Source organism: Dama dama, chromosome 33 (genome assembly GCF_033118175.1).
Source record: "Dama dama isolate Ldn47 chromosome 33, ASM3311817v1, whole genome shotgun sequence".
Classification (NCBI taxonomy): domain Eukaryota; kingdom Metazoa; phylum Chordata; class Mammalia; order Artiodactyla; family Cervidae; genus Dama; species Dama dama.
In genome coordinates, this window is record NC_083713.1 from 71,939,765 (window position 1) to 72,168,485 (window position 228,721).

At 39.0% G+C, this 228,721-nt stretch overlaps 1 protein-coding gene and 1 pseudogene across 2 annotated transcripts; both read left to right on the plus strand.

The window, feature by feature from the left end:
• The first annotated feature begins 30,912 nt into the window (after positions 1 to 30,912).
• On the plus strand, positions 30,913 to 216,198 carry PTPN4 (protein tyrosine phosphatase non-receptor type 4). 2 transcript variants are annotated; one of them, XM_061135467.1, is made up of 27 exons: positions 30,913 to 31,013; positions 62,036 to 62,190; positions 103,670 to 103,777; positions 112,385 to 112,427; positions 112,505 to 112,604; positions 116,517 to 116,561; positions 116,824 to 116,876; positions 117,230 to 117,350; positions 120,321 to 120,408; positions 129,024 to 129,112; positions 141,782 to 141,845; positions 146,262 to 146,434; positions 156,017 to 156,085; positions 162,463 to 162,588; positions 164,243 to 164,401; positions 173,051 to 173,210; positions 176,466 to 176,549; positions 176,641 to 176,697; positions 182,923 to 183,079; positions 186,966 to 187,132; positions 187,995 to 188,085; positions 188,170 to 188,231; positions 190,390 to 190,536; positions 193,521 to 193,649; positions 199,585 to 199,733; positions 201,273 to 201,408; positions 208,322 to 216,198. In XM_061135467.1, the coding sequence occupies exons 2-27, from the start codon at positions 62,053 to 62,055 to the stop codon at positions 208,406 to 208,408; spliced, it is 2,802 nt and encodes a 933-aa protein (XP_060991450.1). In that variant the 5' UTR covers positions 30,913 to 31,013; positions 62,036 to 62,052; the 3' UTR covers positions 208,409 to 216,198. The 2 variants fall into 2 exon arrangements, with proteins under 2 accessions (XP_060991450.1, XP_060991451.1); XM_061135468.1 differs by having other exon boundaries at positions 112,526 to 112,604.
• LOC133051288 (tumor susceptibility gene 101 protein-like) lies at positions 170,080 to 171,069 on the plus strand (annotated as a pseudogene).
• Positions 216,199 to 228,721: the final 12,523 nt, after the last annotated feature.

The window sequence follows — 228,721 nt, forward strand, 5'->3', positions numbered from 1 at the left end:
AGGTTCAGTAGAGTGGGTCTACCTCGCTCTAAGGTGTAGATCCTTGGCATTTTCTAAGTGGTTGCCTCAGAGACCTCTGCCTAAATGGGAACCCATCCTCCCAAATGGATCAGAGAAATTTCCAGTGCTCGGGTGAGTCCTGAACTAAAGAGTCCCCCCCCCCACCCCACCCGTGCCAGGTGCTTAAGGACATTTCAGTAGGGATTTTCAAGAGAGAAATTGTGCAACTGGATATAGATCATGGCCTGGTCCAAATTTTAGCTCCTTTCATTACCTTGGGCTGTGTTACCTCAAGCAAGTTGTTTAGCATCTCTGTTCCTCAATTTCCTCACCTGTGAAATGGGTTAACGATGGCACGTACCTCCTAGAAGACCTTAAGGATGATGAGTTAACCCATGTTGCGCAGTGTCTGGGACCTAGAAATTGCATAATAAATGTTAGTTCTATCAACATTATTACAGCAACCTGGGATTGGGTAATAAAAACTATTAAAAGTTTCAAATCTGTTGCAGGCGTATTTTCCTAAGCTATTTTCTCAACTTGAAAGCAGATTAATGAGTCAGTGTTGCAGAGGCTCCAGGGAAAGGGCACATACGCGTCCACTGGTTGGGAGAGTTTTACAGTCTCTTTGGAAGATCATTTAGCAATAAGTTTCGAAAGCCCTAAAAATGCCTTTGACCCAACAATTCTGCTTCTAGGAATTTATTCTGAGGAAACAGAGAACTGGCTAAAGATTAATGTACGTTATTATTCACTGCAAATATACTTAACATAGGAAACGCCTGGAAACAATCCAGACATTTTTTCAAATTGGGTTGTAGGTGCTTTAGCACGTTGTGTGAGTCCCTGCTGTACCAGGAAGCGGATCAGCGATGTGGATCCATCCACCCCTCCCTCGCGGACCTCCCTCCCACCTCCCCAGCCGCTCTATCTGGGCGTCGCAGAGCTCGGAGCTCGGCTTCCTGTGCCTCAGAGCAGGTTCCCACTAGTTCCCTGTTTCACACGCGCCTGTGTGTGTGTGTGAATCCCGCCCTCCCCTTTTCCCCCGCCCCGCGTCTGCATGTCCGTTCTCCTCATTGGCATCTCTATTCCTGCTCTGCAAATAGGTTCCTCTGCACCGTTTTTTTAGGTACCACCTGTATGTGTTAATACACAATATTTGTTTTTCTTCTTCTGACTTACTTCACTGTGTATGACAGATTCTAGGTCCATTCATGTCTCTACAAATGACCCAATTTCATCCCTTTCTATGGCTAAGTAATTCCATTGTATATATGTACCACATGTTCTTTATCCATTCATCTGTTGATGGGCTATGAAAAGTGATATCATAGGTCTATATTTATTAACATGGAAGATGTTCAAAATATGTATAGTGTATATATTTATAGAGTATACATTTTAAACTGTATTTTATACAATATAAAATAGTGTATATTCCAAGGTTTTTCAGAGCATAGGTATTATTAAAGTCCACCTGAAATGAGAATGTATACATAATTTTATAACTTGCTTCTTTTTTGGCTTAACATTATATAAGAACTATTTTCCACCATATAACAAAGCTTCTACAAACTTCAATAGTAATAATACTCATCAAATTGATGTTTCATGATTTAGATAATCAGTCATTTATTATTAGAGCAAGTTATTCCAAATATGTTTTTGTTAGGTATATATTGTTAACATTTGGGGCATAATTTTTTGTTCACTTTCAGGAGTAGTATTTTCTTAAGAGTAACACCCCAAAGTCAAAGCAAAGTGTGTTTGAGAGGCATATAAATATTTTTAAGGTTTTCAATATATACTGCTTTCCAACTCCATTATCCCAATTCACACCAAGCCTTGGTCTGAAGTCTATGCTTTCCATTTAATATAGCTTTCCCACTCTTCTCAGTAAAGAAAGGAGATTGCGCTTCACACATAATGCTTTCCAAAGCTTTCCTTTGAGCAGATCATCCTGAGAGTGATGCTTCTGTCATGATGAGCTCTGGTAGTTGACGATGAAACTGTGCGCCAAGTTACCACAGATACAGAAAAAAAAAAGGAAAAGAATATTTCATGGTAACCAAACCCCTTTACATACTCACCAACAGATCGGTCTATATAGAAGAGTAATTGATTAGGCAGTATTACCTCAACATAAATTTCAGCTAGTTTTAAGTGCTTCTTTAAAATTTGTTTTTCAGTTCAAATTATCTTAAGTGCTTTTGAATTGTTCTTGAGTAAGCCTTTATTTCTGATTAATTTTGTATATTTTTTTCAGAATTCTGTAAAAAAATTTTTAAAAATCTATCCTTTTAATTTATTATTGTACTATCCTTTTTATTTTATTTTAAATTTTCTTTATTTTATTATCCTTTTTATTGATTTATTGATTGGCCATACTAAATGACTTGTGGGATCTTAGTTTCTGAACCAAGGACTGAACCCACGCCCTTGGCAGTGAAAGTGCTGTGTTAAAACACGGAACAGCCAGGGAATTCCCTCAGATTTCTTGATTATACAAAATTCAAATGTATTTAGAAAAAAATCTTAGTGGGAGCCCCAGACAAAAACTGACTGGAAGAAGCTTCAAAATGTCAAAAACTCTCTTGTTCTATCACAACAGAAGCTAAAAGAGTCTACTTGATAAAAGCATGAAATTAAGGGAAGGAGTCATAAAAAATCACAACTAAGCATATATAAATCATGAAAATGACAAGACAAGTTTATAAGAATCAGATCAGGTCAGAAGCAGTACTTCATTAAGAGAAAGAGATATGTTTTGAGCATAAAAAATGATTTGAATAAACCCCAATTTAATGAAGAAAAATGAATCATATGAATATATTTTTAAAAGATTTGCATTCTTTGTGATTTGACCACAAAATATTGACATCAACAGACTCATAACAGGCTGCTACTAAAAGTACATTGCTCAGCCGGTCAAGAATCCACCTGCAAAGTGGGAGACCCCAGTTCAATCCCTGGGTTGGGAAGATTCCCTGAAGAAGGAGATGGCAACCCACTCCAATTTTCTTGTCTAGAAAATTCCCATGGACTATGCAAAGAGTTGGACACAACTGAGCAAGTTTCACCTAAAAGGACATTGACCAAACAATGTAGAAAAATAATCTAGCAAAAAAATGAAGATTATATATAGTGTATTATAGCAATTTGTCCTTCAGTTAAACACTACAAATATTGTGTTATTTTCCTGGATTTTGTGATTTTTGGGGGTATCTATTACTTTTTAATAAATAAAGTTTAATAAATTTAATAAATAAAATTTTAATTTTTTAAAAAATTTGTCATCTGTTTTGATTTCCCCAAAATTAATGTTCATGTTTATGCCTAATTTTGACTTCACTATTTGATATTCTCTTCTCAGAAAGGGTTCTAGTTTATATAGGCCTCAGGTTCCCTAAACCATGGTTCTGCCCCAGATGAGAATATATAGGCATGTGTGCACAGTCATTTCAGTTATGTCTAACTGTTTGTGACCCCATGGATTATAGCCTGCCAGACTCCTCTGTCCATGGGATTCTCCAGGCAGGAATACCAGAATGGGTGGCCACGCCCTCCTCCAGGGGATCTTCCCCACCCAGGGATTAAACTCCTGTCTCTTCTGTCACCTGCATCGGCAGGCAGGCTTTTTACCCCTAGCTCCACCTGGGAAGCCCTGGCTGAGAGCATACATGATTGGAAACGTTCTCAGAGATGATTCAGATCCAGAGCTCACCTCCATCATCGCACCTGCTGTGTTTTGTAACAAGAAGGCTTAGCACAGCCAAGGAACCTTTGGGAAGGAGAATACAACCCCAGGAAAACTCTGCATAGCTTCTATGGGTGAAAAAATTGGTCAATTCACTGCATTTTTGACACTCAACACTCGTTTACTGAAGATCTTCCACATACACCAGGCACTGGGATGCAGGTGAATAAGAAGACACAAGTGAGAGAGATGGATGCAGACGAGAAATCCATTTAGAGCCGACACCCCAGCAGGGCACAGCCTCAGGGAAACTCTCGTCTTCCAGTCACTATCATTCAATCTGGCTCCGGGGTCCCCTTCCCTCCCCTTCCCTGCGTGATGTCTCAGGCAGGCAGCATCTCTAGGTCCCTTTAAGACACAGGAACAATGACTGGAAGTCTGATCCAGGTAATAATCCAAATGCTCAATTTCACTCCAAGTGTCTCTGTCCACTAGTTCTGTGGTGGTGGAAGGGAGAGGTTGGGAGTTATCTCCAGGGACTCTCCCTCCCTTCTTCCATCTCCCGCTCATCAGCCAGGGTAATTGATGAGAAATGTGGACGGGGAGGGGTAAGGAACAAGGATGAAGGAGCAACAAGAATCTTATTTGATTGCTTCAGTAGTGATCTGACATTGGGGTCCAATAGCTAACTACCACTTGGGCCACTTCTGTGGATTTCTTGGAAAACCCACAAGGATTTCTGCTGCAAAGCTTCTGACTCAGGGCTGCCAGATAAAATACAAAATGCCTAATTAAATTTGAAGCGCAGATAAACAATAAATACCTTTTTTAAAGTGTATCTCTATTTGAGATATTACATGTGACACTGAAAACACAAGAAGAACCCATTCATTGTTTACCTGAAATTCAAATTTTAACGGCCACCTTGTATTTGTATTTGCTAATTCTGGTAGTTCTCACTCTGAGGTTAGTGTGTGTGTGTTGGGGAAGGGCTTGCCGTAGCCCTCAGCCTCTGGTTTTCCAGCGGTCCGTCTCTCTCCACTGGTTCTCTTTGTCAGCCCTCCCCAGGCAGCTCTCTTGGGTAGGGTCCCTTTCTTTTTTTTTTTTTTCCCATTTATTTTTATTAGTTGGAGGCTAATTACTTTACAATATTGTAGTGGTTTTTGCCATACATTGACATGAATCAGCCATGGATTTACATGTGTTCCCCATCCTGATCCCCCCTCCCACCTCCCTCCCCATCCCATCCCTCTGGGTCTTCCCAGTGCACCAGCCCTGAGCACTTGTCTCATGCATCCAACCTGGGCTGGTGATTGGTTTCACCCTTGATAGTATACTTGTTTCAATGCTGTTCTCTCAGAACATCCCACCCTCGCCTTCTCCCGCAGAGTGTAGAAGTCTGTTCTGTACATCTGTGTCTCTTTTTCTGTTTTGCATATAGGGTTATCGTTACCATCTTTTTAAATTCCATATATATGCATTAGTATACTGTATTGGTCTTTATCTTTCTGGCTTGCTTCACTCTGTATAATGGGCTCCAGTTTCATCCATCTCATTAGAACTGATTCAAATGAATTCTTTTTAATGGCTGAGTAATGTTCCATAGTGAATATGTACCACAGCTTCCTTATCCATTCGTCTGCTGATGGGCATCTAGGTTGCTTCCATGTCCTGGCTATTATAAACAGTGCTGCGATGAACACTGGGGTACACGTGTCTCTTTCAGATCTGGTTTCCTCGGTGTGTATGCTCAACATAATAAAAGCTATATATGACAAACCCACAGCAAACATTATCCTCAATGGTGAAAAATTGAAAGCATTTCCCCTAAAATCAGGAACAAGACAAGGGTGTCCACTCTCACCACTACTATTCAACATAGTGTTGGAAGTTTTGGCCACAGCAATCAGAGCAGAAAAAGAAATAAAAGGAATCCAGATAGGAAAAAAAGAAGTGAAACTCTCACTGTTTGCAGATGACATGATCCTCTACATAGAAAACCCTAAAGACTCTACCAGAAAATTACTAGAGCTAATCAATGAATATAGTAAAGTTGCAGGATATAAAATTAACACACAGAAATCCCTTGCATTCCTATACACTAACAATGAGAAAACAGAAAGAGAAATTAAGGAAACAATATCATTCACCATTGCAACAAAAAGAATAAAATACTTAGGAGTGTATCTACCTAAAGAAACAAAAGACCTATACATAGAAAACTATAAAACACTGATGGGTAGGGTCCCTTTCAAGCAGGCTCCAGGAAGTCTCCCCAGCTCATGAGCCTCATCAGGTCCATGGAAACCACACACCTTCGTCTCACTGCCTTTGGGGACAGGGTTGCATTGGCCCCCACTTCTCCGACCCATCCTTAGATTTTCCCAGACACTTACAGGTACAGGGAAGACTCCCTTTGAAGTCCTTCTGGCTCACCTGGAGGTGAGGAGAGGCTGCTGTTCCCCCTCCCCAATGGAAGGGCAACAGGGATGTGCAGACCCAGCCTCCAGCCAACCCTCTCTCTCCAGAGAAACCCTCTGACTTGTCCTTCAGTGGCTAGAAGTGGGGAAGGGCTGAAGCTGACAGAGGAAGTTTCACCTTCTCCTAGCTTGACCTATGTGGGGTCACCTGACTTGGTGACAGGGCTTCTCTGACTTTGAGGCCTCTGCTGAAACTTCTGTGTCTCAGGGAAAAGTCCCTGTTAACATCCAGTTATATGACCTTCTTATGAGTGACAGGCAAACGGGGTACAGTGGGAGCTGGGGAAGAACTCCTTTAGCTGGGTCTGGGGCAATTAGGAAGGGCTTCCTGGAAGAGAAGCCCCCCAGCAGGCCCTCATCCAGTGCTGCTCAAACTTTAAAGTGCCTGTAATCCCCGGGACTGGAAAAAAAAGCAGATTTGCACAGATATACACCCTATATATAAAATAAATAAACCACAGGATTCACTGATGTTTTACTGTAGCACAGGGAACTACGTTCAATATCTTGTAACAAACTATAATAGAAAATAACCTGAAGCTGTGCAGCTGAAACTAACACAATATTGTAAATAAAAAAAATTTTTAAAGAGCAGATTTGACTTCTATAGGTCTGGGGTGGGGCCTGAGACTCTGCATTTCCTGCAACTCTGCCACATTCTGAGCAGAGAGGGGGTTGCTCAGCTCCTGACGAGGAGGGCTGGCACTGCAGGCAGAAAGGCAAGTGTGAACACAGAGGAGGAGTTCAGGGTGGGTCAACGTGCCTTCGTAGATCCAGCCTGCAGGTCAGAGGCTGAAAGGGACCCAACCACACTAGTGAGAGGGGGATGCTGCCAAAGTCCAGAAGGGTCCCGACTACACCTGGCAAGGCTAGAACAGGACGAGCAGGCTGAGTGGGTTCTAACTGTTAGATCCTGTAAAAAACCACTTTATGAGCAAGCCTACATAACTGCATTTCACAAAGGCGAGTGAGCTTTAATTATGCAGTGAATCTGATGGCTTGACCACAAAGTGCCTGGGACACAAGCATTCAAGTCTTACTTTGGCCAATGCCAGCTGGCCCTGGCTCACTGTAGCTCACACGCCTCTGTACCTCTCAACTTGCACAGGAGATGTGAGTCATCTGCAAAAGGTCTACCATCGCAGGTGACTTCTAGCAGAGGGTCAGCAAATCATATTGCCTCACCTTGACTGTGGGAGGCAGAATGTGGCCCCTCACCAATGCAATGCAAGAGATATGAGTCGTGGTTTCAATCCCTGGGTTGGGAAGATCCCCTGAAGGAGGGCATGGCAACCCACTTCAGTATTCTTGCCTGGAGAATCCCATGGACAGAGGAGACTGGCGGACTACAGCCCATGAGTTCGCTAAGAGTTGGACATGGCTGAAGCGACCTAGCACACACCTACAGATGTCCACGCCCTAATCTCCAGAACCTATGAGTGCTACCTCACATGGCGAAAGGGACTCTGCCAGTGTGATTAAGTTAAAGCTTTGAGGTGAGGAGAGTCACCTGTGTTATCCTGCTGAGCCCAATCTAATCACGTCTGTCCTTAAAGGTGAAGAACCATTCCCAGCTGTGGACAAGGGGAGAGAGGTCAGGGAGATGGCAGGAGGAGAAGGCCTGACACTGGCTCTGAGATGCAGTGGCTCAGGCGTAAGAACCAGAGAGAAGCCTCGAATTGCTAAGGACAGCCCCCAGCTGACAGCCGGCCGGGAAGTGGACATTCAGTCGTACAACCCCAGGGAACTGAGTTCTGCTCACGGCATGGCCAGGAAAACAGAGGCTCCTCTGGAGCCTCCGCAAAGGAACCCGACCCATGTCGGTCTCCTGACCTACAGAACTGTATGTAAACTGTGTTGTTTGAAGCACCAGATTTGCTGCAATGGCCTGGAAAACCAAGGCCCTGCCAGGAGACTTCCCCCAATCCTGGTGAGGGGAGAGCCTCTGGCCTGATGCTAGGAAGAGCTTCCCTGTGCTGTCACACCCAAAAGCTGAAACTCCCCAGATGCAGCTGTTTTCTGAGAACAATGAGTTGCTTGTCAGCCTGAGGGAATGGGATGACAAATCCACTTTGCCAAAGCCCTGAGTGCCAGGGGCAGGCCCTCCTCCCTCCACGGCACAATGGTCCTTGAAAAACCGGCCTGCAGTCCTGCTCCCCATCTGGCTCCTGTGTCCTCTAGCTTTGTCCAGAAAGCCCTCTCAGTTCTGCTTCGGGAGCAAAGCTGTGTGGACACCGCACGTGGAGTACCCACACATCTCCCTCAGTGGTTTTGGAGAGGGACCCCTGCCTGGGTATTTCGATGGCGCCTTCATTAAACCCATGGGCCAGTTAGAGCAGCAAGGATTTGGAGCTGATCCAGCCCAATCGTGTCATTTTACACGGAAGGAAGGAAGGGGGAGAAGGAGGAAGCTGGAGTGAACAGCCAGAAAAATCCCTCTTCCAGTGGCAGGATTCCAAGGGATGGCGTGACATGAAAATTAGACGGCGAGGAATGTTGAGAGCTACCGGACGCGGTGCCATCATCCAAGAGGGCATCCCTGAGGGCTGACAAAACCACAGAGCCCCAGGACCCCCAGGGCTCAGAGAGTCCAGCAGTCCGGATGGGCACTTAGTGGGCGGGGGTGGCCTGGAACAGGGCTTCAGTGGCCTCTGTCACCTCCCCAGCAAGAGACCATGTGATCAAAGTCACCCGCCAGATAAACAGAGCTGCCTGCACCTCGGAGTCCAGCTTCTGAGAACCGTCAATCTGTACAAGTTACTAAATGGACACACTGTTTGTTCCACGCTGCAGATTGTTTTCTAAAGGTTGACTTAATCTAAAGTAATTACTTCACCCAGCAGTGACTGTCGGTCTCCCCTCTGCCAGGCACAGAGCATTCTGACTCTCCCCCTTGAGCCCCGTCCCCCTGGACCCTAGTTCCACAACCTCCCAGCCTGACACAGGAAGCGGCCTCTCTTGGCCTCTGACCTCTTCTTTCTTCCAGGATCTATTTTTGATTGTCCTCCTTGGCTCAGTAGATACGTGGAGAATTCCAGGCCGGCCTCACAGGCAGACACCACCCCTCCCCCACCTTGGCCTGGGATGAGGCCGGATCTTGGCCCCGGAATAAAGCTGCAGGCCAGGCTCTGTAGGGGAGGGTGGCAGACGGGGAGATCCATGAAGACTGAGCACAAGCACTGCTCTCTGGAGCAGTCAGCCCCCAACTAGACTGGGATGACAACCTTGACCTCCCATCATGAGGGTCCCCAGGTTCCCTGAAGTAGCCTCCGGCCCCCGCAGGGCCACTCCCTGCCAGCCCTCGATGATTCATGCCATTAGTGCCGGAGCTCCTCTGAAATGCCTTTTCATGCGGTGTGTTCAGAGCAAGGCCTCTGCCACCTGCAGCGGGTCTGTGCGGAAATGCGGGGAAACCGCAGAGAGTTTATTTCTGTCACCCATTGTTAGCTAAGAATATCCAGGTGTTCTAATAACGGAGGGACCAGCACAGGAAAGCCTATCAGATGGTGGAAAGGATGCTGAGCTCAGGATAAGGAAAACAAGCCCCTGGACCGAGCTCAATGGTCTCAGCAAATCTCTTTCTACGCAGTTCATTGGCCTCACTTTCCTCCTCTAGGGAGAAAAATGAGCCTGTGCGTAGTTGCTCTGCAGACCTCAGAGGGCTGTGAGGACAACCCAAGAGGAGAGAGTGTGCGTGTCCACCTTCTCTCAGGCCCCAGCGGCCAGAGGACAGACGAATTCATGGTACAGGTATGGCAGCTCATGTCTCCAGCAAACCCCCTGCCCCCCACCCCACCATGGAAGTTTCACCAGAGATATTTGGGGAACTCCTGGTGGCTCAGATGGTAAAGAATCTGCCTGCAATGCAGGAGACCCAGGTTCGATCCCTGGATGGAGAAGATTCCCCTGGAGGAGGGAATGGCTACCCACTGCAGTACTCTTGCCCAGAGAATTCCAGGGACAGAGGAGCCTGCTGGGCTACAGTCCATGGGGTCCTGAAAGAGTTAGACACAACTGAGTGACTAACACCCTAGGAGTGTCTCAGGAGAACCGCCCCCCTCCATAAGTGCCTGAGACGCTCTCCATTCACGTTCTCATACCCCCCAGGAAAGGTTAAATTCCAGGGTTCTCAAAGCTGCAAAACCCAAGAGGTATCAAAAAGGATCTGTCCCCTCTGAGATCCCCCTCCATCCCCACCCCCTCTCCCTCCCAGCAGGATGACACCTGAAGGCAGATATGCCAGGAACCCAGGAACCCAAGCTTCAGGCCAGGCCAGGAGAACATAGCCATGCCAAGGGTGGGGGTGCGAGACTAGGCCCTGAGCTGAGGTCTCACACATGCACCCACTGAATCACAGGGCTGCCCCAAGATGAGCTTCATCCCCATCCTTGTTTTACCGAGGTCACTCAGCTAGGGACAGTAGGTGCTAGGGCCAGGTGGTGAATGTCATTTTGACTACTTAGCATCTAGATATACTTTAAATAAATATATATATATATTTATTTGACTTTACCAGGTCTTTGGGGGCTTCCCTGGTGGCTCAGTGGTAAAGAATCTGCCTGTAATGCAGAAGATACAGGTTCAATCCCTGGGTCAGGAAGAGCCCCTGGAGGAGGGCATGGCAACCCACTCTAGTATTCTTGCCTAGAGAATCCCATGGACAGGGGAGCCTGGCTGACAGTCCACAGGGTCACAAAGAGTTGGGCATGGCTGAAGTGACTAAGCAAGCAGGCATGTACCAGGTCATTAGTTGAGGCATGCAGAATTCTTATTTGCTGCATTTGGGATCTAGTTCCCTGACCAGGGATGGAACCCGGGCCCCCTGCATTGGGAGTGCAGAGTCTTAGCCACTGGACCAGGGAAGTCCCTGGATATATTTAATACTTATTCTATGCTTTCTTCTGTAAGTTTTATAGTTCTCTTTTTAAGTTTATACTGTTGAAGTATATTAGTTTACAATGTTGTGTTCATATCTGCTGTACAACAAAGTGGTTCAGTTATATATTATATACATATATACATCATTTTTCATATTCTTTTCCATGATGGTTTATCACAGGATATTGAATATGGTTCCCTGTGCTGTACTGTAGGACCTTGTTGTTTATCTATTATAAATATAATCGTTTGTATCTGCTCACCCCATACTCCCAATCCATTCTTCCCCTACCCTCTCCCCCTTGACAACCACAGATCTGGTCTCTACCTCTGTGAGTCTATTCTGTTTCATAGATAAGTTCATTTTTCTCTTTTTTCTGGCTGCCCTGTGTGGCTTGTGGGATCTTAGTCTCCAACCAGGGATTGAACCCAGGTCCTTAGCAGTGAACGCTCAGTGTCCTAACCACTGAGCTGCCAGGGGGTGTCCTGTGTCATATTTTAGATTCCATATATGATGATATCATGTATTTTTTTCTCTCTCTGTCTGACTTACTTCACTTACTATGATCATCACTAGGTCCATCCATGTGGCTGCAAATGACATTATTTCCTTCTTTTTATGGCTGAGTAGTGTTCCATTGTCTATATGTACTGCATCTTTACCCATTCATCAGTCCGTGGACATTTAGATTGTATTCATGTCTTGGCTATTGTAAATAGCACTGCTATGAACATGTATCTTTTTTTTTTTCGGCTGGACTGGGCCTTTGTTGCTGCAAGAGGGCTTTCTCTAGTTGCCCTGCACAGGCTTCTCATTTTGGTGATCGTCTTGTGGAGCAGAGGCTCTAGGGATGCGGGCTTCAGTGGTTATGGCACAAGGGCTTACTTGCTCTGTGGTTTGTGAAATCTTCCCAGACCAGGGATCAAGTCCAGGTTCTCTGCTTTGGCAGGTGGGCTCCTATCCACTCTACTACCAAGGAAGTCCTATATCTTTTTGAATTAGAGTTTTGTCTGGATATATGCCCAAGAGTGAGATTGCTAGATCACACGATAGTTCTATTTTTAGTTTTTCTGATGCACCTCCATACTGTTCTCTATAGTGGCTGTACTAGTTTACATTCCCACCAAGAGATAAGAGGGTTCTCTTTTCTCCACACGCTCTCCAGTATTTATTATCTGTAGACTTTTTAATGATGACCATTCTGGCTGGTGTGAGGTGGTACCTCATGGTAGTTTTGATTTGCATTTCTCTAATGATTAGCGATGATGAGCATCTTTTCATGTGCCTGCTGGCCATCTGTATGTCTCCTTTGGAGAAATGTCTTTTTAGGTTTTCTGTTCATTTTTCAGCTGGGTTGTTTTTTGCTATTGAATTATATAAGCTGTTTGTATATTTTAGAAATTAGGCCCTTGTCAGTTGTATCATTTTGGTTGTTCAAAACTTTGACCCTTGAGGGAGACAAGCCAGGCCCCATAAGGGGTTCTATGAAGTGGCTTGAAGTGCTGTGACAAGTACGTCCCCCCCACCAGGTAGCTGGCCCCCAGGCCACCTCTTGAGGTGCCTCTCCTCCTCTGGTCCTGGCCCAACCAGCCCCTCCCAAAACCCAGTGATTCTGTGAATTACCCATTGATCCTCATGTAAATTCTCTCCTGCTTAAATTAACCAGAAACAGTTTCTATTTGCATCTAAATCCCAGACTGCTACAATGCTGAATTCAAACCCTGGTATCTCTTCCTGAAAATCCCATCTGCTTTCTAAAATACCATTCGTGATACCCTACTAAAGCTCATACAAATAAGACATCACCGTTATTACAGTGCTTTACACTGGACAATATTCTCATGAAATAAGTGATAGGGTGGTGGTTAACTCTGGGGAAAAGCAAACTCAAACCAATTATAGCAAGTTTTGAAAGGGAAAGAGCTACTCAGGTCAGGAAAGCAACAGTGTAAATAGGAACCACTCAGCTGAGTGATGAGATTCTACCATCTGAATTCAGCTGTAGTTTTTAAAAACTTCCTTTATGGTTTGTGTATGGTCATTGTTATGGAACCTTGAATTTGTAAGCCAGAAAAGACCTTAAAAATCATTTAACTTATTCACATCATTTCATAGTTAAGGAGACTGGTGCCAAATCAGTTTACAAGACTTGTGTCACCTTATACACCTAGGTAGTGGCAGAACCAGGACTGGAGGCAGGGCAGGGGGGTGGGGTGGGATGGGTTCTCTCCTCCCTGACACGTCACCATACTGGAAAGGGTGATGAAAATAACCCTGACATTCAGAAGGTAACCCCCATAAAGAGTGGAAAATAGAGTATTAGTTTAATTATCTAAGAAACCAAATTGGGCATTTGAGCACGTTACATTCATAATAAAAAATGAAATAATTTTTTTTTTAAGGTCTTGTCTCTGAGGTATTATCCCCGGATCTGGGGTTGGTGTGGCTTGGAAAATATTTTTTATGAAGTATCGTTGATTTACAATGTTGTGTTAGTTTCAGATGTAGGGCAAAGTGATTCAGTTATATGTACATAACTGTACACATATATGTAACTGAGCATATTTATATTCTTTTCCAGGTTCTTTTCCCTTATGGGTTATTACCAAATATTGAGTATAGTTCCCTGTGCTATGCAGTAGGTCCTTTTTTTAATCTATCTTATACACACTGGTGTGTGTCTGTTAACCCCAAACTCCTGATTTATCCCTCCCCTCACCTTTCCCCTTTGGTGACTACAAGTTTTTCTGTGTCTGTTGAGTCTCTTGCTGTTTTGTGAATACGTTCATTCCTATTATTTTTTTCAGATTCCCATACAAGTGAAATCTTTTAAGTAAGTTCTCCATATGATTCTCATATGAAACCGGAATTGAGATCCCCCAGGTTAAAGCCTTGAGGGTCCCCAACAATGTATTAACTGGGAGAAATAGTGTGATTTGCTATTATGGTTGGATGAGTCACTTTCTCAGATTAGCTCCTGGGGGACAAGGAGGCTGACAAAATTCAAGAGAAGACCTACTTGATGTGTTTTAGGGGACAGAAGTGAGTATCTCAAGAAGGGTGCCTCAGGGATAGCCAGAGGGCCTGTGTTAGTCAGCTAGGGCTGCCAGAGCAAACCATCACGACTGTTGTGGCCTGAACAACAGAAGCTTATTTTGTCACAGTTCTGGAGGTTGGACGTCCCAGATCAAGATCCAACAGGGTTTGGTTTCTGCTAAGAGCTCTGTTCCTGGCTGGCAGACGGCCACTTCATTGTCACATGGCCTTTCCTCTGAGTGTGTGTGGACAGAGAGAGAACTATCTGCTGTCTCTTCTTATGAGGCCCCGAATCTTATGGGATCAGGGCCTCACTGTTAGCACCTCATTTTGCCCTAATTACTGCCTTAGAAGACCCATCTCCAAATATGTTCCCGTGGGAGATCAGAGGTCCAACATGTGAATTCAGGTATTGGGGGACACAAAATTCAGCCCTTAACAATGCCCAAGAAGTAGAAAAGAGAGAGGAGGAAAACAGGCCAGCCCAGGGGCAGCCTCACTTGGTCTCCAGAGCTGGCCCCATTTGCTCCATGTCTTCTTTTCTCCCCACCACCAAGCAAGGACTTGTAACTTAGGAACCCGCAGGCAGTTAGGGTATTTGTTTTATTTGGAAGCCCCCAAATTATGTTTAAAAATAATTCTGGGTTTCTTAAGAAAGACAGGTTGGGGAAAAACATCTGGAATGAAATGCATCCACAGACCGTTTACATAGACCAAAAGAGAAAAAAAAGAAAAAAAACCACTCCAAATTATGCTATTCTTAACAGTGCCAGGAAAAGCATGAACCCAAGGAGGTGGGCAGGGGATGGGCAGGGGAAGCAAACTAACCAAGCTGTAAGAGAACGTGGAGGAAACTGGTGTGTGGGTGGGTCTGGGAGTCTTTGCTCTCACATTATGGAAAGAAAGAAGCTTCATTTAAGTAATTTTGAGCCTTTCTCAAAAAAGTAATTTTTATGTGTGGTTCTAAATTACAGACTTGAGTCAACTCAGAGGAACTTCACACAAGTTTGGTATCCAAGTTTGCCTCCTCCCCAAAGACGGTCTTTGTCCATGGTCTTTGTCCTGTCCCCATTAATACTGGTCGTCCTCTAAGAGTACATGTGTTTCTGGAAGACTTTTTTCTCAACAGCTGTGTCACTGTGTGATGCTGTGATATCATAAGGAATATATATCTGGTCTTTGTCCCTAGTTCCTGGCACAAGAGCGTCTAAAACCCTTGGAATTTCCTGAATGATTGAGGGTGCCTGGGGTAAACTAATGAGTTTAATCTTGGATGAGGGAATCATAGACAGCTTCAGGATGGACCAGCCATGAATTAGAGGGTTGGAACTTGCAGTCCAGCCTGTCACCTTCAGGAAGGGGAAAGGGGGTGAGGGTTAAGATAATCACCCCTAGTCAATGATTTAATCAATCATACCTATGTAATGATGGAGAAGGAAATGGTAACCCACTCCAGCACTCTTGCCTGGAAAATTCCATGGATGCGGGAGCCTGGTAGACTACAGTCCGTGGGATCACAAAGAGTCGGACATGACTGAGTGACTTCACTTTCTTTCTTTCTATAGTTCCTTTTGGAGAAGGAAATGGAAACCCACTCCAGTGTTCTTGCCTGGAGAATCCCATGGACAGAGGGGCCTGGTGGGCTGCAGTCTATGGGGCTGCAAAGAGTCGGATACGGCTAAACAACTAACACACAAACACACCTATGTAATGAAACCTTCATAAAAACCCCTAAACCACAAAGCTCGGAGAACTTCCAGGTTGCTGACCACATTTAGGTCCTCAGAGGGTGGCATGCCCAGAGAAGGCATGGGAGTCCCATGCCTCACCCTGTATCTTATTCTATGCACCTCTTCTATTTGGCTTTTCCTGAGTTGTATGTAGCCTTTGTACTAAACTGGTAACAGTAAATAAACTGTTTTCCTGAGTTCTGTGAGCCATTCTAGCAAACTATCAAGCTGAAGGACAGAGTCATGGGACCCCTCTCTATGACCAGTTGGTCGTAAACATAGGAGGTGTGTGACTTCAGATTTGCAACTGAGTTTAGTCACTTGCCTGGGGGCTCAGACAGTAAAGCGTCTGCCTACAATGTGGGAGACCCGGGTTCAATCCCTGGGTCGGGAAGACCTCCTGGAGAAGGAAATGGCAACCCACTCCAGTATTCTTGCCTAGAGAATCCCATGGTCGGAGGAGCCTGGTGGGCTGCCGTCTATGGGGTTGCACAGAGTCGGACGCGACTGAAGCGACTTAGCAGCAGCAGCAGAGAGCCAGTGCCCTAAAAGTCAGTGTAGATTCCTTTAGAAGGGAAGACAGCAGGAGGAAACCCACATTGACAGGCATCTATTAGGGGCCTCATAGAAGTTATGTCTCATTCTAGATCAGTTCCATGAGATTGTTATCATTATGCACATTCCACACATAAGGAAGTTGAGTCTCAAGGAGTCTGAACTCCAGAATCAAGCCAATCCAGCTCCTCCACCTACTAGTTGTGATTTTGGGAAGTTACTTAACAATCTATGTCTTAGGCTCTTCATCTGTAAAATGGCAAGAATAACACATTCTCCATTATAGGGTACCCCAGGGGATAGAAAGAATACATTGTGTTTAGCAGAGAAATAAGCAATCAATAAATACTAGTTACCACTATTGTCATTGCTATGATTAAAAAGATGACATGGTTTGTTCAAATTCAAGTTGCTATCAAGAGTTGAAGCTGGGATTTGCATCATTGCCTTGGTCCAAAGTATACATACTCTTCATGACTCAACACCATCTTCCTAAGCTGACGGTGAAAGACAGACAGAGACACCTTCCCCCAAGGAGTGTGGATTTGGTTGAAGTTACCTGCTGGCCACAGGGTTTATTCTGTGGTTTTTGGTCGGATACGGGGGCTGGTTCCCTGGCACCTGCTGTAACATAGGAGGAGGCCTGGGAAAACCTGGCTGACTGTGCAGTGGGCAGGGCCAGAAGATGAGAGCCAGGACTGGGGACACTGGCTTGCCCGGTGCTGGAGGGGGCACAAGGTCTGAGCACTGTGTCTGTGGGCTCGGCGGGCCAGCAGCCCAGGACAGTCGGGGGAAAGTAGTCAAAAGGCCAGCCAACTACCCTTCAGGCTGCTGCAGACTCACTGGGGAGCTGGTGAAGCACGGATTATTCATTTACCAAAAGGTTACCTTGGGTTAGGGTTTATTAACTGTGAGTTTTTAAAAAGAGCATATTCATTGACTCTCATGAAAACTTGAACCTCCTGACATAATGTTGTTGGCACAATGTTCTAATCAAAGTTTCCCCTCACTCCTGTCCCCCGCCCTTTATTCCTGTCACTTCCCTTACTCAGTGAAGCTCCTTGCAACCTGTCTTCTCTCTCTCTCCTTCCCACTCCTTCTTCACTGACGTCTGCCTTCCACTCCCACCTCTTCCTTGAAATTGTCTGGCAAAGGTCATGAATGAATATTGAATTCCCAATCCCGGGCATCCTTTCCTACCCACCGCTTACTCAGTCAGCTCCAGGGTACTTGGCACCGTCAACCTCTATGGCAGTCTGGAGGGGTTCTCTTCCCTTGGAGCCTGGGACCGTCCTCTCTCCCCACCCCAACTGGCCCACCATGGGGGCCCATTCCCAAATGATGGTGCTCACTCCCCAGGATTCTTTCCTTTCCTCCTTCTCTTCCTCCTCCAGACACTGTCCTTATGACCTGCGCTACCATCACAAACTGCTAACTCCAGAGCAGGGTTGGAGACCTGGGCTGCAGATCCATGTCTTTAGTTGAATTCTGGATAGTTCTACCTGGAATCTCACAGGTATCTCCAGTTCAATTTCTTCTAAATTGAATTCATCCTCATCATTTTCAAACCCACCCTCTTTTATCATGTGCTGCTGATCCTGGTGACTGATTGTGCCACCCGTCCAACCACCTGGGCAAGTGAGAAACCTGGGCCTCACCTGGATCACGTAAGAAATGATTGAGTTATGTTCCTTCATACCTCAAGGATCTCTGTTCTCTTTTTTATCCACAATTTCCACCCTGGCTCAAGCACTTATCATATGTTTCTCGGTTATTACAATGGTCTGAAACTGATCCTGCATTCCACCCCGCGTCTGTGCTCCCCTATCATCACAATGGACTTTATAAAACATGACGGCAATCACATTTCCTTCTACGGTTCTCCTCTGCTGCCAACAATATCTACGGCACACAAATGCAAAGGCGATCCACCTCTCCATTCTAATTCCTGTTCTTTCTTCTAGATTACACTCTCCCTATGCTGGTTGCAAACAACACACTCCTGTAGCTTTGATGACGTGGGTGGCTTGCGTTTATGTACAACACTTTCGATCTTTATAGCTCCATGGTGGAAGGCCAAAATTAAATGTGGCTGGGCTTGCTGAAACCTCCAAATTCAAATTTCCATATCTGCAAAATGGAGACATATGACTTATTCAGAAGGGAGACAGGAGGAGTAAATTAATAGACATGGCACATGTTAAGTGTCCAGTCAGTGGTAATAGCTCTAAGTGCTTCATATTTGCTAGTTCTCTTCATCTTCATAATAATCCTTTGCGGCAGGTACATATTATTAGTCCCATTTCCTGGATGCAGCAGAAAGCACAGGGGGTTTGAGTATCATATTGGTAAGCTAGGACCACAGACTCAGTGGCCTAAACAACATAAGTTTATTTTCCCACCACTCTGAAGGCTATATGAGCAAGATCAAAGTGCAGGAAGTTTGTGTTCTCTTAAGGTCTCCCTCCTTGGTTTGCAGATGGCCACCTCCTGCAGTGTGTTCAAGTGGTCCTCTCTGTGTGTATGTGTCTACATTTCTTCATCTTGAAAGAACTTCAAGGGACTTCAAGAAAGAACTTCAAGAAAGAACCAGGAACTTCCCTGGTGGTCCAGTGGTTAAGACTCCACTCTTCCAATGCAGGGGGTGTAGACTGGATCCTTGGTTGAGGAATTAAGGTCCCATGCGCCATGCAGTACAGCCAAAAATAAAAATTAAAGAAAAAGAACACTAGTCACACTGGATGAGAGCCTCTCCTTAATGATCTCATTTTAACTTACTCTTTAGAGATCTCCATCTCCAAACACAGTCACATTCCGAGGTATTATGGATTAGGATTTCAACATACGAATTTGGGGGAGGATGTAATTCGGCTCAGAACAAGTACCCCGTCTAATAACACCCAGATTGTTTCAAGGACAGGACTAGAATCCTGGCAGGGCAGCACAGGACACCCTGCCCTTAACCATGGTGCAAACTTACCTCCTCCTGACTGCAGGTCATTCACATTAATCCCGTTGCCCCAGAGTTTCTAATAAGCATGTTACAAACTACTTTGAGACAGACACAAAAATCTAAGAACTAATTTCTACAATGCTAGTATAAGGTCAATAACATGTCCTCAACCATACCGAAATACCTCCACTTTTTTTTTTTTTAAAGCTCTCTTTCTCCACTGAATTGATCCAGTAACTAATTGGTTTGACATCATTGATACCCAAATAATTCAGCGCAAAGTTAAAGCTCTCACCTTGTACATGAAGGAGTTTAGAAAGAGCTTCAAAGACACTTTGACATTTTTTGCTCTTTTCAAAACTGCCATTTTATGTTGTCTTCACTTCACAGGACCACTTGTGGCTGCCCATTTGGTTAAACTTGGCTTTTATCTGGAGCAACGTGCTCCACACTCACAGGATTTATCTAGTTTTTTTTCCCCCATTCGGTTGGATTTCAGCCAAACTTTCAACAATCCGAGGGCAGCTTTAAAGGTATATCCCAAGAACTGGAGCGCATACCTTACGTCAACAGTCACAGGTCTCCCATTCTTGGTCTCAACTGTGTGAATACCTAGAGATTTACTTCTCATAAAGAGAGAGAGAATGAGTGTACAGACTCTGAGGTCAACCCTTCTCCACGGGTCTGAGAAGTTTTGGGGGATGGGTGCTGTGTTGTCTTCATCTCTGCAAACCTAAATCCTGGCATAATGCCCAGTACACGGGCACCAGAAGGCATTGAACTAAGTCCAGTGCTCAGTCCTGCTGGTGGGGTTAGAGGTCCTTGGATCCCTTCTGCTTCAGCCAGGATTTAGAATAGGGGTGGGGTGGCAGAATAGCCCCAAAGGACCGGTCACAGCATCCTCTCGTAAAGGTGGTAGACATGAACTTAGATGAGGGTTTATGGTATTTGAGAAATAGTCAAGTGGTTGGAAAACATATAGCTTCCTCGAATGACTGAGTTGGAGGGCGGTACCAATTTATGTGTGTAGGTTCTGATACATACTTGTAGAAGAAAGATCACCTTACAGTTATGCTTTATAGTGACATCTGCTCCCTCTTCCCTACACACCAAATGAAGATACAATTGCAATTGTCTCCTGTTGGGTTTAAGTTTCTCCTCTTTTCCCCCAATGACCAGATCAGTGTTCCTGTGAAATCCTTCCCTCCCTTCTGCATCCCCTAAGCATAAACATTCATATATGGAAAGATTCTGATATGTATGATCACTCCAAACATCATATGCCCAAAACAAAAACAAGGCATAGCCTTGGAAAAACTCTCAGTTTACCACTGTAATTAAATTGGGATATCCTAGGGCACTAAAAAAAAAAAAAAAAAAAAAATGAAAAAAGCTTAGGACAAAGACCCAGTTGTAGAAGAAGTGGTAACAATCTAGGGTGTTGAGCCTGCCTGCTGGAGGTGGGGAAGGACAGAGGTACAGCTAGAAGTCTGACAGCTGTCAGTCTGATGGTTATTTATTACTGTCTAAGAGACAGACACCTGCATGGAGTGGGTGTGAGCATTGCATTGCTGGACGGAAAGCTCCATCACAGGGCAGGGCTTCACCCTCTGTTGCTAAATAATCGTCTCGGGCCTGAAGACCTTCATCCTGGAAGGAGGATAGCCTTAAAACAAACATCAGTGTCTGGCCCCTGGAAAGGGGAGTGGTTTGCTTTTAAATTTGTTTCAAAAGGAGAGTGATATTTGCTTTATAAACCAGTTTGCAAAAAACCTTTTAACTCACAGGCAGTACCAAGTGCCTGATCATGTGGATGTTCTGATAAGATCAGAGTTTGGCTCTGGGGAGCTGAGGCCTGGGACCCTGGCCCTGATGGCTCCACAGGGCTGTGACTGAGGGGGCAGAGGGCTCCACAGGCCTCCTGCTCAAATGCACAAGAACAGCCTGTGTGTCCTGTTACTACTGCCACTGGTGTGTTTTTGGACCTCCTGTCTTCTTCATGCCCCCACCTTCATCCAGAGCATGACCAAGTGCTGCCCTGCAGAGGGCTTGTCACCAGCTCACAAATACAGAAATTCAGATTAAGCCGTTAAAACCTTTAAGAGAGATAAAACAGAGAAAATCATTTCTGTTGAACAGTGGGGCTTGGATTTTATTACATGTCTTTGTCTCCTCATTTAATGTTCTCAGAATTTCTTTTTATTTGTATTTTACAAAAACATGGGTCTATGAAGACTGGGCCTTCCACCCCAGGCAGTTTGAGAAGCACTGATGTAGGATTCAGGGAGTCCCATTTTCCAGTGATGTTCTGTTACTTCCAGTGCCTGTCCAAATGGGAGCTGTGGGTCTCAACTCTGTTGCACAGCAGGATCACCGTGGGAGCTAAAAAAATACCTACATCCATATCTAAAGAGAAGCCTGGGATCCACCCCAATCAATTAAGTAAGCATGGAGGTGGGGTCAGGGTAGGGCAAGGCTCCTATATTTATTTAAAAATGCCCTTGATGTTTCTAATGTGTGACCAGGGATGAGAATCCTTAACGTGGGCCATAGCTGATCAAGCAGCGCAGGTTGAATGAATGTTTAAACATGTCAGCCAGCCACCAGCAGGCATTTATCACACCCCTGAACCACACCTGAAAGTGCTGTCCCAAAGGCACAAAGATTAACCCAGATTTTCTAATGTGATGTGAAAGCCTCTATGGACAAAACCAACATATATTAAAAAAAAAAAAAAGATAAACCCAGTAAACCCACAGGATTCATCTACAAATTCATCTACACTTAACACTCCATGTGGGAATGGAGTCCCTTTCTCCCCGCTTAAAGCAGTTTATGCAATAATACTCCACCTAATGGGAGATCACCGAGGCTGGGGCTGCCATTTGGTCCAAGATGCCACTAGATGTCACTCAAGGTCCCTCAGGCTTCCCTCTGCCCAGCCTTCAATTCCTCACTGGATCATTTTCCTCTCCAGGCCTGTGCCTGTAGCCCACAGCTCTGAGTGAGCCATGGACAGGTAAGGACAAAATGTTCTCATCCTCTGACCTGCTTTCTTGCTGTCCCTGGCACCCCAGGCCCACCTTGTTCATTCATTGACTCAAGAAGAATAACCAAGGGCTGATTATATCTCAGACATTAGGTCAGGCTATGATGAAATAATGGTGACACAGCCAGGGTGCCCGCACTCATGGGGTTTAATCTATGAAAGCACGTCTCAGACTAATTAGTATTGTTTGTGTGCTTATTCATTCTCCCTCAACTAGAGGCTCTCACACCTTTTTGACCACCACATCCAAAATAGGAAAGAGATTTCACATCACAATTCACATACACACAAACATAAACCTAAAGTTTCACAGTCCCATGTTTACCTTCACTTTGTGTGATGCATTCTGTTTTCTTGTCTACTCTAGTTCATTTCTCTTTTCAAAATCCACTAAATTGATTTCAAAACCCTCTGATGAGTCACAATATAAGAATGAAAAATTCTTGCCTTGAGGGCAAGGGCCACCTCTTACCAGTGGCTCTCAAATAGTATGTGAGCAATGCATGTGTTTTTAAGTAAATGAAAATTATGAGAACTAATTTGCGTTAATATGTACATTAAAAAGACTTACAGGTTAAGCGACTTATGGATGATCAGTGTTCTATGCATTCATACTTATAAAGATTATATTCACCTACATCTACTATACATCTACAAATAATTTTTTTCAGATAATATATAGATCCTAAACTAGGCACACCGTATATGCTATTAATGCAATTTGATATTTTAGTCAAGATCTGGGGCTTGTATATTTTATTATTTTTCTTTTTATAAAACTTATTTTATTGAAGTATAGTTGGTTTATAATGTGTTGGTTTCTGCCGTGCAGCAGTGATTCAGTTACACACACATATATACATTCTTTTATATTGTGTTCCGCGATGGTTTATCACAGCACACTGAATAAAGTCCCCTGGGCTACATGGCAGGGACTTTGTTGCATATCCATTGTATACATACGAGTTTGCACCCGCTTGTCTCAAACTCCACCTCTTTCCCTTCCCCATACCCTCTCCCCTTCAGCAACCACACTTTTGTTCTTCATGTTTCATAGATAAGTTCATTTGTGTCATCCTTTAGATTTCACATGTAAGTGATGTCATATGATATTTGTCTTTCTCTGTCTGACTTACTTCACTTAGTATGATGATCTCTAGGTCCATCCATGTTGTTGCAAATGGCATCATTTCATTCTTTTTTATGACTAAGTAGTGTTCCATGGTATATATGTACCACATCTTCTTTATCCATTCACCTGTCCATGGACACTCAAGTTTCTTCCATGTCTTAGCCTCTGTGAATAGTCCGGCTATGAACATGGAGGTGCATGACGCCCATAGTGGCATTGCCAGATCACATGGCAACTCTATTTTTATTTTGTTTTTAGAAACCTCCATACTGTACTCCATAGTGGCTGCACCAGTTTACATTTCCACCAACAGTGTAGGAGGTTCCCCTTTCCTCCACATCCTCTCTGGCATTTATTGTTTGTAGACTTTTTAATGATGGCTGTTCTGACGGGTGTGAAGCAGTACCTTCATTGTAATTTTGATTTGCATTTCTCTAATAATTAGTGACACTGAGCATCTTTTCACTTGCCTCTTGGTCACCTGTATGTCTTCTTTGAAGAAATGTCTATTTAGGTCTTCTAGGGGGTTCAAATATTTTAAAATCATACAAGTAAACTATGTTCATTTTGGAAAAAAAGTTAGAAGAAATTCATGCCTTCAGATGTTATAACTTATTAGAAATTCTAATAGCTAAAAAGTTTGATATTAGACATGGTGACTCCTAGAGAAATAGTTTTCAAAGATGATCACAACCGCATGCACAGGGTCACTGCGTGAATACATAGCTGACATGGTGAAAGAGACTTTGCCAATGTGATTAAATGAAGGCTCTTGAGATGGGGACATGGTCCTGTGTTGTGTGGGTGGATCCAGTGTAATCACAAGGGTCTCTATAAGAGAGAGGCAAGAGGGCTTTAGAAGACAGAGAAGGAAATGAGACACAGGGATCTGAAGATGTTAGGCTGCTGCTTGTGAAGATGGACGAAGGGGCCATGTGACTTCTAGAAGCTGGAAAAGACAAGGAAAGAGATTCTCCCCTGGACCCTCCAGAGGCACACAGCATGTTGATCCATTATGGATAATTCTTATGTCCAGAACTACAGTTTAATAAATTTGTGTTTCAAGCTACTAAAGTTGCAGTAATTTGTTATAGCATCAAGAGGAAACTTATACAGAGGAAAGATAGTTAGCTCTGTGCAGTAAACTAAAAAAATCCCCAATTCAAAATTTTGAATTTAGTATTTGAAAAAAGAAATTTACTCTGTGTGTGTGTGTGTGTGTGTGTGTAACGGATTATTCAACAAGGTAACAGTGAGACAACTAGAAAACCATTAAAAAATTAAGCAGGATCCACCCCACCTCACTCCCCCAAATTAAGCAGAATCCCTACTTACACCAGAATTTTTCCTTACACCAGAATTATTTCCAGATGGGTCAAGACTTAAGTATTAAAAAAAAAAAAAAAAAAACTAAAAGTACTAGAAGAAAAAATTTTTTTTCTTTTGTTGTTGTTTATTTTGGACTGAGGCGAATACAAAACCTAGAAATGATAAAGAAGAGATTAATAATAACTCACACATAGTTGATGGGTGCAACTGGTAATCAAGTCTTGGCAATACTTGTCAAAATTAAACATATTCATATACTTCAAGCCAGCAATTGTATTTCCAGAAATTTGAAAGAAACGCTTTTATTTATGTACAAAGCTTTGTCATGAAAATGTTCTTTCCAGCATTGTATGTCTTAGGAAAGAACCAAAAATGGCCTAAATGCTCCCCACCTTCATTTTTGACTATGCTGGATCCTAGTTCCTTGAACCTGTGCCCCCTACATTGGGAGCTCCTAGTCTTAACCACTGGACCACCAGGGAAGTCCCTAAATGCCCAGTAAAGAAGATTAAATACACTATGATGCAGCCCTTAGAAAGAATGACACATATCCATCAATAGGTTCTATTAAGAACATTTTTAAGTAAAATATAGCTAGTATGGAAAAAAGACATTGATTGTAGTTAGGGGGAAAAGATATTGACTAAGCTTACAGATGCAGAGAAAATTCTGGAAGCACACACAAGAAGCTGTGAATACTGCTTACCTTTGGATGCTGGAGCTGGGAGTAGGAGAAAGTCTTTGATTTTTAAAATGTTACATTTTTCTGTATAGTTCTTGATCCCAAGGATTGCTAACATGAATCTTTTTCTGCTATAGAAAGGAAGGAAGGGAGGGGGAAAGAAGAAAGAGAAGGGGAAGAAGGAAGGAAGGAGGGAAAAGACAGATTGAGAAAGAAAGCAGGAAAAAAGAAAGGAAGGAAGGAAAGGAGGGAAGGAAGAAGAAAAGAAAGAATAAGAAAGAATTGCTGGCAAGTGAAGAGGAAGCAGGTTATATCTAGAGTGACCAATCTGGGTCACCTGCCTCAGAGATACATGTTATATAATTTTTAAAAATAAATACCTATTTTTAAAAAGTACATTCAAAGGAGCTCTATGGTTTTTTTTTTTTTTTTCTTTTTCTTTTTACTGGAGTATAATTGCTTGACAATATTGTGTTAGTTTCTGCTGTACAGCAAAGTGAATCAGCGATGTGTATACTTATATCCCCTCCCTCTTGAACTTTCCCCCCACTGCCCCACCCCTACCCCTCATACCACCCATCTAGGTGGTCACAGAACCCTGAACTGCAAAGGGGCTCCACGACTAAAGCAAGCCCAAGCCATCGAATTCTAAACTTCCCAGGAAAACGTATGACACTTCAAATGTTTAAGTCTAAATTTGTTTGTCTTATTTTGCTTTGCTTCAAGTTATGTCTGAAGATTCCAGACAGATGAAAGAATGAAATTGTCCAGCTAAGCCAGACAGATATCCAGTTAAGGTCACATGTCAGAGACCAGGTGTTTGAAACCCTGTTTTCCTTGTATGACCCACCTCACCAGCTTAGGTGACAAAACCGGGTCACTTTAAGTCACGTGTTTTTAATGTTAAAATTCATACCACTCTGAGTTCCACCCAGCAAGCCGAGTCCAGCTTTCCGTGGGGTTGTCTTCCTCAGAAATCCCCAGTGACCCAAGAGTTTATCATTCTTCCAAAGGGGTCCTCCCAAGTTGATGGGGAGGCTGGGGTGGGGGGGAGACAGCGGCTGGTGAGTTGGCCACAGGGCCTGATCAAAGCTCCTTCTCTGCTGCCTGGCAGCTGCCAGAGGTCACTGCCACAGCCCAGGCAGGCTGGCTTGGCTGCACAAGCTAGAACGGATGCCTTTTCCATTCTGGCTATAGCTACCGGGGGTTGGGAGTCAGTCACACAGTGAGAGGCCAGTCCTTTCTGCCAACACTCTCCAAGTGTGGACACAACCCTTGCTCCTCACTCTCAAAGCACAGCCAAGAGCAGGCACAGACAAAGGGGAAAAGTCACAGTCAACAGCATTGTCTGCCAATATCTAGGAATGTTTGCTGCCACTTTGAACTGAAAAAAAAAAGTCTTGCTAACTCTCAATGTAGTATTAAATTATTTAGATTATGTTTCTTTGTTTTGTGTAAACATAAGTTTAGGTATAAAGCCCTCATTCTCATAGCCCTTCTACATCTATAAAATGACAATTTTGAACATTTGATTAATAAAGTTAAAAATTCAATTAATGTTAAGTATGTAATGTAAATGATGTTTTGCTGAAATTAAATTTTTTGTGTGTATGATGAGACTATGAAACTCACTGCTGTGGTAGGGTCTATTTTTTTAAAATTTTTATACTGAAATATAGTTGATTTACAATGTTGTATTAGATTCAGGTATACAGCAAACTGGTTTAGTTATACATATTCGCATACCCTTTTCAGGTTCTTTTCCCATATAGGTTATTACAGAGTATTGAGTAGAGTTCCTTGTGCCTTACAGTAGGACCTTGTTGTTTATCTGTTTTATGTATAGTAGTGTGTATGTGTTAATCCCCACCTCCTAATTTATCCTTCTGCCCCACTGGTATTGGCTTTTTTAGACATACTTCTCTTCTAAGTGACTTAATCATTCCAAAATTCTTCTCTATTTGAATATCTGTGAAACTTCTGCACAGTGTACCATGAGGAGTATCAATAACCTCAGATATGCAGATGACACCACCCTTATGGCAGAAAGCAAAGAGAAACTAAAGAGCCTCTTGATGAAAGTGAAAGAGGACAATGAAAAAGTTGGCTTAAAACTCAACATTCAGAAAACTAAGATCATGGCATCCGGTCCCATCACTTCATGCAAATAGATGGGAAAACAGTGGAAACAGTGAGAGACTATTTTTTGGGCTCCAAAATCACTGCAGATGGTGACTGAAGCCATGAAATTAAAAGATACTTGCTCCTTGGAAGAAAACTTGTGACCAACCTAGACAGCATATTAAAAAGCAGAGACATTACTTTGTCAACAAAGGTCCATCTAGTCAAAGCTATGGTTTGTCCAGTAGTCATGTATGGATGTGAGAGTTGGACTATAAAGAAAGCTGAATGCCAAAGAATTGATGCTTTTGAACTGTGGTGTTGGAGAAGACTTTTGAGAGTCCCTTGGACTGCAAGGAGATCCAACCAGTCCATCCTAAAGGAAATCAGTCCTGAATATTCATTGGAAAGACTGATGCTAAAGCTGAAACTCCAATACTTTGGCCACCTGATGCAAAGAACTGACTCATTGGAAAAGACCTTGTTGTTGGGAAAGATTGAAGGCGGGAGGAGAATGGGACGACAGAGGATGAGATGGTTGGATAGCATCACCGACTTGATGGACATGAGTTTGAGTAAACTCTGGGCACTGATGATGGACAGGGAGGCTTGGTGTGCTGCAGTCCATGGGGTCGCAAAGAGTTGGACACAACTGAGCAACTGAACTGAACTGAACTGAACCATGAGGACACTCGACCATCTCCTAGTTAGGCTGTCGTGTCTACAAAGAGTATTCTATTTTTTTATCATTAGCTCAAGAAAATGCAAGTTATAATTCTTGGTGCCAAATACAAAATCAAATGCCAGCATTTGATGACAAGGTGGTCATCAAAATGATCCAGAATAGGCATCGATTAATTTTTTTAAAGCTTATAATTTAAATAAAAACAAACATTTATCCATTTTGATAGAGAATTTGCAGATGGTATGATTCAATGTATATGAAATGCCCAGAGTAGGTGAATACCTAGAGGCAGAAAGTAGATTAGTGGTTGTCAGGGGCTAGGGGAGGAGGGAATGAGGAGTGACTGCTAATGGGTATGGGATTTCATTTTGGGGTGATGAAAATATTCCAGAATTAGGTAGGGGTGATGGCTGTACAACCTTGCAAACATACCAAAAAGCACTGTAGTATGTGAATTATAACTCAATTTTTAAAAAGTGACTTCACAGTTTTCCTAAAGAATAGTAGATAGATAGTCCATTTACCTAAAGGACTCATCCTGTGGCGTTTTCCAAAACAAAGGGCATCCCCCTCCTGCCTCTCCAATCTTGAGACTCCAGTTATACTTATATTACAATCAAGATTTCTGTTTGTATAGAAGGTCACTGTGCTTTATGAATGAGGGTAGGCAGAATGGGCTGAGGGAGAAGGTCTGGAGATATGAAGGTTAGTTGAAGGACTAGTTACAAAGCTCTACAGGACATCAATAAACACAAATTCAGATCAGATGAGTGTCACTCAGAGACACAGCAGTTTACCAGGTTTGAAGCTGAGCAAGAGACCAGTCTGTCTCAAGTACCTTCTCCAAGTCCCACCAATTAAAGATTTAAGCATTTCATTCTCTTAACAAACTTTTTTGACACCGGGCAATGTCACTGTCACCCGGCATCAGAGGGGATACAAAGATGACCAAGACAAGATCCTTGACTCCAGTAGCTCCCCATGAATAGTGGCGATAAAACCCGCACAGGGATAAGGATCCTATAATAAAAAGAACACTGTAAGATAAGGGAGGTATAAACCTAGAAGTATCACGTCAAAGAGGAAGAAATTCTTACTTCCGGTAGAAGTAAGATCCATTGTTGGAGGGTGACTGAGTGTAGACAGGATGGACGTGAAGGGAAGAGCATTTCAGTGGAGGGAACAGTATGAATAAAGCGCAGACAACAGAGAGACACAGAGGCGGGAGAACCTGTCTGGGAAGGAGGAAGGGACCTGGCTGGAACCAAGCTGTGGGAAGGAAAGTGAGAACAACATGGACTGATGGTATGTCTTTTTAAAACGGAAAAACTGAGCCAGGTGAGAGGGAGAAGAGAGTCCCTAGAAGCTGCAGATTTCACAGATCTATACAGATCTGCAAGGTTTCAGCTTGCAAAAACCATCCCTGATTAGTAAATAGGCCTTTATCGGGTTGGAGGGAAAGTCATTTTTGAAAGAATGTTTCATGAAGGACAGCCCTGATGGGGTGCTGAGGCTAAGAGCGAGGAAGAGCAAGAAGGTGTCTGACGACAGAAGAGGACTCTGACAAAAATGAATGCAAAAATTCCTCCCGCCATCATTTTCACTATTATCCAGCCCACAGGCATTTGTCTCACCTCCAGTAAGTTTGTATCACCAATAAGATTTTAGAATCACCTGGTTAAAAACCCCGGCGTGGTAATAACCGATTCATACACTTGGTTAGCACGAATTAATTTCATATTTAACAGCACACCGTTCCTGGCACACAGAGGCACTCAAACGCTATAAATGAACGTTCTTTGTTTCAGGGTCTATATTTAGGAGAGGAAGTCATTCAAATCTGCACCCTAAAACCTGTATCCTTTTTCAGCACTGAAGTTGGGACAACCTGGGGCCAAAAGGTCCGGGTTTCCACTTTAAACTGAGGTTTTTTTTCCCCCCTCCATCGGCTCCCTCAAGTCTCTAGGTCCAGCGGGGGGAAGGGTCCCAGGTTCAGTAACCAATCGCCGCGGAGCCACGGCGCCCCGCCCACCCTAGCCCCGCCTACCCGCCCAGGTCCCTCCTCCCTCGCACCTGCGCGTCCCCCGCGCTCCGGCTGGTGGGGCCGCTTCCAGCCCGCGCCGGCGGGGAGCGGGGCTCGGCCTCACCTCTCGCGAGATCGCCTCCCGTGGCCGCGGCCGCCGCTCCGAGCGGCTGACTGGCGGCGTCTGCGCAGCCGCCATGTTCGGTTGCTATGCTGTGGCCTGGGAGACGGGGTGTGCTTGAGGGAGGAGGAGGAGACGGAGGAGGCGGCGGCGGCGGGAGGGACTGAGCGCCCATCGCACTCTCACACGCAAACGCTGCTCAGGATTGCCGCCCGTTCGCTGCAGCAGCGCCGTTCCGCTCCTCCTCCTCGCGGCCGCACTTCGTTCTCTCAGGACTCCAGGGTGCCCGAGGCTGGATTCGGGGCCCCGCTTCGGGGCCCCCACCCCCGCGACGTCGCTGCGGGGCTGGATTAGCTCATCCCCGCCGGGAGGCGCGGGAGCGCGCGGCAGCCCCGCAGTATGAGGTGGTGCCGGCGGCTCGGGGCCGTGGCGCGGCCGCTGCGGCGCCGGCTGCTGGGCGGGCGCTGACGGAGCCCCGGGGGCGGCGCGGCCGAGCCTCCAGGCTCTTCTCCAGCCCGGAGGACGCGGCCGGGACACGAAGGTAAGAGGCTCCGGGCCCCTGCCGCTTCTCAGCCCTGCGTGGCACGCGAGGCTGCTACCTGCGGCCCGCCAGGTGGGGCCGGCCGAAGGCGTGAGGCTGATTTCAGGTCAAGGGGGAAGGATGCTTTTTGCCTACTCCCTTTCTTTGCGGGACCCCTGCTCTCAGCCTCCTGGTGTTTTAGTTGGAATCTCTGTTCTGGGGGAGTCAGGGGAGAACGGATGGAATAGGTGCGGAGATGGAATGTTCCATGGCCCCTAAACTCTAGGTGAGGTTTTAGAATCTTCAGAGTTTTCCATTGCTGATAGGAGTCCTTAAAAAGGAAAAAAAAAAAATTGGCTCCTTTGAAAGCTTCCTACTTGCTGCTTGGGCATACTGTCCTACCCTTGAAGTTTTAAGCCGTTGATGATTCTGCCTTTGCATGCTTGTGTTTAGGAACCTGTAGTTGAGCCAAAAGAAAAAGTTGAGGTGGAGCAAAATAGACGTGCGGATGCGCTTCCCAGGGTTTCCTTAACATGGAGTAGTTTACGGTGGCACGTATGTACGCACGGATGGTTCTGGGAAACTTAGAATGGGAGACTTTATGCCTGGGAGGCATTATGCAGTGAACCACAGCGGAGGACAATGTGTATGGGTAAGGTTTTTCAGGCGCTTTTTCTAGGACAGTCTGTGTATCTGCAATATACCAGCTGCTGTTAGAATCGGAGATTGGAGTAATATTCGGTTTATGTAACCAAATCTTGGGGCCAGTTGAAACATTATGGTTTAAACCATGTTTATGGAGAAAAAAATCAAAACGCCAAAGTATCCGACTTGTAAAGAAGACTGTGGAACAGTTAGGCCAGGGCATTTTTTATCCTGATTTTTTTGAACCTTAACCCTGTTGCCAGAGGGGGAAAAATACGTTTTTTAAGGGGGAAGGAGATGACCTTAAAATAAATGATTGTTCAGAGCCCAAAATATGCTTGATGGAATAGAGCTAGATAGTACATCAGTTAAATCTTGAATTTGAGAAATTCAACCTATAGTTTTTTTTTTTTTTTTTTAAAGGCTTTTTGTAAGCAAAAGTTTTTCTCTACAGAGCTTTACTAACTCATAGTAGAAGGACGCAATCATTTTGTGGATCCCACCATTTTTTGTCAGAATAAATTTATGCTCCAATTACCACAGAAGCTATTTTTATGCCTCTCTCTCTCTCTCTCTCTTTTTAATGGCACACATATCTTTGTCATCTCTTTTCTTTGAAACATGTGCGTGGTCCCACAATGTCATGATCTTGAGTGATTTTTAAAAAGAGACTGGTGATCTTACTTTTGTATATGGGAGTGTTTGTGACTTAGCTGGCCTATTTTAAACATTTGGCAAGAGATTTTGAAAACAGGGAGCCATCACTATTTTGCAGTTTTATTAATATTGAGTAGGTTAAAGTTAGAAAATCATAGGTTCCTCAAAAGTAGTTATGGATGAAGATGTGGCTTTCTTATTGCCTGTTTTCCTAGAACCTGCTTAGATTATAGGCTGTGGGTATTGAATTGTTTAAACTTTGTGGTTGTCCCGATTTTCTAATTGAATATCTTTTAAAATATCCCTAGTAACTTTGTTACTTTAAATTTGTGACACCCAATTTCTAATTTAGACTAGGCATAAACCAGCATTGATTGAACACACTTGCTAAAAATACTTTCTGGGTCAGATGTACTTAGAATGCAGCCTCAGGAAAATTCATTTGAACTATTCTACTGTGACCAATGTACACTTCATTATTACAGAAGGGCTTAAAACAATATAGAACTCTCACGATTAGATTTCATCAGTTCAGGCATAGAAGCCTAAACTTTGATGTATTAATATGAAGTACTTCATGTGGGATAGTAATGAAAACTTTTTACAGTGCTTTTTTTTTTTAACTTACGTGGCTCCCATAGACTTATTAAACTCTGATTTGTGTATTTGAGATACTAATATTTTAATTTCGTCTACTAAACATAATTTAAATTGTGTGATAGTATAGTGTGCAATGTTATCTATTTAGTATTTACTTATGATTTATTCTGAGCTCTTTAAGGGTGGATGCGTCAGTGGTCATGTTTTTAAGTAAATTATCTTTGAGGAACAAAGTAAGAATGACAGATAATTTCAAGGAGACATTGTTAACTGTTACTGAGAGGACTCCCTCCTCTCCTCCCCGCATCCCTGGATTAATATGGTCAGTTTTAAACAACAAGGAAGCTTTAAAAATATGTAGGAACCTTGTTTGGTGGATGTTTAAAGACATGTTTTAAAGATGTCCTTTAATTGTTAGTTATTCAAAATGTAAAGTTGGAGACCTCACTAGAAATGGCAAGTCTGTGTGATTTAATGTGGCTAAGTATGATTTGTTGCTTCTAAATAAAATTTAGTATTGGCAGAAATTCACTGATTCCAAGCTGAGTTGAATTTTGTTGTTTTTCTGGGTAATAACATGCATGTTATGAAGTTTTTTATACTCAGTAGTCTAGATTTGTCAAATTAGTTTACTATGTTAAGCTGTGAAGCCTTAAAGATTGGTTTAGTATTCTGGAAATCTTTTTATTGTTTGCCAGAAAAGTATGTAGGAGGAAGGTGTTATTTCTTCATTTAATATTCGATTAGCACAGATGGTGAGAAAGAATATAGTGAAGAAGTGTAGAATCTTCTCTTAATGCGGAAGTATGGTACCTATGAGGAATATAATTTATTTCTTTTTCATTGGGTAATCAGTCAGTACAGTCATACTTAAAATGGAATGGGAAACTAGAGGGGAAATTTATTACATTCTCCTCCATTTCATTAGAGGTGATTTCCCCCACATTCATTCTTCATTACTCCTAAGCAGAAACACTGGAAGAGAGGTGCAAGTATCTGAAGGAATTGAGGGGAACAGAATGAAAATTAGGCACTGTGGACTATCTTGTGGGAAAGATATTAATTTGGGTGTGTTATGAGTTATTGTATCTCTTAACAAGGAGGTTTTTATAGAGGAATGTAAAGGAAAAAGGATCCAGAAGGGACGTGTTTATTGTCTGTTACGTGCCAGGAGGGGCTTTTCATGTTATCCCACATAAGCATCAAATATACTTTGTGAGGTAGGGATTATCATCCCCTACTTCTCCTCCCCTCTTCCAAATGGGAGCATGAATAACTTGTCAAGGATCATACTGCTAGTAAGAAGAATTTGACTAGGTTTGTCTGATTCTGAAGCTTATTCTTTAGATCATGTTGTCCAGTTAAACTTTCTGCAGTGGTGGCAGAATTCTTAATCTGCACTGTCAGATGTGGTGGCCATTAACCGTGTGTGGCATAGAGCGAACACTTAAAATGTGATTGTTGTGCCTGAGGACCTAAATTTTAAATTGTATTTAATTTTAATCAGCTTAAATATAAATAGTTAGATTTCGCTAGTAACTATAGTATTGGGCAGGACAACTTTAGATGTTGCTACCTAGAAAACCGGAAGTTTTGTTTGTTTTTGGTTTGGGTGTTTTTTCTTTTTTTTTTTTGCCAAGCCTCACTATTCATCTTGTGGGATATTAGTTCCCCTACCAGGGATCAGACCCTTACCTCCTGCAGTGAAAGCCCAGAGTCCTAACCACTGGAAAGTGAAAAAGTGAAAGTGAAAGTCACTCAGTTGTGTCTGACTTATTGGGACCCCATGGACTATACATTCCCTGGAATTCTCTAGGCCAGAATACTGGAGTGGGTAACCCGTTCCACCAAGGGATCTTCCTAATCCAGGGATTGAACCCAGCCAGGTCTGCTGCATTGCAGGCAGATTCTTTTACAGCCTGAGTCACCAGGGAACCCCAAGAATACTGGAGTGGGTAACCTATCCCTTCTCCAGGGGATCTTCCTGATCCAGGAATTGAACCTGGGTCTCATGCATTGCAGGCAGATTCTTTACCAACTGAGCTATCAGGGAAGCTCCTAACCACTGGACCGCCAAGGAATTCCCGAAAATCTGAGTTTTGATATTGAATCTGCCACTAGCTTGTATATGACGTTAGTTAAGTTACTTAGTTCATGAGCCTCAATTTAATCCCTTGTGAAAATGAAGAAGATGTTATTACTAAAAGATTATCTCTAGTATCCCTTCTTGCTCTAAAGTTCTTTGATTCTTATTAAAATGTACTGTAGCATTTCATATTTGCAAGCATTATGTCTCAACGAACCCCTTCCCCATATACTCACTCCTTATATAAAAACTTCTGTTTGTTTAGTCAGTTTCTCTTTCTTTCCAAAGAGTGTGTTTAAAGCACATAAAGGATAATGGATTATTTTACCCTCAGTTATTTGGCAAAAACATTGTGTTGAACCAAAAGACAGTCCTTTACTTTGAAACAATGTTTGAATCTTTAAAGATCTTATTTTCAGCATGCCACATGGTGGAGGTTTAGTTGCTAAGTTGTGTCGGACTCATGGACTCTTGGGACCCCATGGACTGTAGCCTGCCAGGTTCCTCTGTCCGTGGGATTCTTTAGACAAGGATACTGGAGTGGGTTGCCATTTCCTTCTCCAGGGGATCTTCCCAACCCAGGGATCAAACCCAGGTTTCCTGCATTACAGGCAGATTCTTTACCAACTGAGCTACGAGGAAAGCCCAGTGCCACTTGCCATTTGAGAATATATTACAGTTCTTGTTGCTTATCAATTAATTGGAATTACTTTGCTTAGCCTTACAGGTTTTCTGCCAACTTCATCTCACTAACCCTGTATCTCATTTTTGCTTAAAAAGAAAGCATTCTTTTTTCCTCCGTCTTCCCTTGTTTCTTCAGTTTAAACATTCCTGTCTTCAGTTCACGGGGCTTCCCAGGTGGCATTAGTGGTAAAGAACCTGCCTCCTAATGCAGGAGATGTAAGAGATGCAGGTTTGATCCCTGAGTTGGGAAGATCCCTTGGAGGTGGGCATGGCAACGCACTCCAGTATTCTTGCTTGGAGAATCCGCATGGTCAGAGGAGCCTGGCGGGCTGCAGTCCACAGGGTCGCACAGGGTTGGACACGACTGAAGTGACTTAGCATGCACGCACATCTCCAGTCCACAAGTCTTCCACAGAATTCACCTTTTTCTGGAAGAATGCTGCTTAATCCAGCATGATCAGTTTTTGAATCCTAGTAATGAGTACCCTGGTGTTAATATATGATTATTTAGGTATAGTTTCTTGATTTCTTCCTTCTCTTTAAAAAAAAAGTTTTATTTATATTTTTGCCGTGCTGGGTCTTTGGGTGCTGCGGGGCCTTTCCTCTAGTTGCGGTGCTCGGGCTTCTTGTGGTTTCTTGTTGCAGAGCATGACTCTGGGGTGCAAGGGCTTCAGTAGTTGTGGCTCCCAGGCTTTAGAGCACAGGCTCAGTAGTTGTGGTAGATGGGCTTAGTTGCTCTGTGGCATGTGGGATCTTCCTGGATCAGGGATCAAACACGTGTTTCCTGCATTGGCAGGCAGATTCTTTACCACTGAGCCACCAAGGAAGCCCCTAGTGTTCATCTTTCTTAAGTTTTTATATGTTACCTACTGTGTGTCCTTAATAAACATGTTAAAAAATAAAAAATAGGGGTTGTTTCTTCTGTATTGCTTTATGAGTTTAGACCATTTCTCAGCAATGCTGCTTTTAAAAAGTTGCTAATAAAAAAATTATAAATACTATAACAACATTCACCCATAATCACTACTCTAAAAGATATTTTTGTTTCTTTCCAGGCCATTGTCTTATTGTATTTTTTAATATAGTTGTATGGTAGAGATAACAATTTTGGAGTTTAATATATTGGAAACATTGCATTGTAGGGAAGAACAATATAGGGAAAAGGTGACAGACTTTGGAGTGAGGGAGATCTGGGTAAGAATCTGGTCTCATAAACCTTGGAAAAACTATGTAACATCTGTGCTTACTTTCTTGTCTATGAATTTAGGATAATAGTACTTGCCCTTGAATTGTTGGGAGGATTAGGATAATATATATAAAGCATCCAGCAGTATTCTTTAAATAGAAGAGATGATCAGTAAATGGTAACATATTATTTCCCCTGTTTTCCCATTCTCATCATCATGAATTTAAACAATTGCTTAGACATTCAGGTGATTTATCAATCAGGTGGTTTAGTCTTTTACCTTTTGTTAAATATTTTGGTTGTTCCTAAAGTTTCCACTGTTATAATCTGCAGTGAATATTTTTGTGCTTATAGTTTGTTTGCAGGTTTGTTTCCTCAGTCTAAAACTTAAAACTCTAGGACTAGGATAATGGTTTGAATCTCTCTCTCTGCCAAATCTCTTATATAACGATGGGTGTTCTTGTTTTGGGAAAAATGCTAATTTTGTTATAAAATTATACTTTGTTGTTTTAGTTAATGTATTTTGAAAATTTTGGCTTATTGGGAAATGATATAGTGAACATTTTTTTGTGTGTAATTAAACAGACATTTGAATGTTTGTTATAGAGATCACTGGTATACCAGTAAATAAGACATGAATCTTGTCCTTGAGCTCAAATTCTAGGGTGGTAACGTATGTCAACAATTACAATTCAGAGTGACAAGTGTAATAAGATCTGTGGAAAGGAGAGTGGCATTTGAGCAGCGTCTTGAAGGATGAGTTGGGATTGATCTCTGGGTAGAGAGAACAGCATGTACAAAAAGGCAAGCATGAAAGGATCCATGCATTTAGAGAAGTGGTCTATCACGTGGGTGTTGGTGTCTGATTTTATGTGTGAATCCGTGTGCTTGTATATGTTTGTTGACTGTGGTAGGAGATAAAACCTTGTGAGGGTCCTTGTTTGGGCTGTGAGTGCAATCATATTAAGATCTTTAGAATGGAGCTTCCCAACTGGGGTGCCTTGAATGGCTTATCATTGTGCCAGAGAATAAGATAGCTATCAGTGTATGTGACCAAAGCACATGGACCCACCAGGGTGGTTTCTTTTGACCTAGAATAATCTCCTTGGCTTGTCCCAGTGAGCTAAAAATTATTTTCTTTGGTGCAAGTTGTGAAAAGCATTGGGAAAAGCACTGTTAGTGTTGGACAGTTTAGGGTACCCACACTTCTGGCATTCTCAGTGTCTGTAACCAAAAATAAAACCAATACCAAACCTTAATATAAAAATGAAGGAAGTCCTGTCAAAGTCCTCATCTCTTCTCCCCTCTCTCCGCCTCCTCCCCCCAGGGATTACTAGGTGATCACTTTCTGTGTGTGTCTGAAGTATCCTTTTGGCTCTCCTGCATGGCTGACGCCCACAGGGGTCTCCTGTCTGCCTCTTGGGAAATCAGCGTTTACATTGGCAGCAATTACAGATGTTTGAATAAGGAAGGATAAACCTTGACTTCTAAATAATGATGCCAAGATATAAGGATGGTGCAAAGATGAGGTTAGAAGGAGCAGAGAAACCGGTTAGGATGCTCTTGCAGTAGTCCAGGTGAGAGGTGATAGGAGCCAGAAATGAGGAAATAAAGATGAGGGTGTCAGCCTGGAACTGAAAACTGATGAGGCAGTTTCCTGAGAACTGAGAGTCCATTTGGTTGTAGTGGAAGAGGAAGAGTTGCTGCTAAGACTTCTCTTTGGGCAACTGGAAAGGGAAGACCAAATAATTTTTATTGAGTACCTATAGTGAACCAGGTGTTTTGCTAGGCACCAAGGTTTGTCATGAGTTCTCACTGAATTTTTAAAATTAATTTATTTTGAAATAATTTCAAACATACAGAAAAATTGTAAAAATCGCACAAAGAGCTTCAGAATCCCCTTCAACCAACTTCCTTTTCCTTGAACTATTCTTGCCTCTTAAAAAAATTACTTTTTCTGAGACTTGACTCTTTATAGCACTTTTAGTTTCACAGCAAGATTGAGGGGAAGGTACAGAGATTACCCATAAGCTCTCTCATCTCTACACATGAACCTCAACCAGTTTTGGACACAGTACTAAATATATATTGTGTGTAAACAGAATATAAACCCGCACATCTTGTACTTGGCTCACTCTAGGGGTTGCAGTGAAGCCTTCCCTTTCAGGTGCCCAGAGAAGGAACCTTGACATTGTCCTTCTCTGTTACTGAATTCTCAAATTTCAATGAAACTACCTAATCATCTTATTTTTAGTCTGTCATTTTCATCTCTACTTATAACCATTTCAGAGGACAGTACCATTTCTCATCTAAATAGACTTTCCTGAGCCATGTCAGAGCAAGTTGCAGACATGATGCCTATCATTCCTAAATAATTTAGTGTGTTTTTACCAGAACATGGGCAGTCTCTTACATAACTCCCAAATCGGGAGATCAGCATTGACACAATAGTACCTTCAAAATCCCAGATGCTTACAACTCAATATTAAAAAAAAAGCCCAATCAAAAATTGGGCAAAAGACCTACATAGACCTTCTTCAAAGAAGACATGCAGATGACTGACAGGCACATGAAGAGATGCTCAGCGTTACCAATTATTAGGGAAATGTGAATCAAAACAACTGAATACAATGAGATATTACCTTTCATCAGTTAGAATGGCCATCATCAGAAGGTCTACAAATAATAAATGCTGGAGAGAATGTGGACAAAAAGGATCCCTGCTACATTGTGAAAATATAAATTGGTGCAGCCACTATGGAGAACAGTATGGAGGTTCCTTAAAGGACTAAAAATAGAGCTACCATATGATCCAGCAATCCAACTCCTGGACATATATGTGGAGAAAACCATAATTCAAAAAGATATATGCACTTCAATGTTCATTGCAGAACTATTTACCACAGCCTGGACATGGAAGCAACCTAAATGTCCACTGACTGATGAATGGAAAGAGAAGATGTGGTACATATATATGATAGGATATTACTCAGCCATAGAAAAGAAAGAAATTAATGCCATTGGTAGCAATATGGATGGGCCTAAGAGATGGCCATACTAAGTAAAGTAAGCCAGACAGAGAAAGACAAATATCATTCAGTATCAGCTATGTGTGGTTAGTGTTATCAGAAGGGAAAAGGAGGCAGGGAGAGGTACAAATTAGAAGTTTGGGATTAATACACACTTGTTACACACTTGTAACACTTGTTGTTCCGTTTTAAGTTGTGTCCTACTTTGCAACCTCATGGACTGTAGCACACCAAGCTCCTCTGTCCTTCACTGTTCCTGGATTTTGCTTAAATTCATGTCTGTTGAGACAGTGATGCTATCTAACCATCTCATCCTCTGCCTCCCTCTTCTCCTTTGCCTTCAGTCTTTCCTAGCATCAGGGTCTTTTCCAGTGAGTTAGCTCATTGCATCAGGTGGCCAAAAGTATTGGAGCTTCAGCTTTAGCATCAGTCCTTTCAGTGAATATTCAGGGTTGCTTTCCTTTAGGATTGACTAGTTTGATCTCCTTGCAGTCCAAGGGATTCTCAGGAGTCTTCTCCAGCACCACAGTTCTAAAGCATCAGCTCTTCTGTGCTCAGTCTTCTTTACGGTCCAGTTCTCACATCCATACATGACTACTGGAAAAACTATAGTTTTGACTATATGGACCTTTGTTGGGAAAATGGTGTCTTTGCTTTTTAACACACTGTCTAGGTTTAATACACTGTCTAGGTTTTGCATCTAGGTCATCTGATGCGAAAAGCTGACTCATTGGAAAAGACCCTGAGCTGGGAAAGACTGAGGGCAGGAGGAGAAAGGGGCGACAGAGGATGAGATGGTTGGATGGCATCACTGACTCAATGGGCATGAGTTTGAGCAAACTCCAGGAGTTAGTGAGGGACAGGGAGGCCTGGCGTGCTGCAGTCCATGGGCTCACAAAGTGTTGGACACGACTTAGAAACTGAACAGCAACAAGGTTTGTAATAGGTTTCTTTCCACGGAGCAAGCGTCTTTGAATTTCATGGCTAGGGTCACTGTCAGCAGTGATTTTGGAGGCCACGAAAATAACATCTATCACTGCTTCCACTTTTTCCCATTCTATATGCCATGAAGCAATGGGACTGGATGACATGATCTTAAGATTTTTTAATGCTTAGTTGCATGCCATCTTTTTCACCTCTCCTTTTTCTCCCTTATCAAGAGGCTATTTAGTGGTATCATCTGCATATCTGAGATTATTAATATTTCTTCTAGTAATCTTGATTCCCACTTGTGATTCATCCTGCCTGGCATTTCGCAAGATAGACTCTGCATAGAAGTTACATAAGCAGAATGACAATATACAGCCTTGTCATATTCCTTTCCCAATTTTGAACCGGGCAATTGTTCTATGTTGCTTCTTTATCCACATACAGATTTCTTAGGAGACAGGTAAGGTGGTCTGGTATTCCCATCTCTTTAAGAATTTTCCACAGTTTGTTGTAATCCACACAGTCAAAGGCTTTAGCATTCAATGAAGCAGAAGTAGATGTTTTTCTCAAATTACCTTTCTTCATAATCCAATGAATGTTGGCAATTTGATCTCTGGTTCCTCTGCCTGTTCGAAATCCAGCTTGTATACCCAGCTTGTATATCTGGAAGTTCTCGGTTCACATATTGCTGATGCCAGCTTGAAGGATTTTGAGCATAACCTTGCTAGCATGTGAAATGAGTGCAATTGTACAGTAGTTTGAACATTCTTTGGCATTGCTCTTCTTTGGGATTGGAATGAAAACTGACCTTTTTCAGTCCTGTAGCCGCTGTTGCATTTTCCTAATTTGTTGACGTATTGACTGCAGCCCTTTAGCAGCATCATCTTTTAGGATTTTAAATGGCTCAGCTGGAATTCCATCACCTCCACTATCTTTGTTCATAGTAATGTTTCCTAAGGCTTACTCGACTTTACACTCAAGGATGTCTGGCCCTAGATGAGTGACCACACCATTGTGGTTATCCCGGTCATTAAGACCTTTTTGTATAGTTCTTCTGTGTATTCTTGTCACCTCTTCTTAATTTCTTTCTACTTCAGTTAGGTCCTTACTGTTTCTGTCATTTATTGTGCTTGTGTTTGCATGAAATGTTCATTTGATATCTCCAGTTTTCTCGAAGAAATCTCTATAGTCTTTCCTATTCTCTTGTTTTCCTCTATAACTTTGCATTGTTCATTTTAAGGTCTTATCTCTCCTTGCTATTTTCTGAAACTGCTGGAGTGGGTTGCCATTCCCTTCTCCAGGGGATCTTCCCCACCCAGGGATTGAACTTGGGTCTCCTGTATTGCAGTCAGTTCTTTACCTACTGAGCCACCAGAAAAACCCCTTTGTATAAACTACTATGTATAAAGTAGGTAACTAACATGGACCTACTGTGTAGCACAGGGAACTGTACTCAATATTATGTAATAACCTGTAAGTGAAAAGAATCTGAAAAAGAATAAAGGGACTTCCCTGGTAGCTCAGAGAGTAAAGAATCTTCCTGCAGTGCAGGAGACTTGGGTTTGATCCCTGGGTCGGGAAGATCCCCTAGAGAAGGAAATGGCAACCCACTTTAGTATTCTTGCCTGGAGAATTCTATGGACAGAGGAGCTTAGCAAGCTACAGTTCATGGGGTCACAAAGATTTGGATACAACTGAGCGACTAACACACACACACACACATATATAAAACTGAATCACTGTATTGTCCACTTGAAACTTACACTACATTGTAAATCAGTTATCAGTTCAGTTCAGTTGCTCAGTTGTGTCTGACTCTTTGTGACCCCATGTACTGCAGCACGCCAGGCCTCCCTGTCCATCATCAGCTCCTGGAGCTCGCTCAGACTTATGTCCCTTGAGTTAGTGATGCCATCCACCCATCTCATCCTCTGTTGACCCCTTCTCCAGACTTCAGTCTGTCTCAGTATCAGGGTCTTTTCTGGTGAGTCAGCTCTTCTCATCAGGTGGCCAAAGTATTGGAGCTTTAGCTTTAGCAGCAGTTCTTCCAATGTATATTCAGGACTGATTTCCTTTAGGATTGACTGGTTTGATCTCCTTGCAGTCCGAGGGACTCTCAAGGGTCTTCTCCAACACCACAAGTCAAAAGCATCAATTCTTCGGTGCTCAGCTTTCTTTATGGTCCAGCTCTCACATCCATGCATACTACTGGAAAAACCATAGCCTTGACTATATGGACCTGAGTTGGCAAAGTAATGTCTTTGCTTTTTAATATGCTGTCTAGGTTTGTCATAGCTTTTCTTGCAAGGAGCAAGCATCTTTTAATTTCATGGCTGCAGTCATCATCTGCAGTGATTTTGGAGCCCAAGAAAATAAAGGCTGTTACTGTTTCCACTGTTTCCCCATCTATTTTCCATGAAGTGATGGAACTAGATGCCATGATCTTCTTTTTTTTAATGTTGAGTTTTAAGCCAGCTTTTTCACTCTACTCTTTGACTTTCATTAAGAGGCTCTTTAGTTTCTCTTTGCTTTCTGCCATAAGGGTGGTGTCATCTGCATACCTAAGGTTATTGATATTTCTCTTGGCAGTCTTGATTCCACCTTATGCTTCATCCAGCCTGGCATTTCACGTGATGTACTCTGCATATAAGTTAAATAAGCAGGGTGACAATACACAGTCTTTCCCAATTTGGAATCACTCCATTCCATGTCCAGTTCTAACTGTTGCTTCCTGACCTGCATACAGATTTCTCAGGAGGCAGGTAAGGTGGTCTGTTATTCCCACCTCTTTAAGAATTTTCTACAGTTTGTTATGATCCACACAAAGGCTTTAGCATAGTAAGTGAAGCAGAAGTAGATGTTTTTCTGGCATTCTCTTGCTTTTTCTATGATCCAACGGATGTTGGCAATTTGATCTCTGGTTCCTCTGCCTTTTCTAAGTCCAGCTTGAACATCAGGAAGTTCTCAGTTCACGTACTGTTGAAGCCTGGCTTGGAGAATTTTGAGCATTACTTTGCTAGTGTGTGAGATGTGTGCAATAGTGTGGTAGTTTGAATATTCTTTGACATTGCCATTCTTTGGGACTGGAATTAAAAACTGACCTTTTCCAGTCCTGTGGCTGGAAAATCAACCCAGAGGCCATTCATTGTTTTCCAACTGCCTGAATAGTGTCTTTCTTTCCCTTCTGGCCCAAGATCCAGTTCAGGATCATATACCGTATTTAATTGTCATGTCTCTTTAGTGCCCTTCAGTTTGGAACAGCGCTGAATATTTGGGGCCTTTGATATTTCCCTGTCTTTTTATGGCCTTGACTTTTTTGCTCTTTGAGATGTTCCTTAACTTCTGTTCATTCAGTAGCTGCTTGTGTGGGGACTGTATACAAGTTGACAGGAATACTATAGAAATGGTGCTGTTCTTAGTGTATCTCTAGGAGGCACAGCGTGTTGTCCCACCACTGACTCTGTTTAACCTTGAACACCTTGTTAAGTTCATTTCTGTTGAGTTTCTTTATTATACAGTCATCATTTTCCCTCTTGTAACTGGTAAGCCTTTTGTGGGAGGATTTCCAAGACTTTGTTGATGTTCTGTTCCTCCTCAGATCTCTGCCCACCAGCCTTTCGGTCCACTGATGACTTGCTTGGATCAACCACTACTATGAAGGCTGCCACCTGCATTTATTAATTTTTTTTTTTTTTTACCAAAAATTTCCTTTCTTTCATGTATTTGTTCATTCACTTATTGATGTAAATAAATAAATTCATTTATTTATTTATATCAGTATACCCATGGATTTATATTCCTATTCAGTAGATTTTATAAGTTATTATAATTTCAGATTTTATTTTGACACTTAAATTGTCTTGTATTTGAGTAGTGGGAGCCCCTTGAAGATGGCCCCCATCTTTCTGACACATCCTAGCCTTTGAGTATTTCCTTACTTTCTGGCACATTAATGAGTTCTAGACTCATTTTATACTTTTCCTGACCCAACTCTGGAATCATTCATTTTCCCTAGGAATCCTGATTTCTTTTAATGAAGGTGGTATCAGAAACCAAGATTTTGGTACTTAATGTGCTCATTTCTGCTGGAGTGTCATCACATTTAAGGCAGACAGAGCTAGGAAATACTTATATATATGCATTTGAATATACATATTTATATACACATTTGAATATCTTTCTTCATCTAACTATGTATGTATATTTAAAAGAAGAACTGACTCATTTGAAAAGACCCTGATGTTGGGAAAGATTGAAGGCAGGAGGAGAAGGGGACAACAGAGGATGAGATGGTTGGATGGCTTCACTGACTCAGTGGACATGAGTTTGAGTAAACTCCGGGAGTTGGTGATGGACAGGGAGGCCTGGCGTGCTGCAGTCCATGGGGTCACAGAGAGTGTTGGACACAGCTAGGTAACTGAACTGGACTGATATTCAAAAGTTCACACTGATAATCCATTTTCAGTCCAGCACTCCAGAGTTCTTTCCAGTTGTCCCTTTTCTGCATTTTGAGTCTTGTCTTCAGCAGTGAGAGGTTGGCTCCGTTACCCTTGGTGCACTTACTTACTTGCTCAGCCCGCTTGTAGTTGCCAGACTCTCTGCCCCAGGCTAGCTGTTTCCTGCCTGCCACCTCAGGCCATGCCATGGGGTCCACAGGGCATGCCGTCAGGTCTGAGCTAGGAAGGGAAAGAAAATTCTCATTTAATTTTTTTATTTCCCTTATTTAATTCAAACAGAAATTGTCAGAAAGGTGTTATCCCTAGTTTTAAAGGTCTTATCCCGGAGGATAACAATGATGAAATTCAGAAAGATGTGTGACTTTGGATGTATTACCATGTAAATAACAGATACTTTGAATTCAGATGTGCATGATATTGAAGCATCTTCTTCCTCCTGTACTGACTGCATAACCTCCAGCTTCCTGAAAATTCTTGGGACGTCAAAGTGTCAGAATTTAGTGTTATACAGATGGTAGTTGAAGCAGTGGTTGTGACTTGTACTGCTTATGAAGTGTGTGTAAAGTTAGGATGAAGGCCACTGTGAGGGCCCCTCCCACATCATGTAAAGGATAAGAGCTCTCAGAAAAGAGAGGAGAGTCCAGTTGTGTAGGGGAAGGTGATGGAAGATGTTAGTGTAAGGTGTCAGATGCTACAGAGAGAGAGACATGAGATCCAAAGTGCTTTGAATTTGGGGAAGGTTGTTATGACCCTGGACCTGCCTGGTGACTAAGTGGTGAAGAACCCAGCTGCCAGTGCGGGAGGTGCGAGTTTGATCCCTCGGCTGGAAAGACCTGGAGAAGGCAATGGCAGTCTGCTCTAGCACTCTCGCCGGGGAAATCCCATGGACACAAGAGCCTGTTGTGCTACAGTCCACGGAGTTGCAAAATAATTGTACATGACTTAGTGACTAAACAACAGCATATTATGACCTTCGGTAATTGGTTTTCAGGTGTTCAGGCAGACCACTTGTATCAGAATCAAGTGAGCTACTGAATAAAAATACCAATTCTGCAGGTTTCTTTTCAGACTGCATAGAGTTTTTAAAGGGCGGGTGAAGAATGTGGAGGTCACCACACAGGAACCCTGCGTAAAGGCTGTGCTGCTGCTGCTGCCGTTACTCTAAGGTGTAGTCAAGTCTGAGGTTCACTGTAGCAGAAGAGTTGCAGTGGAAGGGTGTGATGATGAGCGAGCGAACAGGAAACTAGACATAGCAGTGAATGTAGACCAGGTGACACTACGGGGTGTGGGCATAAGGGGGAGGGACGGTCTCTTGGGTCACAGACGAAGAGGGGGCAGAATCAAGAAAAATATCTTATTTTCTGGCTGTGCCACTTGTCTTGCAGGATCTCAGTTCTCCAGTCACGGATCAAACCCAGGTCCTGGCAGTGAAAGTGCCAAATCCTAACCACCGGACGCTGTGGAATTTCTGAAAAAATATCTTTTCTTTTAAGATTCAGTTAACTTCTGTGGCTCAGTTGTGTCCGACTCTTTGCGACCCCATGAATCGCAGCACGCCAGGCCTCCCTGTCCATCCCCAGCTCCCAGAGTTTACCCAAACTCATGCCCATCGAGTCGGTGATGCCATCCAGCCATCTCATCCTCTGTCGTCCCCTTCTCCTCCTGCCCCCGATCCCTCCCAGCATCAGGGTCTTTTCCAATGAGTCAGCTCTTTGCATCAGGTGGCCAGAGTATTGGAGTTTCAGCTTCAGCATCAGTCCTTCCAGTCAACACCCAGGATTGATCTCCTTTAGGATGGACTGGTTGGATCTCCTTGCAGTCCAAGGGTTAAGATTACATGCACCTTAATATTTTGGGGGGATTAAAAGAAAGAAACTGTAGTAATTATTTGAAAGATAGATAAGAGAAACTACACGGCAACAGCTGCTCTCAAAGAAATGTCCTGAATGAACTTTGGTAGTCATCTGAGCCAACTCCCTATACCCATTTCAAATGATTGCCATCTTATGGTGAGTTCTGGAGTTATTCAGGGGTCGTTGTTAGTTTTGCTATTAATTAAATATGGGTATTGCGCTTTTGTTAGACAATTGTTAAGTATGGCTACTTCATTCAAATTTCAAAATAATATAAAAAAGCATATAATTAGAAGTCTCAATACTACTCTTATCTCTGTCTCTCCCTTCCCTGCGCTTTATAGGTAACCACTTTTGTTTTTGTATATTTTACCAGTGTTTATGCAAAGAGAAAAAAAATACAAATGTAAATTATTGTTTTCCCCTACCTTTGTATGTAGATGATAGCCCACTATATTAATGTTTTATATAGTAATTCTTTCATTTAAAACATACCTTGGAGAGCCTTTGACTCAGCATACAGAGAGCTTCCCACGTTTTTCCTTGCTTATTTAAATACAGTGACATGTTCTGTTGTGTGGGTATACTCTTAGGCTGCTGCTGCTGCTGCTAAGTCACATCAGTCGTGTCCGACTCTGTGCGACCCCACAGATGGCCGCCCACCAGGCTCCTGTGTCCCTGGGTTTCTCCAGGCAATAACACTGGAGTGGGTAGAGTAGGCTAGCTGATCCTAATTATTTAAACTTTTACTCTGCTCTAGTTTTTTAGATTCTTTTACTTGTGTAACTCATTTACTTTCACCTCTATATGGACTGGAGCTCCTATGAGGCATTTTGCATCAGTGACCAGCCTTTCTTTCTTTACCTGAAGTCCTCTAATGCCTCCTTGGGCTTCCTTGGTGGCTCAGCTGGTAATGAATCAGCCTGCAGAAGGAGACTACAGCTCAATTCCTGGATTTGGAAGATCCCCGGGAGAAGGGATTGACTACCCAATCCAGTATTCTTGGGCTTCCTTGGTGGCTCAGACGGTAAAGAATCCATCTGAATTTTGGGAGACCTGGGTTCAGTCACTGAGTTGGGAAGATCCCCTGGAGGAGGACATGGCAACCCACTCCAGTGTTCTTGCCTGGAGAATCCCTAGGGACAGAGGAGCCTGGAGGGCTCCAGTTTGTGGGATTGCCAAGAGTTGGACACTACTGAATGGCTAAGCACAGCACAGTGCCCCTTTGGGTAGGCTTTCAGACCTTGTGGCCAAGCAAAAGACTTCCTTTGTAAAGTAATTAGCCTCCAAGTAATATAAATAAATGAAAAAATAAATAAATAAGACTTCCTTATTTCTATAGGTTAGATGAAAAAACTCAGTAACTTATCTTTTTATAAGAAGAAAAGGATAAAACTAATATTCCTTGAACTGTACCAGATGTTTTAATGTATGAGATCACATTTCGTTCTCCTACCAACCCTGTGCAATAGGTAGTATTATCTGCTTTTTATAGATAGAGAAGCTGAGGCTCAAAAAGCTGAGTTGTCTAGACCTTCACAGCTAGAAAATAAGAGATTTAGGTTTTGAAAGTAGGTTAATTTGAGTACTGAACCTGTGTCTTTTCTGCTGCTGCCCTGTTTTCTGTCTCCTGTTTTTGAATTCGTGAGCTCCAGTATATAACTGGGGCTCTGTGCTGTGCTGTAAGCCTTTTCTCAAGAACCGTGACCTAGGACGTGTTTCCCTAATGTGTGTTTCTGACGGCTGGGGTACCACCTGCTTATCTGCTCTCTACAGCTCGGGCTTTACTTGCCTGGGTCACTGCCTATTGCCTGGTACTGTAAAATGGATATCATTTTCTTACCGCCTGTCTGGATTGCCTCTCATCATCACTGTTCAGTTTCCCTTTCTGCCCTCATAGTGCTGTCTTGTAGCCCTATCACCACTTGGCAGGATGATGCTTGGGCATAACTTATGAAAGGTCATTTTTTTGAAAGGTCATTGTGTCTTATCTAGACTTTTATAATAGTCTACTTAAGGTGCATTCTGCCATTGGTGTTGCCCTTTTAATCCATCCTCTATATTACTACCAGAGTGATCTGACATGCACACCTGACCACTTTATACCTCTGCTCAGAATTTTGTTATTTCCTTTCTATCTGCTTGTAAAGTAAAATCTAAACCCATAGTCAGCCCCTTGTCTACCTATTTAAGCCTTTCTACTGGTATTACCTGGTACTTATAATGCTGTGAATGTGATATGTGCTCATTAATATAGACTACTGGTGGCTCAGACTGTAAAGAATCTGCCTGCAGTATGGAGATTGAGGTTCGATCCCTGGGTCGGGAAGATCACCTGGAGAAGGGAATGTCTATCCGCTCTAGTATTCTTGCCTGGAGAATTCCATGGACAGAGGAGCTCCATAGTCCTGGTGGGCTGCATAGTCCATGGGGTTGCAAAGAGTCAGACACAACTGAGTGGCTAACATTTTCACTTTCAGTTTTCACTCTTCAAGTGAATAGAATTTTCCAAGGAGATTAATATTTGGGAAATTTCAGTCCTTAAGTTGGTATTCTTTTTTTTTTTTTCTGTTTTCTTTTTAAGATACTTCTTATTGAATGGAAATATTATAGATTATTTTACAAACTTCAAGAATTTCCGAATTGTGTAGTATGCCCAATCCATACTTGAGTCAGTCCCAGTGACTTACTATACAATCTACTAGGGAAGTGTGTAATCTTCAGTGGAAAGGGTTTTGTGATTTGGAACAGTTCCCCCAAGTGATCTGATATTGTGACCCACCTTGCATCTGGTTATTTTTATGGTTTTTGAACTACAAAAGTTTTTGTAATTAATTTGGCAGCCATACTTGACCTGTACTGATGTTAGGTTGTTTATACATTAGTTATTCCCCATAGAGTGAACATTCTTTTTTAAAAAAAATATTTATTTCACTGTGACGGTTCTTAGTTGTGGCTTGTGAGTTCTTCATTTTGGTGTGTGAGCCTCTTTAGTTGCAGCATGCAGGCTTCTCTCTAGTTGTGGCGCCTGGGTCCAGATGCCCACTCCGTGGCATGTGGGATATTAGTTCCTTGACCAGGGATTGAACCTGCATTCCCTGCATTGGAAGGGGAGTTCCTAATCACTGGACACCAAGGAAGTCCTTAGAGTGAACATTCTTAAGGTTTTCCAAAGAAATTTTAATAGCAGTGTGGTAATACAGACAGACCCAACCAAGAATGTTACTTAATCTAAGATAGCTGTGCAATATCACCTCTTTATAATTTAACTATTCTGAAATTCAAAACACTTCTGAAAGTGTTCTGAAACCAGAGGTTTCGGATACAGGATTTTAGACCTGAAGCAATTTTTATTACTACCAGTTTCCCGAGCAGACAGTGATGAATGATATTTTGTTTTGTTTTAATAGTTAAACAATATTTAACTAATTTAAGTATTTAAAATAGTTTTCTAACTATTTACACTTTACCTAATTAAGATAACTTTAATTAGAATATCTTTTTAGTGATAGTGTAGCTAGGCTTTTTAAAAAAGTTACTGATTTCATTTCTTATTGAAAACATCTTATTAAGTTTTTTGTTTGTTTTTTTGATAGGGTCTTAATTTTGTTTTCTTGCCAATTTGTAATATTACAGACATTAACTGGTTTTTCTGTTAGTGCAGTAGCATGCTTATGACATAGTCTAAGCTTTTTGTATCGAACACATCAGTAGGAAAAGAAGCAAGGTGAAAATTCATGAACTTGTCGTGTAAGGGAGGTGACTGTGTTCTTTTGCCCAAAGTCCTGTCTTACTTAGAAGTACAAAAGCTGAGGTTTATTACCACGGCCACCAAGGCCCTACATTACCTGTAGCTCCTGTTCTCTCTCTGACTACTCTGCTTGTCTGCTTTTCTCAGCATGATGCACTGGCTTCCTTGCTCTTCTGGGAGCAGGCCTCTGTGCACTGGTCCCTTTGCTCTTCCAGGGACAGGCCTGTGTGCTTCTTCATCAGGTCTTCGTGCTGTTTTTGCTTCTGCCTGGAACACATTTCAAGGCACGTGCTCCAGGCAGAGTATCCATATGACTCCCTCTTGCACTCCCTTTCAAGTCTGCCAAAAATGACCTTCTCAGTCATGCCTCCCCTGAGTACTGCATCTAAAATTGCTCTCTGCTCTAACATTCTCTGCTTTCTACCATGTAACTTTTTTCTTTGCTCATTAGAAAGAAGCTTCATAAGGGCAGGAGCTTTTACCTTCTTTTATTTGTTGATATAGTCATGTTGCTTCCCTGTATCTGGCAAATAATGGGACATTCAGTAGTTAATATGAATAGGGAAGGGTTGGGGAAAGTAAAGAGTAACATTAATTATCTAACATATAGACATTTAATTTGAGGCTTTTATTTTTTTATAAATTTCACAAAGTTTTATTGGTGAAATCAAAATACAGTAATTGAATATAGTATTTTGTTGTATTTGGTCTAATAATGAGAAGAATATAATTCTTTTTTATAGGATAATATTTACCTTTGTTAGGGTTCAAAGTTAGTGTCCCCTATCATTGGATCAATTGAGAATGTTCATCTGTAAAAATCATTCTTACCTCGTGACCCCAAAACAGTGAACAGGTTTGGTCTATGGGCCATAGTTTGCTGACCTCTGGACTATGTGATCTTTGCCCAAATTAATGCAAATTCCTCCACAGTACTGTCTTTAGTATCTTTCCACCTACAATGGTTGCTGTTCCTCTGATGAATTGTGTTCCCTCCAACTGGGTTACTGTTGTTTCTTGGATATTGGTTTTGGAGGCTTTTAATAATACTGTTTTAATTCTGGTGTTAACTAGAATATTTTAATAAAAGCATGTGCGTTTCCAAATTTCTTCTTAAAAGTCAGTTTTTAGTATTTAGAGAGATATTACCTAATAATGATGATGATAATATGGCTAACACTTATTAGATACTTCTGAATGTCAGGTACTGTGCTAAAGGCTTCTTGTTATCTCATTTAATCCTCATGCAGCTCATTTTATAAATGAGGAAACTGAGGCACAGCAGTTTGGCAGCTATCAAGGTCATAAAGGTAATAGGGATTTGAGCCTTGAAACATTCTGATTTCTGAGCCCACAGTCTGTCTTATTCATCAGTGTTACTTCCCATAGTTGGTATTTTTTAGTCCTGACCCCTTTGCAGGAGCCCTTCTCTTTTAATCTAACTTTATTTGTGAAAGACTGATTATCAGTTCTTTACAACAAACAGAAAGGACCCATGAAAACATGAGATAATAAATAGGATTGCATGGTGGTATTAGATGTAAAGTCAGTAGTTTTCTAACTATTTACACTTTACCTAATTAAGAGGTACCTTTTATATCATGTTCTTGATAGCTTCTCTTTTATGCTATTCTATTTTGTTAAAAACATTGGTGTTTGATCCACTAATTTGATTTCATACCCTGTGAGTTTCAAATTATAGTTTGAAACATTTCAGTAAACATTTATATGCTCTAAACTCTATTGTTTGTGGTCAGTTACAAAGAAAACTACTTTCGTGAAGTAGTTGCTTTCTAAAGGAAGGATCAAAACTCTAGAGCCCAGCAGTCTCTCTTTTTTCCATCTAAAAGTGCTCTACATTAAACCCCTAGCTAATATTTATTCATTTTTCTGAATGAATAAGAGGGGAACACCGGAGCCACCCAAATGATACCACATGGACTACATGACTGGCCCTTTTTAGACAAGAAAATATTTTTTTCATTGACTGTTGGTACTTATGAAGGATTGGCTCTATTTTTGGAAATTTACAAAATGAAGAGGGGAAGAAAGGGGAAGAACTAGTGGCTGCTGAAGTTGTTTCTAGTACTTAGGTAATGAGCTACAGACAGAAGAGAAGTAGTTCTTGGAGTCACTGGGACAGTTTGTTTGTATCTTTTTTTAGTATTACTGTTTCACTGAGTTATTTAAAGTCTCTTTCTCAACTAGACTGTGAGCTCATTGAGGGCAGAGATCTAGATGTATATGTGTGTGTGTGTGTTTGTGTGTGTGTGTATTTATATCTCCAGCATCTAATGCTGTGTCTAGTAACTGGGAGCTGCTGACATGTTTACATGAGTAAACAGGTGCATTGAAGGCACAGATTAGGGAACTCTTCAGGGGCCTTAGTGTCTTATGTGTCTGTATCTCACAGACACACAGGCACATGGTACTTTAAATGCTACAATATGTAAATAGGATAATGAGATATAAAATATTAAGTGACAGAAAATGAAAAGCTTCAGAGAAGTAAATTTGATACACAGAATGGTTCCAATTCAATTCCTATGTTCATAGTTCGCAATGAATATCATGTTGTATTTCAGTCTTCTTAGCAGGTCAGCAGCAGTTGAATAAAGGATATACAAAGCATGTGTGCATGCTAAGTCGCTTTAGTCATGTCTGACTCTTCGCAAGCCTGCTAGGCTCCTCAGTCCATGGGATTCTCCAGGCAAGAATACTGGAGTGGGTTTCCATCCTCTCCTCCAGGGGATCTTACTGACCCAGGGATTGAACCCGTGTCTCTTGCATCTCTTGCATTGGCAGGCAGGCTCTTTACCACTAGCGCCACCTGGGAAGCCCGGATACGCAAAGGACATTTGGAAAATGCTGCCTGTACATCAGTGAATCGGTTTGCATGTCCAGTGCTCATGTCTTGGGTCATTGGTTTGTACATGGTTATCTGGGATACTTTTTGCTGTACCATATACCATTTCTTAAATAAGCTTCCTGTGTAAGTTACTATATAATAATTACTGTGCATATATGTTTGGTATATTAAATACATAGAGAAATTTTAGGTCAAAACTATTGTTAACTTTGACTTTTTTCTCCTTCTACAGAATGTCAGTAATATAGCTCATAATTTTGATAGCACTGTCCTAAGATAATTAGTTTTATATTACCAGCTCCAGTTCAGAGGACTGAGGGAGGCTTCACTGAATACAGTGTTATAGCAGTAAGCTAAGTTATTCAGTCCAGTACTTACGGTACCAACATTTTAATTTATAGTTATATCCAGAGCATCATATATAAGAAATTAAGATTATAATAAAGCATATGGTTCATTGGAGAACATTCTATAGAAAATGATAACTGTAAGGGATTGTCAGCTATCCAGAGAACTTTTTGTGAGTGGTTAATTGCTTCATAATTTTGGATAGCAAAGGTGTTAGTTTATCTGCTTCTTTTTTTAAGTGTGAAAACAGAATTTGGAAGGCGTTTCCTTTTACTTTTTCCTCACAACTTTTTTTTTTTTCTACCAGTTTATTGGTACCAACCCATCTCCCTCCACCCTTATGCACACATGCTCAGTCATGTAATCCCATGGACTTCAGCCTGCCAGACTCCTCTGTCCATGGATTTTTCCAGGCAAGAATACTGGAGTGGGTTGCCATTTCCTTCTCCATCCTCACAACTTTTTATTTTGAAATATTTCAAACTTAGGGAAAAGTAGCAAGAATAGTATATTGAACACCCAAGTACCATTCATATAGATTCACCAATTGCTAACAATTTGCTACTTTGCTTCTGTATTTATATATTAAAAATGTATGAATTATTTAAAGGTTGCAGATATTATGATCATAACACTTTACCACTGAAAATTCTATAGCATGCAAACATGAATCTTCTAGAAATCAACACATTCTATATAACCACGTGATCACACTCAAGGAATTTAGCACTGACACAATACTATAGTCTGAAATACATTCCACATTCAGATTTCTTCAATTATGTGCCTATGTAATATATGTGTGTGTGTATGCACACTTATATATGACTTTTTTTTCTAATTCATATTTGGATCAAGGACTGCACATTGCGTTTGTTTGTTACATCTCTTAATCTGCAGTGCTTCCCCACCCTTCTTCTACATCCTCTCTTCTCCCTTTTCCCTCACCCTCCTCACAGTTTTGAAGACTCTAGCGGGTTGTTTTGTAGAGTGTCCTCAATTTGGATTTGTCTGATTGTTTTAATTTTTTTCATGAGTAGATTCAGCTTAAACATTTTTGCAGGAATAGTACATAGGTGCTGTGTTCTCAGTGTGTGACATGGTGCCTGTGACAGTAATTTTGGTGAGAATAAATTTGATCATTAGATGAAGGTGGGATTTGACAGATTTCTGCATGGTAAAGATACATTTCCCCCTTTGTAATTAATAAGTAATCAGTGGGAAAATACTTTGAGATTATATGTGTATCTTGTTCCTCAATACACCCAGTGATTTTATTATTCATTGATGATTCTTGCCTGAATCAGTTACGGTAGTTGTAAATGGCAGTTTTCTTTTTGCATTATTCTACATTTGTCATTTGACATTATTCTACTAAGAAGAGTTTTTTTCTCCCTCACTTAAAAAAATTAGTATCAGTTTAAACCTGTGTGTTCTTGTGTTACTCAGAGTGTTATCTATTCATATTATTTATTTTGAAACACATTGTCTCATTTGACTGGTGTCAGCCCCTTTTAGTTTCCTCTCATGGTTTTTCATTTTTCCCCATCAGGTTTTGAGGACTCTTTACTTACTGGCACCAAATATTGATGTTTTAGCCTGACCTTGTATTTTCTTTGCTCCAGCTCTGGAATCAGCCATTTCTCCCCAGAAAGCCTGGTTTCGTTTAGTGTGGAGTAGTACATAGGCAGTAGGTATGTTCAGTGTTACTGGAATATTTTTACTTCTAGGTTCTAATAGTGGACAAAGATAGCAAATATATATAAATTACTTTTTTTGGAAAAAATTGTAATGGAAGTATAGTTGATTTACAGTATTGTGTTTCAAGTGTAGAGCAGAGTGATTCAGTATATTTGCAGAGTATACTTCATTATAGGTTATTACAATATTATGAGTATAATTATCTATCCTTGCTGCCTATCTATTTATATACGGTAGTTGGTATCTCTTAATCACAGAATCCTCATCGTTGAATTTGTTAGCTATGGGTTTGTCATAAATAGCCTTTATTATGTTGAAGTGTATTCCCTCTATACCAACTTTGATTAGTTTTTATCATAAGTGGATGTTCAAATTTTGTCAGATGCTCTTTCTGTATCTGTAGATGATCATGTGGTCCCCCCCCCCCCCCCCCCCCGCTTCTTTTTGTTAATGTATTACATTGATTGATTTGTGGGAATTGAGCCATCATTGCATCCCTGGAGTGAGTCCCACTTGATCATGGTATATGATCCTTTTTATATATTGTTAAATTCTGTATGCTAATATTTTGTTGAAGATTCTTGTATCTATATTCACCAGAGATATTGGCCTGTAATTTTTTTTTTTTTTTGGTAGTGTCTTTGTCTGGTTTTGGTATCAGGGTAATGGTATCCTTGTGGAATAAATTTGGGAGTATTCCCTTCTCTTCAGTTTTTTGGGATATTTTGTGATGGCTATGGATTAGTACTCTTGCCTGGAAAATCCCATGGACAGAGGAGCCTGGTAGGCTGCAGTCCATGGGGGATGGGACTGAGCGACTTCACTTTCACTTTTCACTTTCATGCATTGGAGAAGGAGATGGCAACCCATTCCAGTGTTTTTGCCTGGAGAATCCCAGGGACGGGGGAGCCTGGTGGGTTGCCGTTTATGGGGTTGCAGAGTCGAACACGACTGAAGCGACTTAGCAGAAGCAGCAGCGGCAGCAGGGATTAGTTGTTCTTATATGTTTGGTAGAGTTCCTGTGAATCCGTTCAATCCTGGGCTTTTGTTTGCTGGGAGTTTTTAAACTAATTGTTTCACTACTAGTGATTGGTATGTTTGGATTGATTCAGTCTTGGAAGATTGTATGTTTTTAGAAATTGTATTGTATTTAGAAATTTATCCATTTCTTCTAGGTGGTCCAATTTGTTGGCATATAAATATCTGTAGTCTTTTCTTATGTTTTTTTGGTATCTCTGAGGTCAGTTGTAATTTTTCCTGTTTCAGTTCTTATTTATTTAGGCTCTCTTTTTCTTGGTGAGCCTGACTAAAGACTTAGCAATTTTATCTTTTCAAAAAATAAAAAATAAAAAAACCCGATGCTCGGTTTCATTGATGTCTTTTATTGATTTTTATTTTGGTCTACATTTATTTATTTCCTGTGATCCTTATTATTTCCTTCCTTCTGCTATCTTTGGATTTTGCTCTTTTTATAAGTAACTTAGGTTGTTTATTTGAGGTTTTTTTTTTGTTTCTTGGGGTATCCCTAAACTTCCTTCTTAGAATTGTTTTTCCTGTGTGCCGTAGATTTTGGAAAGTTGTGTTTTTATTTTTATTCATCTCCAGGTATTTTCTGATTTCCTCTTTGACGTCTTCATTGACCCAGTAGTTTTTTTTTTTTAATAGCATGTTGTTTAGTCTCCACTTGTTTGTGTTTTCCCATTTTTTTCCCCCTCTGATTTGTAGTTTAATACTGTTTTGGTCAGAAAAAATGCTTCCTATAATTTCTGTCCTCTTAAATTTGTTGGGACTTGTTTTGTGGCCTAAAATATGATCTGTCATGGAGAATGTTCCATGTGTACTTGAAAATAATATGTATTCCACTATTTTCAGATGAAATATCCTATAGATATCTACTAAGTCTGGTCTAATGTGTCATTTAAGATGACTGTTTACTTACTGATTTTCTGACTGGTTGATCTGTCCATTGATGCAAATTGGGTGTTAATATTCTCTACTATTATTGTATTAAATTGTCAGTTTCTCCATTTATGTCTGTTAATATTTGCTTTTAGGGGTTCTATACCAGTGCATATATGTTTACAAATGTTCCATCCACTTGATCTGTTTATTGTTATTTAATACCCTTCTTTGTCTTTTGTTATAGATTATTTTAAAGCCTAGTTCCCCCAGCTTTCTTTTCATTTCATTTGGTTGGGATACGTTTTTCCATTCCCTCACTTTCAGTCTTTGTGTGTCATTAGCTCTGAAGTGAGTCTCATAAGCAGCGTGTAGATGGGTCATTTTAACCTAATCAGTCACCTTATCTTTTTTCCTTTTTTTTTTAATTTAAAGTAGTTTGTATTGCATTATAGTTGCTTTGCATTGTCATGTTAGTGTCAACTGCATAGCAGAATGAATCAGCCATACATATACATATATCAACTCTCTTTTGCATTTCCCTCCCATTTAGGACTCTACGGTGCTTTAAGTAGAGTTGCCTGTGCTATGCCGTATGTTCCCATCAGTTATCTATTTTACACATCTCCCGATTCCTCCCATCCCACCCCTTTCCCCCTTGGCATCTATACATTTGTTCTCTATGTCTGTGAGTTTATTTCTAATTTGCAGCCAAGGTCATCTATACCATTTTTCATAGATTCCATGTATGTGCCTTAATATACTATATTTGTTTTTCTCTTTTTGACTTATCAGTGACCTTCACTCTGTAGGTCAGTCTTCCGGCCTTACTTCACTCTCTAGGTCTATCCAATCCCTTATGTCTTTTGATTGGAGTTTTATTCAGTTGACATTTAAAATGATTATTGTTAGATAAATACTTTTCTTGACATTTTTGTTATTTGTTTTCTGCAAGTTGTTATTCTCTGTTCCTCTTAGTATAATTTCTTCCATTGTGATTTGATTTTATTTAGTGGTATGCTTGTGTTTTCCTTTCATTCTAATTTCCTGTATCTATTGTAGGTTTTTGATTTATGGTTACCATGGGATTCATATGTGTTGACATACAACTATATCTACTTGTTTTAAACTGATAGTTATAGAAGTTCAAACACATTCTAGAATATCTACATTTTTAACTCCTTTTCCCTACATTTTGTGTTTTTGAGTTCATATTTTACATCATCATATTTATCCCTAAACAGTTCTTTGCAGTTATGGTTGATTTCATAATTTTTGTCTTTTAACCTTCATAATAACTTATTTAAATAGTTGATCCACAACCTTTACTATATATTTGGCTTTTCTAGTGGGGTTTTTCCTGTCCTATAAATTCTTCTTGTAGCTTTATCTTTTTCACTTAGAGAAGGCCCTTTACCACTTCTTTTAGAATTGATTTAGTATTGATGAATTCTCTTAGTTTTCGCTTTTCTCTTCTTCAATTCTGAATGATAATCTTGCTGGGTAGAGTATGGTGGGTTGTATATATTCCCCTTTCTGCACTTTAAATATATCATGCTACTCCCTCCTGGCAGGCAGAATTTCTGCTGAAAAATCAACTTAAAACCTTATTGGGGGTTCCTTTGTATGTGACTCTGTTTTTCTCCAGCTGTCTTTAGAATCCTCTTTGTCTTTAACTTTTGCCATTTTACTTACAATATGTCTTGGTCTCTCTGGTTTTCTCTTTTTGGGATTCTGTGCTTCCTGTACCTAGATATCTGTTTCCTTCTTCAGGTTCAAGAATTCTTCAACCATAACTTCATCAAATATTTTCAACCTTTTTTTCTCTCTCTTCTTTGGGACCTCTATAATGTGGATAGCATATACTTAATAACGTCTTAGAAGTTCCTTCCTCATTTTTTAAAAAAAATTGTTTTTGTTTTTGCTCCTCTGATTGAGTGATTTCCATTATTCTATCTTTCAGAGTGCTTATGGTTTTTTCTGTATCACCTGGTCTGCTGTTAATTTCCGTCTAGTGTATTTTTCATTTCAGTTATTGTGTTCTTCAGCTCTGACTGATTCTTCTTTATATTTTCTGGTTCCTTGTAAGTTTTCTTACTGTGTTCATTTATTCTTTTCCTAGTTTCAGGCAGCATTCTTACTATGAATGCTTTATCTGGTAAATTATTTCTTTCATTAGTTTTTTTTCTTCTTCTTTTCCAGGGTTTTTTCTCATGGTCTTTCATTTGAGGCAAATTTCTCTCTTCTCATTTTGGTAAACTCTCTGTGTCTGTGGAATTGGGTGAAGCACATTATCTGTCCTGGTCTTGAAGGAGTATATTTACGTGGGAGTGTCCCTATACACCCTGCAGATACCCTGTGACTTTGGTAGGAGAGCTGGATCGGAAGTGAGCACGGTCACATGTTCGCTCAGGGTGGACTCACAGCTGTCGTCTTGGTAGGAGGAGAGACGGGAGATGAAGGTGCTGGAGCTGTTCCCAGGTTTGAGCCAGAGCTGTGCTGAGTGGTTGTCACTGCTCTCTTGGGCAGAGTCACGTCCTAACATGCTGGAGCAAAAGCCCTCAAGTCTGGGTCCAAGGTGGTTCTGTCCCCTTTAAGTGTGTTCTCTCTCCCCTCTCAGCAGTGGGACTGTCGTCCCCAAGGGGAACAATAGAGCAGGAGTGGCTGGTGTGGGCCAAGTCGTTTGCCGCTCGGAGCTCAAGACGGCGCCCCATCAGCTGTCTCCATCAGGGTCAGCAGTGGCTGCACTCTCCCTCTTCAAGTGCCGTGTCTTGTCCAAGCCAACTCTGCCGCCTCCAAGCGTGCACTATCCTTGACAGTGCACACTAGCCTTCACACTGCTGCCGGAGCTATAGCTCACAATATTGTGTGAGTCCTGGTATGACTGCCCCCCACTCCCACCCTCTGAAGTTTTTAACTTTTAAAATTATCCACATTGAGCCTCAAACAATTCCTCAGCTGAATCCAGTCTTTCCTATCTGCGTGCTGGTTTCTGTGGCAGTTTCTGCTTCAAATCTCTGCTCCCATAAGCTGTGACTCTCTGTTTTTACCTGTCTCTCTAATCTGCAGTTTGCCCTGTGTCCTCTCTTACGGATCTAGGAACAGCTGCTGATTTTCCAGTCTGTTTTGCCTTTTTTTTACTTGTTAGGACACAATGAGGACTTCTGAGCTCTTTACATGTGGAACTGGAAATCACTGCCAGTCACTGTCTTTTAATAGTGAATTTTACTTGGCTAGCTCCTCTCTGTCAATGTGCTAAAGCTATTTTCCTCTATACAATTTTTATCCATAGAAAACATTAACATTTACTCCTAGCTTTAATCATTTTGACATGAGCAGTATGATGTCAACAGCAGTTATTGAATACCATCGATTTGAATTGCAATTTCTTTTTACTATTAATTTTTACTTATTAAATTTCTTAGTACTTATTGCATACTCATATTTAAGAATTTTATAGAGTTGTGTTTATTTGTAGTGTAGTTTGTTTCCTTTATCCATTTGACTTTTGAAAGAGGGAAGTTTTATGGATTTTAAACTGCAAATTTTTGAATGTCTGAAAATGGCTTTAGCTTTATTCTTTCACATGAATGCTAATTTTGAGGGAATATAATTCTGTTTCATATGATTTTCTTTCAGAACTTCAAAGCTACATTTCACTGTCTTTTAACATCATAACATGCCAAAAATGATACGATACCAGGTTTTTGGGTTTTTTTGGTAGGCAGTCTTTATTCCCTGTTAAGTTAAAAAATTGAGAAGCAAACATCTGTAGTCTTAAGATTTCTAATTTGCTTTTGTTTTCCTAAGAATAGTTCTATTAGAATTAGTTTGAATTTGAGGATAGTTAAGATGAAGGGTATAGTTATATTTAAAAAATCCCAACTAATAAACTCCCATTTTCCCCCCAAATCGTAAGCTTAAATAAAAGGAAAGCCCCTCCGAGTCAAATAACCTTCCCTCCTGTTGTCATCCTACAGTGTCTTTTTAATGCTTGCGCCAGTGAGTAATGGCCAGTTGCCTGGGGTAGCATATTCTCCTTCCTCCTTTTTGACTACGCCTGAATTTATGTATTTTGAGTTGGAATATAGCTTCCTCAATAATTTGTTTATTGTCTTCTTAGTGGACAGTTCAATTGCCTCCTCCAGGCAATTGTAATTTTAGTTTAGATGATGAGCTAGAGATGGTGTCTTCTTTTATACCTACAATTCCTATCCAGGTGTTTCAAAATTTGTAACTACTTTTTAACTGTTTGTTGAAAACTATGTAATAACTTTGTATATTTTTATATAAATAATTTGTATCTTCAACTATCCCTTTATTTAGTTAATTTTTTTTTCCAACTTAGACCTTGTGTGGACAGTAATGACCTCACGTTTCCGATTGCCTGCTGGCAGAACCTACAATGTACGAGCATCAGAGTTGGCCCGGGATAGACAGCATACAGAGGTGGTTTGCAACATCCTTCTCCTGGATAACACTGTACAAGCTTTCAAAGTTAATGTAAGTATTTTATGTCTTTTTAAATTTTGATATTTTGGTTATAAACCTGAATTTATTGTAAGTTTTAAAGCTAAAATTGTTTAATTATGGTACAGTTTGAAAAGCCTTATTCAGTGAGGAAAGTCTTGTTAGTTTGGGTTTGTAACTATCAAATACACATTCTAAATTCAAATTGGGTCTATTAAGAGGTTGACAAGCCAGCAGTGAATTATTAGTGGAGCACATCATTAGTATGTGGGTGCATGCATGTGTGTGTGTTCAATTGTGTCTGACTGTAGCCTATGAGGCTCCTTTGTCCATGAAATTCTTGCAGCAAGAATACTGGAGTGGGTTGCCATTTCCTCTTCTAGGGTATCTTCCTGACCCATGGATTGAACCTGCGTCTCCTGTGTCTCTTGCGTTGGAGGCAGATTTTTTACCGCTGAGGTTTTTGTAAATGTGTTTGAAAGTATGACAAAGGCATTCCTCTTTTTTTTTTTTTAATTTAAATGATTTCAAACCTATAGAAAGGTGAAAGAAGAGTATTATGAATACCCACCTACCGTTTTCCTGGATTGACCTGTTGTTAACATTTTGCTCATTTCATCTTTCTTTTTCTGTCTGTATTTTCCTAGCCTTCTGAAAGTAGGTGATACACTTTACCTGTGTTTCAGGAGCCTATTGTGTTTATCATTCAGTCGAGTCCTACTCTGTGACCCCTTGGACTACAGCCCATCAGGCTTGCCAGGCTCCTCTGTCCGTGGAATTCTCCAGGCAGAATACTGGAGTGGGTTGTCACTCCCTTCTTCAGGGGATCTTCCCGACCCAGGGTTGGAACCTGGGTCGCCTACGTGGCAGGCACATTGCTTACCATCTGAGCCACCAAGAAAGGCAGCCTAAGAATCTCATAAATTACTGCTATACCATTATCACATCCTAAAATTTAACATTATGAAAACAGTAGTACCTAATACATAGTCCATGTTGAAACTGGAATTCCTCATTTCCACATCTCCAGGATAACACTTTGATCTGCTTCCTGCTGTGTTACCCAGGTATTTCCAGACTTTGAAATCTTTACATAATATAGAATATTAATCTTCAGAATTCCTCCCTTTTGTAACAGCATGCATAGACCTTACGCTAAGTGAGATCAGTCAGACAGAGAAAGGCAAATACGGTGTGATTTTACTTATATGTGGAATCTGAAAAAAACCTGAACTCAGAATAGTTTTGGCAGCGCCAAGAGATGGGGAAGATGGGGAGATGTGGGTTAAGCTTCCAATTATCAGATAAGTAAGTTTTGGGGAGCTAATGTACAACATGGGGTCTAATGGTAACAGTACTGTGTTACATGCTTGAAAGTTGCTAAGAGAATGAATGTTAAATGTTCTCACCACATACTGTGTTTATGTTACATTTCCTATCTGACATAATTTTCTTGTTGTATACTTTAGTTGATAATAGTTTTGTATTTTTCAATATAGTAATCAGCATGCTATCTACTTATTCTTTCAGGAAGACATATGTTTGGTATATTTATTTTATATATGTTTATATTTAGATCTTTTTAATATGTTTTATATACTTAAATATCATTTCTAATAGAGTTGAGTATGTTACTAGGAACTTTCTCTGTCATTAATTTAGGATATCAGAAAACTTAGGAGAAACAGTATGAGAAATTGACTGTTGGATATGTAATATATTTATTCCTCTTGGTGTCAGGACTGGATTCATTCAGAGTGTCAGAGTTGCTTTGCACTTTTATTATTGATGCTGCATATTTTAATCTATGTGAACAGTTCTCTTGTTATGCAACTTACAGTCTATGCAGTGGTTCATGATAGCCTGCACACTAGTAGGAGAGCTTTAACTTTGCTAGTTATTCTTTCATGTCCATTATGTACCTCTAAGTCTTAGAAATCCCCATTGTGGACAGTTCCTAGATTCTCCAGCATCTCTTCACTGGAAAGGAGAACCACTCAGTTTCGTTTGGAGGTTATGAGTGAGTGTAACATCTTAGTTGTTGGAGCCATTACTTTCCCTGAAGATTTTTATATCATAGGTAAAATATTCATTGTTGCCAAGCCTGCTTTTTTTTTTCATCTGATACTCATCTCATCAAAGTTTTTCCTTTATATTTTTCTGAGAGAAAATGTTGTGCTAAAGGAGTTGATAGAACTTTATTAGTTCTCTTTGTGTGGACATAAGCTCATTATTGTTGCTTCAGTTTCAAGTTCTGTTTTCATGGCCATTCATTTTACTGTAGCTGGCCTACAGATCTGTCTCCATCATGCCCTAAATTATCATCAATTTACCAAAAACATATTTCTATTAGAGACTTTAAAATATATAGTATCTGTACTATAAAAGCAGAGACGTTATTTACTGACCAAGGTCTGTCTTGTCAAAGCTATGGTTTTTCCAGTAGTCATGTATAGATGTGAGAGTTGGACCATAAAGAAAGCTGAGCACCTTAGAATTGATGCTTTTGAACTGTGGTGTTGGAGAAGACTCTTGAGAGTCTGCAGGGAGATCCAACCAGTCAATCCTAAGGGAAATTAGTCCTGAATACTCTTTGGAAGGACTGATGCTGAAGTTCCAATACTTTGGCCACCTGATGCGTAGCCCTGACTCACTAGAAAAGACCCTGATGCTGGGAAAGATTGAAGGCAGGAAGAGAAGGGGATGATAGAGGATGACACGGTTGGATTGCATCACTGACTCAAGGGACATGAGTTTGAAAAAGCTTCGGAAGTTGGTGATGGACACGACTGGCATGCTGCAGTTCATGGGGTCTCAGAGTCGAATAAGACTGAGTGACTGAACTGAACTGAATCCGTATTATACATGGATTGATTTCAGTCTGTGATGATTTTCCCCTAATTTTTGTTTTTATTTTTACTTTGGTAGAGATGTTTAGCAGTAACCTGTGTGACAAGGAGGGTTTCTGTAGAACCAGCCTGTTGCAAATATTAGGACTGTGCAAGAAATTACCCCAGAACTTCATGGCGTGTTTATTATCCTCAGGAATTCTGTGAGTCAGGGGTCCAACAAAGATGATTTAAACAACTGCTGCGTATGTTGGACTTCAGCTGGAAGACTCAAAGGCTGGAGGCTAAAATTGTTTGAAGTCTAGCTCACTGGTAAAACAGTTACCTCAGACCTTAGATGGTCACCTGTATGTGACCTCTCTGTGTCCTGAGCTTCTTCATAGCACAGTGACTGACTTCTAAAAGTAAGCATCCTTAGAGAGAGCACCAGGATGTGGCCACATTACCTTTTCTCATCTGGCCTTGAAAGGCACATAATGTCAGCTCCACCATATTCCATTTGTCAAGACTATCACAAAGTCACACTTGGGATCAAGGAAAGGGAAATAGACTGTCAGTTGATGGAAAGTAGCAAGGTTCTAAAAGATCACGTGGGGTCAGACAACTGCTGTAGACTCTTTGGGGAAAGTATAATCTGCCAGTGTGTCCCTCTGGTGGGAGGCTTCCATCTAACACATTCTCTTCACACAACTATACCTGTGTTCGCCTTCATATGTTCTTAAGAATGTTCTCCCACAATTGTCTCCCTTCCTACTTGAAAGATGACTGACATATTAGAGGTCAGAGATAAGAGGGAGATTTAATTTTTACTGTCTACCTTTTATATCATTTAAATTGTTTTCTGGGTTTTATATATTTATTTTATATGTGTATGTATGTAAAATTGATATATATAGTTATATTTGGAAAAACTGAAACGATACTCAAAATGTATGGTCATTTATTTAGCACACATGATTCAATGCACAGTTCTGAGGCACTTCATAGGTAGCAGTATTTAAAGACGAAACATGACTTACACAGGGAGGTTTTATGCTGGTTTTTTTTTCGTTTTTGTCCACATAGCATTGTTCCCTCAGTTTTCTTTTTGTTTTCTTTGTTATGTATCTCTTATGTACTCAATAAAGAATAACTGATAATTTTTTTATTGAAGTATTGATACAATTGATTTATAAAATTATGTTGTTTCTGGTGTACAGCGTAGTGATTCATTTTTGTTGTTGATTATATTCCATTATAGGTTATTATAAGATACTGGGTATAATTCCCTATGCTGTACTGTAAATCCTTGTGGCATATCTATTCTAGGTATAGTAGTTTGTTAATTCCATACCCCTAATTTGTCCCTTCCCTTTGATAACCACATGTCTGTTTTCTGTATCTGTTTGCATATATATTCATTTGTATTATTTTTCAGATTCCACTGAAGAGTGATTTATAGCATTTGTCTTTCTCTTTCTGCTTACTTGGTATGATAATACCTAGGTCCATCCAGATTGCTGCAAATGGCAATAATGCATCCTTTTTTATGGCTGAGTAATATTCCATTATGTATATGTGCCACATCTTATTCATTCATCTGTTGATGGGCACTTGGTTGGATTCTTCGTCTTGGCTAGCTGTTTGTTGTAAATTGTGCTTCTGTGAACATTGTGGTGCATGTATCTTCAAATTACTGTTTTTGCTTTTTCCAGATAGATACCCAGGAGTAGAATTGTTGGATCATATTGTAATTCTATTTTTAGTTTTCTGAGGAACCACTATACTGTTTTCAATAGTGACTGCATCAATTTACATTCCTACCAACAGTGTGTGAGGTTTCCCTTTTCTCCACATCCTCTTCAGTATTTGTTACTTGTAGACTTTGATGATGGCCTTTCTGACAATTCTGAGGTGATCCCTCATTGTGGTTTTGATATGTGTTGCTTTAATAATTAACGATATTGAGCATCTTTTCATGGGCTTACTAGTCATCTGTATGTCTTCTTTGGGAAAATGTTGAAGTCTTTTGCCCATTTTTTGATTGGAATGTTTGTTTTTATGATATTGAGTTATAAGAGCTATTTGTATATTTTAGATATTAATCCCCTTTCAGTCATCATTTGCAAATATTTTTTCCGTTCTATAAGTTGTCTTCATTTTGTCGATAGTTTCCTTTGCTGTGCAAAAGCTTTCAAGTTTAATTAGATACTATTTATTTTTGCTTTTATTTCTTTTGCTTTGGGGGAGACTGAGCTAAAAAATTATTGCAATAATTTACATCAAAGAGTATTTTGCCTGCATTCTCTTTTGGGAATTTTATGGTGTCGTGTCTAACATTTAAGTCTTTAAACTGACTTTGAGTTTATTTTTGTATGTGTGTGAAGAAGTGTTCTAAATTTATTGTTCTGTGTGTAGCTTTCCAGTTTTCCCAGCACTAGTTGTTGAAGCGATTATCTTTTCTCTATTGTATATTCTTCCCAAATCCATTGTACAAACATAATTATAGACGTAGAATTAGCAGGTGGCCGCTGATTGAAATTGGAAGCAAAAGAAGCATAAGAATGATAGACATACCTAAATGGAACTTACTTTGAATCATTTTGCAGTCATATTTGTAAAAGAGGATAGAATTGGGGGAATTTTCCCCTCTGGTTATTCCTCCATTGTCTTTATTTTTCATATGAGAAAATAAGTTTAGATAATTTCAGATAAAATAAGTTTAGGTAATATCAAATGAGAAAATAAGTTTAGATAAGTTTAAATAAGTTAGAATTATTAGGTTATTTGCCAAGTCGGGAACAGAACCGGTAATATGTGTATGTAAGAAGGTCTGTTTGGACCTCTTATTTTCAGCACTTTGGTATTAAATATCATTTATTTGGTATTATTTCTAGCCGTACTTGAATTTGATTTCTTAATTCCTTTCAAAATACTGTCATTTATACATCATTCAGATTCTCTGAGAAATTTTTTGCTTTTTGGTTATTTGGTTTATTCATGTACACAATTTAAAATAATTATTCTGTTAAGTGTTGCAACAAGAACAGACCCCTACTTTGTTGCTCCTTAGAAGTAATTGCATTTGACACATTTAGTTTTTTCTGTTGTGTTTATATCTGTGGTTCTAGGAAACATACTTACAGTATTTCTGGTTTTGCCTGGTTTTGTTTTTTGTTCTCCATGTTATGTATTGACTTTGGAGAATGAGACTAGATCTTATACTTCTCCTCCCCCTCCATACACAAATACTTCCCCTCTGTCATCCTTTCAATAAACAAAGGAGTTAATGTAGCAACATTTGGTTAGTTCAGAATTTCTTTTCCTTAGAGGGAAATCCTTCAGTCTTCTGCCAGAGCTTGTAGTACCCTGAGTGGGTCTTCTGAGAGCTGAGTGAAGGGGACTGAGAAGTCTCAGCTCTTCCATAGGTAGACTTCTGTTTGTTATAGGTAGATTTTTCCTGTTTTCAGCTCAGTAAAAATCAGTCAGCTGTACCTGGTGTTTCCGAGTTTAGATGATTACTAGGCCATTTTCTTCAGAGAATGAATCTCTCATTCTTGTATGGTTGGCAGAGGAAGGAGAAGTGAGAGCTGGCTGTGGAAAGCAGTTACAGACACACTCTGAGTGGAGCCCTCCCGGCACTGTCAGGGGTCGTAAATACACCGTTCTGTGCAGCCTGCCTCATGTGACCTTGAGATCTCTCAGATTGATTTTCAACATCTGCTCTGAAGGAGAATTTACTATTTACCAAGGTTTTTGAGGAAAACTAGATGTTAAAATGGAAGTGGGCATATTTAGTGCAAAAAGTATGATAATTGGCCAATTGTCATCAGTCAGTCAGTTCAGTCGTGTCTGACTCTTTGCGACCCCATGGACTGCAGCATGCCGGTCTTCCCAGTCCATCACCAACTCCCAGAGCTTACTCAAATTCATGTCCATCGAGTTGGTGATGTCATCCAACCATCTCACCCCCTGTCGTCTCCTTCTCCTTCCACCTTCAGTCTTTCCCAGCATCAGGGTCTTTTCCAGTGAGTCAGTTCTTCACATCAGGTGGCCAGAGTATTGGAGTTTCAGCTTCAGCATCAGTCCTTCCAATGAATATTCAGGACTGATGTCCTTTGGGATTGACTGTAGTCTCCTTGCAGTTATAGTGTTTGACAATTCCAACATTGTAGTATGTGATAGATCATTAAATCTTTTCTTTAATTTGAATGTTTTTTCTCTAGACTATATAATATTAAACACTAGAAAAGTATCCATTAGGTTTATAGTTGTGCATAAAGTTACCATATTTCTTGGTTTATTCTTTGATTATTTTTTGTTTTTATCAGGCATATATAGTTCTTAGGTCTTGTATCATGTTTGTCATGTATAAGTCTTTACTGTTAAAGACATTTACTTCTTTTTTAAAAATAAATGATAGATATTATGTTAAAAATGTATTTTTATCTGTGTCAGGTCTTAATTGTGACACATGGGCTTCTCTGTAGTTGTGGCATGCAGACTCAGTGGTTGTGATGCATGGGTTTGCTCCAAGGCATATGGGATCTTAGTTCGCCGACCAGGGATCAAACGTGAGTCCCCTGCATTGAAAGGCAGATTCTTAACCATTTTTCCACCAGGGAAGTCCCAAGACATGGAAGATTTCCTTGGCAGTTATGCAGTGATGAATTTAAAAGTTTTTATTTTGAAGATTTACTAGTTCTGTGACTACACACAAGTTGCTCTCCCTTTGTGTGTTGCAGATTCTTCATTTGTTGAGAAGGAACATGTATCTTGCATAGGACATTTAGAATTAAATGAGAGTGTTTATGAAGTGTTCTGTGTGTGTCTGACTCACAAGATTGATTCTTTATTGCTTGTGATCCAGTTGACCTATTCTCTGGTTCCAGAAGTGTTTTCTTGGAAGAATATTATTATTAAAATTTCTCACAATTGCTTTATACATCTATATGATATTCTTACCTATGTACTTTGTACATGTACAGTTTCCAAAACCCAGCTTGTTTCTGGCATATTGATTAAAAACACATGTACACAGGAATTCCTTGGCAGTCCAGTGGTTAAGACTCCATGCTCTCACTGCTGAGGACCCAGATTTAATCCATGGTCGGGGAACTAGGATCCTGAAGGTCGAGTAGCAGAGCCAAAAACAAACAAGAAGTGTACATGAAAATTGTAAGAATACAAGTTTATTCTTAAAGAGTTGTCAGATGTTACATCTTTGAGAGTTAGATATTTTTTATCTTGGCTGCTACAGTAAATTGTCTTTGTTCATGGACTTCATTTAATGACAATTATTTAGTGCATATTATACATTATGGGAAAAAGTTTCAGAAAGCAGCTGTAGGCCATTAAAATTTTGATGAATATGATGGATTCTAGTTAGATTCTGTAACTTAGTGTCCTCTACTTTAGAAATAATGTATAATTTTCTTGTTTATTTATTATGTATAATACATGTTATACAGTGTGGTGCACGGATCTTTACAGCTCAGTGAGTGCTTATCTCTGTATGTATCTGTGGAACTGCCAGCAGAGATTAAGATACTGAATTCTTCCCTCAGCAAGAAAGATTCTTCTGCTAAGTATTTCTTACTCCATTTTATCTTTGTTAGCTTAATTTTTGGTTAACCTTTTAATGCTATGCTTTCAGTGATTATGTTAGAAATTGCAAAATTTGTCAACTATAAAAGCCTGCCTTTATTTATACAGTTGACTCTTTAACGTAACATGTTTGAAATGTGTGGTTCCACCTGTACATGGATATTTTTAATGAATGCATACTGCAGTACTACACAGTCCACATTGGGTTGATACTGCAAATATGGAATCGTGGATATGGAGACTGTAAAGTTACACACAGATTCTCTACCGTGCAGAGGGTCTGTGCCCCTAATCCCCAGGTTGTTCAAGGGTCAACTCTACTCATACCATGTTTACCCCAAATGCAAAAACTTACAGCGGTCTGAATCTATTTACTTGTGTCCTGTTTTTTTTGCTATTATTCTTATGTTTGCCATCCTCCTCATGTGTTTTGGGGCTTCCTCCTCATGTTTTTGGGCTTCCCCGTTGGCTCAGACAGTAAAGAATCTGCCTGCAGTGCAGAAGACCTGGGTTTGAACCCTGGGTCAGTAAGATCCCCTGAAGAAGGAAATGGCAACCCACTCCAGTATTCTTGCCTTAAGAATTCCGTGGACAGAGGAACCTGGTAGGCTACAGTCCATGAAGTTGCAAAGAGAGAGACAGGACTGAGCATAGGATCAAAGTTGTCTACTACCAATTTAACTGGCTGTTAGAATAAAATTCAATACTATTTAGAGGAAGATAACACTCCAGGGCTTCTACACTAGGGTTGAATAGGGGTCAGCAAACCTTTCTTATAAGAGGCCAGCTCTATAAGACACTGCTTTAAACTGTCAATATTCTGTTTTCCTTTATATTTACACTATTTGCATCTATTCATTTCTTATATATCCATACTTTCATTTAGAATCTTTCTCTTCCTAAAGAACCTCTTTTATTGTTTTTTGAAGTAGAGTCTATTAATAGCAGTCTTTCAACTTTTTGTTTGTCTGAAAATGCATTTAGTTACTCCTTATTTTGGAGGACAGTTTTTCTGGGTATAGAATTCTACATTGATAGGCTTTTTTCTTTGTAGTTTAAATGTATCATTTCATTGGTTTTCATAGTTTCCCTTGAGAAGTGATTTTTTATTGTTGTTGTTTTCAAGCAGGATGAGAGATAAGTCCTTTCTTCCTCTACTTTTGTGTTCTCTCACTTTATTTTTGATTCTAGTCTCTTGTCTATAATATACATAGATACGGTTTTGTGTTTGTGCATTTGTCTTGCTTGGTATTCACTGAGCTTCTTGAATCCATAGGTTGATATCTTATAAAATTTGAAAATTTCTTATCCTTTACAGATTTAAATATTGCTTCTGGCCCATTTTTCCTTCTCTCCTTCTGGACTCCAGTTACATCTGTTAGATTGTTTGACTACATCCCACATCTAACATATGTTCTGTTTTGTTGTTTATAATTTCTTTCTGTATTTTGAATAGCTACTAACTTGTTCTTGAATATGCTGATTTCATTTTTTGCTGTGGTTATTCTGCTGTTAAAACTATCCAACCAATTCCTATGTTTCACATACTGTATTCTGTTGTTCTAGAATGTCTACATGATCATTTTTATAGATTATAACTCTCTTTTTAAGTATTCATATTTTAATCCATTTTTTCTATTCTGCCTCTGTTGTCCATATGTTAATCGTAATTATTGTGAAGCCCTTACTGGACCCAGGACCAGCGTGTAGACCCCGCATAAGTCTGTGTGTTTTTGTTGACTGCTTTGTCTCTTGATTATTAGTCGCTTTCCCTGCTTAATTGATATGATCAATACTGTGAAGGTAATGTAGAGTGTGTGTGTGTGTGTGTGTGTGTGTGTGTGTGTGTGTGTGTGCGCTCAGCTGTGTCCAGCTCTTCGCAGCTGCATACACTGTAGTCCACCAGGCTCCTCTGTCCGTGGGATTTTCCAGGCAAGAGTACTGGAGTGGGTTGCCATTTCCTGTTCCAGGAGATCTTCCCAGCCCAGGGATTGAACTCCATCTCTTGCATCTCCTGCATTGTCAGGCATATTCTTTACCACTGTGCCACCTGGGAAACCATAATATAGAGCAGCAGAAAGCAAACTGACCACTGGGCTAAATCCAGTCTAGGGACGTTTATTATGTGGCCCATGACACTAAGAATGGATTTTTCATTTTTTAAGAGAATGAGCAACAGAGACTTTTTTTTTTTTTTCCAACGGAGACTATTTATGGCCCTCAAAACCTGAACATATTTATCTGCTGGCCTCTTAGGAGAAAGGTTTGCTGACCCCTATTCAACCCTAGTGTAGAAGCTCTGCAGTGTTATCTTCCTTTAAATAGCTGCTGCTGCTGCTAAGTTGCTTCAGTCATGTCTGACTCTGTGCGACCCCGTAGATGGCAGCCCACCAGGCTTCCCCGTCCCTGGGATTCTTCAGGCAAGATCACTGGGGTGGGTTGCCATTTCCTTCTCCAGTGCATGAAAGTGAAAAGTGAAAGTGAAGTCGTTCAGTCGTGTCTGACTCTCAGCGACCCCACGGACTGCAGCCTATCAGACTCCTCTGTCCATGGGATTGTCCAGGCAGGAGTACTGGAGTGGGTTGCCATTGCCTTCTCCCCTCTAAATAGTATTGAGTTTTATTCTGACAGTCAGTTAAATTGGTAGTGGACCACTTTGATCCTATGGAAACTTAGTTTTAGCTGTTGGTAAGTAAGACAGATCTGTTTTAACTGTGTTTTCTTTCACAATTTGGGCATGGGTTATCTAGGGTCTCAGCTCAGTGTTGGATTGTTCTTCAAGGTTTTTCTTCTGATGAAGGCTGAGCTCCATTTCTTTGGAACTGTGCAGCCTCTGAAATCTTCATTTAGCTAACAGCCTTCTAACAGCCATTCTCTCTTAGGCCTCTAGGAGCCTCACCCTGTGTGTGTGCAGTCTAGGAGGGCAGATGAGGACCTGGAGGGATTTTTATGTATTTTGATAGCTTTTTCTTTTTCACTCTTTCCTCTGATAACCTGCCCTCACCCCAATCCAGCTATTTTAGCAGTCCCAGAGTTTTCTCATCCCAGCAAGACAGCCACTCTGCTTGGGCTCTGTTTCTCTATACCATAATTTGGAAAATGCCATTAAGGAGAAAGCTAGGGTGAATGTAGGATTTGATTAATCTGGACCTCTTCTATCAAGGATAATAGTGTTGTGTTGGTTGTCATCTAATGCTTACAAATAGTGTTCTCTCTGTCTCTCTTTCTATATTTGATCCAGCTTCTATAGATGGTTTATAGCAGAAGGGTATTCTAACACTAGCTGCTCCGTCATGATAAGACCAGAATTCTGATTGTTTTGAAATGGGATCTATATTTCATAACATAATAGTGGATTTTGATTTGAGAACACTTAACATACTGCTGACAAGATAATACAGCAATCAAGATTGCTGGGAGAAATATCAGTAACCTCAGATATGCAGATGACACCACCATTATGGCAGAAAGTGAAGAAGAACTAAAGAGCCTCTTGATGTAAGTGAAAGAGAAGAGTGAAAATTCTGGCTTAAAACTCAACATTCAGAAAACTAAGATCATGGTATCTGGTCCCATCACTTCATGGCACATGGATGGGGAAACAGTGGAAACAGTGACCGACTTTATTTTTTGGGGCTCCAAAATCACTGCAGATGATTTTGACTGCAGCCATGAAATTAAAAGACTCTTGCTCCTTGGAAGAAAAGTTATGACCAACCTAGATAGCATATTAAAAAGCAGAGACATTACTTTGCTAACAAAGGTCCATCTTGTCAAAGCTATAGTTTTTCCAGTAGTCATGTGTGGATGTGAGATTTGGACTATAAAGAAAGCTGAGTGCCAAAGAAATGATGCTTTTGAACTGTGGTGTTGGGGAAGACTCTTGAAAGTCCCTTGGACTTCAAGGAGATCCAACCAGTCCATCCTAAAGGAGATCAGTCCTGAATATTTTTTGGAAGGACTGATACTGAAGCTGGAACTCCAATACTTTGGCCACCTGATGCAAAGAACTGACTCATTGGAAAAGACCCTGATGCTGGGAAAGATTGAAGACAGGAGGAAAAGGGGACAAAAGAGGGTGAGATGGTTGAATGGCATCACTGACTCAGTGGGCTTGAGCTTGAGTAAATTCCAGGAGTTGGTGGTGGACAGGGAGGCCTGGTGTGCTGCAGTCCATGGGGTCACAGAGAGTCAGACACAACTGAGCGACTGAACTGAACTGAACTGAACATACTGCTTTCTCTGTTCCTTGATTCATTGTTCACTTGAGCCAAATAGAAGGACTTTGATCTCAGTGTATGATGGTAAATATATGCATCTTACAAAATCAGGTCATTCTAAGATACATAGATTTGGCAAAGGGTATAAAATGACACTGGGACATCCTGTTTGTCCAGTGGTTAAGAATCTGCCTGCCAGTGCAAGGGACATGGATTTGATCACTGGTCCAGGAAGATCCCACGTACAATGGAGCAGCTAAGCCCGTGCATCACAACTACTAAGCCCACGCGTCTGGTGCCTGTGCTCCCAAACAGAAGCCACCACAGTGAGAAACTTATGCACCACAGCAAAGAGTAGCCCCTGCTCGCCGCAGATAGAGAGAGCCTGCACACAGCAACGAAGACACAGTGCAGCCAGAAGTAAATAAATAAAAGTAGTTAGTTTTAAGAAATAAAATGGTACTTGCTTTCCAAAGAATGTGGCCCTGACCAGGTGAGCCAGCGGCTTGTTCCTTTAGACTATTTCAACTCATGAATTATTTGCCACGTTTAAGGTACACCTTAACCCCAGATGAGCTGGGCTCAGCATCAGAGAAACTTTCTTTGGCTGATCAATTCTTAATGATTATTTAACAGTTTTGTGTTTATCATTTACATGTCCAGCATCTTTAGAACAATTTGTTAATATTTTAACCCACACTTTATCTCTTAATTGCCATATTCACAGTGTGCATGGAATACAGGGTTGGTTTGCACTGCTTTATGGCTTGCTTAATATTATTTGAGGGAATAGTCATTTAAGTGTTTTTGCCATCATATGGAGTTTTTATATTGTACTGCATGTAAAGACTGTCTGTCTAGGCACTGGTTGCCAAGATTAATTTGATGAAACTGAGTGGTTAGCTGGGAGTCTGCTTTCTCCCTCTTGTTCTGTGTGTGTCTCTTTTGAAGTTGAATGGCATGCCCTTCTCAGATGTGACCTGTTCTTTGGAAGAAGATACATGACATAGCTTTGTTTCTGTGCTAGAACTAGCAAACAGCCTGTCAGTATTCTTTGGAGTGGCACAGAGAGATGGAGTTTTTTGTCACATAAGTGAGCTACAGGCCTGTCTGATGCCCCACTGCCGGTGACACCTGTGAGAGCCGCTTCCCTGTGTAGTTCTCTGTCCTGAGTCCTTTTTGGACCCAACATCCCCCCAGAGGAAGCCCAGTGTGACCCTTTGCTCAGAGGCTGATGTTGGTGCTTGTGGTTGGATTCTCCCGAGTACTGTACTGTAGAAAGGAAATTCCTTCTCAGCTTTGTACCCATTTAGGAGGTTATGTAGTTAAGTATCTGTATATTAGAAGCTTGGTTTTGTATTAGAGGTAGCTTCTGTTTAGCCTTATAATGGAGTCTTTGCCTTTATTTAACATTATTTTTAATTAAAAAAGACTTAAAATAATTTTGCTTCCAAAAGTTTAAAATAAAACAATACTGGATGTGCATTGCATGTACACATGCAGCAAAATTGATCACTTTAAAAAACTTTTACTTATCCTGAAACTCTTTTCTCCTCCTGTTTGGGAATTCAGTATAGTAATATGTCTTCCTCTTAAATATTTTTTCCTAATAGCTGGTTTTTCTGACTTTTTATGTTTATCTTTTGAATTCTACACATAATTTTTAGGGTAACAGTTTAGTTTCCACAAAGAAAAGCAACAGCTGTAACATGAGGATTAGTAGTGCTGTTATGACAGACATTTTTCTGAATGTGCATATACTTCCTTTTGGTGCTTCCTTTGATTTGCTTAAACTAAACTTGAAAGTGTATCGTTTTTGCTATTTCTTTTGCAGTTATTTAACTTTTTTCCCACGATAAGGAAATCCAGAAGAGATAAGGCCCTTAATTACATTGACTAGGTGGGTACTCAAATTTAGTACTTGATTAATTTATAACTTTGGATTCACTATGTATTGTTTTGCTATCACTTTACTTTGAATTGCTATGAGGTGACTTTTATTTTCCTTCATCAAAAATAACTTGGGTAGGAACTATGATAGTTCTTCAAAGAATATACTACATAGATCCGGTCCTGGGTTCTAGGTATTTGACTATCACAGACAGATCATTTAAGCATATAGTGATGTCAAAATTAAGATCCTAAGCCCTGTATAAACTGTTCCAGGAAGCATTGTGGTATGGTGTATTACAATGAAAAGTGCACAGGCCTGGGAATCCCAAAGGCCGGAGTTGTGTCCTGGACATATTGAGTACTTGCTCTGTGGCATCATTCCACTAAGTTGACTTTCGTATATAATTTCCTTCTATTTGAAGTAGAAAGACTATCTATAATACTGGGGTTGTTAGGTTATATGAATGTGTATCAAGCGCCCAATAAGGATTCCAGTAGATGCTGTAGAAATGTGACGCCATCCTCACCCTTCTCCTTTGTTTTCTCTTCTCTCCGCCTCCCTTAGTTGCTCAGAGTTAGCCAAGGCACAGCTCAGAGGCGCAGTGACCCCCAGACTGCCTGCACTTCTGACGGCAGTTGCGAGTTTGGGAGATTCCTTTTTAAAAAATACCTCTAAGGTTATTCCTCATTTTATTTTTAAAATATTTATTAATTTACTTGGCTGTGTCAGGTCTGAGTTGCACACAGGGGATCTTTCACTGCAGCAGCACACAGACTTTCCAGTTGCAGCCTGCAGGCTTTGTTGCTTCACAGCCTGTGGGATCTTAGTTCCCTGACCAGGGATCAAACCCACGTCCCCTGTATTGCAAGGCAGATTCTTAACCACTAGACCACCAGGGAAGCTCTGAGAGATTCTTAAAGTCACCCTGAGTTCCAATAATTTGTTAGATGGACTCAACAGAACTCATTGCAAGCTTTAACCTTGTATGTTATGGTTTACTACAGGGAATGAATGGATACAAATTAAAACCAATCCAAAGAAACATTGCGTTGGGCAGTCAGAAGGAGTCTGAATGGAGCAGTTCTGGTCCTCCTCTCCCTGTGGAGTCGTCAGTGACATTGCCCCCTCCTGGTCACTGCGTGTGGCAGTTACCCTCAGAGCATTCCAGCTAGCCAAGCTGCCCTGAGCCTTCGGGTCCAGACTTTTTACTGGGACTCAGTCATGTACTTCTTGTGTGACTTACCCGATCTCTGTCCTCTCACAGAGGTCAGGCTAATACCCTTAATCTCCATTCCTCTGAAGTTAGAACTGATGTGATGTGGTCCAAAGCCTCCATCATAAATCATATTGTCCAGTGACCAAAGTCCCCTGGCAGACAAAGACAGCCCTATCAGGTAGGGCATTCCGGAGGCCTAGAGACCACCTCCTTCAGTAGCTGAGGACAGAGGCCAGATTTCTCTTTGGAAAAGGTTGTTTCTTCACTGTATGTCAGTGCTGTATTTTTGTAGTGGTTAATTAAATTGTTCAGTACTTAATATTTTGGTTGTTAATTCTTATCTAAATAACAGTATATATGGCTCAGTTGGTAACAAATCCACTTGCAATGCAGGAGACTGCCTGCAATACAGGAGGCCTGGGTTTGATCCCTGGGTCAGGAAGATCCCCTGGAGAAGGAAATGGCAACCCACTCCAGTATTCTTGCCTTAAAAATCCCATGGACAGAGGGATTTTTATCTAAATAATAGTATATAATAAATACTAAATAGTTTTAAAAAAGCCAAGAAGATAAATCAAATTGTAAAAGCCTAATGAAACGCGCCCTCCCTTTTCTTTTAGTACTAGCTTCCAAATAGGTTTGAAGATTTCCTTTACACATTTGCTACCAGTTTTCTATGCTGGTTTATATTTTCTGTTTGGGGCATTATCTATTGACTACCTATTATATGAGTTGAGAATTTCATATTCTTAGTACATTTTATACCCTCACTCCCCCTCCTAAAATTCTTAGGTCATAATTTTTAGTTATATCTTCTCTGTAAGAATTGCATTTGGCTCTAGTAAAAGAAACTGGAAATTGCAGTAACATAAATGAGTTAAGTTCATTTTCTTCTCACAAAGAATTCTAGAGACTGACAGTCCAAGGAATGGGATAGCAATTTCACGGTTATCAGGGAACCAGGCTCCCTGCTTTTCCTTTACTTTGCTGAGAGCATCGCTGTACATAAGATCGCTTCATGATCCAAGGTAGTTATTAGACCTCTAGCAATGATGTCAGGTTTCAGGCAGGTAGGGGCAGGGAAGGAAGGGAGGGGTGATGGAGGGTGGAGAGGGGAAGGATGGAGAATCAAAAAGGGCACACGTGCCAATTTCTTTCCCAGTCTTAAGAAACTTTGCTTAAAAGTTATACCCTGTAGTTTCTAGTTATACTTTATTGACCTAAATTTAGTCACAGGCCCTCATTTGGTCTGCACACTGGGTATTTTATGTTCCTGTTGCTATCCCAAACAATACTGAAATTTTATTTTAAAGAAATAATAGAAAATGGATATGACAGAAGCAGTTAGCACTTTCTCCCTTAATTGACTACCTTTTTGTGATTATGCAAGTTAATTCACTGCTAAGCCATGTAGTGTAGTATGGCTATATGATATTTTGTTCTTCTAGAATTATTCATTGTATCTTTTAAACAGTATGGTTAGTTTTCTTTCTGTAATTTTCTTTCTTTAGTTTTTTTCCTTTTCCAGTTGTATTTAAAGAGTTAGATAGTCCTACCCCTGTTACAAGTCCTACCTCTGTGTTACAAAGTAGCAGTCATCTGCTAAGTCGCTTCAGTTGTGTCCAACTCGGGGGGACCCTGTGCACTGTAGCCCGCCAGGCTCCTTTGTCCTTGGGATTCTCCAGGTCTGAACAATGGAGTGGGTTGCCATGCTCTCCTCCAGGGGATCTTTCTGACTCAGGGATTGATCCTGAATCTCTTACTTCTCCTGCATTGGCAAACAGATTCTTTACCCCTAGTGCCACCTCTGAAACAACCAGCTTAATTCTTTTCAGTAGATTCTTTTGATATTTGCTTATATCTCTCTCAATACCATGTTTGTGTTGCTAATACTTAATTTTTCAGTTTTAGGCATTATGTATTGATTCCCCATTTAAAAAGACGAGAATTTGATTCTTTACTTCTAACCCTTACTTCTCATTTTATCACTATAATTGACTTTTATAATGTGTTTGTTAGTATTCAATAGGTGGTGTTATGTCTATGAAAATGCTGTTCATAGCTGAGCCACATAGCACATTATCCTTTTCTTTTGTACTAAACATCTTGGTTTTCACAGTTGGTATTTTTCGCTCTCTTCCTCTCTCCCTCCCTCCTTCCTTCTTTCTTACCTTAACTACCTTTTCCTTTTTCTTTCTCTCTCTCTCTTTCTCCTCTTAGATTCCTGTATATATTATTAATTACCCCAGACTCTTTAATAGTTGTCTGAATCTTCTCTTAATATGTTCTTTGTGTCAAATATTCTATCAAATTCACCTTCTTGGAGAAAACTAAGACCCTTCTGTTATGCTCCTTTTTGGCTTGGTTGCTCTATACACTTGGTGTGTAACTAGAGTCACCCAGTCCTATCATCTTGTTTTGAAGGTTCATGTAGATTGTTCACAAAATCCACTTGTTCCCATTATGACACTCCTCCCTATCCTCCACTATGCCCAGTGTCCCTAGGTTTGCAGCCACTTGTGTTTATCTTGGACTGTCTCAGGGGAATTGTATAGTCACTTAGCTTTAGCAAATGGAATTGGAAATTGAGGGATGTTACAGTTCCTGACAAATTTTTTTTTTACCACTTTTCTTCCAGATTTTAGCCTCATGCTTTCTTCTCACCTTTTCTGATACGCATGCCTTCAATTTCCAAGCTTTTGCATGCCTTTGACTTCCTTTTTGTTGGCTCCTTCTTTCTCTGGTATTTGGTGTTTAGCTCCACCATCTCTTCCTTATGCTCTCCATTTTTTAAAATGTGTTCATATTTCTTTAACTGATGTCTTCTCTGCTGTGTCTTTGTGGTTTTTATGTTTTTAATGCCTATTCTCCTTTTTTTTTTTTTACTTTTATTTATTTTATTTTTGGCTGCACTGTGTCTTTGTTGCTGCTTGCAGGCTTTCTCTAGTTGAGAAAAAGTCCATGTCTGTCTTATTTTTTCCCTTCAATATAGTGAGTTTTTCAGGAAGGAGCAAAGGTAAACACGTGTTCAGTTTTCACATTTATAGTAAGCTTAAACATTTTTTGGAACACCTTTTTGGAGCAGTCTTAGATTCACAGCAAAATTGGGCAGAAAGTACAGGGATTTCCCACATGCCCCTGCTTTCACACATGCGTGGCCTCCCCCATTTTCAGTCTCCCCACCAGAGTGGCATACGTGATGAAGTACACGTTATTATCGTTAAGTGCATAGTTTGCATTAGGCTTGACTCTTGATATTGTGCGTTCTGTGGGTTTAAGCATGTGTAAAATGACATGTATTCACCATTTAAAGTATGACACAGAGTAATTTCACTGCCCCCAAAATCTTCTGTGCTCTGCTTTTCCAGCCCATTTCCTCTCCTACAAGCCCTGTAACCACTGAGCTTTTTACCCTCTTGATAGTTTTGCATTTTCCAGAATGTCATACACTTGGAATTATATAGTATGTAGCCTTTTCAGATAGACTTCTTTCACTTAATAATATGCATTTGAAGTTTTTTTCATCTTTTCATGGCTTGATAGCTCATTTCTTTTTAGTGCTGGGTTATTATTGTTGATTGTTCATTCTGTTGTTTGAATTTATCAAATCCTCAGTTTATCTCTTCACCTACTGAAGGGGATCTTGTTGCTTCCAGGTTGTGGCAACTATGAATAAACCTGCTGTAATCGTTGTGTGTGAGTTTTTGTGTAGACATGCATTTCTGTTCTCTTTGGGCAGGTACCAAGGAACATGATTCTGGATCTTATGGTGAGAGTCTTTCTTTTTGTAAGAAACTGCTGAAGTGTCTTCCAAAGTGGCTGTTCCATTTTGCATTCCCATAAGCCCTGAAAGAGAATTTCTGTTGCTCCCCATCCAGCATTTGGTGTTCTCAGTGTTACGGATTTTGTCAGTTTTATTGATGTGTTGTGGTATCTTACTGTTTTAACTTGCATCTGTCTAATGCCATATGATGTGCAACATCTTTTTCTATGTGTATTTGCTGTCTATATATCTTTTACTTATTTATTTTTGGCTGTGCTGTATCTTAATTGTTGTGCAAGGGCTTTCTCTAGTTAAGGTGAGTGTGGGCTACTCTTCAGTTGTGTTGCGTGGGCTTCTCATTGTGGTAGTTTTTCTTATAATGGAGCATGGGCTCAGTAGTTGTGTATGGGCTTAGTTGCCCTGCAGCATGTGGAATCTTCACAGACCAGGGTATAAGCATACATTATTGATTTAAGATATTTTTTGTTTTTTAATGTAAGCATTTATCTCAAAGCACTGATTTAGCTGTATCCTACAAAGTGTCATATATCATTTTTCTTCATATTCAGTTCAAAATAGTTACTAATTTCCCATAAGATTTTCTCTTTGTTCCATGGGTTGTTTACATGTATATTAGTTTTCAGATATTTGAAGATTTTTCAAATATCTTTCTCTTACTAATTTCTATTTTAATTCTTTTATGGCTACTAAACATACTTTACATGACTTTAGTTCTCTTGAATTTGATAATGTTTGCTTTTATAGGGTTTATTTTAAATTTGGTAAGGTTTATGGCATATTTTGGTGAATGGTACATGTACACTTGAAAGTGTATTCTGCTCTTTTTTGTGTGGTGAGTTCCAGGACTGGGGCTAGTGCTGGGGCAGTGGACAGCCTCCCCCCCGCTCCCCCAACCCACTCCAGGTGATAGAGCTCCTTTTCTGGCCTTCTTACCCGGAAGTGGCGTTTCCCTCGTCTCTCTTGCTGCCCGTGCCTGCTGTGACCCACCTTGGAGTCACAGCATAGGCACAGAAAGTTAAAAAAGAAAAGGTAACAGAAGACTCACCACACTTCAATCTGTAATTTTTTTTCTCTATAATATATGGCTTTCTATAATTTGCTGCTTGGATTTCTCATATAACTGCTTTCTGTAATTTTATCTGGAGTCTTAGCTGTAATCAGCGGGTAAAGCAGCCTCTGGTGTGCTTATGTCATATTGGTCTACACCAAGATTTAAAGATAAATCTTTTTTTAGCTACAGTATACTAAAGTAAGTTTATCTTCGGCAGTTGCTCACAACCCTTCCTATAGTATTTTGGGTATGTTTCTGCAGAAACAGGTTTTTTTTTAATGTATCTTAGTTAGTAGTGCATTGGATAATTGTACTGGAATCTGTGTCTCAGTTGTACCTTTGTATTCATATCTGTCCAGTGATACTAACCTCTCGTGTAGGTGCTGCGCTGTTTCCTTGGAGCTTTCATATCTGTATTTGGCTCTTTATATCAGCGTTAATGCGGTACAGCAGTGTTTTCTTTTTTACAAACAGAGAATTCAAACCCAGGGGTTTTGCGCCTTGCTCATAAATACATGCCGTTAAGTGACAGAACTAAGGCTAGAATCCTGGACATTGTTCACATTAGTGTTTTGTTTTTCATACCATCTGCTATCAGTTGAACAGTTTTCTATTGCTTCTTTGTATATTTAAATTTGTCATCAGTGACACAAATTTAAACCGTATTACCAGTGTGGTCATGGGAACTTCCCTGGTGGTTCAGTGGTTAAGAATCTACCTTCATATCCTGGGGATGTGGGTCCGATCCCTGAGCAGGAAACTATGATCCCACCTACCGCTGGGTAACAGCCCACGCACCACGACTGCTGACCTCTGGTGCCCATGCTTCACAGCAAAGAGAAGCTCAGGCACCTCAGGGAAGACCCAGCACAGCCAAAAAACAGTGTGATCATGAGAGATTGGAAATAAGCAGTCTCTTGTGCTGTTTTTCTTACATTTTTATATTTTGTAAGAATTTAATGGTGAGATCTTAAGGAAGACTTTCTGAAAGTTCACATTGCTGTGCCCACACTTCAATTTCATAGATCTGTTGGGGCTCAAGAGTCTGTATTTTAAATGTGAACACAAGATGGTACTGATGCATGTAGTCTCTGGCCTTTCAGAGAAACAGTTGGAAGGGATGGAGACTGCTGTGGCCTCATTAACATTCTATTATTAGCCATTATTTATAGAGCACATTTTCCTGTTTGTTCATTGTATATACTCAATGGGACAGAATCAAAATCCATGTTAAATCCCAGCTGTATTATACTTCTTGTTGCTATCACTCATAGAGTAGGGTTTTCTGTTCAGTGTTTTTCTACACCTGAATGAGAAGGTAATCTGTATTTCACAAGGGTAATCTCTAGCAAGAGGTTTTGTGCCCCTATGAGAACTGTAAATGCACCTCTCCAGCAGGGATATTCAAATAGAACTGAGTTGGCAATGTCATAACATTCCTGGTTGTTAAAGTCCATGCAAGCTACTGGCCTCTAGTGGGTAGAAACCAGGGATGCTGTTTAAGATCCTAAAATACACCGGACAGTCCCCCCATACCCTTACTCCCTGCATGGAGATTTAGCTGACAAAAATTGTTAATAGTGCCAAGATTGGTTGAGAAACTATACTCTATATAAAGTTAGTGTTCAATAATTTTTTGATGAATAAATTAATTTTTAAAAGAATCTTCTCTTAGTTGCAGTTTTCTGCCAGTTAGGAGTTTTTACTTTTGAAAGTTGAAAAAGTTAAAACATTTAGTTTTATCCTCTTTGCACCCCCATACACAAATAGTTTCTTCCTAAGTTGATAGTTTGCGTTGTATATTTGTATATTAATCATGCTCTATAGATAAAAATGGCTAAATTAAGACAGATCAACTGTCTTCTTCCTGTGAAAAAATCGATTTGAGTTCAACTTTAAAAGAAGGCAAAAAAAAAAAAAGGCAAAATGGGAAAGTAGAATATTCCCAGTATTAATTTTGAAGTAGGGAGTTTCTAATATGCAAAGAGTAAAACTGCAAGTTTTGTGTGCATCATCAGTAAATGAGAGTTCCCATTTGGCCATTTACTTGCTAGTGTTCCTTGGTTAAACAGAAAACTTTTACCAACTTAAATGAGTATGAGCTGGTATTTCATTGAGGGTTTTGATAGTGCATTTGGGATGAAAGTAACTTTTTATTTGAGGTATAGCATGCATACAGTAGAAATCAAACCTTAAATACATGTAAGACTGAGACTTTACCGGCAGTCCAGTGGTTAAGACTCTGCTTCCTTTGCAGGGGATGTGAGTTCTACCTGTGATTGGGGAACTAAGATCCCACATGCGGCACAGCATGGCCAAAAATAAATAAACATAAGATTGATAAGAATTGCAAAGCATAATACTTTGTGAAACCACCATTGGCTCAAGATAAAGAACATTACCAGTATCTTAGAAGGATAGGGGCTTCCCTGATAGCTCAGTTGGTAAAGAATACACCTGCAGTGCAGGAGACCCTGGTTCAATTCCTGGGTCAGGAAGATCTGCTGGGGAAGGGATAGGCTCCCCACTCCAATAGAAGGATAGCTGTGCTTTCTTCTTATTAGTATGCATTCCTTCCCTAAAGTAGTTACCATTCTACTTGTCTATCACCATAGATGAGTTTTGCTTGTCTTTTTAACATTAGAATAAACTGTATAATTGTTATTCATATCAGTCATGATATTGACAGTTCCACATATGGCTCAATGCAGACATTTCTTTGTTTCTTCATTGCTGTATAGTATTACATTTGCGGTAGCTAGTCTCTAAAGGTGGCCTCCCTCCATACCTCCTGCTGCTGACACCCCTGCAGAGTCCCTCTCCCCTGAACCTTGCCTGGTCTTTGTGACGCCTAGTAAAGTAAGACGTCTTCCTTCCACCTTCTAGTTGGGTGTCTTAGGACACTCACTCTGGAACAGTTCAGCTGAGACTCTTAGCTGTCATTCTGTAAGAAGTCCCTCCCATATGGAGAGACTGTGTGCGTAGGTTCTTTGGTTAACAGCCACAGCTGATTGTCCAGCCAGCAGTCCCCATCAGTTGTCAGCCACACCAGTGAGCCATCCTGTGTGTTAGGTCCAGTCAAATTTCAGGGACTCTAATCGCTGCCGTCTAACTGCAATCAAAAAGTGAGAACTGAACCTAGGCTTAGGCAAGCCACTGAAGCATGAGATACACTAATACTAGAAAAAAATTTTTTGTGATGTGTTTACCATATTAGCAATGGACAGTGAGACATCCTTGCATGAATATACCAAAATTTATCAAATTTACCCTTGGTTTCTTTAGTTTGGGGCTACTATGAATACTGCAACTCTAAATAAGTCTTATACATGTGTATATTTGTGTATATATCAATATATATTTCCCTAGTGGCTCAGCAGAAAAAAATCTGCCAGCGATGCTGGAGATGTGGGTTCAATCGCTAGGATGGGAAGATCCCCTGGAGGAGGGCATGGCAACCCACTCCAGTATTCTTGCCAGAAAAATCCCATGGACAGAGTTGCCTGGCAGGCTACTTTCCGTAGGGTTACAGAGTTGGACACAACTGAAGCGACTGAGCACACACACAGTTCTGTGAACAGATGTCTAAGGGTGGAGATGCTGAATCGAGTGTCATGAAGCAGTTTGCTGAATTGCTTATATGTATGTACATTTTCACCAGCAGTTTATGAGATTTACATTTGTTCTACATCCTCATCAACACTTGGTATTTAACATTTTTGGGTCATTCTGATGCTAGTGTTGTAGTATCTCTTTGTGATTTTTTCTTCTACTAATGAATTTTTCAAACATTTGAAAATAATATTCTCACAGCTCTTCCAGAGAACTGGGGGATCCATAACTCATTTTATGATACCTGCATAACCTTCATACTAACAGCTAATAATATCATTATACAAAAAAGGATTATTATAGACCAGTTTTTCGTGAATAAGAATTATAAAATTTCCAAGCAGATTATTAGCAAATTGAATCTATAATACACACACACACACACACACACACACACTCTCTCTCTCTCTCTCTCTCTCTCTCTCTCTCTCTCTCTCTCATATAAATGTGTTAATACCAGGTTGGGTTTGTTCAAAGAATGTGAGATGTAAAATAAAGGAGAAAAACCATATAATCTTTTCTTCAGTGTTTTAAAAACAAACAAGAACTTAGTGCAGTGGAAATGGAGATGAATTTCTGTTAACTTATGAAGAGTATTTACAAATACCCTGAAGCAATCATCATACCTAGAAATGAAATAGTGAAAATTTTTGCCTGTAAACAAGAATGTTCACTATCACCACTTCATTTTGATGTTTTTGTTCTTTATATTTGTATGATTTTTCCATATAATTATTGATCATTTAGGTTTCTAGCTCTAAACACACTCTGTAGTTTGTCAGTAATTTGGTTCCCCTTTGCTAAAATCAAGAAGATTTATCAGTTTCTTCTTGTAGAACCTTTCAGCTTTTTATGCTTTGTATTTTTTTAATATTTTTATTGAGATATAATTCACATTTAAAATATACAGTTCATCCTTTTTAAGTGTATAATTCAGTGGTTTTGGGGGTATATTTTTGTGTGTTCACAACATTAATTTTTCACTGTTACAATGTACTTACAAAACATAAAATTTATTACTGATTTCACCATTTTTACATGTAGTTAAGTGGCATTAATTACATTCACACAGTTGTTCAATCATTACAATCACTGTCTATTCCAAAACTTTTTCATTACTCCAAACTGAAATTTTGTAAATATTAAGCAATAACTCCCTATTTTCCCTGCCCCCCAAATCTTATGATTTTACTTGTTCTATATATCTCATAAAAGTAGAACTATATAATATTTGCTCTCTTTGGAAGAATGTCTGTTCAAACCCCTTTCCCATTTTGTAATTATTTGCTTTTTATTGTTGAATTATAAGAATTCTTTTTATATTCTGGATTCAAGTCACTTATTAGATACACCATTTGCAAATATTTTCTCCCAGTACATAAGTTGTCTTTTCACTTGCTTGATGGTATCCTTTGAATACTCTTTGATGTTTTACTCTTTGATGAAGTCTAATTTATCCTTTTTTCTTTTATCACATGTGCTTTTGATATCATATCTAAAATATCATTCCCTGGTCTATGATCACAAAGATATTTTTTCTTTAAGACTTTTATACTTCTAGCTATTAATTTTAGGGCTTGATTCATTTGAAGTTCATTTTTTGTTTTTTATAGGGTTTCAATTTCCTTCTTTTGCATGTGGATATCCAGTTTTCCTATGGATTTCTGCTCTTACCTGTATTAACTCCCTTCCTTCTGTTTATTTTGCCTCTTTTCTGGTTTTTATTAGGAGGGAGCTTAGACTACTGATGTGTGAGATCTTTTTTTTTTTTCCTGAATCTTCTTTATCCTATAGATTATTTGGAACTGTGTCTCCCTCTGTGCACCCCAGGCGATTAGTTTCTAAATTTTTCTTCTTATCTCTCTGTTGCAGTTTTATATTTTCAATTAATTATGATTATAGAACATACTGTGTATGATACCAGTTTTCAATTTGGTAAGGTTTGTTTTATAACCATAGACACTTGAAAAGAATGGGTATTCTGCTATTGAGTAGAGTGTTCTTTAAATGTCAGTCAGAACTTGTTAGTTGATGTATCATTGAGTTCTTCTATATTCTTGCTAATTTTCTAGTTAATAATTCTTGCAATGACTTAATTGTTGACATCTTTAGTTATAGTTTTGCCTTTAGTATTTTCTAATTTTATTTGCAATCTTTTAATTTTTGTTTCATTAATTTTCCAACCATATTCTTTCCCTTTGCTTTCAAAAGGGATAAGAAACAAAACAAATAGTATTTGAAATTTTCTATCCCTTTGCTTACATATGTATTATTGATATTATACTTGAAGTAAATTTCTTTTAGGTAGTATGTAGTTGGATTATGGTTTTTTCCCCTATTTTGTCAATCTCCGCCTTTTGGGATAAACAAGGTCCTGCTGCATAGCATAGAGAGCTATATTCAACATCCTGTGATAGACCATAATGGAAAACAATATTAAATAAATACATAAGAACTTAACATAACATTGTAAATCAACTATACTTCAATATAAAATCTCTGCCTTTTAATTAGTATATTTAGACCATGTACTTTGCTATAATTATTATGTTAGAATTTAAGTTGGCCATTTTTTTTTTTTTTGACTTACTTTCTGTTTTTCATTTCTTTTTCCTGCCTTTCTAATGAATTATGTGAGCATTCAAAAGAATTTCATTTTTTTTATTTCAGTATTTTTTAGTGTCTCTGGGTAGGTTTTTTTGTTTTTGGTGGTGGTTGCTCTTGTTACTACATTTTACATATATAAATTATAGAATATTGGTAATAGCATTTTACCACCTTGAGTTGAGTGTAGAAGACTTACCTACCTTTAGGTGTACTTTTACCTTCCCCTCTTTATAATTGTCTTGATTTTTTTTCTGTACATTTGGGAGCATATCAGATAAAGTTAAATGTTTTGCTTTAACCATCGAACATAATTTAATACTGAAGAGGATAGTCTTTTATGTATTTCTCAGTTTCTCCTAGTCATTGCTTTTCTATTCTGATTTTCCTGCGTTTCTTCATGTTGTTATTTCCTTTCTGGCTAGAGAGCTTCTTTTAGGCATTCTTTTAGTGGTAGTCTATTGGTGATAAATTCCTTTAACTTTTTGTTTTTCCTGAGAACGTCATTATTTATCTTTCATTTATTGTTGTTCAATTGCTAAATCCTGGCTGACTCTGCAACCCCATGGACTGCAACATACCAGGCTCCTCTGTCCTACACTATCTCTTGGAGTTTGCTTAAATTCGTGTCCCCTGAGTCAGTGATGCTATCTAACCATCTCATCCTCTGCTGCCCTCTTCTCCTTTTGCCTTCAGTCTTTCCCAGCATCAGGGTCTTTTCCAGTGAATCTGCTTTTCACATCAGGTAGCCGAAGTATTGGAGCTTCAACTTCAGCATCAGTCCATCTAGTGAATATTCAGGGTTAATTTACTTCAGCATTGACTGCTTTGATCTCCTTATAGTCCACAGGGCTCTCAGGAGTCTTCTCCAGCACCACAATTTGACAGCATCAACCTTCTTTATGGTTCAGCTCTCACATCCGTACATGACTACTGGAAAAACCATAAGTTTGACTTTTCAGACATTTATTGTCAAAGTGGTCTCCCTGCTTTTTAATACGCTGTCTGGGTTAGTCATAGCTTTTCTTCCAAGGAGCAAGCGTCTTTTAATTTCATGGTTGCAGTCACCGTCTGCAATGGCTTTGGCGCCCAAGAAGAGAAAATCTGTCACTGCTTCTACTTTTTCCCCTTCTATTTGCCATGGAGTGATGGGCCTGGATGCCATGATCTTTGCTTTTTAGTGTTAAGTTTGAAGCCAGCATTTTTACTCTCCTTTTTCACCCTCATCAAGAGGCTCTTTAGTTCCTCTTCACTTTCTGCCAGTGGAGTGGTATCCTCTACATATCTGAGGTTGTTGATACTGCTCCTGGGTGTCTTGATTCTAGCTTGTGATTCATCTAGCCTGCCTTTTTGCATGATGTTCTCTGCAAATAAGTTAAACAAGCAGGATGACAGGACACAGCTTTGTCATACTCCTTTCCCAATTTGGAACCAGTCAGTCGTTCCATGTCCAGTTCTAACTATTGCTTCTTGACCTATAATACGAGTTTCACAGGAGGCAGGCAAGGTGGTCTGGTATTCCCATCTCTTTAATAATTTTCCAGAGTTTGTTGTGATCCACTCAGTCAAAGGCTTTAGCATAGTAGTCAGTGAAACAAAAGTAGATGTTTTTCTGAAATTCTCTTGCTTTCTCCATGATCTGGTGAATGTTGGCAATTTGATCTCCTGTTCAAAACCCAGCTTCGATACCCATTTTGTATATCGGCAAGTTCTTGGTTCACATACTGCTGAACCTGAGCTTGAAGGATTTTGAGCATAACTTTACTAGGATATGAAATGAGCACAATTGTACGGTAGTTTGAACATTCTTTGGCATTGCCCTTGCTTCAGATTGGAATGAAAACTGACCTTTTCCAGTCCTGTAACTACTGTTGAGTTTTCCAAAGTTGCTGACATATTGAGTTACAGCACATTAACAGCATCATCTTTAGGATTTAAAATAACTCAGCTGGAATTCTGTCACCTCCACTAGTTTTGTTTGTACTAATGCTTCCTAAGGCCCACTTGACTTCACACTCCAGGATGTCTGACTCTGGGTGAGTGGCCACACCATCACGGTTATCCCATCATTGAGACTTTTTTTTGTATAGTTCTTCTGTGTATTATGCCATCTTTTCTTAATCTCTTCTGCTTCTGTTTGACCCTTACAGTTTCTGTCCTTTATTGTGACCATCCATGCATGAAATGTTCCCTTGATATCCTCAATTTTCTTGAAGAAATCTCTAGTCTTTCCCATTCTGTTGTTTTCCTCTGTATCTTTGCATTGTTCATTTAAGAAGGCCTTCTCTCTCCTTGCTATTCTCTAGAACTCTGCATTCAGTTGGATATATCTTGCCCTTTCTCCCCCGCCTTTCACTTCTCTTCTTTCCTCAGCTATTTGTAAAGCCTCCTCAGACAACCACTCTACCGGCTTGCATTCCTTTCCTTTGGGATGGTTTGGTCACTGCTTCCTGTACAGTGTTACAAACTTCTGTCCATAGTTCTTCAGATACTCTGTCTACCAGATCTAATCCCTTGAGTTAATTCGTCACCTTCATTATATAATCCTAAGGTATTTGATTTAGATTGAGGGCAGGAGGAGAAGGGGACGACAGAGGATGAGATGGTTGGATGGCATCACCGACTCAATGGACATGAGTTTGGGTGTACTCTAGGAGTTGGTGATAGACAGGGAGGCCTGGCATGCTGTGGTTCGTGGGGTTGCAAAGAGTTGGACACGACTGAGTGACTGAACTGAATGGCCTAGGGATTTCCCCTACTTTCTTCAGTTACTCTTCTTTGCTGTGCAATATTTTCTCTTAATAATGAATTCTGGGTTGATAGTTCTTCTCTTTCATTACCTAGAGAATGTTGTGCCGTTTTTTCTGGTCTTATGGTTGCAAATGATAAACCTATTCTAATTGAGCTGTCATTCCCTATAGGTAAATTCTTATTGCCTTAAAGATTTTTCCTCTTCATTTTGTTTTCAGTAGTTTGATCATGATGTGTCTTGGTTAGATTTGTTTGGATTCAATTTGATTGAAGTTCACTTGTATTTGTTTTTTTACATATATAATTTTATTTATTGAGCTGTGCCAGGTCTTCGGAGAAGGCAATGGCAACCCCACTCCAGTACTCTTAGCTGGAAAATCCTATGGACAGAGGAGCCTGGTAGGCTGCAGTCCATGGGGTCGCTAAGAGTCGGACACGACTGAGTGACTCACTTTTCACTTTTCACTTTTCTGCATTGGAGAAGGAAATGTCAACCCACTCCAGTGTTCTTGCCTGGAGAATCCCAGGGACGGGGGAGCCTGGTGGGCTGCCGTCTGTGGGGTCACACAGAGTCGGACATGACTGAAACGACTTAGCAGCAGCCAGGTCTTCATTGCTGCACAAGGCTTTTCTCTAGATGTGGTGAGCAGGGACTACTCTCTAGTTGCAGTGAGCAGGCTTCTCATTGTGGTGGCTTCTCTAGCTGCAGAACACGGGCCCTAGGGCTCACAGGATTCAGTAGTGTGGCTCCTGGGCTCTAGATCACAAGCTCAATATTTGCAGTGCCTGTGCTTAGCTGCTCCACGGCATGTGGGATCTTCCTGTATCGGGATTGAACCTGTGTCTCCTTCTTTGGCAGGCTGATTCTTTACCAGTGAACCACTAGGGAAACCCTCACTTGGATTCTTAGATCCATGTTTTTACTTTTTGCCAAATTTGTGAAAATTTTAGTGAGTTTCTTCTCAAATATTTTATCATCCTGAAGCTCTTTCTCTTCTAAGTACTCTAGTGCCATGACTTTATATCTTTTCTTCTTGTCCCATAGGTCTCTGAGGATGTGGTCTTTTTTTTTTTAAATCTATCTTCTCTGTGTTGTTTAGATTGAGTAATTTTTAATTGATTTGTCTTGAAATTCATTGATTATATTCTTTCTCATCTTCATTCTTCTATTGAGCACATCCAGTCAGTTTTTCATTTCATTACTGTATGCTTTAGTTATATAATTTCCTTATGGTTCTTTTTTTATCTTATGTTTCTTTGTGGAAATGTTCTATTTTTTAAACAACATTGTAACGGCTCATTGTAACATTTTTATGATAGCTGCTTCAAAACACTTGTTAGATAATTCCAACATCTGAGTCATGTCGGTGTTGGCATCTGTAGATTTTTTTCTCATTCTAGTTGCAGTTTTCCTGGTTATGATTACTGAGTTTAGTTAGTATCCTGGACATTTGGGGCACTATATTATGACGTTGTAGATTATGTTTAATCTTCTTTGCAGCAGAGAGTTGACCTGGCAGTCAACAGGTCCTGGCCTGTTTTCTGAGTTGCGGTTCTAATGACAGTCTAGTTTCCAAATCCTTTGCATTACTGTTTTGGTGTTTTGTGTGTGTGTGTTTTATTTAGACACGTTACTCAAAATTATACATGTATTCCATATTTTGGAGTTTTAAACCTTTGCTCTTTTAATTTTGGTCAGTTTTACATATGGTTCATTATTTGAATTTTTATTTCAGGATTTAACTTTCTCTTTTTCTAGCAACCTCCCCTCCCAGATCGTCCTGTTTGTTTTTGTTTGGCAGATGCTACCTACTGCAGCTGGGTGGAGGTGGGAATAGAAGTCTAGGCTTCCCTCTCAGCTCCTGTTGTCACCACCCACATGGGGGAGTCCGAGCACCGCCTGTTACCACTAGTCAGATGTTTAGACTGTGCCCTCAGCTTTAACTGATACCACGCCTGTGGGGAGACTGTATTGCAGCTTGAGGTTGATTGGGAAAGAGTAGAAGACCAGGTTTCCCACTTGATGCAGCAGTACCAATAGGTAGATAGAACTCCAGGCTCCTTACTTGGTTTCCATGGTGCTGTTGGAGACAGGCGCTGTGTTTTCCATTGGGTTTGGCAGGATTTGAGTCGGCATTATTAGTAAGGTTTCTGTCCTGCTTTAGGTATCCTTTTCTTGGTCATTTGCTGGAGAAAACAGGTTTATGTGGCCTCTTTCCATCCAGCCTACTGGTGTTTCTGGGTTGTAAGATTCTCTAGTACCAAGTCTTTGGTATGTGGGAGGTAAAAAGAAAACTTGAGGGTCTAGAAATAAACTCATATATCTGTGGTCAGCAGATTTTCAACAAAGTTATCAGGAGTATTCAGTGAGGAAAGAATAGTTTCAACAAATGATGCTTGGACAGTTGGATATCCACATGCAAAAAATGAAATTTCGTCTTTACTTAGGTATATGCCTACCATATACAAAAATAAACTCAAAAAGGCTAAAGGAACTACATGTAAGATCTAAAACTTTAAGAAGAAAATATATAGATAATTCTTTATGACCTTGGATTTAGCAATAAATACTTAGATATGACATGACAGTGAAAGCACAAGCATAAAAAAAATGAATTGGGTTTCATGAAAGTTTAAAACTTCTGTGTATACAAGTATATGATCAAGAAAGTGGAAAAACACCTATGAGAAGGAATAAAATATTCACAAATTATATATCTGATAAGGGTCTAGCATCTAGAATATAAAAAGAACTCAACAACAGAAAGATTATCAATCCAATTTTTAAAATGGGCAAAAGACTGTTTTAGACCTTTCTCCAAAGATATACAAATGTCCAACAAGCACAAGAAAAAAAAATGCTCAACATTATTAGTTACTATAAAAATGCAAATCATATCAAAACCATGTGAAGTACCACTTCATACCCAGTAGGATGGCTTTAATCAAAAGAATAGAAAAAATGTTGGCAAGGCTGAGGAGCGGTTGGAGCCCTCTGGCATTGCTGGTAGGAATGTAAAATGGTTCGGCTGCTGTGGAAAAGCGTTTGGTGGTTCCTGAAAAAGGCAAACAGAATTTTTATATGACCCATTGATTCCACTTCGGCCTGTGAACCCAGAAGAGTTGGAAGTAGACACTCAGATACTTATTCAGGTCAGTTCAGTTGCTCAGTTGTGTCTTACTCTGCGACCAGCACGCTAGGCCTCCCTGTCCATAACCAACTCCAGGAATTTACTGAAAATCATGTCCATTGAGACGGTGGTGCCATCCAACCATCTCATCCTTTGTTGTCCCCTTCTCCTTCTGCCCTCAGTCTTTCCCAGCGTCGGGGGCTTTTCACATGAGTCAGTTCTTTGCATCAGGTGGCCAAAGTATCGGAGTTTCAGCTTCAATATCAGTCCTTCCAATGAATATTCAGGACTGATCTCCTTTAGGATGGACTGGTTGGATCTCTTTGCAGTCCAAGGGACTCTCAACAGTCTTCTCCAACACCACAGGTCAAAAGCATCAATTCTTCGGTGTTCAGCTTTCTTTATAGTCCAACTCTCACATCCATACATGACCACTGGAAAAACCGTAACCTTGACTAGATGGACCTTTGTTGGCAAAGGAATGTCTCTGCTTTTTAATATGCTGTCTATGTTGGTTATAACTTTCCTTCCAAGGAGCAAGCGTCTTTTAATTTCATGGCTGCAGTCACCATTGCAGTGATTTTGGAGCCCCCCAAAATAAAATCTGCCACTGTAGATACTTGTACATAATGCCAGTATCCAGAAGGTGGAAACAACCCAAATGTCCATTGACTGATAAACAAACCGTTATGTATCCATATAATGGGATATTATTTAACCATAGAAGGATTTATTTATTTATTTTTCCATAGAAGGGCTTAAATGTGATCATGTAGTACAGCATGGAACCTTGAAAACATTAGTGCTGAGTGAAAGGAACTAGATAAAAAAGGTCACATATTGTTCAGTTCCATTTACATGAAATATTCACAATAAGGAAATCCATAGACACAGAAAGCAGATGAGTGGTTGCCAGGGCTAGGACAAGAGATACTGTTTAATGGATATGGTGTTCTTGCAGTGTTGATGAAAATGTTTTGAGACTAGGTAGAAATGATGGTTGTACAATAAATACTGTGAATATAGTAATGCAACAAATTGCGCATTTTCATTTATTTGTAACTTATTTACTTGTTTATTTTTGGCTGCACTGGGTCTTTGTTGCTGCATGCAGGCTTTCTCTAGTTGTGGTGAGGAGAGGCTACTCTTCGTTGAGGTGCATGAATGAACCTTCAGTTCATTATTACAGTCTTCTGTTATTGTGGTCGGTTTTCTAATTGCACAGCACAGGCTGTAGAGCCTGTGGGCTCAGTAGTTATCGTGGGTAGGCTTAGTTGTCCCATGGCATTTGGAAGCTTTGCGGACCAGAAATCGAACCTGTGTCCCCTGCCTTATCAGGCAGATTTTCAATAACAGAACCACTAGAGAATTCCCAAAATTGCATACTTATAAATGGTCACTTTTGCATTGTGTGAATGTTACCTCAGTGAAAAGAAACAGAAAGAAAACACAAGGAGTTCCCTAGCCCTGCTGCTTGCTACTTCTTTTCTTTCAGAGTTAAAAAAATTTTTTTAACTTCCTTTTGTTGTTGTTTGTTGATTTCACTTAGATGGCGGTATAGGGAAAAATGTATCTACTCTATCTTTTTTCTAGACAGTGCATTAGACTCACCTTATTTTTTAATGTTTTTATTGTTTAAAACAGTAACGTTCAATTAGTCGTAAAGACTAACCACAATTACAGAAAACTAACCAAACTGTTTACTTGGATCACAACCTTGTCTAACTCAATGAAATTATGAACCATGGCATGTAGGGTCACCTGAGATGGATGGGTCATGGTGAAGAGTTCTGACAAAACATGGTCCACTGGAGAAGGGAATGGCAAACCACTTTGATATTCTTAAGAACCCCATGAAGAGTATGAAAAGGCAAAAAGATACGACACTGAAAAATGAACTCCCCAGGTTGGTAGGTGTGGAATATGCTACTGGAGAAGAGTGGAGAAATAGCTCCAGAAGGAATGAAGAGGCTGAGCCAAAGCAAAACCAACACCCAGTTGTGGATGTGACTGGTGATGAAAGTAAAGTCTGATACTGTAAAGAACAATATTGTATAGGAACATGGAATGTTAGATCGGTGAATCAAGGTAAATTGAAAGTGGTCAAACAGGAGATTGCAAGAGTGAACATAGACATTTTAGGAATTGGTGAACTAAAATGGACCGGAATGGGTGAATTTAATTCAGATGACCATTGTATCTACTCCTGTGGGGCAGAATCCCTTAGAAGAAATGGAGTAGCCCTCATAGTCAACAGAAGAGTCCAAAATGTAGTACTTGGGTGAAAAAAACGACAGTCTCAAAAACGACAGAATGATCTCTGTTTCCAAGACAAACCATTCAGTATCACAGTAATCCAAGTCTATGCCCCAACCACTAATGCTGAAGAAGAGGAAGTTGAACGGTTCTATAAAGAACTACAAGACCTTCTAGACTAACACCAGAAAAGGTGTCTTCTTCTGTGGTACATATACACCATGGAATATTACTCAGCCATTGAAAAGAATTCATTTGAATCAGTTCTAATGAGATGGATGAAACTGGAGCCCATTATACAGAGTGAAGTAAGCCAGAAAGATAAAGAACATTACAGCATACTAACATATATATATGGAATTTAGAAAGATGGTAATGATATCCCTATATGGAAAACAGGAAAAGAGACACAGATGTACAGAACAGACTTTTGGACTCTGTGGGAGAAGGCGAGGTTGGGATGTTTCGAGAGAACAGCATCGAAACATGTATATTATCTATAGTGAAACAGATCACCAGCCCAGGTTGGATGCATGAGACAAGTGCTCGGGCCTGGTGCACTGGGAAGACTCAGAGGGATTGGGTAAAGAGGGAGGTGGGAGGGGGGATCAGGATGAGGAATACATGTAACTCCATGGCTGATTCATGTCAATGTATGACAAAACCCACTACAATATTTTAAAGTAATTAACCTCCAACTAATAAAAATAAATGAGAAAAAAAAAAGGTGTCTTCTTCATCATAGAGGACTGGAACACAAAAGTAGGAAGTCAAGAGATAACCTGGAGTAACAGGCAAGTTGGGCTTTGGAGTACAAAATGAAGCAGGGGAAAGGCTAATAGAGTTTTGCCAAGAGAACGCACTGGTCATAGCAGGCACCCTCTTCTAACAACACAAGAGATGACTCTACAAATGGACATCACCAGATGGTCAATACCGAAATCAGATTGATTATATTCTTTGCAGCCAAAGATGGAGAAGCTCTATATAGTCAGCAAAAACAGGACAAGGAACTGATCGTGGCTCAGATCATGAACTCCTTCCTTATTGCAAAATTCAGACTTTAATTGAAGAAAATAGGGAAAACCTCTAGGCCATTCAGGTATGACCTAAATCAAATCCCTTGTGATTATAGAATGGAAGTGACCAGTAGATTCAAGGTATTAGATCTGATAGAGAGACTGACGAACTATGGACGGAGGTTCGTGACGTTGTACAGGAGTCGTGATCAAAACCATCCCCAAGAAGAAGAAATGCAAAAAAGCCAAATGGTTGTCTGAGGAGGCCTTACAAATAGCTGAGAAAAGAAGAGAAGTGAAAGGCAAAGGAGAATAGGAAAGATATATCTATCTGAATGCAGAATTTTGAAGAACAGCAAGGAGATTAGAAAGCCTACCTAAGTGATCAATGCAGAGGAGTAAAGGAAAACAGAATGGGAAACACTAGAGATCTCTTCAAGAAAATTAGAGATACCAAGGAAATATTTCATGCAAAGATGGGCTCAATAAAGGTCAGAAATGGTATGGACCTAACAGAAATGGAAGATATTAAGAAGAGATGGCAAGAATACACAGAAGAACTATACAAAAAAGATCTTCATGACCCAGATAATCACGATGGTGTGATCACTCACCTAGAGCCAGACATCCTGGAGTGCGAAGTCAAGTGGCCTTTAGGAAGCATCATTACAAACAAAGCTAGTGGAGGTGATGGTATTCCAGTTGAGCTATTTCAAACCCTAAAGGATGGTTTTGTGAAAGTGCTGCACTCAATTTGCGAGCAAATTTGGAAAACCTAGCAGTGACCACAGGACTGGACAAGGTCAGTTTTCATTCCAGTCTCAAAGAAAGGCAATGCCAAAGAGTGTTCAAACTATTGCACAAGTGCACTCATCTCACATGCTAGCAAAGTAATGCTCAAAATTTTCAAGCCAGGCTTTAATAGTACGTGAACTGAGAACTTCTGCATGTTCAAGCTGGATTAAGAAAAGGCAGAGGAACCAGAGATCAACATCCGTTGGATCATTGAAAAAAGCAGGAGAATGCCAGAAAAACATCTGCTTCATTGACTACACTAAAACCTTTGAGTGTGTGGATCACAACAAGCTGTGGAAAATTCTTCAAGAGTTGGCAATACCTGACCACCTTACCTGCCTTCTGAGAAATCTATATGCAGGTCAAGAAGCAACAGTTAGAACCAGACATGGAACAATGAACTGCTTCCAAACTGGGAAAGAAGTCAAGGCTGTATATTGTCATCCTGCTTATTTAACTTACATGCAGAGTACATCTTGTGAAATGCCGGACTGGATGAAGCACAAACTGGAATCAAGATTGCAGGGAGAAATATCAATAAACTCAGATATGCAGATGATACCACCCTTATGGCATACAATGAAGAGGAACTAAAGAGCCTCTTTTTTAAAATTTATTTATTTTAGTTGGAGGTTAATTACTTTACAATATTGTAGTGGTTTTTGCCTTACATTCACATGAATCAGCCATGGGTGTACATGTGTTCCCCATCCTGAAACCCCCTCCCACCTCCCTCTCCCATCCCATCCCTCTGGGTCATCCCGGTGCGCCAGCCCTGAGCACCCTGTCTCATGCATTGAACCTGGACTGGCGATCTGTTTCATATATGATCATATACATGTTTCAGTGCTGTTCTCTCAGATCATCCCACCCTCGCCTTCTCCCACAGAGTCCAAAAGACTGTTCTATACATCTGTGTATCTTTTGTTGTCTCGCATATAGGGTCATCGTTACCATCTTTCTAAATTCCATATGTATGTGTTAATATACTGTATTGGTGTTTTTCTTTCTGACTGACTTCACTCTGTATAATAGGGTCCAGTTTCATCCACCTCATTAGAACTGATTCAAATGTATTCTTTTAATGGCTGAGTAATATTCCATTGTGTATATGTACCACAGCTTTCTTATCCATTCGTCTGCTGCTGGACATCTGGGTTGCTTCCATGTCCTGGCTATTGTAAACAGTGCTGTGATGAACATTGGGGTACACGTGTCTCTTTCAGATCTGGTTTCCTTGGTGTGTATGTCCAGCAGTGGGATTGCTGGGTCATATGGCAGTTCTATTTCCAGTTTTTTAAGGAGTCTCCACACTGTTCTCTATAGTGGCTGTACCAGTTGCATTCCCACCAACCAAGTGTAAGAGGGTTCTCTTTTCTCCACACCCTCTCCAGCATTTATTGTTATAGATTTTTGGATAGCAGCCATTCTGACCGGCGTGAGATGGTTAAAGAGCCTCTTGATGAAAGTGAAAGAGGAGAGAGAAGATGCTGGCTTAAAGCTCAACATTCAGAAAATGAAGATCACAGCATCTGGTCCCATCGCTTCATGGCAAACAGGTGGGGAAACAGTGGAAACCGTGAGAGACTTATTTTCTTGGACTCTAAAATCACTGCAGATGGTGACTGCAGACATGAAATTAAAATACTCTTGCTCCTTGAAAGAAAAACTATGACCAACTTAGACATCATATTAAAAAGCAGAGACATTACTCTGGTGACAAAGGTCTGTCTAGTCCAAGGTATGACTTTTCTAGGAGTCATGCATGTATGGATGTGAGAGTTGGACCTTAAAGAACGCTGAGCGCCGACGAATTGATGCTTTTGAACTGTGGTGTTGGGGAAGACTCTTGAGAATCCTTGGATTGCAAGGAGATCGAACCAGTCCATCCTAAAGGAAATCAGCCCTGAATATTCATTGAAAGAACTGATGCTGAAGCTGAAACTCCAATACTTTGACCACCTGATGTGAAGAACTGGCTCATTTGAAAAGACCCTGATGCTGGGAAAGATTAAGGGCAGGAGGAGAAGGGGATGACAGAGGATGAGATGGTTGGATGGCATCACCGACTCAGTGGACATGAGTGTGAGCAAGCTCCAGGAGTTGGTGATGGACTGGCATGCTGAAGCCCTTGGTGTCACAAAGAGTCGGACACGACTGAACTGAACTGAATGCTCCCCTCTCCATCCTGGGCCAGTTTTGTGAGAATGGTAGAGGAGTGGAGGAGCTGAGTTGCATCAGTGCAGGAAATATTCACAGGTTATTCAGATGAGGACCTTCATTGTGAAGCACTGTTTGAAGCACATGCTTCCTACATTGATGAAACTATATGAGGCCCTGAAACAGGAAGGGAAGATCTTTACAAGGAAAATTCTCCTTTTGAACATTGATTGCTCCTGTGGGTTTTAATTTTGAAATTGCTCTGGCCATCTTACTAGCAGCCTATAAATGCAGCCAACATCAGGAATGCAGATTAGAGAGGTGCAGAGAAACCTGGCGCTTGTTTATACTTCTCATCTGCTGTTGCTTTTGCTAATGTTGTCAAAGTGCTTTCCGGACACTTTTCTGTCTACAAGGTTAACAGCATCAAGTGACTTTTACCTTGCTCCTTTTATTTTACATTTTGGTTGATTGTGGGAAACCTGGGCTCGATCCCTGGGTTGGGAAAATCCCCTGGAGAAGGGAAAGGGCTACCACTCCAGTATTCTGGCCTGGAGAATTCCATGGACTGTATAGTCCATGGGTTCACAAAGAGTCGGACATGACTGAGTGAGTTTTGCTTTTCCCTTTGCTCATAATATGTCATTATGGTTTTCCACTTTGATTCTTTTATCGCTGAACGTGTTAGTAGTTTCTCCATGTTTTACTGATTAGTTACACTTTTCTTTAGAGAGTTACCATTCTGTTTGTTCCACAGCTTAGTAGCTATGGGACTTTGGAAAGTTGGAATTACCGTTATATTACTACAACAGTAGTGATGCCTACATGATAAAATTGGTGTGAGGTTAAATTGAGATATTTTTCTAAAGTTTCCTGTGTACCTGTATGATTAGGATATTATCAGTTTGCTACAAATCAGTTTCTCTCTTTATTTCCCTTTTTGTGACATTATTTTACACAAACAAATTTTAAATTGTATTTGGTCAAATATGTCACTTTCCTGTCATAATGTAAAGGTAAGAATAGGACAGTAAGACATGGATTATATACAGGAGTTAATGTAGTAACAGATCAAGAAGCAATAGTTAGAACTGGACATGGAACAACAGACTGGTTCCATATCAGGAAAGGAGTATGTCAAGACTGTGTATTGTCACCCTGCTTATTTAACTTCTATGCAGAGTACATCTTGCCAAATGCCAGACTGGATGAAGCACAAACTGGAATCAAGATTGCTGGGAGAAATATCAATAACCTCAGATATGCAGATGACACCACCTTTATGGCAGGAAGTGATGAAGAACTAAAGAGCCTCTTGATGAAAGTGAAAGAGGAAAGTGAAAAAGTTGGCTTAAAATTCAACATTCAGAAAACTAAGATCATCGCATCCAGTCCTATCACTTCATGGCAAATAGATGGGGAAATGATGGAAAACGTGAGAGACTTTATTTTCTTGGGCTCCAGAATCACTGCAGATGGTGACTGCAGCCTTGAAATTAAAAGACACTTGCTCCTTGAAAGATAAGCTCATTGAAATAAAAGACCAACCTAGATAGCATATTCAGAGAAGGCAATGGCAGCCCACTCCAGTACTCTTGCCTGGAAAATCCCATGGACGGAAGAGCCTGGTGGGCTGCAGTCCATGGGGTCGTTAAGAGTCAGACACGACTGAGCGACTTCACTTTCACTTTTCACTTTCATGCATTGGAGAAGGCAGTGGCACCCCACTCCAGTACTCTTGCCTGGAGAATCCCAGGGACGGGGATGCCTGGTGGGCTGCCATCTATGGGGTCGCACAGAGTCGGACACGACTGAAGCGACTTAGCAGCAGCAGCAGCAGATAGCATATTAAAAAGCAGAGACATTACTTTGCCAACAAAGGTCCATCTAGTCAAAGTTATAGTTTTTCCAGTAGTTATGTATGGATGTGAGAGCTGGACTATAAAGAAAGCCGAGCACCGAAGAACTGATACTTTTGAGCTGTGGTGTTGGAGAAGACTCTTGAGAGTCCCTTGGACTGCAAGGAGATCCAACCAGTCCATCCTAAAGGAAATCAGTCCTGAGTGTTCTTTGGAAAGACTGATTCGGAAGCTGAAACTCCAGTACTTTGGCTACCTGATGCGAAGAACTGACTCATTTGAAAAGACCCGGATGCTGGGAAAGATTGAAGGCAGGAGGATAAGGGGATGACATCGGATTAGATCTTTGGATGGCATTACTGATGTGATGGACATGAGTTTGAGTCTGCTACAGGAGTTGGTGATGGGCAGGGAAGCCTGGCATGTTGCAGGCCATGGGGTGGCAAAGAGTCGGACACAACTGAATTAACTGAACTGAATAACCTGAAAGCAGAAGCCATTTACAAAGTTCTCCTTATAGCTTCATTTTTATTATATACTCTTAGAACCAATTTGCCCAGAGTCAGACTTTTTAAACTACTGTGTAATGTGTGGAGTCCTTATGCTCAACCAAGTCACTGGCATGAAAACAGTTGCAAACTTAATATGAGAGAAGAGTCCAAGAGTTTTAACAATCTGTAAGTGTATAGCCTGTGAGTTTGATTTCCTTTTTGTTTTTCTTCCAGAAACATGATCAGGGGCAAGTTCTGTTGGATATAGTCTTCAAGCATCTTGATTTGACTGAGCATGACTATTTTGGTTTGCAGTTGACTGACGATTCCACAGATAACCCAGTAAGTTTAAGTCGTTGTCTTTCATCGTCACTGCAGTTTCTCTGTCCTCATACTAAGTCCTTTCTGATTTACATTGTTCACTGATTTAGTGAGTTTTTAAAAAAGATTTAATTTGAATGATTAGAGGTAATTCTTAGGCCCCAAACCTCAGTTTCTTGATGTTTTATTCTGTTAGGTTATTTCCTTAATGCTTTCATGATCAGAAATCAGTCTACTGGTCAAATGGCTGCTTGTTTCTCTATATGTCTTAGACAACTGAATGGCAAACCTAATTCATACTTCTTTGAGAGAAATATTGGGCATAAAAGTTAGAATGTTAAGATTAAAATTTTGAAGTAAATACTTAAAATATTAATGTATCTTGAGTCTTACATAAATCAGGCTGTATTAAGAGGAAATTAGTTTTTTGTGGCATTCTTGGCAAGCTATTTATGACCAAAATTCTTAATTTGTTAATTTTAAATTTTTCAAGTACAAAGATTCACAGGAGATGCCTCCAAATGACAGAGGTTAAATTTCAAAGGTCTACAGTTCTTGGGCATGAAGTTCCATAGATTGTTAACTAATTCCTTAGTAAGTACAGTAATGATTGTTTTTATTAGAAAAATCACATCATAGAAATAAAAGATATCATGTGATTAATAACAGAAATAGTGAATTCTTTGTAAATTTATATGGTTAAAGAGTGGGGGTTTTTCACAAAAGACTGTGATGTCCTTTTGATTAGTAAAGGAGAAGGACTGTTTTGAAGGAAATGTTTTGTATACTGCAGTGGCTGTGAGCCCACAGACTGTAGCCCACCTCGCTCCTCTCTCCATGGGGTTCTCCAGTCAGATTACTGGAGTGTTTTGCCATTTCCTTTTCCATCGGATCTTCCCCACGCAGGGATTGAACCTGGGTCTCTTACATTTCAGGCAGATTATTTATTGTGTGAGCCACCAGGGAAGCCCTAAAGCCCAAGCTCCATGCTGGTATTAATGAAACTAGACTTGAATCTCCTAACTCCCCCTGCAGGTCTTTTCACAGCACTACAACTTCAGTATTTAAATATTCAGAAGAATCGATGTAATGGGAAAACATATCTGAGGAGGAGCCTTTAAAGCACAAATCTCATTATTGTCCCATTTCTGATTGTCAGTATGAAGTGTATCAAGACTTTGAGGATAATTAACGTACTGAAGGAGAAAAGTGCCATTTTTACAAAGAGAAAGAGTAAGGACGTAACATTTATGAAATATCTATTGTGGACTTGTTAGTAAACCAAATTCTCAACAATAATCTTATGAAACTGTTATTAAAACTTTCCTGAAGTTGAAAAACTGAAGCTTACAAAACTCATTTAATTACATAGATAATTAAGTAGCTGAGAAAGGATTTGAAGTCATATTTATCTGACTCCAAAGCCTTTATTTCTCTACTGAAAAGTATTGCTTCCCAAGAGACAATGATATAGATACACAGGACTTATAAAAATGAACATGCTGAGGAGAGGGGGTGATCATGCCATAAAATTACCAGCAGTGATCAAAGGAATTTGGTAATATTCCTAAAAAGTGAATTGTTGTCAATTCTTATTAGTTAACAGTTTCTTCATCTTAAAGCTTATGTATGTTATTTATACATGTACATGTATAAATGTATGTTGCATATGTTTATATATATACACTTATACACATATACACACACTATATATTCACTTTAGGGGATCAGAATTAATATTGTCTTAGGCACATAGCTACTGATACCAATTTAATTGATAAACTGAAAAAGCGCTTAGTGTTTAATTATAGAGTTATATGTGGAAATACAGAATCATAATTGACTATCCTTTGCTTTAGAATCTTCCCTGGCAACGAGTTCCAGTGTAGCAAACAAAATTACTTAAAGAAAAGCTTTGAATTTTGAAATTTCTTCTGCTTTTGTTTAAAACCTATTTATCACAGCTTTAGCTGTTAGCATAATATCTTATATAATAATTTTATTCAGTAAATATGTATTGAATGAGAGGGCAAAATAATGAATAAATGGCTATAATTCATTATCCATGATTTCCTTAATTTCATACACACTTAATGGTGTTGTACCTTGGTGGCCTTTATCAGCATGATTTCATCAGAGCCTTGAGGTTATATTACTTGTGTACATCAAGGGTAATATATTTACTTTTTTTCCCCCCAGAGTGAATTATAGTGCCTTTCAGTGAGACAAAGAGTGGACTAAATTGATTATTCTTAACTTATTCTTTCTGTAGTTTCATCCTTCCGATGATAGTTTTGTTATGGTTATGATATTTTAGGATATGATATCATATTATGGATATGATATTTACTACTGTTTCCATATCCCCTAACCTTGTGACTTTGAAATTTGACCCTAGATCAGAAACACCTGAAGGCTTTTTATAGTTCAGGATTTCTGGACCCTGTGCTTTAAATTTCTGATTCAAAAAATCTGGGGTGGAGCTCAGTAATTCACACTTCAAACAAATTCCCCTATAATGCTAATGCCGCTAGTTCCAGGGACTACATTTTGAAAACCACTGCTCTAACCCAGTGGACTGTTAATTAAGTAAGAAATGATTCATAGAAAATAATTTAGTCTACTATTTGAGTTAATTTTACCATAAGTCAGTATTCTTGAATTATTTTATCCAGTTTGAGGAAGTACAGCAGTCACATTGAGGAATACTTTTTTCGACATGCCATGTTTTAGCACAACATGCCTGCTGAAATGCTTGCTCTTATTCTTTGTCATGTTCTTACCGTATTTCTCTCACGTTCCATCCGTTTCTACTGTGTGCCTCAGTTCAGCTCTTACTGCCTTTTGTATAAGCCTCTTCAGTAGTCTGCTCAATGGTAGATCTTTGTTTTTGTTCTCTCCTGGTTTCATTTGCGTAGGGAATGGCAGAGGAATCTGGGGTGCAGAGAAGTATTTCAGAGAGAATCATCAGTAGCATATACAAAGTTCCATAGTGAAGAGAGAGGATTGTTGCGTTTGAGGAACTGAAAAAAATCTTAACACCTATGGCTGGACTGTAGAACCAGAAGAGAAGATGGGTCAAAGATGAGATATGAATAGTACAATAGATCATCAAGTGCTTTTAATGTGAGTTTTGTACTGGCCTAAGGGTTTATTTACACAAGCATCATGAAACTTGTATTTTAGACATATCACTTTGGTTGCAGTATAGCCAGTGGCAAGTAAAGCTGAGAACTAGAGACAGTTGGGAGATTGTTGCACTAATGAAGTTAGTGGTGATGGATGGGTAAGTGCTCAAGGTATTTAGGAGATAAAGTCAGAAGGGTTCATGAGGGAAAGAGTAAATTCAGAGAGTTTGATATCTCAAATTCTGTCTTCAGCAAGTAGATAGAAAAACCATCCAAATGGTATTGTTGATTTTTCTTTTTCAGTTACCATTTATTGAAATGGTTTATTTTTTATTGTGCAACCTTCTTAGGAAGGTTGTGAGTTTAGACTCACTTATTAATTCTAGTCACTTTTTGTAAATTCCCTAGAATTTTCTACAGAGGTTGTCATATAAACATATGGTCAGTTACATTTATTTTAAAATTTTTAACCAACTCTGTATTCAAGAAAGAAACTAGGATATACACTTGATTCTGTATCAACCTGGTATCTTAAGACCTTCCTAAATTCACTTATTACTTCTGGTATCTTTTTTTTCCCATTGATTCCTTAGAATTTTCTGTGTAAATCATGTCATATGTGAATAGCGACAGTTTTACTTCTTCCTTCCCAGTCTTTTTTATTTTTTTCCCATTATTTTTTTATTCTTTATTACGTGAAGCCTGAGATTTTGAGGATGCTGATGATAGAGGTGATGGGAACAAACCGCCTCGCCTGCTGTCTGTCGTGGGAGGAAGGCACTCAGTGTCTCCCCATTAAGTATGCTTTTAGCTGGTGGGTTTGTTTTTTTAAAAAACAGTATAATTAAGGCATAATTGGGTGGTTTAGTTGCTAAGTTGTGTCCGACTGTTGCGACTCCATGGATTGTGCAGCCTGCTAGGCTCCTCTGTCCATGGGATTCTCCAGGCAAGAATACTGGAGTGGGTTGCCATTTCCTTCTCCAGGGGATCGTCCCAACCTAGGGATTGAACCCCGGTCTCCTGCTTTGCAGGCAGATTCTTTATCAGCTGAGCTACAAGGGAAGCCCAAAGGCATAATTTACATAAGAAAAAATCCAACATCCATTCGTCATGAAAACTGTTAGCAAACTTGGAAAAGGAACGTGACCACTGTGATAAGGGCGTGTACTAAGCACAGGCACGTCAGGGAACTGTGAAGTGAAAGCACAGTGGTGGGCCGCTGCACGTCCGCTGGGGTGGCAAAAGTTGAGAGTCTCCCAGTACCGGGTTTGGGCTAGGATGTGGAGCCACTGGTAGGACTTCAGAAGGATACAGCCACTTTGGAAAGTATAGTTTAACAGTTTCTTATAAACTTAAACATAGGTTTAATACACATCTCCAAATACCTTTGGGGTATTTACCCAGGAGAAATGAAAACACAGTCTGTGAAACTTTGTACACAAATGATCATAGTAGCTTTATTCATAATAGCTCATTCCTGAATTAACTTCAGCGTCTATCAGCAAGTAATGGATGAAAAATAATTGTTATGTTTTTACATAGTGGAATACTATATGGTATATACTCTATTATTCTATTTATAGTGAATTGTAGAGCAAGCAAAACTTGTCCATAGTGACTGAAAGCAGATCAATGGTTGCCTGGGGGGTTGAGGGGCTGATTGCAAAAGGACATAGGGAGCCTCTCAGGGTGGTAGAAGGAGGTTGGTGGTGAGGCCCTGCATGACTTGGCCCTCCACTTGGGTGGAGAATAAGCGCAGTCTGGCTGGACCCACATCCATATTCTGCTTCCCTTTGGGTGAACAGTTATCTCAATTAACGGAAATGAATACCATTTCCTTATGTTTCCAACTGCTTCTTTTTCCTGGGGTTTTGGGATCTTCCTGTGCATGCAAAAGCTGAACCATCAACCAGAGTTGTGAAGGCTTTTATATCCAGACTTTAGTTAAACCCTTCTACTGCTTCCTGTCTATCAGGATTTCCTCCTCAAGGATTTCCTCCGCCTGAACTCTGTCCATTGACACCTCAAGTTAGTGAGACTGTCCCCTGCCTTGTGCTGATTTGAGGTTGCCCTCAGGGAAAAAACTGCAAATGTATAAATCTCACCCATTGCAGTTTTTCTGTTTTTCAAGATTAAACTTGGGTACTATTTCTTCTGCCTGATTTTGGTTGCTTTCTGATGTCAAATATTGTACATACACACAATAAAATGAGTGCCATGAGCACACAAGAAATTTTAAGGACTTCTTAGATTCTGTGCTTACAAGGATTAGTGGAAAAATCAAATAGAGGGAATCAAAGAGGGTGTAGGAGAGAAATATGGTGGAGGCGGGAGAGTTTTCAGGGTGATGCAGTACAGTTTGTCAAACAGTTCACTGAGAAAGTATTTGAAACAACTAGGCTCTTAACCCCTCAGGCAGCATGTGCTGTTCTCTGTGGAATAAATACGTTTGTATGTTTGGGATGAAGATGCAGAGAACTCATATCTTCTTAGTGATGTAATTAATCTGCCTTGAGAGTCCAAGTGAATCATTTGAAAACTTTTTACAACTAGTAGGACTTAAAACTGAACAAACAAGTGTCAATCACTTTCTATGTACTGATTAGGGAACATAATCCAACAAAATAGCAAATTAAATAGATTTTCTTTTGAAAACCCAAATCCATTAAATATCTATGAATAAACTTTTGCTATTAGAGATAACATAACTTATAGGAAGAAAACCATAAAACTTAACAGGAAGAGATAATAGATGACATGAGTAAATGAAGAAATAGCATGTTGAGGATGTGGAAGTGTCAGTGTTATGAAGATTTAGCTAACAATTGCTAGTTAGAATCTGAACTGAATTTTTGGGGTGGAGTGAGTGAAGTTGACCCCATCACCCTCAAGTTCATCTTGCTCCATCTTCGTGGTTTAAGTCAAGAGTATACCTCCTATCTAATTGCCATCACTGAGGAAATCTGTAACATTTCCCAGTGCTTGTTAGTGTACTCCTCTAAGCTCTGCCAGCCTCACACATCTTATGTATTTAAACGTGTGCATCTGTGATATCAGAATGTTTTGAAGGGGAACTGAGTGAGGAAGGCAGGCTATGGGGAATTAAATTGTCCCAAATTTTGATTTTAGACAGTAAAATAAATATAATTTATGCTTTTTTTTCTAGAAAATATGCAGAAAAAAATCACTATATTAATAAATACATGGGTGAGACGGTGGATAAATGGGTGGATACCTAGGGGGAAGAGATGTGTTAAGTAGGGGTAAAACCATCTGATTATTGGCACAGAAGTAGAAACTGCTGAGTCATTCAACAGGGTTAGTTAGCCCTTCACCAGATAATTGTAGTAGATGTTATATGCTATATTCTGTGCTGGGTACTGACCCTTCAGCTTTGAATAAATCAGATATTATTCCTTAGCTTAAGGAGTTCATAATCTAGGAAAGGAGATAGGCAATAAAAGGTAAAACACATTGCAATTAAAATGTCACAAAGGAATTTAATGTTCCTTACCAGAAGAAAGATAACTAAGTAGATAGGAGCTTTGTGACATACTTTTGATAGGGCGGTCAATGAAGGCCTTTCTAATGAAGTGAAATTTAAGTTGAGACAGATAACGAAAAACGTCAGCCATGGTAAAAGCTGGAAAAGGACATTCTTTGCATCAGGATGCTTGGAATTGAGGCCCCAAGATGGCATCTTGGAGAAACAAAAAGGAGGCCGTTATAACTGAAGCTCAGAAAACTGAGGTGGAAGAAGTTAAGGAGACAAATACATCAATTTAAGTATGTGAAACCAAAAAAAAGGATACAAAGGAACTTATCTACAAAACAGAAATAGAGTCACAGATGTAGAAAACATTTTAAGAGTTACAGGGCAGAGAGGGAAGGGGGATTAATTGGGAGATTGGGACTGACATATACACGCTACAGTATATAAAGTAACCAAAACGGACCTCCTGTATAGCAGGGGAACTCTACTCAATGCTCTGTATTGGCTTATTTGGGAAAATAATCTAAAAGAGAGTAGATATGTGGATATGTCAAAAAAAAATTTAACAGCCACAGATCTGGAATTGTCAAATCTGAACTGGACACCTGTTTTGATTGGTATTGTAAGGCTTCTAAAACTTATCAGGAGTCTAGAATTGCCTCTTTGAAATATACATTTTTAAAATTAACTGAGGCAAATAAAACATTAAAGAAACAAAAAAAAGAAGAGGTAAGGAGAGCTCATGTACGCCATAGTAAGGCTTTTGGATATTACATTAAGAAGTTATCAAGAGATATCAAGCAAAGGAGTGACACTTTTAAAAGACTACTCTAGGGACTTCTCTGGTGATCTGATGGCTAAGCTCCCAAAGCAGGAGGCCTGGGTTCAATCCTTGGTAAATTATATCCCACGTGCCACAACTAAGAGTTTGCATACCACAGCTAAAGATCCTGCATGCCACAACGAAGGTCAAAGACCCCAAGTGCCACAACTAAGACCCAAAAAGAAAAAAAAAAAAAATGGACTAGCTTCTGGAGGATGAAGGATGAGAGTAAGAGAAGAGACAGACTGCGATTATTAAGAGGCTAAAGGATGGTGACAGAGTAGGTGGAGAAGAATTGTTAAATTCTAGGGATGATTTGGAGGTAGAATTAGTTGGATTTGATGTGTTGGATGTTACAGACAGTGGAAAGGAAAGACTCATGGATTACTTTCAGTCACTTGTTTCTAAGATCTATTTGTGTGCACTTTATTGGATCGACTGTGGGTGGTAGTAGGAAAGTTTATAAGTAACAATATATAAGCTTATATTTGTGTAGTGCTTTGAAAATACTGCCATATCTATGACCTCATTTTGGGTTGTTTAATTTTTTTAACTGAAACATTGGCTGTTGAAATGTTTTCTGAATTTATAGTTTTCCTGAAATAGAGCTTAAGCGGCATTCAGAAATGTTTAGACTACTTGAAATTTTCATATACAAAAAAGCAGTCTTTTCCCTAAACATTGTCTCTTAAAAAAATTAGTGTGGGATGTTTTTGGGGGGAGTATTTTCTTTTCTTTTTTGAGGAATAGAGAAGGAGTTAAATTTTTTTTGTAAGAGTAGATTTTCATGATGTGTAAATTTTGTCTGAATGAGAGCATAAAGTCAAGCATATTTTTATAAGAGATAAAGAGAATTTTAAAAAATTTATAGACTTAATACTTAACAGAATCACTTCATATTGTGGTAATGAAGCATTTTTACTTTTGGAATAGAGGTTATTACACACTGAAATTTAAAGCAAAATCTTAAATCACAAATACATTCAGTACTTTCTTGTAGAATTTTGTTACATTTGATATGAGTTTGTAATTTAGTGATTCCCACCCCCCACCCCCCCCACCTACTAGGCCTTTTCAAAATATGCAATTTTTAGCATTAATCTTCAAATGGAATAGATTTGCAAGAATTGATGTATTAGTTCCTCAAGGAAAAAACAAATCAGTCTTATTTATTTATTTTTCAGAGGTGGCTGGATCCAAACAAACCAATAAGGAAGCAGCTAAAGAGTGAGCAAACAAATTTACTTGATGTTATACAAATGTACTTTATAAAGATAAAGGATTAATATAATCTGATTAATTAGAACTGCTTTTATTAATTCTAGGAGGATCTCCTTACAGTTTGAACTTTAGAGTCAAATTTTTTGTAAGTGACCCCAACAAGTTACAAGAAGAGTATACAAGGTGGGTTTATGGAGCATATTTTTACTTGAAAATATTGTCAAAACTCTTAAGAAATTTTGAAATTAGGCAAAAATAGATGGCCATGACATAGTTCTGAGCTTCCCTGCCAGCACACAGAATAGATGGTGGGTGTTTTAAGATAAATTTCTTGCTCCACTTCTGGACGGCTGGGAGAGATTTAGGAGGCTGTTTAACCCGAGGGCCAGCTCACCCAGCTGTAAGCAGCTTCCTAACCATATAAATAGTAACTTTGTGAAGAGTGGCCAGAAGCACTGCTGGCACTAATTGTAGTAATTAGATGATGCTACAGTTGTATTCCAGGGGTTCTGCATAGTGACAGTTAATCTAGTTTGTTTTTTTTTTTTCTTTTTTCGCCTTGTGAAAGCATATTCTGTATTTTACTTCCATGAAGAGAGCATGGAATTTATTAAATGTATGACCACTGTGTGCAGGAGTGATGGTCAGCAGGTATCTTTGTAGAGCATGCTGGCAGAGTGCCCCAGCACATTCAGGCTGAAAATCCCCACATCATCGGCCAGTTTTAGTTTGATCTTCATTTGCAGTTAATTCTGTTGTCCCTTCTACTTGACATAATGTACACAAGAATGACCCAAATAAGCCTTTTGATATCACATAAATGTTAGGTGAACTGTTTAAGGTAGAAATCATGGGGAGTAATCACAGTGTGGTAACTGTCATTATTAAAATAACTTGAATGATAACCTTACGTATTGCTTGAAAGACAGAATTAGTAGTTTTTGTTTTTAAATACAGAATTAAAAATTAGTATATTATACCTTCCACATGATATAAGAATATAGGTCATTGACTGTATTCAGAATTACTCTAAAAGATAGATGACAAATTAAAAATCTGAATCACATGGACAGAGGAGTCTGCTGGGCTACAGTCCATGGTGTTGCAGTTAGTCTGAAAATACTGAAGCGATTTAGCACTCAAACACACCTAAAGCTATCTGTAGGTAGGCTGTTAGATGCTAATGTTTTCATTATCCTTTAGAATACTTCGGTCAAGTGGAGAAGTAAAGCACTGTTGAGAGTCCTTTGCTATGTGTTTGTTGTGGGGCAGGGTGTTACCGTTTTTATAACAGAACTCAGGAATGTGGATCCAGGATTAGGTAGTCCCAACCTTTGACACTAATAATGTCCAACATAATTTATCTTGAAAGGCAAAGTTGTATCATATGAAAACCTTAGCTTAATATTGCAACTCTTAATCAGTCAGATTTTGTTGTTGTTAAATAATTAATAGGATCTTTTGTCTTAATAAATAGTTCTCAGTATAATAAAACTTTCCCAAACTTTGGATGAACTTCAAGGAAATTGCTCTGAATTACTGAAAATTGGGAATCATAAAGCATTTTAAAGTGCATTTTTTACTGGTACATGTAACTTGAAATCAAATTAACAAAGTATTCCATAATATCTATTTATGTAATTAGTTTTTAAATGTATATGAAAAATAAAATACCAGTAGTTTTTAATTGGATTTCTAATGTGCTTAATGTTTATGAAAACTTTGTTGGCATAAGCAATTAAAATGTTGTCAATTGTAGTTATATTCATAATTTACCTCACTCAAAACACTGTCTTTAAATTTCTTAATAAGCTTGATGTGTTGGTTCTTTTATAGCCTGTGTTGAAAACATAACCAGGGAATAAATGTCTCACTGATAATTAAAGTCAGACTATCTTCATGAAGTAGAATAAAGTAAAATCATGTTTGGTAGTAGTAGTGGAATTGTGCTAAAGTCTATCAGTCTAAAATATGTTTTCCCTGGAAATAATGCATTATTTTAAAAATCCTTTATAATGTAATGTCCTAGAATCTTGTAACTGGTGTTTTTTGGTAAAATGGAGTAAATGGCAAATTTTAATTTTATTACCATTTATACATCAAGGATTCTTTACCCTAATTACAAGTTAGAATCACCATAGAGGAGCTTTAAAACATGCTGGTACCATGGCCACACCCCTAGATATTCTGATTTAACAGGTCTCAGGTGAGACCTGGCTTCCAGGTGATTCTATTAATATGCAGCCAGGGTTAAAAAAAAAAAGACTCCTTTAAAACTTTAGTGCTTGGGTAGCTTTCTTGTTATGGTCATGAGTAGGGGTAGGACACCCTTAGCCACAGTTGCTCAATATTAAGGATTGGTTTAAGCCCCACAAAAGGGAAGTCTACTGTTGTACCGCCTTGCCTTGAGATTCTTTTTTGGATTAGTGGTTAAAAAAAAAAGGAGTTACAGACCTTTCATCAGGTTAAATGTCATTTGTATTAACAGGTGCTGGCATAAGTAGAGCTGGCATTTTCTTAGGAGTCATTACAACACAAATGACATTTCTTTCATACCTTTTTAGTGCTTAGTATATTCAGTACATAGTAGGTGTTTAGTGCATGATATGTTATTGTATTATTTTTACAACTTAAATTGTCTCTACATTTAGCTCAGTCATTATTAATCTATCTTAAAGGTCTGAATTGTCTTTAAAAATTGGACTTTTATCACCATATTTAGGGCCCCTGTGATACATATACTAGGCAAGTGATATTACTTCCTTTTTACAAATAGAGAAACTAAGGCTCCACCAAATTTTAAGTAATGTGCCAAAGGTCACAGGCTGGTTTAGCTTAGGACTTTAATTCTGGTTTCCACTCCCATCAGTTCTTACTGCTCAGCATATAAATCAAATTCAGGAAGCATAGATGTTATTTGTATAGGATTTACAGTATTATATCAAGGATATACACATTTCAATGTTAACTATAAGGCTGTTTCCCACCAGAAATCTTTAACTTTTAATTATGAAATCAAGTAAACCAGATAGAAATATGTTGTCTTGGGTTGAGTACATAGGTAATATTGTAATACTATGTATTAAGCCTCACAAGGAGTTTATGTACTTCATTAATATATGAAGCCAGGATATTTGTATCAGCTGTTTTATATCTGATTCTCTGAAAATCTTAATTACATTCTTTGGTAATTAGAATATTGTCATGAAACTCTTTAATAACTGTAATAGCCAAACAACTAAAATTTTAAATAATTTTGACTGTTGTGGTGTACTTTTTTTAGTGGGGTGAAATGAAAGTCTTAATTCTCTGTTTAAACATTAAAAGCCACTCAATTTTATCTTCTGCCCACGTGATACAGCGCAGGTGCCTTTTCCCAGGCACTGATAAACCCAGGGAGGGGATGACTGTACCCACCAGCAGGGACAGAAGGGCAAGGCCATCTTGGGAGCAGCCTTGGTATTCTTGGTATAGGATACTTAAATTTTTGTTGGTTTTAAAGGAAATTGGCCTCTTGGCAATTTTAATAGTAGAGCAACAGTAGGGAAGGGAACTTTTTTCCCCCTGATCAAAGAGAGCTTTCTTAACTCAAATGAAGATGGAAAAGTGCTTTTCTACAGTTAGCAACTTCTTGTTGCCTGATGCTGTAGTGAGCAACATAGGGTGTCCTTGACGCTGGCCTCCTGGCTCAGCAGAAAGAGTGCCTTTCTTCAGTTGATCTCTAGTGTGTTGCTACTGTCTGTTCTTTGTGTCTCTGACTTACGTTTCCTGTGCTTCCCAGTTCTACTTTTGGCAAACACCAATCTTCAGAGTATTTCTCCCTCATCTTCTTCAGTCATGTAATTCTTAAAATCATGAAAGTTTTATAATAGAAGCTAGGGAAACAAAATATTTGAAGTATAAAATTTCATTTATTAAAGAATTCTAAATATTTGGATCCATGAATTTATGAAAGTTTAAAATATCTTTACATGTGCTAATATGTTCATTATAAAAGCAAATATTTCAGTTTTATTTGTTAATGTAAATATACAGGTTTTAAAACTCTTTATTTTGTAATTCCAATAAATACTAATTATCTTTTTTTTCCCCAAGGTACCAGTATTTTTTGCAAATCAAACAAGATATTCTTACTGGAAGGTGGGCTATTTTAACTTTTTAGTAATGGGCTTTAAAAATACTTTTAATTCTGCATTTAGTAATTTGTGATTATTGCAGACAGATTATCTGCTGAAAGATGGCTCTATGTAGCATGAATTCTTTTCATCAGATAAGTTCATTACTTAATAGCTAAAGATGTAAGTCACCTGGAAACTTCAAGTGTGAATAATATAATTTAAATTATAGTGCATTTAAAATTATTGTGTTTAACCTTGGGTTATTTGCTGTTTTATTTTATTAGATTGCCCTGTCCTTATAATACTGCTGCTCTTTTGGCTTCATTTGCTGTTCAGTGTAAGTATCAGCCCAGATTTTGGCCAAATAGCATATGATTGCATGGTTTCTGTTGCTAGACCATTACCTTTAATGTATGAGTTATTGAGATATATGTTACCATACAGAAAAAAGTGCACAAAAAACATAATAAAACATCCAATTAGCAATTACTTTGGTTCCTGGAAAGACTTTTTCTGAAGTTGTTTAAGACCTAGAAAAATGTTAAATGTGTCATTATAACTTGCTTAAATGGTAACAGTAGAAACAGATACTTTACATCCAGAAATATAATAGAATTCATAACATTGTTGATTTGGCTATAAAACTTAAGTGTTTGTTTATAAAGTGTTAAAATTTTTTCCATGTATTAGCTGAACTTGGAGACTACAATCAATCAGAAAACTTGTCAGACTACCTCTCAGATTATTCTTTCATTCCTAATCAACCTCAAGATTTTGAAAAAGAAATTGCAAAATTACATCAGCAACATATGTAAGAATTTATTTACTTTTCTGCTTACTTAGTAAACTTCTTGATGGTATCTCTTCTAGAGAAATGTTTTAAATTATTTCTAATGTGGTGGTTTTATTTACTTTATATAGAACAGTTGCTATTATATAAAATAGTATGATTAGTATAAAGAAATGTAGGTAATTTAATACTAAAAAATATCACTTATTTCATAGAATGCAGGCATGCTCAGTCATATCTGACTTTTTGTAACCCTATGGACTAGAGCCTGCCAGGCTGCTCTGTCTGTGGGATTATCCCAGCAGGAATACTAGGGTAGATTGCCATTTCCTTCTCCAGGGGATCTTTCTGACCCTGGGATTGAACCCACCTCTCCTGTGTCTCCTGCATTGCAGGCAGACTCTTTGCCTGCTGAGCTGTCAGCGAAGCCCATTTCATAGAATATATGAGGCTTATTTTCATGTCTGTTAAGAAACATTAAGCTATATGTAAACAGATATAGCACTTGCTGTTCTACAAAGTAGCCATTTCTTTAAAAAGGAATTTTAGAATATTAATAATGTACTCATAATATGCAGATCAATTTACTTAGCATTCTTTCCTAGTTTTTAGCTGTGTGGAAGGAATCCATTCTGTTTGGTAATGACTCTGTGTGTGTGAGTCAGTCGTGTCCAACTCTTTGCGACCCCATGGACTGTAGCCCACCAGGCTCCTCTGTCCATGGAATTTTAAATTAATAAAAAACATTCTTTTGAAATAGTTAACTTTTTTCGTTCATAACAATATTCAGCTTTGATATTTTCTGAGTCTAATTTTCTGTGACATGAGTTTTCAAGAAGAGAGTGTTTTGCTTTGAATAGAAAGTTGTATTGTTTATTGGTTCAGAGTTCAGTTTTGCTTTACCACACTTTTCAAAATACTCATGGAATATTTTGCAGTGTTACATATTGATTGAAAGACTAGATTCTAAGAGTCTGAACCAGACTCATTCAGTCTGGTTTGAAATTGTAATGAGGCAGCTTCTATCTTATAACCTTGGCCCAATCACTCTATTTCTCTGCTTCCTTATATGTAAATTGGGGATGATAAAGCTATCTACCTCTGGTGTTATTTTAAGGATCAAATGAGTTTATATATACAAAGTACTCAGAATAGTGCTTGGCACATAGTAAGCACTGAAGAAATATTCAGTTCAGTTCAGTTCAGTTGCTCATTCGTGTCCGACTCTTCGCGACCCCATGAATCGCAGCACGCCAGGCCTCCCTGTCCATCACCAGCTCCCGGAGTTTACTCAAACTCATGCCCATCGAGTCTGTGAGCTCTTAGTAAAAGGAAAGTTACTTTCATTGAGTAATGGCCCATGTGTCAAAAACAGGTTGGCACACTATGGCCCCCTGCCGCCTTTTGTATGGCTTACAGGTTAATAAAAGTGGTTTGTACATTTGAAATGGTTGAAGAAAATCAAAGAAGAATAACATTTCGTGGCACATGAAAGCCTGAGAAATTTCACTTTCCATGTCCATAAATGAATATTGGAACACAGATTCCCTCATTGTTCTACACATTGTAACAGCAGAGCTGAGTTATTGCAACAGAGACCTCTATGGTCTGAAAGCCTGAAGTGTTAGCTATCCAGCTCTTTCCAGTAAAGGTTTGCTGACCCCTAATCTAAAATAAGACTAATGAGTGGAAATTTTAATAGACTGGCTTCGTGAGGTGTGGGGATTGTTTTGTTCTAAAAGTAAATGCCATCTATTATAAAAGTTCTACACATAGCATATCAGAACCAAGGGTTTGAAGATAAATCAGATTTTTAAAAAATTTACCAATAATGAAAAGCTGCTTCTGTCAGGAGAATGTTTGTACGTTTTACAGTGTTGGTTATATATTTCTATTTGCCTTTAAGAAATGATTCTGCAGATTTTTAAAGAAAAAAAAAATAGAATCAACCAGTTTAACTATGGGGCTTGGGAGAAAAGTAGAGTGTTTATTTAACTTAATTGAATTTTATAGAAAAGTATATCTGCTTTGTTTTTTTATTTGAGGAATCCTGTTTTATGTTCATACATTGGCAAGCTGGTTACTCCCTTTTCTTGTATCATTAATGAATGGTTATCTTTGTGTTTTTAATTTGCTGCTTTTGCTCTGCTAGAGCATGATGTCAGATAACCCAGGCTGTTAGAACTGTATGTAATAGAACCTTTTTAAAGGTTTTGCATTTACAGTAGTAGTTCTCGCACTTGTGTTCATAAGAATCACTGGAATATGTCTTAAAATATAAACAATTTGAGCCCCTTTTATTGTAATACTGGGTTCTATAGAACAGTGCTTCTGAAACTATCTGTGATGAAAGACTAGTTTTTCCCCCAGTCTCTCATGGAACAATACTTCTGAAAAATATAGTAAAAATGAATTACTCAAAAAACAAAATGGAGAAATAAACAAAGGCTTTAAAAATTACAGTTACTTTTTGTTGTCATTAGATGCAACAGATGTAAAATAACTCTGCCAAAGTGCTACAAAAGGCTGTGACCCTCTTAATTTTTGTCCATCTTATGAGTCGGCCCCTGTCTGGGCACCACACCCTGAGAAACCCTGCTCTGGAGCTCGCCCCAAAGACTGCATGTGTGAGAAGTACCTTGTGTGATTAAAATGCACGTGTGGAGTGTAGACCAGACTTTGAAGGATACTTGTTTTAGTCTGAGAGTGACTTTGTAACATCCATAAGTGTAGCTTGGAACTTTAAAAACTTGACCCATTCTTGTGTTTCTGGAAAATAAGAACAGATTCTACAAACTAGTTAGCATTACTGAAAATGTACCCTCCAGAAAAGGTAGCTGTTCCTGTACATAACTAAGAGGAATAGTCGTATATTTTGTATTTTGTAAAAGATTTAATTAGAAGGCTGAAAATTTTCTAGATAAATAAGCTTTATGTAACTTGGTCATATTTGTGATTATTACAGTTTTTAACCTAGTGGTGTTTTTACAGAGGCTTATCTCCTGCAGAAGCAGAATTTAGTTACCTGAACACAGCACGTACCTTAGAACTCTATGGAGTTGAATTCCACTATGCAAGGGTAAGTGAAGAAAACATTTTGATGTTGTTGACTTAAGCATAAATATTCAGTTAAAAAAAAAAGTTTTTGATTCCCTGATAGAATTAGGCAACAAATGGAATAGTGAGTGCCACCAACATTGCATTGACAGTTTCCTCTGAATATAAGTAATTTTACTAACCCAGTCACTCAAGATTCATTACCTGACAAGAAGAATCATGAATTTTACATATTATTTTTCTTCAAGGTAGGGTGTTACAAGGATAATTTTTGCTGACCATAAGAGACAGTGCCTTTAGAATTTTTGTTACAAGAAAAGTAGTTATTTGTATTTTTAATTTTATGAAAATCATTATTATAAAAGATGATTTCACCTCACCAAGGCCTGTATTACTATATTCTTTTCATCTAGTGACATCATTATAAATTTTTATTTATAAAGCACAAAATCAATTGTATTTGCATATTTTGGTTTTCCCCCTACACCATCCCTTTGTTAACATGAAATTTTATAATTACTGGCTTTTCCTGTATAACAGCCTAACTTCTTTTTCACTGTGTCAATTTGCTGCTTCCAGAAGACTGTTATCCTCCTACTATAAGCATACATGTATGTGGTGGTTCTTCATTTGTGTGCTTCTTCTAAAAAGGAATAGATTCCTTTTTATAATTGTTTTATCAAGAGATTATATTCCTTTAGAAGTACCTGAAGTACAGCTGTTCTCTATACCTGATGAAAAGTGGGATTATAGGTAATCATCAGTTGAATTGGTAATAGCTTTATGTTTTCTTGGGACAACTACTAAGCCTCATAAGGATACCAGCCTGAAAGGGAGTTAAGTTTTCCCTAGATAATTGTTCTGAGTTTATTTTTGTATACAGACATACAGAGACCCACAGACAGACAGTAGTTTGAGGACTCAGAGCTCTGCTCCATGTCATGGTTTTATATAGGGCTTCTTTTGGCCGTTTTCTTAGAGGGGAGGATTGATTAGTTCTTACATTTCGCACAGCTTGTGTCAGTCATTCCTTTAAAAAAATCAAATGACTTGCTTTACTCACGTGACTGTATTTGGTAATTCTGAGCATTTGTGACTTGAAAACCTATCTGGTTCGATTTAAAGTATTTAAGTAAGTTCCTCTTGAACTTTTTATGTTCTTTAAAATGGTCCCTTCACCCTTCCTCTCTCTTTGTGGCTATTACTTTTGGACATGATTCTCCAAAGGTAACAAGTTGTCACTAGATTTTGTTTTTTTATTATAATACAGCTTAAAACAAGTGAAATTGTCAATATGTATACTAGACTGTGGTTAACAGTAAAAAGACCACTAAAGTCAGTCACTTTAGTCCTGAACAGTTTTCTGAAGGTAGTTTAGGCTGCTGTCTGCTTTCTTTAGCTGCTGTCAGTGAAGTACAAAGAATGCTTGTTGTTATTCTTCAGTCTCTAGGTTGTGTCCGACTCTTTGCCACCCCGCCGCCCCCCACAATGGACTAAACCCACCAGGTTCCTCTGTCCATGGGATTTCCCAGGCAAGAATACTGGAGTGAGTTGCCAGTTTTTTCTCCAGGGGATCTTCCTGACCCAGGGATTGAACTTACATCGGCAGGCAGATTCTTTACCGCTGAACCCACCAAGGAATGTTAGACATTCCTTTTTTAACTTAAGTGATATGGCTGGATCTCATACATAATTAACTGTTTTATTATTTATTGATTTAAGGTTTTTTTTGTTGTTGAAATTATTACATTGTAAAACTCTTTTTCAGAAAACCATAAATGTGGAGTGCCAAATTAAAGGAATTTAAATATTAAGTATTTTGTACAGACCCAAAAGACATGAGCTAGGAAAAGGTGTTTCTATTGTATATGGATATGGAGAACTTAAGAAAATGTGCAGATATTAAGTGAACATGAAGAGACATTTGCAGCATCAGAAACAAAAAGGGACAAAGGGAAGAAGGGAGACGACACATAAAGAAAATACTTGTTTAAATTGAATATCACAATATTTAATTGAATATAAAATAATACTTTATTTTGAAAACCAAGGTAAGATCTTTTCTCTCTGCCTCTAGACTATAGGCTAAAAAAAGATCAGAGTGGAACCAAGTTATTTATAGCAATCTGCAAGATATGAGACATCTTAGAACCTTCTTAGTGGTGCATCTGTTACATGCCTTGTACATGGTAGGCACTGAGGATGACTTAGTGAACAAAACATCAGTTATCCCTGCCCTCGTGGAGCACACAAGACAGTGAGGGGAAAAAATTAGAGCCTGTACAAACCGTTAAATATTTGAGAATATGAAAGGGAAAGTACAGAATGCTGTGGGATCCTATAGCAGGAACTTCTAATCCAGCTTGGGAGCAGAGCATAGGGAAGGCTTCTTAGGAGTAATTTACTGAAGCCAGAAAAATGAGTAAGAATTACTTAGCTAAGATAGTAGTTCCCATCATAGAGCTATCAGGATGAAGGAAGACCTGAAATCAAGAGAGAACATGGCTTGGTTGAAAACATGATGACATTTGGTATGCCTAGAGGATAATATGAATAAGAGAACTGTAGAAAAGTATTGTGAATGACAACTTCAGGATTAGAGGGAAGGAAAAAAGATTTGAGGGGAGGGAGCATGGGAATATTTGTTTCTTAAAGTAACATAGTGAATGCATTTTTTCTTGGTGTTCAGTTGTATGAATTTTAACATGTGTAGATTCGTGTAACCACTGCCACAAACAGAATACAGAATAATTCTATCACCACCACCCCTGCCTTGCCCCTAAAAATCCTCACTCCTGCTCCCCCTGTGTAGTCCAGCCTCGTTCTTACCCACAGTTTCTGGCCACAGCTGGCCTATTCCCTGACTCCATAGTCTGTCTTTTCCAGAATGTCTTATAAATGGAATCATAGTATAGTATGTAACCTTTTGATACTGGTTTCCTTTTCTTAGGGACTTCCCTAATGGCTCAGTTGGTAAAGAATCCGCCTGCAATGTGGGAGACCTGGGTTCGATCCCTGGGTTGGGAAGCTCCCTTGGAGAAGGGATAGGCTTCCCACTCCAGTATTCTGGCCTGGAGAATTCCATGGACTATGTATGGTTCATGGGTTGCAGAGTTGGACACAACTAAGTGACTTTCACTTCACTGCACTTCACTTATTTTAATTAGAGTAATGCATTTGGGATTGATCTGAGATACTGTGCTTCAATAGTTTATGCCTTTTATTGCTGAATTGTATTCCGTTATGTGGATGTACCATGGTTTGTTTCTTCATTCACCCATTGAAGGATATCTGGGTTGCTTCCAGTAATTTTTGTTTCTTTTTTTTTAATAGGCCTACTGGAAACGTTCATTTATAGTTTCTGTGTGGGTTTAAATTCTCATTTATGTAGAGTGCAAATCCCAGAGAGGTCTTTCTAGATCATGCAGTAATTGTATACGTAGCTTTATATAAAATTACCAAATTGTTTTCTAGAGTACCTGAGCCTCATTGCATCCTCACCAGCTTATTTGCAAGTTCCAATAGTTTTACAGCCTTTTCAGCATATGGTACTGCCCATTTTGTTTTGTTTTTAAGCTTTTCTGATAAGTATGTTTTTTCTCATCATGGTTTTACTTTGTATTTTCCTAATGACTAATGATGTTGAGGGGCTTCCCTGATAGCTCAGTTGGTAAAGAATCTGCCTGCAATGTAGGAGACCCCGGTTCAATTCCTGGTTTGTGAAGGTCTGCTGGAGAAGAGATAGGCTACCCACTCGGGTATTCTTTGGCTTCCCTTGTGTCTCAGCTGCTAAAGAATCTGCCTGCAATGTGGGAGAACTGACTCTCCACATGTACATCACCAGATGGTCAATACCAAAATCAGATTATTATCTTCTTTGTAGCCAAAGATGGAGAAGTTTTATACACTCAAAAACAAAACCAGGAGCTATCTGTGGCTCAGATCATAAATTCCTTATTGCAAATTTCAGATTTAAATTGAAGAAAGTAGGGAAAACCATTAGACCATTCAGGTATGACCTACATCAAATCCCTTAAGATTATATAGTGGAACTGACATATAGATTCAGGGGATTAGATCTCATGGACAGAGTGCTTGAAGAACTGTGGACAGAGGTTTGTGACATTGTACAGGAGGCAGTGATCAAGACCATCCCCAAGAAAAAGAAAAGCAAAAAGGCCAAATGGTTGTCTGAGGAGGCCTTATAAATAGCTGAGAAAAAAAGAGAAGTGAAAGGCAAAGGGGGAAAGGAAAGATATGCCTGTTTGAATGCAGAGTTCCAAAGAAGAGCAAGGAGAGATAAGAAAGCCTTCCTCAGTAATCAGTGCAAAGAAATAGAAGCAAACAATAGAATGGGAAAGACTAGAGATCTCTTCAAGAAAACTAGAGATACCAAGGGAAAATTTCATGCAAAGATGGATACAATAAAGGACAGAAATGGTATGGACCTAACAGAAGCAGAAGATATTAAGAAGAGGTAGCAAGAATACACAGAAGAACTTTACAAAAAAAGATCTTCATGATCCAGATAACCACTAAGGTGTGATCACTCACCTAGAGCCAGACATTTTGGAATGCAAAGTCAAGTGGGCCTTAGGAATCATCACTACAAACAAAGCTAGTGGAGGTGATGGAATTCCAGTTGAGCTATCAGGTCAGTTCAGTTGAGCTATCAGGTCAGTTCAGTTCAGTTGATCAGTCATGTCTGACTCTTTGTGACCCCATGGACTGCAGAATTCCAGGCCTCCTTGTCTTTCCAATGCCTGGAGTTTACTCAAACTCATGTCCATTGAGTTGGTGATGCCATCCAACCCATCTCATCGTCTACCATCCTCTTCTCCTCCTGCCTTCAATCTTTCCCGGCATCAGGGTCTTTTCAGAAGAGTCAGTTCTTTGCATCAGGTGGCTAAAGGATTGGAGTTTCAGCTTCAGCATCAGTCCTTCCAATGAACACCCAGGACTGATCTCCTTTAGGATGGACTGGTTGGATCTCCGTGCTGTCCAAGGGACTTTCAAGAGTCTTCTCCAACACCACAGTTCAAAAGCATCAATTCTTTGGCACTCAGCTTTCTTTGTAGTCCAACTGTCACATCCATACACGACTACTGGAAAAACCATAGCTTTGACCAGATGGACCTTTGTTTGCAAAGCAATGTCTGCTTTTTAATATGCAGTCTAGGTTGGTCATAACTTGCTTCCAAGGAGCAAGCATCTTTTAATTTCATGGCTACAGTCACCATCTGTAGTGATTTTTGGAGCCCAAGAAAATAAAGTCACTCAGTTTCCACTGGTTCCCCATCTATTTGCCATGAAGTGATGGGACCGGAAGCCATGATGTTAGTTTTCTGAATGTTGAGTTTAAAGCCAACTTTTTCACTCTTCTCTTTCATTTTCATCAAGAGGCTCTTTAGTTCTTCGCTTTCTGCCATAAGGGTGGTGTCATCTTCATATCTGAGGTTACTGATATTTCTCCTGGCAAACTTGATTCCAGTTTGTACTTCATCCAGCCTGGCATTTCTCATGATGTACTCTGCATAGAAGTTAAATAAGCAGGGTGACAATATGCAGCCTTCATGTACTCCTTACACGATTTGGGACCTGTCTGTTTTTCCATGTCCAGTTCTAACTGTTGATTCTTGACCTGCATACAGATTTCTCAGGAGGCACGTTAGGTGGTCTGGTATTCCAGTCTCTCGGAGGAGCTGGTCTGGTATTCCCGTCTCTTGAAGAATTTTCTGCAATTTGTTGTGACCCATACAGTAAAGGCTTTATTGTAGTCAATAAGCAGAAATAGATGTCTTTCTGGAACTCTCCTGCTTTTTTTATGTTCCAGCAGATGTTGGCAATTTGATCTCTGGTTACCCTGCTTTTTCTAAATCCAGCTTGAACATCTGAAAGTTCATGGTTCACATACTGTCAAAGCCTGGCTTGGAGAATTTTGAGCATTACTTTACTAGCGTGTGAGATGAGTGCAGTTGTGCGGTAGTTTGAGCATTCTTTGGCGTTGCCTTTCTTTGGGATTGGAATGAAAACGGACCTTTTCCAGTCCTGTGGCCACTGCTGAGTTTTCCAAATTTGCTGGCATATTGAGTGCAGCACTTTCACAGCTTATCTTTTAGGATTTGAAATAGCTCAACTGGAATTCTATCACCTCCACTAGCTTTGTTTGTAGTGATGCTTCCTAAGGCCCACTTGACTTCGCATTCCAGAATGTCTGGCTCTAGGTGAGAGATCACGCCATTGTGGTTATCTGGGTCATGAAGATCTTTTTTGTATAGTTCTTTTGTGTATTCTTGCCTCCTCTTCTTAATATCTTCTGTTTCTGTTAGTTCCATACCATTTCTGTCCTTTTTCTTGGCCGTCTTTGCATGATATGTTCCCTTGGTATCGCTAATTTTCTTGAGGAGATCTGTAGTCTTTCCCATTCTATTGTTTCTTCTGTTTCTTTGCCTTGGTCACTGAGGAAGGCTTTCTTTCTTTCTTTTTTTTTTTTTTTTTTTTGAGGAAAGCTTTCTTATCTCTCCTTCCTCTCTTTGAAACTCTACATTAAAATGGGCATATCTTTCCTTTTTTCCTTTGCTTTTCACTTCTCTTCTTTTCACAGCTATTTGTAAGGCCTCCTCAGACAGCCATTTTGCTTTTTTGTGTTTCTTTTTCTTGTGGATGGTTTTGATCCCTGTCTCCTGTACAATGTGATCAACCTCTGTCCATAGTTCATTAGGCACTCTATCAAATCTAGTCCCTTAAATCTATTTCTCACTCTCACTGTATAATCATAAGTAAAAGTGATAGTGAAGTCACTCAGTTGTGTCCAACTCTTTCCCATGGACTGTAGCCTGCCAGGCTCCTCAGTCCATGGAATTTTCCAGGCAAGAGTACTGGAGTGGGTTACCATTTCTTTCTCCTGGGGATCATCCCAACCCAGGGATTGAACCTGGGTCTCCTGCTTTGCAGGCAGACACTTTACTGTGTGAGCCACCACGGAAGCAATGCAGGAGGTATAATCATAAGGGATTTGATTTAGTTCATACCTCAATGGTTTAGTGGTTTTCCCTACTTTCTTCAATTTAAGCCTTAATTTGGCAATAAGGAGTTCATGATCTGAGCCATAGTCAGCTCCTGGTCTTGTTTTTGCTAACTGTATAGAACTTCTCCATCTTTGGATGCAAAGAATATAATCAATCTGATTTCATGACATCTTTGTAAATACTACCCAGGTCTTCGTTAGACTTCTGCCAGCCATTCCAGAAACCTTCTTTACACCCTGTCCTAGCTCCTGCCTACCGTATACATTTTTTTTTGTGGCTTTATCACCCAGTGTGCCTTTCTAGATACTATAATTTATTTTCCTTTATGTTTTTAGCTGAATAACTTTAAATGTCTTTTAATGCCTTCTTCCCTTACTGTATAGAATTTTTTTGTTAAAGAACTGGGTCATTTCGCCTTTAGTTTCCCACAGTCTGGACTTTGCTGATCACATATTCATGGTATAATTCGGTACGTTCTATAGGTCTAATGAAGTTTTCACAGAGAAGTTGGACTTGATCTAGACTTTGGTTAGGTTTGATATGATCCATCAGAGAGACATTAAGAAGAGATGAGAACAGTATTAATAAAACATATAATTTTCGGTATACAAAACACATGAGAATGACCTGATGGGAGACAAGTTTTTACTCTAGAAATTATTGAAACTATATTTTAGAGGTTTTTTCCTAGGGAGACAGTTAACAAAATCTTGATTATATTTTCATCAGTTAGTTCTGTCTTCTGATCACATGAATGCTAAGGATAAAAGCATTATTGCTATATTAGCTTGCCTATAGTACGTCTCAAGTTAAGCAGTCTTGCATGCATGCTCAGTTATGTCTGACTCTTTGTGTCCCCATAGACTATAGCCTGTCAGGTTCCTTTGTCCATGGAATTTCCCAGGCAAGAATACTAGAGTGGGTCTCAAGTTAAGCAATACTATTTCAAGACTTTTTAGCAACTGAGGAAAGTTTTAATTCTACTTACTTTGTTAATAGTTGCAAGTCAGTTGTTCAAGTTGAATCAGCATGAAAACTCACTCATCAAAGCACAATTCAAATTTTCTTCCACACTCTCCAACAGCTGTTCCCCGCTGTTTTCCTGTGATGCTTTTATTGTATTGTGTTAGTTAAAGAATTTCTCCTTATATTGGAAATACTGTTTTATTACAAATTGCCTTTCACCATGCTCTGAACTCCAGGTTTTATTCACTTTTGCAATCTTAACACCATATTTACACAGTGATTGGATTACAATAGTTTTAGAAATGGAAAGATGGATACTAACTTAACATTCTATGAGATGTAGTCTTTGATTTTGTATCCCAAAGAGTCAGTTCCAGTTATAAACTATGGAAAATCTGAAGATTATTTTTGCTTTATATTAATGAATTTTAATAATGTAACATTTAAATTTGATTTGAAGTATGTCTTATTTTTATGATGTAATAGTTGCCATATGGGTTTATAAATATTGCAGTTACCTGCTGCTTTTGATATAATGTCACATTGTGTAAAAGAACTAATCATATTTTAAAATTATATCTTTATCAGTTAAAACTAATTTTCTTAGAATTCCCATTTTTGTTTGTTTGTTTGTTTTTTGAAGGATCAAAGTAACAATGAAATTATGATTGGGGTGATGTCAGGAGGAATTCTGATTTATAAGAACAGAGTACGAATGAATACCTTTCCATGGTAAGAACTTCTGTCAATACTTTCACTTTTACTATTATATTACCAAATATAGTTCATATTTTTGTTGAACTATTTAATGTTATCATACAACTTTATCCCACTTACTTCAAATCTACTAGAAGATACAAAAATAGTTGAATTTTTTTTTTTTTTAATTTCTTAGCTTAAAGGAAATACTACTTTCCAAGTTTTTCCTCTTAGACAATCTCTCAATTTGTACTCTAGTATTATAGCTAACATCATCATGTTTACTTTGTGTCTTGCACCTTGCCAATTGCTTTGGATACAGTTGTTGTTTAGTTGCTAAGTCGTGTCTGACTCTGTGATCCCATGAACTGCATCATGCCAGGCTTCCCTGTCTTTCACTATCTCCCCGAGTTTGATCAAACTCGTGTCCATTGAGTCGATGATGCTGTCCAACTGTCTCATCCTCTGCTGCCCCCTTCTGCTTTGGCCTTCAGTATTTTGCAGCATCAGGTCTTTTCCAGTGAGTTGGTTCTTCACATCAGGTGGCCAAAATACTGGAGCATTGTACAAAGTATTGAATACACTACTTCATTTAAATGCATTTGATGGGTGCTAGTTTATTAGTTGCAACACTGGCATGGTTTAGATTGGTATGGTGACTCCATGTGGTTTGAAACTCATGTTTCTTTTGTGCCATTGGTCTACTGCCCTTAGCATGTTGTCCTTGTCCTAGCTGTCCAGTGACTCACCAAGCATCACTTTTGTATCCCAGAGTGAGGTAGACAGAGAAGTAGCATCTACCACTACCCTTAAGGGGATAGTGTGAAAATTGTAAAAACCACATTGATTTTTGTGCATATGTTATATAAATATCTTAGGTTTTTTAAAAATAAACACAATGATTTTCACTAAGGGAAGAAAGAAAGAAAGTTAGTTGCTCAGTTGTGTCCAACTCTTTGCAAGCCAGTGGACTGTAGCCCACTAGGCTCCTCTGTCCATGGGATTATCCGGGCAAGAATATTGGAGTGGGTTGCCATTTCCTTCTCCAGAGAATCTTCCCCACCCAGGGATCCAACCTGGGTCTCCTACATTTCAGGCAGATTTTTTTACTGTCTGAGCCACCAGGGAAAGCTTAGGGCTTCCCTACGCCCAAGCCCTTTCTAAGGAAGAAATAAATACAAAAGAAATATATTGCATCAATCTGTTTATTTATATATCTCCTAAATGAGATGGCCAAGCTTTTCAATATCTGTGATTATTATTAATAGATTTTTGTAATTAGTCACTTATATAACACTTAATAGAAATATGATAACTGACAGAAGCTATTATTTTAGAAAATCACCACAATTATGTTGAGAAAAGAAACATAAATTTCCCTGGTAGGTCACTATCTAGGAAAAAATTAAATATAAAATAAAAAGTTGATGCAGTGAACCTCTTCAAAATGAAATATTTTTGTTCTCCAGAGGACACTGTAAACAAAATGAAAAGGCAAAACTCAGTCTTTCGTAAAGTATATAGTTGATAACGGACTTATCCAAAAAACATAAAGGACTCTTAGGTCCTTTAAATTTTTAACTTAATCTAAAAGAATAGGCAAAATTTGTGAATAGATACTTCCACCAAAGGAGTTATACAAATGGCAGATAAATACAAAAAGATGCTCAGTCATCAGTGAAATGCAAGTTAAAACCACAGTGAACTATTTTCGTTCACCCACCGGAATAACTCCAATTAAGAAGAACAACAGTGGAACTTCCTTGGTGGTCCAGTGGATAGGACTTCATGTTTCCAGTGCAGGAGACTTGAGTTTGATACCTGCTCAGCAAACTAGATCCCACATGCCCAAGTAAGAGCTCGCATGCTGCAGCTGAGACCTGATGCAGCCAAATAAATAAATATTTAAAAACTTTAAAAATGATAGTACCAAGTGATGGCAAGGAAGCAGAGCACCTAGAAATCTCATATATTGCTGGTGGGAATGCAAAGTAATAGACCAACTTAGGAAAACTGGCATTTCTTAAAGATTAAATTGAGATTTCCTGGATAATCTGGCAATTCTGTTCCTAGATATTTGCCCAAGAGAAATGAAAACATAAGTTTGTATAAAGATGTGCACACTGTGTTTATAGCTACATTATTCATAATAGCACAAAACAGAATTTCAAAATGTCCATCAGTTGGTGACTCCACAGGCAAATTACATCTATGCAGTGGGATACTGTTTAGCAGCAGCAGAAGTGAACTATTTACACACTAAACATCATGGGTGACCCTACCTTCAAAACATGACGTCAAGTATAAGCGGCCTGACACAAAAGATGGCGTGCTGTTTCTCTATATGAGACTCTAGAAAGCACGTATTATAGAGACCACAGACCGCTTGGTTGCCAGGGATTAAAAATGAGAGGAAATTGACTGCAAAGGGATGCTAAGGTGACATTTTCAGGTGATGCAAATTGCTATATAGTGATTTTGATCGACGTTATACAACTCAATACATTTGTCAAAACTCATTGACTTGTTCATTTAAAATTGGGATGTTGCATTTTATATATAAATTATACCTCTCTAAAGTTCATAAAAGAAAGCCAAAGGTCATTTCATATTTTATCTCAATATAAATTCTTCTGTATAATTCAACTTGTGTTATGGTTAGAGGAAAGTACAAAACAGCTTGAGACATGGTCCTCGCCTTAAAGTGAGCACATAAAAATTAATTACAAAACATAAGAAGATTGGTGAGTTAAGTGTTTCAGAAAAAGCAGTTATGATTGTTTATTTTCATAATGGTAAATGTGTATCTTCAATTTTAATGCTTTTCTGATTTACTGAAGAGAATTAAACATTTTTTATTAACTTTACATATTATGTAAATGTCAAAATCAGAAATTCTTTTCAGATGATATGGGTTAAAATAATTAAATTTTTCTGTATTTTCAAAATTCTTTAGTGTGTGTGTATATATATTTTTTTTATTATAAAATAAAGATTCTGGAAGAGTTTTTGACAAATTACTTTGGCAGTACCAATGATGTAATTTTACCAGGGAAAATTTTAATGTCTTCATGATATTTAAGGTGGTTGTTTTGTTTTGTTTTGTTTTAATTGGAGGATAATTGCTTTACAGTATTGTGTTGGCCTTTGCCTTATTTGAGGTGGTTTTTAAAGGATGAATAGAAATTTCCTCAATGAAGAGGGAGTATGGAAGAGGAATGTGTTTCTGGAAGGTTCAGTCAGAGAATTTGGGGTAAAGGTACCAAACATTTGCAGAGGCCTCATAGTGAGAAAGGATGTGGCAGGTTCAAATGATGGGATATGTGGTTTGATCTTTGTTTATTTATGTTTGGCTGTGCTGGGTCTTGGTTGCTGTGCGGACTTTTCTCTAGTTGCAGAGAGCTGGGGCTTCTCATCATGGTGGCTTCTCTTGTTGAGGAGCCCAGGCTCTAGGGCACGTGGGCTCAGTCGTTGCAGCTCACAGGCTTTGGAGCACAGGCTCAGTAGTTTTGGTGCTTGGGCCCAGTTGCTCTGTGGCTTGTGGGGTCTTCCAGGATCAGGGATCAAACCCACATCTCCTGCATTGGCAGGTGGATTCTTTACCACTGAGCCACCAAGGAAGCCCCTGATTTTTCTTTTTTTTTTTTCAGTTATCTTCACTGAGGACAGAAGCAAGGGGGTAAGATTTTAAGATGATACTGCTTAGAAGAGAAATTGGGATTCAGATTTTGAAGGATATTATACATTCCACATGCTGTTGTTCAGTTACTCAGTCATGTCCGACTCTGTGACTCCAAGGACCGCAGCACACCAGGTCCCCCTGTCCCTCACCATCTCCTGGGGTTGGCTCAAGTTCATGTCCATTGCATCAGTGATGCCGTCCAGCTGTCTCGTCCTATGTTGCCCCCTTCTCCTGCCTTCAATCTTTCCCAGCATCAGGGTCTTTTCCAGTGAGTCACCTCTTCACATCAGGTGACCAAAATATTGGAGCTTCAGCATCAGTGTTTTCAATGAGTATTCAGGGTTGATTTACTTTAAGATTGACTGGTTTGATCTTCTTACGGTCCAAGGGACTCACAAGAGTTTTCTCCAGCACCACAGTTCCAAGGCATCAATTCTTTAGCACTCTGCCTTCTTTACAGTCCGGCACTCACAACCATACATGACCACTGCAAAGACCATAGCCTTGACTATACAAACCTTTGTTGGCAAAGCGATGTCTTTGTTTTTCAACACACTGTCTAGGTTTGTCATAGCTTTCTGCCAAGAAGCAATCATCTGATTTCATGGCTGCAGTAACCATCTGCAGTGACTTTAGAGCCCCAGAAGAGGAAATCTGTCACTGTTTCCACCTTTTCCCCTTCTATTTTCCATGAAGTGATGGGGCTGGATGCTGTGATCTTTTTTTAATATTTAGTTTTAAGTCAGCTTTTTCACTTTCCTCCTTCACCCTCACCAAGAGGTAGTTTAGTTTCTCTTTCCTTTCTGCCATTAAAGGGTATCATCTGCATATCTGAGGTTGTTGATGTTTCTCCCACTAATCTTGATTCCATCTTGTCACTCACCCATTCTGGCGTTTCTCATGATGTGCTCAATGTGTAAGTTAAATAAACAGGGTGACAGCAGACAGCCTTGTCTTACTCCTTTCTTAGTCCTGAGCCGGTCAGTTGTTGCATGTAGGGTTCTAACTGCTTTTTGACCCACATGTAGATTTCTCAGCAGACAGGTAAGATAGGTATTCCCATCTCTTGAAGAGTTTTCCACAGTTTGTTATGATCTGCACAGTCAAAGGCTTTAGCGTAGTAGATGAAACAGAGATCGATGTTTTTTTGTGGCCCCACAAGAGACTGAGCCAGACTTGCCGATCAGTGTCCAGGAGTCTCAGTGGAGGTATGGGTTGATGGTGGCCTGCCACAGGGCAGGGTCACTGACTACAACAGTCCTGGGAGCCTTGGCGGGCTGGCCTAAGTCCTTTCGAAGGAGATTAAGGCAAGGAAGAAAATCACTCACAGATTTTAATGCATTTTATCTGTACCTGATAACCCTGCAACTGGGATGTCCTTAGCATTGTTTTGTGGATAAGGAATAAGAAATACCAGAGAAGCTAACTGGGCCAAGGTTAATAAGCTTGATAAATATGGAGTGGAACCTTAAGCTTGGGTCTTTCAGATTCTGAAACACAAGCTTCTCAGTTAACCCCTTCTTTCGAAAGTAGAGCTATGTGTAGAAAAGTTATGTTCCATGTGATAAATATACTTCCTCATTTCTTTCTATATATGGTTAGCCCTAAATTATCCAGTTCAAGTTCATATTTTTAAAATGTTGAGTACTGGATTGGAAATTACTTGGATTCTGTAAATTAGACTTCATTAAAATTATTGCTTATCAAAAAACATCATTAGTAAAATGAAAAGGGAAGGGGACAGTTCTATTTCCCAGTCCAGCAGGTAAAGATTTTGCAACTTGTTACTCCTATTCTCAGAAGAAGAAAAAAAAAAACCTGAAAAAACTCAAAATCAACAACTCTTTTTAGATCTTTCAGAGAATTGAAAACACAGGGCATACTGCATTTCTGAAAGCTGGAGAAACAGATGAATACGAGAAATGACAGCTTACCAGGTCTAGAAACCACTGCCTCAGCAGTACCTGGCCAGAGTATGTAAAGGGTGGTTGGCAAATTGCTGGAGACAGAGCAGAGACTGGCTTGTTAGATAAACACTCCCTCAGGCCCTGCTTGCTTAGAAAGGGCCCTCTGCTACCAGGGGTCTCAGGGCCAAGGTTGACAGAAAATCCGCTTGTGATCGAAGGGCAGGGTATCGGGGTTGAGCAGGGATGTAACTAGTTTGAAATATGCTCAGAGCCTTCTTTTCTCATTAGCAAAGATCTGCCCTTAAGGAAGTCTATTTATACTTAATCAAAATGGGTTGCCAGGGCCTAACCTGGTGGAGGAAGGGAAGCCCTGCCTCTACTTTTTGTTTCGGCTCAGGAGGGGTGAGTTGCAGAGCACTGAAGGGTGCAGCCAAGAGGCCCAAACCACTAACCCACTGAGACCAGATCGCAGGATTAGAGACTGGCTTCTGCCCAACCCCAGACTTAACTGCCACATCACCAGGGCTCCTATATAATAACAAAGGTTCAAAATTTAACTATAAAGCTCAGACCAATTAAGGAGGACTCTCTTGGGAAACCCAAAGGCAACAGGGGAGACAAAATCAAGGACAGTAGAAGAGATAGCCTCAAATGCTTACCACAGAAACTCTTCCTTCAGAATAGCCACAGTTTGAATTGAATTAGTTTCTAAAGGAATTCATGACACAGGGCACTGTTGAAAATGATAGAGCCGTGTGTTGGCAGTTAGAGAAGCTCACAGCTGGGTGTGGTTTTTGAAAGGATGGGGTGATTGATGCTGCTGTCATTTCAGTATTACTTGGGGCACACCCAGGGCTGTGCCTTCCCGCAGAGCAGTAGGAGAAACATACTGAAGCTTGGGGTGCAGAGTTCATGCAGGTGAACTGCCAGATAATAATAGACTGGGAAGATGGGATTCTCCAGGCAAGAATACTGGAGTGGGTTGCCGTTTCCTTTTCCAGGCAACTTCCTGACCCAGGGATCAAACCCATGTCTCCATGCTGTTTCTTCAGCACTGAATCTCAGGTTCAGTGGGGAGCTCAGGTGTGTTATGTAGCTAATGCATTACAGTAAGCAAATAATGAGGCTCAAGAGCCACTGGAAATCAAATCTTCCACCATCGTGGATCTAGTTGGTTCTAACCAGTTTTTGTTATGTCGTGTGGCTGTGTCATTCTTTTAAAGATTGTGCCCTGCCTGCTTCCCTCTTGTTTCAGTACTGTGCCTAGCAATAGCAAAATGCATATTCCTTTCAAGGATACATAGTTCATTTATTAGAAGAGGAAATATGTTAGCCGTAAAACAAGCTTCAACAGTTTTTTTTTAATTGAGTTATAATTAGTGTAACATTAATTTCAGGTATATAGCATAGTAGTTTAGTATTTTGTATACATTATGAAACAATCACTATAATAAGTCCAGTTATCATATGTCACTATATAAAACTATTACATGTTTTTGACTGTATTCCCTCTGTATGTAGTACACGCCAATGACTTATTTTATACGTGGAAATTTGTGCTCTTAATCCCTTGCACGTATTTGTCTTTATCTGCACCGACCCTTCCCCTTGGCAACCATTCATTTGCTGTTTATATCTGAGTCACTTTTTCGTTTTTTAGATTCTGCATATAAATAAAATCATAAGGTATTTGTTTTTCTAGTTATTTCATTTTTATAATACCTTCCTGGTCCATCCATGTTGCCACAATGATAAGATTTCTTTTTAATGACTGAATAATAATGCTTTTAAACTGTGGTGTTGGAGAAGACTCTTGAGAGTCCCTTGGACTGCAAGGAGATCCAACCAGTCCATCCTAAAGGAGAGCAGTCCTGGGTGTTCATTGGAAGGACTGATGTTGAAGCTGAAACTCCCAATACTTCAGCCACCTGATGTGAAGAACTAACTCTTTTGAAAAGACCCTGATGCTGGGAAAGATTGAAGGCAAGAGGAGAAGGGGATGACAGAGGATGAGATGGTTGGATGGTATCACTGCCTCAATGGACATGAGTTTGGGTAGACTCTAGGAGTTGGTGATGGACAGGGAGGCCTGGCGTGCTGCAATCCATGGGGTCTCAAAGAGTCAGACACGACTGACCGACTGAACTGAACTGAACTGAATATTCATACACATCTACACACACACATCACATCTTCTTTATCCACTCGTTATTAGTGGGCACTTAGATTGTTTCTGTATCTTGGCTGTTACAAACAGTGCTGCAGTGAACATTGTTGTTCAGCTGCCAAGTTGTGTCTCCCGCTTCTCCTCCTGCCCTCACATGTTTCCTAGCAGCAGTCTTCTGATGAATTGGCTGTTCACATCAGGTAGCCAAAGTATTGGAGCTTCAGCTTCAGCATCAGTCCTTCCAATGAGTATTCAGGGTTGATTTTCTTTAAGATTGACTGCTTTGATCTCCTTGCTGTCCAGTGGACTCTTAAGAGTCTTCTTCAGCTCCACAGTTTGAAAGCATTGGTTCTTCAGTGCTCTGCCTTCTTTATGGTCCAGCTCTCACATCTGTACATGACTACTGGAAAGACCATAGTCTTGATTATATGCACCTTTGTCATCAAAGTGATGTCTTTGCTTTTTAATACACTGTTTAGGTTTGTCATAGTTTTTCTTCTAAGAAGCAGTCGTCTTTTAATTTCATGATTGTAGTCACCATCCACAGTGATTTTGGAGCCGAGGAAGAGAAAATCTGTCACTGGTTCCACCTTTTCCCCTTCTACTTGCCATGAAGTGTTGGGACCGGATGCCGTGATCTTAGTTTTTTTGAATGTTGAGTCTTAAACAAGCTTTTTCACCCTCATCAAGGGGATCAAGGGGTTCTTTAGTTCCTCTTCTCTTTATGCCTTTAAAGTGGTATCATTTGCATATCTGAGGTTGTTGATATTTCTCCCAGCAGTCTGTATTCCAGCTTGTAACTCATCCAGCCCAGCATTTCGCATGATGTGCTCTGCATATAAGTGAAATAAAGGAGTGACAATAAACAACCTTGTCATACTCCTTTCCCAATTTTGAATCAGTCAGTTGTTTCATATAAGGTTCTAAATGTTGCTTCTTGAAATGAATAGAAGGATACATAAATCTTTTTGATTCAGTGTTTTTATTTACTTTGGATAAATACCCAGAAGTGGAACTGCTGGATCGTACAGTAGTTCTGTTTTTAGTTTTTTGGGGGCCCTCTGTACTGTTTTCCATGATAATGGCACATATTTACATTCCCACCAACAGTGCACAGAGATTCTCTTTTCTCTACATCCTTATTAACACTTGTTATTTCTTATCATTTTGATAAGAGCCATTCTGACAGGTGTGAGATGGTATCTCATTGTAGTTTGCATTTCTCTGATAGTGATGTTGAGCATCTTTTAATGTCACTGTGTATATCTATGTAAAAATGCCTCTTCAGGTCTTCTGCCTATTTTTTTTTAATCAAATTTTTTATATTGAGTTGTATGCTTTTTGTATACTTAGATATCAACCCCTTACTGGGTGTATCATTTGCGACTGTCTTCTCTTGTTTGGTGGGCTGCCTTTTCTTTTTGTTGGTTTCCTTCACTGTGCAAAGTTTTTTAATCTGATGCAGTCCTATTGTTTATTTTTGCTTTTGCTTCTCTTACCTGAGGAGACATATCCAAAAAATATTACTAAGACTGATGTCAAAAGAGGTTACTATCTCTGTTTTCTTCTTGGAGTTTTATGTTTTCAGGCATTAACATTTTTTGTCTTTAATCCATTTTGAATTTGTTTTTGTATGTGGTGTGACAGAGTTGTCCAGTTTTATTTTTCTGCATGTAGCATCCAGTTTTCCCAGCATCGTTTATTAAAGAGACTTATCTTTTCTCCATTGTACATTCTTTCCTTGTTGTCATAAATTAATTGACCATGTGAGCATGGGTTTATTTCTGGGCCCTCTATTCTGTTTCACTGATCTTTATATCTATTTCTGTGCCAGTGCCAGACTGTTTTGGTTACTGTAGCTTTGTAATATATAGTCTGATGTTGGGGAGCCCAGTACCTCTGGCTTTATTGTTTCTGAAGATTGCTTTGGATATTTGGGTCTTTTGTGGTACCATACAAATTAGATGATTATTTGTTCTAGTTCTGTGAAAAGTATCTTTTATACTCCTCCCCTTTCATGTTTTATGTTTTTAATGTTATATTTTGCACCTTTTAATTTGCATATCCCTTAACTAGTTGTTGTAGTTTTAGTGTTTTCCACAAGTGGCTGCACTAATTGACATTCCCATCGACAATGCATGAGAATTCTCTTTTCTCCACATTCTCACCCAACATTCATTATCTTTCTGATGCTAGCCATTCTGACAGATGTGAAGTGGTATCTCTTTGTAATTTCGATTTGTATTTCTCTGATAATTAGCAGTATTGAGCATATTTTCATATGCATGTTGGCCACCTGCATTTCCTTTTTGGAAGCACATCTATTCAGTTCTATTTTTCCTTGGGTGGTTTGATTTTTGTTTTGTTTTCATGTTGAATTGTATGAGCTGTTTATATGTGTTGGATGTTAACCCCTTATTGGTCTTATCATTTGCAAATATTTTCTCTCATTCAGTAGATTGTCTTTTTGTTGTTGGTTTCCTTTCTATGCAAAAGCTTTCAAGTTTAGTTAGGTCTCATTTGTTTGTTTTTATTTCATTTGTTTTAGGATATGGTTCACAAAAAGTGTTGCTATGATTTATGTCAAAAACTATTTGCTTATGTTTTCCTCTAGGAGTTTTGTGGTATCCAGTCTTATTTAGTCCATTTCAAGTTTAGTTTTGTATATGGTGTTAGATAATGTTCTAACCTCATTTTTTAACATATAGCTGTCCAGTTTTCCCAGCACCACTTATTGAAGAGACTGTCTTCATTGTATATTCTTTGTTCCTTTGTCATTGGTTCATGACCATAGGTGCATGCATGAGCTTACTTCTGGACTTTCTGTCCTCTTCCATTGATTTCTGTGTCTGTTTTTGTGCCAGTACCATACTGTTTTGATTTCTGTAGCTTTGTAGTATAGTTTGAAGTCAGGGAGCGTGATTCCCTCTGCTGTTTTTCTTTCTCAGGATTGTTTGGCTGTCATTTGTATTTCTGTACAAAATTTGAAATTATTTGTTCTAGTTCTGTGAAAAATGCATTGGTATTTTGATAGAGATTGCTGTGAATATGTAGATTGCTTTGGGTAATATGGTCATTTAAAGAATAATAATAATTCCAATCTAAGAATGCGGTGTATCTTTCTATATGTTTGCATCATTTTCAGTGTCTCTCATCAGTATCTTTCAGTTTTCCAAGTACATGTCTTTCATTTTTTTAGGTAGGTTTATTCCCAGGTATTTTATTCTCTTTACTGTGATAGTAAATGAGCTTGTTTTAATTTCTCTTTCTGTTAGTTTGTTGTTAGTGTTTAGAAGTGGAGCAGGTTTCTGAATATTAATTTTATATTTTGGTACCCTTTTTCATGATTTTCATTTCTGTGCTTATATTGCCCATCTTTTCTTGCTCTCTACTTTATCCACTGGGGCTCTTAGCCTGTTGATTAAATTGTTTTAAACTCTCAGAATGATAATTCCAGCACTCCTTTCACATCTGGTCCTGATACATACTGTGTCTTCATGTTGTGCTTTTGCCTTTTGGTATCCCTTGTAATTTTTTCTTGATGGGCCGATCTGATATCCTGGTAAAAGATTGTTGTTCATTCACTAAGTTGTGTCTGATTCTTTGCCACCCCATGAACTGCAGCACTCCAGGCTCCCCTATCTTTCACTATGTCCTGGAGTTTGCTTCAGCTCATGTCCCTTGAGTCAATGATGCCATCTAACCATCTCATCCTCTGTCACCACCTTCTCCTCCTGCCCTCAGTTTTTCCCAGCATCAAAGGTCTTTTCCAGTGAGTTGAGTCTTCACATAGCATAGCCAAAGCATTGGAGCTTCAGCATCAGTCCTTCCGTGAATATTCAGGGTTGATTGGTAACCTTGGTAAAAGGAACTGCTGTAAATAGGCTCTTAGTAATGTAGTGATGAGGTGTGAGTGGGGTGGGTGGGGCGGGTGGTGGTGGTCCTGTGATTAGCTGAGCCTCTACCTCTGGATCTCTGGATTGTGAGGTTCACAAGTGTTTTCTGTTTTTTTCTCCCTCTTTGGGTGGGACAAGATTTCTAGAGTGGACTGAAATCGGGTATTTTCTTTCCCTGGATCATTTAAGGCTCTTGTTAACTTGTTTCCCCTAATTGCAGACCTTGTTAAGAACAGAGTGCTCTGGCCTATTTCAACATGGTTTCTTTTCCCCTTTCCCTGTCGGAAACCTGAGGGTATTTTCCTCTGATATTTACTGTTGGAATTTGTTTGAGCTTCTGGAGATAAATCTTAGAATTCTGTGAGGGCCTCCCTATGACTGGGTCCTCTTGGAGTTCTTCACTCTCATAGTTAACCATACTGAGCCTTCAACAATTCATGAAATACAGTTCAGGTTCTCCTACCCTGGTACTGCTTCCTCTGGCGGTTTCTGCTCCCAGTACTCTTCTCTGGCAGTCTCTGATTCTCTGTACTCAGCTGTTCATCTCTCAAATCTTGGAGGTTGCAGCTTGCCCTGTGCTCTTCTCTTTCTTACGGATCCAAGAAGAATTTATGATTTTTAAGTCTTTTGAGCTTTTTACTTGTTGCTAGGATGTAGTGGTGATTTCTAAGCTCTTTACATGCAGAACAAGAAAACTACTTGTAGTTTTAAATAATAAATAAACTATATTTTTGGTATTCTTGAATTTTTAACTTGTAATATGTGTTTTTATGTTATTTTTTTGATACAAAATTGAAAAGTGGATAAGTTCACAGTAAATGTTCTGGTGAAATAGCTCAACTGAGCGTATAAATTCTAATTTTTTTTTATGACGAAACTTTCAATTTTTTAATGTGTATATGTATATATATTCTTTAGTGTATATGTACATATAGTTAAATAGATATTACTAAACATGCAATTAAAGGATTATTTTTTACTCCTCTTTGGTTGATACTTTTATCTTTGTTCAATATTTTAAATACTTCAATTCATTTTCTTTTTATCCAGGTTGAAAATTGTGAAAATTTCTTTTAAGTGCAAACAATTTTTTATTCAGTTAAGAAAAGAATTGGTGAGTATTGTTCTTATTAATATAAATTGTTTATAAAGAAATAAATAGTTATTCATTACAGAACTTTTAGTGTAAATAAAAGTGTTATTAATACTATTAATAACTGCCAACTAAGTTAATTAATTTACAGTTTGTGACAAAGTATTTCTCCAGTGTTTCTGTGGTTCTGATCCGAGGTTATTCTAGATAGCTGTTCTGCTGTCTCTTGAACATAGAAACTAATTTCAGTTGTGATATTCATTGTCAGTCCCCATATTCTATTCATAAGGTCAGTAACTGAGAATTTATATGTCCTTTTTCTTTGCATCTTTCTTGTTTTAAACTAAATCTGTAGCACTTCCTTTTATATGTAAGTTCATTTCATTGTAGGGAATCTGAGTGTTTTGTTTATAGTTCATGAACGTGTAGTACATTTCCTGTCTTTGTTAGAATGGTAATGTCCTTTTTTTATATTATCAACAAATACAACATGTTGAGTTATCATAGAAAGTACAGAATTGTAAAGAGTGTCATCTTATAAATGGTTTTTATCTATTTCATCAAATTAAATTAGCCTTATCCTTTGACATTATTAGAAGTCTTGACAAATTAGCGCATATTTTAGGGTGTTTATATGTTTGCAAAATGTATTTGAATCAAATGCATTTTATAGAAGATCGTGATCTACTGAATATAATTCATCATCTTTATATTCACAAAACACGAAATTTTTTGAAGAGAGTTTTTGAAATAAATCAGGCGGAAATTAAGTATAGTGCTTGATAGGTGTATAATATACAATGTTATTATGTAGACCATTACTACTACCTCAGAAGCTGGTATTATTGCTAATACAGCTAATGCACTAGCAGTTATTAACTCTCCCAAAAGGTAAATACTATTCTCATTTGTAGCATCATGAATTAGTTTGTCCTGTTTTGAACTTTTAAAATATGAAATCATACAGAATGTTTTTGTCTGCCTTCTTTCCCATAGCATTGGGAAGTTCATCTGTGTTGTTTCGCAGAGCAGTAGTTTGCTCCATTGCTATGTGGAGTTCTACTGAATGAATATACTATCAATTCGTTATTCATTCTTGGTTATGTTAATGGACAGTTTTGCTATTTCTGAATGTGGCTATTATGATTAATGCTGTTAATGAACATTATTGTACATGTTTCAATAAATGTTTAGAGGAATAAAATACATTAAATCCTGTCTGGAAACTGGAGAACAGACATTTTACTTTTGATAATTATTTTGGTAGGAGGTGATATTGGGGCCAATTTTTCCATTTTGCTTCCTGTGGTACTGTTGTTATTTGTAATAATAATAATATAGTATCTGACATTTCTGGAGATCTTACTATGTGCCTGATAATGTGTATCAACTATTTTCATATCATTTAGCCTTCACAACTATTCTCTGAGGTAGTGTTAGTACATACAAAGCAACTCTTAAGCATAATTAAGAATTTTCTGGTGATCAATAAGTAATATTTTAACATACAATTTTCTAGCATCACCATTTAATATTTATACATGGACATTTTACTATATTTTAGTTACAGAAAAAAATCTTCATAACCTTTTGATAGGCAAAGATTGCCTTAACAGGATGTAGAAGGTAAATGAACATTAAAGGAGAAGATCGATAATTTGGACTGTGTTAAAATTAAGAACTATGGCAAATAGCATAGAATATGTGTATAATAAACACACATACCATGTCCTTGGTTGTATCTCCAAGTCAATCCAGAAATATATTAGTGATTTGAACAGACACTCCAGAGTTGAGAACAGAACTGAGAATATCTCTTCGTCCAGTAACATGAACCTTGTTAAACAGCAGAGAAATGCAAATTACAACCAGAATGTGATAATTCCTCACAGCCATCAGAATAGTGTAATGAAAAGATTGGTGAACCCAGTGATTTGGGAGTATGTAGAACATTCATTGCTTGTAGGAGGAAGTGAATATTGAGCTAATCATCTTGGGAAACGGTTGGGTGATATCTACTAGAGGTGAGCACATGACATCTATGATCCAGCAATAAAAATTCGCACCTACATGCATCAGACAAAATATAAGAATATACATAGGAGCAATATTCTTACATTACCAAGCTAGAAAGAGTAAATGTCTGTAAACAGTAAGTGGATAACTTGGTCTCTTCATACAATAGAATACTGTGTAGAGTGAAAATGAGTCAATTACTACTTCACAATTAAATGGAGGAATATAGAAACATAATAATGAACAAAAGAAGTCAAGATAATACATGTATGGGTCCATATATGTAAAATTGAAAACAAGTGTAACCAAACTGTGGTCATAAAGTCAGAGGGGTAGTCACCTTTATGGAGGTAATCTGGTAGAAAGGGAGGATGAAGGATGCTCACAAGTGCTGCTAATGACACATTTCTGAATCACGTTGGGAGGGTCAAAGGTTACAGTCACTGTGAAAATCAGAGCTCTACTTTTATGACACATCTGCCTTGCTGTAGATAGTTTATTATTTCAGTGAAACTGTTTACTTAAATAGTTCAGTTCAGTTCAGTCGCTAAGTCGTGTCCAACTCTTTGCGACCCCATGAATCGCAGCACGCCAGGCCTCCCTGTCCATCACCAGCTCCCGGAGTTTACTCAAACTCATGCCCATCGAGTCAGTGATGCCATCCAGCCATCTCATCCTCTGTCGCCCCCTTCTCTTCCTGCCCCCAATCCCTCTCAGCATCAGGGTCTTTTCCAACGAGTCAACTCTTCGCATCAGGTGGCCAAAGTACTGGAGTTTCAGCTTCAGCATCAGTCCTTCCAGTGAACACCCAGGACTTCTCTCCTCCAGGATGGACTGGTTGGATCTCCTTGCAGTCCAAGGGACTCTCAAGAGTCTTCTCCAATACCGTAGTTCAGAAGCATCAATTTTTTGGCACTCAGCTTTCTTCACAGTCCAACTCTCACATCCATACATGACCACTGGAAAAACCGTAGCCTTGACCAGATGGACCTTTGTTGGCAAAGTAATGTCTCTGCTTTTTAATATGCTATCTAGGTTTGTCATAACTTTCCTTCCAAGGTGTAAGCATCTTTTAATTTCATGACTGCAGTCACCATCTGCAGTGATTTTGGAGCCCCAAAAAATAAAGTCTGTCACTGTTTCCACTGTTTCCCCATCTATGTGCCATGAAGTGATGGGACCAGATGCCATGATCTTAGTTTTCTGAATGTTAAGCTTTAAGCCAACTTTTTCACTCTCCTCTTTCAGTTTCATCAAGAGGCTTTTTATTTCCTCTTCCCTTTCTGCCGTAAGGGTGGTGTCATCTGCATATCTGAGGTTATTGATATTTTTCCCAGCAGTCTTGATTCCAGCTTGTGCTTCTTCCAGCCCAGCGTTTCTCATGATGTACTCTGCATATAAGTTAAATAAGCAGGGTAACAATATACAGCCTTGATGTACTCCTTTTCCTATTTAGAACCAGTCTGTTGTTCCATGTCCAGTTCTAACTATTGCTTCCTGACCTGCATGCAGATTTCTCAAGAGGCAGGTCAGGTGGTCTGGTATTCCCATCTCTTCCAGAATTTTCCACAGTTTATTGTGATCCACACAGTCAAAGGCTTTGGCGTAGTCAATAAAGCAGAAATAGGTGTTTTTCTGGAACTCTCTTGCTTTTTTGATGATCCGTTGCATATTGGCAATTTGATCTTTGGTTCTTCTGTCTTTTCTAAAACCAGCTTGAACATTAATAGTAATTGGTGCCAAATTTTTTTTAGAAGTTCAAGAAATGTTTCTATTCTGTTGCTACTTTTAAAATGAGTTTCAGAATAGTGTTCACAAGTGCTGAATGTTTTTATTTATTTATTTACAATCTAGACAGATTTATAAATTTAAAAATATTGTTGAAAGGTATGTTGGTATATCTTAAAGTTTAATTTGTGGGCAAGGATTATATTTTGAAATGATTATAGCTATTAAGTTTTGAAAATAGGTATATATCAAGTTTTAAATTTATTTGTGAAAGTGAAAGTCGCTCAGTCCTGTCCGACTCTTTGCAACCCCATGGACTATATAGTCCATGGAATTCTCCAAGCCAGAATACTGGAGTGGGTCGCCTTTCCCTTCTCCAGGGGATCTTCCCAACCCAGGGATCGAACCTAGGTCTCTCATATTGCAGGCAGATTCTTTACCAGCTGAGCCACAAGGGAGGCCCTAAATTTATTTCTCACTGTGCTCTAAAGTAAAAGTTCCTATGAGTTGTAACATTTCCAAATGAGGTCCACATTTTGCCACCTTATTTATATTACTGCTTCTTTATTGGATAAGCAGAAAAGACACAAGGATTAGTATTCGTAGGACTAGAATATTTATCTGTAAAAAATAAATGGAGCATTAGATTCTGACATTTTCATGATATTCTCTGCCTTTTGTCATTTATTACAGCATGAATCTAGAGAAACATTACTGGGATTTAACATGGTGAATTACAGAGCATGTAAAAACTTGTGGAAAGCATGTGTAGAACATCACACATTCTTCCGTTTGGACAGACCGCTTCCACCTCAAAAGAATTTTTTTGCACATTATTTTACATTAGGTTCAAAATTCCGGTACTGGTAAGTATTGCTTATGCTTTGATTCTTTACTGTTGATTTTTCCTCCCCTTAAATAAAGGTCTAGTTTATTGAACCAGATAATCTGTTACTCATAGATGCCATCTGAGTCAAAATCTCCGTGAAATGTGGCCTCCTTTATTTATATCAGCAAAAAGTTCTGTAGGTTCTCAGCATATAAACAGACTTAAGAAACCTGTTCCATTGACAATTCCAGGTCATTATTTTATAAAGAAAATCAACCATATTATTTACAACCTACTCATGTTATAATTTCATTGTATCTTTGTTAAATATTTACAAGAAAACCTTTTCATGAGGAAAATATTCAGGTGTGTCCCAGAAAAGATTTATATCATAAACCTCAAGCGTTTATAATCGCCCTATTTGTAATCAGAAAAAACAAAACACAGCATGTAGCATAGTACAGGATATACCATCAAAAATACATCCTTCTCCAGATAAGTAGTAAAAATAGCCCCAAACCTCATGTTCAGCACTTAACTAGAATTAAGGAAATTGTAATCACAAAAAAGGCACAGAAGATTCTGAAGTGGCTTGATGTTATGATTGACTTCCCTGTCACCATCCTAAAAGCAGTATTGGGAAAAGTAAGGTATTGGTACTTGTAAATTTAAAGGTAATTAGTTTTAGATAGTGAGTATGACAACAGTTGTAACAGTCAAGGAAAAGTCAAACAGTCTTGTCTATTGGTGCTAAATCTTAGCAGGGACGGACGAGGTCCCCATGAGAGAGCAGTGCAGACCGTAACAGCGTGCCCTCAATAAACTGCATCCCTAACCTGAAGACCACCAGGCTTGTTCTACAAGAGCTACACTTTGCAGAGTTTTTTATTCCCTCTCTTCTTGAAAATACGATATACCCAGTAAATAAACACACACCACTTCATTTAGGCAATAAAAAAAATTAACAGACTATAGTAACCTGTCTTTAACCATAATTTAAACCAGACTCAGATGAAAAAAGAAAAATCAAGTAACTTACCCTCACTGTACCATAAAATCATGATGACTATAGACACAAAAGACGGTTAAGGAAACCACTTTGGGAGAAAATTATCCCTGAAACAGGATGAAATTTTTACCTGGATATTGATTTTGAAAAACTAAGCTCAATGGACTTCCCTGGGGTCCAGTGGTTATGGCTCTGTGCTTCCACTGCAGGAGGCGCAGGTTCGATTCCTTGTCGAGGCACCAAGATGCCGCATGCCACGTGGGGTAACCAAACAAAACAAAACAAAAAAGAAGGAGGCAGATTTCTCATCATGGAAGTTAAAGTACTATACAGTAAATTAAATAGTTCTTTTTGAAAAATGAACTCAAGAACTGTATCATTTAAGAAGGAAATACTGGTTCACATGGGAGCAACACTTGCCATTCAGGCTGTTCTTGCCCCAGGGGGATGGGGACCTCGTCCTGGCAGATTTTACACTTTTAGAACAACTTTATTTTGACATACAATAAGCTACCATATTTAAAGTTTAAAATTTTTTGTTTGGAATATGTAATGTATATCCATCCATGAACCCACACCGCAATTAAAACGGTAAGTGTGTCCACCCTGGGGTTTTCCTCATGCTCTTCTGAGAAGCCCTTTCCCCCGCCTGTCTGTCTCTATGTAGCCACTGGTGTGTTTTCTGTACCTAAATATCGGTTTGCATTTTCTAGGATTTTATGTAAATTGAAGCACACATTTTAAATATTCTGCGTTTATGTTATATACTCTTTTTCTCAGCATAATTATTCTGAAATTAATCCATTTTGTTGCCTGGATTGATAGTTCATTTCTCTTTAGTGTAGGGTAGTATTCCATGTGTAGGTATAACACAATTTGTTTATCCATTCACTTAATTCTGGATATCCGACTGACTGTTTCTCCATTTGGATTACTTTCGGGCTTGGACTGTTAGGAATAAAGCTGCTGTGGACATTAGTGTGGAAGGATGTGTATGGACATTTGCTTTAAGTTCCCTAGGAGTGGAATGACCAGATCATATAGTAGATGTATGTTTAACTTTCTAAGAAACTGTTGGTCGTTTTCCAAAGAACTTGTGTCATTTTACGTACCTGCTCGCCGTGTTTGAGAGTTCCAGTTCCACCACATTCAAACCACTGCCTCCTGGTATCCTTTCACGTGACTAGTTTTTCTGAAAAGCACATAAGTTTGATAAGTTCAATTTACCAGCTTTTTCTTTCATAGATCTTTCTTTTGTCGTATTTAAGAAATCTTTGCCTAACCCACAGTCGGAGAGATTTATTCCTTTGTTTTCTTCTGAGTTTTATAGTTTTAACTCTTATATTTAGGTCTGTGATCCATTTGAAAGTAATTTTTGTATATGGTGTGAAGTATGGATTGAAGTTCATATTTTTTGTATGAGGATGTCCAGTTGTTCCAGCATTTTTTTGTTGAAGAGGTTACTCTTTCTCCACAGCACTGCCTTTGCACCTTTGCTGAAAATCAGTATAGTCCATATTTGTGTGGACACATTTCCGGGCTTTTTTTAATAATAAGTCTTAGTCCAGCTTTCCCAGCAGAGGGGATGTTGGGGGCCATGGCAGGTCTGGGTGGCCTCAGAGCCTGCTGCGCACGGAGCCCTGCACCCTCACCTCCGTCCTAGGTGCCAGGGGCCGGAGGTGCGCCCGGGGCCCACAAGACGGGTGTGCACAGATGTCTGTGCCTGGGGGCCGAGTGAGGCGAGGTTCTGGTGCCCCTCAGAGCATCGCAGGGTGGGGTGAGGGGCCCGCGCACTGCCGTGCTCTCCGTCCCATTCCAATTCTGAAGCATCAAGAACAGCATGAGGTAGCAGTTGTTCAGTGGGGAGTTTGTCTACTGTGAATTAGGGGCCTCCTGCTAGTCTCTGTTCTTGGCTGGTCCCAGAACATGGGGTTGCCTTGTGTGTGCCAGCAACAAGTACAGTGATGGGCAGGAAGGAAGGACAGTGACTCTTCGCCTGTGAAGATGGGCAAGAATGGTCAGCCATCAGCAGCCCATCTGTGGGTCCAGCTCAGCCCTGGCGGCTGTGCGTGTGGCTCTTCAGGACTCACTTCAGGACAGAATTGCTCTGCGATCCTGAGTTTCCCACCCAAGATGGGGGTCCCGCTGCGCAGTCCAGGGCCCCGTCCTCAGCTCCTCAGGAGAGTGCACCAGCGTGGAGCCAGGTGGCCTTGCCCGACTCACACAGCACTGGACACGCACATCCAGTCTTCTCACAGGGGTGCCGCAGAGTCGGAGAAAGTCACAACCGTGGGTTTGTCCTCCAATGAAGAAGAATCTGCAGGCTTAAGAAAATAATTTTGTGTGGAATGATGCTATGTTGAAAATCAGTTCTGTGTGCCTTTCCCCCCTAGGTGTGGATCAGCAGGGCTGAGGCAGCAGGTGTGTTTATAGAAGTGTAACCAGAGACAGCCTGGAATCCAGAAACTCCAGGTCAGAGCAGCAGATGTAGTGAAGAGGACAGGAGGGTTCGGGGTGCCATGTGTGTTGGTGGCGGCAGGGATGCCCAAGACAGTGGTGTTCCGCCTCTGGTGGCCACAGCCCGTTTGGGGTCCTAATCCTGAAATCCTCCAGCCAGGTGGTCAGGGAGCTGCAGAATCTTCTGGGCCAGCTGCGCCTACAGTCCTAAGGTGTTCTTCACTGTGTTTGGATCATCTCCCCCGGACCCATGGGGAGAAGTCTAGATGAGGCTTAAAAATAGTGCTGAGAACTTGACTTTTATAGTTAAAACCGTTAAGCACAGTGTTTTCAGCACAGCGTGTTAAAGTGAATGGAAGGATTTAATGCCTTTTTCAAGGAGGGTGTCTCCATATTGGCAAAACCAGAGAATAAACGGGTCTTAAATAAATCGTCTTAAATCCAATAGTATTTGTCTTCCAACTTTGTTCTTTTTAAAAGTTGTTTGAATATTCTAGGTCCATTGCATTTCCATCTGAATTTTAGAATTAGCTGATCAATTTCTATAGAAAACACTTCTGGAATTCTAATTGGAATTGTGCTGAAACTATAGATCAGTTTCAGGAGAATTGACATGGTATTGAGTTTTCTGACTCATGAAACATGGTATCTTTTTATTTAAATCTTATTCCTCTGTTTGTAGTTTTCAGTATACAGGTTTTTCACATCTTTGTCAAATGTATCGTTAATTATTTCATGTTGTTGATGCTATTAGAAATTGTCTTACTATGTTTTAATTTCAGATTGTTCATCACAGAAATGCAATTTTTTTTATGTTGCTCTTACCTTTTCTTTAAACTTTGCTTTACCTCGTGTCTTCCAGGAGCTTTTAAAAAACTCTTTTCCAGCGACTTTCTTCCTGGAGGATAGAGACAGTTCTATTCTTCCTTTCTATTTTGATCTTTTTTCAAATTATTTGTTTTATTTTTGGCTGTGCCGGATCTGTATTGCTGCATGCAGGCTTTCTCTGGTTGTGTTTGGGCCCCTCTTGTTGCAGAGTTCAGGCTCTAGGGCATGTAAGCTTAAGTAGTTGTGGCACGTGGGCTCAGTGGTTGTGACTTGTGGGTCCTAGAATGTGGGCTTAGTAGTGTGGCGCACCGTCTCAGTTGTCCCCCAGGATGTGGGATCTTTCTGGACCAGTGACTGAACAGGTGTCCCCCGCATTGGCGGGTGGATTCTTAACCGCTGGACCACCAGGGCGGTGGTCATCTTCTTTATTCTTTTTTTTGCTGGTTGCTCCAGTGTAGTGTTGAGTAGAAGTGGTGAGAGCAGGCATCGTGCCTTGTTCTGATCTTAGTGGGGACCTCAGTCTTTCATTCTTAAGTGCGCTCTTGGTTTTGGGCTTTCACAGATGCTGTATATCAGGCACGTTAAGGAAGTTCCTCTATTTCTCATTTGTGGTAAGTTTTTATTAGGATTTTTGGATGTTAATTTTTGTCAAAAGCTTTTTCTACACCTATAACAATGACCATAAGGGTTTTCTTTTTATTTATTTGCTGAATTATATTGATTGATTTTTCAAGTGGTAAAGTAACCCTACATTTCTGAAAGAAACCCCACTTATGATATGTTATCCTTTTTATGTATCATTTTATTCAATTTGCTTGCATTTAGTTTAGAATGTTTGCATCTGTGTCCATAAAGGATATTTCTCCTCAGTTTTCTTGTAATATTGTTATCAGATTTGGTGTCTTTGAATGAGCTGGGAAGTATTGCTTCATTTTCAGTCTTCTCAAAGAGTCTCTGTAGTAATATTATTTCCCTTTAAATATTTGATGGAATTTTCCAGTTCTGTTCTTCTAATGCAGGAGTATGATTTACAGGAGGCTTTTGAGCAGCACATTTATTCTTTAACACAAATGAAGCAGTTCAGGTTTTCTCTTTCTTCCTAGGTGAACTTTGACAGTTCATGTTTTTTCAAGGAATTTATTTTGTCTAAGTTCTTTAATATTTTGGCATGAAAGTTGCAGTATTCCTCTATTGTATTTTCAATATCTCTAGAATCTACTACTGTCTTTTCTCTCATTCTTGTTATCGATAATTTGTCATTATCCCTTACTAGTCTTGTTAGAAGTTTATCACTTTAGATTAAATATTTTTAAACACTGTAAATGCTAAATAAAACCTCGCTTCAAGTTTATATGTAGCGTATGGGCCACCCTTTGTCTACCAAGTCTTCAAGGAAAAAAGTAAGCAGAAAATATTACACTTAACCAGGTTTCCATTTAGAACAAGGGCCAGTAGATAGGCATTATCACATATACAAAACCTCAGGGAATATAACATCTCTGACCTCATTTTGAAAAAAAAACTATTTTTAATGCTAAGTTTAAGCCATCCAAGAGAAATCAAAATGACTCAAGAATAATCTTGATGAGCTAATTAAGTATAAAGATTAAAATCTTTAAATATGAACCCAATCCTTAACAAGTATGAAAATTAAAACTATAGAATAGTATTAAAATATTATGAACTTCCTTGGTGGTACAGTGGATAAGAATCCACCTGCCAATGCAGAGGACACAGGTTCTATTTCTGGTCCAGGAAGATTCCACATGCTGCAAACAAGTAAAGTCCAAGCACCACAGCTACTGAACCCTTGCTCCAGAGCCCACGAGCCGCCGCTGCTGAGGCCCCGTGCTGTAAGTGCCTGTGCCTAGAGCCTGTGCTTCGCAGTGAGACGCCCCCACACTGAGCAGCCCGTGCTCCACAAAGAAGAGTAGCCCCTGCTCACCGCAGCTAGAGAAAGCCCGTGTGCAGCAACGAAGACCCAGTGCAACCCCCCAAAAAATAAAAAATATATATATGTTGTGAACTTTGACAGAGTACAAGCAATAATATAAGAAAGCAAGAGGAAGCAGGGACTAGTGAACAATGAGAATGCATATTAACAATTAAATGTTAATATGCTAAGTTTTTAAGGTTTTCCCTGGCCTTTTTATTCTCCTTTTCCTTTTTTTTTTTTTTAAAAATTATGAATGGTAGCATTTTTCTTTCCTTTAATTCAAAGGAAATCCATTTGATATTTTTATTGTGACATATATAGCATAGTGACATTGTAATAGAATTATGGCCATATTTATAGCCTTTCCTATGTATGTACAGAGTTTCAGAATGATTTTTGCCTACTTATAATGGAGTTTATTTTTTAGGGGTATCAGTTCAGTTCAGTTCAGTCGCTCAGTCATGTCCGACTCTTTGCGACCCCATGAACCACAGCACACCAGGCCTCCCTGTCCATCACCAACTCTCGAAGTCCACCCAAACCCATGTCCAGTGAGTCAGTGATGCCATCCAACCATGTTATCCTCTGTCGTCCCCTTCTCCTCCTGCCCCCAATCCGTCCCAGCATCAGGGTCTTTTCCAATGAGTCAGCTCTTCGCATGAGGTGGCCAAAGTATTGGAGTTTCAGCTTCAGCATCAGTCCTTCCAATGAACACCCAGGACTGATCTCCTTTAGGATGGACTGGTTGGATCTCCTTACAGTCCAAGGGACTCTCAAGTATGGCTGTGGCTAAATCTGTTTACTTTTTTGTTGTGCTTTTATGTATTTCTTGCATCACTAAAAATAAGCCTGTATCCTTTCACCAACTGGCACTTTTCCCTTGCTCTAAAGACAGGTGTCTTACTGTCAGAAGTCACTCTTAGATTTTATGGTGTAGTTTCGCATTGTGTTCTAATTATACTAAACCCTTAAAGAGCAATATTATGGATAATATGATATATAAACAATTTCTCCCTCATATTTTAATCTTTATATACTTTTATTATGAAATTCAATTTGTTAATTAAGCCTTTTGAGTAGTGGTGTCCTGTTTGAATCCTCTTCACCAGAATAGTACCATATCAGTCAGGAAAATAGAAAGCCTTTTTGATTTGTCAAATAAAGGCAACTTAGTTATGGCAGTTGGTTACACAGATGTTAGAAAGACTGAAAAATCGAAAAGGGAAGGGGGCTTTTGGAGAAGCAAACAAGAAGAATGGGTAATGCCTAAGGATTAGAAGCTTGTGTCGCTCATGGGCTATCAAGCCCACAAATCTAGGCCTGCTGCTACACTGTTGGGCACTCTAGGTCAGTTCTGGACCTGCCAGGGAGGTGCCGCTTCGACTGGGGGTGGCGCCATCCTCAGGGTTCTGTTTCTTTGTGTGTTCTGTCCCAGCCACTCCAGCATTTGACAGTCCCCAGCTTCTGACTTGCTCCAGTTTCTGGTCTCCACCCAGAAAAAAGCAGAACCCAACAGAAAGCCAGCTTGTAGAGGAGCCTCCAGCCTCCCACAGAGCTGAGCTGAGCAGAGAAGGACAGAATTGAGGCCTCTGGCGGCTCAGTTAACATGGAGTTAAATGAGTGTATAAGTAAACCATGTATGTCTATAGTTATAAAAGTTAGGTTTTATGTTTCTAGTCCTTAACTTTAAAGAGACATATCCAAAATATTTTAAATCACCGAAATGATTAATAGTATTGTAAATGATACAGGAATGGCAGCAGGACATATGTTTGTCTGGACACTGTCCTATGCCTAATGGAAACTCATTAGATAAATGCTTTTTTTCCTCCCTCATAACAAGCAGTGGTTAGGAATACTAGGGGGGGCTTCCCTCGTGGCTCAGTAGTAAAGAATTCGCCTGCAATGCAGGAGTCACAGGAGATGCAGGTTCGATCTCTGGGTCAGAAGATTCCTTGGAGGAGGGCATGGGCAACCCACTCCAGAATTCTTACCTGGAGAATGCCATGGACAGAGGAACCTGGCGGGCTACAGTTCATAGGGTTGCAAAAAGTCTGACACGACTGAGGTGACTTAGTACGTAGCATGTACACAGGAATGCTAGAACTATTGTCATACTTAAAATGTTGAAATATTATGAAGACTGAGGGATGGAATGTGAAATATCGGAGGATTTAGTACTTCTTCTACCAACTTCCTTATACACATACCCTTATTATCTTCCTAATACACATACCCTTATTATCTCTGTTCCAAAATATTCAGGGCAGTATAGTCCTTGTTCTGGTGTGGAAATACACAGCAGTGGTGAACCCAAATCTGTTACCTTGTTCACAGTTGCAAATATAGTTTATCCTTCTTAGAGGAAATATATTTCTCAAGAAACATCAACTTATCTAAATTTTAAAATCATGATAGTTTTTCTGACTTTTCCATTAAAACTTCAACAAACTTGCCATTCTGTTCACATTCATCTATACTTTTCTGTAGAAGATGATCTTAAAATTGCTTGCTTAGCTTTGGAAATCTGTATTTGGTTGCTTTTGTATATATTAAATTTCTGTCTATGTAAGTGGTTTTTTATTTGGTATTCTAGACATTTATGTTTATTCACTCAGGTATGTTACGTGTCAGGTAACAGGTTCTCTGAGAACCAGGCTTTTAATTAATAAATTTTCTCTGAACTATTGGAGTACCACAGAGGAATCTCACTTCTCATACATAAATGGTGTGCTTGGAGACAGATCAGCTCCAAGACAGTACCCAGCTCCCAGCCACATTCTATCCTTTGTTCCTTCTCTTATAAAAACATCTGGAGTTGCCTGTATCTGCACATGAAGAGGTTTGAGGATATATCTATGATCATTATCAGTAGATTAGGAAGAAAAGCTTCCCAGGGAAAGAGCAGTTAGTTCTTCAAGATCTCCACATGTATCAGACCCTTGATTGTGCTCTGCTGTGCTGAGTCGCTTCAGTTGTAGTAGTAGTGAAGACACTAGCCAGACCACAGACGTGGGGAGTGAGGGCAGGGCTTATATGAGCTGGGACAGAGCAGCCTATTTCTGAGTCTAGAGGGAGTGCCTTTCCAGGGCATGGCAGAGGGGGTTTTCTCTCACACAAAATTACTTCTTTCACACTAACTTCCAAACGAAAGAGTATCTGAAAACAGTGTCTTTGGCACAAGTCCTTGTTCATTAATGGAAGAACTGTAATTAAGTTTCATCCATCCAGATTGAAGTGGAATATAGTCCATTCTTTTTACCCTGTGCTCTGTTTTCTCCACTGGAAATACCATCTCCTGTAATTGTAATCTCATTATGTTGTGTGTTGTCATTTTATCTTGTAGTTCTCCTTAAGGTTTTCTTATTCTACATATTTATGTATTTCAGTGGGAGAACTGAAGTTCAGTCAGTTCAATATGGCAAAGAAAAGGCAAATAAAGACAGAGTGTTTGCAAGGTAAGTGACGTCTAATTCAGTGTCTTGAGTTGTTTTCAAAGCAAGATTAAAATTACTAGAAACTCTTTTCCCACATATGATCCCAGAGTTACCACATGATCCTGTCTTTAGTTAAACAATAAATTATGTTGAGGAAACAATGCTACATTTTGTTGAAATTTTTTTTTCCTTTTGTTAACACTTTTGCAAAACATAATAACTCATTTTATGTATTATCCGGCCCATTTCCATCTTTCTTTAAATCATATTGTTAAGAAGTTGCTTTTTATTTGGGTACTATTTTGTTATCTTCATTTTTTTAAGATCTATAAATAATCAGTTTGGTTTTTAAAAGTGAGATGACATGATCAGATTTATGGTTTAGAAAACAGTTTTATGAGCAAGAACAGAAAATGAATTGGAAGTAAAGACTGGATACCCAGAGACCAATTAGGCAGTAATCCAAATGAAAATAGCCAAGGCCTGAACTAAAACATTGACAATGAAATGGTTAATTGGGAACAAATTTGAGGGATTTGCTTTGTGGGTAGAGCTAGCACAAATTCTTGACCAGTTGGTGGAGGTATGTGAGAGACAGGAGTATCTGGAAAAGACTACCAGATTGGAGTGGTGCAAATTGGACATGGGTTACAGGAGAAAATGGATAGTAATAGAAAAGTTAAACTGCACAGGTCTAGTTTGAGATGTCTGAGCAGTAATCTAACAGTATATATCCAGTAGATGACTACATAATTAGAGCTGATGAAGGAGAATGACCAGATTGGTGGCAGCAAATATTAAATTGAAGACCTACCATGCTGAACATTATTTCAGGCCCTGGAAATACAGTGAAGAACAAGATAGACATCTTGAGTCTAATGGAGTTTAGACTCTAATTGGTGCAACAGAGACCTACAGTAGGTAAATGACTGTGGCAGGGAAGGCCGTGAAGCTGGAGCCCCTAATGGGCCAGAGTGTGCAAGGCCATAGTCAAGGAAATGGTCAGAGTGGCAGGTGGCAGCTGGAGTCTCTGTGGCCCTGTGCTGGGAATGGTAAGGATTTAGGAGTGTAAGTAGGAGCCATGGGGAATGAGAGCATGGGAGGGATGTAAACTGACTTATATTTTTTAAAAATATGGTAGTGTTCTCATGCTTTGGAGTGATAAACTGAAATATTTCCAAATATATGGTTTCTAGGATTTGCTTCAGAATAATTGGCGGGAAAGGCAAAACAAGATTCTCATGATGATGATTGGTAAACCTGGGTCCTGAGTACATGGAGTATATCAAACTCCTCTTTCTACTTTGTTTATGTTTGAAATGTTCAAAATAAAAATATAGGGGAGGGTAGAAGATCATCCTGGTTGCTGGAGTAGGAGCACTGTGTGGGGTGTGAATGGAAAGAGGGTGATCAGGTAATCTCATAATGGCTAATAGCTATTTTGTACTTATCTGTGCCAGTCAGTTTTTGTATGTTAACTCACAGTTTCCAAACTCAATGAATTACTGTAATAAATCTATTACAAATGAGAAAACCGAGTCAGTTTGAATAACATACCTGAGATTGTTACGTAGATAGTGAGAGATGCCGACAAGATTCTAACCAGGTATTCTAGGTTCTAGCCACACTTTTAACCTCTTTGCAGTAGATTTTGCTGTTCTGCATCAGACAGGTGAATGTTTGATTCCTTCCCTGCCACAGATGCGATGATCCTATTTATTGTCTGTCTCCTGCACTTGGATGTCAGCTCTAGGAGGATGGCAGTTCCTCCGTCTTATTCACCATAGTAGCCACAGCTCTTTAAAGAGTTCCTGTGCTGAGAGTCTGCTGCCAGTGGAGGCCTGAGAGTTTTAATAAATGAGAATTAGGCAATTTTGTTTTTTACTTTAATTTTCTTCTTAGTCTTTTTCTGAAAGACCTCCCTGCTTTGTGTTTCTAGAGTAAAAACTTTTTGTTTCTTTTTTCTTTCCTCTAAAAGTATAAATTGCTTTATTTTTTTCTACTCATATAAATGATAGTTCAAATTTTTTTTAAAGTTCCAACAATGTCAAATAATGTAAAGAAAAAATTTGACCCCAAAACAATGTTTGCTGTTCAAAATTTTACCATATATGTGCTCACCAAGATGTTTCTATGTGTCTATATCTGTTTCAAAAATTGTTTCATGCTTTTTCTTGCTTGTTTTTCTGTCAGCATATCATAGGAATTTTCTTCAATGTTGAAAAATCTGCAGTCATTTATGTCAGTAAATCTTAAACAGTTAAGTCCTTTTATCCTAATCTGTAGCTTTAACTCTGAGATTCTTCCCTTTGTTCTGCCACTTGTCTGCCTGCAGAGCCAAGAGTCATTACTTAATCTGAGGCTGTGCCAGCACTATTCCTGGAATGCTTGTAAAAATAAATAATATTACAAGTGCCTTTGAGTAAGGACATTTGAAACAACAAAAAAAATCATTAAAACATGATTTTTGTGTGTTCGAATAGTAAAATTTACTTTTTTTTCCTTCTTTCCTGATTTACCTTCATTCTGATTTGTCTATGAATAATCTACCCAGCTGGAAAATTGTTGGTGAAAAATGCCTTGATACAGAAAAGAGTTAGCTGGTCAGGGCTATAGCATTTTGCTGTGATAAGTTTAACTTGAATTAGAATGATATAGTTCATTTTGGCATTTGTTCAAAGAAGTTTTGAAATTGGTTTATTTTGGCTTTATTTTTAGATTTATTGATGGAAATATTGTCTATTTCTCTATTAAATATAAATCTTAGTGTCATGTTAGTGTTTTGGTTATTCAGAAAGGAGAAAGAAAGAACACTTAAGTTGTCTACCCTAATAGATATGCCTACTGAAATTATTCAAATTCCTCCTTTCTACAGTCGTAGATACCCTTGTTTCCAGTTAGAAAATACTAAGGACCTGTATAAAGGTAAAATGAACAGCAAAATGTTAATTTGAAATAATTTTCCTTGAAATTGCTCTTAAGAAAGAAATAATTTACTTCCTATCAATTTTGCTTTAACTTAGAATGTACGTGTTTGTTCTAGTTCTTAGTACTATACCTTTTTTGCAACACTCCTTTCAGACTTGTTAAAATCAAAATACTTTCCTGATTCTTCTCTGTTAAAACTGCACCATAACAAAATACTTATACTTTTTTATTCTTTTCCTAACAAGAAGCTTAACTATTTTGCTGCTTGATATTTATAAAAACACTGAACATGATTTCATAACTGGTTCTGTTGTAATATGATATTCTAATATGAATACCAAATCATAGATGTATTATATGTTAATATTAATATCACATGCAGGTGACTTCCTTTATTTGTATGTGTTAATGCTTTAATATTTTGAGCATATCAGATTTTGAGAAATATGCAGATAGGTACACCTGCATCTTAGTTCTTTTTTTCCCAGAGTGGTTCCCAGTACGTTTTATTTTTTCAATTTTATTTAAATAAAAAAAAATTTTATTTATATTGGAGTATAGTTGATTAACAATGTTGTGTTAGTTTCAGGCGGACTGCAAAGTGATTCAGTTACACATATACAAGTATTAATTCTTTTTCCATTTCAATTACAGAATGTTAAACAGAACTCCTTGTGCTATATAGTAAGCCTTTGTTGGTTATCTGTTTTAAATATAGCAGTGTGTACATGTCAGTCCCAAACTCCCAATCTATCCCTGCCCCTCAGCTTTCCCCATTGATAACCATGTTTGTTCTCTAAATCTGTGAGTCTGTTTTCTGTTTTGTAATGAGTTCATTTGTATCATTTTTAAAGATTCCATGTGATAAGGGATATTGTATGATACTTGCCTTTTTCTGTCTGTCTTACTTCACTTAGTAATATGATCACTGGTCAGATAGTTCTTCGTTTTATATATACATAATTAAAGTGTGAAACTGTTTTAATTGGTTGTCTTATAAAACAAATACGTATTATTCAGTGACTAATAGAGCTAAAATTCCAATATGATGAGCCCCAAAGAAGTGTCATGTTTCTTTTGTTGTGCTGGAATTGTATGAATCCTCTTTGAAATAATAAAGTCATCACTAGGATGGGGTTTTTATTAGTACTGTTTTAATGATCCTACTAGCTCTGAAAGACTAAGCTTTTCTGGGATTGTGGTAATCTGATGCATATCTATCAAAATACCTTGGAGGTTTTTAGCAATTATTTAATTATTCTGTTAGAGTATTAGAGAATTCTAGAATCCTTGCTCACTCCTTGGGACTTCAGTTGGCAGTATAAATATAAAAGATTTCTCCTTAAACTTTTTATGTAAGTTTGCTTTTTCAGCAATAATAAATATTAATTTATTTTATTTTTCTGATACATCAGTTCTTTGAATTTCTTCCAGACATTTTCAGTTGTCATATAATATCTAAGAAAAAAAACAAAAAAATCTTCCCATGCATCAGAAAAATAAGGTGCCATGGTCAGAAAATAAATTTACCACATTGCAAACACTGATGAAGTGTGGTATTTTTTTCTCTGAAATTTCCACACTCAACAGGAAACATAGACAGCAAGCTTGAGTGGGTGGGTCTCTGAGGTTAAAACTGTTAATAAAATAAAATACCTTGAAATTTAGTTTTGAATGCAAAGCATTTCCATCCATGTTTAGTTTATTAACAACAGTAAAGTGTTCTGATGCTTTATATTAGGTGAGTATAACTAGATTTTTTTTCCTTCAAATAACTCTTTCCCTCTTTTAGAAAATGAAAATAGGTGCTCTCTGATTGTGGTTAGTGAGCTCACTTAAACAGTTTACATTTAATAATCTAATATGTGAGTAATTATTTATTACATTAATAATTAGCATTACTAGAAAAGCTATAAATACTATTTATTGTAATAATCTTTATTTCCGTTTAAAAAAATCTAATACATGAGATTATATACTTTTTTGTGAATGATGAGGCAGACTAAATAGTATACTGAGTTATTTTCAAATCAGAAAGTCCTGTAATTTAAACTGATGATTAGTGGGAAATGTTTATGTTTAAATTACTTCAGATTCACTTATGAAAAGTGAAATCTGAGTCAGTGTTTTTTTTTTTTTTTTTGATTCTCTTTTAGAAAACTTTCAGTGTTCTTAAGGAGATGTCAGTCAACTATATTTCAATAAAAAATAAAAGGAAAAAAAAGCAATGTCATTGGCCAATGTAAAAATACTTTGGCTATGAGTACATTAAATGATAGAGCATTTGTGTGGCTTGCATTCTGAAGTAAAGTTATTTGTGATTTAGTAAAGTTAGTAAACTAAAACATTGCACTGAAAATTTACATACTCATAGGTCATTTCAGAAAGTAGGGAAGGACTTTATTTAGGAGCATATATTTTACAAGTAAATTTAGGTATTTAGACGTAGAAGCCTAAGTGGTTTGCCTAAGGGAAGATCAAAGCTAGGATTGATGGTCCCCACTCATTATTTTAATGCTTTCTACTATGTATGTAAATTTTCTTGGGTACTCTTGGTCAGTATTACCATGCTTTTTAAATCCGGTCTGTGTGCTTCAGTGAATTTATTACTGAAATGTAAAACTCCCTGAGTTTAGAAGATGATATAGTATGTGTTTTTATGTAATTTACTTAATTCATTACATTAATCTTTATATGATTCTGTGTGTCAGAAAGCTCAGCATTTAAATAGATATCATGTATGTTTCATAAACTTTGGCCTCTTTTTGAATTTGTATAACAAATGACTTCAATTGTTAATTTACCTGAAATTCTAAGGGTTTTTGTTCTCTGCAAAGATCACTTAGTCTCTTTATCACTATAATAACTGACCATATAAAGTTAAGAAAACTTATGCTGTGCCCCACCATGAGACAAAATAGTTAACTTTCTAAATGTTTCCTAAAGAAGAAAAAAATCCACTGGCCTACTGTATTTAAAAGGGGAAAATTTAAATAAAATATACACAGCGTTTTTGTCCTGTCCTCATTGAGGCAGAGGATCAGGGTTTCAGTGTTTCAGTTCAAGGACACCCAGGAAATGATATGTTAGGAATTAAAACATCCCAAGATAAGAGTCACAGAAACTGTGGAAAAGACAGACAATGCCTATAATACTGATAGTATCTGGGAAAACTTGCTAACCAGCTCTTCCATTGTTTTTTTTTTTACCGTCCTTACTTTGTTTCTTTTTTCTGCTCTTCGTTATTCTCTTTCCTTCTTTTTCTTAGCCTTCTTTCTTCATATAAAGTAGATTTACTATCTTAAGAAATTGTTTGGTAAATAGCCTCCAAATGCATTGATTTCTTACAAGTAAAAGCATTATGTTTACTCATTTAGACTATGATCTATTAAGATGATTTCTAAGGTTTGGTACATAGTTTGGGGTTTAAAAATAAACATTTTTACATACTATTTAAATTGTTACTCCAGATCCCCAAGTAAGCCCTTGGCACGGAAATTAATGGATTGGGAAGTAGTCAGCAGAAATTCACTATCTGATGACAGGTTAGAAACACAGAGCCTTCCATCACGATCTCCACCAGGAACGCCTAACCAGTAAGTACATCAGGGGTACGTTTTGCTAGGTTCTAAATTTTTGGCTGTCTCTTTCCAGGGGCTGAACATCGTAATATGTAAAATTTAAATCGTTCACTCAGGCATGATTTTCATTGCTCCAGGGCATTATTTTCTCTTATCTTGGAACTCCCTGTATAAGCAGAGCAGGAAATAAAAATGCTCACTTAACTACAAAGCTGACTTTCATAGTCAGGTCACTGACCAATAAATCAAGGTCTCTTAGTAGACTTACATTTGGGAGTGTGGTTGTTGATGACATAATCCTTTTGCGTGTGTCTCCAGGGGACCACACGTTACTTGAGTGTGCTAGGTGCTGTGATTCTCTGACTCAGGCTCGTACCTGCTCCTGGGTGCAGCTGTCTGTGTTCTAGGAAACCGTGGTCTCCAGCCTCAGTCCCCTCGGGCGCAGCCATAGCTCTGCCGAGGAGCACAGATACTCAGCAGTTAACCGTGAATGTTTCGTCCTAGCATTTCTCACAAAAGCTGGATGCTTGGGTGTAGGGAGTAATCATAATACATGTGTTCTGGCCAAAGATGTTATCTTAATTTTATAAAGTTAAAAGATGTGTTGTATTATATATATGTGATTGAGATAATGATAACAAAATGAGTGTCAGTTGACCATTGAGTGTCAGCTGAATGTTGACCATTCTTGTTAACCCCCAAAATATTTGAAGTATGGCATGGAATATAATATTTAAAGAAGTTCCTTTGGACATATTTTATGCACATTAATGTTCAGTAAATTTGCACTAAATCCTAAAACTTGTTTTGCTGATGAGTGTCAGTTGAAGTTTCTACTGTGTTGGATGTAAAGTATGTTCATAAACAATTTGGTTCACAGCATGTTGTCTTCCTTACTACTAGAAACAAAATAGACTCAAAAGTTTCTTAGTATCTTGCTAAGTTATCTTTCTTATAATAGGCTGCATATAAATTCAAAGGCTAATCAACTTGCTTGAAGAAGATCCCGAACCTAGTCTCTTTTCCAGCCAGCCTTTCTTGTTTCCAGTACCCCTCTAAACAATTACAGAAAATTGTAGAAAACACAACAAATTTAAACCAGACAATTGAATTAATTAATTGTCACTAACTCTGGTCAAACTTTCTGGTAATAAAACAATTTTAGGTATGATCTGAAAAAAATTTTTTTCCCCTAAATTTTAAAGTGACTGCATCTCTTATGAGGATGGAAATATTGTGTTCAGTATCTCTATTCTTAGAAATTATAGAAAGCCCCATTTATAAATGAAAGAATGTATTAAAGGATTAAAAAAGTTCAGACCAAATATCAAAAGATATTTCTGAATTATTCCTTTTATTTTGTAAATGTTGCTTAAGATGCAAATCTGTAGTGACTAAAGCCTAGAAACATTAAGGTTGGTAGAAATAATAGGTGATTGAAATAGATAAAATCCTCATGGCAGATTGCTAACTATAGCTCAGATCTTTGACTTCCTATTCTGTGTTCTTTCTGTTTACCCCATACTGTCTTTGTCAGAGACTCAGCTTAGTAAAATGTGGTTAGTCTTAAAAACACACACCCACCTTCTAATGGAATCATATAATGAAGAAACTTGAAAATATGGATGTAAAGCACATTTTCACTTAGTTTCTCTTCCTCCTCTTGTAGTCGAAATTCTGCATTCACCCAGGAGGGAACCCGGCTGCGGCCATCTTCTGTGGGTCATCTGGTGGGCCATGTGGTCCACACTTCCCCAAGCGAGGCCTTCGGGAATCCTCACTCTCCATCTTCCACACAAGCTAACAGCATTGTTTTGGAATCGTCACCGTAAGGCTTTTTTTATTTAGCTTCCGTCTTATAAATAATAATGCCCCAAATTGTTTCATTTGAAATAATCTGGGAAATTATGGTATTTGATACAAGATCTTATTTGTACAGTGTTTTAAAAATTCATATATTTGTAAATGTGCTTATATGTTCCTGAAGGTCTTGGTGGCCCCTCACTTCACAGAATCACTGTTATTATTTTTTTTGACTCCGTATATTCTTGAACTTTAGTTCCTATTGTTACATATTTCTGTAGTTGAATGTATCAGTGTGGTCCGGCAGTAAGGTGATGAAAGGTAGAATTTTCTTAATATTTTTCAGGAAGAGAGCCATAAGGATAAATAGGCAGTATTGGGGGAAATTAAGTAGCAAGGGAAAAGATCACACTGACAATAAGTTGTAGAAAGCATGCATGTACCATTTCTAAAATTCATTTCTATCTCATTACAAACTGCATAAATTAAACTTCATAACTCAGTATGTCAGTTTAATGCCACCGTGCTTACCTCATATTAATAGGCAGTTTCCTGGTTTATTGGTTCATATAATGCAGTTATTTCATATGGAAGTAAATATACAGTATACAAATTAGGAAAAAGATACTTGATAAGATAATAGATAAGAAGATTCGTTAATTGTTGAGAAGGAAAAAGAGGTTTAAGATATAGTGAAAGTGATCAGGGTTGAAGAAAGGGTGGGTCTAAATGATGGAAAGATGGAGAGCAGGTGGAGTGTTGTGCTCCAGGAAAACCTGCCTGGTCCAGAGAAGCCACTGCTGTCCTCAGTGTGTGGCCAGCAGGGAAGGCAGTCAAGCTGTCAAGACCACTGGATGGTTAGTCTGGCTAATGTGTATCTGCATAAAAGATTTTGACTGTGCTTGTACTTTATAAAGGATGGAGGAATAGAAAGATACACACTGCACACCATGGAGTATGCCCGATGTGCACTGTGGATGGACAAGAGTTAAGATTGGTGGAAATTTATGTTTTATCACTTCAAAAATTATAACTCTAACCTTTTTGTTTGATTTTAAATAATAAGCAATGTATTTTCTACTTCTGAAACTTTAAGAAGTGTACAATAATTAAGGATGTGATTGAAATGCCAACTGATTAAATTTTAGAATGACATGCTTTCAGCACATGAAAGCTGACCACATAGAGGAATGACAAAGCCCATCTCATTATAGACAGATCAGTGTCACTCCCGGGACCTGACCACATGATCTCAGTCTGGTTTTTGAAGGGCTGTTTTTGTGGAGTCACATACACTTCTGCATACACATACCGTTGAATATTTCCTTTCGTGAATTGTATAGATTCACAAATCCCCCAAATCACTTACCCTCTTCAGAATACCTTTGTTGTCTTTTCCTGACCTGAAATGGAAAAGCAGGTTTGGTATAGGCTGGAACCATGCAGAATGTTTGCTTCTCCTGCCCAGTCCACAAGAATTTCAGATGCTTGGGGCTTTCTCTTTGGACGTGTATTTTATGAAGCCTATGTGTTTGTATTCAGTTTTGAATCTGTAACACTGCATCTGAAATTCAGCCAATTTAATCAGAGAGTTCTGAAAAGACAAGCATAATGGTAAACTAATAATGGTAACTAACATTAGTAGCTTACAGTCAGCCTTCTTCATAAATTATCTCGCTATTCTACTCAAGAGAACTCAATAAAATAGAAAAGATATATAACCCTACTTTATAGAAGAGAAAAAACCACACTTACAGCATTTGTTCCAAATTATAGAATTAAAACTCAGATTTTCTTACCTGAGCCAGTCTGTAGATCTTTGTATCCTGGACAAGTCTTTGTTGATTTTTTTTTTCCATTTAGAAGAAATATTTTCCAACTTGGACTCCATAGATTTTAGTTTTACCTTGGTCAAATGTGAAAAGAGTTCCAGCAATATGTTGGATTAAGCACAGAGCATCTCAGTGTAGTGCATGGAAATAGATGTTGAGCTAGCTCACCAGTTCCCTAGTTTTTGAATGAGTCCATGGGAGTTAAGGTGAGTCCTGACTCGGGTCACTGGGTGAGCTTGCCCGCTTCACAGGAGAAAATGCTATTAACTTGCAGGTGTGTTTATTGTGGAAACAAATAGGAGGCTGTTTTATTGCTTAGAATAAAGTTACCATTTATAGGCAGGGGTGATTGAAACTACATCCTACCATTTCCTTCCTTTCTTTAAATGTTCCACAGAAAATCAGACTATTTTTAGTTTGTAATTTTTCTAAGATAATCATTAGCCCTAAATTACTTTTAAAGTACCGAACAGATTTTTAAAAAATAAATTCACACCACAATTACGATATGTACTGGTGAAGTTCGATTATTTCTAAAAAATAATTGGCAGAGCATGTGAAAGGGAGATGGATAAATTTTATTTTTCTTATGATACTGATTGCTAAAGGCTGCAATAGAGAACTGTTTTGACTGCAGAGTAAGCAAATCAAATCACTGCGGTTGTTGAAGCATTCATGGGGAAATTTAAAACTGACTGGACTGAAATAAATCAGGAAAGTTTTTACCCACGTGGCTTGATTGACAATTTTAATAACTCTTTTGCTGTTGTATTACAATATGCCTGTAACAGCAAAGTGCACTTAAGTATAACATTTTCATTTTTTGCTCTTCACATAACGTTTTCCAAAATGTCAGATTTAAGATAAGCAAATTATTGAAAGTTGGGCATTGGAACACTTGAAGAATCACATTCCTGGTTCTCCTTTTTTCTTAATATCCAAAAGTTAAGACAGGTGGTATTTGTCCATAAATTTGTCCATAAATTCGTCCATAAATTTTTTTATGTGGGTAAAATTTGAACAGTATGTGTTTTTCAAGTCCTTGTTCCCATCCAGCTCCCACTGTGGATCATTTTAGGCAAGTTATTGGTTTCAGATATATCAAAAACCTTTGCATTAGGAATATGTTATCAATTAAAGTAAATATGGATGTTGTTAAAGCCCTGATATTCTGTTCATTTTAAATATTAACAGTTTCTGGTAGAATTTAAGATACTACCGTTTATAAGCAAAATGGAATGAAAGAAAATAGTCATGTTCAGCATTTGCTCTGATAAGGTCTGTTGAAGCCTCAGATACTAGTAGATAGGAGGGTTGCTTAGTTTTTGTCTGTCTTAAAAACTGGCTTCTGAGCAGCATTTCATTTGAAGCAGAGTCCACGGCTACAGGTTTGCATGAGTGCTGAGTTGCTTCAGTCGTGTCCAACTTTGTGGCTCCGTGGACTGTAGACTGTCAGGCTCTTGTGTCCATGGTATTCTCCAGACAAGAATATTGGAGTGGGTTGCCATGGCCTTCTCTAGGGGATCTTCCCAACCCAGGGATCGATCCCCAGTCTCTGGCAGGCAGATTCTTTACCGCTAGCGCCACCTGGGCAGCCCATAAAGTATGTGTACCATGTGTGCATGCTACAGGTTAAGAAACCCCTGATTTAAAATAACTTTCCTCCTGCTTTTTGCAGTTGTTTTCTTTGAGGTGCAACTATAACTTAGTGTTAAGAGCACAAGCTCTGGATTCAGACTGGGTTTAAAACTTGGTTTCACCACTTCTAATTATGTGACCTTGGGTGAGTTGTTTTATCTCTAAGCCTTAATTTCCTTGTTTGTAAAAGCAGGACGATCATATCTACCTCATAGGACTGCTGTGAACATTTAATGAGATGGTCATGAGTAGTTCAGCAGAGGAAAATGTACTTAGTATATGTTAACTGTAATAAATACAAATACATCTTTCATTTAATTGGGGGAGGTGGTGTGTACCAGCAACTTTTAAGTATATTATCAACCCTTTATCTGTCTGCATGTCTGAAGTATGGATATCTGGTTGAACACAATGAGGAATTCCCCAAATTCTCAACTTCATCATTCAGTTTCTGATCACCAGAGACTGCAGATTTCATAATCCTCAAATGTTAGATCTAGTTCCCTGAGCTGTTCTCTTCTAGACTGCCCCATTCCAATCTTGTCTAATGAGTCACTGTTTCTTTGTCCTACCTCTTCAGTTCCTTTTGACTAGACCTCAAAGCTTTGCTTTCTCTCTGCTTCTCTGAACTGCTGGCACTGATCACTTTGCCTGCAGTCTCAGTGTAACCCAGCTCCCATGCCAGTCTTGATCCAGTCTAGCCTGCAAATACTCGACTGCTCTAGGACAAGGAAATGAAAGAACCAGAGAGGGTTCGATGTAAGAGTATTGAGCTGTGGGGCCTCAGAGGATTCGCCATGTGAGATGCTATGCCTGTGAGAGCAGGACTAAGTGCAGGTCCCAAGGCTGTTCCATCGAAGTGTGGTTACCTGCCATCCAGCTCTGGAAAAAGTCTCAGGACTTGCATTTGGAAGCGAAGGTTGGAGACTTGGCATTTGGTTGAAACCAGAAATCTCAGGTCTGGGACCTTGGTTCTGGAGTAGATGCCTACTGATAAAATAATACGACATTTTCAAGTGTATTCTTCCATTAATCATATCCTGTGGAGAAGGAAATGGCAGCCCACTCCAGTATTCTTGCCTGGAGAATCCCAAGGAGAGAGCCTGGCAGGCTACAGTTCATGGGGTCACGAGAGTCGGGCACGACTTAGCGACTAAACCACCACCACCACCAATCATATCCTGGGGAGTTTCTGTACACTTTAATTGTCTTGAGCATAAATTAGTAATCAGTCTGAAATGATGTTTACTTTGAAATACTCTAAATGTTACTACAAATTAGCCAAAATATCAAGAAGCCTGCATTTTGAACCAGAATTTTATCTATCTCACAGAAGTATGGCAGGGGTAAATGCCTAATGAAGACAGGTGACACTTGTGATTGTAATTGAATGAGACAAGAGCTCCTGGTGTGTATCTTAGGAAATAAGAGTTTTAATAAAATCTAAGAGCCATCATTTCTGTTAAGTTTGTATTAGTGTCTACCAAGAGTATGGTTTTTGTTTTCTACTCTTAAATTAGAATAAACTTTATACTTACCTGTATGAAAGGTGTATTGGTACAGTTAAACTTTTGGGAGCTTTTTTTTTTTTTTTAATTTACAGTTTTCAGGGTTTATCCTGTTCATTTTTCTTTTTTATGAGTAATTACAATAATCTCTTCAGGATTATATTTTCTATACTATCTGTATGACCAATTTTTTCTCAGCTCCCATACTTAAAGCCAAATGATTACCTCTACTTGTAAGACCCCAGCCACAGCCCTGATCCCTCTTCTTATTTTGGTTCCTATTTCCCAAGTCCTGTCTAAACTACCTGATAGTAGATGCTGGTCTTCCTTTAAGTTATAGGTCCCTTCTTTCAGATGCTAGCTATTATTCCTTGAAGGGCTTCATTCCACTACACTGCCTGGTTGTCCTTCCAGGGTGTGTGATGGTTCTTCATTCCGTTTTCCTTGGCAGTTTTTGTTTGTTTTTGTTCTGGCCTAGAAATAGAAGCTTTTTAAAGAACTGGCCTATTTCATGATGTTATTTCAAATGTATTATAATTTTAAATTACAATACATGGTTTACCTATGAAAGTCATCTTCTGGTGGAGGCCGACTTCCTGTTGCTAGAGGGAGGGTGGGAAGGGGGGCGGCTGGCTCGTCCATGTACAGTTGTGTGGGGCGGCCTGGGGCGGCCCCCGAGCAGCTGACCCTCTGCCTGCAGGGACCAGAGTTGCGAGGCGGCTGCCATGGTGGGGTCGGGGAGCCAGCTCAAGAAAATGGTGTCCAAGTACAAATACAGAGACCTAACTGTACATGAAACTGTTAATGTTATTACTTGATACAAAGATCTCAAATCTGTATTGGATTCATATGTTTTTAATGATGGCATTTCTAGGGAACTAATAAACCTTAGTGGAACAATTCCTGTGCCTTACAGAGGTAATACATACAAATATTTCAGTCTGCCTGTGGCTGCTGGACACATATCCGTAATAATCCCCCTATCTGTTTCATTAAGCCTACTAGCTTAGTGACTATTAAAACCGGAAAGCATGTGGATGCTAATGGGAAGGTATATCTTCCTTATCTACCTGAATGGAAGCACCCACAGTCAGGCTTGTTGGGGCTTGTTCAAGTCATGATTGTGGTGTTTGGAGATGAACCTCCAGTCTTCTCTCGTCCTACTGTTTCAGCATCCTATCCACCATTCCAGGCAACAGGGCCACCAAATGCTTCCTACATGCCAGGCCTGCCAAGTGGGATTTCTGCATACCCATCTGGGTACCCTCCCAATCCCAGTGGTTACCCAGGCTGTCCTTACCCACCTGGTGGTCAGTATCCTGACACAACAAGTTCCCAGTACCCTCCCCAGCCTCCTGTGACCACTCTTGGTCCCAGTAGGTATGGCACAATCAGCGAGGACACTGTCGGAGCCTCTCTCAGCTCAGCGGTCAGTGACAGGCTGAGATGGCGGATGAAGGAGGAGATGGATCGTGCCCAGGCAGAACTCAGCGCCTTGAAACGAGCAGAGGAACACCTGAGAAAGGGCACCAGGAACTCAGGGAGCTGGCTACCCATCTAGATTAAGAGGTAGCTGAGGTCACTGAAAACATGGAACTTTTGAGAAAGAAGAACTCAGTTCTGCTCTGGAGAAAATGGAAAATCAATCTGAAAACAATGCGAAACTTCTCTTCACCTTGCCCACATGGTTATACTTAGTCCTAAAGAAGAGATGAGACCTGTTGATTAATCCATGTGAAGTCCAGTGACTTCTGGTTTTCGTGAAGTCCTGGAATATTTTGATCAACTGCTTTTTAGAAATTTCATTTCTGAGGCTCTGCCGAGGGTTGCCTATAGTTACCTGTCCTAATCCCCTATAGCAGGCCATGGTGGAAGCACACATCTCTATTGTAATCTGTGAGGACATTTTCTTGGACCACCAGCTCTTGAATGTATTGGATTTTAGAGGCTTGAGTTCTTGGCAGTTGAAATTAGCATAATAAAAACTAGTATGTCTGGGACCTGGAATCTCTAGCCATCAAGGTAGACCTCAGAGAAGCTTTTGCTGAAATGGGGAGATATGCTCTCTGATGCAGTCTTTATAGACTTACCAGAATTTAGAGCATTTTGAGCCCTGAAGACTTCCATGTAGACTGCTGAGTGGTCGTTATTGTTAATCTGCGTATTTAGTTAGTATAATTTATACTAGATTAGAAGAGCTATTATTTTCTCTTAGGTGAAGTTAGACCATTCACCGTTAATCCTGGCTGACTACCTTGGCACTAAGCATGTTTTAGTATCACTACCATATCTACCAGGTGTCCAGTAGTAAGTCTCTCAATAAGTTCACAGCTTCTCTACCAAGAGCACCATGTCTCCAAGAGCCACTCTGGCAGGGACCTCTGTGTCAGTTATCTTGGGCCAAATTATGCCATGGAGGCAGATTCTCCGCACTCACAGTAACATACAACAAGGGTTCTTTCTCCCTTGCCTTCCGTATACGTCACGGATCCCCTGTGGCTCTGCCCCATGTCACGGTCACTTAAGGCTCAGACTGGCAGCAGCCCCTGTTGGGACAGGGCTGGTCTCCTGCCTGAGGGAAGAGCGAAGCATCAACAGCAAGCTCCCCTTCAGCAGTGACTACTCGCATTTCACTGGCCAGAGCTCATCGTGTAGCCATCCTGCTGCAGCCAGGAAGGAGCGGAGGGTGCAGTTCTGCTGCTTGCAGGCCTTGTAGGTGTGCCTTGAGCATCTGCTTGTAACCTGTCGTGATTGCCACAGCAGCAGCCGTGAGGTTGACACCTGCCCTTAAGGCAGTGGGACGGAAATTCTTTCATTTTCCCAAAGGATCTCCTGCTACCTCTGAGATAAATAAAAACCCCACCGATGGTCAGTTTTCCCCTTCCGGGTCCTTTCAAGTCCAGGACTTCTATGGACGCAGGCTTTCTGGGGTCCAAGTTGAACCACTGGTTCCCCCTTCTGGCCTTTGTGAAAAACTCACCTTTTACTGCATACACTGTGCTCCTTCCTAAAAGCTGCATTTTTAACCTTGAGGTTTCCCCTGTCAGACTCAGCTCATCTGCGCCTGCTGCTTCTGCCTCAGGCGTCTGCTTTCTAATGTTAATTGGGTTTTTGCATCCTCACCTAAAATCAGGTTTTCCAACACTGTCTTCTCCAGTTTTGTATCCTCAGTGAACTCAGCACTCTTATCCATTGTGTTCATCACTTCCATAAATTGCATTTTATTTTCAAATAAAATGGGCAATCCCTTGATTTCTAAGGTGGCACCGAGTGTCTGTGTTATAGCTTGGTATCTGTCAACAGCTTGGCTCTCAGTTCTCATCTCTCTGCCTGCCCATAGAACTCCACTGAAGACCTTAGAAAGGGGTTTTTGGAAATGTATGTACATTGTTACGGTAGATCAATAAATCTCTTCATAGGGATATCCTTAAAGGATATTTTATTATTTATTATATAAACAATCTGTAGAATTGTTTACAGATTTGATAAATTAAGAAATTAGATTTATTACTCTAAACTTCAAAGTTAAGAAAGCTTTCATTAAACAGTGGCACTTGCAAATAAATATGGTATTTAAAGCTTGTCTCCTACTAGACATAGTAAATATCTGAGTTGCTTGACCCTAGCTTTTAAAATAACAGATCTATAAGACAGCTTCCAAAATACTTAATTTTTTTCCCTTCTTTTCCTAACTAGATCGCAAGAGACTCCTGGAGATGGGCAGCCTCCAGCTTTACCACCCAAACAATCAAAGAAAAACAGTTGGAGCCAGATTCATTATTCACATTCTCAACAAGATCTGGAAAACCATGTTAATGAAACATTTGATGTTCCATCATCTCCTGAAAAATCTACTGTAAGTAACTTCTTCAGATATTCTCACGTTTCTTTGAAAATGTTTAATTGTAAATGAAGTTTCTTTTGTACCCTAGCCTGTTTATCTGTAAATTATGTTACAGTACTTTCTCTTATTCATCATGTTTACTCATAAATTGTGCCACCATATAACCCAATTGTGGAAGTTTCTTTTATCATCATTTATAAAACGTTCATTGCTCTAGAAGTTAATTTTTGACAGATTTGTTGATTTCAGTCTTGCAAAACACATTTCCAGAACAAATGCTAATAGCCTATTAAATACCATTAATTTTATTATATAATTAGGCACAGCAACTTTGTCGTTTTAATCAACCTTTTGAAATTGAATACAGGTCTTTGGAATATATAATTGCTGTGTTCTTCAAAATATATCCATGAGATATTTTGGTACTTTGTACCAAACAAAAATGGTAAATTTTTTGAATCCCCTGATTTGTGAATTTTCATTGCTTTTTCAAGTAGATGAATCAAAGGTCAGATTGTTAATAAATTTTAAGGATACATTGTGTTTATGAAGAAGTATAGGACAGACAGAAATCTGGGTGTATTTCAGGAAACTTAAAGGGATACCAAGGAATAAAATGAGATACAAGGAGGAGAGGCCCCACAGCAGGTGTGGGCGATGCCAAACGCCCTGCTGGCCATTGCTCACTTACCTCTTGTTCTTCACCCACAGTCCTCCCACACTGTCTGAAAGTGAAAAGCCAGAGGCAGCCATTTAAAGTTCTCCCGCACTTACTGCACCACGACATCATAGAGATCAAAATCCTTATTCAAAATGAATGACAACTTTAGTGCTACCTGTGTGGTGATTCCTATGTATCATTCATTGGTTCATTGTTAACCGAGGTCTTTCTTTACCTACTTAGGTAGGTAGTGGGCATACAAAGATAAATCAGACATCGTCCCTGCTGTTAAATAATCTACAGTCTAGTTTGTTTTTTCTCTCAAGCAAAAATTACTTATTGAGTACCTGCTCTGTGCCATGCATTGTTGTGGGCTCTGGGAATATAGTAGAATAAAATTTTAAAAACTCTGCCTGCAAGGAACTTATATTCTAAGGATAAGGATGAGTTAAGCTATAAACAAAGGAAATAAATTTATAGCCTATTAGATAAATGCTAGAGAGACCAGGCAGAAAAGGGCTAGGAAATTTCCAGAGTGGAGTGTTACAGTTTTACGTGGTGTGAGCCAGGGGTGAGTTTGGTGATAAACTACATGGATACTTGATAGGAGAGCAGATAAACCCAGAGAACAGCAGGCGCAAAGACAGGGGGTGGCTGACACTGTCAGAGGACACCGAGAGGTCCGTGTGGCCAGAGCAGAATGGGCAAACTAGAAGGAACAGGGAAGGGTGAGATCCCAAACGCCTGGTCTTGTGAAGGTTTTGTCCAGTCTCTAAGTGAGATCGGAAGCAAATGGACATACCTGTGGAGAGAAGCAATATGCTGTCACAGGTTTGAATGGTTTCACTCTGGCTTTTATGTTGAGAATAAATCAAAAGCAGGGTGGCAGTAGAGAAACTGGCCTTGAGGTGTCATCCCAAGAAGCAGTGGTGATTGGACCAACATGGCTGTGGAAGAAATAAGACCATGGCTGTGTTCCGGGTGGAGTTTTAGAGTAGAGCTGACACAGTCTGCTGATGGACTGGTTATAGAGTACTAGGGAGAGAGAATCAAGGATAATAGCAACTTTGGGCCTATGCAACTAGGAGAATGAAGTCCATTTGCTGGGACATGAATTCTCCAGGTAGAACAGGTGTGGGGGGAATATCAGGAGCTCGATAGGGGCACAATGATATGTCTACTAGGAACCCATTTAGAGAGATGATTCTGGAGTTGAAGGGAGGGATTGAAGCTGAAGTTATAATGTTGAGAGTTAATGGCATGTAGACAATATTTAAAACCATGAGATAGGAAGTGTAGAGTGTGCAGATTACCTTAATAAGAGATTCTGAAATATTAATCCTCCAAGCTATAAAGATGAGGGAGATGAAAGCAAAGGAAACTGAGAAGATGCAGACAAAATGGTAGGAAAGAAAACGAGCCAGCTAGCTGATGAGAAGACGGTCACAGAGAGAGTAATCACCTGTGTCAAAAATGCTACTGGTAAGTTGAGGAGGATGAGTTCTGTAATTAGAAGTGATTTTAGGAAATTCACGAATGTATCAGTTCAGTTCAGTCGCTCAGTCGTGTCCAACTCTTTGCGACCCCATGAATCGCAACACGCCAGGCCTCCCTGTCCATCACCAACTCCCGGAGTTTACTCAAACTCATGTTATATCGAGTCAGTGATGCCATCCAGCCATCTCATCCTCTGTTGTCCCCTTCTCCTCCTGCCCCCAATCCCTCCCAGCATCATTGGAAAAGTTGACTTTTCCAATAAGTCAACTCTTCTCATGAGGTGGCCAAAGTATTGGAGTTTCAACTTCAGCATCAGTCTTTCCAGTGAACAGCCAGGACTGATCTCCTTTAGGATGGACTGGTTGGTATAGATACAACTAATTCAGCTGTGGATTTAAGGGAAGATTTCCCAGAAATAATCATCTCAGACCTGTGTCTTGAAGGATAAGAAAGAATTAGCCAGATACTTACCTTAAAGAGTAGGCATACAACATTAAGTGAAAGAAGCCTGTTACAAATGACCATATATTGTGTAATTCTACATACATGAAACGTTCAGAATAGTCAAGTATGTATATATAGGGGGAGAAAAAAATAGATGAGGGGTTGAATAAGATTTGGGGGATGGGGGCAAGCAGAGGGGGAGTGACTGATGATGGACACAGGGTTTCTTTGGGGGATGAGGAAAAGGTTCTAAAGTTAAATAGTAGTGGTATTGGTACAATTCTGTCACTGTAGTAGAAATTACTGAATTATACTCTTTGAATGGGTGAAGTGTAGTATGTGAATTGTATCTCAGTGAAGCTGTTTTTTAAAAATCAGAGGGAATCATGAATTCATGTAAAACTTATGAATACTTGCTCTGTGCAAAGCTTTGAGCCAGGTTCTAGGGACACTGTGGTTTATTAATTAGATAATTAATAAAGGCCCTGTTACTCTTGGTGCTTATGGTCTAGTATACAGTGGTAAGGCAAGAGAGAAATTTGAATTATGATTCTTTATACACTTCAGATAATATGAATATACACAAAGCATGCTTCCTGTATGTCTGAAAGTCAGTAGCCTGTAAATGACGAGAATGATGAGTCATCTGTTTTTGTCTTTTTAAGCCTAATGGTGGTGTTCCACATGATAATCTCGTTCTAATCAGAATGAAACCTGATGAAAATGGGAGGTTTGGATTCAACGTAAAGGTAACTTAGAATTTGTATTGCACTCATCTTGTAAATAAGGTGTTTCTATATCTGTAATGCTGACTAATGCTTGATTTGCTCTGTTGTGAAGGGAGGGTGTGACCAGAAGATGCCTGTGATCGTGTCCCGAGTTGCGCCAGGAACCCCTGTGAGTTCCACAGCCTTCTCAGTGATCCTAGCTTCAAGAATACATACTTATTTTCTTAGTATAAATAAAGCAATAAAATGAATCATTTAATTTGTCAAGTATACCATGTTGTTTGTTGGCTCTCCTAAATTGCTGGGAAGTTAATTTTTATTTCTTCCCTATCTTCTAGAACAGTTTTTCAAATACTTGTTTTTACAGAGACTCTAGATTCTATCAAAATAACCCCTCTAAATAGCAAAATGTAGACAGAGGTATCGTTTGTTTGCTTTTTCGTTGACTTCTTTTTTCATTTAGAATTGTTTACTTACATTCTGTTTGTCTACTTTCTGTTTAAAATATTTATTTGAAACTCTTCATTATGAACATGCTAAGCAAAAGTAAAGAAAATACTGTATGTACCCATGACGATGAAACCCACCCCCCGCCTCCACCCCCGCCCTATCCTTCAGCTTCAGCTTCAGCACTCATAAACTTTCTGCTTGTGAATCATAAGGACAATTCTTTTTTTTTTTTTTTTTTTAGGACAATTCTTAATAAGTTGCGGGCGCATCATTTTTATTGTTTATTATATAGTAAATACTGCTTTTAGATTCCCGTTTCTGTTGTTTATTCTGTTTAACTGCATTTTTCTTCAAGAACTTTGAGTCAGTACCCATTATCATTCAACTGTCTCTGACCTGGGAAAGGTAGGAACCTGCAGTCTGAGAGAAAGAGACCAGTTATGAGATTTTGGTGCTTTGCAGCGACCTCAAAGTTGATTTGAAGATCACAGTCAAGATTGATCAACGATATCATGATAGTTTTGGTTCTGGTTTTTAAGAACTTGCTGATTGCAAATAACAGGGTACTTGTGGAATTTTTGTTGTTGTTGAGTTGTTAATTTGTGTCTGAGTCTTTGTGACCCTGTGGCCTACAAGCACATTCTTTGTGAGCCTATGGACTGCAGCACTCCCTGTCCTTCACTGTGTCCTAGAGTCTGCTCAAATTCACGTCCATTGAGTCGGTGATATTGTCTAACCATCTCATCCTCTGTTGCCCCCTTCTCCTCTTTAATTGTCCCCAGCATCAGGGTCCTTACCAGTGAGTCGGCTCTTTGCATCAGGTGGCCAAAGTATTGGAGCTTCAGCATCAGTCCTTTCAATGAATATTCATGGTTGATTTCCTTTAGGATTGACTGGTTTGATCGCCTTACAGTTCAAGGGATTCTCAAAAGTCATCTCCAGCACCATAGTTCTAAAGCATCAATTCTTTGGTGACTATAAAATCTCTACTAAATAGAAATTTGGGTAGCAGCCTTCTTTATGACTCAACTCTCATATCCATACATGACTACTGGAAAAACCACAGCTTTGACTATGTGGACCTTTATCAGCAAATTGATGTCTCTTCTTTTCAATATACTATCTAGGGTTTGTCATAGCTTTCCTTCCAAGGAGCAAGTGTCTTAATTTTATGGCTGCAGTAATTTTGGAGCCCAAGAAAATAAAGTCTGTCACTGCATACTCCTGGCTTAATTACAAATACAAAATTTTTCATATAGCTGTAGAGGTGTATCACAAAACCCCAGGACAGGAATGTAGTCAGACTTCTAGAAAGAATTTTATAAATCTTTTGCAGAACTGTTTTTCATGTCCATTTCTTTCTTTTGTGAATTTTTCTTTCCCAGTGCAAACCAGTTTGTACTGGAATCAGCTTAATCTCTCAAACTACAATAAAATACGTTCTAAATGAAAAGTGTACTTAGTAGCAGCTTCAAGCCAATTTCCTGTAACATTAGCACCGCAGACACACTCTTTGTTTAGATATGATAGTGACTCCAAAATTTCAACTAAATAGAAATTGTGTAGCTGCCACCATTCTGTCCCTCTGTTCATTTGAAGAGATGTGCCTACCAGCAACTTCTGGGCTTATATTTTATGTAACCAGCTCAGCACCCCAGAGTCATTAGACTCCTCATTTCAAGTTACAGACTCAGAGGAAGCAAAATCTCATAGATCCAGCTTGGATAAAATGTCCTCTTTTAAACAAATCCCTTGTGATCAGAAGTGACAAGACAGGGATATGATGTATATAATAAGCTTACTACACATGTGAAAGATAAGGGAAGTAGTCCAGAATTATTTGTTCAGTATGTATTGGAAAATATGTGTTGGGGGATGGGGGTACTGCAAGATGAGGAGGTGAGAGGTGGCTGTATTCTCATTTATCAAGTAGAAAGTTAGATAATATTTAAAGTAAAAACTAAAAAATGAAATTGGAATGTTACATAGTCATACTAAGGTAAATACAAAAGCTGTAGCTAAAATGTTGAAATACATTGCGAAACACGTTGCTTCAGACTGGGCGGGGGAGGGAGGGGAAGCATAGGGAAGAATGCAGGAAATGGTTTCTTGTCATAATAATCTTATAGACCAAGTCAGCTTTTTAAACTGTGCAATGTATAGCTTTCCCCAATACGAAAGTTTTAACTAAAAGTCAAATATATGACTTTTGGCCTGATAATTCTACTTTTAGGAATTACCTCTTATGAAACAGAACATAGGATACACAATAATGTTCATTGTAGTATTGTCTGTGAAAATTAAAATTGGAGGGAAAATCAAAATGTACATCATTAGAGCTGACTAAATAAGTTATGCTTTGGTTTGCAGCTATTGAAATAATAGATGATGTAGTTTTATGTGTATGGAAAAGTTTTCATAAGATAGTATTTTGAAAAACATTTTACAATGGAATACTACTCAGCTATAAAAAAAGGAATGAAATAATGCTATTTGCAGTGATGTAAATGGACCTAGAGATTATCAAATTGAGTGAGATCAGACAGAAAAAGACAAATATTATATGGTATCATTTCTATGTAGAATCTAAAGATAATACAAGTAAATTTTTTGATAAAACAAAGACAGACTCAGAGACATAAAAAACAAACTTATGGTTCCCAAGGAAGGCAGAGGCTCGGAGGGTTAAGTTAGGAGTACGGGATTGACAGATGCACACCACGGTATATAACATAGATGAGTAGCAAGGATGCATTTTACTGCACAGGGAACTGTAGTCAATGTCTTGTAATAACCTGCAATGGAAAAGAACTGAAAGACATACATGTATTGATATGTGTAACTGAGTCCCTCACCTGTATATCTGAGACTAACACAATATTGTAAATCAAGTATACTCAATGAAAATACATATTATAATTTCATATGTGTTTTATCCAGTTTTTAAAATTGTGAGTTATATTTTAAAAATCTGGAAACATGCTGAAATAGTTAGCAGTATTTCATCTCGGTGGTAGAATTACTGATATTTATCTCTTGCTTCCTTTTTTTAATTGTCTGAATCGTGATGGTGAGCATGTATTGCCCTTACAATTAGGAAAGATATCTTTTTTTATTTATATGCCAGGTAGTCATAAAATGAATATTGATTTTTTCTGATCAGTGAACATGGATAGTTTGCAGTTCAGTCAAGGATGTTTAGGGAGCACTCTATAGACAGGTTAATTTCCAAACAGAACTTTATGACTCTAAATATTCTTTCTAGGCTATATAGATTACTATATTGGTAATTTTTCCTTTCTATCAGAATGATGTTCTATAAATAGTGGCTGACTTTAGAATCAATTAAATAAATACAAAATAAATGAAATATTATTAACTTAGAAACTACTGCAGTGTTTAGAATCCTCATTTTAGGTGATTGGTAGAAAAGGGCAGTGTTTAAAATATTTTAATGTCATTTTCTCTATTGGACACCTTTTGAAATGGACAAAGTAATTTTCAAATTATTTCCAAGCCTGGCGTGCTGCAGTCCATGGGTTTGCGAAGAGTCAGACATGACTTCATGACTGAACAACAGCCTTCTCCAAAGTCATATATTTCTTCCTATCTGATCATATTCAAGCCAATAGCTTTTGCCAGAGCAAAATTCATCTTATGTAGACTTTCCAAATCAGAATGAAATGCAAGTAAGAAATTATACCTGACAAAGGGCAGAAGATGATTAAGTGTAAGAGGGTTCCCTTCAGTTATAGCAGGCGATTAGTAGTGTGCTATAACAGGCAGAGAGGTAGAAAAGGAGCACCTCAAGGGAATGGCCTGAACCTTAATTTTTAATTTCCCAGGTTTTAATTCTTTACATTGAAATATCTCATTTTTTACATTTCACAGCTATGCATAATTAAAACAGATACCTATTCCATTTTCAGAATTTCAGGTGTCTAAAATCACACATTTCATAAGCAGCAGTGGAAGAACCTGACTCCTGGATCAGTGCTCTTTCTACTAATGACAGTACCTTGTTGGATTTTGTTGACTTTGTGTTGTATAGTGAGTTTAGTCCTGCTTCCATCTTTCAAGCCTTTGCCCTTTCTGTAAGGCCCAGCCCCATCATTTCCTTCAAAGTCTAACCCATCATCCTGCAAACTTAATTCCATTGTGTTCTCGTTACTGTATTCCTGGAACAGGCTGTCCACATTTCTGTTGATTTCTTTTACCTTATTTTACTTGTTTGTTTTCACACAGTAGTGCACTGCTATAAAGATAACCGTGTTGCCTGAACCCATACCAAGTAAATGGTGAACCTGTAAATTTTTTATCAAAACAGTAAAATTTCTGATGCTTTCTCTTTTAAATGTATTGGGAAATGAAGAAATAATAATACTGATTTAGTATCCTGTAATTCAGAACATCGGAAACATTGAGAATCAAAGTTTTATTTCTTTGTGAAAACTTACCAAAGGTGATTTGTGAACAGTACTTTTCTTTTTCTTGTCATATAACTTAAATTACAGTGTGAGCATTTTTCCTTATCTCAACAAATAGTGATAATTCTAAGTCTGAATCCACTTCCACTTGTCTTTTGCCCTTTCAGTGATATGAAATATCTTCCAGGAGTTCCTGTATTGAGTTTTTGTTTTTTAAGATCTGTCCATTTTTATTTCCTCTCAGTTTTTTATTTTTGTTGCCACACTGTGCCATGTGGGATATTTCCCTGACCAGGGATAGAACCCACACCCCCTGCATTGGATGTGTGGAGTCTTAATCACTGGACTGCCAGGGAAGTCCCAAGAAGTTTCTTGCCAGCATCACTTCCTTGGACATCTTCATCCTTCTTGTCACAGCCACTTTCATCATTTGTGCTAATAAGTTCATCTTCTCTAAATTCCTTTCCCTGTGTCTCTTTAGGGTCTCTCAAACAATAGAAATGTTGATATTTACATAGTCATTTACTTTTATAACTCCATTTATGTTCACTTTGAATTTCACCTTCAGCACTGTCCCTTTTTGTTTCTTTGCTACACTTGTAACTTTTTGGCCAGTTGCTCCTTATCCATTTTTTTATCCATTTTTTTACGTGGGTTTATCTTTGGGAGACAAGGAGACCACACAAGTACCCGCTTTGCTACCTCCACATGAACTGAGTAACTGATGCGTAACAACAAGCCACCAATAGACTTTGAAAGAAGGGATGTGATTGGTCATTGATCATGCTGCATATTTATGATTTATATAGTGATTTTTGGACTGTCAGGCTAACAGTGAGTTTTCAACTTTATGCAGTTACTTGTAATTTATGCAGTAGCTAAAATTCGCATGATGTTAGGAGACCAGTGTTATTTAACTCAACTGTGGCAACTGAAATTCGTATGTATCTGCACAGTGCAAAGTGAGAGCTACCTTGATCTATGCACTTAAGAGCATTAGTCTTACCTGTATGTCTGGAAATGTAATAGGGCATCAGGGGGAAGATCAATAAAGAAGGAAAAAAAGAATGACTTTATAGGAAAGGGAGTTTTTGTTTTTAATTTCTTTTTGTTTGCGCTGAGTTTTCATTGCTGCATGCAGGCTTTCTCTAGTTGCTGCAAGCAGGGTCTACTCTAGTCGTAGATGGGCTTCTCGTTTCGGTGGCTTCTCTGGTTGCAGAGCACAGGCTCACTAGTTGTGGTGCACAGGCTTAGCTGCCCCTCAGCATGTGAGATCTTCCTGGGCCAGGGATTGAACCTGTGTCCCCTGCATTGGCAGATGAATTCTTCACTACTGTACCACCAGGGAGGTCTGAAAGTGAGTTTTCTACTTCCGTTTTTTTAATAGATAAGTGAATGGATAGATGATTTCTGTATGTAATTTTATTTCTGCTCTGGAGTCTATAAAAGTAAATTGCTGTTCCTTACTTCCAGAAAGCTACATGTGAATCTGAAACCTTCTTTGCATCCCTTGACAGGCTGACCTGTGTGTCCCTCGATTGAATGAAGGGGACCAAGTGGTACTGATCAACGGTCGGGACATTGCAGAGCACACCCACGACCAGGTGGTCCTGCTGATCAAAGCGAGCTGTGAGAGACATTCTGGGGAGTTAGTCCTTCTAGTTCGACCTAATGGTGAGTACTCTGTGATTTACTGCATGTTTTTAATAATTCCCTCATGTTTATTACTAGACACAGCAGCTAGAGTGGGTTTCTTAGAACTCGGTCACATCAGACTGACCTGTGGCTTCCATTCATAAGTGGTTGTTGTTTAGTTGGTGAGTCATGTCCAATTCTTTTTGACCCCATGGACTGTAGCCCAGCAGGCTCCTCTGTTCATGGGATTTTCTAGGCAAGAATACTGGAGTGGTTTGCCATATTCCTTCTGCAGGGGATCTTCCCAGCCCAGGGATTGAACCCGTTTCCTGAATGGGTAGGTGGATCTTTACCGCTGAGCCACCAGAGGAGTGTTCACATGTAGGGTCAAATGCGGATTCTCCGCCACCTTGCCTGCCCCTCTGCCTTCCTCACTCTCTTGTTCTCTGTGCTGGCCTGCTTGATGGTCCGTCTTCTTAAAGCACTCCTCTTGACGTTTGTACAACGTATACCCTCACATCGTTCAGGTCTCTGCTGAGATATCAGCCTCAGGAAATTCTCTCCAGACCACCATGACTGCAGTTGCCTCTCTCGCCCCCAAGGTGCTCAAGGAGTCCTCGGTACTCAGATATACTTGCTATTCCATCTGTAGAAAATTAACAAGCTAAAGTTTAGTTTCCATGGCAACCTCAAGACTATCCTGCCACGTGGAGTGCTCAGTGGCTCCTGAAGCAGTTCATTCCCCGTGTGGACAGTGTGAAACTATTAACTGACCTAAAAGTCCATCTTCCTTCAATCCCAGTGTTTATAGTTCTGTCACTTTGTGCTATGCAGAATAAATGTAATACAGAATAAGTTCAATCCCTCATCAATGTTTTGCAGTGAGTTTTACTACAAGCTGTCCTTTTTTTTTTTTCCAGTTTAACAATCCCAGGTCCTTCAACCTGTGTTCATAATGGCATAGTTTCAAGTTTCCTCAACATTCATCAGTCTCCTGGACCTGATGAATTTTTTTAAGAAAAAATTCTTAAGTGCCTGTACTGTCTAGCGTTAGACATAGTCTTCTAATTTTGTTCTGAACTATTTATTGTTAATCATAGTTTTAGTCAGAAGAGTAATTATTGGTTAATGTCACATTGTTAGTTGCTGACTACATACCATAAGGAGCAAAATGTAATTAGAACTACCTACTCCTCCACACACCCATCTTGCCTCTTGGGTACAGACATTTTCATTTTATCTTCTCTACAGGCAGACCTTGGAGATATTGCAGTTTCAGTTCTAGACCATCACAATAAATATCACAGTAAATAAATAAAATATCACAGTAAAGAAAACATTGCAGTAAAGCAAGTCACGTATTTTTTCTATTTCTCAGTACATATGAAAGTTTCACTTATACTATACTGTAGTCTGTTAAGTGTGTAATGTACATAAGTTAATTTAAAAATACTTTACTGCTAAAAATTGCTATCATCATCTGAACCTTCAGGGAGTCATAATCTTTTTTGAAATACTAAATCAAAGATCATTGATCATAGAGCACTATAACATATATGATAAAAACAAAAAGTTTGAAATTTATTGGGAGAATTAAAATATATGAGACACAAAGTAACAAATGTTGCTTGAAAAATGATACCAATAGGTTTGCTCAACACAGAATTGCCATAAACCTTCAATTTAAAAAAAAAAAAAAAATGTAGTTCTCTAAGAAATGCAATAGAACAAGGTATGCCTGTAGTTTTTTTTTTTTTTCCTGTATTCACAGTCTAGAATTAGCTTTCTAGGAAAATTTAGAAGACTTCAACAGAACATACCATTTTTTACTTTTAAAGAAACTCATTTATTTAGATCTGATATTTAGGTGGTTCATTTTTAGGCATTTTCTGTCACATAAAGCAACTTAATTTTCGTACTAAGAGTTGTCTCTCAATCTGATTTTTTTTTTTTTTTTCAATTTTCTCTTGATAATAGATCCTGGAGAAGTTAATAATCATATTAGCTAATAATTTAAAATGCTTTCCATAGGCCTGGCTCTTTTATATCTTCTCATTTAATGTTTACAGCCATCCAGTGAGACAAGTGAATTAACATCATATTATGGTTGAAGACATTTATTCACCAAGATATTCATTACCTGCTTGCAAATTCATGACTAGTACAGAGAGAGAATATGAACAAAAGTCTATATAATGGAAAAGGCATGGTCATTTTGCAATTCCAAGTTACCCCATTTATACTTTAAACTAGGAGAGGAACCCACCTGGTACCTACTTCTTTTGGCAAAGATCTTTCTAATACTGTTTTATCATCAAAATCTGGACCAGGATTCACTTTCAGTGCGGGTGTCACGTCCATTTTTTAAGAAAATAATGTATAATCAAAATTTTAGATTATGTTTGTCAAAAATATCAGAAAAGGACTTCCCTGGTGGTCCAGTGGTTAAGAATCTGCCTGCCAGTGCAGGGGCTGTGGGTTGAATCCTGGTCCAAAAGATTCCACAAGCTGCAGAGCAACTAAGCCCATGTGCCACAGCCACTGAGCCTGCGCTCTGGAGCCTGAGAGCTTACAGCTCATGCTCTGCAACAGGAGAAGCCACTGCAGTGAGAAGCCTGTGCACCACAGCCAGAGAGAGCCCACATGCATCGATGAAGATCCAGCACAGCTGCAATCAGTTAGTTAGTTAAAAATTTCAGAAGATACGAGCTTGTTTTTCCTGGTCTTTTCCCCTTTAAATCTTATTTCTTCTTAGACAAAATGCATTTATGTCTTTTTGTCTTTGCATTCTTCATTTCAGAAATCTGTTCTTCTCAAAAATGCATTTATGTCTGAGCAGGAATAAAGCCTCTTAAAGGCAGGAGCTTGACTCCCTCCTTTAGAAGGTTCTGCTCTTTTTCAGCTCTGCTGCCCCCATGGGGGTCAGGATTCTGCAGGACCAAGGGTGCATGCAAGCCAGCACCTGTGGCCTCCTCTTCCTTTCTATACCACTTTTTTCAGCACTCAGTTCTCTGACCAAATAGCTCTGAGTCCGCTTCCTGGGTCTTTGTGGCCAGTTTTCCCAGGTCCTTTCTCCCAAGGGTTGGTGACAAGTTATAGGCCAGTAGGGTATCATAAGAAGCAATTTCCACAGGAGTGTAGACTGAGCTTCTGTGTGGACCAGGATGTTGTTCATGATATGTTTATAGGCCCCTACATTACAGAGTGGAGCTGAGGGTGGAAAGAAGAGGAGGGCAGGCTGAGAGTGGGCTAAGGGTTACAGCCTAGAGTTTGGCTCCTCTTACTCCCATGAGTATGAATTCTGGCCTAGAATTCTCCTTTGAAATTTGGTTTCCTGGGACTTCCCAGTGGTCCAGTGGTTGGAACTCCACACTCCCAAGGCAGAAGAGGGCCTGGTTTCCATCCCTGGTCAGGGAACTAGATCCCAAGTGCCTCCGCTAAACCTTGTGCAGCCAAATAATGAAATATATTAAAGAATGTAAAAAAAAAAAATCTAGTCCTCTAAGTTGTTTGATAAATATGTCAAGAAACAACAATAGAACATATTTAGTTTAGCATTCTGTTCACTTTGTGTGTAACTCTTCCTGTCTACATTTGTGGTGGATAGGTCTCTATTGGTGCTGTTGCCCAAGATTACACAGATTAAGGACAGATCTATTCAGAGCAGACCTTCTTGACATTCCTCTTTTTCTTACTGTCTCTGCAAATTGCAGACATTTTCAGCAATAATGGCCAAGAACCCTTCTTTTCTCCAGAGGTACTTTTTCAACTCCACAATACTCTTGGCCCATATACAGTGACTCCAGACTCAGATCTGATGAGTGAACAGTATGCGAATACTTTTTCCTGACACAAAATTAAATAATATCTGGTAAATTCCTTTTGCCAATTCGTTAAGGTTTCCATATTGGTTGTGTTTTTGTAGCTGTGTATGATGTAGTGGAAGAAAAGCTAGAAAATGAGCCAGACTTCCAGTACATTCCTGAGAAAGCCCCGCTCGACAGCGTCCATCAGGATGACCACTCCCTGAGAGAGTCGATGATCCAGCTGGCTGAGGGCCTTATCACTGGAACAGTACTGACACAGTTTGATGTAAGTAACATGGTATAGAAAAGGTGTTTGCCCATATTTTCTTATTAATTTCATAACTTCTTAACTGCCTAATCTAGTATCAGTTATAATGTATTAATATTATTGAGAAATATTGGCAAAAAGAGCTGTAAAAGGTAAAGTTTTAAAAATTACTTCCCAAATACTAGCTGTGATTTCACTAATAGATATCAGTTTAAAAGAGGGAGATAAGGAGATTTTATAGGTATATGTCATCAAACTACATTTTTTTCTATAATTAAATAGCTGTTTTTATTAAAGGTTACAGATGAAGATAGACTATTATAGACTTAAAAATCCTGAATTAAAGAATAGTTTTTGGGCCTTGTCATATTTAATCCTTCTCTAATTTTTGTCAGTGTAGTTAGGCATCACTAATATCTGTTTCTGGAGTATATGTTATAGATAAATGATTATAAAATATTTAGGGCACATCAGTTTTTCTTTTAAACACCTCTAAATGAAAGCTACCTAAATGGGAAGAAAAATCTAACAAAGAGTGGATGTATGTTAAAAAATAAATAAAGGAGTACCTTCAAATATAAAATAAATGAAATAAATATTTCCTGTAGATTTGCTATTTAAAACTTCAGGTACTCTTTCTGTAAGGAAAATTGTTTTTTCATGTTTTACCGTTTTTCAAAATGTTTATAATTCATATTAGAAACCTTGCAGAATTCAGCTTTGCAAACCTGGTTTAATACTTCACTAACCAAAGGTACATCATTGTATAGATGAGGTATTCCAAGGTAAAAACCCATTTCTTGATAGCATAGAATCAAGTCTAAAAAAAATAAAAACTCTTGATGGCTTTCTGAACTTGTCTTGTACTTTATTTTTTTAGCAACTGTATCGGAAGAAGCCTGGAATGACAATGTGTTGTGCCAAATTACCTCAGAACATTTCCAAAAATAGATACAGAGATATTTCGCCTTGTAAGTATCTATTCTCTTTGTGTGTTAAGTTTAATCTTCTTAACATAACTTTATTAAAATATTCTTTCTTTTAAATTTTTTCAGATGATGCTACACGGGTCATTTTAAAGGGTAATGAAGACTATATCAATGCAAATTATATAAATGTAAGTTTGTTTGTTTTTTTAAAATTATACCTTTGTCGTTTGGAATAAGAGGGGCCAATCTAAACTTTGAGGTTTATTCTAGAATCCATGATTAATGAGGATCAACTTTACTTTGTACCTCTGATGAGGACTTTTAAAAAAAATTCATTTATTTCTTAATTGAAGGATAATTGCTTTACAGAATTTTGTTGTTTTTTGTCACACCTCAACATGAATCAGCCGTACGTATTATACCTGTGTCCCTTCCCTCTTGAGCCTCCCTCCCACCCCCCTCCCCACCCCACCCCTCTAGGTTGACACAGGGCCCCTGTTTCAGTTCTGTGAGTCACACAGCAAGTTCCCATTGGCTGTCTATTTTCCATGTGGTAATGTAAGTTTCCATGTTTCTGTCTCCATACATCTCACCCTCTCTACCCCACTCCCCGTGTCCGTAGTCTGTTCTCTATGTCTGTTTCTTCAGAAATAAATTCATCGGTACCATCTTTCTAGAGTCCCTGTATATGTGTTAGTATACGATGTTTATCTTTCTCTCTGACTCATTTTCACTCTGTATAATAGACTGTAGCTTCATCCACCTCATTAGAACTGACTTCAATGTGTTCCTTTTTATGGCTGAGTAATATTCCATTGTGTATGCGTACCGCAGCTTCTTTGTCCTTTGGTCTGTCGATGGACATCTAGGTTGCGTCCATGTTCTGGCTGTTGTAAATAGTGCTGCAGTGAATGTTGGGGTACATGTGGCTTTTTCAGTTTTGGTTTCCTCAGGGTGTATGCCTAGGAGTGGGATTGCTGGGTCACATGGTGGTTTTATTCCTAGAATTTTAAGGAATCTCCATACCATCTTCCATAGTGGCTGTATCAATTTACATTTCCACCAACCATGCAAGACGGTTCCCTTTTCTCTACACCCTCTCCAGCATTTATTATTTGTAGACTTTTTGATAGTGACTGATTACAGAGTAATGACCTATAGCCTGCAGGAAACATTACTTATTACATTACATAGTGTGTGCACTGAAGAACCTTTCAAAAATCCCCCAAATTCTGAACTCCAATGCATATTTGAACCCGTGGTTTCAGATAAAGGCTACATATGTGTATATGGCATTATCAAATTTCTGATATTTCAATCTAATAGGTAAAAAATGGTAATTTCTTACAGTTTGATTTTTACTTTCCTTTATGTGAATAAAGTTGAGTACATTATTCATTTAAGTGCTTGTTGTTGTTATTGTTCACAGTGTTACAATAGTATGGTGACTGAGGTGAAAGTTAAAGTCACTCAGTCGTGTCTGACTCTTTGTGACCCCATGGATTATATACAGTCCAAGAAACTTTCCAGGCCTGAAGACTGGAGTGGGTAGCCGTTCCCTTCTCCAGGGATCTTCCCAACCCAGGGATCGAACCCAGGTCTCCCACATTGAAGGTGGATTCTTTACCAGCTGAGCCACCTGGGAAGCCCAGAAGTAAACACACACACCTTTTGAATTTAGTGTTTAAAATATAATAGGATGATAGTTTATCTTCCCCAAATAGTTACAGTCTTACTTCTGAAAATAATGAATTTAAAATACTTGCCAATCTCTTCATGCTATATATATATTATATATAATTATATGCATATTACATAATATATAAGCACATATATAATATGAAAAATCTAAACTAAAGCAAATGGCAGAATTTTTGCTCCTCACAAAATTACTAATAAGCTGTTTAGAGACTTTTTTTTTTTCTTTTCTGTTATAACTTATAAGATATCAAATATATTCCCTGTGCTTTATAGTAGAACCTTGTTGTTTATTTTTATATATAGTAGTTTGTTTCCTGTGTAGAGAGAAATATTCTTTATTTCTATACCAAGTCTCTGCCTATGAAACAGGATTCTCTGTATAGATGCTTTTAATTCCATAAGAGTGCTTTGGAAAATATTTAAATTTCTGTTTCCACTAATTGAAAGATAAATATATATAGCTACTGCACATTGCCAAGAAACTTCTTCAAATAAAATAGTTGATAGAGATTTGTATTACTGACTTTGCAATTTATTGAGATTAATTGCATTCAGTTATCATTTAGTAGATGATTTTCCTATATTTGATCCTAGGAAAAAGTAATAATGCAAAACAATTTGGGTTTTGTGTCTTTTTCTTTTTAGATGGAAATTCCTTCTTCTAGAATTATAAATCAGTACATTGCTTGTCAAGGGCCATTACCACACACTTGTACAGATTTTTGGCAGATGACTTGGGAACAAGGCTCCTCCATGGTTGTGATGTTGACCACACAGGTTGAACGTGGCAGAGTAAGTCATACTTGAATCTTGCACATTGCTCAGACATTTTTCAAATTACGTTACATCTATAGTTAAAATATTCATATTGATTTAATCTCTTTTGTAACCTTTAAACTTCCTTTCTTACGGTGTCATGATTAAAATCACCGTGGTTAAATGGCTTTTAATCATCATGGTTCATGGCTTAAAACTACAACTAACACTTAATGTGTTAAAAGAAATATGATGTTAGCCATTATTATTATTATTATTTAAATGGACTAATATATATTTGAATAAGTGATTTGTATTTACAATGTGTGAAGAATTCATACAACTTAGCCATAAGATAACAATATCCCATTTAAAAATGGCCAAAGGATCTGAATAGATGATTCTCCAAAGAAGACATTCAAATGACCAATAAGATCATGAAAAGATACTCAGCATCATTGGTCGCCAAGGAAATGCAAACGAAAGCTACAATGAGATACTACTTCATAGCTAGTTGGATAGCTAAAGTAAATACGACAGAAAATAATCAGTGTTGGTAATGATGTGGAGACAGTGAAACCTACTGTCTTGCTAGTGGATTTGGTGAAATGGCAACCCACTCCAGTACTCTTTCTTGGAAAATCCCATGGACAGAGGATCCTGGTAGGCTACAGTCCATAGGGTCGCAAAGAGTCAGACACGACTTGAGCGACCTCACTTCACTTCAGCTATCTTGAAGACACCATATCAGTTCTTCAAGAGGCTAAACACAGTGTGACTGCAGCTCAGCAGTTTCACCTGTAGAAATACCCAAGAGAATTAATACATGTCCACACAAAAACTGGTGCACAGATATTCTCAGCAGCGTTGTTCTTAGTAGGCCATAGGGAGAAAGAAGCGAGATGTACCAGATAAAATATAGTGTAGTCATACAGTTGAATATTATTTGGCAATAAGAAGGTATGAAAAAATGATACATGCTGCAACATGGGTAAACCTAAGAAAACATTATTCTAAGTAAACGAAGCCAGTCACCAAACACAACGTATTTTATGACTCAGTTATATGTGGCATCCAAGATAGGCCACAGGGGACAGAAAGCAGAACAGTGGTTGCCCAGGTCTGGGGTGGAGAGAGAAGGGCGGGTTAGAGGAGCTGCATGGTCGTCACTAACGGATGTGGTCTTCCTCTGGGAATGATGAATGTATTCTAAAAGTGACTGCGGTGGTGGTTACACAGCTCTGTGGATATTCTAAAAATGATAGACTAGTGTGTTTTAAATAGCTGAATAGAAGGTAACAGAATTGTATGTCATTAAATCTTTTTTTTTAATCCTAATTTATGAAAGTAAATGGATTGCATTTCCCATTTTAGTTGAAGAGTCTTTCTTACTATTAAATCTAAGAAATATCGAGATTAGTATACCATTTTGCCACCCTCATAGTAATAATTAGTTCAGGCAAGAATTAATGATGAATGATAAAACACTGGGTGGACGCTTGTTGTAAACAAGATATTTGCAGTTATATTTGCAGTTTCGAAATATATCCAACAGACTCTCATTACAAAGAGAAGAAATGACAAAAAAAAGTGTTGCTTGTTGGCAGATCTCTGTGAAGGGTATATGTTCAGTTCAGTTCAGTCGCTCAGACATGTCTGACTTTTTGTGACCCCATAGACTGCAGCACGCCAGGCTTCCCTGTCCATCACCAACTTGCGGAGATTACTCAAACTCATGTCCATGGAGTCAGTGATGCCATCCAACCATCTCATCCTCTGTCGTTCCCTTCTCCTCCCACTTTCAATCTTTCCCAGCATCAGGGTCTTTTCAAATGAGTCAGCTCTTTGCATTACGTGGACAAAGTATTGGAGTTTCGGCTTCAACATCAGTCCTTCCAATGAATATTCCGGACTGATTTCCTTTAGGATTGACAGGTTGGATCTCCTTGCAGTCCAAGGGACTCTCAAGAGTCTTCTCCAACACCGCAGTTCAAAAGCATCAATTCTTCAGCGCTAAGCTTTTTTTATAGTCCAACTCTTACATCCATACATGACTACTGAAAAAACCATAGCCTTGACTAGATGGACCTTTGTTGGCAAAGTAATGTCTCTGCTTTTTAATATGCTATCTAGGTTGGTCATAACTTTCTTTCCAAAGAGTAAGCGTCTTTTAATTTCATGACTGCAGTCACCATCTGCAGTGATTTTGGAGCCCAGAAAAATAAAGTCAGCCACTGTCTCCCCATCTATTTGCCATGAAGTGATGGGACCAGATGCCATGATTTTAGTTTTCTGAATGTTGAGCTTTAAGCCAACTTTTTCACTCTCCTCTTTCACTTTCATCAAGAGGCTCTTTAGTTCCTCTTCACTTTCTGCCATAAGGGTGGTGTCATCTGCATATCTGAGGTTATTGATATTTCTCCTGGCAGTCTTGATTCCAGCTTGTGCTTCCTCCAGCCCAGCGTTTCTCATGATGTACTCTGCATATAAGTTAAATAAGCAGGGTGACCATATACAGCCTTGACGTACTCCTTTTCCTATTTGGAACCAGTCTGTTGTTCCATGTTCAGTTCTAACTATTGCTTCCTGACCTGCATACAGATTTCTCAAGAGGCAGGTCAGGTGGTCTGGTATTCCCATCTCTTTCAGAATTTTCCAGTTTATTGTGATCCACACAGTCAACGGCTTTGGTATAGTCAATAAAGCAGAAATAGGTGTTTTTCTGGAACTGCCTTGCTTTTTTGATGATCCAACAAATGTTGGCAATTTGATCTCTGGTTCTTCTGCCTTTTCTAAATCCAGCTTGAACATCTGGAAGTTCACGGTTCATGTATTGTTGAAGCCTGGCTTGGAGAATTTTGAGCATTACTTTACTAGTGTGTGAGATGAGTGCATTTGAAGGGTATATGGGAATTCATTAAATTATTTTTGTCACATTTCTTTAAGCTTGAAAGTTCTTAAAATATTTAAAAAATTGGAGAACCTAAATTATGTCTGTTTCTACAATTTATTGATACCAGGTTAAGTGTCACCAATATTGGCCAGAACCCACAGGAAGTTCATCCTACGGCTGCTACCAAGTCACCTGCCACTCAGAAGAGGGGAACACTGCATATGTCTTCAGGAAGATGACACTTTTCAACCAGGAGGTATGGAAACGGGGGGGCCTACTGCTTAGAGCTGTTATGTTCAAGGTAAAGGCTTTGAAAGATGAAAATGTTTTTAATCTTGAATCCTAGTTATCAGAAAATACAAAAAATTGTTCAACTATTTGCTTCATTAGGATATGCTGGGATCTTATGAAATAGCTTCTCTTACTGTAATATTTCCAATTTCTGTAGCTAAGTATGAATGATGAGTGAAAAAATAATTGAGTAAATAATACTTATTACTATTAATATTTTCCCAATTCATAAAAATCATACCAGGGTGTTGATTATACATTTCTTCCTCCAAGTAATATCAGTAAGGTATTAGAGTACATCTCCAATGGAAATAACAATGGACAGCTGTTAGATTATTCCCCTTTTTAATGAGCATTCTTGCCTTAAGAACTCCGTGAACAGTATGAAAAGGCAAAAAGGTATGACACTGAAAGATGAACTCGCCAGGTCAGTAGGTGCCCAATATGCTACTAGAGAAGAGTGGAGAAATAGCTCCAGAAGGAATGAAGAGGCTGAGCCAAAGTGATAAAAACACCCAGTTGTGGATGTGTCTGGTGGTGAAGGTAAAGTCCGATGCTATAAAGAACAATACTGCATGGAAAGCTGGAATGTTAGGTCCATGAATCAAGATAAATTGAAAGTGGACAAAGTGGTCAAACTAGAGATGACAAGAGTGAACACTGACATCTTAGGAATCAGTGAACTAAAATGGACCAGAATGGATGAATTAAATTTAGATGACCATTATACCATGGGGAAGAATCCCTTAGAAGAAATGGAGTCGCTCTCATAGTCAACAAGAGTCCAAAATGCAGTACTTGGGTGCGGTCTTGAAAGCGACAGAATGATCTCTGTTCATTTCCAGGGCAAACCATTCATTTTGGCAAACCATCACAGTAATCCAAGTCTCTGCTCCAACCACTAATGCCAGGAAGCTGAGGTAGAATGGTTCTATGAAGACTTACAAGACTTTGTAAAACTAACACCAGAAAAAAAGGTGTCTTTTCATCATAGGGGATTGGACCGCAAAACTAGGAAGTCAAGAGATACCTTGAGTAACAGGCAAGTTTGGCTTTGGAGTAAAAGATGAACCAGGGAAAATGTTAACAGAGTTTTGCCAAGGGAATGCACTGGTCATAGCAAACACCCTCTTCCCAACAACACAAGAGATCACCAGATGGTCAATACCAGAATCATATTGATTATATTCTTTGCAGTCAAAGATGGAGAAGCTGTATACAGTCAGCAAAAACAAGACTGGAAGCTCACTGTGGCTCAGATCGTGAACACCTTATTGCAAATTTCAGACTTAAATTGAAGAAAGTAGGGAAACGACTGGACCATTCAAGTGTGACCTAAATCAAATCCCTTATGATTATACAGTGGAAGTGACAAATAGATTCAAGGGACTAGATCTTACAGACTTACTGAAGAACGATGGACCGAGTTTTGTCACATTGTACAGGAGGTGGTGATCCAAACCGTCCCCAGGAAGAAGAAATGCAAACAGGCAAGTGGTGCTCTGAGGAGGCCTCACAGATAGCTGAGAAAAGAGGAGTCCAGGAGAAAAGGAAAGATATACTCATTTGAATGCAGAGTTCCAAAGAATGCTAAGGAGAGATAAGAAAGTTTTCCTAAGTGAACAATGCCTAGAAATAGAGGAAAACAATAGAATGGGAAAGAGTAGAGATCACTTTAAGAAAATTATAGATACCAGGGGAACATTTCAAAGATGGGCACAGTACAGGACAGAAACGGTATGGACCTAACAGAAGCAGAAGATAAGAAGAGGTGACAAGAATAAACAGAAGAACTATATAAAAAAGACCTTAATGACCCAGATAACCACGATGGTGTGATCACTCACCTAGAGCCGGACATCTTGGAATGTGAAATCAAGTGGGCATTAGGAAGCATCACTATGAACAAAGCTAATGGTGGTGATGGAAATCCAGCTGAGTTGTTTCAAATCCTAAAAGATAATGCTGTTAAAGTGCTGCACTCAGTATGCCAGCAAATTTAGAAAACTCAGCAGTGGTCATAGGACTGGAAAAGGTCAGTTTTCATCCTAGTTCTAAAGAAGGGCAATGCCAAAGAAGGTTCATAGTGCCACACAGTTGAACTCATTTCACATGTTAGCAAAGTAATGCTCAAAATTCTCCAAGCTAGCTTTAGCAGTATGTGAACTGAGAACTGCCAGATGTTCAAGTTGGATTTAGAAAAGGCAGAGGAACCAGAGATCAAATTGCCCACATCTGTTGGATCGTGTAAAAAGCAATTTTTTTGCTTTTTAATTCTTTATAAAAAGAATTCCAGAAGAACATCTACTTCTGCTTCATTGACTATCCTAAAACCTTTGACTGTGTGGATCACAACAGACTGTGGAAGTTCTTCAAGAGATGGGAATACCAGACCACCTTACCTGCCTCTTGAGAAACCTGTATGCAGGTCAAGAAGCAACAGTTAAGACCAAACATGGAACAACGGACTGGTTCAAAATTGGAAAAGGAGTACGTCAATGCTATGAATTGTCTCCCTGCTTATTTAACTTATATGCAGAGTATCTCATGTGAATTGCCAGGCTAAATGAAGCACAAGCTGAAATCAAGATTGCCAAGAGAAATATCAGTAACCTCAGATATGCAGATGACACCACCCTTATGGCAGAACGTGAAGAGGAACTATAGAGCCTCTTGATGAAGGTGAGAGAGGAGAGTGAAAAAGCTGGCTTAAAACTCAACATTCAAAAAACTAAGATCATGGCATCTGGTCCCACCACTTCATGGCAGATAGATGGGGAAACGGTGGAAACAGTGGCAAACTTTTCTTGGGCTCCAAAATCACTGCAGATGGTGATTGCAGCCACAAAATTAAAAGATGCTTACTCCTTGGAAGAAAACCTATGACAGACCTAAACAGCGTATTAAAAAGCTGAGACATTACTTAGCCGACAAAGGTCTGTATAGTCAAAGTTATGATTTTTCCAGTAGTCATGTATGGATGTGAGAGTTGGACCATAAAGAATGCTGAGGGCCAAAGACTTGATGTTTCTGAACTGTGGTGTTGGAGAAGACTCTTGAGAGTCCCTTGAACAGCAAGGAGATCCAACCAGTCAATCCTAAAGGAAATCCATCCTGAATATTCATTGGAAGGACTGATGCTGAAGCTGAAGCTCCAATACTTTGGTCACCTGATACAAAGAGCCAACTCATTGGAAAAAACCCTGATGCTGAGAACGATTGAAGGCAGGTGGAGAAGGGGACGACAGAGGACTAGATCATTGGATGGATCACTGAATCAATGGACATGAGTTTGAGCAAGACCCGGGACTTAGTGAAGGATGAGGAAACCTGTCGTGCTACAGTTCATGGGGTCACAAAGAGTTGGACACAACTGAGTGACTGAACATGAAATGAGTGGAGAAGACCAATTTCACCATCTCCTCATTATTTAAGAGGGAAAGATTGTAGGCAGGACACTGTAACATCAGACAGATTGCTGCTGTTGTTTAGTCAGTAAGTCATGTTCAACTCTTCTGTGACCCCATGGCCTGTAGCCTGACAGGCTCCTCTGTCCATGGGATTTCCCAGACAAGGATACTGGAGTGGGTGTGATTACAGCTCTTAAATTGTTAGTTTTCCTTACCTGCTCCCTGAGTCCCTCCATTTGGCTTCCAGATTAAAGCCAGAAGTGCAAACTGATGAATAAATGCCAGCTCAGTAACCCAACTGGAAGATGTATGTGGAGGCAGAATCTGCTTGTCTTATCAGACTGCCAGCGCCTACACCAGCCATCTTGGGGCACAGGGGCTGTAGGAAGAAAGGAGTGATTGCTGGAGAAGAGCCATCATCACAGGCATCCACGGTGAAGCCCTCGGAGATGAGACCACATCCCCCCAACCCCACTCACACACCACTCCTAACACACCCCCTCCCTGAGAGTGACAGGGAGAATCCAGTGAGATGGGACCTTGCTGAGCAGAAAGGAAAGGAGCTGGAAGTGGTGCTGATTATACTACAGGCATCTGGCACTGAGTAAAGCTGAAGTGACAAGAAAACAGTTTCCAACCTTATGGGGTAGAGACACTATCAGAGTGGGTTTTGGGTTTGGGCATGTGTGGTATGTAACTCACGGTCGTATATAACAAAGCAGGCCAAGAAGCTGTTTTTTTCATTTTCCTAAATAGACATGAAAGATGAGCCTGTGTATGGTCAGTGGTCACATCAGGTAATATGTATATCCCGTTGTTCTCCACCTATGGATTATCTGTAGCAGTTTTATATGTTATAGTGGCTTTTTTTTGCAGTCCTGAGTACCTCAGAACTATGCTGTGACACAAATTGGTTTCTAAGGTTTGAGCCAAATATAATTGGGAAAATTAATTTGCTGCCATAAATACATACGTACATAGATGAATAGATGGATAAACAGGTAAACACTACCCCCAAACTTAATAAAATATGGTTTTAGTTACCCTTCTTGTAGATTACTGGTACCATTAAGTTCTTTTGTTAACAATAATAGTCAAAAGTATTGTATATTCAGTTCAGTTCAGTTCAGTCGCTCAGTCGTCTCCGACTCTTTGCGATCCCATGAATCACAGCACACCAGGCCTCCCTGTCCATCACCAACTCCCGAAGTTTACTCAAACCCATGTGCATCGAGTCGGTGATGCCATCCAGCCATCTCATCCTCTGTCGTCTCCTTCTCCTCCTGCCCCCAATCCCTCCCAGCATCAGGGTCTTTTCCAATGAGTCAACTCTTTGCATGAGGTGGCCAAAGTATTGGAGTTTCAGCTTCAGCATCAGTCCTTCCAATGAATAGCCAGGACTGATCTCCTTTAGGATGGACTGGTTGGATCTCCTTGCAGTCCAAGGGACTCTCAAGAGTCTTCTCCAACACCATAGTTCAAAAGCATCAGTTTTTCGACACTCAGCTTTCTTCACAGTCCAACTCTCACATCCATACATGACCACTGGAAAAACCATAACCTCAATTGATTAGACGGACCTTTGTTGGCAAAGTAATGTCTGTGCTGTTAGATGCCTTCAACCATCTAACATTAGTTACCAGATTGAACTGAGGTATCTCTGGGAATTCTTGTTTCTTCAGTACCTTTACTTTCATGTTCTTTGGAACTTCACCCAATGTAAATGACAGTAACCAGATTTCACATTGTTGGAATCTGACTATGAGTATATGATTCCAAACAGCTGTGATTGCGTGATTTGCAGGTCCTTGCAATGAATCCGTTTAATGTTAGACTGTCCCGTTTAGGTGTAGATGTTGTTTCATTTTTCATTTGAAGAAAATGAGACCATGAAATACTGTCTTAACTGGGGAAATTGAGATTTGGACTAAGATGTATACATTCAATACCTTACTTTCTCCATTATACCAATGGAGAAGTTGGTTCCCAAAGAAGAATTAAATCCTGATTTGATTTTGTGTTTTATGGTCTCCAGTTTTTAACCTGCATTTACTCTGAGATTTTATTTTCTTGATGTCCATCATTTCATTTGTGCTTATCAGGATTAGCCCAACTTTGTTCATAAAAAAAATTTTTTTTAACCTTTTTTGCTCACCTAACAGTTCTTTAATTTTGTTTTAAACTTTTCTCTGGAATCTTAATCTGTTTTTGTCGGTTTACTTGATTATCATCCTAAAAATACAAATATAGAAATTTAGTTACAAGAAGAGTGATAATCCAGGTGACTGATACTTAAATGGATACAGCTGTTTCTATAAAGCAGTTTCTTCCCTTTTCCTTAAACTTTTGAGTTTTATTGAATCTATACATTACTTTTGGGGCATAATGAAAGTAGTTTCTTTTGCTTCTAAAATTAAAATGACATGAATGTTTACGTATATTTTAAGAATTATTTCTAAGTCAGTTGCATTATCTTTCATTTATATGTAGAAAAATGAGAGTCGTCCACTCACTCAGATCCAGTATATAGCCTGGCCTGACCATGGAGTCCCTGACGATTCAAGTGACTTTCTGGATTTTGTTTGCCATGTACGAAATAAGAGGGCTGGCAAGGAAGAACCTATAGTTGTTCATTGCAGGTATTTTATTTTCTGTCTTTTATGGTTGAGTAACTGACTAGGTTCTGTCTGAGCCAGCAGTGAAGCCCAGAAGGGAATGGCAACCAGTGCAGTATTCCTGTCTAGGAATCACCATGGAGAGAGGAGCCTGGCAGGCTCTGACCCCCGTGGAGTTGTAAAGAGTTGGACACTACTGGGTGACTAACTGACTAAATAGGTCATTTTTAAAAGGTAATACGTACTATATTTTGCCCTTAAGTTGTGATTGTCACTCTGGTAATTAGAACTCAAAGCTGTGTTCTGCAGGTAGAAAGCAAAGAGTATGACTTAACATACAATTGGCAGAAACTTTATTACCATTTAAAAGTAAAAATAATACTAGTTCTTAGAAGTTTGTCTGTTTCATAGTCAAACATCTCTGAAATAGGGTTATGTCTTAAAATTAATGGTATTACAGATTTGATGAAATAACAATATTGTGAGAATTAGATTGCATCCTAAGGTTTGGATTTCCCCCTTCAGCAAGGTACTCCATCCTGGCTCCTCCTAAGACCTTCTTTGATTGGCATTTCACCTCCTTGGAGTCAGTTCAGTTCAGTTCAGTTGCCCAGTCATGTCCGACTCTTTCCAATCCCATGGGCTGCAGCACACAAGGCTTCCCTGTCCATCACCAACTCCCGGAGCTTACCCAAACTCATGTCCATCGAGTTGGTGATGACTGCACCCAATACTACCTCAGGATGTGCCACTTCCAGGAGCTCCAAATGAGCAGTAGCGGACACCCTCCTTCCTTTCAGATTCAGGCACCCATCTGCCCTCAAGGGACTGAAATCAGTGACTCCAGCCTCACTGCCATAGACCCAGAGATTAGGAGCCAGGAATTATTTTCTCCTTCTCCTTGTTACTTCTGTTATTAAGTGATTTGATTCAGAGGATGTATTAAGGTATCTCTTTATCCTTATACTTTCCAGCACTTTTTAAGAGCAGACTTTCACATCCATCAAAACAGATTGTAGACCAGGTATTTGAGAGGCAGTGACAGGAATGGTGGGCACATTTGGCTGTTGCGTATCCTTAGTTCTTAATAGCTACAGAATGCTCCCCAAGGTTGTTCTTAACTACCTCAGTGGTATAGTTCAATGAAAATTAAATTTGGCTTTAAAAGCTATTTTTTTGAGTGTTTTAGTTATCTTTTTTGCTTTTGTTAATGATTTATTATTGTAATTCTCTTACTTTGCATTTTAAAGCTGTTACGTCACTAATCTTCTATACCTTGTTCAGATTTTATAAACTGAAATGTAACACTTTTAAAATTGTATATTTGCAACTAACAGTGGGGGAGGGATGGTTACAAACCATTTAATCTGTATTAAGTGAAATTTTTTTGTTGTTTTCAAAGTAGTTTCCAGTTGCCTTGTCTCTTTTGTTAATATAAAATATTAAAATCAAGTTGTTCTTCTACTGTAGTATGATTCAGTTCTGTAAGTTTCTGCACAAAAGGCATAAGAAGTTTAGTAGAACAGTATCAGTAAGACTTTGCCCCATATTTGTCCTTTTTAGTGCTGGGATTGGAAGAACTGGGGTTCTTATTACTATGGAAACAGCCATGTGTCTCATTGAATGCAATCAGCCAGTTTATCCACTAGATATTGTGAGAACGATGAGAGATCAGCGAGCCATGATGATCCAAACTCCTGTAAGTACTACATACCTCATGTGTAAGTGTATATTCTCAACGTCATGGTTTTTTGTTATCAGTGTATGTTCCAAACTGTACTTTTCTCTTTTTAATTCTCTTCCAGGAGTTAATAACCCTAGCATAGGGATTGGCAGATACTGTCCATGAGCCAAATCTGGCCCGCCACTTGTGTTTATAAATAAAGTTTTATTGGAAACAGCCACAGCTATGTATTTACATGTTATCTATGGCTGCTTTCACATTACAGTAGCAGAGCTGGAAAGGTGCAGCAGGCCACCATGTGATTGCAAAACCAAAAATGTTTGCTATCTGGTCTTTTACAGAAAATGTTTGCCGACACTACCCTCACTTGCTAGTTCTTGACTGCTTCAACAGGTACAGGGGAGCAACTTATCCTGTGTTACTTAGTCAAATGGAATGCTGAGAACGATAGTGTCCCTAGACTGGAGAATCTTGATAGACCTGTTCTGTGAAGCAGCTGTGGGGAAATTGCCTCTCTTTTTTGCATAAGAACTTAAATTGCAACAGCAAAAATCTTAGAAATTCCACTATGGAGAACAGTGTGGAGATTTCTTAAAAAACTGGAAATAGAACTGCCATATGACCCTGCAATCCCACTTCTGGGCATACACACCGAGGAAACCAGATCTGAAAGAGACACGTGCACCCCAATGTTCATCAAAAATCTTAGAAATTAAGGTATTAACTTACTGTATTCTATAATGACTCTGAATTATGTTTCAAGAATCAAAAGAAGAATCATGGAATTTTAAAGTTAATATTAAGATTATTTTTTATATTAAGCCATTGTGGAATGTTTGCATTGTTGGCGGCATTAAGGTTACTCAAGTGAGCTGACCTATGTGGTCTAATAAATGCCTGCTATATTATTAGCATTTAATTATAGAAAATTTCAAACATACACAAAAATGGACAATGTAATGTATTGAATACTGTGTTGCATACTCAGCCCTGGCACTGGCCATCATGTTTCTTTTATGTGGCTGCCTACTCTCCTTGACAGGATGAGATGGCTGGATGGCATCACCAACTCGACATGAGTTTGAGTAAACTGTGGGAGTTGGTGATGGACAGGGAGGCCTGGCCTGCTGCGATTCATGGGGTCGCAAAGAGTCAGACATGACTGAGCGACTGAACTGAACTGACTCTCCTCATATTTGAAGCAAACCCTGGACACCATATCATTTTGTCTATACGTATTTCAGTATGTTTCTCTAAAAGATAAGGAGTGTTTTTCCTTCTAAACAAAACCGTAATACCACTATCACACCAAATTACAATTAACAATAATTCTCTAATATTAGCAATAGCCAGTATTCAGACTTCCAGTTGTTTCATATTAATCATGTCTTCTCACATCTTAGAATAGCTTTATATAGTTCACGTACCATAAAATTAACCTTTATAACAAATGTGCAGTTCATTGTTTTTTTAGTATATCATGGTGTTTGGCAACCATGATTGCTGTCTAGTTTTAGCACATTTTCATCACTCCAAAAAAGGTACCCTGTACCCATTTTTCCTAGTATCTTCCCCAGCCTTCCCCAACCTAGTCCTAGGCAACTATTAATGTACTTTCTATCTTCATAGGTTTGCCTATTCTGGACCATTCATGTGAATGGAATCATATAATTTGATCTTTTATAATTGGCTTCTTTTAATTAGCTTAATATTAAAAGGATATACATTCTGTAGTATAATCAGTACTTCATTCCTTTTTCACTGAATAGATACATATTCTGGATTGTTTCCATTTTTTGACTGTTGTGAATAATGATACCATAAGCATTTGTATATATGTTTTTGTGTGGAAATGTTTTCATTTCTCTTGGGTATATACTCAGGAGTGAAATTGCTGGGTCATGTGAGGAAGCGTTCAAAGCAGATGTACCATTTTGCAGTCCCCTGGCAGTATGTGAGCGTTCCATTTTCTCCACATCATTGTCATTGCTTGTCATTATCTTTTTTTAATTTCAGCCATCCTGCTAAATATAAAGTGGTATCTTATTGTGGTTTTGATTTGCATTTCTGTAATAAGTAATAATTATTCATGTGGTCATTTATCTGTGTATCTTTGTTCAAGAACTGTCCAAGTCTTTTGCCTGTTCTGCAATTTGGGTTTTGGTTTTATCATTCAATTGTTGAGTTCTTTCTATTTTCTAAATAAAGTCTCTTATAGATCTGTGATTTGCAAGTGTATCATACTGTTCTTTCACTTTCTTGATTAATTTGAAGCACAAATTTCTTAAATTTTTATTAAGTCTAGTTTTGTTTATCTTCTTTTTAATCACATATACTTTTGGTGTCATAGCTAAGAAATAACAGCCTAATTTAAAGTCACGAAGATTTTTATTCTTCCATTTTCTTCCAAGAGTTTTATAGTTTAGGTCTCACATTTAGGTGTCTGATATATTTTGAGTTAATATTTACATACGGTTTGAGGTAGCGTTCTAACTTGGTTCTTTTCTGTATGGACCTCCAGTTGTCTCAGCCCCATTTGTTGAAAAAACTATTCTTTCCTCACGAATTGTTTCTGGGTCCCTTGTGAAAAATCAGTTGACCACAAATACAAGTGTTTATTTTTGGAGTTTCAGTTGTAGTCCATTGATTTTTGTCTGTTCTTATGTTAATACCACACTGTCTTGAATACTAAAAATTTATAATAAACTTTGAAGTCAGGAAATCTGTGTCTTGCAGCTTTGTTTTTTTCAAGACTGTTTTGGCTGTTCTAGGTCCCTTACGTTTCCATATGAGCATTAGAATCAGTTTGTCCTCTCTTCAAAAAAAGCAAGATAGGGATTGCATTAAATGTATAGATTATTTTGCGGAGTGTTGCCATTTAATAATAATCCATGTTCAAAAGCATGAACACAAGTTATCTTTCCATTTATTTACATTTTCATTGATTTTCTTCAGCAGTGTTTTGTAGTTTTCAATGTGCAAATCTTGTACTACTTTTTGTTAAATATATTCTTAAGTTTTTTAATATTTTTGGTCATACTGTAAGTGGACTTGTCTTCTTAATTTCATTTTAGGACTATGCATTGCTTAAATATAGAAATAAACTGGTTTTGTATATAGACCATGTAGCCTGCAGCCTTGCTGAAATCATTTGTTAACTCAGTTTTTTGCATGTGTGAAAGTAGATTCCTTAGGATTCTCTCTATATAAAATTGTGTCATTTGCAAATATAGTTTAGTTCTTCCTTTCCAGTATAGGTATGGTTTTCTTTTCATCTCATTTCATATCTTCTCTTCATCTTGCCCAAGTGCCCTGGCAAGAACCTCCAGTATAGTGTTAAATAGAAGTGATGAAACTAGACATCCTTGTCTTGTTCCTGGCCCTAAAAGACAGCTTCCTGTTTTCTACCACTAAGTATCATGTTAGCCATAGACTTTTCATTAATGCTTTTTTATCAAATTGAGAAGGTTCCCTCTCACTAGTTTACTGAGTTGTTTCATGACAGCAGGGTGTTCAGTTTTGTCAAATGCTTTTTCTGTATCTGTCGAGATGATCGTGTGGTTTGTGACTTACTCTGTTAATACAGTATATTAGATTGATTAATTTTTGAATGTTAAACCTACTTTGCATTCCTGAGATAAATCTTACTTAGACATGGTATATAATTCTCTTTATGTGTTGCTTGACTTGACTTGCTAATATTTTCTTGAGGTTTTTATATCCATATCTATACATAGTAGATTTTTTTTTAGATTTATTTTTAATTGTTGTAAAATGCAAAACACAAAATTTACCATCTTGACCATTTTTAAATGTACAATTCAGTAGTGCTAAGTATATTCACACTGTTGTATAACCAGTCACTAAAACTTCTTCCTCTTGAAAACTAAAACTCTGTACCCATTAAATTACGACTCTCCATTTTCCTCAATTCCAGTCCCTCAGCAGCCACCGTTCTATTTTCTGTTTCTGTGAATATGACTGCTCTGGATACATCATATACATGGAATCACACATATATGATTTTGCGATTGACTTATTTCACTGAGAATAATACTCTCAAGGCTCATCCATGTGTTGTGGCAGAATTTCTTTTCTTTTTAAATCTGAAAAATACTTCATAGTATGTGTATACCACATTTTGCTTATCCTTTTATCCGTTATTGGACATTTGGTTTATTTCCACCTTTTGTTGTTGTTCAGTTGCTAAGTCATGTCCAACTCTTGTAACCACATGGACTATAGCTCGCCAGGCTCCCCTGTCCTTCACTCTCTCCCAGAATTTGCTCAAACTCATGTCTATTGAGTTAGTGATGCTACTTTTAGGTTCTGTTGACTAATGTTGCTGTGAACATGAATGTATAAATATCTCTTTTAGACACTGCTTTCAATCTTTTAAGATATATACCCAGAAGTCAAATTGCTGGATCATATCATACATAATAAGTTTTTGATTTTGTTCTTACAGTTTGTGTAAAGTCAGGATTCAAACATCGTCCACATGTTTTGATTGGTCTGTGTCTCCTAAACCTCTTTTAATCTGTGTCTTCTTCCTCCCGCTCTCTCTGTCTCTTTTTTTGGCTGCACTGTGTCTGTTGCTTTTGTGCAGGGTTCCTCTAGTTGTGGCGAGCTGGGGCTACTCTTTGGTGCAGCAAATGAGCTTCTCATTGCAGTGACTTCTCTTGTTGCGGAGCACAGGCTTTAGGCGCTCTGCCTTCAGTAGTTGCAGCCCGTGGGCTCTGGAGTGCAGGCTCAGTAGTTGTGGCGCACTGACTCAGTTGCTCCATATGTGAAATCTTCCCGGACCAGGGATCAAACACACGTTCCCTGCATTGGCAGGCAGATTCTTATCCACTGCGCCACCAGAGAAGTCCCATCTCTCTTCTTTTATCTTGCAGTTTATTTGATGAGCAAACCAGGATGTTTGTGCTACGTATTTTCCCATAGTCTAGGCTTTGCTGGTTCCGTTCTAGACTGAACAAGGTGGTGTTCTTTGTCTTAGCTGTAAATGGACCTGTAGCCTGTAGCACCTTCAGTGGTGTTACGTTCTTCCTTCGAGAGGCACATGATGTCTCTGCCTTCCTTTTGTGATGATAGCAGTGTTGGGTGATCATTGTCTGCATCATTGATTCATTTGGCTTGCAAAATGATGATGCTCTATTATTCCTTTTTTTATTTATTAATTGTAATGCTTCTTTAAAAGAGAAACTTCTCATCTGCTGTTTGGTTAACTGGTGATACAGTCTGCATAGGAAAGGCAAGATAAATACGTGATGCTTTCCCTTCACTTACAAGTTTTTAATGTAATGAATTGGTTCATTGGCCTCTCCCAGTGGCGACCACTTACTTTTGTTTGTTTTGGTGTTGTTTTGAATTCATGTATTTAAACATATGTGATATGTTTCAGCCCATTGCAATTATTTTTCTTAAATATGCATAATTTATTCCATTTTTGGTTCCTGGGAGACTGTTCATTCTAGCTCTTGAGCCTTTATATCAAGAGCTAGTGACTTTGATAGCTTACTTGCTATCAGTATAGCTGTCCAGCTTGTACATTTCTTGTCCCAGACTTAGCATTAGTAATTTCTCCATAAAGTTCTGGTCCTTTTTATTGGGGAATTATTTTAGGGACCACCTTCTGAGCACTAGGGATTTTTATTGCTGTTGAGTAAGCGTTACTATGTGTTTCTGGAAATCTTCAGTTGCCAGAAGAGGGAAAACAAACTTATCATGAGTTGATACTGGTGCTTCCGCTACATATTCAGACCACAGTGTTTTCACTTACCATTTTCTACTTAACATCTTTGTCCCTTTTCTTCTTTAACAAGAGTGCAGGTTCTCCATGGTGCTGGAAAAGGAAGATGTAGCATGTCACAAGTACTCATTTGTTTTATTCCACAATACTCAACAAAGTCTCAGAATAACAAAGCTAACACCACAAACAATATGATTACCAAAAAGAATTTTCAGTTCTTTTCCACAGTTATTTTGCTTTGGAATATATATTCTACAAAAAAAATGTATAGTCAAATTACTGTTTCAAAGTCCTCTGAAATAGCTCCTTTCTGTTTGGTTATGCCATCAACTAGATACATACGTGGATATGTTTTGTATTTTCAGTTTATAGAGGCTTTTAAAATTCATGTTCTAATTATGGAGTGTCTTTACATGATTCCAAAGTGAAATTTATAAAAGAAGGAAGTATATTCAATAAAATCTAATGTCTGTCTCTCTCCTTCACCCTGTTGACTCCTTTCCTAAAAGGAAGCCATTTTTTTAAAAAAATGATTTATCCTTCCTTCGCTGTTTTCTTAATACACATTGAGTTAGGTACATATTTATATCCCTGTCCCGTTTGTCTTATAAAGATAATATATGCACTTATCTCTGTCTTGCCTTTTTTTACTTAGCAAAATATCCTAGAATCATTCTATAACATTCTGTAGACTTTTTTCCTCTTCTCTCCATTTCATAGTACCCACTTTGAGAATGTACCAGATTACTGACCCAGCCCTTTACTGATGACAATTTGAATTGTTTTTGCTTTTTTGTTTTTATAAATCTGCAGTGAATAGCCTCATTTATGAATAAATGTTTTCAATTTCTTTTTCTAGTTTATCTTTTGGATAGAGTCCTAGAAGTGGGATTACTGGGTCAATAGGTAAATTAATGTAATTTTGTTAGATATTGCCAATGTCCACCCATAGGGCTTGTAGTATTGCACATTCCTATTAGCAATGTATGAGTGAGTTTTGCCAACAAAATATGTTGTCAAACTTTTTTTGCCAGTCTTAGTGAAAAATTACGTATCCGTGCAGTTTTACTTTGTATTTCTTGTATAAGCAAGCCAGGTGAGATGTTTGTCTTTTTTGTTTGTTTATTTTCTAGTCTTTCTGATCAAGTCTATTTTTTATATTTTATTTTTCAGAGTCAATACAGATTTGTATGTGAAGCTATCTTGAAAGTTTATGAAGAAGGATTTGTTAAACCTTTAACGACGTCATCAAATAAATAAGAAAGCAAAGGTCTGGGAAATGTATTGGAAATTGCTTTCCATTATAGTCACTGTGCCATAACACTGCTCACAGGAAATGGCATCTAAACAGACAAAAAAAAAAGAAGAACTAACAAAAACTGAAAACTTCAGCACTGTTGCACTTTATGTTTTAAAGAAAAAGTCACTCTCTCAAAATCTATAATTCATGTGTTTGAAGACTATTTCATTCTTTGCTCCAAACAAATAGTGAATAACTGAGGATGTTCAGGGTAACTTATGACATCTCGTGGTGGTGCCATGCCGTCCCCTTCTGGTAGAATTGCCACAGACAAGGCTCAGAATTCTCAGCATCTCTGTTGTATAACTGTATCTTGAAAGCAAAAAGCATTCAACATCAGGAGTCAGCTCTGGTGTCTCCCAGTGATTTGTGTTCTTACTATACTGATGACCAGATGTTACTTTTTAAATGTTAGCAATATCATTCTCAATATTAGCCAATACACTGCCTATGGATGCAGCACATCTTCCCCTACACTCCCCCCATAGAGACCTGCTGTTTGGAAGAAGAAAGTGGAATTTGCTTTTCCCAGGAAATGCTGCACATTGTCCATTTACCAGCATCTTATAGAAAGTATAAATATGAATCTACAAATTTTCTTGAATTTAGCAATGTAACTTACATTTATCTTAAGGTTGGCTTATTCCAAATCATGTGATTTCACATACTTGATGTAAAGGAATGCATGCATTGTGTCTTAACCCCTTAAGTGCCTTGCGACATCTTTGTATGTCTAATGAAAAGGCACTCCTTTGACCCTACTAGGAGGTATGTATGTATATTGTACATTTACAGTTTTATGCATTTTGAATCAGTTCACCATTTTTAAAATGGCTTCTCGTATTGAGAGTTATGCAGTCAAAGGAGGGTAATGAAATTCTGTTTCTTACTCAATTCCTGTATTTTGCCACAAGAAGCCAAGATAATTTGTGACCTACTGAGTGAGTGCTCTGCTGCTATGGAATTATTCAAAACCTGCACATTCCTTTCCTGAGGGACAGGGGTTACAGTTTAGCAGCTGAAGTTAAAAGATGCTTTATTCTTCAAATTTCATATTTATTTTACCCCTACCTTTAGAAATGGCACCTAATATACACTTTGAAGTTAAACATATGAATAAGCTAAAGTTAAAGCAGCTAATTGTGACTTGTTTCTATCACTAACTAAATTATCCCTTTTTAGCATTCATTTCAGTTCTTGTCAAGCTTTGTTCACACTGGTCTGTTGATTGGGATACTACAAACAAGGAATAAAACGTTATTGAGTTATTTCTAAACGTAATCCCTCAACAGCTAAGATGAGGACTTTCTTGTCATTTTGTGTACAATTAAATTACTCCAATTTATATATACTTACTAAGTTATAAGCATGTTAATATGGAAAGTTTTGATTGTCCAGCCTGATGGAGGACCTGATAAAAGAGTGTGTATATTATCCTCTTCAGGTTTTTTTGTTGCTGTTGTTTTTTTAATTTTTAAGTCCTCAGAGAGGTAGAACTTTAAAATTATCCAGTTTTAATATAAGTTCATATTTTCTCAGCTATTGAAATGTTACATTACAAAATTACTTTATATGGATTATGGTTAAAGTAGATTCATTTACTAGTGGTTTCTGAATATTTCTGTATAGTCTTGATAAAATTTACAGTTGAATGGTAGATATTTTGGAATGTCATTTAGTGTGAGCGGGAAAATGTACATTTTTAAATCTTTGGTAAAATCTAAATGATGTTATTTCAAATATTAAAAATCCATAATAGTAAATCTTAGGAAGTTAAGTCCTAAACATTAATAGCCAAAATACCAAATACACTGTTGTATTAAAATATTTTACTTTTTTTTTTTAAAGAAAAAAGTAAGCATAACCTTTATGTCAAAGTGAAATTCTTGTATCTATTTCTGAATTTCACAGTCAAGTCAGTATAAGATAGTAAATAGCTACACAGTCTTATCTGAACATTCCACTCTCTGCCAACAGATAGGTATGATTCAGACTGCTGCATGACACCATGGTGAGGTGAGATGTGAAAAAGTGAAATGTTGGGGGTCTACATACTTAGTAACTGTTCTAGAAGTAGTTTTTTATCTGAATTAAAAAGAAAACCTATCCTAACTATATGGACAGAATATGACAACCATAGACAAAGAGGTAAAGTTGTATAGATGTAAGCAGATCATGGTGTCATGTTTTTTGACTTAGGGTTACATTTACACTTCGGAAAGTAACTAATCATTTGTTGGCAATGAGCACTGCTGCCTTTGTAAATCATTAATGCCAGTTTTTAAATGATAATATATTAAAAATTTAAAATTACCTTTAAATTTCTCATATATGAATTTTTTTTTCTGGGAGGTACACCCTGTCAGTATTTTTATGTACAGAAAAGATCCTTTTTCAAAGACATATTTATTAGGATCTTAAAATAAATTATCCCTACAGCTTTTTAAAGTAAACATTGCTATTTATGATTTCCTGTTCACCTAACAAGTAAGAGTTTATGCCTGATATTTTTTGGCCATGCTTTGGGATCTTTGTTCCCCAACCAGGGATCGAACCCATGTGCATGGCAGTGAAAGCGCCAAGTCCTAACCACTGGACTTCCAGGGGACTCCCTGCCTGGGAATGTTTTTCATCTGTTCATCAATCTAAGTAGAGTTCTAGGAATAATCCCAATTTTCATACACTTAGTAGTTCTAGGTTCCATTCATATCAGTGTAATAGTGTGTGACAAAAATGCCAAATTCCTTGTATCTAAACTACTGCCCGCTCCAGCAGCCAACCCCACCTCCCCCAAACAACCCATACATTCAAGAAATCAATGTTGCTATTCTCACAACTGGAAATAGGTATTGGTGAATCAAAGGACTTTTGTAAATGCTAAGAATGTTTGTAAAAAACCTTGCCTCTGATTCAGAATGGTTTTACCATGTTCTTTTTAGGTGTTGTGTTGACCATCTGACTTGTGTCAGCACTGTGTACACAGGTTGAGGAATATTCTGGAATAGACTGCATTCACAGGAAGAACACTTAGTATTTATTAAATCAATGCATAATTCAAAATAAAGGCAGAGTAAATAGCATAAGAATTCACTTCCTTTGTACAGCCTGCTGGCACAAGTAGGAGGGTGGAAAGGGTTGACCATGTTGATTAAAGAGAAAATTTATATATAAAAACTGACTTCGAGTGTATAAAAATATGTTAAGCCATTAAGACAGTTGCTTGAAGGTTTCAAGTACTAATACATACACAAAAAGATGTTTTATGCAATTATGCATTTGTGTGTTTCGCCAAGGCTCATACTAACAGGGGTAAAGGATTATATTAACTAAGGGAGTTGTTTATAATCTGTTGGCAGGTGATTAGCCAGGTCTAATCAGCTATTTGAACAAAAGTCTCCCGTCTCCACTAGAAGTACCACAACCTGAGAGCTGAAAGAAACTTGAAAGATTTTATCAAGGCTCACCTTCTATTACTATAGGTAATGTGTGAATATCATAAATTCTTGTGAAGTTTAGTCTATTTCAGCTCAAGAATTATACTCAGGCAGTATTTTTACTTAATTTAGAAAACAAATAGGCTTTAAAAAGCAATCTAATTAGGGCCCCACTCTGTCTGCTTGTCATGCTTCCCTGATGAAACAATAGCTTTTGTCATATGTTTGGGCTGATGTACATGCAGTGTGAAAACATTCTAAAATGCAAATTAGAAGACTGATTTTTAAAAGCACTTGAAACAGAACGAAGATTTCGAATGTATGTCCACTTATAATTAAATAATTTATGTTCATAATGTGAACATGTAGAATTAAAGCATTTATATTTGTTTTATAATCTTAAATCAGGAAGGGAGAAGGAAATAAGGATTTTTAACAATGTTCTGTGTAATATCTGTGTTTTGAATATTTAAAGATATTCTGATGGTAAGGTTGCCAAAGTAGTTTTGAATTCATAAAAGTTATTTATACCACAATAATGTGGGATATGTTTACACCTCTTTTATTTTATAGTAATTACTTTGTAGTTCTGATCAGTTTGCATTTAAGTCATTTACAGTAAGTTAAATATTTGTTGGAACAAATACCTTTTAATAATACAAGAGAAAGATAAATTGTGCCACAGCTTCTGTATGTAAATGGCCACATCATCAAAGTAACTGCTTTATATTAATATAGCTTATTGCTTCTCATGTTTGCTTCAGCTAGCCAACTACAGTTTCTGCAACCATTTTTCCCCCTGGTGTTTCCTCTAAGTAAAATACCTATGTTTTTAAAACCCATTGGATTAATTTTATCAAGTATCAGAATTACTGATCTGTTGGCAAAGTTTTATTGGTGTCTCAGTGTGATCACAACACAGCTTGTAGCAACTGTTTTATAAAGTTTTTAGAGAATTGTATAGCTCCAAGGGAATTTGTATAATAGCAAAATTTATTTGAGGGCTAACTGCTAATAGGCAACTTCAGCAATTTTACAGAGAGCTCATGAAGTTAATCTCAAAATTGTACTTTTGGGGATTAACTTACTTTACAATATCTACAACTATTTTCAACACAGTGTTTTACTATACACAGACTTCATTTTTCTCAGTAGCAATTCCTACAATAAGCCTTACAATGTTATCAAAAACAAGCCCTATTTCAGTGAGAAATGAGACATTTTATTTTTATAATCTGGGTGAAATTGTTGTGGGTAGACACCAAATAGTTATTTCTGTTCCCATATCTAAATTTGCTGCTACTTATTTGTATGTTTTTCTACAGTTTATTGTTGATTTCTGAAGTTTTGTGGTCCTTGTTATCTTTATTGTCGTAATCCAAGCTGATTGGGCAGCCAGGGGTACTGGGGTACAGTCCATCAGTGCTGACTAGGCAGGGTTCCGTGAATAAATAAGTAAACCAGTTTTTGTTTTGCTTTGTTTTTTTTAATTAACAAAGTGAAAGGTATTAGCGATATTGCAAGTTTAAGGCTACAGTTTTAGGAGGCTGTAACGTGTTCCTAAAACCAGTACAAGAGTGAAAATGTTTGAAAGCCTTGTTTTGCTTATAGAAAGTTTCAGTTAAACACTGTAGAATTTTCTACCTATTGTTGTGTAAATGATACAGAAAATATTTTTCTATGGACAAAAGATTGAAACTGTTAACTTCTTTTGCTTTGTTCTTTAAAAAGGAAAAAAATGATATTTGTATGTCTTTCATGCTGTAAAGAAATGAATGTATCTTTCAAATGTTACTAGAATTAAGACTTGATCGTTAAGGATACGCTTTGTTTTAAAAAAGTTAGCGAGGAATTGAAAAGGAAAGGAAGAGTGTTTCCCATTTCATTATACAAAATGCAATTTTAGAAGAAAATGTCACTTTCTTTATAAACAATGATCATTATTGAAGCATATTTCAATATTTCAAATACCTTCTTTTTCACTTTGCTTTGTCTTAGCTCTAGAATAGAAATTTTCCAAAAAATGTGTGCATACTGTTTTTAAGTATAAAATAATTAAATTGTAGACTTCTGGAGTGTGGGGGAGTATGTATGAGAGTAAGCATTCTGCTGCGTGTGTTTACTGTGAAGGAAAGTTCTCAGGCTTCGGCACTGTCTCAGCCACAGATGAGGACAGCAGTCTGAGCATGTGACTTCAGTGAAGCCAGAAAACTGTGGCTAACAGTCACCACAGCAAATCGATGCAAAGGCCCTGACAGATAGTTTGTTTTTTATTCTCAGCATTTTGGACAGGTAAAACCACTGAGCCCAACTCTGACCTATAGCAGTGGTGTCTTACATGGCTGAGAGTTTATTAATTTAGCTGAACAGAAGACAAAAAAAAGCCCTACATTTTAAACCAACAGGCATGATTAATTTGTTCAACAGTTTCTTTGAAAGGTAGTATTTATTATTCATCATGCACTGAGCTTGACTCAGTGGGGCCTTCATTATTTGGGCTCCTACTTCCATTTCTCCAACGTGAAAAAAGGTTTTTTAACTTCCATTTATAGTAGACTCTTTATGATGTAATATTTTCCTTCATTAACTTTTGTTACAGTTGTTAAAAGGTTAATATCAGGCCCCCTCAACCCTGAGAGTTTCCAAAATTTAGCAGATAATCTGATAATCTTAACTAAAATGTCACATCACTACATGAAATTATCACCATAAAATCATTAAGGAGACTCAGTCCTACAATCTTAGGCCAAAATAGGTTCTGACTTGTGGTTTCCCTAAATTCACTGTAGGCACACTTGAACCCATTTTACCTGTTACTAAAAGAAGCCTCTTCATTTCTCTTCCTGAATTGTGTTCCAGTGTTTGCCAACCCTTCAGCTAGTTGACAAGATTACTCATGCTTTCTTGTATCCAGTAGAGTAGGATCATATTTCAGTGCTGAAATTGATTTCTTGAATTTCAAATAGCACTTTATTTCAAGCTTACTACTGACTTAATTTATACATTTAAAGATAAAATTTATCCTAGAGTCTTGTAAATATGGAAAAATATAACATTAGCACGTAGAGCTCATTGGATTAGACCCATGTTTAAATGCTTTACAATGATCTCTTGATCATTTGATATTTAAAGGGTAACTTGTGTGATTTTGGCTTTGCCATTCTTCTGTGATTTATTTGGTACAATAAAGGCTATCCAGTTGACAGTCTTGCTGGACTCTGAGTTCTCTCAGCTAGCTTCAGCCACGTTTGGTTCACTAAAATCATTCTGCTTTGCATTTTTGTACATTACATGATGAACACCTGGAATCCATTTGTTTTGTTTTGAGTTCTACTTAGGCGTTAAGTCAGTGCTTCACCACCAGTAAGTTGAAAGGGGCAAAGTTCTGACACTTCGTATACATGTTGAAAGGCAAGATTTAAGAGACTAAAAGTTTACATTAAGCTGTTTTCGTTTTCTGTCAGTAGAGTATTAGTGCTTAGGCAAATAAAAACTGTCCAGCCCAGTGTTCCAACAGCATCAGGATGTTACAGTTACAGCCCATATTGTAATCTTTTCAAATAAGAAAAGCTAGTCTTTATTTTCTACAGTGTAGGCATAATTTTAGGATAGATAGTTTACGATAGACTCATCAGTGATATTTTTAAGTAGTAGTTTTAAAAATAATATTTCTATGTAGAGACTGTTTCAATTTGGGTTTTTTTTTCTTGTAACAGGTGCTATATGTAAATATGAAGGGCAAAAAGTCACCTAGTTAAAAGTCTAGTTCATTTTCTAATTAGATTATGATTTTACATTGTTTGCTGCCATTTCACGTTTGGTTGTACTGAACTAGTAGCTAAATGGGATTAGCCCCTTCACTTTTTAAATTCTTTACCCCCATTTCACAAAAATACCTCTTTCCATATGGTTTCCCGTAATTAGGAGACAAGGAATCGTAGAGTTCATTTAAAATCTGTAAACTTGAATTTGGTCAACACTGGGTTATTTGAAATCATCACTATGCATTCTGTGCATTTGTCACTGCAGCTTACTGTGTGCTTGAAAGACCTTGTGGATTTGTCTTAATTTCCGTGAAAAATTAGAATTCCTGCAATGAATTTCATGTACTAACAGCAAACAGGATAAAAATGTTGATTTGCATTGAAACTGTTTAACCCTGAAAGCAATTTATGTGAAATGCAGTCATTATACGTATTTTCCTGGCCATAATTCGTTTTGACTGAGAAATAGTTGTTCAGGTTCAACGTGAAAAAACTCTAGCTGTGACTTTAAATTGTTCAATTGCAAAATAAAGATGTGCTTTAGTAATTTAAGTATAAGAGTTTTAAAGATTATTTTATGGGAGTTTTCATTGTTGGGCTTTTCAGACAATGGTTATTTTCATTATTGGGTGGTCATAGACTAGGAGAATGCTAAGTGCAAAATTTATTTCTAGAATTACTGATGTAGTGGTTGTGTTTGCGGGTGAGTGCCGGGAGCTGTTGTGGGAGATCCCATCCGTGACAAGGTCATGAGGGAAAGACCTGACACACAAGGCCGTTCAGGATACAAGGGACCCTCCAGGTTGGCCTCGGCCTTTACCCCACCCTGCATCCTCCCCCCTTTTCTGCTGTTGTTCTTGTTTGCCCTGCTGCAGATTCTTGTGTTGCCTGCCGAGAGCTCTCCTGCTCCTCTTTCACTGAATGAGGACCAACTTAAAACCCTAATTAATAAATCTCCTGGACGGTGGTACCCTATGAAGGGGCCAGGGATGAAGGGAATGCTTCAGTTCAAACCCTTTTGCTGGCACTCTGGCTTGTCTGGCATATGTGTGCTCCTATTGCAAAGAATGCTCATGATTGTTCTAAACATCCTAAGCACAGCACGCTAACAGAAGAAACCATTAAGCATAAGTCCCTCCGAGGGGTGAGAAAAGGCTCCACAAATAAAATAGCCACAAATGTGCCTAATAAAAAACACTTTAGATAGAGGTTAGCTGGTGACTTCTTACAGGCAGTTAACTTTTAGACTAAGAGCCTGTTTTGTGCTATATCTGCTGTTTTTGCAATCCTTTGCGTTTCTGTTCTGTAAAAATGCAATCCTATCTAGTTCCCATGGAGATGACGCCTAATAGAAAGAAAATAGATTAAACACAAGAAAGACAGGGTCAGGCTACTGAAGTTGCTTAAAGTTACACCAGGTGCAAGCCATAAAATGTGAACAGGCCTGAAGGCCAAAAGATATTATACATAGAGATTAACCATAAAAAAGGCCCTAATAGGCACAGAGCCCTCCGGGGGGTGAGGAAGCCCTATCACAGAACACAAAAATATTATTCTAAAAGTGGGTATATAAGGATTTAGAAAAATAAGAGTTTAGCCCTAGTATAAAAACAATAAGATAATTGTTAATTTTAAGGAAGAGTGCTAAACAGAGGCTGCCTCACCAGAGCCGCAGAGTCTGTGTGTGGTAAAACTTTTTAGATAAATTTAGCTGAAAACTCCTGCAAAAAGACTGACCTCTGTGTTAACAAGATTGTGTTTCTACTATGTTGCAACCTGCTGTACCATGAGACTGCCACTTTTCTGTTTTCTGCTAAACTCAAGGCCAGAAGATGTACAAAAAATCTATGGAAAAGACTCTCATAAACAAAAAGTATCCAGAGAACACCTGGTTTCGTGAAAGACAAGCTGATGTAATGTTAAACTAAGTCTGTGTGCTTATCTCCCCCTTAGAAATGTACTAACTTAGGGTATAAAAGGGTATTAATTTTATATCTAGAAATAAAGTGAAAGTGTTAGTCGCTCAGTCGTGTCTGACTCTTTGTGACCCCCATGGACTGTAGCCCACCAGGCTCCTCTGTCCATGGTATTCTCCAGGCAAGAATACTGGAGTGGCATAGTCATTCCTTTCACCAGGGAATCTTCCTGATCCAGGGATTGAATCCAGGTTTACCGCCTTACAGGCAGATTCCTTACTATCTGAGCCACCGGGGCAAAAGTAAAGCCATGCCTCTGTTCTTACGTGCATGATACTTAACCTTCAAATACTATAATGAAGACCCCTGAGGAGTTACGAAAGCCTCTGTCCCATACCTTTGCTGGGGAATCTTCCCAACCCAGGGATCTAACCCAAGTCTCCTGCATTGCAGGTTGATTCTTTACCACTGAACCACTGGGGAACCCTGCCCCTAAGAATAGTCCCCCTCAAATCAATGGCAACCTCTGTTAATTTCTTGTCTTCTAGTGGAAAATATTGCACAAGTATTTATGTGTACATGTACATTTTGTTAAGGCCAAAGGAATTGTACAATATATTGTGCAGCTTGCTTTTTCATCTTTCAAACATTTCCATATGAACACACTCAGATCTACTTCATTCTTTTTAATCACTGCCTTGACCTCCATCATACAGATGGATATGCTATAATTTAATTTCTTGATTTGTTTCCGGTTTATACTGTATGAACAGTGCTGCAGTGAATATCTTCAGGCAAGTGTTTTCATTAAAGATTTGCAAGTCTATGCATAAGGTAAGTTTCTAGCAGTAGGATTGTTAACCCATTGAGCACCTGCATTTTTAAATGTTAATAATTGCTCTCAGAGAAGATTTTAGTAGCTTGTGCTTCTACCAAACTTAGGAGAATGTCCGTTTCCCCACATTCTAGTTAAGACTGATATCAAACAATTTATTTGCTCATCTCATACATGAATTATCTTATTTTGACTTACAGTTCACTCATAAAGAGGTTGAATAGATTTTTGTATCTTTATTGATCTCTCTTATTTCTTGTTCTCCAAATTCTATATTGATATCCTTTGCTTACTTTTACATCAGGTTGTTTAATGTTTATTTATATGAGATGTTGGAAATTAAAGAAACTAGTCATTTGACAGTCATATAGGCAGCAAAACCTTTTTTCTTATGGTGTTCTTTGACTATTCTTATTTGGGTCTGGGGGAGAACATGGTATTTTTAATACTTTTAGAAACAAATATATTAATCTGCTCCTTTATGACTTCTGAATTGGCGTATACTTGCAAAAACCTTGCTCTAATTCCTACGAATATTCTATCTGTGATGGAAGCTTTCTTAACGAGCATCCAAATAACCTACTCAGTGTACCAGCGCTCTGCTTTCTGCTCGTGTTCTCCCCTTGCCACCACTGGCTGCGCTCAACTACGCCAGAGCTCTGCTAATTCCACCAGTTCTGTTGTAAGCTTACTGAAATCAGTTCTGTTTATTTGCTAACCTATACATGCAAATATATTTATCTATATTCTATCATTTAGAATTACCTGTTACCTAAGCCAGTGAAATGTGCATGTGAAAAGGGGTAGCATTTTTCCAAAAGCTTCTTAAAGGAGTCATTGATACTTTATGAAAGCCTGAAAATTACTAAAAATTGGTATGAGCAAGACAGTTATAACAGACTCGGGAAGCAACAGTTAGAACTAGACATGGAACAACAGACTGGTTCCAAATAGGAAAAGGAGAATGTCAAGGCTATATATTGTCACCTTGCTTATTTAACTTATATGCAGAGTACATCATGAGAAATGCTGGGCTGGAGGAAGCACAAGCTGGAATCAAAATTACTGGGAGAAATATCAATAACCTCAGATATGCAGATGACACCACCCTTGTGGCAGAAAGTGAAGAAGAATTAAAGAGCCTATTGATGAAAATGAAAGAGGAGAGTGAAAAGTTGGCTTAAAGCTCAACATTCAGAAAACTAAGATTATGGCATTCAGTCCCATCACTTATGGCAAATAGATGGAGAAACAGTGGGAACAGTGGCTTACTTTATTTTTTGGGCTCCAAAATCACTGCAGATGGTGATTGCAGCCATGAAATTAAAAGACGCTTACTCCTTGGAAGGAAAGTTATGACCAACCTAGACAGCATATTAAAAAGCAGAGACATTACTTTGTCAGCAAAGGTCCATCTAGTCAAGGCTATGGTTTTTCCAGTAGTCATGTATGGATGTGAGAGTTGGACTATAAAGAAAGTTGAGCACCGAAGAATTGATGCTTTTGAACTGTGGTGTTGGAGAAGACTTTTAAGAGTCCCTTGGATTGCAGGGAGATCCAACCAGTCCATCCTAAAGGAGATCAGTCCTGGGTGTTCATTGGAAGGACTGATGTTGAAGCTGAAACTCCAATACTTTGGCCACCTGATGCGAAGAACTAACTCATTTGAAAAGACCCTGATGCTGGGAAAGATTGAGGGCAGGAGGAGAAGGGGACGACAGAGGATGAGATGGTTGGATGGCATCACCGACTCAATGGACATGGATTTGGGTAGACTCCGGCTGTTGGTGATGGACAGGGAGGCCTGGCATGCTGCGGATCATGGGGTTGCAAAGAGTTGGACATGACTGAGCAACTGAACTGGAACTGGAACAGAAAAAAAATAGATGATATACTTGGGGTCTGTTTTTTGCAACAAAGACTAAGGGATTATAACTAGGTTCAAACATTAACATGTTCTCAGAGCTGGGCCTGAACCTAGCACTGTGCACATAAGTAGACTTCAAGATTCGCAAAAATGTGTCAGAACTTTTTAAAGCCCGCTCTGGACACCTTAAGGAAATGGCAACCCACTCCAGTATTCTTGCCTGGGAAATCCCATGGACAGAGGAGCCTGGCAGGCTAGAGTCCCTGGGGTCGCAAAGAGTCGGACACGACTGAGTGAACTGAACTGAACACTTATTTAACTGGACATCTTATTCCCAGCTTTTCATTTTGAGCTGTGGGTTAGGTCAAATAAAGTAACAGTTCTCTGAGGAGAGGGTTTGAAGGAACTCTGACTCTGTTCTGCTCCCTCCAATGGCCCTTTAGCTACTGGTTTTAAGGCTGCAAAGGAACTGGGGAGAGAAGATGAGACTCGGGCCAGTCAAAATGCCATAAAACTCACTGCTCTTACCAAAATTCACTCTTTTTCTTGAATAAACACCTCTGGATTGTTGCAAACCTTTAGTTAATATCCAGAGTTTTAAAAAAGTTAATTCTGACCATGTTTTATTGTTTGGTGGTTGCTGTTCTGAGTAAGAGGATTTTCCAAGGTTCTTACACTGCTAGTTTCATGGACTCTATTTAACCCATTACTTTCAGACTCCTTATTTTTCAACAGATTCACCCAACTATGTTCGGGTTGACTCTCGTCTGTTGCCAGGAACGAAATCCATCCTCTGAGAATAAAGATTTGCTATCACTGAGAAAACCTAGACGCCTATGAAGTGGTTACTGCCTCAACAGCCAGCTTCATTTCTCACCACCCTCCCACTACTTTCTCTGGCATTAACAGTGCTAAAAATGAGGTTCAGTGCCCCTAAAAGGCACATCTCCTACCTTTGTATTTGATCCTCAAAGCTATATTTGAGAATCTCCATTTTACAGGTGAGGAAATTAAAACACAGTTTATCCTTTGGAAGTTAAGTAGCTAGTGAATGGAGGTGTCTGATTCTACAGCCAAAGTTAATATTCTCTGAGAATTGAAAAAAAAAAAAAAATAGTACCAATCTATATGTTCGAAGTTGTTTGAACAATCACTGTCATAACTTTAACCTGACCTCACATTCTAGATCAAAGTTTGGAAAATAAGCACTTAAAATGGATGATTCTCTTTTTTCCTCCAAAGTTAAACTTTTCTTTCTTTCTTTTTTTTTTTTTTTTTTACAAATTGGAGTTTAGTTGCTTTACAATGTTCTGTTAGTTTCTCTGCGTGCGTTCTCAGTCACTTCAGTTGTGTCTGACGCTCTGCGACCCTATGGACTGTAGCCTTCCAGGCTCCTCTGTCCATGGGATTCTCCAGGCAAGAATACTGGAGTGGGCTTCCCCACCTTCCTCCAGGGGATCTCCTGACCCAGGGATTGATCTCGTGTCTCCTGTATTGCAGGCAGTTTCTTTACTCCTGAGCTACCAGGGACGCTCCTCTACTAGTGTCTGCTGAACTACAGAGTGAATCAGCCATGTGTGTATACATATCCCCCTCTGTCACCACAACACTGCGAGCAGTTCCCTGGGGTCTACAGTAGGTTCTCATTGGCTATCCATTTTAAACGTAGTATCAACAGTGCATATATGTCAGTCCCAGTCCTAATCTCCCAGTTCATCCCACCCCTTCTTTCCTTCCTTGTTCTCTACATCTGTGTCTCTATTTCTGCTTTGCACATAGGTTCATCTGTATTATCTTTCTAGACTCTACATTTATGTGTTAATATATGATCATTTGTTTTCCTCAATTCTCCCTTCAAAGGAATTTTGAGGTTTGGTTTATGTAAAATTAAATGAAATCCTCTCATGTATTGAAATAGGTATAGCATCACTGATTTTAAGATCTGAAAGAGACCTCAGGAAGCATCTGTCCTAATTACCTCATTTTATAGATAACTGACACCAGGAAGGACAGGTGCTTGTCCCTGTGAATTCAGGGCAGCACGGTCAGTGCTGCTCGTCCTACTGTGCGGTCTCCTAGAACACCTCTGTGGGTCCTGCCACACAGTCACAGGTATGGGGCGGTCATCCAAGGGCTTCCTCATTCAAATGTGTAGCCTGTGAGTGGCCAGTGTCACCAGCTGCCAGCTTGTGGGTAATGCAGACTCTCAGGTCCCACCCCAGACACAAAGCTTGTGACAGAATCTCCAGGTGACTCATGCGCAGTAACTTCTAGAAGCTCTGTGCCTTGGCTCCACCCCTTTTCTCTCAGTCTCATCCTGGTTTCACCACTAGGCAAATCTGATGGGAAAATGTTTTCACTTCCGCCTCTCTGTTACTCAATATTATGAACTTGCCTGAGGCCATGCAGGGTTTTCTGAATTTTTTTCCCTAGCAGAATAAACAAGGCGTGTCTAACACCAGATCAGTAGTGCTGTGTTCCAGATAATTCTGAACAAAATGATGCATGAAGTATGGATTCGTGGAATATGAATGCTCAGGTTTATTGCCCTGAATCTCCAAAAGTATGGAAAAGCCTGACTTTGTGCTTTGGAGGAAGAAGTGATTTGACTTCAGTTTATTTTGCATGTCCCATCTCTGCACACCTCTACCCCAACGCTCCCCATCCTTTTAAGGTGTCCTTCATTTAGCCTGTGTGGCTAATACTTTAGTATGAATTAGTTTAAGGTCTTACTCCTGCCAGGAACACTAGCAAAGAGAGGCAGGGTGAACTTGCAGACATGAGATTCTGGCTCAGGGAAGACTCAGCTGAGTAGGGAAAGCATGCAAGTGCGTGGACCCAGGTCCAGGCTTCAGACCCCTCTACCCTCCTGACCCAGCCTCTGCCGCCGGCAGTGCATAAGTACCTTTGTTCCTTGGACAGTAACATTTACATTATATATGTAGTGCTGTGTGCTTCTGAAAACATTTTCGGATAAGTTATTTTATGCCAGTCTCATAACTGCCCTGTTAGGAAGGTGGTATCATCCTCATTTTACAGACTTAAAGTTATTTTGGATCTTTTAGTTTCTGAATTGAAGTCTAGACTCTGCTGTATGCTAATGAAACTCTTAGTGGTATTTCCTGATGAGTTTTTGTGTTCTATTTTTTTTTTTACTTATATGCATTTTTGACTAGTTAGTGCTCCTCTGATTCAGTGTCTGGATAACAAACTCTTCCTGATTTCCACTGTCCAGTCAGTCCTAAAGAAATCAACCCTGAATTGGAAGGACTGATGCTGAAGCTGAAGCTCCAATAATTTGGCCACCTGACGTGAAGAGCCGACTCACTGGAAAAGACCTTGATGCTAGGAAAAATTGAAGGCAGGAGGAGAAGGGGGCAACAGAGGATGAGATGGTTGGATAGTATCACCGACTCAATGGACATGAGTTTGAGCAAGCTCCGGGAGATAGTGAAGGACAGGGAGGCCTGGCATGCTGCAGTCCATGGGGTCCCAAAGAGTTGGACACGACTGAGCGACTGAACAACGAACAACAAAAGGGTCTTGTCTTTCTTTCCTCCTTTCTTTCTCTTTCCTTCCTTCCTTTTTTTCATGGCTTAAAATAGCAACAGATGTTTATTATTGCTCATAGTTTCTGTGGGACAGGAGGTAGGTGGTTCTGACTCAATCACAGATACATATTGGTCGGGCCTTGTCACAGGAATGCTTGAGGGGCTGGAGCATCCTGTGCCAGATGGCCCACCTACGTGATTGGCAAGTGGGTGCTGGCTGTTGGAGAGGGGCCTCAGCTCCTCTCCATCCATGGCTACCTAGGGCTTCTTGAGTATCTTCGCGACATGGTGGCTGCTGGCCTCCAGAGTGAACAATTCAAGAGGTCAAGGCAGACAGGACAGTGCCGGTTATTGGAAGTCACACACTGACTGCTGCATTGTTCTACTAATCACCAAGGGTCTTTTCACAATGGAGGCTTTTGGAAGGCAGGGCCCCTTCAGCCTCCAGTAAGACTGACTCTCATTCTGGAATTCTGTCTGCTCAGGATGCCTCAGCATGAATGGCCCCACCAGTGTGAACCAGTTCAGCCAAGTTGACTGAGAAGTAAGGAGCTTGGAAATCAGGAGAGGGTTTTGTAGACTTGGGACCAATGTCCTCATTATTTAAAGGGCTGTGATATGAAAGAGCAACTATCTCCTTGTGGGCAAAGGTGGATTTACCATGAAGATCATCATGTTTAAGCTTTAGGGCTCCTGACTTGTATGGGCCCCTTCCAAGACCCTAATTCTCATTTTAAATCTTTAAATTTGTGTTATTTCACTTAAGCCTCCCTGACCCCTGCCCCCAACAAATGTATGGCTTTCAGAACTAACAAAACCTGGATCCACCCCTTTCTGTTACTCCAGAGAGAAAACCAGGACCTAAAATACTGGTGGAAATCTAGGGTAAGGATGTTCATTCACTAGAGGAAAAATCTTTCCATGGCCAGGACCATTCCACCAAAAGTGGGTTATTCAAGTTGGCACTTTCAACACCATGCCCACAGTCGTTCTTCCTAATAACACCCTGTCTTTCCTGCTAATAGATCTTGGACTTTTTAAAGAAGCTGATAGTGAGCCCTTAATCTCAGAGATAGCAGGTTCTCCCCTAAACCCCAAGTGTGAATTTTAATTGGTCTAAACCAGTGATGGTATCCTTTTCTCCTGCTATTTCAGGCAGTTAATTCCATTCAATGAGACAGGGTGTGTTGGGACGTCCTTCCCTGAATTAAAGACACAGCTTCACTAGGAATTCCCTGGTGGTCCAGTGGTTAAGACTCAACACTTCTACTGTTATGGACCTGAGAGTTCAGGAAACTAAGATCCTGCAAACCATACGGCAACGCGCACCACCCCACCCCCACCCCCACCCCCGGCCGCAAAAAAAAAGACAAGGCTACAGGAAAAGGAGATAATTTCCCCATTCCCTTTCATTTCTGAAACTCAGGAAGAAGAGCTGAAACACTGCCTCCCTCCTGCGGCCGGTAGGCTAGAAGCATAAAAACCAGAATCCACATACTAAGGATAGCAGAACAGAAAAAGTAAGAGTTTAGGATTCTATAGGACTGTTGACCTGAACCAATACTAGGCAGCCAACTACCTTTAGATTACTTAGGTAAAACAAAAAAAACTCCTTATTTTTTTAAGCTACAGTTAATTGTGTTCTCTATTACTTGCAGCCAAGTGTATTTTTACTTCATTCAGCTGTGTTTAAGGAGACTGCATTCTCTGTCTCAGGTAGGAGGCAGTTGGCGGACTAATTCACCACAAAACAGGAATGTTGCAGTGGGTATCTACGATTGAAGAGAGGATTTGGTGAGGGGATGAATTAAATCTTTCATGATCAGAGCACAGCCTCCTATGACTTGGGTCCTTAGATGTCATCCACCAAGATTTCATATGTCTTTCAACCTGTAACAATCTTTCTCAGCCTATTTCTCTCACTCCAACACCACCCTTGACGTGCATGCTGCATGCTAAACTGCTTCAGTCATGTCTGATTCTTTGCAGCCCCATGGACTGCAGCCCACTAGGCTCCTCTGTCCATGGGATTCTCCAGGCAAGAATACTGGAGTGGGTTGCCATGCCCTCCTCCAGGGGATCTTCCCAACCCAGGGATCCAACCCACGTCTCTTATATCTCCTGCATTGGCAGGCAGGTTCTTTACCACTAGCGCCACCTGGGAAGCCCACCACCTTTGACAGGAAACAGCAAAAAGGATAAAGCGGAAGGGGAGAAGAGGACCCTTTCTCTAAACTAGTGTGCTAGGCAACAGTTTAGGACAATGAAGCATTTTATAAACAGTGACAGAAATGTTTCCATTGTTGATCAGTAAACAGAAAAAGCACAATACAGCTTTCACACGCATAAACACTGATAATGCTTGGGTAGAGACGGCCCTGATAGAGTGAGTGGACGGCACTCAAGACCAAACAGTTCTCAAACAGTGTAAGCTAATTCCTGGGTCTCAGGAAGGCTTTCCATGGGGTACATGGCCCAGATAGTTTTTTTAAAAAACTTTTTACTATGGAAAAAAATGTAAACCTGTACATAAAATGACAGAATATTTTAATGATTCTATCACCCAGCTTCACACCCTGGCCCTTTCTGGTTTCATCTATACATGAACCATTTCTCTCCCTCCCCCATGATGCATCACTGTCATCATTTTTTTTTTTGAAGTATAGTTGATTTACAATGTTGTGTTGATTTCTGCTGTACAGGGTAGTGACTCAGTTATACATCTATGTACCTTCTTCTTTCATATACTTTTCCATTATGGTTTATCACAGGATTTGAATATAGTTCCCTGTGCTATGTAGTAGGACCTTGTTGTTTATCCATTCTGTATATTATAGTTTGCCCCTGCTAATACCAGACTTCCAATCCATCCCTCTCCTACCCTCTCCTCCTAGGCAGTCACAAGTTTGTTCTCTGTGTCTGTAAGTTTCTGTTTTGTAGATAAGTTCATTTGTATCATATTTTAGATTTCAAATATAAATGACATCATATGGTATTTGTCTTTTTGACTCGCTTCACTTCACTTAGTATGATAATCTCTAGGTCCATCCATGGCATTATTTCATTCTTTTTAATGGCTGCATCATTGCTTTTTTATTGAATTCAAAGATGACTTATTGATGAAGCTATTTTTTAAAAATAGAGAAAGAAAGCTTCTCTACTTTAATACTGTAAATGGAAACAGTGACAGACTTTATTTTCTTGGGCTCCATAATCACTGTGGACAGTGACTGCAGCCATAAATTCAAAGACGCTTGCTCCTTGAAGAAAAGCTATGACAAACCTAGGCAGCATATTAAAAAGCAGAGACATCACATTGCCAACAAAGGTTCATATAGTCAAAGCTACGGTTTTTCCTTGGAGAAGGAAATGGCAACCCACTCCAGTGTTCTTGCCTGGAGAATCCCAGGGATGGGGGAGCCTGGGTGGGCTGCCGTCTATGGGGTCGCACAGAATTGGACACGACTGAAGTGACTTAGCAGCAGCAGCAGCATGGTTTTTCCAGTAGTCACATACAGATGTGAGAGTTGGACCGTCAAGAAGGCTGAGCACGGAAGAATTGATGCTTTCAAATTGTGGTGTTGGAGAAGACTCTTGAGAGTCCCTTAGACAGCAAAAGATCAAACTGGAGATCAACCCAGTTAATCCCAAAGAAAATCAACCTTGACTACTCATTGGAAGGACTAACGCTGAAGCTCCAATACTTTGGCTATTGGATGCAAAGAGCCGACTCATTGGAAAAGACCCTGGTGCTGGGAAAGACCAAGGGCAAGAGGAGAAGGGGTCAACAGAGGATGAGATGGTTGGATGGCATCTCCACTGGATGGACATGAGTTCCAGCAAACTCTGGGAGATAGTGAAGGAAAGGGAAGCCTGGTGCACTGCAGTTCATGGGGTTGCAAAGAGTTGGACACGACAGAGCAACTGAACAACAACAAGAAGAACAACTTTAATACTATTAGGGAAAAAAAATAGAGGTGGAATCTTGTTCCTATCCTTGAAACTGATCTTGCCTTCTGACATGTTTCACCCAATAACAGAGAACAGAAGTGACTGTGTGTGATTCTGGGCATTGCCCTAATAGGCCTTGGAGCTTCAGTTTTCACTCTGAGGGGCTTCAGTCATTTCAAGTACCCTGCTGGAGATGCCCAAGACAACCCAGCTGCTCTTAAGAGCCACCCCAGCTGAGATGCCATGCAGATGAGTGAAGCCCTTTGGGCAACTCCAGTTCCTGTTGAGTTGCCCCAGCCCACAGTGCAGAGGGCAGAAGCCAGCTGTCCTTACCAAGCCCAGCTGTTCAGACTTGGGGTGGTGCAGGGTCAAACTGGCAGTGCCAGATCCTAGGAAGGGCCCTTCTTCCAGCCAGCAGGTCCTCCACTGAACCCCTCGGCGCTCTGCCCAAGGTCTGGGGGCCCTTTCAGCTCAGTTCTGTCCTCTCTGACTTGCCTCTGTCCCAGGGCTCTTCCCTCTGTCCCTACCCCTAGCCACTCTGCTTATCGCGCAGGCCATGCAGGGGCGCGCCTTCACCTCCTTCAGGCCCTCACTCCAAGACTTTCCTCTTTGCCTACCAGTCTGTGTAAGATCACCAGCCCTCCCTCTGTCCCGGCTTCCAGTTTTCTCTGTCATTTAGCAATGCCTAATTCTAGTACCTGGGGCTTCCGCGGTGGCGCAGTGCTAAAGAATCCGCCTGCCCATGCAGGAGACACAGGAGACGCAGATTCAACCTCTGGGTCTGGAAGACCCCAGGGGTTAGGAAATGGCAACCCATTCCAGTATTCTTGCCTGGAAAATCCCGTGAACTGAGGAGCCTGGCGGGATACAGTCCATGGGGTCGCAAAGAGTCCGACGCGACCGAAGAGACTTAGCACGCACGCACGCACGCAGCCCTAGTGCCCAAGAACCAGGA

Bases quoted from the DNA above. Each gene is read 5' to 3' on its own strand.
- PTPN4 (XM_061135467.1), top strand. From the start codon at position 62,053: ATGACCTCACGTTTCCGATTGCCTGCTGGCAGAACCTACAATGTACGA. The intron at 164,402-173,050 runs GTAAGGCTTTTT...TTTCCTAACTAG, and splicing joins ATTGTTTTGGAATCGTCACC to ATCGCAAGAGACTCCTGGAG. The intron at 188,232-190,389 runs GTAAGTTTGTTT...TTTTCTTTTTAG, and splicing joins TCAATGCAAATTATATAAAT to ATGGAAATTCCTTCTTCTAG.